This window comes from Ovis aries, chromosome 2, assembly GCF_016772045.2.
Source record: "Ovis aries strain OAR_USU_Benz2616 breed Rambouillet chromosome 2, ARS-UI_Ramb_v3.0, whole genome shotgun sequence".
Lineage (NCBI taxonomy): Eukaryota > Metazoa > Chordata > Mammalia > Artiodactyla > Bovidae > Ovis > Ovis aries.
The window spans coordinates 171,779,563-172,004,976 of record NC_056055.1 but is presented as its reverse complement, the minus strand read 5'-3'; the positions used below and the strand labels follow the sequence as shown (position 1 = coordinate 172,004,976).

The window sequence follows — 225,414 nt, the reverse complement described above, 5'->3', positions numbered from 1 at the left end:
TGGATTGTAGCCCGTCAGACTCTCTGACCATAGAATTTTCCAGGCAAGGATACTGGAGTGGGATGCCATGTCATCCTCCATGTTATCTTCCCAACGCAGGGATCGAACCCAAGTCTCCTGTTTCTCCTGCATGGCAGCCACAGAGCCACTTGGGAAGCCTGAAAATAAATCAATAATTAATTAAAGAAAAGAGAGATCATGCAATTCACTTTTAGAGGCATATAGAAGGAGTTCATTATTCAGTGTAACTTTCAGTGTTAACTTTGATCTTTGATCTTTAAGGTGCAGTTGAGATGGTGTTGGGGAATCCATAAATTTGAAAGATTTTAGGATTCTCTCTAATGTTAATGAGTTGCTATTTACTGAGTGGTTACTATGTATCAGCTATTGTCTTGAGTGTTTTCCATTTAATCCTCATAGTGATACAAGATGAATAAGACAGTTGTTTCCATTTTCAAATGAGTAATAGGAGGGTTTGAAACATTAACTTGCCCAAGACCAACACTAGAAAAGGTAGTCAGAATTCAACTCTGCCCACTTACCTGACTCTAGAGCCTGCACTTTGAGTCACAGGACTTAATAACCTAGATCAGGAGAAGAACATTGTGCAGGGAGAACTTCTGTTTAGGGAGCTGACTGAATCTCCTGATTCCCTTGGAGCTGTAACCTAATCTCGATTTGGGGGGAAACAACCCGGAGGAAGACACGTAGCGTGCACTTGGCTCTCATCATTGACACAGTCTCTCCCTTTTGGCTGCTGCTCTTTCTGGACAAATAGAAGTTCTGAACGTATGGAAGCACTGAACCTTCTCAAAAGGGAAATATTAGGTGCTTGATACTGTGATTTATTTATTTGCTTTAAGGCACCTTATTTATTCATATATTCATTTGGTTGTGGCATGTGGGATCTAGTTCCCTGACCGGGAATCAAACCTGCATTGAGAACGCAGAGTCTTAAGGACTGGACCACCAGGAGAGTCTGAGCACTGTGTGTGATATATATTAAGAAATATTTATTTGGCCTTCACCTCCTCTCCTGGCACAGAGCTCCTAAAACTCTTGGAATTCCCATGTAAAAAGACCAATAAAGGTACCTTAGTATTTATAACAAATCCCTCACTTCCAACCACACCTGAATTTATGTTAATGAAATGGCGTTTGAAAAGGACCTGAGGAGGGGTCTAGTTGACTAGAGGGTTCAGTCCAACCTGAAACCTCTGGGGAGGGAAGGGGGCTGGAGGTTGAATCAGTTGTCAAGGCCAGTGATTTAATCAATCTTACCTACATAATGAAAGTGAAAGTGAAGTCGCTCAGTTGTGTCCAACTCTTTGCGACCCCATGGACTGTAGCCTACCAGGCTCCTCCATCCATGGGATTTTCCAGGCAAGAGTGCTGGAGTGGATTGCCATTTCCTTCTCCAGGGGATCTCCCCGACCCAGGAATTGAACCCGGGTCTCCCGCATTGCAGGCAGAGGCTTACCATCTGAGCCGCCAGGGAAGCCCACCTACATAATGAAGTCTCTATAAAAAACCAAACAGAGAGGGAAATGACAACCCACTCTAGTATTCTTGTCTGGAGAATCCTGTGGACAGAGGAGCCTGGTGCGCTGCCGTCTATGCGGTCGCACAGAGTTGGACACAACTGAAATGGCTTAGCATGCATGCATGCATAAAAAACCAAAAGGATGGGGCTCAGAGAAGTTCTGGGTTGGTCAATACAAGGAAATTTGGGAAGAGGGGTGCCTGAAGAGGGCCTGAAAACTCTGCACCCCTTCTCACACACCCTGCAATTATGCATCTCCTCCATCCAGCTGTTCTTGAGTTATAACCTTTTTATAGAAAACCTTTTTAAAAAAGATTTATTTATTTATGTATTTTATAACAAATAGCCATTTGTTATTTGTTATGTATTTTATGTTTATGTATTTGCTATGTAATTTATTATGTATTTTATAAAAAATATACTTTTTATAACAAATCTTTTTTTAAATTATTGATTTATGTATGTATTTAGTCTTGGGTCTTAATTGCAGCACATGGGATCTTTCGTTGCTGGAGCACCGACCCTCTAGTTGTGGCGTGCAAACTCAGCAGCTGCGGCATGTAGGCTTAGCTGTTCCACTGCATGTGGGATCTTAGTTCCTGGAACAGGGATCAAACCTATATCCCTTGCCATTGCAAGGCGGGTTCTTAACCACCAGACCACCAACCAGGGAAGTCCCAACAAACATGTAATCTTGTAAGTATAATGTTTCTCTGAGTTCTGGGAGCTGCTCTAACAAATCAATCAAACCCAAGGAGAGGATTGTTGGAACTTGCACAGGTGACAACCTGGACCTGGCAAGTGGCATCTGAGTGTGGGGGGACAGACCCATGGGACTGAGCCCTTGCCCACTGGAATCTGATGTTATCTCCTTTCCAAAGAGACAGCGTCAGAATCGAATTGAATTGTAGAGATGTGTCACACACAATAGTTTGTGTCAGAGAACTCCTGACACCATTGCTGGACCAAGTGCAGCCAAAAATAAATAAGTAAAGCAGTGTGTGTATGCACCCCCCCCCCCAATTTTTTTAAAGAAAGAGCAAATGTTTGTTAGATTATCTTAAAAATACATTTCAATATACATTCGGTGCAGACAAAAACTGTTTGATTCCACATATATGAGATTTCTATAATAGTCAAATTCATAGAATCAGAAAGCACACTGGTAGATACCAGGGGTAGAATCAGAAGAAAGCGAATGGGTGGTTAGTGGTTAAATGGAACAGAGTTTCAGTTTAGGATAGTGAAAAATTTGAGAGTTGGATGATGGTGAGAGTTGCAAGACACTGTGAATACATTTATTGCCCCTGAGCTGTACAGTTAAATATGATTAAAGTAGTACGTTTTATATTATATGATTTTTACCACAAAAAAAATTTTTTTAAGAAAAAAAAAAAGCAAATATTTGAAAGGCAGAGCCATTACCACTCAAAAATATATGGTCGGTTAGAATGCACTGTAAATGTGTAAGTCAAAAGATGGATAAAGAATGCAGGGTTTGGGTGTGAATGCAGTGACACTTTTGGAGCCAGAGTACCTGATGATGAGCCTAGTTGGAGTACAAAGAAAACTTTGTCCAGCCTTATCTTAAATGAACATGCCCCCAAATTCCATAATAGATGTGATCCCTGGAAGTTCTCATCTATACCATGGTTATAATTACCATGTACATGTCCATTTGAATCCTGTCTGGTCCTTTTGTTTGAACAATATTCTTTGGTTTCTTATGCATAACAACTTCAACATCTCAGTGGTTTTCAGCAATGCTCACAGGTCTTCAGATCAGCTGAACAAGGTGGCGCTCAGCTGAGTCAGGCTGGACCCAGGCTTCAGGTTGTGTTCAGGTCAACTCCATATGGCTTCATTCTGGGGTTTAGACTGGAGGGCCAAGGATCCCCCAAACATACTCTTTCATGTTAGATCAGAAGAACACAAGAAGTCAAGCCAAATGTGAAAGTCTCTGTTTACAGCTTGTCCACCAAAATTATATTGATCAAAAAAAGTTACATGGCCAAGGCCAAGATCAGTGAAAGAAATATGCTCCTCCCTCTGGGAAAGTCACTTCAAAGTTACATGGCAAAGGGCGTGAGTATAAAATCCTATTTCAAGGGAGTGAAGAAATAGGAATCTGTCACCAATTTGCTCCAGCCCCATCTATCCATCTACTTACTAGAGACAAATACATTTGGATATTGCTAGAAAGAGGAGAGTGAAAAAGTTGGCTTAAAGCTCAACGTTCAGAAAACGAAGATCGTGGCATCTGGTCCCATCACTTCATGGGTAATAGGCTCTAAAATCACTGCAGATGGTGATTGCAGTCATGAAATTAAATGACACTTACTCCTTGGAAGAAAAGTTATGACCAACCTAGATAGCATATTTAAAAGCAGAGACATTACTTTGCTGACTAAGGTCCGTCTAGTCAAGGCTATGGTTTTTCCAGTGGTCATGTATGGATGTGAGTGTTGGACTGTGAAGAAAGCTGAGCACCGAAGAATTGATGCTTTTGAACTGTGATGTTGGAGAAGACTCTTGAGAGTCCCTTGGACTGCAAGGAGATCCAACCAGTCCATTCTGAAATCAGCCCTGGGATTTCTTTGGAGGGAGTGATGCTGAAGCTGAAACTCCATTACTTTGGCCACCTGATGTGAAGAGTTGACTCATTGGAAAAGACTCTGTTGCTGGGAGGGATTGGAGGCAGGAGGAGAAGGAGACGACAGAGGATGAGATGGTTGGATGGCATCACCGACTCAAGTGAACTCTGGGAGTTGGTGATGGACAGGGAGGCCTGGCGTGCTGTGATTCATGGGGTCACAAAGAGTCGGACATGACTGAGTGACTGAACTAAACTGAAATGAAGGCACTTATAAATTAAATGTAAGCAAAACCAAACACTTGATCTGACTTCTCCTCACCCTCTCTGTGCCTACAAGGCCCATTCCTCCTCCAGTGTTTGCTGTCCTGGTGAATGGCACACTATTCATCTACCCCACCATGTAAGCCAAACCCCAGAAGTCATCCTTGGAGTCCCTCTCTCCATCACCCTACCTAAGTCATCAATCACCTGATCCTGTTGACTGATCTCCTAAATGTCTCTTAAGCCCATTCATTTTTCTCCATTTCTAATCCTTTTTCCTCTTCTTAATATCTTCTGTTTCTGTTTGGTCCATACTATTTCTGTCCTTTATTGTGCCCATCTTTGCATGAAATGTTCCCTTAGTATCTCTAATTTTCATGAAGAGATCTCTAGTCATTCCCATTCTATTGTTTCCCTCTATTTCTTTGCATTGATCATTGAGGAAGTCTTTCTTATCTCCTCTTGTTATTCTTTGGAACTCTGCATTCAAATGGGTATATCTTTCTTTTCTCCTTTGCCTTTTGCTTCTTTTCTTTTCTCAGCTATTTGTAAGGCCTCCTCAGACAACCATTTTGCCTTTCTTTTTCTTGGGAATGATCTTGATTGCCGGGAGCCAGCACAGGAGATCCCACCCATGATAAGGTCATGTGAAGGAAACCTGATAAGCAAGGCTTCAGGACTCGAGGGACTCCCTGGGCCAATCCCACCCATGACAAGGTCATGCAGAAGAGACTTGCTCGAGCTTCTACCCCAAAAACTGGAATCTGTCTGCCTTAGTATTTTATGTCTTTCACCAACTCTTCTGACATTAACAGGGGGCTATCCCCGACCACCTTTCTCTGGAGAAAATCAACTTAGGGCTCTAGCTAATAAGTCTCCTGGACATGAAAGGAATATTTCAAATCAACCCCCCCTGTTAGCATTCTAGCTTGCCTGACAGGTTTATCCAGACTCATGAAGCTACGCATATGATTATTCACACCCTCCCAACTATAAGAGGCACGGGAAGCCTAAAAATATAGAGCCTTTCAAAGAGTTAAAAACTATTAGAGTAATGCTGGTGTAGGATTTCACTGTTGAGCCAATGCTTGCTGCTAAGTTCCCATATCCCTTATCCCTTGTACCTGGGAGTGCATTAGTTAGCATAGTTGGAATTTAAGAAAAACAAGCAGTAACCTTGGAATTAACCACATCAGACCTTTGAGCTAATTGGTTCTTTCTTGTAACCCACTGCATCTTTGCTCCGTGAAAATGTAACTCTGTTTGATATTTTCTGAGGCTGAGATAGATTAGAAATATAAAGAAAAAACACTTCAAGGGAAAATAAGTTTTCTGTTTGAGCAGCCTTTATCAAAAGAGGGTCATAAAATGTCCACAGGCCTCCAAGGCCAGAAGATAATGTACACAACATTGTTTATGGGAAAGGTATGCAGAAAAAATCCTGGTTTCAATAAGGGCAAAACTGCTGGAGTGTTTGGGCTGATTCTGCATGACCTTGCATCTTTCATTTCCCTCTATGTACAAGTCAAGGTATAAAAGTTATTTTTGAAAATAAAGTTACGGGCCTTGCTCACCAAAGCTTGGTCACCCCGTGTCTTTCTTTCTTTCTTTCTCTCTCTTACTCTCTGCTCCACCATAGTTCTTCAGGCACTCTGTCAATCAGATCTAATCCTTTGCTCTTTGTCACTTCCACTATATAATCATAAGGGATTTGATTTAGGTCATACCTGAATGGTCTAGTGGTTTTCCCTACTTTCTTCAATTTAAGTCTGAATTTTGCAATAAGGAGTTCATGATCTGAGATAGTGACTGCAGCCATGAAATCAAAAGACTCTTGCTCCTTGGAAGAAAAGCTATGACCAACCTAGAAAACATATTAAAAAGCAGAGACATTACTTTGCCAACAAAGGTCCATCTAGTCAAAGCTATGGTTTTTCCAGTAGTCATGTATGGATGTGAGAGTTGGACTATTAAGAAATTTGAGTGCCAAAGAATCAATGCGTTTGAACTGTGATGTTGGAGAAGACTCTTGAGAGTCCCTTGGACTGCAAGGAGATCCATCCAGTCCATTCTAAAGGAAATCAGTCCTGAATATTCATTAGAAGGACTGATGGTGAAACTGAAACTCCAATAGTTTGGCCACCTGATGTGAAGAACTGACTCATTGGAAAAGACCCTGATGCTGGGAAAGATTGAAGGCAGGAGGAGAAGGGGACGACAGTGGATGAGACGGTGGAATGACAGAGGATGAGATGGTGGGATGACAGAGGATGAGATGGTTGGATGGCATCACCGACTCAATGGACATGAGTTTGAGCAAGCTCTGGACATTAGTGATGGACAGAGAAGTCTGGAGTACTGCAGTCCACGGGGTTGCAAAGAGTTGGATAGGACTGAGCAACTGAACTGAACTAAATCATTTTGCCGGGGCTGCTGTCTCCTTTCGCCTGAGCTATTGCTCCTAATGAGCCTCCTCAAATCCATTCTCAGCCGCTTCTCTCATATCCTTTGCACTATAGACAGAGTGGCATAAAGTAGGACTTCCCTGGTGGTCCAGTAGCTAATACTCCACACTCCCAATGCAGGGAGTCTGGGTTCAACTCCTGGCCAGGGAACTAGATCCCACATGCCACAACTAAAGATTTAGCAGGCTGCAACTAAGATCCAGTTCAGTCAAATAATAGATATTTTTTTAAATTAATAAAATGTGGAAACTAGAAAACTTTTTTTTAAATGCATATTATATTGTTCTTTTGCTTAAATCCTTTATGTTGCTTCCCATGGTCAAATGAGGTCCTCAACATGATCCCGTCTGTTTCTAACTCTGTGGATCCATCCTTCTTCTTGCTGCCCCCTATACTCAGGTTGCTGTTGTTGTTTAGTTGCTAAATCACATCCAACTCTATTGCGATCCCATGGACTACAGCTCACCAGGCTCCTCTGTCCATGGGATTCTCCAGGCAAGAATACTGGAGTGAGATTGCCATTTTCTCCTCCAGAGGATCTTCCTGACCCAGGGATCAATCCTACATCTTGTATATTGGCAGGTGGATTCTTTACCACTGAGCCACCAGCCAACAACACTCAGGTACCACTGTTCTTAATTATGTTTCTAGATGGCTCTTAGCTCCTCTGACCCAGGGTCTTTGCCTGAGCTGCTCTCTCTCCTAGGAACTCTCTTACCCACATCCTTTGCCTATTTAACTCTGTTTTCAGCCTTCAAATCTCAGCTCAAACATCACTTTCTCAAAAACATCTTTCCTCTGACCATGACAATGACAGAGTTCTCATTATATAGTCTCTTGGTACAAAATATCTTTTCTGGACCATCATCAGGGTGTATATTATGTGATTCCCCAGGAAGGAAACTCATGCTGGAAAGAACTTAATGAAGAGAATGGTTCCAGAGATGCTAGACACAGGGGAAGTGACTATGGGAAGCCCTTGACATCCCTGGGGCTGGAGAGGAGATGAGGAAGGATACGGTTATCAGAGCTGAGGAGCTAGAGTGGCTTGGGAACTCTGGTAAGAAGCCAAGTGGGACAATTAGAGTGACAGCCCCGGCTAGCCAGGGAAGACAGAGTGAGTGAAAAGAAGCAGCTTGTGGCTTTTCCCCTCCTCCCACCCTTCAATCCTGCCAGTCTGCACTTTCTGTCATCTGAATGGACCAGAAAGCCAGAGGGTGGAGAAAATGCAGCACATCAGGGGAAGATCAGAGAATAGCTCTGAGAACAAACAAGTCATTTGTTCTCTGAGACTGGCAAGTTATAGATTCGTTTCTGCAGCGATGTGTGCACCGCTTGGTGCCCATACAAGACAGAGCTCCCTGAGCATGGATGAAGCTCATTTTACTGATCATTGATTCCTCAGTGGTTTTCATAGGGATTAATACTGGCCCTTAATATTAGTTGAATGAATGAATGAATGAAAGACATTCAAGAGAGCCTAAGAATGGAGGAAAACATGGTTTCAGCAGGCACTAGCTTGAGAATGGGTGCACTTTCTCACCTCCATCTTTTCCCTTACCCTAATCCACTTCTTTTCCAGAAATTTCCAAGTAGGGCTAATCATCCTAACTTGGAGGAGCAATGATGGAAGAATTGGCAAAAGGTTGTGATGCTAATTGTCCGTATTCTCAAACATACGCACAGAATTTCTCTTCTTTTTTTCAGCCACAAAAGCAGGACTCTGAGAAGGGTGCTTTGTAGTTTTCAGAGCCTATTCCTATCACAGCAGAATCTGCCTGAAGCCATACTCCTGTTTTTTAAGGTGAGTATTCAATCGTGGCTTCCTCTGAATCTGAGGAAAATGTAATAAGATGAGAGATGAAGTAAAAGTCAACATGCTTACACTTATAGCCATTTCACAAATGATGGAAATGGGTTATTGGCACCTATGTATTTGGCTTTATTTCCAGAACTTGTCATGAAAGTATTTAAAACAGCTTCAGAGAACATTTACATTTTGGGTAAGCTATCTCGTGAAAATGACAACTTCAAGAAGAATTAATCATAACTATGGATGGGTGGTGCTTCCCTGGTGGCTTAGTGGTTACAACTCCACCTGTCAAAGCAAGAGTCTCAGGAGACACGGGTTCGATTCCTGGGTTGGGAAGATCCCCTGGTAAAGATAACGGCAACCCACTCCAGTAATCTTGCCTGGAGAATCCCAAGGACAGAGGAGCCTGGTGGGCTACAGTCTATAGAGTTGCTCTTTCCTTTGAGAGTGTGAGGAGTACACTACAGGGAAAATAGCAAAGTCTAAAAATAGAGACTATTTAGAATTAGCAATAGTTTTGTTTTCCAAATATATATCTAGGGCTTCCCCAGTGGTTCAGCGATGAAGAATTTGTCTGCAATGCAGTAGAACCAGGTTCAATCCCTGGGTCAGAAAGGTCCCCTGGAGAAGGAAATGGTAACCCACTCCAGTATTCTTGTCTGGGAAATCCCATGGACAGAGGAGCCTAGTGGGTTGCAGTCCATGGGCTAGAAAAAGAGTCGGACACAATTTAGCACCTAAACAACAACTAATAATGAAAGAACAAATTGGTTAAAATGGACAGGCCAAATTCTTCTTCTGAAACTATTGAACTTTTACTACAGAGCACCTCGTAGGGCACTTTCCTGGGCAGAAACTTCAGTCTTTGTATGATGTAGGGAGAGGGTGTTGAAAGAAGGCTTTTTATGGCTCAGATGATCATATCACTTTTCCTCAAGAAGACATTATTTTGTTGGACTAAGACGGTCTCTTAGTAACATACATACTTAAATGGACTCTTAGGAAGACACTGAGGATACAAAAGATAAAATCACCCCTCAATGCCTAAAGGCATTGACATGCCAATGCTCTTGTACTTATAGCAAGAGTTGAAAACCAGTGACCAGCCATGAAAAAGTTAACCCATATCTAGAATCTCAGAGTCTACAAAACCATCACCCTGTTACATTTCTCTTGTATCCCTTATCATCATCTGAATTTTTTTTTTTATGAGTGTACTTGGTTATTAACTGCTTCTTCCCTTAGCATGTAGCACCACAAGAGCTAAGGAGTTGTCTGCATTCATCATTTATCTCCAGAGCCTAAAAGAGAGGCTGGCACAGAGTAGAGGCTCAATAGCATGCTTGCTGAATGAATGAGTGATACAGAAATGCCACTGCCCACAAACATGGACACAGCATCTGGAAAACTCAAGGCTGGATGGTGTGGATGAAGAAGGTCACCTGCCATATCCAAAAGCAAAGGATGTTGGGGCCATGTAGCCAGCAGCGCCTGAAGCCACCCTGGAATGTGCACCCTGAGGGGATTCTGGACTTGAAAAGCAGGTCCTGGCCCTAGAAAATTAAGGTGTGTATGAAAGGAATGATTTCAATGAACCTAGATTCTTGGATCTTTCCATATACCAAAAAGCTCCAAGTTCACTGACTTGTGATGTCTAGTTTTCTTCAATCAACAGTAATATTGATGTCCCAACTACCTGGTTTTTGCTGCAAAAACTCCTATATCCTGGCTTCTCCCTTACCTCTTTGGAGCAGTCCCTCAGAGCTATTTGAAAAGCTGTCTCCCTAGCTTGAGTCCTCAGCAAGTCCACTGAATAAAGCATAATTTTCCCTTGTAAGTTGTGCATTTATTTTTCAGTGAACAATAGTTTTTTAGTGTCCCATGTCTATATATGCTACAAGAATTCATAAGCGTACCATTTTGATGGATTGTTTTGGACTATATTTTCGTGAAAAGTAATACAGAAAATATACCCATATTTTTGTGAAGTAAAATAGTCCCTGAAATACTTACATATGTTCTGAGCTGACACCTCTAAGCACCATCTAAAAATCTTTTTTTTTTTTTAATAATTTTTAAGGCTTTTAAAATTTTTATTTATTTTTGGCTGCACTGAGTCTTCACTGCTGCACATGGGCTTGTGCTAGTTGTGGTTCACAGGCTTCTCACTGTGGTGGCTTCTCTTGGAGCACAGGCTCTAGGGTGTGTGGGCTTCAGTAGCTGAGGCACACTGGCTCAGTTGCCCAGTGGCATGTGGAATCATCCCAGACCAGGGATTGAACCTGTGTCCCCTGCGTTGGCAGGCAGATTCTCAACCACTGGACTACCAGGAAGTCCCACTTAAGTTCCTGGGAGCCTGGCCTTCCCATGAGGCTTTGGGGCACTAGGTTGGCCCCAGAGGCTGCTTGTGCTCCATCTCACTTTCCACAAGTGTGATCTGACAGCTCTGCCCTGGCTGGGCTTCCTCCTGGCAGAGCTGGGGATGCTCGGACCACTCAGGCAGGCACAGCTGCCAGTGAGGGAGGTAAACACAAAACTCAGATGCAAACATTTGACCAGTGAGAAATGGAAGTGGAGAAGCGGTACAGTCTTCTTCCTTTCTCCTACATGTAGTGGACAATCTTGAGTCTCCATCTTCTGAAACACTTCTTGGAAAAGTACCCTTGAGATGGAGCAGGTGGCGGCTGGCTTCTCCCCTTCACCCCACCCTTGTCTCTATTCCTGTTCCCTGGAGATTTTAATCTTTGATAAATATTAGTCTGTATGTTTTGCCTCTGGCTCTATCACCTGGGAACTCAGGATAAAACATGGTCTAAACATTTTCTCCCAGAAATTATGATAAACATCAAAAGAAAAATATGACTTGAAAGTTAAATATTTATTGTGTGCACATTTTTTTTTTTCATGTTGATGCCAAATAGTATAAAGAAAGGTCAACTGCTTTGGGGAGCCTTTGGAAGTTCAGTGTAAATAAAGTCCACATTCCTGCCAGCAGAAGCACTCCCGTGGATTTGGTAAATAAATACATGAAGATGAAATTAATGCCTTTCATCAGTAAGTTTTATATAATTTCAAAGCTCCTTCAGATTTTTGTATATTTAAATAATTGTCTAATGTAATATCTTTATATCTTTAAATAACTATCTCTTTATAGCTTTAAAAAACTTTTACACAAAGAGAAATGGAAAATGGGAGTTTTAATCAACATGTTTAAAGTGAAACAATAAAGAAGATCTGGAACAGGGTATAAATAGTCTAAGTTTTCTCATCTTCAATAAAGGTTTCTTTCCCTGTACCTCCCCGCTTGCTTCTCCAGACCTAAGTCTGTTAAAAAGCACACAGAGAAGGACTTCTCTGGTGGTCTGGTGGCTAAGACTCTGCACATGCACTGCTTTCAAACTGTGGTGTTGGAGAAGACTCTTATGGACTCAATGGACATGAGTCTGAGCAAACTCCAGGAGATGGTGAAGGACAGGGAAGCCTGGCATGCTACAGTCCATGGAGTTGCAAAGGGTCAGACTGAACAATAACAAACAACTGAACAGCAACAAACATTTACTAATCAGGGAAGGGAGGGGATGCAGAGACAAGGGTGGGGCAGTCAAGAAACTCTAGTGCAGCCTTGGGAGCAGGGTCCTGGTTCCTCCTCAAGAGATATACATAACAATATCTTTGAGCTCTTCTGAAAAACTAAAACTCCCAACAAATGGAAGATGTTAGTTAACTGCTTACTGAGGCATTCTTCATTCCAGAAAGAATGTCATAGTTTGATAACCTCTGGAACCACAGAAGTTCATGAGGAGACCATCTGAGGCCAGGTTAGAGTGCAGGCCCTGCACACACATCAATCTTTATCAGCAACCCCACCCTGGAACCATTGCTGTAAATAATCATCAAATCCCCCCAGGATGGGACATATAGATTTTGAGGGCAAGAGCTCCCTGTGTCCTCCTTTGCCTGGCAAAGCAACAAAGCTATTCTTTTCTACTTCACCCAAAACTGTCTCAGATTCAACTTGGCATTTCTGCACTGAGGCCGAGTTTTAGCATCAATCTCTTATGAATAATTGTTTAGATGAGAATTCACATGCATCTCTCAAGAACGAGCCACAGTTTCCAAGTACAGGACAATTCTATTCTTGCTTTAGGGTGAAGAATTTATCTAGCAATTCAGGGACACTCTTTGCCAAAACATAGAATTTATATTACTAGTCTGTTCGCTTAACATTTCAGTCTACATATAAGCCTTGCTACATTCAAGGTTCTCGGGATCAAACCTGGATCTCTCACATTACAGGCAGATTCTTTACCATTGGAGCCACCAGGAAAGCCCAACTTTTTTACTTAGTATTTCAGTCTACATACAAGCCTTGCTATGTACAGTCAGTCAGTCAGTTCAGTCGCTCAGTCATGTCCAACTGTTTGTGACCCCATGAATCGCAGCACGCCAGGCCTCCCTGTCCATCACCAACTCCCGGAGTTCACTCAGACTCACGTCCATCGAGTCAGTGATGCCATCCAGCCATCTCATCCTCGGTTGTCCCCTTCTCTGCCTGCCCCCAATCCCTCCCAGCATCAGGGTCTTTTCCATTGAGTCAACTCTTCGCATGAGGTGGCCAAAGTACTGGAGTTTCAGCTTTAGCATCATTCCTTCCAAAGAAATCCCAGGGCTGATCTCCTTCAGAATGGACTGGTTGGATCTCCTTGCAGTCCAAGGGACTCTCAAGAGTCTTCTCCGACACCACAGTTCAATAGCATCAATTCTTTGGCGCTCAGCCTTCTTCACAGTCCAACTCTCACATCCATACATGACTACTGGAAAAACCATAGCCTTGACTAGACGGACCTTAGTCGGCAAAGTAATGTCTCTGCTTTTGAATATGCTGTCTAGGTTGGTTATAACTTTTCTTCCAAGGAGTAAGCGTCTTTTAATTTCATGGCTGCAATCACCATCTGCAGTGATTTTGGAGCCCAAAAAAATAAAGTCTGACACTGTTTCTACTGTTTCCCCATCTATTTCCCATTAAGTGGTGGGACCGGATGCCATGATCTGCATTTTCTGAATGTTGAGCTTTAAGCCAACTTTTTCACTCTCCTCTTTTACTTTCATCAAGAGGCTTTTTAGTTCCTCTTCACTTTCTGCCGTAAGGGTGGTGTCATCTGCATATCTGAGATTATTGATATTTCTCCCGGCACTCTTGATTCCAGCTTGTGTTTCTTCCAGTCCAGCGTTTCTCATGAGGCACTCTGCATATAAGTTAAATAAGCAGGAGTACAACATACAGCCTTGATGTACTCCTTTTCCTATTTAGAACCAATCTGTTGTTCCATGTCCAGTTCTAACTGTTGCTTCCTGTCCTGCATACAGATTTCTCAAGAGGCAGGTTAGGTGGTCTGGTATTCCCATTTCTTTCAGAATTTTCCGCAGTTTATTGTGATCCACACAGTCAAAGGCTTTGGCATAATCAATAAAGCAGAAATAGATGTTTTTCTGGAACTCTCTTGCTTTTTCCATGATCCAGCAGATGTTGGCAGTTTGATCTCTAGATTCTCCTAAAGAAAACGTTTGGATACTTATCTGACATTTGCATGACAGAAAAGGGTCATTCCCAGAAAGAGAGAAGATAGGCGCCAAGGATAAAGATAGATTCTGGACCAACACAGCAGAAAAGCTGTGAAGAACCAAAACATAACAGGTTTTCAGCTTTCAAAAATCTGATATTTCAGTCCCTTCAGGTATAACTCATATTCACCCAAACAAGGGCATTGGGGAAACCTTTATTGTAGGTGGCTCAGGGTCTTTCCTTGTGGTCCAGTAGTTAAGATGCTGCCTTGCAATGTAGGGGGTGCAGTTTCCATCCCTGGTCAGGGAACTAAGCTACCATATGTCATGGGGTGTGGTCAAAAAACTAAAAAAAAATTTTTAATATAGGTGGCTCAAAGGAATTGCTTCCTTTCCTTCACATCAGACCCTCAGAATAGCTCTAAGTTTGATGATTATTTTGGGTATCTACTCGGATTGATATTTAATAATTTTATGCACCCAAATATTTATCTGCTTATAGCATGGTTGATATTCAAGATGTTTTTCTAATTCTGACACTAAGTATAGAGCATATGTCAACTCTTTTTTCCTCACTATTTAATTTCTGTTCCTTTTAGCTGCAGTAAAGATCCATGCAATTATGAAGAAGGAAGAGGTTTATGCTTCTATAGTACCTGTTTGGCAAAATGCCCCATCCAGCTGCCTGTTACTAAATGAATTTTGACACAAAGTGGGTAACTTCCAAATAGAGCCTCATCTGAGAAATCTTCTCCCCAACTACAGGAAAAAATCCGCTGAGTTACTCTCTGATTTGTACAATTGGACATAGTCCTCTGGCTATAGCAGTTAAGCATCAACTCTTTAACCTTTTTAAACTAATCTATGTGTCGCAGTGGTAATGAATCCACCTGCTAAGGCAGGAGTTGCAAGAGACACAGGTTTGAGACCCGGGTGGGGAAGATCCCCTGGAGTAGGAAATGGCAACCCATTCCAGTATTCTTGCCTGGAAAATTCCATGGACAGGAGCCTGGTAGGCTATAGTTCATGGGATCACAAAGAGTTGGACACAAATGAACACACACACACACACACACACATGCCTGGGAGACCATCTCCTCTCTGCTTCATGACATCAGTGAAAATCTTACACAACCAAGTTACCCTATACTTCTATTTCTCACTTTGCCACCCCTAAATTTTAAACTAGCTTTTCCAAAATAAATCGAGATGCCTCACATAGGAATCTCAAATGTATGTGTCCCATATCAAGGTCACTATTGTCCCTTACAAATGGGCTTTCTCTGATGCACTTATGTTAGTTAAAGGTGAGTTAATCCATTTACTCATCTGCCAAGTGTCCTAACATCTCTGAGATCCATCTCCTTCACTACTCATATCTACTCTATAATCAAACCCAGGTATTTCTCCTTGTTCTCTCTCTTTTGAGGCCCCCCATCCCCCACCCCTTTCTCCAGCCCCCAGGTCTCCATCATGCTTACCTAGTATGGTTTCAACCGAGTGATGATTTACTATGATGGTCAGCAAGTGGAATTCTGCCTTGGTGCAGATTTGGTCTGCCACTTTCTGTCTGGACTTGGTCAAAGTATTTTACTTCTCAATTTACTAATCTGTAAGCTATGGCTAATATTAGTAGGAAGAGTAAATGAGAAAATACATGTAAAGGTGTTTATAACAGCACATGGCACATAATAAGTACCTATTAACCTAAAGACTCCATGAAACCAAAGACCTTGTCCATCTTCTGGATCACTCCATGCTGGAGCCAGCCCAGAAGATGTATGGTGAATAACAAGTGCTTAGTATTGTGGAACGAATAAGAATTCAATGTTAGTATGTTATCTCTTCAATCTTTTCTCTTTTTAATTATAAAATGTATGAATATTTATTTGAGGTTTCACTGGGTACAATTATTTTTAGGACTTTTAAACAAAGTTAGCAAAACTTCAACATGCAGTTCTTTTTTAAAAAATTAATTTTTATGGAGTATAGTTGATATGACGAAGGCAATGGCAACCCACTCCAGTACTCTTGCCTGGAAAATCCCATGGATGGAGAAGCATGGTAGGCTGCAGTCCATGGTCGCTGAGGGTCGGACACGACTGAGCGACTTCCTTTTCACTTTTCACTTTCATGCATTGGAGAAGGAAATGGCAACCCACTCCAGTGTTCTTGCCTGGAGAATCCCAGGGATGGGGGAGCCTGGTGGTCTGCCGTCTCTGGGGTCACACAGAGCTGGACACGACTGAAGCGACTTAGCAGCAGCAGCAGCATAGTTGATTTACCATGCCGTGTTAGTTTCTGTTGTACAGCAAAGTGAATCAGTTACACATGTACATATATCCCCTCTTTTTTAGATTCTTTTTCCATACAGGTCATTACCTTTTTTAGATCCTTTCTCTGTCTGGTTTATTTTGCATGGTATCATGACCTGTTGTCACAAACCATGTGGGTTTTTCTAACTTCTTTCCCCCTTTGCTATGAGACCTGCACAGTTCCAGGTAGTAGGTGCTCTATTAAAGGGTCCTAGCTGGAGCCTAACTGTATCAGACAGGTGGAAAGAATGCAAGAGAAGTAAGCCTTCCCTACTATAAGCCACTATGATTCTGGGGTTATATGTAATTCTAGCTTATCCTGGCTGACCGTTCAGAAACACGCACATGAATCTGTTGCTTTCTATCAGCTGCAAACTGAGGGCATAATGATCTTAGTAAAACATACAAGGATCTTTAAGATTTATCCATAGGTTACTTCCTCAATCAAATTCTGCCTGTCTGTCCTGAGACACTCTGCGCTTATTCATACATAATTTTTAAACATCTCTTAAATGTCAATATGAAAATTGGTAGACCTTTTCCCACCTCTCTCTGAAGTCCTGTTTCTTCCCAGCAACTGAATTAGGAAAAGCAGAACTATCTCTTGACTCTAGTGATCTTAAGGCAGGATTCATAGCTGATTGTTACATAGTTTACAGAATCACTGGGGGGATGGAGGGAACTCACTATAGGCAGAGCTTCTAAGGAGACTCCCAAGGCCATAGTCCAGAATCAGGCTGACAAAGGAATAGCTGGTCAACCACAATTATTAAACTGTCTTTCTCATCCAGAGGCTGCCTCTCCAGCTGCTTGCTGCAAAACCAGGCCACTCCTGTAACAGCTGGTACCAGCAAAACCCAGGCTCTTCACTACAACCAAGCCTGCGCTCAAGTCTCTCATAAATGTATGTGATTGGCAAAACCCAATCACACCAGACCACTGGTTGCAAGGTTATCTGAGGCATGTCATTTTTAACTTCTAGGCCCTACAGTACAGTATTGAATCCTAGAGAGGTTGGGATAAATGCTGATCAGATCATTCCATACTCTTTGACACATGGGTAATTTCTACAGTGCTTCGCCTTGAGTATGAACTCAATGTATCCCTGCTGTCCCCGCCCCGCTAGTTCATATGCTGATGCCTAACCACTAAAGTGATAATATTTAGAGTTGGGGCTGGTACTTTCCTGATGGTCCAGTTGGCTTAGTCACTCTATGTTTAACTGCTTAATCACTCCATTTTAAGTGGTTAAGCTTCCACTGCAGCTGGTAAGGGTTTGATCCCTGGTTGGGGAACTAAGATCCCACATGTGGGTGGCCGAAAAGTAAATATAAAAAATAAACAAATTGAGCCAAGATACATTTAAAAACATATTATTAGAGATGGCGCCTTTGGGAGGTCATTAAATTTAGATCAGGTCATGAGGGTGAAGGCCCTATGATGGGATTAGTGTCCTTTTGGGAAGAGGAGACCAGAACACACACATTCTCTCTCCTTTGATGTGAAGGAATAGCAAGGCGGCTTTCTGTAAGTCAGGAGGAGAGCCCTTACCAATAACTGAATGTGCCATCACCTTGATCTTGGACTTTCCAGCCTCTAGAACTGAAAAGAAGTGAATGACTGTTGTTTAAGACACTGCCTTGTCTCCAGTATTTTGTTAGAGTCACAAGTGCCAAGACAACCTACAGAAATGAAACTTCTTGCATCTCATCTCATGGTGACCCCTTGAGCTTTGTAGAGCCAGGATTATTATTCCCATCTCTGAGACTAAGGCAAGTCACACAGTCAAACCAAAGCCAGAACTCAGCTGTCCTAGATGCTGGTCCAATATGCCTGCCAAAACACTCAGGAATCTCAATTTTCACTAAGTCCTAGCATCTGAGAATTTGAAAACGAGAGTGGCCACTGTAGCCGCTGCTATTTCTCTGTGTGAGGCAGTATTATCAGTGATGCAGGAGAGCTGCTGGAGGGAGAGCCCGCCTCTGACAGGGTTGGGGAGTCAGTCAGCTCCAGGGAAAATATCAATCATTAATCCTTGAGTCTCCTGATTTCTATTAGGATAGCGTCTCTCTCATTTGTTATCTATAAATGAAGGAGGAGCTATCAGAAAAGTGTGCTTCCTCCTCTGCTTGTTGGGATATTGGGGGAAGCAAAAAATATTTTCCACATTTTGATTTTCACTGGACATTTTCGCTGGGAAAGTAAGATTTTGTAGGCCATTCATATGCCTAGTAAATCCCACTTGCTGTTTTACAAATCTGAGCAGAAAAGAGAATGAGTGATTTTCCTGGTAAATCATGAAAAGCTATTAAGGCTTTTATGCCTATGTGCATTTAGAGTGCCAGTATGAGAATGTTATTCTCATAGACGGCACTTCTAGAAAATGATTAATTCCAAAGCCAAAGAAGAAACCGATTTGAAAATTCAGGAGTCTGAAATATTAATTTCATGTTCTTGAAGTCTAGAAATTACTGAATCTTAGAATGTTTGAGCCAGAAGAAATCTCAGAAATTATCTGTCTAGTGAATTTTTACCAAATTTAGAGCAAGAAAAATTTTGTTCAAACGAGATGTTATGGGGAACTCCCAACAAGATAAAAACAGAACTGTTTTGAATGAAATGAGGCAAGATCGCCAGGCCTGATGCATGTGGCCACTTTCTCACAATGCCTCTACCCACACCATATCTCCAAGGAAACCAAAGCTTCAGAGAACACATTTCAGCGGCCATGAAGATTGCCCAGCTGAAGGTCAAGTAGATAGTGCCAGCACTGGAATTTGAACCTGGTCTTTCTGATTTCCGTGTTCTTTCCTTGAAAATTCTTGGGACAACATTTTCTTTGTTGACATCTGCAGATTCCCCTTGGTCTCATTCTCAATCACCCACACTTATTTCTCACAGCAGCTTAAGGGGCAGTCCCTTTTGTCAATAGATGGGCTTCCCAGGTGGCGCTAGTGGTAAAGAATCAGCAGGCAGAAGTCGTAAGGGATACAGGTTTGATCCCTGGATCAGAAAGATCCTCTAGAGAAGCACATGACGACCCACTCCAGTATTCTTGCCTGGAGAATCCCATGGACAGAGGAGCCTGGTGGGTTACAGTCCATGGAGTTGCAAAGAATTGGACTCTAAAGTGACTTAGCACTCACAAATGGGATGACTCTGCTCCTGAGGATCTTACATTTCAGAACAAATACTGTGTTAGACATTAAGGATGCACTGGTTCTAAGACTTTGCCCCTGACCTTAAAGGTGAACAGTGGGCAGTGGGTTGTTAAAAGGGGAAGCCCAGAGACAGCCAGAGGAATAAAAAGATAAAGACATGGATTTTGAACAAATTCGAATTAATCTTGGAAACTCCTGGGACCTGACTTTTCTTGTCTTCTTCTAGGGATGGATCCAGGACAAATCATCCTTTCCTTTTCTACCCCTTTCTGTCTCCCTCACTCAAGCACTGCTCTGAATCCTTCAAGGCAATTGCTCTCAAACTAGTTCCAAGGTTGAATTCTAACAGCGGTGTGCATTTGCATAAAAAGTAAGATAATTGATAGAATCTTCTCAAACTTGTGGCTCAGCTGGTAAAGAATCTGCCTGCAATGCAGGAGACCTGGGTTCAATCCCTGGGTTGGGAAGATTCCCTGGAGAAGGGAAAGGCTACCCAATCCAGTATTCTGGCTTAGAAATGGGGTGACAAAGAATCGGACATGACTGAGTGACTTTCCCTTCCCTCTCAAACTAAAGTTTATCTCTCAAAGTGCTTTTTAAACTTTGGTTTCTACTACTGCTTGTCTGGAGAAGGCAATGGCACCCCACTCCAGTACTCTTGCCTGGAAAATCCCATGGACGGAGGAGCCTGGTGGGCTGCAGTCCATGGGGTTGCTAAGAGTCGGACACGACTGAGCGACTTCACTTTTACTTTTCACTTCATGCATTGGAGAAGGAACTGGCAACCCACTCCAGTGTTCTTGCCTGGAGAATCCCAGGGACGGGGGAGCCTGGTGGGCTGCCGTCCACAGTTTCGCACAGAGTCAGACACGACTGAAGCGACTTAGCAGCAGCAACTGCTTGTCTATCACCGAGTGCTAACAGATGGCAAAATTAATAAACATATAGCAAAAGAATATTTATGCAAAACCTAGAAAGAACTGATTCTGCTCAGCTTAGCAGCTTCTTTCTTTGAAAACTCATGGGCTCACACCTTTATGCTACATCCATTCACATGGTAGAAGTTATTGTATGTTTGGTGAAGATAATTGTTAACAATTCATGTAACAATAAGAATATCAATGTTTATGCTTACATATGCTTGGGATATCTGTGCATTGTTGCCAAGAAGCTGGTCATAGTTGTGGTGTCTGAAAAGATAATAGATGTTGAAATAAGAGGTGGGAGGAGACTTACTTTTCATTGCCTATACTTTTTTTATACATATAAATGTTTCTCATGTGCATCTCCTCAGTTTTCAAAGAAATTAAAATGGGAATATATGTGCTTTAAATGATCTGATGCTGGGGTCTCACCTCACAGATTCTGATTTAATTGGTATGGAGTGTGACCTGGGCATTGGGTTTTTAAAGAACCCCCCAGGTAATTAAAATGTATAACCAAATCTAAGAACTACATCTCTAAGCTATTATCAGTTCTCTTACTGTCTTATATTGATAATTGTAAATTATTTAAGACAGGCATTCCTAGTTTTTTGAGCAGGGAAGTTTCACAGTTCCTTACACCACAGTTGACCCATTTTTTTGTATGTGTTGTGAGAAAATATCAAATATGCAAAGTTACTAAGAATTAATCTCATTAAAATTGATATACACTTAAAAAGTAGTAGTAAGTGTACAAATATTGGTGAGATGCAATGCCAATGCTTTTTACAGCTAATTCTATTTAGGCATTCTTATATATTCTTATATTGGAGAAGGAAATGGCAATCCACTCCAGTGTTCTTGTCTGGAGAATCCCAGGGACAGGGGAGCCTGGTAGGCTGCCCTTTATGGGGTCGCACAGAGTCGGACACGACTGAAGCGACTTAGCAGCAGCAGCAGCATATATTCTTAGAAGATTTGCATATGTAGAAATTCCCTGCTGGTCCAGTGGTTAGGACTCCATGCTTTCATTGCCGAGAGCCTAGGTTCAATCCCTGGTCAGGGAACTAGGATCCCACAAGTCACATGATGTGGGGGGGAAAAAATTGCATATCTACAGGTATAAAGGTCCCTTGCAGGACTGCTCTGCAAAGGTTCATAAGAATCACTGAACTTAGGAACTGTTTTTCCAGAACAGGGCTGTAGAGAGATATTTTGACCTCTTGAGCCATAGACAGCAAACAGCAAGTGTTGCCACAGTGTTGGCTTGAGATGTACTTGTCTGCTACTCATCTGTTTAAATTTCTACCTCTGTCCTGATATTCTCTAAACACAAACTCCACCATTTGTATTCTTATTTACAAGCTTTGCCTACACATGCACCAACCTTTTCTCTCTTGGTAGTTTGACTGGGGCCATTTGTTATGTTGGGAACAGTAGCAGAGCCTGACCCTGCTCTTTCTGACGCTTGCCTCCTCCAATATGGTGATGCCCTAGCTCAACCTAGTGAAAACCTCTCTTGCAATCTTTAGTTAACACTGTGAGGTAACTAGCCCTTCTGCTATTTCGAGCCCCCTGATGTTCCTCTTTGAAGGTGAAGGTTAGGAGGTCTCCTGTTCCCTTGCTGGGTGTCAGTGGAGAAGCACTGTGACGATTTTTCAGGGCTGCTGTTTGCTTTAGGGAGCCCACGGAAGTTTTGGACCTCTTTTGTAAAATGAAATTATGACTAAAGACCTTCATCAGAAGTTCATTCAAGGAAGGAATAGTGACCATCCTGAAAGCTCCATTCGATGTTATCCCACATTTTGTAGTCATGGATTACACTGACTCATTTAATCTTCAATCAACAATGACGTTTTATGCAACCAAAATTAACATATGCTAATCTAAGGAGAACTATTCCATATATTGGATTTTTTCTTAGATTACCAAGCCGTGGTACTTGGCATGGGTTTTGCTAAGCCTTATGTTCTTGTCAATTCTGAAAACTATGGATTTTTTTCCTCCCTTGTGGATATCTGACTCTCCTTTAAAGTTAAAAATCATTAAAGAAATAGGAAAGCATTAGATTTATTATATGTGCAATAAATATATAATTCAAATCCTATCCATTTTGCCAGCAAGCAGAACTCCAGCCATCAATCAATCTGTAGTAACTTTTATGTAATTGTATTTTAAAGGCAAATGAGGTGACAGTAGGAGCTGGAAAAATCCTGTCTCATCTAACCTGCCACATCAGTTAACCAATGGTGCAAGTGGTTCTCCAGAATCTGCTTCCAAGTCCTCAGGAAGCCTGGGTTGTTCTTTCATAGATTTCCTCTGTCTCTTCCTCATCGTCCTTGTGAACTCCTGTCTTATAACGAAGTTCCTCCTTCTGTGTTTCTTTTTTAAAAAATTTAATCGTAAAGGTAATCCATGCTTAATTACAGAGCATTTTGGAAGAAAAACGTATTTAAAAAAAATCTTTTAGATCACCATTATATCCTATCATTCAGAGATAACCACTCTTAACATCTGGTTACATTTCTTTTTCTCTTTTTTTCTGTGTAAATGTGTGTGTGTTTATACATACATATATACACACATTTATAAACAAAATAGGAGCATATGATACGCATACACATGTTCATCTTCTGCATTATTAGTACTTGTGTCCCTGTTTCTCATGTCTTCCCTTCTCTGTTCTCTTATTCGTTGCCTCAGTTCCAGATCTCAGATTCTCTCTTCCAGTTTATTTCCATAGCCTCTCTGCTGGTCTTTTTCTCAGTCCTCACCTTCTTTCCCCCAAATCTGTCCTCAGTGCTGCAGTCAGAGACATTTCTCTGCAGTCTACCAATCACATCACTCCCCTGTTTTAAGGCCTTTGATTGTTCCTCTTTGCCCCATAGGGTAAATTCAGTAGCAGTGTTAGTCACTAGTCACGCAGTCGTGTTGGCTCTTTGTGACCCAATGGACTGCAGCCTGCTAGATGCCTCTGTCCATGGGGATTCTCCAGGCAAGAATTCTGGGATGGGTTGTCAAGCCCTCCTCCAGGGCATCTTCCCAACCCAGGGATCAAACCCAGGTCTCCCGCATGGCAGGCAGATTCTTTACCATCTGAGCCACCAGGGAATTTACCATCTGAGTCACACAGGGACTTTTAAACAATGCAAAATCTTGTGTTACATCCTGAATCAGAAACTCTAAATATAGATCCAGGATGCTGTATTTTTAATAAGCTTTCCAAGTAATTTTTGAATACCTTACCACATGAAAACTTTTTTTCTAAAAGCTTCTAATAGAAAAAATGAAAATGGATTGTTTAAAGGCACTCTCCATCAATTATATACCTCACTTGGTACTCATTGCCTTGCTCTTACGTCCATTTTACTATTATGCTACTCATGCCGCAGATGAGGAAACATACAGGTGAACCAAAGACTTGAAGAGATTCCTCCAATATACATAGCCAGTAAGGTCTGGAGATAACATTCAAGTCCACTCCTTTCAAATCCGAATCCCATGAGCTGTCCGCCATACAACGCAGCTTCCTGCTTTGATCTGAGAAGACAGTGATTGTGTTTTATGTGCCTTTGGTGGATATGCTCACCCTTCAAGGTTGTAATTGACATGGTAGGTGCCCTTACCATTCACCCCCAGCAACCTTTCCAGTACAGATGGTCTATCAGCATTCTACTGCACTCACCTATGATTCTCTGCTTCACACCTTTTTCTTGGCCCAAGAGGTGGACAAGTGCTAGGGAGTTAGAACTGCCAGGTGCCCATGATACAGGGCCTAGAGGTAAATACTCCAGCTTCCTTACCTGCAGTGGGGTGAGCAGACACTAGATATGTTCTACAGAGAAGCCCAGAGATGTTCACAGTGATGCACTGCTTCCTAAAGCAGGCTTCGCTCTGCTTTTCAAGTTTTGATGTGTCATACATACTATTAGCATAGCAATTAGTTCACTTATTTCATTCACCTGCTGTTTACAGTAGGACTAAGCTTAAACTAGCTGTTATTCTTGAATCTGAGCCTCAGGAAATCTCAGAGAGCTGACTGACTCCAAATTGGGGATCAGCATTGTTTCTTGCAGAAGAAAGAAAAGTCACGTCTCCTCCCCATATCCAAATGCCACCGCTGCCTATCCCCCTGCTCAGAAGTAGAGTGCTATTCACTCCTTCAAATTATTTTAAAATCTATTCAACTTACTAATCTCACAACCCTGAGAGAAGTCTAAAGCAGTGCCCTGCAAGTGTGGTTTGTGAGCCTTTACTGATCCGTGTAAGGTAAGTACAAAATTGAGAATAAGAGTACAACAATTTGAAAAAGTAATTTTTTTGTTTCTTTCATATTCTCTATTATTATTTATTATAGGATATTGCATTTCATTCCCTGCGCTATACAGTAGGATCTTGTTTTTTATCTATTTCATATATAGTAGTTCATATCTGCTAATCCCAAACTCCTAATTTACCCCTCCCCCAACCCTTTTGCCCTTTGGTAACCATAGGTTTGTTTTCTGTGAGTCTGTTTCTGTTTGGTAAAGAAGTTTATTTGTATCATATTTTAGATTCCACATATAAGCGATATCATAGGGTATTTGAAAAGAGTAATCTTACATCTATTGAGTCTAATAATAAAATATTGAGACTTTACTTTGTAGGTCTTTTTACTTTTTCTATTCTTTTTTTCAAGTTATAAATTATCAAATGAGGAATTTATGGCTTTTCATTTTGCAAACTGGTAAATTGCATATTGACATAGAAAAAAATTTGTTACTCCAAAATGAAAAGATAACCTTTAAAAAAACCTATAAACCTTCTGAGCTCCATGTAAGAAGGATATATTTGCTAGCACAGTAACAGAGTAAGAAATAATTTCAGTAAACTACAAAAGGTCAGGCGTGTTGGGTCTGGCCTCGTATTATTGGAGTTTGATTTTTGCTCCTCCAACTTGTTCACTATGGTTTGTAGAAATTACCTACTCTGTGCCTTTTTATTAACTATTCACTAATAATAATATAGTCATCATCATCATCAAAACTACTTTATAGGATTTCTATGAGTATACGAAAATTGCTTGATAGAAATTCTGGCATGCAGCAGGTAATAAAAGTGTTATTAGTTAATAACTTTTAAAAAAACAATTAATCACAGCAAAAGGGCAATGCGATGCCCAGATTCCCTTACATTAAAATGTTCCAATTATTTATTAGTATTAATTAGAAAATGACTTTTTCATAGTCATGTTGATCTTTGCCACCCTGGATTCTATCCTAGTGCCTGGCATGTAAACATGCCTGCAGTGCTCTTCCCTGAGACCTACACCCACCAGTCTCTTCTTCCCATCAGATTTCAACTTTCAAATCCTTGCCTCAGAAATCCCCCTTCAGGGACCACCCAGCTAAAAGCAGCCTACCATACTCTATCACCCTCTGACCCATTACCTGGTATTTTCCCCCCACATCTCTTGTCACTATCCTAAATTATCATTTTATTTATTAGTTTACTTATTTACTGATTTTCTTCCCACAGGGCTATAAGGTTTATGGACTCAGGAAACTTCTTTGTGTTTTATTTGCTATTTCATCATATCAGTGCCCACAATAGTGTTACTGTTTTCATTCTTTTTGGTATTTTGTTGTTGTTGTTGTTGTTGTGTATGTGTGTGTGTTCTTGTGTTTCAAGGATGTTTCAATTCACAACCAATGGAAAATTATAAAGATGAAACAACATGTAAAACACTAAACTAGTCCTTCACCACAGAGAGTTGAAGAGACACAGGTCTGATGAGTCATATTTACCATTTCCATTTTTGCACATATATAAACTGAGCCATAGGGCTGCTCAAAGGTCAACAGATGCTTAAATTATGGGACCCACTTGAAACTCGGGTCCCAGGATTCTGGCCTTCAGTTCTTTGTTCCTCTCCTGTTGCAGAATCCCTTGCCTCCAGCAGGATAATACATTGAGCTTCCATGGTTGTACAGGTGTGTGATTTGTTAAATCTCTTTTTTAAAAAAACCAACCAACCAACCAACAAAAAACTGCATAACACAGGTGGCAGAGCTGCTAAAGAATCTGCGTGCCAAGGCAAGAGGCACAAGAGACTCGGGCTTGATCCCTGCGCCAGGAAGATCCCCTGGAGGGGGAAATGGCCACCCGCTCCAGTATTCTTGCCTGGGAAATCCCATGGACAGAGGAGCCTGGAGGCCTACCACCCATGGGATTGCAAAAAGTCAGACATGACTGAGCCCACACACACGCACACACCCCCCCGCCTGCCACACCCACACCCACACCCACACACAGCACAGAGAACTCTACTCGGTGCTCTGTGGTGACCTAAATGCAAAGGAAATACAAAAAAGAGGGGATATATGTATACATATAGCTGAATAATGTTGTTGTACAGCAGAAACTAACATGACATTGTAAAGCAACTATACTCTGATAAAAAATACAAGATATAAAATAAAGTCAAATGTATTCTTGTATTTTTTATCAGAGTATAGTTGCTTTACAATGTCATGTTAGTTTCTGCTGTACAGCAATATTATTCAGCTATATGTATACATATGTCCCCTCTTTTAAAACCAATACAATATTGTAAAGTAAAAAAGTTTGTTTTTAATTACTGATATGCTTATAAATAAAAATTAAATAAAATGAAAAAAAATAAAGTCAAGCTCAAAAAAATAATAATTTTTATCATTTTTTTGCTTCCCTGCAGGACATGCAAGATCTTTGTTCCCAAATCAGTGATGGAACCCATTCCCCTGGCAGTGGAAGTGCAGAGTCTTAACCACTGGATTTCCAGGGAAGTCCCAGTTGTTAAACTTCTGATCACAGGTATCCAGCTCTGAATGCTTCCCCAGTCCTGTGCAACAGCTGACACCCCAAGAATTGTGCTCAGACAGTAGGGTTCTCTCCCTGATGCTTGAGCAAGGCCAGGATTTTCATTAGCCCTGATTTGCCTTGCTAAGTAAACATGCTTATTTGGTTTTAATATATTAGGCTTTGCTGTTCAGAACTAGATTAAAGTGTCAATCATCTCCCTCATATTTCATATTGTTTCCTCTGGGTAGGGGCACGTGGAGTGCTACACATGTCTCACCAATAAAACAGCCCTCTGGATTGAAATCTGTTCAGGACATATAGCAAGATGTCAAATTAATTGTACCGAAATAATGAGTTAGCACCAAATGCTAATTAAATATTGATGAAAGTCATACTTTCAATTATCTTCATTATGGCCCCATGTTTTATGTAGGCATTAAATGCTTGCAGGACGGGTACGTCTGGTAATTAGCTGTGTACAATTTAAAAAAAGCCCAAGTTATTGCCCTCCATATTAAAAGCACTTAGAAACCACTTGGAAAATGGAAACACTGAACAAAGGTTTTACTTTTTTTTCCTGAAAATGTTTGAAATTCTGTAAATTATGTACTTCCTGTTTGTAGTATTGTATTTTGTTGTTGTGTTGCTGTTTAGTCACTAAGTCGTGTCTGACTCTTTGTGACCCCATGGACTGCAGCATGCCAGGCTCCTCTGTCCATGGGATTTCCCAGACAAGAATACTGGAGTGGGTTGCCATTTCCTTCTCCAGGGGATCTTCTTGACCCAGGGATCCAACCTTTGTCTCAGAGCCATGAAGACCATGTGGACTTGGAGTCTGGAAGCCCTGGCTGTTCTGATGAATCTTGACTCTACCATTTATTGGCTGTGTGACTTTATTTAAGATACATAACATCTCTGAGCCTCAGTGTCATCATCTGTAAAATAAAGGACTCTACTGCTGAGCCACCAGGGCCCCTTCTTTTTCTGACTAGGCAGATTAGAAGTCAGAAGGCTCTTTGAAATTTCTGCTAAGCTCTGCTGAGTCATGGCTTTTCCCACTCAAGCTGGCTTTTGACAGCCTCTTCTAAATACCTGAAATACCTTTTACACTTTTCCTGCCTGCAGGTGAAGTGGCTTCCTCTGACAAATTTGACTGTTATTACCACTTATTAATCTGATTAAGATAGTTCTTGCATTAGAATCACCTGGGTTACTACTTAATGTACAGATTCACCAGCACCCCCAAAGGTGCCCCAATAAAGAAGGAGGAGGTCAGAGATGTGGAGGATAAACTTTGACAATCAATATATAATTCAGTATTTTTAATCCTGACTTCACAGCAGCATAGACCTGGAGTCTTTTAAAATTTAGTAATTCACTTGGTCTTAAGTAGGGCCATGGAACATATGTATATGTGTGGACACATGGGCACACAGATGCACACACATCTGTTTCAATTCTAAAATGAAGTCAAGGTGAGGACCGAGCATCACAGTCTTGAAACAGTACATACCCTTGTTGTTCTTTCTGCTTGGAAGGTTCTTCTCCCTTCTGTCCTTGAAAATATTCCTTTTCATTCATTGTTAGTGATGTACTTTGTTTTGAAATGTGAACATACTTGTGTGCTTGTCATTTGTCTGTTTTCAGATCCATTCTTTTCAATATAAAATACATTGAGGGGAAGAAACAGGTGCAGGTGGGTAGGTCTGTCAGGGAACCGTGGAGGCTGTGTGGACTTGGAGTCTGGAAGCCCTATCCACATCTGGTGAGTCTTGCCTCTACCATTTATGGGCTGTGTGACTTTACTTAAGATAGTTAACTTCTCTGAGCCTCAGTTTCATAATCTGTAAAATAAAGGTAAATAAAATCCATCCACTTCCTAGTTGTCATGAATTACCAAATGGTTGATCTCCAGTAAAGGCCTAATGAAAAGAGGCTACTCTTGAATCACTTGTCACCTGTGAAAGGGCTTGGAAGATCATCAGAGCAAATGTTCCATAAATGTAATTTAAAATAATTAATTGAGTTCTACACTTGTTCATATTCATTCACTGAATTGAAGTAGAAATAGAAGAGGAAGAAAGCATTGGAGAGAGTTGGATCTGAATGTTTGGTTGGTTCTGAATGTTTCTGCTTCCGAGCATAGGCTGTGCCAAGAACACAGCTCCTGTCACTCTCTGACTCACAGTACAGTGTTTTCCATCTTGCTTTGACACTCAGAGTAAAAGCCAACTCCTCCCTCACGTGGTCTAGCATCTACTCCTGCCACACTCAGCTGGGTTCCAGCCTCAGCGGTCTTTGAGCTGCTCCTAGAACAAGCCAAGTGAATGCACTTCAGGGTCTTTATGATTTTTTGGTCCCTCTGCCTGCAACCCCCTTTCCCCATCACCATGTTTACGGCCATCTTCCTGGCTCCACTCCTTGGCCATTCTATTAATACATGAAACAGCAGCCTGACATCTCTCCTCCTCTCCCTGCTCTATTTATTTTCTTGCTGTTTAGCTAGAGTACAGTCTGCATATTTTGTTATCTGCCTATTCTTTTAGAAAGTAAACTCCACAAGAGGAGTGACTTTGTGGGTTCACCGGTGTATCTAGAAGAGTGCTTGGCATGTGTTGAATAATTAATGAAGGAAGGCTGGGAGTGAAAAGAGAAAGTTGAACATTTCCTCTACTGGGTCCTAAGCCAAGCTTCATAGTCACTCTTAACGAAAGTAATGTCCTCACCATGGTACACGTGGGCTCACACTCTGTGGTTACAGTCACAATGTCCAAAGTCATAATCATGACCTTTCTCCTCAGCCTGCCTTGCTTCCAGAGAATCTTATCTCAGTGAAATGGCAGCAGCATTTTCCAAGTTGTTCAAATTAGAAAGTGAGGAGTCTTCCAGGGTGCACCTGCTCCTTCATTGCCTAGATCCAATCCATCTCAATGTCTTACTGATTTTGCCTCCTAAATATCTCTCCAGTTCATCTCTCTCTCTCCATCTTTATTGTTAACATTCTTGTCCAAAGAATTCTTATTTTTCACTTGGAATTTGCAATAGCTTCCTACATGGTTGACTCCCTTTTTCTATGCTTTTTCCTCTAACAATCCATTCTCTTCATGGAAACCTGAGTAATCACCGTAAAATGCAGAACTGATTATACCCTGGCCTCCCTCTCTTGCATAGGTATTGCAGTGATTTCCCATTGTTCTTAGCATAACACTGATGTCCTAACCTTGGCTCACCTGGTTGGGTACCATCTTGCTTCTCTTCATCGGTTTTCACTCTGTTTACTGTGTGCTGGCCATTCAGGCTTGTGCCTTGTTTATTACACTCCAGGCACCTTCCCAGCTCCACCCATGCACTCTCATCATCCTTCTGCCTTGTTGCCTTGTGATTAATTTCTCATCTTTAAGTTTCAGCCCAGTTATAGTTTGAAAATGCATCCAGATCCTACAAACTACAGATTGATGTGAAGCATGGTATAACAAGTGACTTCTCTGTCAGGGAGTATGTCACAGTTAAAACCAAGGGATCATGAAATTTTACCTATCTTTCCTACTAGATTATAAACTCCTTGAAATAGCATCCTATACATCTTTTGAAAAATTTCACTGAACTTGTAGGGAATCATGTATTTATCATTTTGTTTATGCTTATAGAAAAAATAATACATTAAGTTAATTTTATTTTTTTATTTTTGATTGCACCATGTGGTATGTAGGCTCTTATTTCCCAGACCAGGGATTGAACTCATACCCCTTGCAGTGGAAACTCAGAGTCTTAACCACTGGACTGCCAGGGAATTCCAAAATTTTTGTTTGAAATACTTGAGGCTATGAATGAATGAAAATGAAGAAATGACATATACCAACTCCTTTCAGATGCTGTCATGTTTAGTTCTTAAAGATGAATGAAGCTGGTTTCTTGACCATTTTGTAGCTAGAGAAACTGAGCCTCAGAGGGGCTAAGTATCTTGACCAAGATTCCTTATATACATTTATTTTATAGCTGTTTTTCCATCACTTAGAATCACACAGGGAGAAGGCAATGGCAACCCACTCAAGTACTCTTGCCTGGAAAATCCCATGGAAGGAGGAGCCTGGTAGGCTGCAGTCCATGGGGTCGCTAGGAGTTGGACACGACTGAGCGACTTCACTTTCACTTTTCACTTTCATGCATTGGAGAAGGAAATGGCAGCCCACTCCAGTATTCTTGCCTGGAGAATCCCAGGGACGGGGGAGCCTGGTGGGCTGCTGTCTATGGGGTCTCACAGAGTCGGACACGACTGAAGTGACTTAGCAGCAGCAGAATCACACAGAGAAAGCACTCAGTAAAAATCATTGAATTAATGAATGTGACCTAACCTCGAATGGTGGACCTGATGAGGTCAGATCCTGGCTTTGAACCTGAGGCTGTCTGACCTAGTCTCACCAACATTCTTTCCAAAAGTGTCCCAGTCCAAAGCCTACCAAGGGCCAGAGAGGAGAGGAGGACTGGAGTTCTAGCAGACTGAATAGTTCTGCCTGAAAGTAGAGGTTGGGAGGCAGCCACCTGTGGGGCCACTCTTGCTCCAGGTCCACAGAAGTGCTGTGTTCTCAGCCCTCATCGTCAGCCTCCAAGACTGGTTTCAGTTCTCCTTGTTGGAGTTTGGAGCTTACATTTGATTTCTCACTTGCCTCAGCTTTTGGAGCCGTGACAGAATATCACCTTTTAGGAAGTGCAGTACCTCATTTGAAGCTGTTAAGATAAGCTTAATTGATGGGAGAGCAGCAAGACATGTGCTGTGGTACAGCTGAAAATGAGGTGTGAGGCAACTGGGTCTATGGTGACAGCAGCAGCTCAAACAGGGCCATGCTGCTAAAAAGCAGGGAAAACCCAATCATTCATTCATCATTCATTCATTCATTACCAGCATTCACCATTCAGTACTGATAGAGCTCTTACTATGAGCTATGCATAGAGGTATCTCACACACACACACACACACAAAAAGAACAGCTGGGATTGTTCTAATGGGTCTTATATTTCAGTGTGAGAAGGCAATAAACAAATAATAAATATACACACATTAGTTGATGATATACAGTTTGAAGAAAAGTAGCATGTGGTAAGGGGATGGCAGACAGGGATGGAAGAGGGACTAGATTATTTTAGTTGAATAATCAGAAAAATCAGACCTTTTGGAGTGGATGGCATTTAAATAAAGATCTGATGGATAGGCAGTATTAATACAGAAAGGTTTCAAGCAAAAGAAGTAAGTGACAGAGCAAGAGATTTGGTACCTGACTTAGTTAGGCGAGGACAATGCTTTAATAAATATCATTCACTCCCACCATGGAAACTCAGTGGTTTAATACAGGCTTAGTGGTTTAAAATAGGCTTAGATCTTGCTCATAGCAGAGGCTGGTGCATATTTAAGGGATGTGTTTTCATGTAGGGCTTCCCAGGTGCTGCAGTGGTAAAGAACCCACCTTCTAATGCAGGAGTTGCAAGAGGTATGGATTTGATCCCTGAGTTGCAAAGATACCCTGGAGGAGGGCATGACAACCCTCTCCAGTATCCTTGCCTGGAGAATCCCATGGACAGGAGAACCTGGCAGGCTACAGTTTATGGGGTCGCAAAAGAGTTGGACATGGCTGAAGCAACAAAGCATGCATGCAACGCATGCACTGTATAGCACAGGGAGCTCTGCTCAATGTTATGCGGCAGCCTGGATGGAAGGGGCATTTGGGGGAGGATGGATACATGTATATGTATGGCTGAGTCCCTTTTCTGTTCACCTGAAACTATCACAACATTGTTAATTGGCTGTACCTCAATACAAAATAAAAAGTTAAAAAAATCTAAGTCTACATGTTACAAAAAGAAGTTATTAGATTAAATCCATATTTTTCAGTGAAGACACCAAGGTTCAAATTGGTGCTCATGTCAGATCCCGTAATTTGTGCCGGCAGAATTAACTACTATCCCAATGTGGGGACGGCTTGCCCACTGCTTCTTCATCTATCTTATAATTAACATAATAATTTTGTAATTATCCAGTAAAGGATAAAAGGAAGAATCTATAAGATGAAAGAAAAAAAGAAGGAAACAAATTGTGTTGGATAATATTTTCCCCACTATATTTGCTCTTCACCCTTCTAGTAGGTGCAGAGCACATTCTATGGAAAGGAAAGAGTATTCAATCATGTTTGTAATATTTCAACTAGGAAGGGACTGGAAGAGTCCTGAACAGTACCCAATACCATAGTGTGTCAAGAAACACATTTCAGACTGAATGGGGAAAGTAGGATGAGCCGTTGGAAGAAAATGAAGGAAAAACTCTATTTGTTATCCTTATATTGGGAAGCAGAAATTACTCTGGTTTTGCCTCTGCTTGAGAGCTCTAGACCTGGGCTAGACTTTGGCTGGAGGTGAGGGAAGGTGGCTTCCCTGGTGGCTCAGTGGTAAAGAATCTGCCTGCCAATGCAGGGGATGTGGATTCAGTCTCTGGGTGGCTAAGATCCCCTGGCATAGGAAATGACAACCTACTCCATTATTCTTGCCTGGAAAATTCCTTGGACAGAGGAACCTGGTGGGCTACAGTCCATGGGGTTGCAAGAGTTGGACACAGCTGAATGACTAAGTGTGCACGAGGGAGGGTACAAGAGGTCATACCCACGGTGGAGGCGATGAACGTGGTGACAAAGGGTAGAAAAGCTTCAAGGGGCAAGTCCCATTTAACCAAAGTGTGAAGAGGTCAAATTCAGGGACTGAAAAATAACTATAAATGGTGGGAAAATAGATGGGACTGATGAAAAACCATCCATAATAAGAAATAAGGTACATATAGTACATTATTACAAGAGAAAGATGAACCTCACCAAGGAAGAGAGTGAGAACAGCCCATCTATCTGTCTGTTTACCCAGTGGTGGAACCAGGCCATATCAGGCAGAGATCTTCTAGCTCCATCATCCCTTTTGGATTTATGAACTGGCCATCTATTGCAGAGTGGAATTTTCTCTTTTCCTCCATTTATTGATTTGTTTGTATCAGCAGGTACTCAATGCTTTTTATTTCACTCAAGGAGTTACAGTATGTTACAGTTATCAAGTTTATATTCAAATTAACATGGGCTTCACCTGTGGGAGCCTATTTAAACTGATTCGTGTGCCCTTCTGATGTCTCCATCACCCTTCAGCAATTCATTACTTTCTGGCACAAAAGATGTTAGTTTTTTTTTTTAATATAAATTTATTTATTTTAATTGGAGGTTAATTACTTTACAATATTGTATTGGTTTTACCATACATCAACATGAATCCGCCACAGGAATACGCTTGTTCCCCATCCTGCACCCCCCTCCCACCTCCCTCCCCATACCATCCCTCCAGGTCGTCTCAGTGCACCAGCCCCAAGCATCCTGTATCCTGCATCAATCCTGGACTGGCGATTTGTTTCGTATATGATATTATACATGTTTCAATGCCATTCTCCCAAATCATCCCACCCTCTCCTTCTCCCACAGAGTCCAAAAGGCTGTTCTATACATCTGTGTCTCTTTTGCTGTCTCGCATACAGAGTTATTATTACAATCTTTCTAAATTCCACATATATGCGTTAGTATACTGTATTGGTGTTTTTCTTTCTGGCTTTCTTCATTCTGTATAATAGGCTCCAGTTTCATCCACCTCATCAGAACTGATTCAAATGTATTCTTTTTAATGGCTGAGTAACACTCCATTGTGTATATGTACCACAGCTTTCTTATCCATTCATCTGCTGATGGACATCTAGGTTGCTTCCATGTCCTGGCTATTATAAACAGTGCTGCGATGAACATTGGGGTACACGTGTCTTTTTCAGTTCTGGTTTCCTTGGTGTGTATGCCCAGAAGTGGGATTGCTGGGTCATAAGGTAGTTCTATTTCCAGTTTTTAAGGAATCTCCACACTGTTCTCCATAGTGGCTGTACTAGTTTGCATTCCCAGCAACAGTGTAAGAGGGTTCCCTTTTCTCCACACCCTCTCCAGCATTTATTGCTTGTAGACTTTTGGATCACAGCCATTCTGACTGGCATGAAATGGTATCTCATTGTGGTTTTGATTTGCATTTCTCTGATAATGAGTGATGCTGAGCATCTTTTCATGTGTTTGTTAGCCATCATATGTCTTCTTTGGAGAAATGTCTATTTATTTCTTTGGCCCATTTTTTTACTGGGTCGTTTATTTTTCTGGAATTGAGCTGCAGGAGTTGCTTGTATATTTTTGAAATTAGTTGTTTGTCAGTTGCTTCATTTGCTATTATTTTCTCCCATTCTGAAGGCTGTCTTTTCACCTTGCTTATAGTTTCCTTTGTTGTGCAGAAGCTTTTAATTTTAATTAGATCCTATTTGCATATTTTTGCTTTTATTTCCAATATTCTTGGAGGTGGGTCATAGAGGATCCTACTGTGATTTATGTTGGAGAGTGTTTTGCCTATGTTCCTTTCTAGGAGTTTTATAGTTTCTGGTCTTACATTTAGATCTTTCATCCATTTTGAGTTTATTTTTGTGTATGGTATTAGAAAGTGTTCTAGTATCATTCTTTTACAAGTGGTTGACCAGTTTTCGCAGCACCACTTGTTAGAGATTATCTTTAATCCATTGCATATTCTTGCCTCCTTTGTCAAAGATATGGTGTCCATAGGTACGTGGATTTATCTCTGGGCTTTCTATTTTGTTCCATTGATCTATGTCTTTGTGCCAGTATCATACTGTCCTGATTACTGTGGCTTTGTAGCAGCTCCTAAAGTCAGGCAGGTTGATTCCTCCAGTTCCATTCTTCTTTCTCAAGATTGCTTTGGCTAGTCGAGGTTTTTTGTATTTCCATACAAATTGTGAAATTATTTGTTCTAGCTCTGTGAAAAATATTGCTGGTAGCTTGACAGGGATTGCATTGAATCTATAGATTGCTTTGGGTAGTATACTCATTTTCACTAAATGATTCTTCTGATCCATGAACATGGTATATTTCTTCATCTATTTGTGTCCTCTTTGATTTCTTTCATCAGTGTTTTATAGTTTTCTATATATAGGTCTTTAGTTTCTTTAGGTAGATATATTCCTAAATATTTTATTCTTTTCATTGCAATGGTGAATTGAATTGTTTCCTTAATTTCTTTCTATTTTCTCATTATTAGTGTATAGGAATGCAAGGGATTTCTGTGTGTTGATTTTACATCCTGCAACTTTACTATATTCATTGATTAGCTCTGGTAATTTTCTGGTGGAGTCTTTAGGGTTTTCTATGTAGAGGATCATGTCATCTGCAAACAGTGAGAGTTTTACTTCTTCTTTTCCAATTTGGATTCCTTTTATTTCTTTATCTGCTCTGATTGCTGTGGCCAAAACTTCCAAAACTATGTTGAATAGTGGTGAAAGTATGGACAACGTGGAAGAAATGGACAAATTCTTAGAAAAGTACAACTTTTCAAAACTGAACCAGGAAGAAATAGAAAATCTTGACAGACCCATCACAAGCATGGAAATTGAAACTGTAATCAGAAATCTTCTAGCAAACAAAAGGGGTCCAGACAGCTTCACAGCTGAATTCTACCAAAAATTTAGAGAAGAGCTAAAAACGATCCTACTCAAAATCTTCCAGAAAATTGTAGAGGAAGGTAAACTTCCAAACTCATTCTATAAGGCCACCATCACCCTAATACCAAAACCTGACAAAGATGCCACAAAAAAAGAAAACTGCAGGCCAATATCCCTGATGAACACAGATGCAAAAATCCTTAACAAAATTCTAGCAGTCAGAATCCAACAACACGTTAAAAAGATCATACACCATGACCAAGTGGGCTTTATCCCAGCGATGCAAGGATTCTTCAATATCTGCAAATCAATCAATGTAATACACCACATTAACAAATTGAAAAATAAAAGCCATATGATTATCTCAATAGATGCAGAGAAAGCCTTTGACAAAATTCAACATCCATTTATGATAAAAACTCTCCAGAAAGCAGGAATAGAAGGAACATACCTCAACATAATAAAAGCTATATATGACAAACCCACAGCAAATATTATACTAAATGGTGAAAAATTGAAAGCATTTCCCCTAAAGTCAGGAACAAGGTGTTAGTTTTATTATGTATTTTTCTTGCCCCAGTCCCGGAGAGAGCCATTTCTTCAAGAAGCCCAGGTTCCTTTTAATGGAAAATAATGTTAACAAAGCAAGATCAGTTTTCAGTGTTGTTGCTTCCAGGGCCTCTGAATGTTTGTATCAATCATTGTATGTAGGTACACACATACATCTATACCTGTTTAATCCATTATCTACCTGCCTACCTACCTGTCTATCTATTACTGGCCAATTCAGGCCAGTCCAGCAGTATAAGTAATTAACATTTCCATTTTCTTAATACTAACTCCTTTATTCTACAATGAAAAACCAGAATCCCCTTATTCTCAATGTATTTATTTGTTCAATCTCCTGACCACACCAGCTGAAAACTGGGCAACATGGTCCCTCCCATCATACTTCAGCCCCACCAAGCACTCTAGCCAATGACTTGGAGCCAATGAAGGGAAGGTACTTCTCTCCCTCTTTCCACCTCTTGGCCTGAAGGCCACTCAGCTTGAGCTCGGGGGTACTGGGTCCCACCAGCTTCTGGTTCCTACCCCTTGTGTCTCCCCAATACTTCCATTAAATAAACAGTCACATGAACAAAAGCAGTTCTGTTTCTTGTCCTTCCATTTTGCCACAGAGACGCTAGCCTAGTTTCTTGGCTGAATGCAGTATGATGGTTTTCTGTTCCTATTTTCTTAGCACCTCCGCAGACCTTTCTCATCTACTCCCCACTCTTAAAATATTTAAATTTCACCCTCTTTTCTGAATAACAAAACATGTACCAACCATATTGATGGATATGAATATATCCAGTAGGAAAGAGGGTGGAGTGACATCAGATCCAGAGCTCAGTCCACCCCAGGTGCCCATCTCCCTGATCTGATGACCTCGTGCTGCTTTTAGCACCCCTGAGACAGGCTGACAGCGACACTGGAAGAAAGGGCTTGTCACCTCCCATATTCAGCCAAGCCCTGTGGTACCTTGGAGAGAAACACATTGCTCCAAAGCTGGGCCAGCCTGGAGCAACAGAGTAATATCCCCAACGATGTGGGGATTGATGGGTCGTGCTTGGATTACACCATGAGGGTGGGTGGCTTCCAGGTCTCTTCAGTTTAAGACACTGTTCTGAGTATGTCCTGCATTTCAGACATTGCTAATTGGCGAGGTTACAGGGTTAAATATTAGTGTTAAAAATAACAAGAAATAGTCCTTTTGACTGACGTGTACACATTGCTGTATTTAAAGTAGATAACTAACAAGGACCTGTATAGCACAGGGACCACAGCTCAACATTTTCTAACCTAAATAAAAGATTTTGTAAAAGAATAGACACAAATCTATGTATAACTGAATCACTTTCCTGTGCACCTGAGACTAACACAACAGTGTTAATCAACTATTCTCAAATATTTTAAAAAATTCAAAATAAGTAAATAGTCCTTTTGCTCAGATGATTCACTACCTAGTTAAAGGGACAGGGAAATGAACAAATCATTATAATGCACTGTATTTGGTAGGATGTCAGAGTATGATAGAAAGGTAGAACAAAGAGGGGCTGTCAGATTGGTGAGGATATGTGTTCCACTCCAGCTCACAAGCACTGTAAGGGGAGTAACAGTAGACGGGCTGACTTTACAATAGAAACAAAGGCATGGAGGTGACAGAGAACTTGACATTTGGTGGGTGGGAAGGGGACATGGGGTTTGTGTTAAGCAAGAAAATTAGGAAACCAGCCCAGCCACACACTCATGGTCTGCTGTAGAGTCCAAATTGGTATAATCTTCCCAGAGGACAATTTATATTTCAGCAGCCTTGGTCTTTGACCCATTAATCTCACCTTTATGAATTTATCCTAAGGAAATAACCAGAGAGGTAGGAAAATACTTAAGCACAAAACCATGTTTATCTCAGTATTATTTATAATAGCTATTATAATAGATAAATAAAGTGCCCATGGTGAAAAGAAAGATGAACCTTGCAAAGGAAGAGACGGAGAATAATCACTGAAATAATAATATTTCAAAACATTGGAAATGACTTCTTTGACTAATAAATTATAGTGGCATATTCATGGGTTCTTGAAATGGAACATTACACTATGGAGACTGTGAAGACATCAAATGCAATGTTTTAGCACACGATTAAATGAGGTGGGGAAATGTTCACAGTTTATTATTGTAGAGATATAATATAGTAAGATGTGGTTTTCCAGGCATCCATGTCTCTGCTCCTTCTGCCAAAGTAGCTTGTTCTTTCATTTATAAAGTCAATCCTTCCCTAGGTAGAGCAGCTATGGAGTTTGGGGAGAAGAGACCCCACTCCCCAACTCTCCATTCCAGGATGGGCTTTCATGGATTCAAGCCCATCAGCTCACCCAATTTGTCACTTGGAGGACCACTTACCCTCAGTGGGGCCTTGAGAATGAAACTATGGGCTTCTCCTTATTGATTCAGAGAGAAATCTTCTCTTGATTCCCTTCTGGATGGTGTGGAATATGGGTTCCAAGTTTGAAACAGAAATGGTTATTTTTGCTGCTATAAACAACGAAGTGAGCCTGAGAATGAAGCCAGCCCGTGTGAATGGCAGAGGTAACTGAACTGTAGAAAAAGGGAGCTGGATTTCTGAAAAAGCCCTACCTTGGGCATTTTCTATTATTGGAATAAAGAAATGTCTCTGATGATTCCAGCCAGTCTGATCTGCAATTTTAGTTACTTACTGGCTTCCCTGGTGGCTCAGTTGGTAAAGAATCTGCCTGCAGTGCAGGAGACCCGGGTTCGATTCCTGGGTTGGGAAGATCCCCTGGAGAAGGAAATGGCAACCCACTCCAGTATCCTTGCCTGGAAAATCTCATGGACAGAGGGCTGCAGTCCATGGGGTCGCAAAGAGTTGGGTACAACTGAGCCACTGACGCTAACTAACACTAACTGGTGGCTCAGAGGGTAAAGCATCTGCTTGCAATGTGGGAGACCTGGGATCGATCCCTGGGTCAGGAAGATCCCCTGGAGAAGGAAATGGCAACCCATTCCAGTATTCTTGCCTGGAGAATCCCATGGATGGAGGAACCTGGTAGGCTACAGTCCATGGGGTCACAAAGAGTCCGACACGACTGAGCGACTTCACTTTCACTTTCACACATGAAAACACCTTACCTGATACAATTAAGTAAAAATAGCAATAAATAAAGCTGCAAAAAACATGATTAATTTGCTATTTTTTTACCTAGTTTGTTCCTCAAGATGTTTTTAGAAGTCAAGTAATAGGAGGAGATGACATTTAAATGGATGCAGGAAGTTTTGATGTGAGTTGATGGAGGGAAGTGCAGAGGAGGGAGTGTGTGGACAGATGTGGGTTAGAGACCTCTGATGGGAAAGAGAGGTAGAGCTCAGGAGTGAAGTACAACCAGTGTGGATGAGAGGAGGCCGTACCAAGACAGCCTGGGAAGACTGGGAGGGTCAGATCAAGCCAAAATTATCCTTTAAGTCAGGAAGACTGTCAATTCTCAGAACAAACAGCAAGTCAAAAAAGGTTTTAAAGGAAGTTTGGGGAGCAAAGACTGGGTGGGTCTTGAGAGAGGATCAGCTTTAGATTTTGAAGTGGAAAGAAGATTCTCTCTGCAGAGTAGAGAATAAATTCAAGTGGGGAAGTCAAGAAGGAGTGAAGTGATTGTTTAGTGCTCAGGTCAATGCACATAGGAGTGGGTGATGGCTGTGTCATGGCATGGTGGGTGGATGATTTGGGAGCAAAATCAAAGAAACTTTCTCATCAAAGGAATATGGGGAGGTAAGAAGACTCAGTCTGGTGTGTCCCATATTTAGTACTTATTATTGATACAGGCATACTGTTTTATTATGCTTTATAAGAATTGAGGTTTTTACAAATCTTTAATTTGTGGCAACCCTACTTTGAACATGTCTATGAGACTTTTTTTCAAAAGCATCTGTTCACTTTCCATCTCTGTGTCACATTTTGATAATTGTCACAATATTTCAAATGTTTTCATAACTACATTCGCTTTGATGATCTCTGATCAGTGATCTTTTATGTTGCTGTTACTGTTGAAATCTATCAATTTCAGCTTGCTGAAGGCTCCAAGGATGGTTAACATTTTTTAACAATAAAGTTTATTTTTTATGGCTCAGTGGTAAACAATCTGGCTGCAATGCAGGAGATGTGGGTTTGATCCCTGGGTGGGGAACATCCCCTGGAGAAGGAAATGGCAACCCACTCCAGTATTCTTCCCTGGGAAACCCCATGGACAGAGAAGCCTGGCAGGTTGCAGTCCATGAGGTCACAAAAGAGTTGGACATCACTTAGGGAAAAAGATACAAAACATGAAACTACATGGCAGGATATGTTAGCAAAATTAATACACAGACTAGGGACAACACTGAAGCTGGAATGGAACAGGAGCTGGAAGGCTGTTATAGGCTTTAATGACCAGAGTCTAGGGAGGAGAAGGGCCCTGAAGGAATAGAATAGTTCAGACAGCTATGTGTTTAAAATGTTGAACTCTACTCAATGCTCTATGGTGATCTAAATGGGAAAGAAATCCAAGGAAGAGGGGATTATATGTATATGTCTGGCTGATTCACTTTGCTGTATATCAGAAACTAACACAACATTGTAAATCAAACATAATTAAATTTAAAAATAAATTATTTAAATTATTAAAATTTAACTTTAAAAATTAATTTAAATGCTAGTTCAGTTCAGTTCAGTTGTTGCCCAGTCGTGTCCGACTCTTTGCAACCCCATGAATCACAGCACGCCAGGCCTCTGTGTCCATCACCAACTCCCTGAGTTCACTCAGACTCACGTCCATTGAGTCAGTGACGCCATCCAGCCATCTCATCCTCTGTCGTCCCCTTCTTCTCTTGCCCCCAATCCCTCCCAGCATCAGAGTCTTTTCCAATGAGTCAACTCTTCGCATGATACAATAATAAAATAAAAGTTGTAATGAACTTTTTGCTATCTCAAAGGGATCAGAGAGTGACTGAATATGAGACTGACTGAAAAAGCTATAGGATCAGTCTGAAATTTCATCCAGGGGTGAGAGAAGAAAACAGTTTGTAGAGCAGACTGGAAGGCAGTGGGAGCAAGCATGAAGTTCATTTCTGCTTAGATTCTACTCTGTTGAGTGTATTCACACACTGATAGCTTTTGGCAGAGCTAGTGACTTGTGGTAATCTATATCCCAGGATTAGTAACAAATCTGTTGGGATTTTATCTACAGCAGAGGTTGACAAGTCACAGCCCAAGAACCAAATCTGGTTCACAGCTGCTTTTGTAAATAGAGTTTCAATGGCTTCCAGACATACATTTTTGCTTAGTATTGTTCCCAGCACAGATTTAGCAACATAGTGGGGGGGTTGAGTACTTGTGACAGAGACCCTTTGGCCTACAAAGCTAAACATATTTGCAGCTTGACCTTAAAGAAAGAAAGTGCTGATCTTCAGTCTAGAGGAACTGAGAAATGAGAAGGTCACTTCCTAACACAGCATAATTTTAAGAGAGAGATAGATATACTGATTTAAATGAAAAAAATTTCAAACAATTTTTATTGAACAGTGTGAGGAGTCAAATAATACATTTAGAAAAAAAGAAGTGAAGTTTTATCCACATCACTACTACAGTCTTATTCTACTATTCATTCCATTTTCCATTCATCTAATAATTGCATATCAAGTATATACTATGAGCCAGGCACACACAGCTAACTGGGAAAAACCCCAGTCACATCAAAACTTTATTCTTAGGAGTGGGGAAAAATTGATGGAAAGATAAAATAAAAACAAAAGTAAAAATATGTAGAACGTTGATGGTGATGCAGACTATGAAAAATAATAGAGCAGGAAAGGAGGAAAGTGAGAGTGGATGGGTATTTAAAATAGGGTGGCTATCCTGTATGCGAGACAGTAAAAGAGACGCAGATGTACAGAACAGATTTTTTGACTCTGTGGGAGAGGGAGAGGGCAGGATGATTTGGGAGAATGGCATTGAAACATGTATAATATCATATAAGAAATGAATCGCCAGTCTAGGTTCGATGCAGGATACAGGATGCTTGGGGCTGGTGCACTGGGATAACCCAGAGGGATGGTATGGGGAGGAAGGTAGGAGGGGGGTTCAGGAGTGGGAACTTCTGTACACTCGTGGCAGATTCATGTTGATGTATGGCAAAACCAATACAGTATTGTAAAGTAAAAAGAAATAAATAAATAAATAATAAAATAAGATGGATTACTTAAAACAAAATAGGGTGGTTAGGGAAAGCCTCATTAAAATTTTTTAAAAAATTAATGTATAGTTGATTTACAGTGTTGTGTTTTAGGTGTACAGCAGAGTAAATCAGTTATTCACATACATATACCCACTCTTTTTAACATTCTTTTCCCATATAGGCCATTACAGAGTACTGTATATAATTCCCTGTGCTATACAGTAGGTCTTTATTATTTATCTATTTTATAAGAGTAGTATGTATATGTCAATTCAAATCTCTTAATTTATCCCTCATCTCTCCCCTGATTTTACCCTCTAGTAACCATTTTATTTTTTCTTTACATCTGTGACTCTGTTTCTGTTTTGTAAGTAAGTTCATTTGTGCCATTTTTTTTAGATTCCACATATAAACAATATCATATATTTATATTTTTCTGTCTGACTATTGTCACTCAGTATGACAGTCTCTAGGCCCATCCATGTTTCTGAAAATGACATTACTTCATTCTTTTCTATGGCTGAGTAATATCCCATTGTATAAATGTACAATACCACATCTTCTTTGTCCATTCATCTGTCAGTGGACATTTAGGTTGCTTCCATGTATTGGCTATTGCAAATAGTGCTACAATGAATGCACTGGGGTACATGAATACTTTCTAATTCTTCCCAGGGGGTGCTAATGGTAAAGAACCTACTTGCCGATGCAAGAGACATAAGAGACATGGGTTCAATCCCTGGGTCAGGAAGATCTCCTGGAGAAGGACATGGCAACCAACCCCAGTATTCTTGCCTAGAGAATCCCATGGACAGAGGAGCCTGGTGGGTTACAGTCCATAGGGTCACAAAGAGTTGGATACAACTGAAGTGATTTAGCATGGCACAGCATGCTTTCAAATTATATGCCCAGGAGTGGGGTTGCAGGATCATATAGTAGCTCTATTTTTAGTTTTTAAAGGAACTGCCACACTGTTCTCCTTAGTGATTGTACTAACTTACATTCCCACTAAAAGTGAAGAAGAACTAAAGAGCCTCCTGATGAAAGTGAAAGAGGAGAGTGAAAAAGTTGGCTTAAAGCTCAACATTCAGAAAACTAAGATCGTGGCATCCGGTCCCATCACTTCATGGCAAATAGATGAGGAAACAGTGGAAACATTGTCAGATTTTATTTTGGGGGGCTCCAAAATCACTGCAGATGGTGATTGCAGCCATGAAATTAAAAGATGTATACTCCTTGGAAGGAAAGTTATGACCAACCTAGACAGCATATTCAAAAGCAGAGACATTACTTTGTCAACAAAGGTCCATCTAATCAAGGCTATGGTTTTTCCAGCGCTCATGTATGGATGTGAGAATTGGACTATAAAGAAAGCTGAGCGCCAAAAGAATTGATGGTTTTAAACTGTGGTGTTGGAGAAGACTCTTAAGAGTCCCTTAGAATGCAAGGAGGTCCAACCAGTCCATCCTAAAGGAGATCAGTCCTGGGTGTTCATTGGAAGGACTAATGTTGAAGCTGAAACTCTTAATACTCTGGCCACCTCATGCGGAAGAGCTGACTCATTTGAAAAGACCCTGATGCTGGGAAAGCTTGAGGGCAGGAGGAAAAGGGGACGACAGAGGATGAGATGGTTGGATTGAATTATTGACTCGATGGACATGGCTTTTGGTGGACTCTGGGAGTCGGTGATGGACAGGAAGGCCTGGCGTGCTGTGGTTCATGAGGTCGCAAAGAGTCAGACACGACTGAGCAACTGAACTGAACTGAACATTCCCACTAACATGTAAGAATTCCTTTTTCTCTGTACCCTCTCCAGCCTTTATTGTTTGTAGATTTTTTGATGATGGCCATTCTAACCTGTGTGAGGTGGTACCTCATTGTAATTATGATTTGTATTTCTCTAATAATTAGTGTTGTTGAACATCTTTTCATGTGATTTTTAGCCATCTGTATGTCTTCTTTGGAGAAATGTCTACTTAGATCTGCCCACTTTTTTGATTGGGTTGTTTATTTTTTCATATTGAGCTGGATGAGCTGTTTTTATGTTAATCCTTTGTCAGGTACTCCATTTGGAAATATTCTTTTCCCATAGGAAAAGCCTCACTTGATAAGGAGACATTTGAACTGAGACCTGATGGAGGTGGAGGAAGATTGCAGTGTGGCTCTCAGGCTGAAGCCCCCACGGAGGGAGCCAGAGGGCAAAATGAACATGCCTGCTGAGTTAGCAGAACCTGAGCAAGGAAGTGTGCTTGCACTGGGGTGAAGCTAAAGGAAATAAGGTGAGAGAAGAAATAGCAAAGTCAGATGATGAGAGACCATTGTAGAGACTGTTTTTTCTTTGAATGACAAGGTGGAACTTGCAAAGTTGTGGGCAAAAGAGTAGTATGACCTGACAACGTTTTAAAGCCTTTTTCTGCCTGCTACTTGAAAACAGACTGTCAGAGCCTGGATAGATGGAGGCGAGCCAGTTAGGAGGCAATAATCCAGGCCAGAGGTGATGTGATTTAGAATCCAGGCCAGAGGTGGGCAGTTGAATGGGCAGCTCTAACAGGATTTGCAATTGGGCTGGATATGAAGTATGAGAAAAATGCACAGCACAAGTATGACTTCAAGGTTTTGGGGATGAGTGATGGGAAAGATGATGGAAGTCTGTGGGAGAAGCCAATTTGGGTTGAAGATTAGGAGACTGAATTTGGATTTATTAAGATTGAGATGCCCATGACATCCACATGGAGATGTCAAATAGATAGAGGGGGTGCATGTGTCTGGAGTCAGGGGAGAGGTCCCTTTTTTTAGTCCTGGATATAGCTGTTCCAAAAATTTAGGGAGATCACAGGTTTGAGAAGGGCAAGATGCTATTGAATATGATCAATTCAAAGACTTTCAGACTTAAGGTTAAATAAAATTTGACTTTAGACACGTTGAGGTAGAGATTTCTTTCTTTTAAAGGAACCGAATATTGAAAATAATTTAAAACTGATTTTACCCAACTAATATGTCTCAATAAATATGATTTCAATATCCTATTGCTTGAGGATATTGAGGATATTATCCTTTTCCTAAGAGGCCTTGTAGCTAAGAAGTTAAAGTAAAAAACAAAAACAAAAACAAGCAAATAAGCAAACCAAAACCAAACCAATTGATGGCATTCAGGGCAGGCCATTCCCAAGCATACCACTTTGGCATTTTGATTATTTTGAATTAAAGTCATTTAAGAAACAGCTGGTGCAAGGGTACTCTGAAGCTCCTTTGTCCCCTTGGAAGTAGAAGATAAATCTCTCGTGTGAAGTGCATGCTCTTGTACCAGGGGAGAGGAATCATCCTTATCACCAGGGACAGGGAATTCAGGCCCTGGAAGACTCCATAAACAAATTTTGTTACCTTCTTACTAATTTATTACCCTAAGCTCAAACTTCTCTGTCTTACCAATTCTTCACAAATTTATTGTTCCTTAGTCTAAAAAGTATTTAAAAAACTGCCTGCTTTGTCACTTCTTTGAGTGTCATATCTTTAATGTACATAAAACATTAAATTAAATTTGTTTTCTCCTGTTAATCTTTGTTTCATTATGGGGAAGGGGCAGTCTTCAGCCAAAAACCTAGAAGACAGAGGGGAAGTCATTTTTCCTCTCCTACACACCTAAGCAAAGCAAAAACAAAGTGCAGCTTTTAAGAATTAGTCTAAAGGGTTTTTGCAAAACTTAAATCATGTTACAAATTTCTCTTTAAAATGCAGAGTAAAAACTTGCAGAGAACCCAAGTTTAGTAGTACTTTTTTAAGTGAAAAAAAGAGATGGTAAAGTAAGGTCTGGTGGGTAATGTTTAGAAAACCATACAAGATTGCTGTCCACCTGAAACTCATACCTTCCTCCCACCCTCTGTCTTGAATTAACTTCCTTCTTTTCTGCCCCCTGCCTGCCTCCCTCCTTCCTTCCTTTGAATTGCCGGTTCATGTTCATGGCAGATGCTGTATCTTGCTTTCCCCAATTCCATTCTCCCCTTCATTTTTAGTGAAACAACTTCAGTTTTATTCAGGGCTCAATTTTATTCATTTTATTCAACTTCAGTTTTATTCATCTGCCAAGTTAAACTACAGCAACAGCAGTGTCAACAGTGGTTTTCTCAGCCCATCTTGCATGTGCGGCCCTAGCTAAAGAGATGTGGACTTCACTGGGAGGGGCTTCGAGGAAAGCCCTTTAAAATGGGGAAGATAAGCCAGCTTGTTACATTTGCTTTCTGGCTTTGCCCTGTCTTTTCTCTTCGTCCTTCCTGATGTAATAGTGCATTGCTGCAAGCCTTTTCACTGTGTGGTGAGGAGGAGAGGAAGGCCACCTGCAAAGGAAGGCCCAGCTGGAAGAATCTGGTCCCTATTGGTGAGATTACATCATGATGCTTCCACAGCAGCTCCAGATTCTCCTACTTACCTCCAGACTAATTTTACACAAAAACACCAATATGTTTGCTTAAGCCATTCGAGGCCAGGCATTTTTTTTTCAGGTGCAGCTGATGATGTGTTCTCTGTCTCTAATTATGAAGACTAGATTTTGGCTATTAATGTAAAAGAATTCTTTTGAGTTAAGAGGGTATAAATACCTTATTTATTGAGTATTGCCAAATATTTTCTAGTTTCTCATTTCTTTAAATGTATTTTTGTATAGTCTGTTTTGATATTTTTAAAAATTCAATTATCAAATTACCAGTTTTTTGTTTTATAGTTTCTGCCTTAGTGTTATATTTGGGGAAACTTTCTCCAATACATGATTTATTTATTTACTTACGTTTTCATTTAAAACTTAGATTTCATTTGTTTAATGTAAAAAAAAAACTATGATGGTATATCTGTTTTCCCCCGCCACACTCATGACAAACATTGCTAATTGATTGTGTCAGTTATTCTTAGTGAGCAGCAAGGCAGGCTGCAAATCTTTGTTAACACTATTTCCTGGGCCTCCACTACCAAACAATAAAGTTTCATGTGGCATAAAAGTCATCTGTCATCTCTGATTTATAGCATTTTGTATTAAAAAAATATCTTTCCCTCTAAGCCACTTTAAATAAATTTTGGACAAGATGAAACATGAGTAAATAGAGAGACTGATTTACTAGTACTTTTAATAATGTTGGTCAAGCATCACTGAGGGCAGATGACCAGCTATTAATATTTCATAGACTAGAAAAGAAGCAAAGAAGAAACATTAAGAAAAGTTATGTAGCTTCCAGTCTCAAAAGAAAGTCAGTGCAATTCAAATGATGATATCCTTCAAATGACAAAATTACTCATCTATCTATAGAAATCAACAATTATTTAGATAGACAGATTTTTTTTTTGCCTCTCTTCTAAAATATAGGCTAGTTTTTGGTATTCTAAGCGTTTGTGGGGGAGTCTAGGTTTCTGGGGTGTTTAGAACGATGCCAGTTTAATGGGAGGACTTAAGAGAAAGATGAACATCTTTGCACAATAGTTCTGAAATAGAGAGTAGTAACTCAAGAATTAGCAACAATAAATACAAATCTTTAGGGAGTAAAAAGTTCTTCAGCAAGATTGGAGGAGCTAAAAGTAAGGGGAACATTGTCAGTGGACCCTAAAAATAAATTGTCAGAGGCCTTTGGGAGTCATCGTGATTTTTCTTTGACCTTCAACTAGGTCCATTCCCTTCACGCTTTCTCTTGGAACCTGCCTGCCTCCTAACTAACAGAGAAGGTGCTGATACCTATTATGACTTTCCTTCTTGAACTCTCTACCAAATGCAAACCAAGGGGCACTGCGGATGTAGATGCATATAACATTGAAAGGAAATAATTCTTTAAAATATGCCTTCTGTAGTTCCTTTCAGGGTTTAATTTATAATATTAGATGCTGAAAGGAAATGCCTAGACAGTCTCTAAAATCCTCCCTTTAGCTAGTGTCTGCCACAGAGCTACTAACTGAAGATGAGTGGCTGGCCGCTCTGAGGTTATCGATGGTGATACCACAGCATAAAGTAGGAAGAAATAAATGGGACCAGGCTTCATTGGTTTAACCTCTAGAAGAATCATGGAGCTAAGAAGAGAGGTTGTGGGAGGGGATCAATAGTTGACAAATGAAAAGAGTCTCAGTCAGTTGGAAAAGGCATTTATTTTCCCATGATGTAGCAGAATAAATCACTTGTAGAATCCCACAACTCAGGATTGTCTTTTGCAAAATAACACTATTTTTTGTTACCTAAAATCTTTGAGAACCACAGCACAAAGTTTCTTTTTATTCTACATTAAATAATAGGGAAAACAGAAATACAGCTCTCTAAATTCATGCTGGAAGAGAAGCAAATCTATCATCGTTGTCATTGTCCTGATCCAGTACTTATGTAATGTATAAATTATGGGTAACAACCTTAGGTACAGTGGAATCAGCTTAGATAAAATATGACTCCTCTTCCTATCAAGTTATTTCCTTTCAATAAAGTAACTTATAGCTTACTAGTAACCTATGGACTGTGAAGAAAGCTGAGCGCCAAAGAATTGATGCTTTTGAACTGTGGTATTGGAGAAGACTCTTGAGAGTCCCTTGGACTGCAAGGAGATCCACCTGGTCCATCCTAAAGGAAATCAGTCCTGGGTGTTCATTGGAAGAATGCATGCTGAAGCTGAAACTTCAATTCTTTGGCCACCTGATGCAAAGAACTCACTCATTTGAAAAGACCCTGATGCTGGGAAAGACTGAAGGCAGGAGGAGAAGGGGATGACAGAGGATGAGATGGCTGGATGGTATCACCGACTTGATGGACATGAGTTTGAGTAAACTCTGGGAGTTGGTGATGGACAGGGAAGCCTGGCGTGCTGTGATTCATGGGGTGTCAAAGAGTCAGACACGACTGAGTGACTGAACTGAACTGATGGTCTCTAAGTTCTTTTCTATTGAGAGAATGATCTCAAATCTTTATGTATCTCTCATTAATTCTTTGGGTAAGCAAAATTTATCTTTTACATTTGTAGCACTCTTGGCTCAGTTCAGTTTAGTTTGGTTCAGTCTACTTTTCTTTGAGCAGTGGCTACATGTCCTGGCTACATGTCCTGAGCTTTCCTCATTCCTGCAGCTTTCTTTGGCTCTCAATATACTACTTCTTCCTTTATTTCTTAACCTAATGTACTGAAAGCCTCCAGCTATTGTTCCTCACTGTATTCATCAGTTTTTACTGTGGCAACAAACAACTGCAAGGCTTCAGTAGCTTAAAACAATTTGTTGTTGTTCCAGTCGCTCAGTTTTGTCTGACTTTGTGACCCCATGGACTGCAGGCTTCTGTGTCTTTCACCATCTCCCGGAGCTTGCTCAAACTCATGTCCATTGAGTCAGTGAAGCTTAAAACCATAGACACTTGTTTTTGGTTCATGTTAATGAGAGGTATGAGTCAGCTGTGGCTCAAATTCCAAGTGTCTTCTATTTTAAATTCCAGATTGAAAGGGTATGATGCTTTCATGACAGAGGGTAGAAACTCCACACAGCCAACATAGCCCCCACAATTACATGGAAAGTTTCTGCTTGGATAGGATAGAGGTCAAGTCTATCCACATTCAAGTGGCCAAAGCATGTAACATGGCCAAGCCAAAAGTCAAGTAAGTCAGGACATTTACTTCTTCCCTAGGATTCTCAGATGATCCGAGTGACCTTTATTTCTTGCTATGACTCTGGATAATAGAGTTATCGATAGGGGGAAAAAGAACATTTATTAAAATGATACATAGTCTCTCTGAACTCAAAGGCAAGGATTGCAGGTAGTCCCTGAGAATGAACTGGAATTAGAGACGTGGGTGCTGGCTATTTCTCATCTCTGCTTCTTTCTGTTTGCTTCCCTCTTTCTGTTTCTGCAGGACAGTTTCATTTGCTTCTTTACTTGCATGATAGAAACATCATGGCCAGCAGTCCCTAACGGTCTCTAGGTCCTACCTTGTAAAAGTAGGACTTATGACAGGCTTAGAGTGCAACAGGTGCTCATTTCCAGTGCTATCGAAAGACTCCAACTGGCAAGACCACGTTGCACAAAATAGCTACTGGGATCCAGCAATGTAATTACATTGATTATAGCAAAACAAAATTGATAGGAAATGGCGGGGGTGGCAAGACCATCCACTGGGTGCTCACTATACAGATAATGTTTTGGTCATAGGTGTTCCTTTAGTCATCAATATTTTGTTAGAAAGCATTTATAAACAAGTAAAATCAATTTACTTTTGCTTTATCTTTTAGTTTAGTGAAATATCTGTTCCATACTTAAGAAATCTGGACTTTAAGAATTTAGCTGTCACTTGTTTTTAAAATCAACCTTCTCTGTGCAGGGCACCATGTCTAAATATTCAACTTCTCCCAAAGAAAGAAAGGAAACATCTTGAGTAGATATCTCTCTGAAGATGCCTGAGAAGTCCAACTACTTGTTTCCTGCATATATTGCTTTAAGCCTGGTATTAAGGACATTTTCACTGATATACCAAGTACTTTAGAGGGAGAGATTTTGAATAAAAACAATGAAATATAATTAGTTACACTGGCTTTATTATGACTGCATTTTATAAAAATAATAGAAAATAATTAAAAGAATATTGTGCTTTAGGGTTCTTACTGTCCGTTATGTTTCATAATTTATGTGAAATTTACTTTCACCTCAACACTGCTGTGAACCAGTTATTCTAACTCCATTTTGAAGATGAGAAAACTCAGAGAAGTTCAGCAAATTATTCAAGGTCATGCATGCATGCGTTTATGCTGTACTAAGTTGCTTCAATCATGTCTGACTCTTTGCAACACTATGGATTGTAGTTTCCCAGGCTCCTCTGTCCATGGGATTCTCCAGGTGACAATACTTGAGTGGGTTGACATGCCCTCCTTCATGGGATCTTCCCAACCCAGGGACTGAACCTGTGTCTCTTATGTCTCCTGCACTGGTAGGCAGGTTCTTTACCACTAGTGCCCACCAGGTCGCAAAGCTATTAAATGGCAGGCTCAAACACAAATCTAGGTTGAACTGACTTCAATGTTGGTACTTATTTTAAAGTATCTAGGATGGTGTCAAAGCCATGTGTCAAGTTGCATTAGTCATGTCTGACTGTTTGTGATCCCATGTACTGTAGCCAGCCAGGCTCCTCTGTTCATGGGATTGCCCAGGCAAGAATACCAGACCCATAGTAAACATCAATAAACCTAGCTCTCCTTTCCTGTAAAGACTCTTTCACTTTGTTATACTGTGATTTGAATGGTTCTTTCAAGAAATGAGTGGAATGGGACTATGCTAATGATAGACTACATTTGCCTCATTAGTGCTAGTGTGGATCCAAGATTGAGCTGGCTTCCCACATGCCATTGAGCTTAACTCTCTTAATGAGGGTTTGTAATTTCTCTTTGGCCAAGTTCTGCAAAATTGTTTTATGTTTTCAGGACTAGAATAATTCTGTGGGACCTCTGTTTGTTATAGTGTGGATGACAAGAAAGAGAAAGTGGAGATGGCCCCATTACTCATACAATCCTGGGGTTATTCCATTTTTGAGGACATATTGAGCCATACAGCATTTCTCATATGATTTACTGAGGAAATGTATTTAATGTCTTTATATTCCAGTCAAAAATTTTGTATATAAGATATAATGGCATATTTATCATGTTACCATACTGTACCTATTGCAAGGTACAGTAACATGTACAGGTACAGTAACAAGGTACAGTAACATGTACAGTAATGTATCATGGTAACATGATAAATATATATCCTTATATATGGGTACAGACAAGAAAAATATATTTAATTTATTGGTGATGAGATTCTTATTATTATTTTACGAATATTTTAAAATTAATACTTTTTGCATTAACAGTATTTAATATTTTTAAATTATATGGAATCTAGAAAGATGGCACTGATGATCCTATTTGCAGGGCTGCAAAGGAGATGTAAACATAAAGCACAGAACTTTGGACACAGTATGGGATGATTTGAGAGAATAACATTGAAACATATACATTACCACACGTAAAATAGATAGCCAGTGGGAATTTGCTATATAATGCAGGGAACCCAAAGCTGGTGCTCTGTGACAACTTACAGGAGTGGGGTGGGGAGGGAGGTTCAAGAGGGAGGGGACATATGTGTATGGATGACTGTTGATTCATGTTGATGTATGGCAGAAACCATCACAATATTGTAAAGCAACTATCCTCCAATTAAAAATTAAAAATTAAAAGTAAATTAATATTTTTAAATTAAAAATACTTGATATTTAAAAGTAATTTGTTGAATTAAAAAAGGAAACAATAAAAAATAAACATCATAAAGCTTCAACTAAACAAATACACACAAAAAGGAGAATCTGGGGAAACTGAATAAAACATTTTGAATCATTTAAAACACTTCTGAACGTATTCATTTATCTCTGCCAGGGTACACATGGTTTTTATACAATAGTTTTCCTCTGGAGAGGAAGCAAAGTGGTGGGAGTAAGGACTTCATTGTGAATCATATTGATATCTTTGGAATTATGAATCTATGTAAGCGTGTCACTGACAAAAAACAAAGACAGGAAAGAAAAATATACTCTTCTTTCCTGTTTTATTAGTTGAAGTAGAATTAGCATGATTCTTAAAATAATGTTTTATTATCTTTTAAGAATTCTCCATCTTTATTTTTTAATGAGTCATTAAAGCAAATGTTTTAAGTACATAATTTCCTATGTTAACTTTTAAAGTAGTATAACATCAGCTGGAAATCACTTAAAGGGCAATAACTTTATTTGGGCATTGTGGGACATTCCAAAAAAGTATAAAATATAATCTCTGGCTTGGTGAACTTACTTTTTCTTCTTTGATGATGGAATACATGAAATATAAACAGTAAGGCAAGATAAAAGTTGTGTGTATGAAATTATTACTGTAATGCCTGAGAGACTGAAATAATTCAAATAGAGATCCAAGTGGGCACACAGATAGAGATCTTATGCACCATTTGTATTACTGTTACTGAAGAGAGTGTTATGTGTTGGTTCCTGCTGCTTTGCTGCTCAAAATCCAATACATATTCATTGATTAGTTCTAGTAATTTTCTTGTGGAGTCTTTAGGGTTTTCGATGTAGAGGATCATGTCATCTGAAAATACTGAGAGTTTTATTTCTTCTTTCCAATCTGGATTCCTTTTATTTCTTTTTCTTCTCTGATTGCTGTGGCTAAAACTTCCAAACCTATGTTGAGTAGTAGTGGTGAAAGTGGGCACCCTTGTCTTGTTCCTGACTTTAGGGGAAATGCTTTCAATTTTTCACCATTGAGGATAATGTTTGCTGTGGGTTTGTCATATATAGCTTTTATCAAGTTGAGGTATGTTCCTTCTAATCCTGCTTTCTGGAGGGTTTTTTTTCTTTTATCATATATGGATGTTGAATTTTGTCAAAGGCTTTCTCTGCATCTGTTGAGATAATCATATGGTTTTTATCTTTCAACTTGTTAATGTGGTGTTTGGTTCAGTTCTGTCGCTCAGTTGTTCCAAGTCTTTGCGACCCCATGAATCGCAGCACGCCAGGCCTCCCTGTCCATCATCAACTCCCAGAGTTCACTCAGACTCATGTCCATCGAGTCAGTGATGCCATCCAGCCATCTCATCCTCTGTCATCCCCTTCTCCTCCTGCCCCCAATCCCTCCCAGCATCAGAGTCTTTTCCAATGAGTCAACTCTTCGCATGAGGTGGCCAGAGTACTGGAGTTTCAGCTTTAGCATCATTCCTTCCAAAGAAATCCCAGGGCTGATCTCCTTCGTAATGGACTGGTTGGATCTCCTTGCAGTCCAAGGGACTCTCAAGAGTCTTCTCCAACACCACAGTTCAAAAGCATCAATTCTTTGGCACTCAGCCACATTGATTAATTTGTGGATATTGAAGAATCCTTGCATCCCTGGGATAAAGCCCACTTGGTCATGATGTATGACCTTTTAAATATGTTGTTGGATTCTGTTTGCTAGGATTTTGTTAAGGATTTTTGCGTATATGTTCATCAGTGATATTGGCCTGTAGTTTGCTTTTTTTGTGGCATCTTTGTCTGGTTTTGGTATTAGGGTGATGGTGGCCTCATAGAATGAGTTTGGAAGTTTACCATCCTCTGCAATTTTCTGGAAGAGTTTGAATAGGATAGGTGTTAGCTCTTCTCTAAATTTTTGGTAGAATTCAGCTGTGAAGCCTATGGTCCTGGGCTTTTGTTTGCTGGAAGATTTCTGATTATAGTTTCAATTTCCGTGCTTGTGATGGGTCTGTTAAGATTTTCAATTTCTTATTGGTTCAGTTTTGGAAAGTTATATTTTTCTAGGAAATTTTCCATTTTTTCTAAGTTGTCCATTTTATTGGCATATAGTTGCGGATAGTAGTTTCTTATGATCCTTTGTATTTCTGTGTTTTCTGTTGTGATTTCTCCATTTTCATTTCTAATTTTGATGACTGATTCTTCTCCCATTGTTTCTTGATGAGTCTGGCTATTGGTTTGTCTATTTTATTTATCTTCTCCAAGAACCAGCTTTTGGCTTTGTTGATTTTTGCTATGCTCTCTTTTGTTTCTTTTGCATTTATTTCCGCCCTATTTTTCATGATTTCTTTCCTACTAAACCTGGGGTTCTTCATTTCTTCCTTTTCTAGTTGTAAGATATAAAATTAATACACAGAAATCCCTTGCATTCCTACACACCAACAAAGAGAAAACAGAAAAAGAAATTAAGGGAACAATTCCATTCACCATTGCAATGAAAAGAATAAAATACTTAGGAATAAATCTACCTAAAGAAACTAAAGACCTATATATTGAAAACTATGAAACACTGATGAAAGAAATCAAAGAGGACACTAATAAATGGAGAAATATACCATGTTCATGGATCAGAAGAATCAATATAGTGAAAATGAGTATACTATCCAAAGCAATCTATAGATTCAGTGCAATCCCTATCAAGCTACCAACAATATTTTTCACAGAACTAGAACAAATAATTTCACAATTTGTATGGAAATACAAAAAACCTCGACTAGCCAAAGCAATCCTGAGAAAGAAGAATGGACCTGGAGGAATCGACCCGCCTGACTTCAGGCTCTACTACAAAGCTACAGTCATCAAGACAGTATGGTACTGGCACAAAGACAGAAATATATATCAATGGAACAAAATAGAAAGCCCAGAGATAAATCCACGTACCTATGGACACCTTATCTTTGACAAAGGAGGCAAGAATATACAGTGGAGAAAAGACAATCTCTTTAACAAGTGGTGCTGGGAAAACTGGTCAACCACTTGTAAAAGAATGAAACTAGAACACTTTCTAACACTATACACAAAAATAAACTCAAAATGGATGAAAGGTCTAAATGTAAGACCAGAAACTATAAAACTCCTAGAGGAGAACATAGGCAAAACACTCTCTGACATAAATCACAGTAGGATTCTCTATGACCCACCTTCCAGAATATTGGAAATAAAAGCAAAAATAAACAAATGGGACCTAGTTAAACTTAAAAGCTTCTGCACAACAAAGGAATCTATAAGCAAGGGGAAAAGACAGCCTTCAGAATGGGAGAAAATAATAGCAAATGAAGCAACTGAAAAACAACTAATCTCAAAAATATACAAGCAACTCCTGTAGCTCAATTACAGAGAAATAAACCACCCAATCAAAAACTGGGCCAAAGAACTAAACAGACATTTCTCCAGAGAAGACATACAGATGGCTAACAAACACATGAAAAGATGCTCAACATCACTCATCAGAGAAATGCAAACCAAAACCACAATGAGGTACCGTCTCACACTGGTCAGAATGCTGCTATCCAAAAGTCTACAAACAATAAATGCTGGAGAGGGTGTGGAGAAAAAGGAATCCTCTTACACTGTTGGTGGGAATGCAAACTAGTAGAGCCACTATGGAGAACAGTGTGGAGATTCCTTAAAAAACTGGAGATAGAACTGCCATATGACCCAGCAATCCCACTGCTGGGCAGACACACTGAGGAAACCAGAATTGAAAGAGACACGTGTACCCTAATGTTCATCGCAGCACTATTTATAATAGCCAGGACATGGAAGCAACCTAAATGTCCATCAGCAGATGAATGGATAAGAAAGCTGTGGTACTTATTCATTATGGAATATTACTCAGCCATTAAAAAGAATACATTTGAATCAGCTTTAATGAGGTGGATGGAACTGGAGCCTATTATACAGAGTGAAGTAAGTCAGAAAGAAAAACACCAATACAGTATATTAATGCATATATATGGAATTTAGAAAGATGGTAATGATGATCCTATATGAGAGACAGCAAAAGAGACACAGATGTATAGAACAGTCTTTTGGACTCTTTGGGAGAAGGCAAGGGTGGGATGATTTGAGAGAATAGCTTTGAAACATGTATATTATTATTATCATATGTGAAACAGATCGCCAATCCAGGTTCGATGTGTGAAACAGGGTGCTTAGGGCTGGTGCACTGGGATGACCCTGAGGGATGGGATGGGGAGGGAGGTGGGAAGGAGGTTCAGGATGGGGAACTCATGTATACCCATGGCTGATTCAAGTCAATGCATGGCAAAAACCTCTACAATACTGTAAAGTAATTAGCCTCCAATTGAAAAAAAAATTAAAATTTTTAAAAAAGCTAATAATTAGGCCAGGTTGATGGAAAGGAAAGTTTGTTTTATTTCAGATGTCAGGAACATGAAGGGGAGGGTGGTGGACACATGTCCACTTGACTCTTCCCCCCGCCCACAAGCAAGGGGTGAAAGACATCTTGTGGGGCAGGGGCTACAAGAAGAAAGAGCAGAATAATCTAACAGTCATCTTCAAACTGGTCATTAGTGGTCTGACCAGCATCATCTTGAATGTTTCAAGTACAGTTAATCTTCAGTTCCAGGGTCCATTTTTTCCCATTTCTTTGTGGTCAATTCTTGGAATTGTGGCAGCTCAAGTCCTGGGCACAGTCTAGTCATCATGTAGTTAACTTCTCCACTTGAGGCTTTAGTATCTATAAGACAGCACACAGAATATTATCTACAGCCCTTGAGAAAGAACTAAAGGTCTTTGACAATGCTTAACGACTACATGGAGAAGGCAATGGCAACCCACTCCAATACTCTTGCCTGGAAAATCCCATGGATGGAGGAGCCTGGTGGACTGCAGTCCATGGGGTCGCTAAGAGTCAGATATGACTGAGCAACTTCATTTTCACTTTTCACTCTCATGCATTGGAGAAGGAAATGGCAACCCACTCCAGTATTCTTGCCTGGAGAATCTCAGGGACAAGGGAACCTGGTGGGCTGCCGTCTATGGGGTCGCACAGAGTTGGACACGACTGAAGTTACTTAGCAGCAGCAGCAGCAGCAATGACTAGATTATTATTATTTAGTCTCCTTTGGCTGTTTTCCTTTGTTTCGGCATTTCTCACTTCTCAGACTAAACTTGTTCTTTGAAGTTTTCCACAGGCAAAAGGCAGGCAGAAGACATGGTGTGGCGGGGGGCAGGGTGTAAGGACCATACAGTCCTGCTCCATTTCATTAGTTAACTCACGCTAAGATGCAGTAACAAATCCATCCCAGTAATTCAATGGCCTAATGAATAACATATATGTTTATTTCTCCTGTAGAAGTCCAGGGTGGGCTTTTGGTTAGCTGGGTGGCTCTCCTTCATGGTTGGAAAGACACTCAGATGGACAGTTGCTTTGCCCCCTTTACTGGGCAGCATCTCAGGTCCTTTTAGTCGCCTGAAGGGAAAATAGCACAGACAAGCCTGATGTGCTTTTACATAAGTTGACACATCCCTTGCTCTCATGTTCTACCAGCTCCAGCTCAGCAACCAGGCCACATACCTCACTGCTTGAGGGGTAGGGGCATGCAGTCTAGCAGGCCGGCCACACCCTTGACCCACCCTCCCACTTCAATAGGAGAAGGCAGAGGCTCCATGCTGGTGGCCAGCTGACAGTCTGTAACACAAATACAGAACATCAGTGATTTGGAATAATAAAGAAGAGAAAGAATGGCTTTATCCAAGCAGGAAGAACAATATAAATAACCAGGCTGTTAAACCTCACCCGGTCCTCAATTCTTTCTTTTTTCCCTTTTTTGGTTCTCTGCTTCTCTCTTTTTAAAAAATGTTAATTAATTAATTTTTTGGCTACACTGCATGGCATGCAAGATATATCCCCAAACAGGGATTGAACCCATGCCCCCTGCAGTGGAAGCACAGAGTCTCAACCACTGGACTGCCAGGGAAATCTCTCCAATTATCTCATAAACAAAACCTATTCTAGATCACTTCCAAACATGTTTCCATCTTTTGTATTTCTGTGGTTCTGGGAGCTAGCATTCACTGAGTATCACATTAAGCTGGAGCAGTGTCTTCATCTTGGAAATGGTGCAAGAAAATTCATGTTAGGTGGGTAAAGTGAGTCTTGAATAGTCACCTTTTTTTGTCAGAGATTTTTTAAAAAATCGACAAATAATGATCAAGTACCTAGTACATACCAGATACTTTGTCCCGTGCTGTAGAGGGCACAGTCAACTCATTCCTTCTGAGAAGAGATTACAGACTATTTATGGGGGAGCCTGAGAGGGATGATAAAAAGGGAAGATTACAAATGAAGCAGAATGGGATACATTCCCAGGGTTCCAGACCTTGGAGTAAGACGAGGTGAATATTAAATGACCCCTGAATATATTTTACAAGATTTTTATGAAGGAAAAAAAAAAAAAGCCTCTAGCAAGAGTTTGTTTGCCTGTAATTTGTCACTGACAATGGGAGACATGAAATTTCCATTCATTGACCGTTCTGATTAACTTGAGGTTAACTATAGTTTGGAGAAGGCAATGGCGACCCACTCCAGTACTCTTGCCTGGAAAATCCCATGGGCGGACAAGCCTGGTAGGCTGCTGTCCATGGGGTTGCGAAGAGTCAAACACGACTGAGTGACTTCACTTTCACTCTTCACTTTCATGCATTGGAGAAGGACATGGCAACCCACTCCATTGTTCTTGCCTGGGGAATCCCAGGGACAGAGGAGCCTGGTGGGCTGCTGTCTATGGGGTCGCAGAGAGTCGGACATGACTGAAGTGACTTAGCAGCAGCAGCAGCAACTATAATTTTAACTGCAAGTAAAAATGCATGATGCCACCCTCTATTTTATAGGCAATGAATTAATTTAAGATTCTTTATTAAGTAAAGTTGGACCTTTAGGCTATGAAGGCACTCCACCCCATTTACCTATTTCTATGAAAATATATTCTCAGGTGTTAAAATCTGTTGAAAATTCTGTAAATTCCCACGCTCTACTGCTATTAATTCTTAGCCAGTCATACGTCTAATACATCCTAGGATGCTCATCTTTGGACAAAATGGCTTTATTCTGACTTTATTTTTGTATAGTTTAAGTTTTAAAAAATTTGTTTTCATAGATGTATCACAATCCTGAGGATTTTGCAGAGAGAGTGTTTCCAGCCTTTTCCAGCCTTAAGTTTTGGCTTCCGGGTCATGTCTTCTTATAAACTCACTGCAATTATTTTTTGTTTTGTTTTGAATATCTGCTTCAACTTACCTTTTACTGTAACACAAGACCTGGGACAAGGAGGCAGGAGACTTGCATTTCAGTTGGCTTTGTTACTTACTAAGTGGGCATGTCCTTGACTCTGATGAGGCCCTGGTTTTGCTTATCTGTCAAATGAGATGTCTGAACCAGAAGATAGTGTAGCCTGCACTCTCTTTGAAATACTATTCTTCTATACATTAATATTGGTTTACTTTTCTTTATTTTGTTATTAATCTACTCATTTAATTTTCATTTTTCAAAGGGTCTATTCCTTCAGCCATTTTCAAAAGTATTGTCAGAAGCCCCATTTGAACCACTGTAACCAAAAGTTCTTAAGAAGTAGATTTTTAATTCCTAATTTACTAACTCCATTTACTAAATCAGAGTTTCTAAGGAAGTACCTCTCAGTCTTTAATGTAAATACAAGTCACGTGGTGATCTTATTAAGATGAAAACTCCAATTCAGTGTCTGAGTCAGGACCTGAGACTCTGTATTTCTAATAGGCTTACAGGTAATACTGCTAATGTGACAACTGCACTTTGAATATTTAAGTGTGGAATCCCTGAGCCATAATGGCAGCTCCCACCCAGCAGAACCATGTCTCTAATGGAGATAGGATTAGCCAGTTGTGGAATGTTTAAGATGTAGCAGTTGTACCTAAAATGTAGCATGTAGCATCTGGGTCATGTAAAGTTCTTCAAATAGAGAAGAAAGGTGTTGCAGAATAACAGTGTTGGACAATAAAGATTACAGGATATAATATGCTATGAATCAGGTTCTCTTATGAATAGACCTATTGGAGAACCACACTTATTACTGCTGGGGTATTTTAGACCAGGAGAATGTGTTGAAATTTCAAGTACCAAGTAGAAGGAAGAAGGAAAATTGTTTTCTTTTCACTGATTACTGCTGTGCTACATGATGTCCAAAAGTTTTGTCTTTTTCATTTTTTTATTTCCCTTCCCCAGATTTTACAGCACCTATGGCTGATATGATCACCTTGTTCATAGTCATGGAAATACAGCCTCTTTCCTGATTCTGTGTGGTGATGAGTAATAAGATTGTTTCTGCAGAGGGGTGAAAGGGTCTTAAAACTAGTTTGCTTTCTCATAAATAGAGAGATCCTGAGAAGATGCCTAACATCTCCCTGAAGATTAAATTTCTGCTAGTGTTTTAAAAAAAGTTTTAAATTAATTTTTTATGGAGGCATAATTGACACACAACATTATATTGTTTTCAGGTGTTCATTCTATTAGTTTAAGTTGCATTTTTAAAAGGGTCTGTTTCTTTACATTCTGAACAATTTGTGATTGGGCATAAAATCAGCTTACATGAATGTCCTGTTCCTCAACTGCAGCACTCTAAGGCAAAAGTGGTTTTGTAGGAATGTGTGCATTTGCAGGTTTAAATGGGATCTGATTTATATTGTGCCAAGCACCATTACTGACAATTATGGAGGCTTTGAAATGAAATTATGTCTAAAAACTGTATGTGGCATATGTTCTATGCCAATTAAAAAACATGCCTGAGGAACTTTCTTTCTTTATTTTTTAATCCCACAAATCCTGCTAAAATCTAAGAATTGTGCAAACTGATTTAGTTTTTTCTTTATATAGATATAGTGTTTATACCACTAAAGTTTTGAACATTAGACAATTTAAAATCACCTTTCACTTGTAATAATAAATCTTAATGGAAGCTCACAGAATTCTTACTAGACACCAAACTATGTGCCAAGTGGTTTGTATGGATTATTATTTTACTCTGCTGTATAATCTCCATGGCCTAATTGCTCTGTTTAATATGAACATATGGAAGATCTGAATGCTCAGTTGATAACGCATACACACACGAGTCACACACACTAAACCATTGTGAAGAAAAGAAACAAGAACAATCTTTAAAAAAACAAAAAGTTAAAGTCATGTGACAGATTTAGGAAATTCTTTTTATTTACATAGAAATGTGTACACATACTTTCTATGTACACAGAAAATCTAAGTGTATATACACATATGGTTCCCACATATTTTACAGTAGATAGTAGTTTAATCTTGTTCCTAGGTTAAAATAAAATGATGTCTCAAAGTATTTCACACCAATCACAAAATTACAAAAGCACCCGATGAACTCAGAGCAAAAATTTCAAGCCTGTATTACCACACACTAAGCCTAGTACAATTTTTACAAAAGACAAAAAACAAACACTGTGCAGGTATCACCAGGAAAAGGAAAGGACTAGAGATGCAAAATAGAGACGAGAGCTGTTGGCTTTTTGAGCAATGTGGTAAGAGCATTTTATCGTAAGAGCATTTCGTTCTTCCTTCGGTTGTCAATTCAGTGTTTTACTTTGATATTTTACAGATAAGAAGGGGGAAAAAGTTGACAGCTATCGTAAAAGGGGTAACCATTCCATGAATCTTCCACGTTCTAGAAACACTTTTTTGTACTGGTCAGCCAGATTCTCTCTTCGTGCTAATTCAAAGATCATCCAGTTCTATGACACAGATGACATTTGACCCCCTCAGAGAAGATGAAAAGGAGGTGGTTATGAGGCAACATTCATTAGGAAGTTATCCCAAAAGCCTAGGGAGCCATGTGTCTCGGTTATTAGCACGATAATAATTATCATTGTTTAAATAAACTCCTTATTTCCACAATTTGTTTCTTCATTTAAATAGCTAAATGCAAGGAGAACTTAATCTTAATCTCACAGGCTAGAAATAATGAATACATCATCCTGGAATTTCCTCCTTCCAATTCCAATCTTTCTCCAATTCTAGCTAGCCTGGGAAACAATTGCTTTCTCTCAATTTCAAAGTTGTTCTACACAGGTATACAAAAATCATACCACCAAATGAATAGAATTAGGTTACAGGGGGAAAACGGAGTTGTGATATTTTTGACAACCTCACATCATTGAATCTGGCAAAACAATCTAAAAACATCCTGATCATCGTCATTGTTGAACTGACTTATACATCCAGATTTGCTTTTTTAATATGCTAATATTACTACTCAGATGAGAATCCTAAGGATGGTGACCAACTCAAGGGTAAGTGTTTAAATCCCACTCCACTCAACTCTAGCTCAGATAATAATGTGTTTCATTCCACTGGGGCACTGTAACTTCACACATGAGTTTTGAAGCAAATTTTACCCCTTCATCTCTCATATCACTAACAGCACAGACATGGGAAAAAAGACAGCAATAAAAAAGAATTCAATGTCAGAAATGTGATTCATCTATCAAATACAATCTTTTCAGTTACTTTACTGGATCTGCTATTTTTAAGGTAACTTTCCAAAACATACTTCAAAGGCAGGCTCATTTCAAGAGCAATGTTTATCACATGCAGTATTTGGTTCTTTCCTGTTCCATGTTGCTACCTTCGACTCTTAGAGAAAAAAGAATAGCTGGAGGAGTCAGCCTTAGGAGAAAGAGATCTTATGAGAGAGTGATGGTTTCATATACAGTTTGACTGTTTAGATTAAGGTACTTAAGACCATAACAAACACATTTCAACTTTTAAGATGTTTGTTTTTCTTTTTTAAATTTGAAAACCTTATAGGGAATGAAGGTTCACTGCCAGAAACAAAAGGGATCCTTTGCCATGGAGAGCTGAGCTTGGTTCTTGGTGGTTCTATTAATAACTGAGTATATATTTACCCTTCCTTTTTATTGTCCATGGGAAGATTCAGCCAGAAGATAAGTAGGGAGTCTCGCTATGGTAATTGTAGTCAGGACAGACCTTTTGCACAAGTTTATAATCAACACTGTAAAAGGCAATGTAGATGCAAATGACCTTGAAGGGCTTGGAACACAACCAGGATACATGACTCTGAGTCTGCTCCTGGTAGCAGATCTTGGATGGGTCAAAATTGCACAGGGCGGTCTTCTTGGCCCGATCTGTTTTTTCATACTCAATGCGACAGTTGAAAGACTTGGATTCCTTGGTCTCCAAGGTAGACTGCGGGGAAACTTCAAACTCCACCACTTTGGAGGGGGGTACCAAACTCACTGAAACGTTACCCAGGCCGGTGGAATTATGTCGGAAATAAACACTGAAGGTTCCATTACCATGGTCAACGATTTTCCCCGTGATGAGGAGGTTGAGTTTCACAGTTTTAATGTTGGAATGGAAGTCACCCCATCCAAACATTTTCTTAAATTTTCCTGTTTTCACTATTGGCCTCCTTTTAGTTCTTGCCAATGGTTCCTGAACCTCCGTGATGTTGGCCAGCCAATCCCAAAAGTTCTCCATGCTGTCTGCATAGGCCAAGTGTCCAGGCTTGGGGACTGGAGACTGTTTAACAAACAGGCGCAGAGGGTTGATGATCCGCGAGTGCACCACATTACCCACCAGGGTCCCTGCGGCATCTTTGTCTTCCCAATCCAGTCCCTCCGTGGCGTGCACCACCTTCTCACTGTCACAAAACAGCTGTTCAAAAGGAAGAAAGAAAAGTATACTTTAGGTTGGGCTGTGAGTCCACATATACCAAAGCCAAAGCACTGGGGTAATTCCTGTAGTATTATTTCGCTTCCTGCTAAATACCATTTCACATACACAGTGGGGCTCTGCAGTGTAACAAGATGACCATGTCATTCAAGCAGTACAAATCGGTGACTACAAACATGGAAGTGATGAGATTAGGCAGAGAGGACAGTTGGTTCTTTGTATACACAGGTTCTGAATCCACTGGATTTAACCAACACTGAATTGAAATTAAAACTGAACAAAATATCCCAACTGCCCCCAACTCAAACACAGAAATTTCCAAAAAGCAAAACGTGAATTTGTCACATTCTGGCAACTATTTACATTGTATTAGGCATTATAAATAATCTAGAGATGGTTTAAAATATACAGAAGTATGTGCATAGGTTATATGCATATACTAAACTATCTCATATAAGGAATTTAAATATCCCTGGATTTTGGTATCCAAGGGGATCTTGAAACCAATCCCCCATGGATACCAAGGGATGACTGCATTTCATTTTCATGGGTTGATGTGGCTTTAGTCTCTGTCTCCTAATCTTTACAATTCTATCTTCCCAGACTGGGGGATATAGTATTTTTTGGTCTCTTATTTGATAAAAACATTCAATTTGTAAGGTCTTTTTTTTTTAGGTAGAAAATAACTTTAGTAAGCTAAGATTTCTACCATGGAGCTAGAAGCCATCTGAATATAAGGTATTGATAAGACTCTTAAAATATATTTGTAGATAGCAAGCATATTGTTATATTCAAAAGCTCATGTCATATAATTTCATAACTTGATATAATTCAATTCTAAGTTCTGTAATTAAAAGTAGTATGAATAATAATATGAAGTTCTATAAAAGATTTAGTTGAAAAAATATAATCTCAAATTATCTGCCTTTACAGAAGCAGAAATAAATTGGAAATGTATATTTTGAATTAATTAATTGTTTATAAATACATTTTATTACAACTGAATAGTACCCGGAAAGATAGGATTGCTAAGAAAGAATTGTGCCTGCGTTTTATGGATTCCACAGTATTTGATTCAAATCATTCTCCCTGAAACACAGCACTTTATTTGCATTTGATTTTCTAACTCTCTTTGCAGTGTAAAAGTCTTCATGATTTCTAAAAATCATTTAGTTAAGTCAATATGAATTTTGAGAGACAGATTCATAATATATGAAACTGCTCCTTGGAGTGGATATTTATAGATGAATTATAAAGTCTGGAAAATAGAGGTTTCTCGTGGAAACATAGATAGCCTCTTATCTCTAATGGCACAAACCACTCTGGTAATCATTCTCTGGAAAACTGTCAGCGTGATGGAAAGGATGAGAAGGAAGTGGGGCTGTTTTTATGTACTGTTTCCCCAACCCTTTCAAACCTGGTGAAGTACCTGGTAAAACCAGTCTCAGATTATTACAAGAATTATTGCTTTCAATTCAGTTTTGAGAAAAATACTGGCATAGCTTGGACTGTAAATATTACACTTGACTCTACGGTAGAGTTTAATAATATGAGGTTGTATTTTATACATTCATCAAAGTTTAAGTCCTAATAGAGTTTCATGAGAAGTGTTTTCACCTATAACTTGTCCCTGAACACTTTAGAGGAGGAATGCAAGGACTTAAATGTGTGTGTGTGGATTTTTCTTTTTGTTTTCTGCTTTGGTGGGGAGGGGGCACATGATATATATTGATCCTGTTGATTAATTCCCAAAGGCTTTTCCCACTCATGTCTAGCTTTTTCAAAAATTCTCTTCTCTACTTAAATTACTGAGGCTTGGCAGAAGGGCAAACTGATATTCTGCACATTCTTATTGTTTTGAAAACCTGAATTCATACTCTCTGTTCCTAGAGTCTTGCACATCCTGAGTTGATACTTCTTTTTCTCCTGGTGTTGAAGGACTGGCATAGTCACCAGAAAAAGAGGGATCATTACTCAGGATTTCTGGCTCAAAATATTCTGGGTATTTCTGATACTGTCACTAGTTTTCTGACTTTGAACACTCTTCATTACAATGTGCACAGAGCCTCATTGAGATCAACTGGTCAGACAGCCCATGGAAGTCAGTATTGGCTAAAGGTAGGACTTGAGGTTGCTAAGAGCTAATGTAACCTGGTCCAACTGACTTGTCCTGTCCTCTCTCCAAGGAGACAGTCAAGGACACATGGACAGATAAGAAACCCCTTGCTGATCAAGGTCCAGTTTCTCTTCTCTGTGATTATGATTCTTGCTATTATTATTTTTCACCTTTTTCCAATATTTCATGAGATGTGCCTTGCTTGGTCAATGTTGACAGCCACACCTACCAATCCTGAGAATGGCCAGTACTAAAGAACTTAATTTCCTGATCTCTATTCCCCAATTTGTCCAATTTCCTAACCTCTTCCTTTACTCCTGTCTTCCTATATTTCACAAGATAAACCCCTTTTAGCTTGCTTAAAAACAAAACAACAACCAAAAAAACACCTCAGTTCTTACTCATACACAATATGCTTGTGCTCAAGTGCTTGGTCGTGTCCAACTCTTTTGGGACCCCCTGGATTAACATATACACACTAGTGACAGTGACAGTCACTCAGTCATATCCGACTCTTTCTGCTCCTAAGGACTGTAGCCCGGCAGGCTCCCCGTCCATGGGATTTCCCAGGCAAGAATACTGGAGCAGGTTGCCATTTCCTACTCCAGGGGATCTTCCTGACCCAGGAATCAAACCCCTGTCTCTTGGGTCTCCTGCACTGGCAGGTGGATTCTTTACCACATTATTTACCTCTGGGCAGTGCTCCCAATTAATACTGTGTTAGTAGAATAAAGATCCATTTTCCATTCAAAAATACTTTTTTTTTTTTTTTTGCACAAGCATGACAACACTCTGTACTACCAGCACCAATATGCTCTTTTTATCTTAAAATGCTTGTTTCACATTGCACATTTTTCTGAGTTTTTTCTGCTTGGGTCATTTTTCTTGATGCTTTGTCTGATTTTCTTCTTTTTCTGTTATTGAAAACCTATCAACGTTAAACTTGTTGTACAGTGACAAGTTTTCAATCACATAGAGTCTCAGGCTAACTGATATTGGTGCATTTTAAAATACATGATGAGTTCTATCGTGAGATGGACATTATGAGATCCTTTTCTTATCTCTAGGACTTCTGATGTGATGGTTCTGAGATGACTCAATAATATTTACTCAAAAAGTCGCTTATTAATTTTCAAAAATACTACAGATTTTCATTGTAGTAACTGATGTTGTAACAGTTTGACCCAGATATAGGTAACTCATCCTAAGAAAGTGAAAAAAAAGAATACAAAACTTACTAAACAGATACTGCTACTGCTGCTAAGTTGCTTCAGTTGTGTACGACCCCATAGATGGCAGCCCACCAGGCTCCCCCATCCCTGGGGTCCTCCAGGCAAGAACACTGGAGTGGGTTGCCATTTCCTTCTGCAATGCATGAAAATGAAAAGTGAAAGTGAGGTCGCTCATTCGTGTCTGACTCTTAGCGACCCCATGGACTGCAGCCTACCAGGCTCTTCTGTCCATAGGATTTTCCAGGCAAGAGTACCGGAGTGGGGTGCCATTGCCTTCTCCTACTAAACAGATAAATTAGATGTAATTATTTGCTTTCAGAAACACTCTTCTATTCTTCAGGAAAGATTCTGCAGATGAGAATTGAAAGCGAAATTTGATTCTTAAAAAGTATATTATAACCCAATACTCTTTAGGTTCAAATCTGCTCAAGTTGCCTTTGATTTTAAGGTTTGCCTATGTAAAAATAATGCAATTTAACTCTTAAGCACAGATCTATAATTGTTTCAGTGAAAACTGTCATCAAGGATTCCTTAGATAAAAAGTAGATGTATGAATCTTTTACTTTTTTTGCTTTACTCTAGACTTTGCTTTGACAACATTAAACAAATTGAGAAAAGTTGGGTAATGGCAACCCACTCCAATATTCTTGCCTGGAAAGTCCCATGGATGGAGAAACCTGGTAGGCTACAGTCCATGGAGTTGCAAAGAGTCGGACACGACTGAGCGACTTCACTTCACTTCTTTAACTTATTTATTACTCTAAAATGTATGGACAGTTCTTACAAGTACTGATTCCCAAATCTAAACTCAAATTCCAAAAAGCTATTGAATGATGATGTATATAGGTAGAAGAGTATAATTAAAATAGCAAATATATTCCTAGTTGTCTTCAAAAGCTGCTAGCTGTACCTCTTCTCCCAACTTCCTCTCCCTGTGGTATAACTTGTTCAGTCTTCTGCCTAGAATGCTGCTGAAATGAGTGCATCACTACCGAGAAGACATCCTCTCCTAAACAGGTCTACATAGATGTGTGGCCAAAGTTCCCAAGGCTCACGCTTAACCTCAAAAGACCTACTCAGGGATGACTGGGGTTTGAATGAGCCACAACCCCACCCACACTCATCCAATATACTCCCAATATGGAAGCAGCATGGTGGAAAAAGCATAGGATTTGCTGCCTGATGACCTCATTGTCCCTTGACATGAGCCCCAATTTTTTTACCTATACCTCCTTTGTTGGTTGATTGTAAGGACTAGATTTAAAAAATGGATGGAAATTACTGAGCCCAACCTCTGGCAAAAGGCACTCAGAAACTGGTGGGTCTTACATTATCCAATGGATAGTTCCATGCCTCCTATTCAAAAACTGTCTTCAAAAGATGATATGGATTCTCAGGTCTCCAAGGAACTGATTAGTGATCAATCAAGCAACTTGTTCAGTGCCATAGGATAAATTAACGAGTAGAAATCAACCCTAGAGCATCAATCCAAATCTTCGTGTTTCCAGTCTCACTGACATCTGAGTCATATGCAGATCACAGGGACAGGTGAGCATTCTTTGCTAATAAAATATGTTTGTGGATCTTTGATTTCAGCCTACCAAATGAGTCAGCAAAGGATCTGAAAGTGCAAAGTGTCTGGCATGACGCTCATTCCTCTGTAGACAATTTCAGTGATACAACATGCTGGGAGGGGACTGAAGCGGATCTGAACCTGTTGGCAACCAGTCTGTCCAAGGCAAGGTTGTTAGATGTTCTCTGCAAAATACAAGGCTGTATCCTCCATTGCTTTTGTATTTGCTGGGGTTCTCTATGCTACTATCAATATCACTGCTGTCTTTTGTCCCATCATATTACAATAATAATGCAAAAACATTTAACTGCTTGCACGAAATGGAGTTTAAAAAAGGGAGAAAAAGAGGAATTGCTGTGCTTTATCTGTTTGAACATTCCCTGATTTCAACACATTTATCAAAGCTTAAGTAATTTATGTCTTGGCAGGGTGTATCAATTTCACAAAGCACACACATTAGCTAGATACAATGATATCATATTAGCTTTTTCTGCATCTTACAGAGGAGCTCAAAAAGATTAATAAAATCTCAAACCTTCATCAATTAAATGAAGCAGGTGGAAGGAAGGAAGTAAAGGAGGAAGACTGTATTTCATTTCATTTCTTTTGTTTTTAGGGAGGAAAGAAAAGCTGACAGGTTCAAATCATTCATCATAACAAGCTGGAGTTGAATTTCACTGATAATTAAATGCATTTTTTTCCTAAGAGGCAGAGAAGCTGCAGTGAATTTTATAGTAGCAGATGTGAGAACTGTCACAAATTATGGAAATAATTTATAAATGAAAAAGCATCTTTCTCTGCAAATACTATATCAGAAGATCTTTTAAAAGTATATCTTATGTATTTTTCAGGAAAACATTTTATATTAGAATAGTTTTAGTTTACCGGACAATTGTGTGGTAAAGAGTTATAATATATCCTGTACTTAGTTTCCTATATTATTAACATCTTATATATCTTACACTCGTTACAACTGAAGATCCAACACACTCATGCATGCTCACTCACTTCAGTTGTGTCTGACTCTTTGTGACCCTATGGATGGTAGCCCACCAGACTCTTCAGTCCATGGGATTTTCCAGGCAAGAAGGCTGGAGTGGGCTGCCTTGCTCTCCTCCAGGGGATCTTCTGACCCAGGGATCAAACCTGTGTCTCTTATGTCTTCTGCATTGGCAGGGGGTTCTTTACCACTAGTGTGACCTGAGAAGCCCCCAAATCCAATACTTACACCTTATTATTAACTAAAGTCCATGCTTTATTCAGATTTCCTTCATTTTTCCTTAATGTTCTTTATATATTCCAAGATCCCATCTAGTATCCCACATTATATTTGGTCATCATGAACTGTTAAGCTTGTTTTGGCTGTGACCATTTCTCAGTTGTTCCTTGTTTTTGGTGACCTTGAACATTTCAAGGAACACTGGCTAGGCCTTTCAGTTTGAGTTTGTCTGATGTCTTTCTTATGATTAAAGTAGGCTTTGAGGAGGAAGAACACAGAAGTAAGGTGCCATTTTCATCCCTTCATCGCAAGGGTATGCTCTAGCAACAAGACTTAATCACTGTTGATGTTAACCTCTGATTCAGGCAGAGAAGATCATTTTAAGTTTCACTTTCAGAATTCTCACAAGGCTTGTACATTTTTGTTATCATAAGCTTAGTCTAATTTACATTTAATTCAATGGGACTTGGTTTAGGATTGATTTTTTGTTTTTAAGGTCAGGAATCCAAGCATTTCAATTTACAAGTCTTTACTGCATCACTGAATTCTCTCCAGTAACCTCAGAGTTGCTTAGGAACTCCTATACTATTTATTAATTTATTTTTTTAAAGTATAAATTTATTTATTTTAATTGGAGGCTAATTACTTTACAATATTGTATTGGTTTTACCATACATCAATATGAATCCACCACGGGTGTACATGTGTTCCCCATCCTGAACCCCCCACCCTTCTCCCTCCCTGTACCATCCCTTTGGGTCATCCCAGTGTCATATATGAAATTATACATGTTTTAATGCCATTCCCCCAAATCATCCCACCCTCTCCCTCTCCAACAGAGTCCAAAAGACTGTTCTGTACATCTGTGTCTCTTTTGCTGTCTCGCATACAGGTTATCATTACCATCTTTCTAAGCTATTTATACATTATTCTGGCACTATTATGTGCTATAAATATGTCTGTCACCATTAATTATTATTGTTGTTATTTCACGTTCATTTAGTATTTATTTCTTAAAAATGGTGCTCATTTAGATAATTGATAATTCAATAAAGAAAGAGCTTAGCCTTTAAATATCTCCCATGGAGTTGGAATTACCTGCTTAATGTATTAGACTCAGATATTCTTCTCAGTTTTGGATCAGGTCTATTGTACTTGACTCTATACATCCAATGAGTCAGTATCAACATTTACATGGGGCTTTCTTTGCAGGTCTTTACCAAGTGGATTAAGCTAAGGAAAGTCTCACAAAGCAGTGTTCTACCTTCACAGTAGGCTGGGTGCTGTGGGGCCATGACCATTACTAGCGTTCCCCTGGGATTGGAGACAGTCAGACTTTTGCCATAATTATGGGATAATCATCTTCTACATGGGCTTCCCAGGTGGTGCCGTGGTAAAATCTGCCTGTGAATACAGGAGAGGCAAGAGAAACAGGTTCGATTCCTGGGGTGGGAAGATCCCCTCGACTAGGAAATGGCAATCCATTCCAGTATTTTTGCTGGGATAATCCCATGGTCAGAGATGTGGGCTACAGTCCATGGGGTCACAAGGAGTCAGACATGACAGCACGCAAGCTATGCTACACTACATCTATAGATCCATCATGGTGATAGCTTTGCTTCTCTGTCGCTGCATGTGGGGATGGGTCCTAAACTGCACATGGTGGGGTGTGGGGGTGGGGAGAAGAGGAGGAGGAGATGCTTTGTCTACACCCATGAGTAATACAAAGGAAGTGAAGGGCATTTAAACTCTGAGCTTATGGGGTTCAAATTCCATTCAATGTACACTGTGCCATTATCAGTTCAAGATACTCTATCCTACTGCAGTCCCAACTGGCGGTGTTTGTTACTACTTGAAGAAACACCTGTGGATGAAATAAGAAAGCCAGTTTTGCTGTTCCAGTCCAGGGTTTATCAGTTCTAACTGACACATTTTATTTAGTCCCATTGACTCTTCACTTGCAAGGTTGCAGTTGCGCTTTAAGGAGACAAAAGAGGCTTTGAGGTAGAAAGTGATCTAGAGTGACGTGGTCCACGCACAGGAACATCTGTAACAAACATTGTGCAGTCCAGGGGCGAAGCGGGGAGAGGGTCAGGAACTTTGGTCACAAATTCATGTGTTCTCTTTCTTTCTTAAATTGAATTACTGTTGATTTACAGTACTGTGTGGTTTCAAGTATTAGAAAGTGATTCAGTTTTATATAATATATAAGACTCTGATTCTGGGAGGGATTGGGGGCAGGAGGAGAAGGGGACAACCGAGGATGAGATGGCTGGGTGGCATCACGGACTCGATGGACATCAATCTGAGTGAATTCCGGGAGATGGTGATGGACAGGGAGGCCTGGCGTGCTGCGATTCATGGGGTCACAAAGAGTCGGACACAACCGAGCGACTGAACTGAACTGAACCGAATATATGTAATATATAATTTTTCAGATTCCTTTCCATTATAGATTTACTGCGTGCATGTGTGCAGGCTCAGTTGCTTCAGTCATGTCTACTCTTTGCAACTCTATGGACTGTAGGCTTCCAGGCTCCTCTGTCCATGGGATTCTCCAGGCAAGCATACTGGAGTGGGTTGCCATGCACTCCCCCAGGGGATCTTCCCAAACAAGAGATTCAATCTGTGTCTCCTGCATCTCCTCCACTACAGGTGGATTCTTTTACTGTTGAGCTGCCTGGGAAGCCCCATAGGTTTATTACAATGTATCAAATACAGTTCCCTGTACTATACAGTAGGACCTTGTTATTTATCTCTTTTATATATAGTAGTGTGTATCTGTTAACCCCTCCCAACCTTCCACTTTGGTAACCATAACATTGTTTTCTATGTCTGTAACTCTGTATATTTTGCAAAATAGTTCATCTGTGCCATATTTTAGATTCCACTTGTAACTGATATGGTATTTGTTTTTTTCTGACTTACTTCACTTAGTATGACAATCTCTAGATCCATCCATGTTGCTGAAAATGGTATTATTTCATTCTTTTTTATGGATGAGTAATATGCCATTGTGTATGTATGTATGTATGTATGTGTGTGTGTGTATATATATATATATATATACATACATATATACACACATATTATATATATACCATATCTTCTTTACCCATTTCATCTGTTGATGGAAATTTAGGTTGTTTTCATGCCTTGGCTACTGTGAATAGTGTTCTATCAACATTAGGGTGTACATATCTTTTGAATGTATTCATCTTTAATCACTGATTTAACACGTATCTATCACATGCTTTTTAGGTACAGCATCTGTGCTCTGAGCACTGGGAACATACTGCTGAACAGAGCAGATAAAGTGCCTGCCTTAATGTGATTTACAGAAAATTAAGGAAAAGAACAACAAGATAGACAGGTCATGGTGGAGAGGTCTGACAAAATGTGGTCCACTGGAGAAGGATATGGCAAACCACTTCAGTATTCTTGCCTTAAGAACCCCATGAACAGTATGAAAAGGCAAAAGATAGGACACTGAAAGATTAACTCCCCAGGTTGGTAGGTGCCCAATATGCTACTGGAGATCAGTGGAGAAATAACTCCAGAAAAAACGAAGAGACAGAGCCAAAGCAAAAACAACACTCAGTTGTGGATGTGACTGATGATGGAAGCAAAGTCCAATGCTATAAAGAGCAATACTGCATAGGAACCTGGAATGTTACGTCCATGAATCAAGGCAAATTGGAAGAGGTCAAACAGGGGATGGCAAGAGTGAATATCAACATTTTAGGAATCAGCAAACTAAAATGGTCTGAAATGGGTGAATTTAACTTAGATGACCATTATATCTACTACTGTAGGCAAGAATCCCTTAGAAGTGGAGTAGCCATCATAGTCAACAAGAGAGTCTGAAATGCAGTACTTGGATGCAATCTCAAAAAGAACAGAATGATCTCTGTTCATTTCCAGGCAAGCCATTCAATATCACAGAAATCCAAGCCTAAGTCCCGACCACTAATGTTGAAGAAGCTGAAGTTGAATGGTTCTATGAAGACCTACAAGACCTTCTAAAAATAACACCCAAAACAGACATCCTTTTCATTAATGGGGAATTGAATGCAAAAGTAGGAAGTCAAGAAATACCTGGAGTACCAGGCAAATTTGGCCTTGGGGTACAGAATGAAGCAGGACAAAGGCTAATAGAGTTTTGCCAAGAGAACGCACTGGTCATAGCAAACACTCTCCCAATAACACAAGAGAAGACTCTACACATGGACATCACCAGATGGTCAACACCAAAATCAGATTGATTATATTCTTTGCAGCTAAAGATGGAGAAGCTCTATACAGTCAGCAAAACGAGACCGGGAACTGACCGTGGCTCAGATCATGAACTCATTGCGAAATTCAGATTTAAATTGAATAAAGTAGGGAATGCCACTAGACCATTCAGGTATGACCTAAATCAAATCTCTTACGATTATACAGTGGAAGTGAGAAATAGATTCAAGGGATTAGATCTAATAGACAGAGTGCCTGAAGAACCATGGATGGAGTTTCGTGACATTGTACAGGAGACATTGATCAAGACCATCTGCAAGAAAAAGAAATGCAAAAAAGCAAAATGACTGAAATGACTGTCTGAGGAGGCCTTACAAATAGCTGTGAAAAGAAGAGATGTGAAAAGCAGGGAGAAAAGGAAAGATATACCCATTTGAATGCAGAGTTCCAAAAAAATAGCAAGGAGAGATAAGAAAGCCTTCCTCAGTGATCAGTGCAAAGAAACAGAGGAAAACAATAGAATGGGAAAGACTAGAGATCTCTTCAAGAAAATTAAAGATACCAAGGGAACATTTCATGCAAAGATGGGCACAATAAAGGACAGAAATGGTAACAGAAGCAGAAGATATTCAGAAGAGGTGGAAAGAAAACACAGAAGACCTATACAAAAAATATCTTCATGACCCAGATAATCACGATGGTATGATCACTCACCAGACACTCACCAGATCTTCCAGACATCCTGGAATATGAAGTCAAGTGGGACTTAGGAAGCATCACTACGAACAAAGCTAGTGGAGGTGATGGAATTCCAGTTGAGCTGTTTCAAATCCTAAAAGATGATGGTGTGAAAGTGCTACACTCATGTCAGCAAATTTGGAAAACTCAGCAGTGGACTGGAAAAGGTCAGTTTTCATTCCAATCCCAAAGAAAGGCAATGCCAAAGAATGCTCAACCTCTGCACAATTGCACTCATCTCACACGCTAGTAAAGTAATGCTCAAAATTCTCCAAGCCAGGCTTCAGCAATACGTGAACTGTGAACTTCCAGATGTTCAAGCTGGTTTTAGAAAAGGCAGAAGAACCAGAGATCAAATGGCCAACATCTGTTGGATCATCAAGAAAGCAAGAGAGTTCCAGAAAAATATCTACTTCTGCTTTATTGACTATGCCAAAGCCTTTGACTGTGTGGACCACAAAAATCTCTGGAAAATTCTTAAAGAGATGGGAATACCATATCACCTGACCTGCCTTCTGAGAAATCTGTAAGCAGGTTAGGAAGCAACAGCTAAAATTGGACATAGAACAACAGACTGGTTCCAAATTGGGAAAGGAGTACATCAAGACTGTATATTGTCACCCTGCTTATTTAACTTATATGCAGAGTACATCATGAGAAACGCTGGGCTGGAGGAAGCACAAGCTGGAATCAAGATTGCCGAGAGAAATATCAATAACCTTAGATATGCAGATCATACCACTCTTATGGTAGAAAGTGAATAAGAACTAAAGAGCCTCTTGATGAAAGTGAAAGAGGAGAGTGAAAAAATTGGCTTAAAACTCAGCATTCAGAAAACTAAATCATGGCATCTGGTCCCATCACTTCATGGCAAATAGATAGGGAAACAGTGGAAAGTGTTACACTTTTTTTGGGGGGGGGCTCCAAAATCACTGCAGATGGTGACTGCAGCCATGAAATTAGAAGATGCTCACTCCTTGGAAGAAAACTTATGATCAACCTAGATAGCATATTAAAAAGCAGAGATATTACTTTGCCAACAAAGTTTGGTCTAGTCAAAGCTATGGTTTTTCCAGTGGTCATGTATGGATGTGAGAGTTGGACTCTAAAGAAAGCTGAGCACCAAAGAATTGATGCTTTTGAACTGTGGTGTTGGAGAAGACTCTTGTGAGTCCCCTGGACTGCAAGGAGATCCACCCTTCCATCCTAAAGGAAATCAGTCCTGAATATTCATTGGAAGGACGGATGCTGAAGCTGAAACTTCATTCAATTCTTTGGCCAACATATGCAAAGAACTGACTCATTTGAAAAGACCCTGATGTTGGGAAAGGTTGAAGGCAGGAGAAGGGGACGACAGAGGATGAGATGGTTGGATGGCATCACTGACTCAATGGACATGAGTTTGAGTCTGGAACCAACTCTGGAAGTTGGTGATGCATAGGGAGGCCTGGCATGCTGCAGTCCATGGGGTCGCAAATAGTCGGACATGACTGAGTGACTGAACTGAACTGGAGGAAAACAAACATTACATAAATAACCATAAATAATATCCCACTGACTTATAGTGGTCATAAGCATCTGAAATATGTATATATAATATAGATAGATAGATAGATATAGATATATCAAGCAGGTGGCACTAGTCCTAAACAGGGAGGCAACAGAGCAAAGAGTGAGCAGAACTGAGTAATTAATATCTTTATTTTGATGAGAAAAATAAAACCCAAGATGTATTCATTGATCGTTGAAAATGAATGAATTCATGACAAGGAAATGAATTCATGACAAGGAAATGAATCGATCTTGGTATTTATATTCCTCCTTACCTAGTTCCAAATTGTATATTGATTTGTTTATAATTACTAAGGAGAATATGATAACATTATAAGACAATAGTTATATTTTTCCTGGTAAAAGACTCATTTTGTCTTTTCTTTTCAAGCTTTATTGAGGTATAATTGACAGATAAAGTTGTAATATATTTAAACTGTACAACATGTTTACATTGTGAAAACATTCCTATTATCAAGTAATTAAATTAACACACCCATTTCCTCACATGATTACCCCCTCCTTTTTTGGGAGTGAGAACCCTTAAGAAAGGGTTCTTAGTAAATTTCAGTCAGGACTTATTCATCTTAGGACTGAAAGTACATGTACACTTCTCCTAATGATAAATAGGGTCCAAGGATCAGTCAGTGCTAAATTTCTGACTTGGAGGTCTTGTGCTCAGGGTAGCAACCCAAGCAGCCTTGTGTTTCACCCTTAAACCTCCTAAGAGCTGTTGAAGGTTATAAGAGATATTTTTGGGCTCTGAGATAGTCAAACCTTTGTCATAATTGTGGTATAACCCTTTTCTATTATCTTATATAATTATTACAATATATATTAGTGTTTCTTGATAATGAACCACATATGTTCTAGGTAAATTACATTTTGAATAATGTAGCTTGTCTGCGTGTTTATGGGTGTGTTATGATATGTTAATAGGCAACAAATCTGGCTTTTGTCTATGATTTTCACAAGAACTGATGAATACTCTAAATGCAAGGTAAAACACAACTGAATTTTTTTTTTTTTCTTTCGGTAATCAGAGCACTGAAGAGGCATCTATACCTCAAGTGGATGTTTTCAGTTTTTCGTGTTTATACTGAATATAAGGTATTTATAGCCCATACTAGTTTTCTGTGACATGCTTGCCATAATAGAAATAACTTACCAAGGATAGACTGAAAAGATAACCTACCATTAACAAGAAGGCCACACCCTTAATTATTCTATAGTACATCAAAAATATGTAGTCCTCTGTCTGTCAAGAAAAAATGTACAGTTTTCCAGGATCAAGCAGAATAAATTAAATGCTCCAAACTTGTGAATTTATATCAAGCTGGGAGGGTTTGCTTTTCCTTGATAACATGACTGGCAGATGCTACTAGAGATAAATTGATACAGACATGTACAAATACTTTTAAAGATGGCTGTCTTGCTCCACTTGGATATCCTGAAAGGATTTATTAACTTTTTTTTTTTTTTTTTTCCACAGAGACAATCATTGCTAAGTGCCAGATTGGAAGAATAACTGGTTTGTTTAATAAATCTGTTTATCATGTTGTTCCTGATGAACACTGGATAGTTCAGTTCAGTCGTTCAGTCGTGTCCGACTCTTTGCGACCCCATGAATCGCAGCACGCCAGGCCTCCCTGTCCATCACCAACTCCCAGAGTTCACTCAGACTCACATCCATCGAGTCCGTGATGCCAGCCAGCCATCTCATCCTCTGTCGTCCCCTTCTTCTCCTGCCCCCAATCCCTACCAGCATCAGAGTCTTTTCCAATGAGTCAACTCTTCGCATGAGGTGGCCAAAGTACTGGAGCTTCAGCTTTAGCATCATTCCCTCCAAAGAAATCCCAGGGCTGATCTCCTTCAGAATGGACTGGTTGGATCTCCTTGCAGTCCAAGGGATTCTCAAGAGTCTTCTCCAACACCACAGTTCAAAAGCATCAATTCTTCGGTGCTCAGCTTTCTTCACAGTAGTCATTAATTATTTCACTGAGGGTATCAGTTCAAGCTAAGAACCCCCAGAGTGACCACTGTTATACAGTGTGGAGGTGGCCGGCAGATCCCACGCTAGCTGAACTATAGAACCAATAATGAAAAGTGATCTAAGGTTTCCTTTATGTTGTGTGTGTGTGTGTGTGTGTATATATATATATAAATGTGTATATGTATGTGTGTGTATATATATATATAAATGTATATATGTATGTGTGTGTGCGTGTGTATATATATATATATATATAGCTTATATAATTGGACTGCTTTAACAATTCTGTCCCATATCCTGTAGTTAAAATAAAACAACGATCTGCTCAGCAGGAAGGAAAAGAAAATTCTGTTATGATCAAACTTAGCTTCCCATTACATTTTCTCCTTATAAACAAATCTTGGAAAGCATTTTCTCTGGGTAGAAATTTTGCAGACTATCACCTCTGCTGACAAAAGAACACATATTTCTGGACAACATAGAACACTGTATTGATGATTAGTAATATGGCTTGCCCTCAAATCATATTTCTGGGGCTCCATTACAGAACTGTCACAGCAGATTAAAGGACGAATGACATAAAGGGGATGAAGAATGACAGAATCAAACATGTATCAATGTATTAATTGTACCTATTAATATTTTGTGTCATAATGTGGCAGTGTTTCAAAATTCATTTTGCAAGTTGGAAAACAAATGATTGCTTAGGAGAACAAAGCTAAACAATGGACAACCTTTGTGCTGAGAGTGGCAAATTCATTTTACCTTCCAGATATCTTTTAATAGCTACCCTTTACATTTTTCTAAATTGATACAGGAACTAACAGGAAACATAAATGTGAAGACAGAAATCTTAGCAGTAAGAGCCAAAAAGCTAGATTGCAATGCTTGGCAGTAGTCTTATTGCTAAGGTTAAATATGGCAATTCTTATTTTATCTTGAAGACAGTAATCTGGAAAATCAATGACAAATGACATAACCTCTGCAAAAAATCTTACACACAAGCACACATCCTGACAGGCAGAACTATCATGTATAAAAATGCATGTGTGCATACATACACCAACATTGCTATAAACATTTCAAAGAAATGGTGTGATACTAAGTGATGGAAGCCAGAGTGAGAAAGACAAATATAACATCACTTATACGTAGAATCCTAAAAAGTTGATACAAATGAACTTAAATCCAGAACAGAAACTGACCTACAGACATAGAAAACAAAGTTTTCTATGGTTACCAAAGTGGAGAGGAGGGGAGGAATAAATTAGGAGTTTGGGATTAACAGATGTACACTATTATATATAAAATAGATACCTAACAAGGCCCTACTGTACATATAGAACTATACTCAACACTTTGTAACAACTTATAAAGGAAAAGAATCTGAAAAAGAATACATATTATATACATATTAATATATATAACTGAATCACTTTGCTGTATACCTGAAACAAACACAAAATTGTAAATCAACTATATTTCAATAATAAATTTAAAAAAGAAATGGTGTGAAAGAAAAGATTTCATTTTGTATTTGCAAGCTGCATAAAAGGGGCTCTTTAACAAATTACAAACAGATTATGGCAAATGGTAAAATGCCCTGTGGTAGGGGGCTGCTAAATGCTAGGCTACAGCCACAGGTCCCAAGTCAGAGCGCAATCTTGTTTAACTCGAGTTTTGCAAAGTCAAAAAAGGTATTCTTTTGATCATCTAATAGAAACAACCCTTTCTCTGTTTAGGAATAAATGGCTCAGCATGGTAAGTGGCACTGTCTTTTTTTACCCCTTTGTCTTCGGATGCCATGTCCAAGTCTTCAGTGAGAGAGAAGAGCTTTCCATGATAGGAACACAAAAATGACCCTGTAATATAACGGCCTGGGAGGGACAACATGCACCTGTTTCTTGAGCCCTAAAAGTTGGCATTTGGAAAAGAAAGTTGCAACAGAAGAAAGAGCAGTGAATGGAGAAGTGGAAATGGCAGATACTGTATGACAGCTTAAGCAGCTTCCATGCAGGATGAGGAAACATGGATAGATGGGAGGCTGGATGGGCCAGGGCTTCGGAGAGGTGCAGTGTGTACGACTTTGTACTTTACCATCATATCCATTTGACATTTCAGTCTTCAGGTACCAATAACCTAGCGATTAGCACATACTGCCTGTGATAGGTAGTTTTAATTTCCAATTTGGAACACTAGTTAGTACTCAGTGTTCAAACACTAGGTGCAAATACCAGGTGCTGTGAGGAAGATATTTTGTAGATATGGTAAACATCGCCAATCAGTTGATTTTTTTTTTTTTCAGTTCAAAGCACTTGTTGATTACATCTTGCATCTAACATGAAATTCAGTAATCTTAAATATTTTTCATATTGTCTTAGATATGAGTGTGATATTTTACTTAAATGTAAACAATCATAGTCTGTTGGAGATTTTTACAGGCTTCTACATAAATGTGGTGCTTTATGATGATCCAATATAACTATGTTTTGTAAGATCAATATTCAGTTTTCCACACTATAAAACACTTTCTTAATAAAAAAAACCCAATGCATATTGCTTGTGTATATGAAACAGGTAATTGTGTCAAAATTATTTTTAGCAATAATCATTTCTGACATTTATACTGAGAATTATAGAGTCTTTGTAGCCTTAGAGAATTTAAGAGACTTGTCCAAAGTCCAAACATTGAGAGGCAGCAATAAGTTTAGAAATCAGGTCTTTTGTATCAAGTCATTGCTCTTTCCACACTAATACTGTAATATATCTGACACATAAAAAAGCTTGAGCAATGTAATATAAATAATAATACAATAAAAATAAAACAATAGAAATAAAGTCTTTTATCATTACAAGAGGAAGATTACTTTAGAAAATGAAGCTAAGAAAACTGAGGAAAATTAAAGTCAGCAGTTGCTAATATTTTAATATTTCTTCATATTTTCTCCCTATGTAATATAAATAATACAGATCATATATTATCTTTATTTCCAAGGAAAATACTATATTGTATTTTGTATTGTATTTTGTTTGATGGCAGCTTCTGCATCTTCCTCAGTTTTATGTCTCCAACACTCATCATAGTGCTTGATTCACACTAAGTGTCTAGTAAAAGCTGAATACATAAATCTGACTGGCACAAATACATAGTCAGGAAGTACGTTGGTAGATGCCAGGGGCTGGGGGTAGGGGTGGATGGGGAGGGGTATGGAGAGCTACTGTTTCATGGGGACAGAGCTTCAGTTTAAGAAGGCGACAAACTGGGGAGACGGATGATGTGAATGTACTTAGGGCCACTGAAATAATAGTTAAATACAGTTAAAGGGCCACTGAAATAATAGTTAAATACAGTTAAATAGAATGCTTTCTATTATGTGACTTTTACCATAATTTAAAAAAAAGCCTTAAAAAATCTGACTGGCACTGTACACTGGCAGTCCAGTGTATCCTGGACTTTTCACGACTTTTTATATCTTTATGCTTTACTCAGGCCATTTTGGAAAATGCTTTATATCTCAAATAAAATGTGGTCAGTAAAGGAGGCAAGTATGAAAGACAATGGAAATGGAGAATAAGGGGTTACAAGTTGGGGGGAATGGAACTCAATAATAAGTAACAATAATTGGATAAAAGAAAATGAACCTAAATCAAAACATTAAAAAATAATATTTGGAAAAGTAGCGATTATTAAAAGAATTAATGTATACAGTATTATAAAAAAAGACTGAATTGTCTTATTTTCAAGACTTCCTCATTCCTATGGTCTCGATCTAATACTTATAAGCTGATAAAAATTCACAGGACCCCACCTTCAGCCCAGACTCTTTCTGAAGTTCACTACTCATACATCTAGTTTCTTAACAGACAGGCTGACTTTAATTGAACCATGCAAAGTATACAGCACTAGTTCTGCATTTTGTAAAACATAAGGTGATGCCTTCATGGGTATGGTGGTAGCAGTTAACAGTGAGGCTGGAAGAGGAGTCAGAAGACTTGAGTTCTTTGTTAGAACTCAACTGACCACAACGCTTTCTCATCCGACCTACGGGCTCACCGTCTCTCCGCACAACCCCCAGACCTGTACCTTTTTTGACAACTGGAACAGCCAGGCATACATACTGGGGTCTCTCTTTCAGTCGTCTGATACTTGGCTAGGATCAATTGTGGCTTCTTTCTTGGCATCTACCAGCATTTGCAAACAAGATCAAAATCAAAGTCTCCTCTGTCCCTTTCCCCTCAACTTCTCTGAGCACACTTGGTCCAGAAGTCCTGGGAAAGGTCGAACAGGACTATCCTGGGATGAGGAGCTGGTTGCAAACCACAGGCAGTGGGCCAGGCTCTGCCTTGCAACCATTTCTTGTCGGACCATATCCATCAGGTATCTGGCCTGGTGAACTTTTTAAGATCTGACTGTGAGTCTTTAAATAGCTTTTGATTACTCAGAGCTGTGTTTTCACACTTTCAGAGATATGGAACCTTTTCCCCTTAAAGTAAACTTTTGTAGAATCTCAATATGTAAAGAGACAATAATGCTATTTGCATGCTTTCTACAATTATACATAAGTTCAAATGTGTTACCACTATTATTTTAAGCTTCACGAGTGTAATATGAATCTGAAAACAAACATGAAATCAGTGGTAACAGATGATTGTTGCAGTCTTATCAGCCTCAAAATAGCTCATGGTAGCATCCCCTCCATAAAGTATCTGTGATAATCTGATGGACTTGGGTGTTCTTCTTTTGGGCCTCCTACCATTATACTCCTATAGTAGCACCCAAAGTGGTTGGTCTCCCTTCATTAGGCTGAATTCTTTAAAGATAGGGACATTTTCTTATCCTCTGTTGTATTCCCAAGGCTCACCATGGTGTCTAAAATACAGTACATATATTTGGTAAACATATGTTGCTAAAACTATGCAACCCTTCCTGTAAAGCACTATCATTTCAGTGGGCTGCCCTGGTGGCTCAGTAGTAAAGAACCAGCCTGCCAATGCAGGAGACGTGGCTTCAGTCCTTGGGTCAGGAAGGTCCCCTGGAGAAGGAAATAGCAATCACTCCAGCATTTTTGCCTGGTACATCCCATGGACAGAGGAGCCTGGTGGGCTACAGTCCATGGGGTTGCAAAAGAGTCGGTCACAACTTAGCAACTAAACAACAACACAACATACATTTCAATACTGACTAAATGTCTTGCTTAAACTTCCCTTGAGATTCTTTTTGTTTTTTGGATGGGGACCATTTTTTTAAGTCTTTATTGAATTTGTTACAATATTGTTTGTTTTATGTTTTGTTTTTTGGCCAAGAGGCATGTGGGAATCTTAGCTCCCCGATCAGGGATTGAACCTGCAACTCCTGCATTGGAAGGCAGTCTTAATCACTGGATCACCAGAGAAGCCCCCTCCCCCCTGAGATTTTATACATTGCAAAGTCATTCTTGGCTTGCACCCAAATAACCATATAAAATTTTTAAATTATTGGGAATCAAATATTTCAAGTTTAATTGACTGTGGTTTCCGTAGACAGCCTGGATAGAAAAGCCATGTTTGAGGAAAGAAAATATAGGCTGCTACAAGCAGTTCCTGAGGCGTCCAGGCCACTCTGGCCCTTGGAGACTCAAGCATAATCCTAGCCTCTGGGATCCAAAAGAGAAGGGACTTGGTTGGGGGGGGTGTGGTCAGATTCAGGAAGGGACCTGGAAAGCGGTGCTGTGGCTTACCCTATTTAAACAGGAAAAGGGAGAAGAAGATTCCTGTGAAGGGTATCTTCCTGGGCATTGGGGGAGAATTAGTAGAAGATCCACTGAAGTATCAAGGAGCTTGTGTGTAAGCTCAGTAGTGCCTGACTCTGTGACCCCACGGACTGTAGCCGCCAGCCTCCTCTTGCCAGGAGGGGTTCTCTAGGCAAGAATACTGGAGAGTGTGGCCATTTCCTTCTCCAGGAGATCTTCACCCAGGGATCGAACTCGGGTCTCTTGTGTGTCCTACATTGGCAGGTGATTCTTTACCACTAATGGCACCTGCGAAGCACCCACTGAAGTAACAAGGAGGGAGCATGCTTTCTCAGGAGCAACCAAGTCAACGTAAAGAACTAAGGAAGATGCTATTCAGGTAAGTTAAAGATCTGATGATTTCAGACTGAAAGTGATCTGAACCTCATTCACATATATTCCATTTCTCACTGTACTGTGCTTGGCTTTTGCAGACATATTTAACAACCCATTAACTAAGGCAGAATACTTAGTAACTCATGAAAACCTTTCCAGTGTGTTGCTAGGGAAGGAGGATCAATCAGGATTCACTAGATCTTTATGTGCAAAAACCTGTTGAGGACTTTTCAGTCTGTTGATTAACTTCGGTTCAGTGTGGTGCTTACTGAGCAACTAGGATATGCAGACCACGTGCGTAACAGTCCCTCCTCATGAACTTGCAGGGGACTCAACGGGGCTGCTCATGTGGGAAGGAGCTCGTAGAGTGGCAGAGGGAGAAAGTGGTCAGAAAGCAAAGTTATCCTGAGGCTGAGAAACTTAATCCTCAACAGTGTAAACTTATCCTGTAAACTTACCCTCAACAATGCCCATAACAGGACCAGTTACACTTATTTCCTTTCTGATTTTCCTCCCATAGCCATATTTCCTCCCTTTGCCACCAAATCTCTCCATCTACTTCTTCTCCATCCACTAGTCACTCATCCCAGCTCAGTTATTCTGAGCCCTTTCTTGTTCTCACCCTCCCACAGCTAATTCACCACTCATTCCTACAGTTTATTCCTAAATCTACTTTAAGTCTGTCTACCTGTCTCCACTTCCACTGTCTCATCCATCAACAATGAGATCTCTCTCCTGGACATCTTAGGAACCTTGTGTCCAGTCTTGCCCCTTCCGCGGCTCTCTGCGTTGCATCAAGAATGACCTTTAGGCAACCAGGCCACACTCAAACTTGTCAGAGAATTTCACTGCACTGAGAATAAAATTCAGACTCCTTAGATGGTGACCGAGATCCTCTGGCTCTTCTCCTCCTGCCTTTCCAACAGCACTCCACTCACTCCCATGCGGTAAGTGACCTCTGCTACCTTCTTTCAATTCCTCTTAAAAACCATCAGACAACTTCACTTACAGTTTTCTAAGGGCACATGAACATTCTGCCTTCTTTTACCTCCTCTCCCTGGATTACAGGTGACTTTGGGTCTCCTATCACATCCATTATGCACATTTTTGGGGGGTATTCCTGTGTTCCAGGCACTGGGATACAGTGGTAGAGAAGAGACTAACAACACCCCCTTCACAGAGTGTAGAGTGGAGTGGAGGAGATGGACAGAACATGAGTAAACAAACACATTTACAAAATAAACACAAACTGTGGAGAGTGCAGAGAGGAAAACCAGGAGAAGATTCATTAGAGGACAGGATGAGTCACTTGAAAGTGGGTAGCATGAGGGGGTGGCCTTTAAGCTCACACAGAGAGAATGAGCTAATTAGAGACACCAAGGGAACATTTCATGCAAAGATGGGCTCGATAAAGGACAGAAATGGTATGGACCTAACAGAAGCAGAAGATATTAAGAAGAGGTGGCAACAAAACACAAAAGAACTGTACAAAAAAGATCTTCATGACCCAGATAATCATGATGGTGTGATCATTCACACTCACGATGGGCCAGACATCCTGGAATGTGAAGTCAAGTGGGCCTTAGAAAGCATCACTACGAACAAAGCTAGAGGAGGTGATGGAATTCCAGTTGAGCTATTTCAAATCTTAAAAATGATGCTGTGAAAGTGCTGCACATAATATGCCAGCAAATTTGGAAAACTCAGCAGTGGCCACAGGACTGGAAAAGGTCAGTTTTCATTCCAAACCCAAAGAAAAGCAATACCAAAGAATGCTCAAACTACCACACAATTGCACTCATCTCACATGCTAGTAATGATCAAAATTCTCAAGCCAGGCTTCAGCAATACATGAAGCATGAACTTCCAGATGTTCAAGCTGGATTTAGAAAAGGCAGAGGAACTAGAGATCAAATTGCCAACATCTGCTGGATCATTGAAAAAGCTAGAGAGTTCCAGAAAAACATCTATTTCTGCTTTACTGACTATGCCAAAGCTTTGACTGTGTGGATCACAATAAACTGTGGAAAATTCTGAAAGAGATGGGAATACCAGACCACCTCACCTGCCTCTTGAGAAACCTGTATGCAGGTCAGGAAGCAACAGTTAGAACTGGACATGGAACAATAGACTGGTTCCAAATAGGAAAAGGAGTATGTCAAGGCTGTATATTGTCACCCTGCTTATTTAACTTATACACAGAGTACATCATGAGAAACGCTGGGCTGGAGGAAGCACAAGGTGGAATCAAGATTGCAGGGAGAAATATCAATAACCTCAGATATACAGATGACACCACCTTTATGGCAGAAAGTGAATAAGAATTAAAGAGCCTCTTGATGAAAGTGAAAGAGGAGAGTGAAAAAGTTGACTTAAAGCTCAACATTCAGAAAACTAGGATCAGGGCATCTCGTCCCATCACTTCATGGGAAATAGATGGGGAAACAGTGGCTGACTTTATTTTTTTGGCCTCCAAAATCATTCCAGATGGTGATTGAAACCATGAAATTAAAAGATGCTTACTCCTGGGAAGGAAAGTTATGACCAACCTAGATAGCATATTAAAAAGCAGAGACATTACTTTGTCAACAAAGGTCCGTCTAGTCAAGGCTATGGTTTTTCCAGTAGTCATGTATAGATATGAGAGTTGGACTATAAAGAAACCTGAGCAGTGAAGAATTGATGGTTTTGAACTGTGGTGTTGGAGAAGACTCTTGAGAGTCCCTTGGACTGCGAGGAGATCCAACCAGTCCATCCTAAAGGATATCAGTCCTGGGTGTTCATTGGAAGGACTGATGTTGAAGCTGAAACTCCAATACTTTGGCCATCTGATGTGGAGAGCTGACTCATTTGTAAAGACCCTGATGCTGGGAAAGATTGAGGGCAGGAGGAGAAGGGGATGACAGAGGATGAGATGGTTGGATGGCATCACCAACTCAATGGACATGAATTTGAGTAAACTCTGGGAGTTGGTGATGGGCAGGGAGGCCTGGCATGCTGTGGTTCATAGGGTTGCAAAGAGTCGGACATGACTGAGTGACTGAACTGAACTGATCTGTAGGGACAGTGCAGAAGGGTGTTGTAGTACAGGGCCAGCATGTGAAAGACCAGAGAAAGCTCAGGGAATGGCAAGAATCAAATGAAGACAATTGGTGGGGGTGGGGTTGGGGCGCTGGATACAGGTGAGAAGTAGGCAGGGGTCAGATCACACAGGCACCAAGTTAAGCATCTCCCTTATAGGAAGTGTTGAATAAATACTTGTTGAGTTTTCAGATTAGGAAATTGAAGGCCTTAAAATTAAAAAAAATATAGTACTGATACATTTTCCAGTTGAGTGTTCTTTCTAGTATCACTTGTTCAACCAATAACTGAAACATGAAGAAGCTGTGCAACTCTGTGAGGTGTCAGAGTAGCATCCATGATGTGCAGGTGCTAAAGAGACAATCATAACTTTGCCTGGGAGATGAGGTTGCATGTCGAGTGGCTTGCAGAATCAACCTAGATGGTTCAGTCTTGAGCTGTTCTGATTTATGGATCCCACTTGAAGCCCTGGCTTCCCTGGTGGCTCAGTGGGTAAAGAATCCACCTACAATGCATGAGACACAGGAGACGCAGGTTTGATCCCTGGGTTGAGAAGATCCCCTGAGGGAGGGAATGGCAACCCACTTCAGGATTCTTGCCTCGAAAATCCTGTGGATGGTGACTGCAGTCATGAAATTAAAAGACACTGGCTCTTTGTAAAGAAAGCTACGACAAACCTAGACAGCATATTAACAAACAGAGACATCACTTTGCCAACAAAGGTCTGTATAGTCAAAGCTATGGTTTTTCCAGTAGTCATGTATAGATGTTAGTGTCGGACCATAAAGAAGGCTGAGTATGAAAGAATTGACGCTTTTGAATTGAGATGCTGGAGAAGACTCTTGAGAGTCCCTTGGGCTTCAAAGAGATCAAGTCAGTCAATCCTAAATTAAATCAATTCATTATTATAGGAAGGATTGATGCTAAAGCTCCAATACATTGGCCATCTAATGTGGAGAGTCAACTCTCTGGAAAAGACTCTGATGCTGGGTAAGACTGAAGGCAAAAGGAGAAGGGGGTGGCAGAGGATGAAACGGTTAGATAGCATCACTGACTCAATGGAAATGAGTTTGAGCAAACTCAGGGAGATAGTGAAGGACAGGGAAGCCATGAGTGCTATAGTCCATGGGGTTGCAAAGAGTGGGACATGACTTGGTGACTGAACAAGAACAGAAAGCCCTGGTCTGCCTAAAGTTTGCCTAAACTATGAAATAGTTTAGTCCTTTTTGAAGAAGGTTTTAAAAAGTCCAGACCCAATACCTGGGCTCTCCTGAACACAATATCTGGAGTCCAGACTGCTGGTATGACTGCCACAAGATTCTAAGGTCATAGAACCAATGTTAGTTCTTCAGCGGCTACTGATCAGTTTGTAGATCACAACAAGATTCAAGATATGTGAAAGAGAAGCTTTTGTAACTATCCTCCAATGCTAAGTAACCATCTCTCTGTTCTGCTTTGCCTAATATTTCCTATGTCTTGGATCTTAACTGGAAAAATTCTTAAAAGTTAATTCTGAATTGACAGAAAAAGAAAAAAAAAAAAAAAGAACACCAAGCAAGTACTGTTAAGCTAACAGAGAGCAGATGAAATTCATGATTGTTGGTTTCTATTTGCTTAATAGTATACACACAACCTTGGAGAAGGAAATGGCAACTCACTCCAGTATTCCTGCCTGGAGAAGCCCATGGATAGAAGAGCCTGCCAGGCTACAGTCCATCGGGTCATAAGAGTTGGACACAACTTAGCGACTAAACCACCACCACCACCACCATGCTCACAACCAACATCATTTTTCACACATAGCTCTATACAGTCAACAAAAACAAAACCAGGAGCTGACTGTGGCTCAGATCGTGAACTCCTTATTACCAAATTCAGACTCAAATTGAAGAAAGTAGGGAAAACTGCTAGACCATTCAGGTATGACCTAAATCAAATCCCTCATGATTATACAGTGGAAGTGAGAAATAGATTTAAGGACCTAGATCTGATAGATAGAGTGCCTGATGAACTAGACTACGGTTCCTGACACTGTACAGAAGACAGGGATCAAGACCATCCCCATGGAAAAGAAATGAAAAAAAGCAAAATGGCTGTGTGAGGAGGCCTTACAAATAGTTGTGAAAAGAAGAGAAGCAAAAAGCAAGGAGAAAAGGAAAGAGATAAGCATCTGAATGCAGAGTTCCAAAGAATAGCAAGGAGAGATAGGAAAGCCTTCTTCAGTGATCAGTGCAAAGACATAGAGGAAAACAACAAAATGGGAAAGACTAGAGATCTCTTCAAGAAAATTAGAGATACCAAGGGAACATTTCATGCAAAGATGGGCTCGATAAAGGACAGAAATGGTATGGACCTAACAGAAGCAGAAGATATTAAGAAGAGGTGGCAAGAATACACACAAGAACTGTACAAAAAAAGAGCTTCACAACCTGGATAATCACGATGGTGTGATATCTCATCTAGAGCCAGACATCCTGGAATGTAAAGTCAAGTGGGCCTTAGAAAGCATCACTACAAACAAAGCTAGTGGAAGTGATGGCATTTCAGCTGAGCTATTTCAAATCCTGGAAGATGATGCTGTGAAAGTGCTGCACTCAATATGCCAGCAAATTTGGAGTACTCAGCAGTGGCCACAAGACTGGAAAAGGTCAGTTTTCATTCCAATGCCAAAGAAAGGCAATGGCAAAGAATGATCAAACTACCGCACAACTGTACTCATCTCACATGCTAGTAAAGTAATGCTCAAAATTCTGCAAGCCAGGCTTCAGCAATTCGTGAACTGTGAAATTCCTGATATTCAAGCTGGTTTTAGAAAAGGCAGAGGAACCAGAAATCAAATTGCCAACATCCAATGGATCATCGCAAAAGCAAGAGAGTTCCAGAAAAACATCTATTTCTACTTTATTGACTATGCCAAAGCCTTTGACTGTGTGGATCACAATAAACTGTGGAAAATTCTGAGAGAGATGGGAATACCAGACCACCACACCTGCCTCTTGAAAAACCTGTATGCAGGTCAGGAAGCAACAGTTAGAACTGGACATGGAACAACAGACTGGTTCCAAATAGGAAAAGGAGTATGTCAAGGCTGTATATTGTCACCCAGCTTATCTAACTTCTATGCAGAGTACATCATGAGAAACGCTGGGCTGGAAGAAACACAAGCTGGAATCAAGATAGCTGGGAGAAATATCAATAACCTCAGATATGCAGATGACACCGCCCTTAAGGCAGAAAGTGAAGAGGAACTAAAAGCTTCTTGATGAAAGTGAAAAGGAGAGTGAAAAAGTTGACTTAAAGCTCAACATTCAGAAAATGAAGATCATGGCATCCAGTCCCATCACTTCATGGGAAATAGATGGGGAAATAGTGGAAACAGTGTCAGACTTCATTTTTTGGGGCTCCCAAATCACTGCAGATGGTGACTGCAGCCATGAAATTAAAAGACGCTTACTCCTTGGAAGAAAAGTTATGACTAACCTAGACAGCATATTCAAAAGCAGAGATATTACTTTGCCGACTAAAGTCTGTCTAGTCAAGGCTATGGTTTTTCCAGTAGTCATGTATGGATGTGAGAGTTGGACTGTGAAGAAGGCTGAGTGCTAAAGAATTGATGCTTTTGAACTGTGGTGTTGGAGAAGACTCTTGAGAGTCCCTTGGACTGCAAGGAGATCCAACCAGTCCATTCTGAAGGAGATCAGCCTTGGGATTTCTTTGGAAGGAATGATGCTAAAGCTGAAACTCCAGTACTTTGGCCACCTCATGTGAAGAGTTGACTCATTGGAAAAGACCCTGATGCTGGGAGGGATTGGGGGCAGGAGGAGAAGGGGACAACAGAGGATGAGATGGCTGGATGGCATCACTGACTCCATGGACGTGAATCTGAGTGAACTCCGGGAGTTGGTGATGGACAGGGAGGACTGGCGTGCTGCGATTCATTGGGTCGCAAAGAGTTGGACACAACTGAGTGACTGAACTGAACTGAACTATATGATCATTAGCTATATCTCACTTCTTTTCTTGATATGACCTAATTCTAAAGAGTGGGTGCCTCAGAATACTTGGAGATCTGTAATTTTTTATAAAGGAATCATTTCAAGGACAACAGAGGAGAAAACAATTAGAAGCGGTCTGATTTCTTAAGTCAGTTGTCATAACTAACCACAAGGCCTTTTTTTGAATAGATTAAAATTTTTCCTTATTATACAGTGCATATAAGTTATATTTCCATTTCATGAATATTATTTTCATAAGAAATTTCCAACAATGAATTAATGATTAATAATACTTAACACCTTGCTTGCCTATTTTCCATATTACCTCCTTTTTTAATAACTTTGGTTGATTTGCTTTTATGCTTTCCTTCATAAATGCACTTAAGCTTCTCAGGCTCTGTCTCTCATCATGGCTGAAACACTTAGGAGAGACCATCTGTTCTGGCCACCACGGTCAATTAAAAGAAGGATAAAAAATAGAAATGCTGATCACCCTTTTCCTCACCAACTATGCACCTATAGGAGAAAACTCACTGTTACAAAGGTGTGACAGTTTATTACTAGCCTTTGCTCAGGCTAAAAGTGTAAGGTAAGGTCCATGCCTTCGAGTTTCCATATACTTTATAGATCCTTATTTGTGGCCATTTCTTGATTTTTTTTTCCACCAAAATGTGACTATCTTTAAACAGTGATCCATGAGAGCTGTTTGTTTGTATCTGAAGGGTTGTCCAACAGAAGCCAGGTGAGACTTATAGTGGTTTGTCCTGGGGATAAGTATGGAGACAAAAGGTAAGCAGACTGGGGGACTTCCCTGGTGGTCCACTGGTTAAGAGTCTGGCTTCAACTGTATGGGACATGAGTTTAATCCCTAGTCAGGGAACTAAGATCCCACACGCCACAGGGTAACTAATTCGATCCTCACTAGAGAAGCCTGCATGCTGTAACGAAGACCCAGTAAAGCTGAAGGAAGGGAAAAAAAAAAAAAAGGTTCGCAAGCTACAGTTGGTAGAAGGAAGTGATTTCCAACCATGAAGACTGCCCATCATTAGAACAGCCTACTCCTATAATAGTGTTATAAGGTGAGTTGTGTCCTCCTAAAAAGATATTCTGAAGTCCTAACCCCTGGTACCTGGGACTATAACTGTTTAGAAAGTGTCTTTACAGATGTAATCAAATTATGGCAATCTCATTAGAGTGGGTCCTAATTCAGTATGTCTGGGGTCTTTACAGTCAGCAAAAACAAGACCAGGAGCTGACTGTGGCTCAGATCATGAACTCCTTATTGCCAAATTCAGACTTAAATTGAAGAAAGTGGGGAAAACCACTAGACCATTCAGGTATGACCTAAATAAAATCCCTTATGAATATACAGTGGAAGTGAGAAATAGATTTATAGGACTAGATCTGATAGACAGAGTCCCTGATGAATTATAGACAGAGGTTCATGACACTGTATAGGAGACAGGGATCAAGACCATCCCCATGGAAAAGAAATGAAAAAAAGCAAAATGGCTGTGTGAGGAGGCCTTACAAATAGCTGTGAAAAGAAGAGAAGTGAAAAGCAAAGGAGAAAAGGAAAGATACAAGCATCTGAATGTAGAGTTCCAAAGAATAGCAAGGAGAGATAAGAAAGCCTTCCTCAGTGATCAGTGCAAAGAAATAGAGGACAACAACAGAATGGGGAAGACTAGAGATCTCTTTAAGAAAATTAGAGATACCAAGGAACATTTCATGCAAAGATGGGCTCAATAAAGGACAGAAATGTATGGACCTAACAGAAGCAGAAGATATTAAGAAGAGGTGGCAAGAATACACAGAAGAACTGTACTGAAAAGAGCTTCATGACCCAGATATTCACGATGGTGTGATGTCTCACCTAGAACCAGACATCCTGGAATGTGAAGTCAAGTGGGCCTTAGAAAGCATCACTATGAACAAAGCTAGTGGAGGTGATGGAATTCCAGTTGAGCTATTTCAAATCCTGGAAGATGATGCTGTGAAAGTGCTGCACTCAATATGCCAGCAAATTTGGAAAACTCAGCAATGGCCACAGGACAGGAAAAGGTCAGTTTTCATTCCAGTCCCAAAGAAAGGCAACGCCAAAGAATGCTCAAACTACTGCACAATTGCACTCATCTCACATGCTAGTAAAGTAATGCTCAAAATTCTCCAAGCCAGGCTTCAGCAATATGTGAACTGTGAACTTCCAGATGTTCAAGCTGGATTTAGAAAAGGCAGAGGAGCCAGAGATCAAATTGCCAACATTCACTGGATCATCGAAAAAGCAAGAGAGTTCCAGAAAAACATCTGCTTTATTGACTATGCCAAAGCCTTTGACTGTGTGGACCACAAAGGTCTCTGGAAAATTCTTAAAGAGATCGGAATACCAGATCACCTGACCTGTCTCTTGAGAAATCTGTATGTGAGTCAGGAAGGAATAATTAGAACTGGACATGGAACAACAGACTGGTTCCAAATAGGAGTACGTCAAGGCTGTATATTGTCACCAGGCTTATTTAAATTATATGCAGAATACATCATGAGAAATGCTGGGCTGGAGGAGGCACAAGCTGGAATAAAGATTGCCGGGAGAAATATCAATAACCTCAGATATGCAGATGACACCACCCTTAAGGCAGAAAGTGAAGAAGAAGAGCCTCTTGATGAAAGTGAAAGAGGAGAGTGAAAAAGCTGGCTTAAAACTCAACATTCAGAAAACTAGGATGAGGGCATCTGGTCCCATCACTTCATGGCAAATAGATGGGCAAACAGTGATAGACTTTATTTTTGGGGGCTCCAAAATCACTGCAGATGGTGACTGCAGCCATGAAATTAAAAGACGCTTACTCCTTGGAAGAAAAGTTATGACCAACCTAGACAGCATATTAAAAAGCAGAGACATTACTTTGCCAACAAAGGTCCATCTAGTCAAAGCTATGGTTTTTCCAGTAGTCATGTACGGATATGAGAGTCAGACTATAAAGAAAGCTGAGCACCAAAGAATTGATGCTTTTGAACTGTGGTGTTGGAGAAGACTCTTGAGAGTCCCTTGGAAAGCAAGGAGATCCAACTAGTTCATCCTAAAGGAAATAAGTCCTGGATATTCATTGGAAGGACTGATATTGAAGCTGAAATTCGAATATTTCAGCCACTTGATACAAAGAACTGACTCATTTGATAAGACCCTGATGCTGGGAAAGATTGAAGGTGGGAGGAGAAGGAGATGACAGAGGATGAGATGGTTGTTTGGCATCAGTGATTCAAGGGACATGAGTTTGAGTAAACTCTGGGAGTTGTTGATGGACAGGGAGGCCTGGCATGCTGCAATCATGGGGTTGCAAAGAGTTGGACACAACTGTGTGACTGAACTGAACTGAAATGAATCCTGTTGCAGAAGCTCTGACCAATTCAATAGGGCACAAAACGAAATAATGAGAAAAACTCCTGGAATGAAATGACTAAATTATTATTATCTGCTAAGAAAAATATCTTGGATAAACAAGAAATCGCAGGAAATCAAATGAAAATGATTCTAAATTGATACTAGTCCAGCAAAATAGTTAGATAAGAGATAAATAAACAAAAATATATAGGTTTCTATACTTTACTACTAATAATATTGGAATGTATTTGAAGATGCTGTTCATGGTAACAACATAAAGTTTCACATATGTAAAGGCTGCCTAGGACTTCTATGAGTAAATTTACAGCACTCCACCAAGAGAAAAAAAGGCAGTCTACATTAAATGGAGATGTACCATTTGCTTGACTGGGAAGAATGGACAGTGTGAAGGTATTGCTCTACTCAAATAAATGTATATATTTCATGTAATTTGATCTAAGAATTCAAACAAGATTTTTTGGAGAACATAAAAAATTATTCTAAAGTCCATTCATAAATAAAATAATAAATGTTATACATCTCTTGATATTGGAATTCTGACTAATGAAATTAAAATGCAAACACAAACTGATAAACTATTTGGAATAAATGCATAGTAGAAAAAAGCTTCATAACATTATTATGTGGGCTTCTCAGGTGGAGCTAGCGGTTAAGAACCTGCCTGCCAGTGCAGAAGATACAAGAGACATGGGTTCTATCCCTGGGTCAGGAAGATCCCCTGGAGGAGAGCATGGCAACCCACTCCAGTATTCTTGCCTGGAGAATCCCATGGGCAGAGGAGCCTGGAGGGTTACCAGTTGATAGGGTTTCAAAGAGTTGGACACCACTGAGGCAACTTAGCATGCATGCACAACATTATTACATACAGAGATTTTACGTACCACTAAGAAAAATGTAAAAATCACAATGAAAACATACACGAAGGATAAAAACATAATTCACAGGACAAGACATACAAATAGGCAATAAATTTGTGATAAATACATAAATATCTATACACATATAAAAATATAAATGCCCATTTAAAATAATGACATACTATTTTCCACAAGTTAGGTTGGATTTTTTTTTAAAGGGAAACAGCCAACATTGAAGTTTGGGACAGTGCCTGGAAAAATAAACAGATGCAATCTGTCTAGAGAGAAATTTAGCCACATGAATCTATAACCTTAAAAACTGTGATAACCTCAATTTATCACAGCTCAAACCCAATATTCCATGTTTTTGAATTTACCCTAAGGTAAAAGGATGCCCCTCCCTGAAACCTGGGATGCCCTAATTTTCTGACATATGGAAAGACAAACAGAGCAATGGAACAGAAGAGAATCCCCCCCAAAAAAACTCACAAATATATGGTCAATTGATTTTTGATCAAAGTGCCAAACTAATTAAATGGGGAACAGTAGTGTTTTCAACAAATAGTGTCAAAGTAGCTCAATAGCCACGTGGAACAAATGAACCTCTTATACCATACTTAAGAATTAGTACATTTAATTGCTGGATCCAGTGGATCTTAGACCTAAATGTAAAATTTTAAACTATAATGAATTGCTAGTCAAAGTTCAATGCATGATACTGGATGCTTGGGGCTGGTGCACTGGGATGACACAGAGGGATGGTACAGGGAGGGAGGAGGGAGGGGGGGTTCAGGATGGGGAACACGTGTATACCTGTGGCGGATTCATGTTGATGTACGGCAAAACCAATACAATATTGTAAAGTAATTAACCTCCAATTAAAATAAATAAATTTATATAAAAAATAAACAAAAAGAGCAAATAAAAAGACTTCTTTTTACAAAACAAAATAATTGTCAAGACCTTGGCATAAATAAAAATTTCTTAGATAGGACTTAAAGTCCAGGAACCATAAAAGAAAAAAAGGTAAAATTGCATGTCATTAAAATGACATAAAATAAAGATGTAAATATGCAAATAAAATATGTAAATAAAAATAAAAATAAAAATCTGCTCTTTGAAAGATGCTTTTGAGAAAATGAAAGACACAGACTGGGAAAACATATTCACAATACATTTATCTTACGAGGGTTGTATCCAGATTATAGTAAAGAACTCATTCAATTCAATAATAAGAAGACATAATTTCTTAAAAGAAGAAAAATAGCTGAGGAAAAGAAGATATATTTCACCAAAGGTATACAAATGTCCAATATACTCATTATAAAATACCCGTTAGTCATTGGGAAGATTAAAATGAAATCCACATGGGATAGCACTACATACCCACTAGAATGGGGATTCTCAGATGGTGCTAGTGGTAAAGAATATGCCTGCCAATGCAGGAGACTTAGCGATATGGGTTCAATCCCTGGGTCAGGAAGATCCCCTGGAGGAGGGCATGGCAACCCACTCCAGTGTTCTTGCCTGGAGAATTCTATGGACAGAAGAACCTGGTGGGCTATAGTCCATGGGGTCACAAATAGTCAGACACAACTGAAATGACTTAGCACCCACCCATGCACCCACTAGAATGGCTAAAATGAAAAAGACTGACAGTACCAAATGGTGGCGAAGCTGTGGATTAACTAAAACTCTTAAACACTGCTGATGGAAAAGTAAACCATGAAAGAAGCAATGAGAACAGATGAATAGGGTTCAAGGTCTAAATAGGTTCAGGGAGCTAACCCAAAGAGGGGTGAGAATGAAGGGCGATCTTGCCGAGCCCAGTTTCCAAGAGGGATAGATGCTACCAAGAGGGGCATTTTCTGCTGGGATTAGATTGAGTCAGAGCTTTAATTGAGCAAGCATCCTACCTGATCCCAACCCCTCTCCTGTACTGTATTCTTATTAATAGTAAGCTTTAATTCAAAATCCTGCAGGAGGTCAAAATATATTAAGATACAAGTTAAAGCCTGTGTGCTAATATGTGCACCCTTCTGTAATAAATGTAATGCTGTTCCATTCCTGTGCTGGGTGTGTCCTGGCACTGGCCGTGCATTCTGAGGACATCAGAGAATTCTCTTTTCACTATCTCCCTGTAAGCCAAGTAAGGGAAATAATAATAATCTCATTTTGCAGATGAGAGATCAGAGTACAGAGAGTTTACGCAACTAATCCAATGTCCCCAAGTAAGTGAGCCCTGGAAAATAAATACAGACCAGCTCCCTTTTATTACTCCTACAGGGATGCCTTTAATTGTCCATTTTAATCCAGCACTCAGATGATTTTTTAACATAATCTAAGCCTTTTCTTTTAATTGAGCAAGTTGTATAGTGTCCAAGCCCATAGTGAAATATATGGTTAGCATTGTAAGATAATCAGGGCGTCCCTGGTGGCTCAGTCAGTAAAGAATCCACCTGCAATGCAGGAGACCTGAGTTCGATCCATGAATTTGGAAGATCCCCCGGAGGAGGGCATGGCAACCCACTCCAGTATCCTTGCCTGGAGAATCCCTTGGACAGAGGAGCCTGGTGGGCTACAATCTATGGGGTCACACAGAGTCTGACACCATTTAGTGACTAAACCACCACCATGATAAATGGTAACAACTCAACAGGCTTTTCCCCTACTCACATCTGGTTTCCAACATTTCTGTTTTGCTGAAACAGTTCATGATATTGCTAACAATTACTGTTGGGTATCAGACAACATAAATATTTAATGATGCCATTAATTTCTGAAAGGAAAAAGGGAAACCTTGACATCAGGTTTAAATGAATGAGGAATTTATTTCCCTATATTTTGCACTGATATTTAATTTGAGGTGCTGGGGTTGAAGCTTCAGATCTATGATTGATTAGAACTTGACATGACCCTTTAGGTGTTTCTGATCACCTTCAAACATGGACTTATCTCTGCCTGGTGCAGCACATAAGACCTGGACAATTCAACTCTCCATCACATCAGCACCTGCTGACCATCCGTTCGCTGGATTTCTTAGTTAATGTCCTCTCTACTGCTCATTTCTTGAATGCCTTGGAGATTGCACTTTACATTTGCTAAGACTGGTTCATTAAAATACTAATTTTAAACTGTAATTATCTGTTGGTTCATATCGGTGGCTGAACCACAGTGGTACTGATATCTTTAAACTGCAGGAGAATTTCACATCTGTTCTCATCCCCTGGAGCCTCCAGCAAGAGTTACCTTGGCACTCAAAAGAAAGCAGTTTGAAACAGAGGGAGAGAGCCATGTTTCAAGAAAAGCAGCATAGGCAGGCAGGAAGAATTGTAAATACGGTTAATAGGCTTGATTGTAAAACTATTCATGATAATACCTTCTGGGGAAAAACAAAAGCAATCAAATTGGAATCGTAGCAGGTAATAGCCCGGTTCAGGCTGGGAGGGTTTTAACTGTGCAACAGCTAATCTAATTCCTAGAGGGTCTGCAATCTGCTGGCCCAATAGGTGGGAGCCAGGTGGGGGTAGGATGGGTTATTCTTTCTTCTTGGATAAAGGTCAATGATATCTTTAGACTGGAACAGCATCAGCCAGACAAGGGAATGCCCTTTGGTTGGCAGAACTGAGCACAATTCTCAGCCTTAAGGTATAAACATGTGCGTGCCTGCTAAGTTGGGATTCACACTCTGTCCATCAGGATTCTCCAGGCAAGAACACTGGAGTGGGTTACCATGCCCTCCTCCAGGGGATCTTCCCAGCCCAGGGGTTGGAACCATGTCTCCTGCTCCTGCATTGGCAGGCAGGTTCTTTACCACTAGCATCACCTGGGAAGCCCATAAACATGTGAGAAAGGTGTGGAAATGGCAAACTAAGGAAAGTAGAAAGTGTTTTAAAGAGATGAATAGGAATAAAAAGATGGATGGATAAAGCAAAGAGCAAGAGGACCATCCTAGAGAGCGGCTGCAGTAAGTTTTGAACAAGAACTGCACATAAGGAGACAGGTTAAAGAGGACCATTCACTGAATGTTTGTGATATGCTTGGTGCTTTGGGCTTTTGGGTCAGATGGATATTATCTACATTATACAGATGAAGAAGCCTAGCTCAGAATCTGGGTTTGAGACCCTACTTATCTAACTCTATATCTTTTCCATGATGAGACACTGTTCTTCAATATTTCAGAGAGGTACAGAAATGAATAAGACAGCAATCATTCCTTCACAGAGCTCATGGCCTACGAGATGTGCACGTGTGTTAAGTCACTCAGTCATGTCCAATTCTTTGTGACTCTGTAGACTGTAGCCTGCCAGGTCCCTCTGTCCATGGGATTCTCCAGGCAAAAACACTGGAGTAGGTTGCCATGCCCTCCTCCAGGGGATCTTCCCGACAGGGGTCAAACCTGTATCTCCTATGTCTCCTGCATTGGCAAGTGGGTTCTTTACCACTAGTGCCACTTGGGAGGCCCACAGCCTATGATAACAACCTGTAAAGCCAGTGTCATTCATATACTACAGAAACTTGCCTCATTTAACCGAGGGCTCTGGCCTGCTCACATAGAATCTGTCTTAGGCACTCGGGGAGGTTTACCTGATAGCCTTTCATTTCTGTGTGAACATCACCCCTACACACGGGCAGTTTTGTAAGGAGCAGGTCTCTGGCTGCCCATGATAGGAGAGGAGAAGCGAGGCAAGGTCTCTTACTCTGGTGCAGGGCAAGGCAGGTGTGGAGGGATACTGGGAGAAATTTCCACAACATGGAAGCTCCTTTGTCATCTTCTAGAGGCTGTTTCTTTATCTTTTAATATACCCAGACTCATGTCCTGATGAGTGAAACTGTAAAGTTGGCCCATAGGATCATATCACCTTCTGGTTCCCACCCACAACATCCACCACCAGAATTACAAGAGATTCAAAATTTTTCTTGAGCTACCTTCCAACTCTACCCCTTTCACCCCCACATCCTCTGAATAAATTAATCTGAGGAAAAATGAATAATGATGGAAGCATAGCAACAATGCAGCTGGAGGGGCAGATGACTTTTGACAGGGAACCCCCAGTGCTTCAAATCCAGTGCAAAATGCTGCTGCCTTTCTCTACAAATGAGAAGTCTCCAGGTGCTAAGAACAAAACAAGTGAAGGATCTTTTAAAATCTCTGAGCAGACACATAAGAGCTGCAACAATGGCCAACCAAAAGGAAGATACAGAAGTTTAGGAGGACGAAAAAAACCTCTCCTTTGTTCTGAGTGTAGAAGAAGGTAAGGCAAGTGAGAGTTAAATCAAGGGATGCTCTATTGACAAATTAATTTGGAAATCATTTAAGAGAAATTGTGCTTCAGCTCTTATTTATATCTGCTGGAGAGAACGGGCTATGATCTCTCCCCTGTGTTAAATAACAAGCATTTAACCCAGGAACTCACAGTCCATTTTTCTTTTATATCTCCAGGACCCAGGGACTATATTGTTAATAATTTAGCTAATTGAGTAAAACCTAATGCTTCAAATCTTGAAGCAGGGAAATAAAAATTCAAGATTTCCTGTAGATATGGGATGCATAATATTTAATGCTTCAGAGATCATTAGTAAAAGAAAATATTACAGCCATACACACCCTCTGAGAGTCTAATGAACGTCTCCCAGCTGCTGTTGAAAAATCATCAGCAGCATCGGTACCAATTTCAAGACAAAGCACAGCTGACAGATGTTTGAAGGGATAAATCAGGCTATACAAGGATTAAAATAATAAGTCCCCAGTGCCTTCTGAAGGCAGAGATGCCTCAGCAGACTATTTTCAGCCACTTGAGTATGACTGAAAGATCCTAGGGGTCATTAGCTAGCAGTCCAGTAGGTGTCTGAGTGGTTTATTACTAAAACCCAGCACAGGTTCTAAGCACACATGATTTAAGTAAGATAGTTTTTACTGTTACCTCTGTTTTAAGGGAGTCTCAAGGATCTACTTCAGTTACAATGTTTTGGATTAAACATGAATCATCAGCCAATATAATAAAACACAGGGAATTCCCTGGCGATCCAGTAATTAGGATTCTGTGCTCTTACTGCCAAGCGGCAGAGTTCAGTCCTTGGTTAGGGAACTAAGATTGCGTAAGTTGCATGACATGGTCAAAATGTAAAGAATAAAATAAAATAAGAAATATATAATAAAACACAACTGACAGTGGTTCTTTGCGTACATTGTTAATGATGCTTATCATGTTTATACAGCTGTCATAAAAAAAAAGGATGGCAAACAAGTACTCTTAACTGAGAAATGTGTACTTGTTGGGAATCTATTGTATGTGTACTCCTATTTACTATTTATAAGATGGGTTAATGAGACTTTATAACAAATATAAACCATTAGGGCTTCATTCCAAACTATGGAACACTTTAGAACTCCAGGCTTCTACAACAGCTCCCAGGATATGACTTTATTACACCATTTACTAAATTGCACTGTAATGGTTTGGATGTAGGCTAGCTACATCCGCCTTGCCAGATTTGAGCCTCTTGAGGGCAAAACCTGGATCTGAATCACCTTCTGTCCATCAGAGTCTTAGACAATGCCTGGAATACAACATATCTGATAAAAGTCTTGGTAGTTTCCTATGTGTCATTGTGTGATGGTTAATTTTATGTTCTATTGACTAACCCATGGATTGCTTGGACAATTGGTCAAATATTAATCTGGGTGTTTCTGTGAGAGTTTTTGGGACGAGTTTAGCATTTAAATCAGTAGACTGAGTAAAGCAGATTGCTCTCCCTAAGGTGGGTGAGCCTTATCCAATCAGTTGAAGGCCTGAATAGAATAAGAAAATTGACCTTCCCTGAAAGTGAAAGTCGCTCCATCGTGTCCAACTCTTTGTGACCCCATGGACTATACAGTCCATGGAATTCTCCAAGCAAGAATACTGGAGTGGGTAGCCTTTCCCTTCTCCAGGGTCCCTGAGTAAGACAGAATTTTTCCTGCCCGACAGCCTTCAAACTGGAACAATAAATGTCTTCTTTGCCTTCAAACTCGAACTGAAATACTGGCACTTCCTAAGTCTCAAGCCTGCTGGTCTTTGGACTGAAACCACATCTGCAGCTCCTCTCCTGGATCACTAGTTTGCCAACTCACCCTGCAGACCTTGGAACTTGCCAGCTTCCACAATCATACGGCCCACTTATTGTAAGGATACAATAAATGATCCTGGCTAAAAAATGTCTTCAGGCTATTAAAGTATGAAATATAAATAGTTACAAGGAAGGCAATGACTGACAGACAGTCCAGGCTCTTTATATCTATGGTTCATTACTCTGGCCTTGTATTAGAATCAGTGCTCCTCAGAGTATGATCCACAAACTGTCACCAATCCAAGATAAATACTTCTGTGCTTAGACACTTTTCTAGCAATTTGCCACTTGCAACAACATCGAATCATGTGGTTTTTCATTTTACCAAAGTATCAGTTTGGAACTTAAAACAAGCAACGACCACTCATTTAAACAGATGGTTTGAGAAACACTGACCTAGAAAGCCTCTGCCACATTAGACCAATTAAGTCAGAATGAGGGGGCTGTGGAGACTGAGCATCTCCTGGGCATTAACCTCTTCAGGGGATTCTAATCTGGTGATGGCCTCTGGGTCAGATGCTCAGTTGTATCTGACTCTTTGTGACCCCATGGACTGTAGAGTCACAGGCTCCTCTGTCCATAAGATTTCCCAGGCGAGAACACTAGAGTGTGTTGCCATTTCCTTCTCCAGGAGATCTTCCTGACCCAGGGATTGAATCCGGGTGTCCTGCATTGCAGGCAGATTCTTTACCATCTAAGCTACCATAAATAGAACTAACTGGCTCAGCCAGGTGCTAACCAACTAGAATGGTTGCCAGTTAGTGTCCACCAATCAAGACAGACACAAGCTATAACCAATCAGCACTATAGTACCAGCTGAAGAGCAGCCTTTCATGTTAAAGGGTCCAAATGGAATGAATCCATTGATGAAGAAGTCTGGGTTAATCTGGATTGATGCAGTCACATGTGAAGGGAAGATATTTTTCTTATCCATATAGATGTGCTTTAAAGGGATTAAAACTGGAAATTTATGGGTACACACTGGCTGCAAAGTAGAGTAAAACTCCATGATGGAATGGAGCTAAGGTACAGCAGGGCTCAAATTATGTCCCTCAAAATGTGACAGCTCTCTTGAATTACAGACTACCATAATGCAGTATCTTGTCTCCTAATAAGAAAATAAAGAGATATCTATGCTATTAGATTGCTATCCTCTGACAGCTATAACCATGTCAAGTGGATTTTATTCAACAGGGTAGAATATAGCACCATATTTTCAAAGTAAGCACTATTGAGCATAATCAACCTGATGTATTTCTTTTCTGATTTATGCCATTTTAAATTCACATAACAAATTTTGGTAGAGATGCAAAATAATCCTATCCCAGAAAATATTATTGTTAATAATATTAATAAGATCCGTGTTCCTTTCTCCTTGATTTGATATGAAATTCTCATCCTATAATAGCCTCTCTCTCCATATATGTACACATATGTATGTGTGTATATATATATGTTAATACATATATATGGGCTTCCCTGGTGGCTTAGCAGTGAAGAATCCACCTGCAATGCAGGAGCCAGAGGATAAGTGGGTTCGATTTCTGGGTCAGGAAGATCCCCTGGAGGAGGGCATGGCAACCCACTCCAGTATTCTTTCCTGGAGAATCCCAAGAACAGAGGAGCCTGGAGGGCTACAGTCCACGGGGTCACAAAGAGTCAGACACAGTTGAAGCGACTTAGCATGCATGCATGCATACATATAGATGTTGTTGTTGTTGTTCAGTCACCAACATATATGTCCCCTGTCCCTCACATACATGTCAAACATTAGATATCAGATGTTAGATATCAGACACCTTAATAATCATCATTCTAAAAAGAAAATGTGTTTTTTTAAAGTTAAAATGAAGGAATGACACTTTAGACTTCCCTCATTTTGGCAATCTGATAGCCCAAGGAATGTCTTCTGTCTAATTTTAGTAGATTTTCCTCAGTTACTGATTCCCCTGCTTTTTATTACAATTTGAGAAGTTCCCATTATCTAATTGAATTCCCCACTTTATTCTGAATGTGTTCTAATACCATCACTGCTAAGTTTGTCATCCTGCCTGTGTTCGAACATGTCCAGTGACAGCTATCTCCCAAGAGAGCTCAGGTCATATTTAAATTCTCTAATTAAATTCATACTGATATGAGCTGAACATTGCCTGTGTATAATGTTATTCAGTGGTCTGTGTTATCTTTCTTTCTCTCGCATCTCTCTCTGGAGTCCTAGAGAAGAAGGTTGGTGAATCTGTATAATAAATCTATTAATAACATCAGCAGACATTCATATCACTGAAGCAACCCCTGTTAAGACTAAATGCCTCCACTGGCCTCAATCATAAGCCACCCTTCACTCCCCATAATCACCCTGGTGATTTTGTTCTTATTGATCCTGTTTCACAGTACACTGACTGTTCACCACTAGTGGGCTCTTCTCCTGAGTTGTATGTGAAATAGCTGTTTGTCCTCATCCTGTTGATGCCTCTCATATTGGTCATTTTAATTACATAATTTAATATAATATTACATAAGCTGATGAAATATGAGTGAGAAAAGAGTTACTATTTATATGAAAATCAACCCAAATGCTTGGAGAAACTTGCTGCAGATGAGTCTCTTAAAATATTTCTCTTGAAATAAGTGAGAGCAAGAAAACTGTAAAAGGAAAAAAATGTAAAAATTCTAGGAAGATTTGAGTTGATTGAGAGTTATCTTTAGGTAACTGCTCTGTTAAAGAGAAAGAAAGGTGGGAGGAGATAAATGTATACATATAGCTGATTCACGTTGTTGAGCAGCAGAAATTAACACAACATTATAAAGCAATTATACTCCTTTTTTTTTTTAAAGAAGCATCTAGAAATCTTAGATAATTAAGGATGGGGTTTGTTTAAATGAGAAAATGAAAAACTCCAGTCAGGGGACCCAAACGCAAGGGGATGATATTCCAAATATTATTATAAACAATAGGAGCATCCACCTAGCAAAAGAGAATGGAGACGAGCCACAAAGCACAGATATGGCCAAGAGCATCCTGATGGAAGGTCGGCTCCACCAGCATAGGAAAAGGCTTGACTCTACACCAAAAATTTTGTGAAGAATGAATATTCAGGCTGAAGTTAAAAGGTTTACTCTACTTTTGATAGTTATCGAAATCACTTATTAAGAGTTGCTATGATAAGCTGGAAATAGGATCTGATAAATGGTTGTCTGACCCCAAAGACCATTTGTCTGACATCTGTGTATATTGCCTGCAAATGCTTTATGCTATCACTTTTCTGTTACTAAATACCATGCTCTATTAATACAATCTAAGGTTGAATAAGCATTCTGGAAAACTTATGCACACACGGAAAGCTGTCGCTATATTGATGTCTCACAACTTTATTTCAACCAAAACTTTTCTGTACTTGCTCACCATATATCCTTTATCCTCTGGTGGTGCTGTTCTTTTGTATCCAAGTGCCAGACCTCAAAATGATGTCTTTGAACTTTCTTCTTTGTAGCTTTGGCCCATCATTCTAGCCTGCTGAGATCCTTTTGAATCCTGTCAACCAACATAGCCCGCCCCGTCTCTCTGAGCCTCATGTCATCAGCTAATTTAATAAGTAAGACTTGTGTCTGCCCTTTTAGAGTCTGACCTTGTCAGAAGGCTCCCTGGGCAGTCAAGCGGATGTCTATAGATACTTCTTCCATTTCTTTCTCACTGGAATCATTTGTGATTGCAGTCACTACTCTGGCTGTCCCAGGATGCCAGGGCTGTCTGTCAGCAAAGCCTCACATGCATTGCTTTCCCCTTCTTGTCCACAATTGCATTTAGTCTAATACACAGAGCATTTAACTTATTTAGATCAGAGAATTTCATTCTATTTCTCTGGCACAGGATGATAAGCAAAGCCTGGCTGGAAAAATCAAAAACAAAAACAGCTGCTACTTTCTCCATCTATCATATACACAAACTGCTCTGAAGTGATCCCCAAAACCATGAAGCTAAACTTGGGAGAAGAATAAGCATCGACAAATTAAGATGTTTTAGAAACTCTCCGAACACAGATTTGAGCCAGCACGATTTCTTATATCAAGATCTGAATATTGCAAAAGACTGTATTGATGGCTGAAATCTAAAAATAATTTCATTAATGGAGGCAGATGTAATGTAATTTAATATGCAAATGATGCTGCATTCACTGAAAAATATTAAATAACCCCATTTAGCAATTTGATGGAAAATCACAAATAAAATTCAAGACAGCTTTGATTTCTCCCTTCACAATTTTACTGAAAACTCTTCAAAGACAATAAATGTGTTCTGAATATTCCACACAGAGGTCTAGAAATAGGCCCGAACTAATGTGAGGTAGAGCGCTTATTATTCTTTGACTGTTGTTCTACATTAAGGAGACAAGTTGCAGAAAACTTAACCGCTATGAACTGGAAAACCTCCAATTAAGTGGTTGGATTCCAACCTCTCCTTGACTCAAAGGCTGGAGGGCATTATCAATGCGTAGGGAAATCAAGATAGAAAAGAAGGGCTGGTTTAGGCAACAGAAAACTCTGATTCACTCTCCATGTTGACAAAATTCTTTGTGCCCACAAACCTAGACTGTGTCCACATACACACATACCAATTAGAAACAAAAACAAGTGGGAGCGTTTAAATTTAGACCAATTATGACAGTAAAAGCTATGTTTGCTGGCATTCTACCAAACCCAAAGCTGCAGAAACCAGCACTGGTCCCTGTGTGTGTTCTAGTGGCAGGACTGGTGGTGGAGCTAGTTCCACTCAACAGCAAAGCTACTCAGATCCCAGAGGACTGACTCCGAGAGTCGCTGGGAAGGTGGGATTTGGGCTGGTAGTTCCAGTTGTGGTCTTGCAGCATCTCAGGACGATAGTGCCAGCCGTGGGGCCCAGCATCCCTGAAGAAGAAGAGAGGGAGGGTCCCTTATGAATTGCATTTTACTCTCACTCTTAAATCCTACAAGCAGCCTTTGCAGCTTCTCTCTTTTATAAAATAATTTTATTTATGTATTCATTTATATATGGCTGCACTGGGTCTTTGTCGCTTTGCATGGGCTTTCTCTAGTTGAGGCAAGTGGGGCTACTCTTTGTTGAGGGCTTCTCATTGCGGAGGCTTCTCTTGTGGTGCACAGGCTCTAGGCTTCAGTAGCTGCGGCTCCTGGGCTCAAGAGCGCAGGCTCAGTAGCTGTGGTGCACGGGCTTAGCTGCTGTTTAGCACGTGGAATCTTCCTGGACCAGGGATTGAACCTGTGTCCCCTGAATTGGCAAGTGGATTCTTCTGCACCGTGCCACGAGGGAAGTTCACAGCTTCTCTTTTTAAAAAATATTTTAAAATTGTGGTAAAATATACATAACAAAATTGACCAGTTTAATGATTCTTAAGTGTACAATTCAGCAGCATTGAGTACATTCACACTGCTGTCCAACCAATATTATTTTCTGTTTCCAAACCATTTTCATCGCCTCAAATGGAAATTCTGAGGCCATTAGGCAACGAATCCCTATTCACTCCAAGGCCCTGGTAACTTACTTTCTGGCTCCATGGATTTGCTTCTTCTAAATATTGTGTATAAGCAGATTTAGAAAATATTTGTCCTTTCGTGTCTGATTTATTTTACTTAGCAAAATGCTTTCAAGATTCATCCATGTTGTAGCATATATCTGAAATTCATTCTTTTTTATGGCTGAATAACATTCTATCATATGTGTGTAACATGCTCTGCTCATTCATTCCTCTGGTGATGGACACTTGGTTTATTTTCACCTTTGGCTACTGTGAATAGATTTTTCAATGAACACTGGTAGGTAAGTATCTGTTTGAGCCTCTATTTTCAATTCTTTTCAACTTTGTTTTTCAATATCTAGAAGTGGGATTGCTGGATCATATGATAATTCTATGTTTAGCTTTCTGAGGAACTGCCAAACTGATTTCCACAGTGAATCCATCATTTTACACTCCAACCAGCAGTGCACAAAAGTTCCAATTTGCAGCTTATCTTGAGACCCAAGCGGAGTGGTTAGCTCAGCTAATGATTACCTTGAGGTTACCTGGCATCCTGATTTTTTACCTCAGAGTCTGTAAAACAAATTTTACTGCAAGCTATTACAGTTTACCAGTCCCAGACCTACTGCTGCCCTCTTGGGTTTCCTTCACCAACACCTTTTTTTCCCATGCTTTAGTCTAATTACTCTCCCATTAACATAGCCTTCATTTACTCCCTTTCTGTCTCCCTCTCTGCTAAAAGTCTAATCTATCTCTGACTGGACCTCACCTAAACCACCCAAGACTTGCCCAAGTCGGCACTCCCACCACCCATTCCTTGGCCTCTGCCTGACCCCACTGGGGCCCTTAGTGCTTCCTGTTGCTGTCCTCCTCCCTTAGTGAACATTCATCTTGCTGCCATCTTCTGAGGGCTGAGTCTCTACTTACCAAGAAGAGGTGAGATGCTTTTAATTTAATGGAGTCTTATGACTGGCATTAATCGAATTCTTTGTAAAACTCTTAGCCAGAGAAAGAAGGCTGACTAATTAATGGACACTCCTCTAGGAATTTGCTCCACTTTTTTCTAGCATTTACACTTTCCTTTCAGTCACCCATCTGCCTCCATCCCACTGGAGGCCATAGTTATCTCATGACAACAGCTTCCACACTCGTCTAAACTTGTCTTGCTGCCTCTAAATTGCACCTCAATCGAATCCATCTTGTCAGCTGCAATCACAGTATAGTTCTAAAAACAGATTCTTTTACTCAAAGCCTTTGACTGTTCCTTTGTTCCTACTCGAGATGATTCAAACACCTGATTCCAGCAGGCCAGGCCTCCCACGATGACCCAAGCCACCTCTCCCACGCCATCTCCCACTGTTTCCTAGTAGCTCTTGTCTGTGCCCCTCCCTCTGCCTGCCTCTGGCTTAGAACTTGGCCTCTGGGTACTCGTTCAACCAAGGCCCTTTGTCTAATAAACCTCTGTATTTGTTCAAGGATAGTTTCCACGATGACTCCAGCTAGGTGTGAGTGAAATGTACATGCTCTGCTGGGTATTGTGTAGTTTATGGCATTTGGTTTCTATTTTAGTTTGGTCTGAGAAAGTATTCAGTGAGCTTGGCGTGTCACTAGAAGAAGGCAGATCACTCAATCAGGTCACCTTGGGACAGGCTCTAATCCTCAAACTGGTAGGGGGGAACCTGACTTTGAACAGATTATGCTGGGCAGAATTTTTTCTAGGAATACACATGACCTAAGCTCATGGAACACGTGTGTGTGTGTGTGTGTGTGTGTGTGTGTGTGCATGCACACATGTGCATTGTAGGATGTCATGACATTAACTAATTTACAATGACGACTATAACCTACATGGATAGAAGAATGTATGTCACATGAGTAGAAGCATCTCTTCGTGATGGATATACTGAAACTAGAAGCCAATTGCTAACCAGAATATTAAGTGACTGTAGAATCAAAACAAGTGGCTGGTTAATGACTCAAAGTGGAGACTCCTTTGTCTCAGAGTCTGAAAGGTTCATCTCCTTAGGCCAATAAGCACTTACTCCTCTCTGGGCTGATGACCTTCTTTTGATTCAGTTTTATTTCAAACAGCCTGAATACAATTCACTACAATTTCACCTCTCCCAGCCCTAGCACATTCCATGAGACATTCAGGCAGCTGTGAGTGGAGTTTTACTTTTCCCCAAACGTGCAGCAGCGTGGCGTCTGTGCTTTAGACCAAGTTCAACTGCTGTGAATCTAAGTGTACCTTTCTAGTTTAACTCTTAGAAGGCAAATCACCCCCTACTCCAAACACAGCTTCTTCTAAGGTCTTAGGAGGGACTTTGCTGTTCTGCCTTGCACTGGTTATTTTGTGGCAATGAGGACTAATTTAATCCATAAGCACTTCAAGTACTTGGACTCATCTTTTATTTCCACATCTGGATGGAAGATTCTTTGAGGACTAGTCCAGTGTCTTGTAGGTCTATCTATGCCTTCCATGGCTCACTGCACAGCAAGTATTCAGCTAATATTACTGAGAAAAAGAGGCTTCCCAGGTGGCACTAGTGGTAAGAACCCACCTGCCAAGGCAGGAGACGTAAGAGACAGCTTCGATCCTTGGGTCGGGAAGAGCCTCTGGAGAGGGCATGACAACCCAGTCCAATATTCTTACCTGGAGAATCCCATGGACAGAGGAGCCTAGCAGGCCACAGTCCATAGGCTTGCAGAATTGGACACGGCCGAAGATACTCAGTATGCATGTGTGCACTGAGAAAAGGAACAATTTTACAAATACTCTGTGATAAATTCCCTGCAAGTCTTCCTTCTCTCAGCTGTGTATACTATTTGTGATTGTCTTGAGACAATTTTATTTTTAAGAAAATTTATTTATTTTTTAATTGGAAGATAACTGCTTTACAATATTGTGTTGGTTTCTGCTGTATGAGATGAGTTTAAATGTTGGTTCTTCCAAAAATTCTCTGAATGAAAAAAAATTATTCAATGTTTCCAGGCCTTCAATAGTTAACTGTAGAGAAACAGTCTCTGCTAAGTTTAAAGGGCTTCCTTTGGGGAGAAAATTGGATTTGGAAGTTATTCAGGACCTGCTTCTGTAACCAAAAGTGGAGTCCAGATGCTTGTTGCTCAAAAGTCATTAAAGAGGCCAGGTTGATGGAAAGGAAAGTTTGCTTTACTTTGGATGCTGGTGACTAGAGAGAAGGCAGATAGCTGTCTAAAGGCTGACTCCTCCCCACTCCCAACAATCAGGGGGCAAGAGCTTTTCTAGGCTGAAAGAGAGGGCAACATGCAGAAACATCACAGTCAGCTCTGACAGTCATCTTGAAATTGGTTATCGGTGGACTAACCAGCATCATTTTGATTCTTTTAAGTACAGTTAATCTTCAGTTCCAATGGCAGTTTGTTCCAATTTCCCCGAGGCCAATTCTTGGAATTGTGAAGCTTATGTCATGCTACAGTCTGGGAATCATGTAATTCACTTCTCTACCTGGTGAGGGTTTTCATATCTATAAGACATTTGGCAGGAAATGGAGCAGGATACAGCTCAGAATATTATCTATAGCCCTTGAGGAGAAACTGAAGGTCCTTGATTATGCTTAGTGACTAAACTATTATTATTATGTCTGCTTTATTTTCCTTTGATTCTACATTTTCTCACTTCTCTGATTAAACTTATTTTTGGCTAAATCTTTTTCACAGGCAAAAGGCAGGATGAGGACCTGGGAGGCAAGGACCATAGGGTCCTGCTCCATTCCATCCTCACAAGCGGCTCTTACTTGGATCTGGGACTAGGCCCTTGACTGCTGTTGTGAGAATCTGAGCTCCGTCTTCAAGTCTCAGAGTGACAGGAGAATGTGGCGAATTTCTGTGGCTGTGTTGCTGACTCTAGCAGACTGAGAAGGAATCCCTCTTCATTGGGAGCAACAGGTATTTTTACCCCCTGCCATCTTTAGGTGCTTCAAAGGCAGGGAAGCAGAACACAAACAGAATGAGCATGGCTCCCAGCTTTGCTGCCCGGTCCTGGGTGATCTGGGGTGCCAGGACTCACCTGCTGATGTCCATGAGGGAAAGGGAATGAATAGGAATGGAGAACATGGGAAACAGTCCTTTCTAAAGACTGGGTTTCCCTGCCCTTAAACTGTAGAAACCTTAAAAAAAAAAAAAAAAAAAGCTGCAAAATTGCTGCAAGTAAAGTCTCCACTTGCCCATCTCCCAAGAGAAATGCTATCTGGTAGCATGTTCCGTGATGAGGCGGTGGGCCAGACAATGGGCCTGGGACTGCACAGTGGGCACAGAGATGCTTGCCAGCCTTTTGTTTCACACAGATGCACAATGGACCCATCAGGGGAATCCAATGTGTTCCTTATCGAGCCTTTCTGTTTTCAGTGTGAATTACCGAACAATCCTCTAGATACTGATTTTTATCTCCTCACAAGATAAATTTCAGCTTCTATTGACACATTCCTATTCACTGTGCTGTTCTCAAATTATGTGTTGTGTTTTTTTTTTTTTCCCCTAAAAAAACACCCTATGGCTAGTGGAACAAAATAGGCCAGAAAAGTCAGTGAGAGGAGCGTCTTTCCTTTTTATTCTTGTTAGAAACTGTAGGAGCTTAAATACATGTCTTAAAGTAAAAGATCACTCCTTTGAATGATAATTACTGGTTATTTCTGGCCTCAAAATCATACTGGAATAAATTAAATTTATTTTCTATTCCCGCTTCTCTCTCTTTTGTGTGTATATATATGTGACGGGGGGTGGGCGGGGAGCATATTAAATGAAAAAGCAAATAAAATCTCACCATTAGCTCACTTCTAGGATGGTAGTTTGATATTATTGGTTGCTTATTTTTAAAAGCATAGCCATTCATTTTTTTCATTTATTCAACAAGTATCTATCAAGTGCCTGTCATGCTAGTACCTCATTTGATGCTGTTACACCCTCCTTTGGCTGATCTTCCTACCCTTAAATTTTCTGAATTCCTAGAAATGAAGTAACCCTTCTCACATAAATATAAGACTTCCTTATTCTGAGCATGATACGAAGTATGTTGGAGTCTTTTTGAAGATGATGTGCAAGGTGAATGCTAGATTCTTCTAAACACAGAAGAATCACTTGCGTTCACTTCCCCACACCCTGGAAATAACACACCTTGCTGTCAGTTAAAGTGAAAGTTGCTCAGTTGTGTCCGACTCTTTGTGACTCCATTTCATGGAATTCTCCAGACCAGAATACGGGAGTGGGTAGCTGTTCCCTTCTCCAGGGGATCTTCCCAACCCAGGAATCTAACCGGGGTTTCCTGCGTTGCAGGCAGATTCTTGACCAAGTGAGCTACCAGGGAATGCTGCCAATGGCCAGATAAAAAAATTTGAGATGAGATAGTGAAGAACTAGGTCCACCTCTGAGATGCTGGTATTAAGACATGAGAATTACTTTATTTATATCATGTTTTCTCCCACCACAGTATCTAATTTGTTTCAATGTTGCTGCTGCTGCGGCTAAGTCACTTCAGTCGTGTCCGACTCTGTGTGACCCCATAGACAGCAGCCCACCAGGCTCCCCCGTCCCTGGGATTCTTCAGGCAAGAACACTGGAGTGGGTTGCCATTTCCTTCTCCAATGCATGAAAATGAAGAGTGAAAGTGAAGTCACTTAGTTGTGTCCGACTCTTAGCAACCCCATGGACTGCAGCCCACCAGGCTCCTCCATCCATGGGATTTGCCAGGTGAGAGTATGCAAAATAGCATAAGAGCAAGGTCTAGAACCTGAAAGAAATTAGACCACATGCTAAAGCAAACTACTTCATGCCAAATATTATAAACTCTAAAAGCAAAATACATATACAAGACAAATAGATAGATGCTGATACTTTTTTCAAATTGTTGCTGTTCATTAACATTAGCTCTGTGCTTCCTTTATCCAGAAAAATAAAGAAAATCAGAGAAAGCTTACATATGTGCATTAGAGCCAGCAAAGTTACTTGCAAAGTTAGTTAAAGGCTTGTTAACACATTTTTCTCACACTTTTTAATGAAAATCCATAAAACACTGTAGCTAAGAAAATTAATTTAGGATTTAATTAGAGATGTTAGAAAATAGATTCTGGACTAATACAAAAGATATCAGAAAGAAACTTATTTTCACTGTATTAATATGATAACCAGCTGATTACAGTTTATCTGAACTAACCAAATAGACTGTTTCATCTTCTGCTCATTTACTTTTGATACAATCACTAATGGCTTCCCAAAACATTGCTAAAGCTATTTCATAATAATAACTGAACCAGTGTTGCTGTGAGGGACCCTTTGGCTGTAGAAAAGAACCTTGTGGGGGCATGCTTTCTGGTTATAATAAAAACTCAAACCATGAGATGCTCAGAACTAAGAGCAGAGGGAGGTACAGGTTTGCCCTGAGGTCTGATGCCTATAGAGGTGCAGTAAGTTTAATATTGAACAGTGGGTCAACAACAACACTGACAGGCTGAGCCTGACAACCCTATCTTGAATTGTGACTCTTAGAAGGATCAAATTGTCCTGACTGGTGCAGACTCTTACTTTACAGAAGAAGCAGAAACAAAGACTCTTCTGAAGAAAGCATCCCCTTAGGATTCCACTGACAAAGAATAAGATCCTCCAATTAAAGATGGAAAGCAGGGACTTTCCTGGTAGTCTAGTGGTTAAGATTCATGCTTCCAATGGAGGAGGTGTGGGTTTGGTCCCTTGTTGGGGAACTCAGATCCCACATGCCACAAGGTGCAGCCAAGAAAAGAAAGAAAGAAAAAAATCCAAAAACCTTATTCAAAAATAAAAAGAAAAAATCAACAAGCACAAGAAAAGGCCAGTTCCATGAGTGAGAGTCAGAGAAATGACAAGGGATAGATCTGGACCTTCAAGGATGCAGACACTGATACTGTCAGATATAAAATTAAAACATGTGTCTCTTTCAATTCTGGTTCCCTCGGTGTGTATGCCCAGCAGGAAACCAGAATTGAAAGAGACACATGTACCCCAATGTTCATCGCAGCACTGTTTATAATAGCCAGGACATGGAAACAACCTAGATGTCCATCAGCAGATGAATGGATAAGAGAGCTGTGGTACATATACACAATGGAGTATTACTCAGCCGTTAAAAAGAATTCATTTGAATCAGTTCTGATGAGATGGATGAAACTGGAGCCGATTATACAGGGTGAAGTAAGCCAGAAAGAAAAATACCAATACAGTATACTAACACATATATATGGAATTTAGGAAGATGGCAATGACGACCCTGTATGCAAGACAGGAAAAAAGACACAGATGTGTATAATGGACTTTTGGACTCAGAGGGAGAGGGAGAGGGTGGGATGATTTGGGAGAATGGCATTCTATCATGTATACTATCATGTAAGAATTGAATCGCCAGTCTATGTCTGACGCAGGGTGCAGCATGCTTGGGGCTGGTGCATGGGGATGACCCACAGAGATGTTATGGGGAGGGAGGTGGGAGGGGGGTTCATGTTTGGGAACGCATGTAAGAATTAAAGATTAAAAAAAAATAAAATTAAAACAGTTACCTGTAAACAACTTAAAGAAATAATATAGAAACTAAAAATGTAAGCAAGACACAAATCATTATCAGGAATGACCACATCAGTATGTAAAAAATAAGCTTTCTGTATAAAATCAGATATATACTCTAAAAATGGAAAATTTGGTGTGGGGGGAACATAAAAGGCAAAAGTGCTGTTTGGGTAAAGCTAAAGAGGGCATTAGTGGACAGAAAGATCTGGTGAAAATATTATCAGAGATAGACAAGAAGATGGAAACATGAAAGTTTCAAAATATGAACTGAGTGAAAGCTCTGGTATCTATTTAATTAGAATCTCAGAAAGAGAGTAGAGAGAGGATGGAGAAGAAAGTTTTGAAGAAGTAATGCCTGAGTATTTTCCAGAAATGATAAATAACATCAATCTAGAAATACTAATGCAAAGAGGACAAGTAAAACAATTCCATAAGTAGATACATTGAAATTCCTGAACATCAATGACAAAGAAGAAATGTGAAATTTGAAGCAAAATATAGATCATTCACTGATTACATAAGTGATGGAGATATTGGTGTTCTGTAGACTCTAAATATTCAAGCTGGTTTTAGAAAAGGCAGAGGAACCAGAGATCAAATTGCCAACATCCTCTGGATCATCGAAAAAGCAAGAGAGTTCCAGAAAAACATCTATTTCTGCTTTACTGACTATGCCAAAGCCTTTGACTGTGTGGATCACAATCAACTGTGGAAAATTCTGAAAGAGATGGGAATACCAGACCATGTGACCTGCCTCTTGAGAAACCTATATGCAGGTCAGGAAGCAACAGTTAGAACTGGACATGGAACAACAGATTGGTTCCAAATAGGAAAAGGAGTACGTCAAGGCTGTATATTGTCACCTTGCTTATTTAACTTCTATGCAGAGTACATCATGAGAAACGCTGGACTGGAAGAAGCACAAGCATATCAATTACCTCAGATATGCAGATGACACCAGCCTTATGGCAGAAAGTGAAGAGGAGCTAAAAGCCTCTTGATGAAAGTGAAAGAGAGTGAAAAAGTTGGCTTAAAGCTCAACATTCAGAAAAAGAAGATCATGGCATCTGGTCCCATCACTTCATGGGAAATAGATGGGGAAACAGTGGAAACAGTGGCTGACTTTATTTTTTTTGGGCTCCAAAATCACTGCAGATGGTGATTGCAGCCATGTAATTAAAAGAAAAGTTACGACCAACCTAGATAGCATGTTGAAAAGCAGAGACATTACTTTGCTGATTAAGATCCATCTAGTCAAGGCTATGGTTTTTCCAGTAGTCATGTAAGAATATGAGAGTTGGACTGTGAAGAAGGCTAAGCACCAAAGAATTGATGCTTTTGAATTGTGGTGTTGGAGAAGACTCTTGAGAGTCCCTTGGACTGCAAGGAGATCCAACCAGTCCATTCTGAAGGAGATAAGCCCTGGGATTTCTTTGGAAGGAATGATGCTAAAGCTGAAACTCCAGTACTTTGGCCACCTCATGCGAAGAGTTGACTCATTGGAAAAGACCCTGATGCTGGGAAGGATTTGGGCAGGAGGAGAAGGGGACAACAGAGGATGAGATGGGTGGATGGTATCACTGACTCGATGGACATGAGTCTGAGTGAACTCCAGGAGTTGGTGATGGACAGGGACGCCTGGCGTGCTGCGATTCATGGGGTCGCAAAGAGTCGGACATGACTGAGTGACTGAACTGAACTGAACTGAACTGAGACTCTAGATATACTCATCCCAAGATGCTGAAAAGGATGCCATTGCATTGTAGGTCTGCTACAGGGATTTTGTTTTTTACTTGAGTCCCTGTACATTTATTATAATTGACTATAAGCTAATAGCTTTCTTGGGACAAAAGTTGTTATTAATCAAGTTGATGTAGAATTTGATTTTTCATTCCGAACTCAATTTTAAAAGAGCAGAGATAATTTTATACTGTGCTGTGCTTAGTTGCTTACTTGTTTCCATTTCTTTGTGACCCCATGGATTGCAGCCTGCTAGGTTCCTCTGTCCATGGGGATTCTCCAGGCAAGAATACTGGAGTGGGTTGCCATGCCCTCCTCCAGGGGATCTTCCCAACCCCGGGATCAAGCCCAGGTCTCCTGCATTGCAGGTGGATTCTTTACCGTCTGAGCCACCAGGGAAGCCCAACAATACTGGAGTGGGTAGCCTAACCCTTCTCCAGGAGACCTTCCCTACCCAGGAATCTAACCGGGGTCTCCTGCATTGCAGGTGGATTCTTTTTACCAGCTGAACTATACAACTCTTCAGTTTAGTTGTTCAGAGCAGGATTTCTCAATCCTGGCTGCAAACTAGAATTCCTTCGTGAGTTTTTTTTTTTTTTTTTTAACATTTATGTGGCTGTATCAAGTCTTGGCTGCAGTGTGAGGGCCTCTCTAGTTGCAGCACAAGGGCTCCAGAGTGCAAGGTCTCAGCAGCTTTGATGTGTGAGCTTAGTTTCTCCACTGCATGTGGGATCCCAGTCCCCTGACCAGGGATCAAGCCTGTGTCCCTGCACTGGGCATGGCAACCCACTCCACTGGACCACAGGGAAGTTCCCACTTGGTAAGTTTTTTGATGTACATAATATTGCACAAACTTTACATGCATAGATGGGTGAATTATAACAAAGTGACACACTTGGGGTGCAGGTTGGTTTACCAAATGCTTTTTCTCTCAAACTAGAGGGCAGAATTAATAAGTGACAGTGTTCTGGTCTGTTTACAGTTACATCCTGGTTTGGAGCAGACAGGATGCTGGGAAACCACAGCGGTCAAGGGAAAAAGCCCTTACTCTAGTGGTAGAGGGCTTTCCTATTTATATCCCTGGACAGAGCAGTCTCTTATATTTCCCTTCACTCTGAAGTAGAGGTCTGCATGAGTGCATGCTAAGTCACTTCAGTTGTGTGCAACTCTGTGTGACCCTAAGGACTGTAGCCCTCCAGGCTCCTCTGTCCATGGGATTCTTCAGGCAGGAATACTGGAGTGGGTTGCCATGCCCTCCTCCAGGGAATCTTCCTGACCCACAGATCAAACTGGTGTCTCTTAAGTATCCTGCAATGGCAGGTGGGTTCTTTACCACTAGCGCCACTTGGAAAGTAGAGGTCTAGGATTACCTAAATTTTCATTTCTTTTACTCTGCAGGTTCAGCATGTTTTCTGGGACCCTTTCCCTATCTCATTAGCCATCTATTCATCAGAGAACTTGCCTTCAGTATTAAGGGCAAAATGTTCACCAGCTAGCCTGTGGACTGGCTGCTCTAAATTTAGTTACCAACTTAAAAAATACTGGTGTTAACGCTAATCTCCTACTGTGACCCACCTTCCCCTTCTTCACTGTGTCCACAAGTTAGTTCTCTACATCTGTGTCTCTACTGACACTATTCTGTGAAAAATAGCTAGGTAGTGGGAAGCTGCAGTATAGCACAGGTTGCTCAGCCCAGTGCTCTGTGATGACCTAGATGGGCAGGATGGAGAGGTCGGAGGAAGGCTCAGTAGGGAGGGGATATACATATGCATGGGCTTCCCTGGTAGCTCAGCTGGTAAGGAACCCAGCTGCAATGAAGGAGATCCTGGCTTGATTCCTGAGTTGGGAAGATCCCCTGGAGAAGGGTTAGGCTACCCACTCTAGTCTTGGTGCTTCCCTGGTGGCTCTGATGGTAAAGAATCCTCCTGCAATGAGGGAAACCTGGGTTCAGCCCCTGGGATGGGAAGGTCTACTACAGGAGGGCATGGCAACCCACTCCAGTATTCCTGCCTGGAGAATCCCCATGTACTGAGGAGCCTGGTCGGCTACAATCCATGAGGTCACAAAGAGTTGAACACGACTGAGCGACTAAGCACAGCACAGCATATACTATACATATAGCTGACTCACTTTGTTGTACAGCAGAAACAATACAACATTTTAAAGCAATTATGGTGGTGCTGGTGGTGGCTTAATTGCTCAGTGATGTCCAGCTCTTTGCAACCCAATGGACTGTAGCTCACCAGACTCCTCAGTCCATGGGATTTCCTAGGCAAGAATAGTGGAGTAGATTGCCACTTCCTTTTCCAGGGGATCTTCCTGATCCCGGAATCAAACCCGGGTCTCCTGCATTGCAGGTAGTTTCCTGCACTGCAGATGAGTTCTTTACTGACTGAGCCACCAGGGACGTATAAAGCAATTATATTGCAATAAAAAAATCTAAAGAAAATCGTGATGTTTGCCTGATGATCTACTCTTTCCTTTGTCCTAACTGTACTTGTAGTTTCTTTGGACACTGTCCGGAGAACTGCTTATTTCTGGTGTTTCTGGCTGTCTCTCTCCAAAATTTCCTTAAATATTCTGGGCCACCACCAACTTCATTTTTATTTTGTTTTGCTTTATTTTCATATCATTGTTGCATTGTCTCCATATGTATATGTCTTTTAAAATTATTTCATGCTGCTGCTGCTAAGTCGCTTCAGTCGTGTCTGACTCTGTGCGAGCCCATAGATGGCAGCCCATCAGGCTCCCCCGTCCCTGTGATTCTCCAGGCAAGAACATTGGAGTGGGTTGCCATTTCCTTCTCCAGTGCATGAAAGTGAAAAGTGAAAGTGAAGTCGCTCAATTGTGTCCGACTCCTAGTGACCCCATGGACTGCAGCCTATCAGGCTCCTCTGTCCATGGGATTTTCCAGGCAAGAGTACTGGAGTGGGCTGCCATTGCCTTCTCCAAATGGGAGGTAGCTATTTAGTCTTTTCCAGATACCAACTTATGATATAATGAATAATCTCTGGTAATCAGTTCCACCAAATCACCAGACATAGCTGTACTGGTTGTTAATAGGACAGTGAAAGAAGTGTCATTTAGTAGAGAAAATGCAGGAGTGAGTGACACAAAGCCCAAAGTTCCATTTCGCATACTGGCAGAAACTTGTTAGGTGACTGTGATCAAGCCATCTCACCTCTCTAGGGCTGTTTCCTCCTGTTTAAAATGGAACAACAATTTGTCAATATTTATCAAAATTGAAAATATATTTAGCTTTTCAGCCAGGATTCCATCTTTAGAGAATTTATTTTGTAGGTGTATAAAGTGATAGATAAGATTATTCATTGCAAAATTAAAGGAAAAACTCTTCACCTTAATATTGGAAAAATTCTTCACCCTAATATCTGAAAAACTGCAAGAGTTTCACTTCAATAGGGAAGTAATTAAATAACTAGGGTACATCTACACAATAGAATATTGTGAAGCCCTAACAAAGGAAACAGTTTTTTATACACTGATAAGGAGCTACAGGACATGTTATTTGACTGAAGAAGACAAGGTAAAGAAGCACGTGCATAATCATTACCTCCATTGCTTGGTAGAAATACTGCCGTGTCTTTATTCCATATGAGAATCACCTGCAGAAATTTCAACAATACTGATAGCATGCCACCTCAGGTCAGCCTACACAGTTCACAAATATGAGCAAATAGCAGAATATCAACAGAAAGGTGAGGAAACAAAAAGGATCCCAAATGACCCTAAAAATTCTAAATATTATCTGTACAAAAATTAGAGAGGCTATTATACCTTCCAAACAAAAGAGAATTTTAAAACATGATTACTGAGATAAAAAATTCAATGGCTCACTACACATTATATAATAGAGTTAAAACTAATTATTGATTTGGAAGCTCAAGCAAAGAAATTTCCAGCAGTCCAAAACAACAAACAAAAATGACATGAGAAATAAAAGACAAGATTTAAAAATACAGAGAATGAGTCCAAGAAACTCAATTGTTGACAAAAATAAGTTCCAAGAGAAAAAAAACAGATATGAAGGCCAGGGGAATAATAAAAGAAACAGTGGAATAAAACTATTCCAGACTGAAGAAACCAGATCCTTCATTTTGAAAGTCTCATTGAGACTAAGTGAAGTAGATGGGAAAAAGATCCATACTGAAACATTTTCTGTTGAAGTTTCTGGAAAGACAATTTAAATAATGTCCAAAATGAGAAAAAAAGTGAAGTCATCTATAAAGGAAGGAGAATCAGATTAACAGCAGTTTTTCCATTAGCAAACGGAACACTAAAGCTCAAAGGAATGAAAATTGTCGGAAACATTTGCTAGGATAATGACTCTGGATTTAGAATTCCATATTTAAACTATTATTTTATGTAACATTTTCAGTCACACCAGTTCTAAGAAAGTTTATCAACCTCACGAGCTGTCTATAGTGTTACTCAGTAAGGCTCTCCAGCAGATCAAAGAAACAAACAACAAAAAAGATAAATTTGAAAAGACCTAATTAAACTTAAAAGTTCTTGTACAGCAAAGGAAACTATAAACAAAATGGGAGAAAAAATTTGCAAATGAATGGCCAACAAAGGATTAATCTCCAAAATATACAAATAGCTCATGTAACTTTATGTCAAACAAACAACCCAATCAACAAATGAGCAGAAGATCTAAATGGACATTTCCAAAGAATACACACAGATGGCCAAAAAGAACACAGAAAGGTGCTCAACATCACTAATTATCAGAAAAATGCGAATCACAATTATAATAAAAGTATTACCTGTTATAGGTCAGAATGGTCATCATCAAAAAATCTATGAACAATAAATGCTGGAGAGGGTGTGGAGAGGGAACCCTCCTATCATGTTGGTGGTAATGTAAATTGGTACAAACACTATGGAAAACAATATGGAGCTTCCTTAAAAAAACAGAGATACTATATACGATCCAGGATCCAGCAATTCCACTCCTGGGCATATATCCTGAGAAAACCATAATTCAGAAATGTACAAGCACCACGATGTTCACTATAACACTATTTACAATAGCTAAGACATGGAAACAACCAAAATGTCCACTGGTAGAAAAACGGATAAAGATGTGGTGCAATACACAATGGGCTATTACGCAGCCACAAAAATGCTATTTGCCGCAACATGGATGGACGTGGAGATTTTCAGACTAAAGGAAGTAAGTCAGAAAGAGAAAGACAAATATCATATAGCATCACTCATCAGTTCAGTTCAGTCATGCCTGACTCTTTGCGACCCCATGGACTGCAGCACGCCAGGCCTCCCTGTCCATCACAAACTCCCAGAGCTTGCTCAAACTCATGTCCATTAAGTCTGTGATGCCATCCAACCATCTCATCCTCTGTCATCCCCTTCTTCTCCCACCTTCAATCTCTCCCAGCATCAGGGTCTTTTCAAATAAGTCAGCTGTTCGCATCAGGTGGCCAAAGTACTGGAGTTTCAGCTTCAGCATCAGTCTTTCCAATGAATATTCAGGACTAATTTCCTTTAGGATGGACTGGTTGGATCTCCTTACAGTCCAAGGGACTCTCAAGAGCCTTCTCCAACACCACAGTTAAAAAGCATCAATTCTTTGGCGCTCAGCTTCTTTATAGTCCAACTCTCATGTCCATACATGACTACTGGAAAAACTATAGCTTTGACTAGATGGACCTTTGTTGGCAAAGAAATGTCACTCATATGTGGAAAAGTGATATCACTCATATGTGGAATCAAAGTAGTCAAAGTACTATCACTCATATGTGGAATCTAATTTTTTAAATGACATAAATGAGTTTATTTACAAAACAGAAACAGACTTACAGATTTCAAAAACAAGGTTACTAAAGATGAAGTGTGGAAAGGGGAAGGGATAAATTAGGAGCTTGGGATTAACATACACACACGACTATATATAAAATAGATAACCAACAAGGGCCTAATGTAAAAGCACAGGGAACTCTACTCAAATATTCTCTCATAGCCTATATGGGAAAAGAACCTGAAAGAGAATGAAAATTTTATATGTATAAATGAACCATTTTGCTGTACATCTAAAACTACCACAACATTGTAAGTCAACTACATGCCAATAAATTAAAAAAAAAAGAAGTATACCATGAGCCTCAGGAATACCAGCTGAAATGACTTAAAGAAAAGAAGAAAACCCAAAAGAAATTAGAAGAGAAACCACTACTGTCATGCTTGAAGCATCATCCTCTGAGTGGTTGGAGATTAGTGTCTTAACATTATATTTGTTTCTATCTAAATCCAATAACATAACTGGGTTGTGCAGTGAATATTTATAAGAGCAAAATCTTATTAAATCCTCTTAAACTGGGGTTAAAAGTTTTGCATTAACCTATGGACTAAACATGGAATACATACTCATAGACACAAAACAGCAGATGTAGGGAACTAGAGGAGATAAGAGACACACTCTCATCAATTATACAATCTAATGAGTGTACAATTTCCATGCCAGAAAGTCAACAGCTACTCTATAAAACTGATCCCCCCTCCAAAAAAAGAAAAATTTTATGTATTTATTCCTGGAGAAGAATATTTGAAATCTAGTAGAAGATATCCATATCCTGACTTTTCATTTTTGACCTCCTGTATGATTTGACTTTTAATAATACATTAAATATCTCCTTTATCAGAAAAGGTTACTTAAAGAATTTGAAGTGGAATCATTTAGAGAAATATTGGATAGCATTTGGAAAGAATGAGATTTGTCAGTATATGTTTTTATGCAAGGTTGTCCACAATTGCATGTTTTATGTAAAAACAAAAGAAAGGAATTTTCAAAATATATCATGTCACCCACACTGAAGTAAAAAAAAGAAAGTCTGTGAGCCTGTATATTGAGCGCCGAAGAATTGATGTTTTTGAACTGTGGTGTTGGAGAAGATGCTTGAGAATCCCTTGGACTGCAAGGAGATCCAACCAGTCCATTCTGAAGGAGATCAGCCCTGGGTGTTCATTGGAAGGACTGATGCTGAAGCTGAAACTCCAGTACTTTGGCCACCTCATGCCAAGAGTTGACTCATTGGAAAAGACCCTGATGCTGGGAGGGATTGGGGGCAGGAGGAGAAGGGGACGACAGAGGATGAGATGGCTGGATGGCATCACTGACTCAATGGAAATGAGCTTGGGTAAACTCCAGGAGTTGGTGATGGACAGGGAGGCCTGGCGTGCTGTGATTCATGGGGTTGCAGAGTCGGACACGACTGAGCAGCTGAACTGAACTGAACTGAACTGAGCATGTATATTATGTAAATGTCAGGGAGGAGAGTCTATAAACTACTACTACTAGGGAAAGGAGGGAATCTTTCAATGTTCACTGTTAAAACTTCTGGACTGTTTTAATGTTAGGAATATGTAAACTATAATATGGAATATTAAATATTACTTATTACAAAGGTAATATGTGTTATAACAAGCAAAATGTAAATTTATAAATGTATAGTGTTCTTACTTTCTTCATCTAAAACAAAATTGTTTAAATATATTATAACATTCAAACTATTTTTTGCTTTGATAGCCAAATACTGCCAATATTATTCATTAAATAAATTCTAATTCCCATGACATAGAAACACCCTCATTATCAAACAGTAACATTCTACATTTACTTATATATGTTTCTCAATTTGATTCCATTCCCTGCTATGTTTGCTTTTTCTTGTCCAAAGAGCATTTTTTTTTATTACATTAGCTTTAAAGTAAATTCCAGTACCTCATACTAGTGTACCACCTCATTATTCTTTCTCCCTCTTACATTCTTGAGAATTCTTGCATTTGTTTTTCCATATGAACTTTTAAATCATTCAGTTCAGTACAAAAAATGAATCTGTTGAATTTGGGGGAGATTACATGAAACATGCATTATAAGTGTAATAAGAAAAAGTTTTCAATAAAAAAACAGCAGTATAGTTAAGTCAACGGAGGTCATTTCCACCACAGGGAAGACAATGCAAAGCAGGTCTCCTACTGATGTATGAAGAGTACAGGCAGCGATGGTAGAGGACCCCATCTTCACCCGTAAAATCCAGGCTAATAGAAAAGACAGGTACGACTATAAACGTCCTTATTGGCAGAGAGTAACAAAACAGAAGTGCATGCGGATGGCCGTAGTTATCTGGACTGAATGAGTAAACCTCAGTGAAGAACACAGCTTTTCTCAGGCAGCTTTGAATGAGTGGTGAGGACAAGAGCACGTGGTTGGAGTAAGGGCTAACTGGTCTAAGACTGGCGCTGCGGACATAATTCCCAGACATGGTCTTTTACACAGACAATTAATCCTATTTATGTAACTGTTAGATTGATGACCCAGGTCACGGAGGTGCTATAGCTGCAAAAACAAAACAAAACAAAACAAAACTCTGTCACTGGGGGGCTTGCCATCTCTTAGGGGAAGATACTGCTACAAGGGTGGATGTGTGGTGCCCAGGACAGTGGGAAAATGATGGTCAAAGAAGCCATTACAAGAAAGAATGACTTGGATGCCAGCTCTCCCACTGTGCAGTCACGGGGTCTTGGACTCTCTTAGTTTCCGTTCCTTTATCTGAAAATGTGGACAGAAATGCTTGTGATCAGGACTGTTTTAAGCATTAAACAATATATTAGATTGGCAAAAAGTTTGTTTGGATTTTTCCATTAGATGGTTGTGGAAAAAGATGAACGAACTTTTTGGCCAACCCAATATAAAGCACCTTGAACAATACTCGACATGTGGTCTCTCAATAGATGCTCAATATAAAGGACAAGCAGAAATGTACAAGAGGCAAAAACTGGGCAGAAATGGCAATATTTCAGAGTGTCTGGGGCAGCAAAAAGTATTTAAATGTGAAGCTGAATAATGTATGTGAGGCATTATTAAATACTTCCACATTGTGAAATTAAAAGTTGCCAGAGGGGAGCACAGGAATTCAATTAGAAAGGGCCTCGTAGGCTTGCATGCCAGGTTGAGAAATCATGATTATGCGGTATAACATAGCAGTTTGTCTTTTTCAAAATGGTGTGAAATAATAAGATTCATGTTTTATAAAGACCTTCCTGATAATAGCACAGAGGATGTGCTAGAGGAATTTAAAAGTAGCGCTGGCAGTTAACACTAAAGCCAGGAGGATCACATTATTTCAACAGAAGCACTGGACTTATTTTTTAAGTTGCAATGGGTGAGCTATGACGTGAGCAGAAAAGAGCTTAAAAAAAAAGAGTACGTTGACTAGCTGGAGAAGTGACACAAACTCCGGGAATTAAGGAGCCCCTTGTTAAGTTCCATCTTGCTCTCTTACCTTGTTTCCTTCTGCTGCAAACCTAGGAGTGACAGAGGCTTAAACTTCCCTATGCTGAGCAACCTTGTCAGCAAGCGGATAATGCCTGTAAGTTTGCAGGATTTAGATGCAGCAGGTAGATATGAGAGTGTAACTGCGCTCTGAGCATTCTGTCTTTATTGAATGTGCAGACCTGTAATAGCAATGGATGGAGCTTGGCTCTTTTTGCTCCAATCCCTGGTTGATTCAGCAGAGAGAGCAGGGGCAGCAGAGACAGTCTGACTGGAGGTCATAGTCTAGTTACTCATTTACAGCATGGGTAAGTGAGTTAATTTCACCCAGAGACTCAGTCTTGTCTGTTAGTGTGTCTCTCATGAAATCTGTGTACTAGTGGAAGCAGAGGTGACACTGATAAACAAATACATTCCGAAGATGGTATGGGTAGTAAAGAAGAACACAGCAGCGCCAGAGCAAAAGAGAGAAAAACACCAACACAGTATACTAAGGCATATATATGGAATTTAGAAAGATGGTAATGATAACCCTGTATGCGAGACAGCAAAAGAGACACAGATGTATAGAACAGTCTTTTGGACTCTGTGGGAGAAGGAGAGGGTGGGATGATTTGGGAGAATGGCATTGAAACATGTATAATATCATATAAGAAATGAATCGCTAGTCCAGGTTCAATGCAGGATACAGGATGCTTGGGGCTGGTGCACTGGGATGACCCAGAGGGATGGTACGGGGAGGGAGGTGGGAGGGGGATTCAGGATGGGGAACATGTGGCGGATTCATATTGATGTATGGCAAAACCAATACAATATTGTAAAGTAATTAGCCTCCAATTAAAATAAATACATTTAAATTAAAAAAAATTTTTTTAAAGAGAGTAACTTAAGCTTTTTTCTTAAGGTGAGCAATGAAGGCGTTCATGATAAGGTTTTAAGCACACACCTGCATGAAGTGAGGGAGTAGCTTTGAAGATGTTTGAGGAAAAGAGAATTCTAGGCTTAGAATGCAGCACGTACAATGGCCTTGATGCAGAAATAAGCTGGGCATAGGGGAAGGCATGTCAAGGAGGCGGGTGTGGTGGGAGTAGGAAAGCAGTGGGGATGAGACCAGGGAGATGGTGCAGGTCAGACAACAGTGGGATCTGTAGGCAGCATGGAGACTCACCCAGCAAACACAGGTAGGCATCCAGACCAGCATCTCTTCTGAGTGCTCAGAGATGGGAAGGCAACCTGAGCAGAAGAGAGGGACCATCTGACTTGCTTGAGCCTCACAGGGTCTGCAGTGTTCAGTACAGACTGTAGGGGGCGTCAGGAGCAAGATCATCCCCACAATGAGGAGATACTGTAAGGACTGTAGAGAAATGAAGACGGTCTAGATTGGACTAGGAGGTAAAGGAGTTGTGGAGTGGTTATACTCTGGATTTTTTAAGAGGGTGGTGCTATAGGATTTGCTGATGGATGGCCAAGGTATGACCTTTGGCTCAAGAATTTTTAGCTGGTATTATAAGAATGTGCTGTGTGTGCTATGTTGCTTCAGTCATGTATGACTCTATCTCTGTCCATGAGATTCTGCAGGCAAGAATATCGGAGTGGGTTGCCATGCCCTCCTCATTATAAGAATAAAGCAAAGTAAATACAATGCCTAGATTCTGATAGACGCTCAAAAACGTGAGTGCCCTTCCACCTTCCTTTGAGGTTCTTTAACCTCTCCAGCTGCTTGGCCTTTGAAGAACACAGTCATGAGTGGCACAGAGGAAAACGGATAAAAGAACAGTATGAAAACCTGTGCCAATCAGATCTGGGTTAAGATTTTTCATCAGAGGTTCCCTCCTCATCAGTAAATACCCAAATCATAAATGACATGGGAGAGGAGGATAAAATAAAGAGTGGCACAGGGTGTTTCTCAGCTACTACCTACTGCTTCTGTGTCCTTGATTACTTGTTTTTTTGGTGAACAGAAAAGACAACGTTAAATGCCACATTATTTTATAGCTACCACCAGGGCAAGCAGAGACAAGAACTCCTTGAAACGAGATATTTTCTTTCTCAGAACAGCACTGAGGAGATTCATTGCGGTTTTCACATTAAAGCAGAGCCAAGCAACGGAAATAAACACACAAACTCTGTTTCTCAAAACTCAATGCTTTACTCCAAGCTGTTTTAATGAAGCCTTGAAAAGCAACAATCAACAGTGGCAGAGAATTTAGTTGCAGTAGGAGCAAAGGAAAAAAAAATTCATTGAGTATTATAAATACTGAAAAATGGGGAAAAAATGGATGGAAAAAACTATGGTTAAGCATACTTACAAGAATACCTGACATTTGAGGAGAAACCAACCCCTTTGGCCCAAACCTGTCCTGGGAATCTAGTTTTCAATGATTAAGCTGTAAGACTTCTTTTTTTCCAAGTGAGGTTTTCATGTTAGGCCAAGTGTTAAGGAAGTAGCCTTGGTTTTCTTAGTATCCTGCTTTTTTTAGCTGACTCTGCACATAAAACACTGTATCTTGCACGTTCATTTCCTAGGGTCAGACATTTAGGTTTTATATCATGAAGGGAAACCAACTTTTACTGGGCCTTGGAACTCAGTTTAACTCTCAGTATTACTCTGGGTTGATTATTGTTATTTCTAATTTTCACAGGTGGAACTTGAGACTATGAGAGGCCAGGTCATTCACCCCAAGCCCACAGGTGTGACATTATGAGGCTGCTGTCTTACTGAGCTGAAACAGAGGGCCAGGCCTCTCCTCTTCGGCTTCAGATGTCCTTATCTCTCACTGGCTGGTATTTACAGCTCCTGGATTATTTCATCACTACTCCTAAACCATCCATTACATGGCTTATTAACACTTTTATAAGGAACAACATTAGGTACATAGAAAATTTTTATTATCTTTCGGGAGTATGGCAAGTCCCTTACATACAAACAAGTTCTGATCTGAGAGCATGTTCGTAAGTTCAATTTGTACTTAAGCCCAACGAAGTTAGCCTAGGTACCCAACTAACACAATCGGCTATTAGTACTATATTGTAATAAGTTTATAATACTTTTAACAGAAATAATGCATTAAAAAAGACAACAAATAAAGAAAATGTATTTAATCTTATGGTATAGTACCTTGAAAAGTACAGCAGTACAGTACAACAGCTGGCATACAGGGGCTAGCTTGGAGTGAGCAGACAAGAAGAGCTACTGCCTGGAGGAGGGAGATAAGGAGGGATATGGTAGAGCTGAAGGATTGTCAGCAATGGGAGATGGAGGGCAGGCTGCAATTTCAGTCACATCTGATGAGACTGAATATGTGAAGGTACATTCTCATCTCTGAAAGTTCACAACTTGAAGGTTCTTATGTAGGAGACTTACTGTACTGCATCACACGGCATGATGGTTTTCCTCCATGTCTTCAGAATCGACATAAGTGATGAGGCTATAGCAAGGAATCAACTCAAGTCAGACGTAATTTTACCAAACTACTGCTATGCAATGGCTGACTCTGTGTGTGTGTGTATGTACCTACAAATATTGTATGAAGCTTTCCATACAGCTTGGTGGGCAGAGGTCAGATCGTTGCTTACTGTTGGATACTTATCCCTTTCATCCTAACCATTTCCTCTCTTATATTATTCACTGTTATTTTTGCCTTTAAGGAAAGCATAGCCTCCCCAAGAAGAAACACTAAGTAGCCATAACATATGACTGCTTTAGTACTAAGATAATTTGATGAAATAGTAAAATTCTACCAGATAATTGTGTGTGTGAGAGAGTGCTGTGTGTTTTGTCCAGACTAGTCTGTTAATGGCTTGAGAAGAGGAATATTATAATTGATCAATTAAACAAACAGCAACAGAGTGCTTATTACACAGCAGACACTATGCTACTTGCTTCCTTCCGAGCTACTGTCTTAACACAACAGGATTACACAGAGTTGAGAATTAGTCTATGAACGGAAGAGATACACTGACTGCAGTCACTGGGATTCCCACTGTTATTATAACAGAGCCCTTCTTCTGGAGTTCCATACATGGACAGCTCACTGTGTTTTGTGTTAACAAATGGCAGTGGTGAAAAAGATGAGCTAAGGCATAGCACGATTAAAATACAATTTGCATTTGCTTTGAAAATGTAGTCTAAAATATAAACATGGATTATGTCAAATCCATAACAAAAGAGTGAAGAGGCCAGTTAATTATTGGAATATTTTATCCTACTACTCCAAACCTCTGTAAGTTTTAAAATGCGCAGGTATTTGAGGTAATGCACTACCTTAAGTTGATTTCTAAATTTTTCATTTGATGCTCTGCTAAAGGACTCTGCATCCCCAAATAAATAAGACAGGCTTGCATATTTACCCACCCTCTGAACTCAGATTTTACCTATTTACTAGTGTCCCAATCATTGATAAATATTAGGTCCTTGGGAGAGGATGGAGAAAGGAGATGGATCCACAAAGCTATGATTTCTTATGTGATAAGACTGTCTGATTCAGTAAACGCTTGTTCACTGAACAATTTTTCAAAGCATTTCCATTTTTAAAATTTTTTAAATTTATTCATATGTATTTTTAATTGAAGTACAGTTGATTACAATATTGTGTTAGTTTCAGGTACACAGCGAAATGATTCAGTTATATATCAATAATTTTTCAGATTATTTTTCATGGGCTTCCCTCATAGCTCAGCCAGTTAAGAACCTGCTTGCAATGCAGGAGACCCAGGTTCGATTCCTGGGTTGGGAAGATCCCCTGGAGAAGGAAATGGCAACCCACTCCAGGATTCTTGCCTGGAGAATCCCATTGACAAAGGAGCCTAGCAGGCTACAGTCCATGGGTTCACGAGAGTTAGACATGACTTAGCGACTAAACCAAAGCGTATGTGTGTGTGTGTGAGCACGCTCAGTTGCTGCAGTTGTGTCCAACTCTTTGTGACCTTATGGGCTGTAGCCCACCAGGCTCCTCTGACCATGGGGTTTTCCAGGTAAGAATCCTGGAGTGGGTTGCCACGCCCTCCTTCAGGGGATCTTATCGACCCATGGATTGAACTCAAGTCTCCTGCAGCTTCTGCACTGCAGGCGGATTCTTTACTGATGAGCCACTGGGGAAGCCCACAGTTCCCTGGGCTCTGTAGTAAATCCTTGTTGATTATCTATCTTATGTATAGTAGTTTGTATCTGTTAATCCCATACTTCTAATTTATCCTTCCTCCCCTCCCTTTCCCCTTTGGTAAACATAAATTTATTTTCTACACTATTTACAATAGCCAAGACAGATGAAGACTTGTTTATTGAAGGCAAATAATTAATAAACACTAAATTGTGACTCTTTGTTTTAGGTAAATTTCATGCAAGCTTTCTTTCACAGATAGTTTAATTCATGATTATGACAACAGGATGTTACAGATATAACTTATGTTCCATAATATTTGGCGTTAGAGACAAACTGCTTCTGATTCTTGAGTTTAACCCACATTTGTTCCACCAAACTATGTATATAGTTGTTCTTTGTATTTCAAAATAGTCTTCTGACAATGAGTTGTATTTTCTAGCTTCAATGATCAGCGGCTTTCTCTGACTGTGCCTTTTTTATTTTCCTGCATTAAAAAATTAATTTACTCTGTGTAGAGAATTTTCCAATGCACAGGTAAGAAGTATTATCATTGTTCCAGGATGCCTGCTTCTAGTATTTGCTGCCATTCACATTATCTCCATTTATATTCTTCTTTCAGAGATGTATGAGTTTTGTCTCATCTGGGCTACAATTTCCTGACTATATCTTGATATTGTAACTATTTGCATATTGACTTTTCCTCCTCAGCATCATTCATAATATCTCTCTTGGTACCGCCAGCTTAGAGTTTAATTAACATAATGCTGATATATTTCCCCCTAGATTATTAACCAAGATGTAGAAATCTCATTGCTGAAATGAACTACTATTATTACTGCAATACTTTCCTTAAGATTTCTAGAGATTAAAAATATTCAATCCATACTGAAGTAAGCTGCTTAATTTGTATCAATTAGAAATAAAGAAGAAATAGACCTGCATAAAATATCTCTAACACAGCACCAAGACCAAATTTTCCTGGTTGTGTATATGAGGCATGGTTTTATATTACTTGACCTAGATAAGTTTCTGCCAACTGTATTTACTCCTAATTGTTGTGTACCCTGCCAAGGTTTCTGAAAGGCAGAAACAAATGTTACTACCATAAGGCTAAGTGAGTGAAAATATAGGAATAGTTGGAAGCTCAGTGCTCTATAGTCAGGCTGCCTGGGTTCCAAACTTAGCTTGAGTATTTCCTGGATACGAGACTCGGGTAAGTCCCTTCACTTCTCCATTATGCCCTGCATTCCCCCAGATTTCTAGGTTGAAGGTCTAACTCCACAATATGACTGCATTTGTAGAAAGTGAAAATGAAAGTCACTCAGTCATGTTCGATTCTTTGTGACCCCATGGACTATACAGTCCATGGAATTCTCCAGGCCAGAGTACTGGAGTGGGTAGCCGTTCCCACCTCCAGGGGATCTTCCAGACCCAGAAATCGAACTGGGATCTACCTGTATTGCAGGTGGATTCTTTACCAGCTGAGCTACCAGGGAAGTTGTTGAAGCTACGCAGTCTATGGTATTCCTTCTACTGGGGTTGGGGTGAGAAAGTAAGGGCTTGGGGGCTGGAGGTGATCTTCCTGGTATTTGTTTTCGATTGTCTCAGGTATTTCTTTCCACTCTGCTTTTGTTACATGAGAAAACCATGGATAATAATTAGGAATCCTTTTTCATTTCTGTATTATTGTTATAGGGGAGATTTGCCAAACCTCATTTGAGGAAAGTTCAGAAGATACTTGTTGGATCCAAAATATAACTTTTGATTTGTTTTCCTCTTCCTGGCCCAATCTCTATATCCTTGGTTTTTCCAATCCCAAAATTTTACCCTTTGTTTCTCAAGCCAGAACCTGGTAGTGATCCTTAATTCCCTCAGTTCCCTCCATTAGCACATTCAGTTCTTCCTCAGATCTTGTCAGTTTCACTTAGAAGCCCTACTTTGTGTCCATCCATCATCCTCTATCTTCACTGCCACCAAGCCACCAGCTTTATTCACCAGACTGCTCAGTTGGCTTCATAATCAGACATGCTGCTTCCTCTCATCCCCTTCCTTACAGTTACTTTAATGCCTTTAAAACATATAAACCAAACATCATCTTCCCAATTAACCTTCTAAATCTTCCTGCTGCACTTAGGGCACGCTCTGGATTCTTTGCATGGCTAAAACATCTCAAATAGTGGATCCCCTGCCTACCTTCTGACGTGACTTCTTCTCCTGTGGTGCCTTGTCCACTATGGCCTGGCTTCACTGGCCTTTTAGTCTCCCCAACTGCCAACTTAATTTCAACATGTCACAGTTTTAAAACATGGGTTTCTTAACATTTGATACTCTTGCCATGAAGAAGTAGGGTCCATGGCTTGCCAGTTTGACTCTGGGTGGGTTTGGGACTGCTCTGACTGATACATCAGAAGAATACCTCAGAATACATCAGAAGTGATGGTTTCTGATGTATGAGTATGTTCAGGCTACTGTAACAAACACTATAGGCTGGATGACCTAACCAATAGAAATATTTTCTCATAGTTTTGGAGGCTGGAAGTCTAAGATGGTTTGCTCTAAGGCATCTGTCTTTTGCTTGAAGACAGCTATCTTCTTAATTGTGTCCTCACATGCTCATCCCTTTGTCTGTGTCCTAACTGCCTCTTACATGGACATCAGTCATATTGGAAAGGTGCATCCATAAGATCTCATTTTACCTTAATCACCACTTTAAAAATCCTACCTCCAAATACAGTCACATTCTAAGGTACTGACAGATAGGACTCCAACATACAAATTTTGGGGGAGACATTCTTTCCAGGGTATACTTCAGGGCTTCCCCGGTGGCTTGGATGGTGAAGAATCCACCTGCAATGCAGGAGACCCAGGTTTGATCCCTGAGTCAGGAAGATTCCCTGGAGAAGGGAATGGCTACCCACTCCAGGATTCTTGCCTGGAGAATTCCATGGAAAGAAGAGTCTGGTGGGCTACAGTCCATGGAGTTGCAAAAAGTCAGACATGTCTGAGTGACTAATACAGGGTATATTTTATACCCTTCTGAGGCCAGGGTATAAATGGCTAGACATCATCCACTGTTCACTCTCCAGGCCCTGATCCACTAGGTAAGAAATGTGACTACTCTGGAGCACCATGATAGGAGGAAGACCAAGCAACAGGACAGGCCATATATAGATGCTTGGGTTTGTGACCTCAGTTGAGTCTAGCCTTTTCATTTTTTATTGATGAGTAACTGATTTACAATCTTGTGTTACTTTCTGGTGTACAGCAAAGTGATTCAGTTATATGTTATTTTTTTCATATTCTTTCCCATTATGATTTATTATAGGATATTGAGTATAATTCCCCATGTTGTACAGCAGGATCTTCTTCTTTATCTATTTTACATACAGTAGTTTGTCTCTGCTAATCCAAACTCCTAACGTATTCCTCCCCCACTTCCCCTTTGGTAGCCATAAGTTTGTCTTCTATATCTGTGAGTCTGTTTATCTTCTGAAAATATGTTTATTTGTATCATACTTTAGACTCCACATATAAGTGATATCATATATTTGTCTGTCTCTTCCTGATTTACTTCCTTAGGGCAATAATTTCTAGGCCAGTTGTGTTGCTGCAAACAGCATTATTCATTCTTTCCTATGACTAAGTAGTATCCCGTTTCATATATGCACCACATCTTTACCCATTCATGCAGGGCTTCCCCTGCGGCTCAGCTGGTAAAGAATCTGCCTGCAATGTGGGAGACCTGGGTTCGATCCCTGGGTTCGAAAGATCTGTTGGAAAAGGGAAAGGCTAACCACTCTAGTATTCTGGCTTGGAGAATTCCATGGACTGTATAGTCTATGGGGTCGCAAAGAGTCAACATGACTGAGTGACTTTCACTTCAATTCACTTCATTTAGGTTGCATCTATATCTTGGCTATTGTAAATAGTGCTGCTGTGAAAACAGCCTAGTGTTTGAGTCATGCTAGCATAAGGGTCAGACATGGGAGTGAAGTCTTAATAACTCTGACTGATTTCAGCCTCTAGAGATTCAGTTGTCCAGATAGTTTGAGTCTTCTCTGATGATGCTCCATACTTTGTGGAGCAGAGACAAGCCACCCCATAGGACCTTATCCATATTACTGACCCATAGGACCCATAAGCACAGTAATTGGCGATGTCACTAATTTGGGGTTAGTTTTTATGCAGCAATAAGTAACTCTAACACCATCTTGGAGGGAGGGATTCTCATGGGCTCTTTTCTCTCCCTGGAGTGCCCTTCCCTCAGCTCTTTATCATCATCCTTTGATTCTTGCATTCAAAGTATCACCGCCTTAGAGAGGTCTCCTCTAACTCCCAATGTAAAGCATCCCTTTTCATTTGTCTTAGAGTTCCCTGTTCTCCTCCTTAAGAGTTTCCATTAACAGTATCTAATTCTTAATTTTAATTTTTCAGTCTCTGTCTCCTCCATGATACTACTTGCTTTTTAAGAGTAGGAACCCATTTTCATTTATTCCCTGAGCATAAGATATGCTCTGTGTGCTCCTTATAGGAGGATGGGGAATATCTGTTGAATAGATAAATGACTATGTGTTCAGTTTTGCTCTGTTCTCATTGAAAAAAAAAATCACTGAAAGTAAACTGATCAGATTTAGGAAGAGGCTTGGTTAAATTTAAGCAGTATGCTTTTACCAAGCACCTGCTCTTGCTAGCTCTAATCTAGGAGCTGATGAAGCAGTGACGACCAAGGAAACTTACACGTTAAATAAATCCTGTAGGGGAGAGAACACTCTGGCAACTCACAAATAGTCTGCTTTTTGGCATAGTCTCTCCAGGGCTTTGGCAACTTAAGATAGAAGTCAAAGTGATGAGACTACTGGGCTAAAAATGCTCATCCCTATCTGTGCTTGGTTGGTGAAGTTGTTTCTACCCTCTCCCATAAATGCCAGGCTGAGACTTTAGAAGTCTATGGACACTAAAGATGAAATATTTAAGCAAACTTGTAGAGAGATATGTTAGAAACCAGGGAGGTCAACCCATGGTGGGGAGCTGAGGCTTAGGGATCAAGGACAGGGCTGGAGCCTGGGATCCAAGCTCAGCATTCTGGTCTACTATGAGCAGAGTCATCAAACCATCACAAGGAGGAGGTGGCAGCATAGCCTCGACAAGCCCAGCTTCACAGTTTCTAAAAGTCACTTCCTTTCAAAATAGGACCTCTTTTTGCCCCAAAGTTTTACAGTTGTTTCTAGTTGTTCCTCTAAGTTCTCATGAGTTATACCCTGCCTCAACCTGTGATCTGCGTATATGCACCTTTGCCAAAGTCTGAGCATGACGTCTGCACAGGCTGCTCTAAGTGGGCAGGTATGGATGGAGATGAGGATTAAGAGGAAACAGAAATAAGACAAATGTGACTAATGTGGCAAAGTAGGTTAAGGAACTGGCTGATTGCTCTCAGAAATCTTGGTTTAAATCCGGAGTGTGTCAAATTGGAAAGAAGAAACCACAGACTGCACTGCTCTCCAAGTCTGCTGATCTCATACACGCTGTGTCAGAAAGGGGGGCTCTGGGATTAGGGGACATAATCATCTCAGGCATCAAAAATAATTTTAGCATTCGGTAGAGAAGTCTGGTCCATTGAAGGTCATAGAGGAGAGGAGGGGGTGGGAAGCTCCTCGGGTGACCTGTCATGCAGACAGCACTGGAAGAAGGGGGAAAAGGCACTGTCATTCCAAAGTCCCCAGTGGGAGGATGGGGACGTTTTTCACCAGAATTTCACGTAAAATTCTGTCAATGTTATGCTGGAGTCTGAGGACCTCTTTCCTACATGAGGGGAGCTCCTCTGGCTCTCTCAGGTCTGGTGGGCCCACCTTCTGCTTCCTGCCCCTCCAAGCTTCCCCACGTGGGCCTGACCTATTCGCCTGCCTTGTCACCTCGGCTTTATCCTGTGCTGTAATGATCTTTGAGCTCCCTTTCTAAGCTTTGGGTCTTTTTAAAGGTTCCTTCTGCTGGTATAGTGATTCTACCTTGTGGTTTTAACCTTTCATTTGAAGTCCTAATAACTGACTCCCCATAATTCTGAATAATATGGCTCTTCCTGGTTCCATTGCTTATTCTTTTTATTTTACTTTTAGAGGTTTGCTCAATGCCATTGATTGTACATGTCATTGGACTGAAACTGCTGGTATACTAATCAGTGTCTAGAAAATATTGACATGACTTTGAGGCACAACTAACAAGTGGAGGACTTCTTTGAATTATTATGTGGTATGTCATCTTTGGAGAAGGAAATGGCAACCCACTTCAGTATTCTTGCCTGGAGAATCCCAGGAACAGAGGAGTCTGGTGGGCTGCCGTCTATGGGGTTGCACAGAGTAGGACACAATGAAGCGATTTAGCAGCAGCAGCAGCAGCGTCATCTTTTGAAAGACACTGTCAGTCTAACTTGTGAGGAATAACCAATTCAGGAATCAACACAAAGGAGGTATTCTATTGTCTTGTTAAATGGAACATCTTCATTCTCATATGTAGACACAGTCCAGTAGAGGTTGGTTAAGGTTTGGGTTCCAAGTCTGACTTAATTGCTTTCTGAAACTTATTTTCTGTATCTGTAAAATGGGAATGTTATGTAACTAATGGAACTGTTCTTATAATTAAATAAAATGAAGAAGAAACACACTCTTGGAATAATACAGAACATTTAGTGAAAAGTGAAAGTGTTTGTTGCTCAGTGGTGTCCCTGACTCTTGGCGACCCCATGGACTGTAGCCTGCCAGGCTTCTCTGTCCATGGAATTCTCCAGGCAAGAATACTGGAGTGGGGTGCCATTCTCTTCTCCAGGGGATCTTCACCCAGGTCTCCTGCAATGGAGGTGGATTCTTTACCTTCTGAGCCACCAGAAAATATCCCTAACATTTAGTGGACTCACCCACAATATGGTAATTACTATTTTTAATTTTATTTTGCAAAACACTGTGTTCAGAAATCTTTATCTAGCCTTTAGAGATATAACTATTACTTTGGTCCATAAGGAAAGACGACCAAGAAAAAAATCACATTGTGGTTATTCAAAGGACAGTCATGACACTGATAAATCAGTCCTTTGTCCAATATAGATTTCCTCCATCACCTTGGTGCTCATTGTAGAAGCACCTCTGTTCTATTCTCTCTTTTCCAGTTTTGTTCCAACAATAAAGGAAATCAAAGCTCCCAAGTTCAATGCAATGCAGTGCAACTTTGATCTAACTATGTTGAAACAAAGAGTCAGAACCGAGGGGACTGTCTGAATTTGCTCTCCTTGTTCTGCCAGGCTAGTTCTGCTTATGGGAAAACGTGTTATCGCTCAAGGCATATGTGCTACAGCATCAAAGGGGAACAGAACTGGGTGAACTGGGAATTTTATCTCTCATCAGCTTTTTTGGGGATGGACAGGCTTATAACACCATTCTCAGAGACCTTGTCTGCTTGCAGCTCATAGGCACGCTAGACAGTACAATGAAAGTTCGCAAACCCTGAAAGACATCTTAGCTCTAACAATTAATGAACTCCCGGGAAACAGCATCTTTTTTTTTTTTTTTTTTTTTTTTTAAGAGGAGTCCAATGCTTAGTCGCTCAGTTGTGTCCAACTCTTTGCGACCCCATGGACTGTAGCCCACCAGGCTCCTCTGTCCATGGGGATTCTCCAGTCAGGAATACTGGAGTGGGTTGCAATGACCTCTTCCATGGGATCTTCCCAACCCAAGGATTGAACCCAGGTCTCCTGTGTTGCAGGCGGATTCTTTATCATCTGGTCCACCAAGGAAGCCCTTTATAAGAGGAGAAACTTGTTAAAACCACGGGTTTAAGTCCACATTGGATGTAGGATGGTGAATAAGACTGCAATTATCATTACCATGGGAGCGTTTTACCGCTTGAGGAGCAGAAACAACAAAGCACTGTATCAATGATAAAAATAAAATATCCACAATAATAACCACAACGACCACCACCACCATCGTCATCATGCGCTTTCATTCATACCACAAGTAACTACTAACTTCCCCCTTAGAGTCCATACTACATTGCTTTGCTAGGAGGCTCTGGGAAGGAGGACACTGCTCCTGGGTAATGAAGCAAGTGGACATATACGAACACCCACAATAATTGATGCCAAAATTTCATACACACACATATTCAGAAGATGGAAAAGTAATTACTGGTCATGATGATCAAGAAAGGTTTCAAATGGGAAACAGCAATGCCGTGTGGAGAGGAATTATTTTGGAAATACTGAGATGAGCTAAGGCACAGAGGAGGCACAAAGGAGGAGGAAGGGAACAGGTGAAGAAGGAAATGGCAAGAAGTCCCAGGTGCCCACCACATGGGGTGCCCACAGTGGGCTCATGCCAGGCAAGGTGGGAGGAATATGGTAGGAGCAGGCTACAGAGCGACCTGGATGCCAGGCTGAGGGACTGTGAATCTCTCCTGCAGTTTAGTTGATGGGAAGCCATCTGCTCTCCAGCAGGGAAATGACATGTGATCAAAGGTGTGGCACAAGATGACCTCAGCAGTCGTGAAGCTGCCTTGGGACCTGTTGTGAAATGAGACAGGCTTCCTTAGTAGCTCAGAATAAATCTGGAAAAGAATCTGCCTGTAATGGGAGACACCTGGGTTCAATCTCTGGGTCAGGAAGACTCCCCTGGAGAAGGGAATGGCTACCCACTCCAGTATTCTTGCCTGAAGAATTCCACGGACGGAGGAGCCTGGCAGGCTACAGTCCACGAGGTTGCAGAGAGTAGGACACAACTGAGGGACTAACACTTTCACTTTAGTAAAGAAAGGAAACAAATATATATGTAAAATATAGTGCAGAATGAATTATAATGAGAAGAGAGAAACAAACAGAAGCAAGGAGAACAGATAGGACGCACATGGAAATATGTACTTCTTGACTCTTGAATCCGGTGCTTTTGTAATGACTGTGGTATTTTTTGCCCTAATCCGTTTATAATCTTCGCTATAATTCTCTTGTGTGAAATGCTGCAATTTTGCACCATGGTAGTCCATATTCCCAGAAGAGCATCATGCAGGCTCATGCTCAGGTCTTCATTTTAAGATGCTTGTGGCATGAAGGAGCTGAGCAGTTGGAGATCAGCTGCAATGCTGCAGCAGAAGAGTGTGGGGAGCAATTCAGGAACTAGGGGAGATGTTGGTAACTGGGTTCCAGTCACCTTAAGAAGAGAGGGACCAGAACCACGGAAGTCTTAGATGAAATCTGTCCTTTGTGTGGTGGTGGGTGGGGGGGGGGAGTTACGAGCATGAGATAAAGTGTTATTTTCAATTTTCCTGCTGGAAATGCTGTTTTTCCCGTTTCCTCCTTTACCTACTCCAGTATTCTTGCCTGGAAAATTCCACGGACAGTCCTCTGGTGGACTACAGTCCACGGGGTCACAAAGAGTTGGACATGATTGAGTGATTGAGCACAAGTGCTCTTATTAAATATGCCACACAGGTGTCCAGTTGTTCTTGAACTTTGCTTGTTTGCTTTGAACACCTTTTCAGAAAATTATCAAATGCGATGAGGGCTTCTAGTCATCCTGAAATAAATCAGCTAATTAAATTAATTTTATCTCGGGTATGCTGCTCAGTCCAATTAAGTTACTAAGCCAATCACATCAGAATAAATCAACCATATTGTTACATAATTCTTTTTAATAAACAGAGTTATAATTATATGGAAGCAATTCCGAGGATACCATATGCTACAAAGCAGGGAACCTAATTTATTTCCTTGATTTGGAGAGACAAACTCACTCATGTGTAATAACTTTTATCATCCAAATTTTAATTCTTATTGCATTATAAAGTTTAAAGTCTCCTGCTTGCTTAATGGATCACAGTAAGGATTTTGTTCACAATGGGGCTTGAGGGGGAAAGGGAGGCTATGTTATAGAGCTGAAATGATGTGCCTAACTGCATGCTGCAAACTCTGTTAAAACAGTGTTGGAAAGAGTGCTGGTTCCTCCTGCACTTTAGAACAGCCAATACAACTTGAGCTGTGAGTAGGGGGCTGGGTGGGAAAAATACCTCTTGAAATAGATCCTTAAAGTGAGGAGCCATGTTGGGACAACTCTCCTACTTCTCGCTCCCTGCGCCCCACTCCCCCCTCATTTTCCTGGCAAGCCACATGCACTATATCCACTCCTGGTGAAAATGACTGATTTTTAAAATAGAACCGAAATCCATTTTAACAGATCAGAGAAAGGGAATGAGAACACCTTTGTCTGACCACTTTGCCGGACTCTCCATGAATGCTGTGGATGTTTCAGCTTTATTGCTCATGTGAAGTGAAGCCGGCACGAGGAATCAGTCCACAGAAGCATGATGTTCACAGGCAGTTACCGTCTCAGGCCAAGAGAGTGCTGGCCGAGTCCTGGACACCTTTGTTCCAAGAGATGGATGGCCTGCACAACCTCGAACATATTCATTCATCCAGCCACTGAGACAGGGATGAACAGGTGAAGCTCAGAAATGGTAGAGAAGGATTAGGCCAACTACCTTTGCTTACCTTCTCTCTGAAGTGATTTTCAAAAATACTAGAAAGACAGGAAATCATCCCCAATTCCCCTTGCCCATATTTCTCATTAATGAAGTTCTGAAATCGTAGGATCTAAATCCTAGTGATTTCTGGAAGAGATAAACAAATAACCTGATTTCTCAATTGGGGATGGCCCTTCTTGTCACTAACTAATTTCCTTATCTGCAGAAACAGCACCACTCATAAGGTACTTGGAGTCCTAAGATGAAATAAACTAGACACAAAGCAGAGTACTAACTACTATGGCAAAATGAAACAACCTAGACACCAACATTTAAATTTAACTAGAAAAAAATCTAAATTAAAGTAATATACACTGACTTGAAACCAAGGTACTTGGTGTATTATATACTTTCTGCAGTGATTGTACCTCATGTCACCCTGGATTGCTGCTAGTGTGTGTATGATAAGTCTCTTCAGTCATGTCTGAGTCTTTGTGGCCTATGGACTGTGGCCCACCAGGCTCTTCTGTCCATAGGATTGTCCAGGCAAGAATACTGGGGTGGATTGCCATGCCCTCCTCCAGGGGATCTTCCTGACCCAGGGATCCAACCCAGGTCTCCTGCGTCTTCTGCATTGCAGGTGGATTCTTTACTACTGAGCCACAGGGGAAGGCCGTATCAACCACATTCACTTCTGTTTCCTTCTGCCCTTATATAATTAACTGGATGCAGAACAGATAGAAGCAGAGGATCTCCAAAGCAGAGAAAGCCCAGTACTGGGCTTGATTTGGGCATTAAGGAGGAGAATGCTGCCATGGTAAAATAAAATGCATTATTGCTAATTCATGATTACACCTTCCACAGAATCTTAGTGGGCTTGCAAAGTCAATCCCATGCCATCATTTGCTCATAATTCTGGCTAACTGTCAGTATTCCAAGTGAAAGAGATCAGCATAAACCAGTTCATCACTGAGGTATTAATCCCAGAAATGATGAGCCTTGGGCTCCGGAATCAGATTGTTTTTATTTATCCACCACAACTTCAGAGCTGGGTGTCTGACAGTCTCACAGATGTGAGATGCTTCTATCTTCAGGTACTTTGCTCCTTTGATGAGGAGCTGGAGCTCTGAAACAAGTGTATGTGTGTGTTTCTGGAACCTACAAATATTGAACTGCTAAGGAATCCTGAGATAAAGCGAGGACTTTTTAATAAAGCATATTGAAAAAACAAGCAGTTGCTTTTGATAATTAAGAGAAGAATTTGAATCTTACTAATATTTTTGGTGAATATTCATTTCAAAATATCTGGTACTATCACACAGTCAGATAAAAGGAGAGGAAAGGTTTTGCTTCTAGGTTTCCAACACAACATGAGCATCCACTGATGACGGGGGATCTCATGATGTATGCATGTGACAGGAGTGTGTGTGAGACCCCAGCAGGACACATGCAGGAGCAGTGCAAATCTCCCATATGGCTGCAACTACATTCACTCCTAGTGAGCACACATCTGTCCTTGATGTTGGGCCCAGAGCAAGTCAACTTTATTAGATGAACTCAAATTTTGAAAAAAGTGTGTGTGTGTGTGTGTGTGTGTGTGTGTGTTCAATCACGTTTGACTCTGCGACACACCATGGACTAAAGCCTGCCAGGCTCTTATGTCCATGGACTTTTCCAGGCAAGAATACTGGAGCGGGTTGCCATTCCCTTCTCCAGGGGATCTTCCTGACCCAGGGATCGAACCCACGTCTCCTATGTTTCCTGTACTGGCTGGCAGACCCTTTACCACTAGTGCCACCTGGGAAGTGACTTACTATAAATCTTGACTCCAGTTTTGCAATGTCAACAGTGTTTCTGAAGTACAGGTTCCAAAGATATCTAGGAGGCCTAGAGACTGACCTTGAACAGAAAGATTTATAGGACAGTACTCAACCACACAGCTGGTTATAGGTTCAGGACTCAACCACACAGCTTTCAGAGTGCACATAGGGAAACTGTGTGTCCAGCTGCTGCCTTTCCGCACGTGACTAGAGGAGCCGGGGGGATGGCTGAAGCTGCTGCAGTGTTGACAAGCAAGCCTCAGTCCTGCCCACACCCTGACTCTTGGAGCTCCAAAGACTGACAGAGGAAATCCTCACACTGCCCTGTTCATCGCTCTGCCTGCAACTGGAGCTGGGCATGCTGGACACCTAGTATGCTGACCAACTGGAATGGACAATGATTCTTCTTATGGTAGAAAGGAGAGGCAGAGAGAAGAGTCATCCCCTAAAAGTGGACCAAGGAGACCATAGGGTCTGCGTTGGACAATAACCAATTATTTTCTTAAGTGTTTGCTCCAATTTATACTCTTGAGAGTAGTACTTAAGGGTGTCAGTTTATCTGAACTCTCCCAACACACAGATGGATATGGAATAGAATCTTCTTGCCAGTGAATATTAATCTGGTTAAAAATGCTTTCACATATGTACTGAGCACTGAAGTTTTCAGTTTTATTGATCGTTCAAGTTTTCACATTCTTCATTACATATATTCTTTATTTCTTACACTGAATTCTTTGGATCTGTTAGGGATTTGAAATCTTATGTAAGGAAATTAATTGCATAATACTTTTGAACTGAGAAAAAAATAAGAAAAACCTGAAGGTGAAAGGAAAATTCTTGGAAGCATAATATTGGGTTAAACAGTTGCAAATGAACATCCATTGTATGACATGATTTATGTACATTTTTAAAACAACAGAGAATAGTCCTAAATATTATAACAAACTTATTTATATGTATTAAACATTTAACACGTCAGGAAAAGCCACTCTACAATTTCAGGAGCAATTTCAGTGCTATTACATTTGGAGTGGGAGAGGAATTAAATTACAAGGTGGTATAGAGAGGAGGGGAGTTTGGGGGAGAATGGATATAAGTATATATATGGCTGAGTCCCTTTGCTGTTCATCTGAAACTATCACACTATTCTCAGTTAATTGACTATATCCAAATTTAAAGTAAAAAGGTGTAAAAAAGAAAAAAAATTACAAGACGGAAGCATGGACAGTAAAAAAGGGCTTTAATTGTATCTATAATGTTTTTAGTTGATATACTTCATAATTATAAGGTGATTAAAGAGTCATAACTCCATTTAGGGTTAGCATAGGCATCTTACACACATGGGACAGCATAGTTGGAAGCCTACTCCACCAAGAGACGGTCAAATCCTTACTGACCGTGTGAAATTCTGGTGGAAGTCATGGGAATTGGGGTGAGCATTTCCTTCTTGTGTGGCTGTCTGATTGGATGAAGGTGGCACTTAGGGCCCATTCTATAAAGGCATGAAGGTGATGATGTATGCTGAGCCTGCTGTAACAGCCAAGCCCACCAAATTTTCCAGTCTCATTAATTTCAACACAATAATAGGAGATACCCCTGGGAACCAATGGAGGCCTCTTTGTGGGCCCCATCAATCCCTCTGACATCTGCCTATGTTTATCCCTCACTGGGATCTCAAGAAAGGACCGGCTATTAGAAGAACCCCCTGGGTACTATGAAGGGGCAGTTCAGTTTGTCTGCAAATACCTGGCAATACAACTTGCACAACTAAGAGCACCCCTTGGGGAGAAATTGGTCAAGACTTTCCAACTCCCTCACTGTAACTGACTCCAGTCTTACAGAGAATAAAAGGTGACCTGTGTCAGACTGTAGGATGATAGCTGTTGCTCTATGATAGCCCTTGGGACAATAGGGAGCTGTGCTAGTCAAACACTGCCCTCTATGCCCAACTGCCCAAGACTGCCCCAGTGGGTAAGGATGTTGTTGTTCAGTCACTAAGTCGTGCCCAACTCCTTGCGGCCCCATGGACTGTAGCACACCTAGCTTCCCTGGCCTTCACTATCTCTCAGAGTTTGCTCAAATGTGTCCATTGAGTCTGTGATGCTATCTAACCATCTTATCCTTTGCCACCCCCTTCTCCTTTTGCTCTCATCTTTCCCAGCGTCAGGGTTGTTTCCAATGAGCTGGCTCTTCACATCAGGTGGCCAAAGTATTGGGCCTTTTGCTTCAGCATCAGTCCTTCCAGTGAATATTCAGGGTTGATTTCCTTTAGGATTGACTGGTTTGGTCTCCTTGCTGTCCAAGGGACTCTTCCAACCCAAGGATCGAACACTGCATTGCACGAGGATTCTTTACCATCTTAGCCACCAGGGAAGCCCCATGAGTAAGGATATTGTATTACCAATATTCCATGTAAACAAAAATATTGAACTAAGCAGATGGGAAAGCAACAAAAGACTACTGCTCTCTTATTCACCCCTACTCACCCTGCCCTCTCTTACTTAAAACCCCATGACTGGATTATCTCTGAATAATTCCCACCATCAATCACATCAGAAGTCTGTTGCTAGCGTTGTCTTTACCTCAAAGAAGAGCCCGATGCCACTACATTACTTCCTTTAGCTCCTCCCCGACCCAAGATTTCCTACAAATAAAGATGTTTTTAGACCAGGAGACACTAAAGATGAGTATGATAGACACAGTGCTTGGCCCTTCCTTGTAAGAACTTTCTCTTTAAATTTTATAGATGCCAACCTATTTCAGGGGTTCATTAAGCACACTGTATTCTCTGCCCATGTAGGGTTAAATACTCCACTATGAAGATAAATCTCAAGTTATCTGAGAAGTCTCTTGTTGAAAATTGTTCCTAATTATTTGCTGTCATAAACAGTGCTGTGATGAACATTCGTGCACATTTACCAAACGTCCTCAAGCTCGACAAGGTTATGACAGTTCAGTTTCTATTAAGTCTGATGGAGATCTGGCAGGGAGAGAAAAATGGTGCCCTTGCCTAACAAGCCTTGCTGAAATAGTGAGTGTCTTGGGGCTGGTTGTGCTAGGTGCAGGGTTTGTGGAGGGCCTGGTTGATCAGGGCTGTGTTCTGACAACATCTGGATGGACCACTCTTAAGGACCACTGAAGGTCCAACTGAAACTCTTCAATACAGTCACAAAGGCTGCTGGGGACCCCCACATGGTATACTGGACCCCAGATTATGGCCTTTCTTCTGCCATGGCCATGAGACCATCATAGTATTGATGGATTCTCTCTGGAATATGGCACTATTGCAATACTGGAGGCCCTGCTATGCCCTGGCTCGCTCAGGAAAGAGTGGGTCAGAAAGATGGCTATACATCTCATTACATACACAGATCAGTGTACTTCAAGAGATTTTACTTGAAATCAGGCAAACTCTGGCTGAATCCATCCTTCCTGGGACAGAGGCCCGACAAGGAAGGATGGGACAGCAACTCTCCTGCCTGAAGTTGACCCAGCTTCATCACACAAAACATATGCCAACTATTCATAAAACGACAACCATCTCTCCAGAATTTGTTGAGACAATCTTTTTTTCCAGCTGATTGCCTTCATCTATCCTGACTTGGACTTGTTTTTACCTTGTTCTTTGTCCTCTGCCCTTCTCCCTCCCATCTTTGTTTCTGGGCTTGTAATCAGATACCATGGATTCCCTTATGGCTTTGTCATTTACCGGGGCAGGCATCTTCTTAACACTTTATGGATGCTCTTATGCGCTAGGCACTGTACTAGGTGCTATCGACATTGCAGTGTGTCAAGAAGGAAGAAGGATGACGAACAATTGCGTGCTCAGTCACTAACTGTGTCTGACTCTTTGCGACCCCAGGGACTGTAGTCCTCCAGGCTCTTCTGTCCATGGGATTCTCCAGGCAAGGAAAATGGAGTGGGTTGCCATTACTTTCTCCAGGGGATATTCCCAACCAAGGGATTGAATCTGGGTCTCCTGCATTTCAGGCAGATTCTTTACTGTTTGAGCCACCTGGGAAACCTGATGAACAATTAACTTTGCTTAATCTCTCTGGCATCAGTTTTCTCATTCATTATACAGGAATAAAATGGCTATACTGATCTCAGAGGATTGTTGTAAGGACTGCTGTGAAGCACAGTGTTGAGAATAAGTGCTCATTAAAACTTAGTTCAGTATTATCATTTACATCCTCCACAGGTCAGCACTGCAAGAAGGCATTCTGTTATACAATAAGGCCACTTCTGGGCTGCCTCCCCATCATAGTCCAATCATCGTACAGCAGAAACAGCATGAAGATGGGCCAAAATTATAATACAAGATAGAAAGATGTATTACTGAAATGGATAGAAATGGGCCAGAAAAGCAAAATGCACGCATTTGAGATTCACAAAAATACACACACATGTGCACACGTGCACATACACAATAGTATACTGTGGGCAATGTATTTATTTTGGGAAGAAGAAGAAATTGCCATAAACAGCGGAGATAGGAATTTTTACTTACTACTGGATTTGTTTTTAGAAATCAAAGATAGCATGTTATTGTACACCAAGAATAAGATGAATCAATATATAAAACAGCACCTAAAGTTAGACTAAAAGTAGCACTTTTTCAAAAAAAGAAAATTGTGCATTGCAGTAAGCAAGCTTAAGGACTACTCTGGGATTATATAATAATATAGAACACAAGAAAAATTGTTTCCCATTATCACTTCTACAGTTACTTGTCTTATCAAAAGACCATAATTTCTTTTTTTTTAAGACCACAATTTCTTATGACTTAGTTCATTTTGTCCTAAATTTTCAGGTTTGATTAATAGTTATTAATAATGATAATATCTTATATATTTCTTTATATTCATCAAATCCTTTTCAGAAACTTCACCCTATTCTATCAATATGTTCTTAAATTTCCTAATGATGGATTTTGAGCATGTAAGACATTCACAGAATAAACTCTATTAAAGAAAAAAAAACAGAAAATTTAGTACAAGCTCAAGAATTAGAGGTTTCCCTACAGGTTATCTTTTAACTGCCTCTTCATCCTCAGCAGAATTCTTAGTTTAAAAAAAATAAAACAGCCAGAAACATTCAAAGGTTTGAGGATTGTTGCCTGAACTACAGAAAAAAAGATACAGTGATGATTTTAAATCACAAATAGTTAAGAGTACAGTTTATAATGTCAGGATAAAATAATAAATTCACTGACATGCAATATTTCTTCTATGAACACACCACAGTCTAAGTTTTGTTCCTCATAAGGGATGAATTTAAATGAGCAAACATTCCTCTACCAACTTAATTTAAGACCAGTGCAAGCATTTCCTGGTATCTAAATCAAACCAATAGCACAGAATGTTTGGCTTACATAAAAGCCTTGTTTTGTTTTTCATTTCAAAAAATGCTTAGAAATCAGGCTGCAGCCAGGAACCCAGGACACTGGTGCTTGTATTACCTGTGGGTCTCAGGGAAGGTGAAAAAATAGCATACTAGGTGTATTTCACTGATTAGAGAGCATTTCAGTTGAAATAGCATTTCCTCTTGGCCCTAGACAGAAAACACACAAGTGATACACACACGATGATATTCAGAGTGACATGAGGCTTCTATAGGAGGAAAATAATAATGCAGTCTTTTGTTGCCTCCAAAATACAGGTCTTCTCATTTTTTTCTTTTCCATGGTGAAAACTGAAAAGATGTTTCTTTTTATAGCTCACCATTTACTATGTTCAAAAGAAGCATTTTGTGAATGTGAAAGTCCTGGTGGGCTCTCCTTTTAGTGTCTTTCATGGATTAAAAAAAAAACACTTAAAATATATGCAAATAAATTAATTCTAAACATTAATATATAATCCAAATATAGCTGGTGATACAAACAATTGAAGTATTAAATAATTCATCATTTTGGGGATATAAAATAAAAGCAGCTCATGAAATAAGAAATAGTTCTATCTAGAGTATCTAGATATTAAAAATATCGTGGATCTAACCCAGCAAGCAAAGCTGTCAATGTGTAGCAGCAGCATGAAGCCTCATTCATTTGTCTAGCCATTCTTTCACTCATTCATCCAGTAATCATTTATGGAGGGCTACTGCAGGGTCATGACTTCTGCTTATATATTAGAGAAATAAAGGTGAATAAGACATAGTCCTTGAGTATGAAGGCCTCATAGACAAGTGGATGATGACAAAACTACTGGACAATAACATGACTTTAAAAATTAACTTAAATAGGAAAAGGTGATGTATGCACAGTCCCAGAAACTATAAGACAATTTTAAAAAGTCTAAATATTACAGGCTGTTTCACACTGGTATAGGATAGCGCTTTTGGTTAAAGGAGCTGGCAAGTCTGATTGAATGAGAACATTTTGTGGAGTGGCCATGATGAAAATAATTGAAAAGAAAAACATGTGTAGGTTGTTAAGAAACTAACCTAAAGTTAGTTGATACTGAGTTTAATTAAACCAAGTTTATTAAATATTTTCTAAAAAATGCTCTGTTACTTGCAAAAAAAAGTATAAAATAAAGTAACCACCACCAACACCCTCCTCCCTCCAAGAAGGCTTCCCTTGTGACTCAGCTGGTAAAGAATACGGCTGCAATGTGGGATACCTGGGTTCGATCCCTGGGTTGGAAAGATCCCCTGGAGAAGGGAAAGACTCCAGTATTTTGGCCTGGACAATTCCATGGACTGCATAGGCCATGGGATGGCAAAGACTTGGACACAACTGAGTGACTTTCACCTCCCCACAGGAAGCACTAGGCTTCTTAGAACTGCAGTCAGTTTGGGAATATATTTGTTTGGTGAATGAAATAATCTTAGAGTAATAACACAAAGCTCTCTAATTCTAGGAAATCTGTTTCAAAATCTAGCCTCTTGTCAAATTAGGCAAGAAGACCTCCTTAAATACTCCTTTCTGGGGACTTCCTTGTGGTCCAGTGGTTAAAAATCTGCCTTCCAATGCAGGGGACACAGGTTTGATCCCTGGTCAGGGAACTAAGATCCTGCATGCCATGGAGAAACTAAGGCCATGTCCTGCAACTACTGAGCTCACACACACAACAGCCTGTGTATCATAATCAGAGAAGCCCCCATGCCCCAAAACTAGAGAAAGCCTGCAAGTCACAACAAAGACCAGTGCAGCCAACAATTAAAAAAAAACAAACCTTCTCTATGCTAACATCTAAACCCTGCCATTGGCTATTCACAGGTTATTTTCCTCATTTTATCTTTTAGTTCAGAGATGATTTCCTATAAATAAATTAAAAGTATAATTAAAATTACCATACATTTTACTTTTTTATAATGATAGGACAATTACTTTACTATGTTCTTTGAATACTGCATTTCAATGTTATTTTTAGCTTTAAAAATTTTATTTTTAATAAATTGCTTATTTATATCTTTCAATCCATTTTTTTGGGAAGAAGAATGTATGTTCCCATAAAAGTCTTTCTCATCTTGTGGAAAAATATTTCAAGAAAAAACATGTCTATTTAGCTCTTTCAAAGACACAGTCTCTAGTTTTATTAACCTATGCTTTCAAAAAGCTGCCTTGTAACAACCTCACCATCATCAAGGGGAGGCAAAAAGGCACTTGCTGAAGCAGACAATGTTAAATGGAATCACACTAGACAAGCCTTAGCATTTTTCCTTTGAAATTTACATCTTACTATTTCAATGCTGCTATTCAATCTCTTAATACCTAAAATAGGAAGTAATGGGCATCAGTGCACTTCTGTACCTTCTTCCTGGATACAGATTCTCTCTCCCCAGGTATTCCCATATCTGGCTTCTTCATTTCACTCTGGTCTCAGCCTAAATGTCACATCAGACAGGCCTATCTATATATCCACATATACATACGTTGCCTCTTAGCTAAGATACTCTCAAAGTGAAATAGATTCTGGAATATATTACAATACACATGGACCACATTAGAATATCATCTCAAATAACTATGTGTATAGAATTGCCATTTATTGATACTATTATGGCTTTCTTCTTTCAGTCAGCTTTTATTAGAAATATATAAATTTTATTTCTGTATTAGCTGTGAAGCTATTGTGAACACTTATTTTACCCTTTGAAATACTCTAAATAATAAATTCTTTCAGAATCTGGAACATGGGAAAGTTTTGTTTTGCCTCTCTAAGAAATTGGTATTTTCCCTCTTCAAAGGAAACATATAATTTGATCACATTCCTTGTCTTCTTGGCCACCGGGTAAAACAGTGGCAGCTTTCATGATGAATTTTAACAACTGTATTAACTTTTATGGTTAGAATGTTTGTTTATCCTCTTGTAATTCTGTTTAGGTGTTTTCAAATTAATTTTATTCTATTTTTCTTTTCAGGGTATCTTCAATTCTTATTTGAAAGGTTGTGAGGAATATTAAATTTAAATTGTAATATAAAATATTACATTTAATACTCAACATTAAATAAAACTAAATTGAGTAACACACATCATTGAAATTGTGAGGCGATAACTTGGAATATTTGAGATGCCTAAATTACTTTGAGCTTGGTCTCAAAGATATATTAAACTATGAAATGGAGTCCTGAAGGGATTAAAAAATAAATTTTGAGAATAGAGTAATAAAGAATGATTTAATTCTAGCTAACAATATGGTTTAAAAGCCCTCCTGAATCGAATGATGTGAAAAGGAAATGTAAAGGGGAAAAGTCCATGCATGCTTTCTTTTCCACTCCAACCTCATTCATGAGCTAGAGATTCTGAAAAACCCCTTAGTTTCTTTCTACATTAGTCTCTTTATTAATATATCTAAAGCAAAACATTATCTCCTTAAGGTTATGGTGTGGACTGAAAGATCCATCAAGTGGAATCCCCAGTCCTGAATCAATAGCAAAGGTTTCCAGAGAAGGCATCTTATCTGAAGAGATTAGGCCTGGCATTCAGCCAGTTCAAGAAGCATCTCTATTTGAGACGTGGGACTGCAAGGAGATCCAACCAGTCCATCCTAAAGGAGATCAGTTCTGGGTGTTCTTTGGAAGGACTGATGCTAAAGCTGAAACTCCAATACTTTGGCCACCTCATGTCAAGAGTTGACTCATTGGAAAAGACTCTGATGCTGGGAGGGATTAGGGGCAGGAGGAGAAGGGGACGACAGAGGATGAGATGATTGGATGGCATCACCAACTCGATGGACATGGGTTTGAGTGGACTCCGGGAGTTGGTGATGGACAGGGAGGCCTGGTGTGTTGCAATTCAGGGGGTCTCAAAGAGTCGGACACGACTGAGTGACTGAACTGAACTGATTGACTGACACTATATATCACGCACACCTTAAATATTTTTAAAATAAACTTTTTCCTCTAAACTTTTAATTTAATATTGGAGTATAGCAGATTAACAATGTTGTGATAGTTTCGAGTGGACAGCAAAGGGACCCAGGATTCGTAAGCATGTATCCACTCTCTCAAACTCCCTTCCCATCCAGGCTGCCACATAACATTGAGCAGAGTTCCCTGTGCTATATAGGGACCTTGTTGATTATCCAAAAAAAATGGACTTTTTAAGCAACATAAATGAACTTCAAGATTATCATACTAAATATGTCAGACAGAGAACAACAAATATCATATGATATCACTCATATGTAGAATCTAATTTAAAAAATGATATAAAGACTCACAGATTTTGAAATTAAATTTGTGGTTACTAAAGGGGAAATCTGGGAGGGAGGGAAAAATTGGGAGTTTGAATCCAGTCCCAACACACACATTACTATATATAAAATAATCACCAAGGACCTTCTGTATAGCACAGGGAGCTATGCTCAATATTCTGTAACAACCTAAATGGGAAAAGACTTTTAAAAAGAATGGATACAAGTATATGTATAGCTGCATCACTTAGCTGTACACCTGAAACTAACACAACTGTATAAATATATCTATTTATTTCTATTTATATCTATTTATCTTCAATAAAATTTTTAAAAAATTACAACAAACTTTATTATTGTGGAACATTTTTAAATTTACAGAAAATTGTGGCAATACCTGATTTCCCCTATTATTATCACTTTACATCAGCATATTTGTTGTAGTTAATAAGCCAATATTGCTGTGTTGTTATTAACTAAAGCCCACGTTTTGTTCAGATTCCCTTAGTTTTCCCCCAGAGTCCTTTATCTGTTTCGGGATTTCATCCAAGATACACAGTGCATTTAGTCCTCATTTCTCCTTAGATTCCTCTTGGCTGTGACAGCTGCTTACACTTGCTTTGCTTCTGAGGACCTTAGCAGTTTTGTGGGGTCCTGGTCAAGTATGTTGAGAAATGTCCCTCTACTGGAATTTGCCTGCTGTTTTTCTCATGATTAGACTATTTTTAGAAGGAACACCACAGAGCTAAAGTGCCCTTTGTGATCCCATTATATCAAAGAAGTAGACTATCAACATGACATCACTGTTGATTTTGACTTTGGTCACCTGACTGAGATGGTCTCTACCACACATGCATTTTTCCCCCCATTCCATACAGTTTGGAAGGAAGTCACTTTGGGCAGCCTGAGCTTGCATGCATGCACACTCAGTCCCTTCAGTTGTGTCCAGCCCTTTGCGACCCTACGGACTGTAGCCCGCCAGGCTCCTTTATCCATGGGATTCTCCAGGCAAGAATACTGGAGTGGGTTGCCATGCCCTCTTCCAGGGGATCTTCCTGACCCAGGGACTGAACCCAGCTCTCTCATGTCTCCTGCATTGGCAAGAAGGTTCTTTACCACTAGTACCAGCTGGGAAGCCCCCAGCCTGAGCTTAATAAGTTTAATTAGTCTCCCCCTCCTTGAAGGTGGAGCACCTCTACAAATCATTTGGAATTCTCCTACCTAGGAAATTTGTTTATTCTCCCCCATTTGTTTATTCAGTAATTTATATCAGTAAGGACTCACTGCTGCTGCTAAGTCACTTCAGTCGTGTCCGACTCTGCGACCCCTGGTGGGACGGCAGCCCACCAGGCTCCCTCGTCCCTGGGATTCTCCAAGCAAGAACAATGGAGTGGGTTGCCATTTCCTTCCCCAATGCATGAAAGTGAAAAGTGAAAGGGAAGTCGCTCAGCTGTGTTCGACCCTTAGCATGGACTGCAGCCTACCAGGCTCCTCCATCCATGGGATTTTCCAGGCAAGAGTACTGGAGTGGCGTGTCATTGCCTTCTCCGAAGGACTCACAAGCATTTATTTTAAACCTTGGGTTATAACCAATACTAATGTACTTTATTGCTCACATCACCCAGCTTTGACCACTGGAATCTCTTTCAGATTAGTCAAATTCTAAATAATTAAAAAAAAATTACATGCATGAAGATTCACTCTGTGTGCTGCAAAAGGATATGTGCTTTAACAAATGCATTATGTCATGTATCCACCATTATAGTAGCCTATAAAATAGTCTCACTGACCTAAAACTTCTTTCATGATTTATCATTCAATCCCTCCCTTGTCCCTTTATCTTCTGCCTGTCTCTATAATTTTGCCTTTCCCAAACTGTCCTATAATTGGAATGATAAAGCATTGTAGCCATTCAGTCTGTTTTCTCTCACTAGTAAACATTTAAGAATAATCCGTATATTTTCATAGCTTGATAAATCTAATTTTTATCACTGAATAATATTTTATTATAGGGGAGTGCCAGAGTTGGTTTATTTGTTCACTTAACTAAAAGATGTCTTGAGTGGATCCAGTTTTTGGTGATTATGAACAAAGATGCTCTAAACATTTTCATGCAGGTTTTTGTGTGCAGATAGGTTTTGAAATTTGTTGAGTAAATACCTAGGAGCTCAGTTGCTGAATCATATGATAAAACTATATTTAACTGGAATAAACTGCCAAACTGTCTTCGAAAGTGTCTGTACCATTTTACATTCTTATAGCAACAAACGAGGGTTCCTTTTCTACAATGTCCCTGCCAGCAATTGGTACTCAGAGTTACTTGGATTGTAGGCATTCTATAAGATGTGTAGTGATATTTCATAGCTGTTTTAATTTGCAGTTTCCTAATGACAAAGGTTGGTCAAATTTTTCTTCCAAGGAGTAAGCGTCTTTTAATTTCATGGCTGCAGTCACCATCTGCAGTGATTGTGGAGCCCCCCAAAAATAAAGTCTAACACTGACGCTTACTCCTTGGAAGAAAAGTTATGACCAACCTAGATAGCATATTGAAAAGCAGAGACATTACTTTGCCAACAAAGGTCTATCTAGTCAAGGCTATGGTTTTTCCAGTGGTCATGTATGGATGTGAGAGTTGGACAGTGAAGAAAGCTGAGCACTGAAGAATTAATGCTTTTGAACTGTGGTGTTGGAGAAGAGTCCTGAGAGTCCCTTGGACTGAAAGGTGATCCAACCAGTCCTTTCTAAAGGAGATCAGCCCTGGGATTTCTTTGGAAGGAATGATGCTAAAGCTGAAACTCCAGTACTTTGGCCACCTCATGCGAAGAGTTGACTCATTGGAAAAGACTCTGATGCTGGGAGGGATTGGGGGCAGGAGGAGAAGGGGACGACAGAGGATGAGATGGCTGGATGGTTTCACTGACTCGATGGGTGTGAGTCTGAGTGAACTCCGGGTGTTGGTGATGGACAGGGAGGCCTGGTGTGCTGCGATCCATGGGGTCGCAAAGAGTCAGACACGACTGAGTGACTGAACTGAACTGAACTGAATGACAAAGGATGTGAGCATTTTATCATATGCCATTTGGATGTCTTCTAGGATGAGGTTCATATCTTTTTCCCATTTGAAAATTACTTTTTATTGCTGGGTTTTAAGAGTTTCTTGTATATTTTGGATAAAAATTCCAAAACGTTCAGATACATATGTACCTGATATGTTTGTATCAGATGTGCATTCAGCTAAATATTTTCTTTCAGTCTATGGCTTGTCTTTTCATTCTCTCATTATTCCATCAAAAAGTTTCTATTTAATAAAGACAAAACTATGCATTTTTTCTTTTATGGATTGTGCTTTTGGTTTTATATCTAAAAACTCACGGACACTAAAGGTCCCTTAGTTTTTCTCTTATACTTTTGTTTAGAAATTTTATAGTTTTGCATTCTACATTAGGTTTATAATTCATTTTGAGTTAGTTTTTTTTTTGAAAGATGTCTGTGTCTAGGTATATTTTTTGCAAATGAATGTCCAATTGTTCCAGCGCCAGTTGTTGAAAAGACTGTCCTTTCTCTGTTAAATTGGTTTTGTTCCATTATCAACGATCAGCTGACTATATTCGTGTAAATCTCTATCTTCTTCCATTTATCTATGTGACCGTGTTACCAATTCTATATTGTCTTCATTACTATAGCCTGGTAGTAAGTCTTAAAATTGAGTAGTGTGAGTCCTCGAGCTTTGTTCTTCTTTTTTAATATATATTGGTTATTCTAGATCTTTTTCTTCCCATGTAGATTTTAGAACCATTTTGTCAATAACTACAAAATAGCTTGCTAGGGTTTTTAACTGGTGATGCATTGAATCTGTAGATCAAGTTAGAAATGACATCTTAAAAATACTGAGACTTCGAATCCATGAACACAGCATATTTCTCCATTTATTTAGATCACCTTTGTTTTCTTTATCAGTGTTTTTATAGTTTTTTCACATACAGATCCTGACATTTTGTTAGATTGATACTTAAGTACTTCATTGTTTTTGGTGCTGTTATAAATGATATTTTTCAAAAAATTTCCAAGTCCAATTGTTCTTTGTCGGTATATAGTAAAGAAATTGACTTTTGTTAGTCCCAGGAGTTTTTGCCATCACTGTTGTTGACTTTTTATTATTTTATAGTTATACAATAATTTCATCTTCCCTGGTGGCTCAGACAGTAAAAGTGTCTGCCTACAATGCGGAAGACTGGGTTCGATCCCTGGGTTGGGAAGATCCCCTGGGGAAGGAAATGGCAACCCACTCCAGTACTCTTGCCTGGAAAATCCCATGGACAGAGGAGCCTGGTGGGCTTACAGTCCATGGGGTCGCAAAGAGTCGGAAATGACTGAGCGACTTCACTCATTCACTCACCAGTGAATAAAAACAATTTCATTCATTCCTTTCTAATGTGAATACCATTTCCTTATTTATTTTCATAGTCTTAATGCATTAGCTAGGATTTCTAATATAAACATTCTAAATTTTGATCAAAACATATAAATATGTCAATCTTTCATTTTAAGACCAAGAAGACCTTTCTCTGAGAACAGGCCCAATGATGGGAGTTAGGCATCATTTTTCTTTTAAAAACCAGTTTTTCTAAGACTTCCATTGCCAATTTTACAAGTACCCTCAATGAACATATTTGCTAAGTAATCTGGGTACAGAATCTGCCTAGAGTTTCAGAAAACATTGCTTTTTTTCTCCATCTTCTATTTTTTTGGGCATGAAGCACAGCTAGTGGAATCTTAGTTCCATGACCAGGGATTGAAACTGTGGCCTCGTGCAATGAAAGCATGGCATTCTAACTACTGAATCTCCAGGGAATTCCCTTTGCTTTTTTCCCCCCAGTTGCCTTGCCCAACTTAATTTTTTAGTGATTTTTAAAACTTAGCCTTTATTAAGGCATGTAACTATTCACAAATAAAATTTTCATTTGATTTGTATCAGTTTACAATAACAATTAATTAATTATAGAATCACACTAAAATTAGAGGTGTCATGAATAAGTTGGGTACAAAGGAAAACTGACTTGCTGATAGCAACTCTAGCATACGGAGAAAGTTCTCAGAAAGGTATCTATTGGACTCAAACTCTCAGTGCTGCCTAGGACTAGCAAGTAAGTTCGACAAAGAGAGATGAAGCCACTAGCGAGACTGGCAAAACAGTTAAATGGGTTAAAAGGTAATTTCCTGTATTCAATTATTGTTGTTGTTCAGTTGCTAGTTCAGTTCAGTTCAGTCGCTCAGTTGTGTCCAACTCTCTGTGACCCCATGAACCACAGCACGCCAGGCCTCCCTGTCCATCACCAACTCCTGGAGTCCACCCAAACCCATGTCCACTGAGTTGGTGATGCCATCGAACCATCTCATCCTCTGCTGTCCCCTTCTCCTCCTGCCCTCAATCTTTCCCAGCATCAGGGTCTTTCCAATGAATCACCTCTTTCCATCAGGTGGCCAAAGTATTGGAGTTTCAAATTCAACATCAGTCCTTCCAATGAACACCCAGGACTGATCTCCTTTAGAATGGACTGGTTGGATCTCCTTGCCGTCCAAGGAGAGTCTTCTCCAACACCACAGTTCAAAAGCATCACTTCTTCGGCACTCATCTTTCTTTATAGTCCAAATCTCACATCCATACATGACCACTGGAAAAACTATAGCTTTGACTAGATGGACCTTTGTTGGTAATGTCACTGCTTTTAATATGCTGTCTAGGTTGGTCATAACTTTCGTTCCAAGGAGTAAACATCTTTTAATTTCATGGCTGCACCATCTGCAGTGATTTTGGAGCCCAGAAATCACCCTCTGCAGTGATTTTGGAGCCCAGAAAAATAAAGTCAGCCACTGTTTCCACTGTTTCCCATCTATTTGCCATGAAGTGATGGGACTGGATGCCATGATCTTAGTTTTCTGAATGTTGAGCTTTAAGCCAACTTTTTCACTCTGCTCTTTCACTTTCTTCAAGAGGTTCTTTAGTTCTTCTTCACTTTCTGCCATAAGGGTGGTGTAGTCTGCATATCTGAGGTTATTGATATTTCTCCCTGCAATCTTGATTCCAGCTTGTGCTTCCTCCAGCCCAGCATTTCTCATGATGTACTCTGCATAGAAGTTAAGTAAGCAGGGTGATAATATAAGCAGGTGGCAGCCTTGACATGCTCCTTTTCCTATTTGGAACCAGTCTGTTTTTGCATGTCCAGTTCTAACTGTTGCTTCCTGACCTGGATACAGATTTTGCAAGTGGCAGGTCAGGTGGTCTGGTATGCCCATCTCTTTCAGAATTTTCCACAGTTTATTGTGACCCACACAGTCAAAGGCTTTGGCATAGTCAATAAAGCAGAAATAGATATTTTTCTGGGACTCTCTTGCCTTTTTGATGATCCATTGGATGTTGGCAATTTGATTTCTGGTTCCTCTGCCTTTTCTAAATCCAGCTTGAACATCTGGAAGTTCACGGTTCACGTATTGCTGAAGCCTGGCTTGGAGAATTTTAAGCATCATTTTAGTAGCGTGTGAGATGAGTGCAATTGTGCGGTAGTTTGAGCATTCTTTGGCATTGCCTTTCTTTGAGATTGGAATGAAAACTGACCTTTTCCAGTCCTGTGGCCACTGCTGAGTTTTCCAAATTTGCTGGCATATTAAGTGCAGCACTTTCACAGCATCATCTTCCAGGATTTGAAATAGCTCAACTGGAATTCCATCACCTCCACTAGCGTTGTTCATAGTGATGCTTCCTAAGGCTCACTTGACTTCACATTCCAGGATGTCTGACTCCAGGTGAGTGATCACACCATCGTGATTATCTGGGTTGTGAAGATCTTTTTGGCATAGTTCTTCTGTGTATTCTTGCTACCTCTTCTTAATATCTTCTGCTTCTGTTAGGTCCATACCATTTCTGTCCTTTATTGAACCTTATCAGTTGCTAAGTTGTGTCCAGTTCTTTGCAACCCCATGGACTACAGGCCACCAGACTTCCCTGTCCTTAACTCTCAGACTTCTTAAATTCATGTTCATTGAGTCAGTGATGCTATCCAACCACTAATGTATTAGACTAAAGCCTTAATTTTGGACCAATGAACAAAAGAAGCAGCACTCAGTGGGCCTGTGACCCACTTGTTTTAATAACTAAACTCGTACACTAAGCAAAGTGATATAACACACAGTCTTTTTTATTTCATGGAAGTGTGACTGCCTATAGGGAGTATGACTAATAGGAAAGACTGAACAGGGTTTAAATCCCCCACAGAACAAGGCTCCCTGGAAAAGGGAACTAGCAGTTTATAAGAATTATGCTGAGCACTTTCACACAGAGATCCCCATTCATGAGAGCAAGTCATAAAGTACCTGGGGACAAGAAATAAACTTTATATGTCCTCGTATTCCACAGTGTTGGCTGCATAATGGGTCATTTGGACTAGGCTGGACTACATTGCTCAGAATTTTCTTGAAGCTGGTTAAGTGAGCCACAAGAGATTCTCATGAGATTTGGAAGATGGAGGAAGGAAAGGCCCATTTTATGGCTCACACTTGTTGATCTGCTGAACTGACACAAAGAAGCAGGAGGGTCTGCAATCCATCCACCTTTCCTTGGATTCTCCCCCACCTCCTCTCACTCCTGAGACAGGTATGCGTGTTTAGCTTGTGCTGAAGGGCCATGGCTTCTATAGGATAGCCTTGTAACCATGTCAGGGTTAATGAGAGCTGACATGGGCTGTGGTTCACCCTCGTGGGGTTGCAGTACATCCTTGCTGGTTCTACCTGGCTTGTCATTTCCCCTTCCTGACTTCCTGTGTGGCTCTCCTTCAAGCTCCAGCATCAAGTGCAGAGACAATAGCCTTACAAAGATGGCTCACCCAGCCCCCAAACTACAGAAGGCCAAGTCCCTGTAATAAACTCATTTATGTGTATACACACACAGACAGATCTCTCACGCATGCATGTGTGCTAAGTTGCTTCAGTTGTGTCTGACTCTGTGCGACCCTATGGACTGAAGCTTGCCAGGATCCTCTGTCCATGGGATTCATCAGGCAAGAATACTGGAGTGGGTAGCCATGCTCTCCTCCAGGGGATCATTCCTGACCCAGGGATCGAACCCATGTCTTTTACATCTTCTGCACTGGCAGGTGGGTTCTTTACCACTAGTGCCTGGGAAGCCTTCTGCCTGCTTAGTTGAACCCTAATACACACAACGAAGATCATGGCATCTGCTCCCATCACTTCATGGGAGATAGATGGGGAAAGAGTGGAAACAGTGTCAGACTTTATTTTTTTGGGCTCCAAAATCACTGCAGATGGTGACTGCATCCATGAAATTAAAAGACGCTTACTCCTTGGAAGAAAAGTTATGACCAACCTAGATAGCATATTCAAAAGCAGAGACATTACTTTGCCAACAAATGTCCGTCTAGTCAAGGCTATGGTTCTTCCAGTGGCCATGTATGGATGTGAGAGCTGGACTGAGAAGAAAGCTGAGCACCAAAGAATTGATGCTTTTGAACTGTGGTGTTGGAGAAGACTCTTGAGAGTCCCTTGAACTACAAGGAGATCCAACCAGTCCATTCTGAAGGAGGTCAGCCCTGGGATTTCTTTGGAAGGAATGATGCTAAAGCTGAAACTCCAGTACTTTGGCCACCTCATGCGAAGAGGTGACTCATTGGAAAAGACTCTGACGCTGGGAGGGATTGGGGGCAGGAGGAGAAGGGGACGACAGAGGATGAGATGGCTGGATGGCATCACTGACTCGATGGACGTGAGTCTGAGTGAACTCCGGGAGTTGGTGATGGACAGGGAGGCCTGGCGTGCTGCGATTCATGGGGTTGCAAAGAGTTGGACACGACCGAGTGACTGAACTGAACTGAACTGAACTGAATACACACAACAATGAACTTTCTCCCAGAGTCATTTCTGAATGATAAAAGTGATGGTCCAAGCAGAACTCCTGTTACGATTTCACCTCCAACAAGCTGTGTGATCAGAGAAGGGAGAGGCACAGGATAAATCAGGGATGAATCTGACTGTCAGACTGAGTCAGACTTTTAGGGAAATTTCTATTTCCTAAATCCATAGACAACATCTTATGAAAGAGACTAAAACCCTTTTTAGACAGAGAAGTTCAGAAAAGTGAAAAATCAAAACTGAATAAGACTGTACCTTTTTTGAAAAATCTGTACCTCTTTTGAAATTGAAAATATTATCACCTGAGTTATACCTATAATAATATTAAATAGTATTACTAAGGAGCTATACAGGGACCTAGGAGGCTCCGCTTCAAATCTGCTCTAATCCAAAGGACCATATTCCTCTATCCTTGTGTAATTACTGTAGAATCATAGAGTTTCATGTCTGAGCACAACTTTAAAGTTCATATAATGTTTACAAGGGAGAACACTGAGGTTTTAGTGATATTGTGACTTGCTCAGAGTCACACAGCTGGTCAAAAAGAACAGTTTAACTTTCAATTTCTGTCCCAAGCCAGAGTACCCTACACAATACTATTTCTGTGCCTGACACATGTCTCCACCTGATCAGCCCTGCAGACTCTCATACAAGTCTGGCTGAAATGTGCCTGCCTCACTTATCAAATGTGTTTGTTAAGTCATATGCTTACACGTACACAGTTCAGTTGTCCAAATTGAAGGACCCACAATTAGAGACCATGTCTGAGAGATCCATTTCCCTGATGGTTTACCACATCTGGAGAATCCTCAAGTCACCAGACTTTGTTTTGTAGCCTCACCAAGAACAACAGCCAGAAGTTCACTCAAAAATGATTCGGAAACATTTTGTTCTTGGTCTGCCATTCTTGGGGGGATGAGAGCTGGTTTAATCACAGTACATGTAAGTCATGACGTGTTTCCTCTGGCTACCTTAGAAGATATAGGAGTCATCATCTCAGGTCCTGAGACATTCTGTGCCCCGCTCCCCTCCCACCTGGAGTTATAAAGCAATTTATGACCATGCATGCTAAGGGAGGAAAATCACCATTTGGAACTTCCTGTATCTCCTGAACCCCTTAAGAGTCTGGTGTGTGGGTTTTAAGGATTTTCTTTCTTCCTTTTCAAAATAAGCATGTCCCATTCATAATGGTTTACAGCTATCTTTGATAATGGGTATTTTTATTAAGGTAATATATTTCACAAAATGTATTAGTATCTTGTATCCACTAGGAAAGCATGTGGTTTTAGATAAAAACTTAATTACCATAGTGGCTTAAATAGGCAGAAATTCAAGAAAAAGATATCCTGAGACAGGCAGGCTAGGGCTAGCACAGATGCTTGGCAAAGCCACAAGAAACAGGCTTTTTCATTATTCCTCTTTGCTATTCTCAAGATGTTGCCCTCTGCCCATACTTGCTGCCTCATGTTCTACTGTATCCCCCAGCTACAAGTTTGTAATCGAGGCAGAAGGTGGAAAAGGGGCAGAGTGCCAAAGGGCATTCCAGCCAAATTTATCCTTAACCAGATCCTTCCAAGCACACGTTTCCTGGAAGTAGCTCTCAGCAAATTTCTACTCGTATGCCATTGGCCATACCTAGGTCTCATAAGTCACCTTGTGCTGGAATTTTACAAGGAACAAAGATTGTGGATGGTGACTATGACAGCCAGCCAGCAGTGTCTGCCACAGACTTCCATGCCACTATTCTTCTATAACATGTTTAAATTAACAATTATTCTGAAAAAGTCTTCACGTTCATAACCTAAAACTTTCTTGTTCTAAATCAAGAAGTGAAAACTCATCTGTAATTTGTTCATTCTCAAAGACAACTGGGAAAATTAACAAACGCAACCCTACACTGAGCAAATATCTATACATCTTAGTGACACAGCAGTAAGCTAAGTGGGCTACCTGCCCCCCAACCAATACAGGGTGATAATAAACTCATTGCAAACCATTCTCCTTTTACCCTGTTGCATGTTCTGAGTCTGCCTCCATACTAAATATTTGTTTAAGCTTTAAGACCACCCAGCCTGATCTTTTAAAGCAGAAAGAGTAGTCTGTTAGAAACATCCTTACCAACAGCGACACCCTGAGAAGGTACACATAGAGTATGGGGAACTACATCTTATCCACTGCATGAAGGGCCCCTACTTTGGAAGAGAACAGCTGTCAGGATCCTTAGGTAACAGTCCATCATTAAAAGTCACAATGCCCTTAGAGGAATATTTTCTAAAGCAAAGTAGAACCAGTTCCCGTTAGGCTAGTGTTTCTCAAATTGCCTCTAAAATCTATCTTGGATGTCATGTAAGATGCTGCTTAAAATTCAGGTCCCCAGGTCCTACGTTCAACACCTAAGCATCTATTTACCAGGTATCTATCTCCTGAGCATCAGCTCAAGTCAGTGCATTTTTAGCAGACTTCCCAGGAGGCTGTAGACTTAACGTTGAGAACCACTTTCTCAGGTTAACATAGCAGAGTCATGGGCTGAGTAGACAGGCTGGCAGAGCTCTCAATCAGGCCAAACATGGACCTTCTGAAACCAAATGCTGGTAGGAGAACAATAATTTCAGTTCTTTACAGAAACCAGCCTCTGGACAAAGGCCTGAACTCCCTTTGCCAAGCAAATATCCATAGCGAGAGTGGCCACCTGACTATCCAAGGCTCTGCACATACAAGCGTCCAACTGATTAATATCAGGACCAGGGAGATGTCTGTCCTGAAGGGATTTTCAGGTTGCTGGAGCCAGCTCTACCTGAAGCTCTGAGATCCATAAAGGTCCAAAGCTTTTGACCTTGTGCCAGACCTACTCCTGCCATCTGCCTCAACCCTCCCCTCCACTTGAGATTATCTGGGCCATTCCAGTCTTCCCTGCCTGGGCTCTGCTGAACCTCAATGTATAACTTCACCAGAGTTGTCTCTAAATGTTCTCTGGTTGCCCATAGCTAATCCCCTTGCCAAACATCCTCTCTGATCTGTATTTCCTGACCTCACCAATCCCCTGTGACTGATAACTGCTGTAGCAATGGGGGCAACCTTGACACCCAGCTTCTTGGCCGATAGTTGGGTCACAGCCCACACCCAGTCACACTTACGCATCAAGGATCTTCAGTGCTAGGTGGCTGTATTTCTTTATAGTTTGGAAACTTCTCTGATTTACTAACACATCTGCTGTGCCTCCTGTTGGTTTTAGCAAGAAGCCGAAGCATGTTCTGTGGCAACAGAAATGAGTGCTATTCTGAGAGTATGTTGGAAATCTGAAGGGGGTTTCCTGTGCCATTTGAAGCTGAGAAAGGAGGATCCTGGCTGGGACGTTAGTACCCAAGTACATCTTCCTCCACCCCCAAAGTTCACTAAAATAAAGTTGGGAAAGTGGTTTTCCGGCCGCTTGCAGATATGAGAATATTTAACTTTCAAAGATTCTGATTGAAGTACCTATCTGAAGCAAAGTACGTTTTATCGTGCACATTCAAATGTATGTATCATCTGAAGATAAAAAAAAGGCTGGCAGATTCAGCTAAAGAGAAACCTAGCAGTTCTGAAATTTAGAAAATTAAAAGCCAGGCATCTGAAGCTAACCATGTAAAAGTGCTTGTAGGTGTTCAAAGACGATGTCATGGGAGTAGTGCTAAATGTACAAGAAGTCATCACATTTCAGAGAGTAGGGTGGCAAAGGTGGAAATCCTAGATTAAGTTTGTTAATCCAGAGTAGCATAAGGGTCAGACACAACTGAAACTGAAGAGAGTTTTGGTGGCTCAGACAGTAAAGAATCTGCCCGCAGTGCAGTAGACTTGGGTTCAGTCCCCGGGCCGGGAAGATTCCCTGGAGAAGGGAATGGCTACCTACTCTGGTATTCTTGCCTGGAGAATTCCATGGACAGAAGAGCGTGGCAGGCTACAGTCCATGGGGCCACAGAGAGTCGGACACAACTGAGCAACTAACATACTTTGTTTCCCAGATTAGAGAAGGATGGTATGTACAAAACTGGGAAATAGCCAGCTCAACATGGGTTCCCAGAGAAAGAGCTTAGAAGGCATTTCTGTTGGAAAGCATATTAAGCAGATTCAAAGCTGAGAATATGATATGTGAGATAGGAGAAAGGAGCATACGTGAGGACAAAGTCACGACTGCTACTTCTTTTATAATAGCATGACCTTTAGCCTCCCTCTGACACCTGGAGATGAGAGCCTTGAACTACACTCTGTTATGTCATCAACAAGGTCAAGTTGAGATCACAGGAGTCCATAAGCTATTACAGTCATCACAGCACCAAAGGAACCAGACTTCACGCCAATACTGGCATGACTTTCCCCATGATTAATGTTTCACCCAGAAGCCTTGACCATCCCAGAATTCCTAATAAAAACTTCAAATCTCTCATTAATAACACTTGAAGCTGACAGGTTTTGCTCACTGCAGGCACACAGAAAAAACTGTTCTTCCACCGTAGGCATTTCAGCTAGGAACAACTGGGATACAGAGGCTTTGGTCCTACATCACCCCAATGTAAATCCAAAGACAGATAAAACCACATATAGAAGGAATGCATCTAATTACTTGGTCATGTGCCTTCACTCTATCTATTTTTGGTCTACTAACTCAAATGTTTACAGCATATAAGAAGGGCTCATTATACTCTGATATTTTTATTGTCCAGAACTCAGAAGAATAAGCTTTTCCTGGATGAGAAGTCCCTTCTCTGACAGCCTCTATGGGGTTGCTGTGGATAAACAGAGGATGCTTTTGTCACATGGGGGCTTGTAGGCAGTGTTCTGCTTAGAACAGGAAATACCCTTCAACTGAAAGTAGATCTGCTCCCTTATCTGCTGGTGTGCAACCGTGCTTAGTTACTTAGCCATGTCTGACTCTTTCTAACCCTTTGGACTGTAGCCCACAAGTCTCCGCTGTCCATGGGATTTTCCAAGCAAGTATACTGGAGTGGCTTGCCATGTCCTCTTTCAGTGGATCTTACAGACCCAGGGATCAAACTTGCGTCTCCTGTCTCGTGCATTGTAGGTGGATTCTTTACCCACTGAGCCATTACTTATCTGTTGGAAACATGCTTGTTTAATATGATGAGAAGAAGGGCCATTCCCTACTGAGCCACGCTTGGCGCCTCACGTCAGGCCATGCCTACCTACGTATACTATCATGTTACGATTCATCTACTTTTATAGAGATGGAAGGGTTGGGACATATCTCATTGTTCTAAGAAAGTTACAGTGCTTATTGGTAGTAAAGTGGTGACTGTTAAAACCATAGCTGGTCTTTGAAAATTTTAAAATAATCTCAATCATGAAATAATCACCTTAATTAACACAAAATAAAAATCTGATTTGCAGTGATTACACTTTGAAAAGAATAAATTAAGCTATACTAAGAAAAAACCCTTAGTTTATAAATGTAGGCAAATTAAACCTATGACCTCACCAATAAAAAAAAAAAAAACAGAAAGAAAGAAAGAAGGTGCTTTATGTAGAAAAGCACTAAAATGTCAGAATTAAAAACCAGAATATCTTGATCATAATGTCATTCTAAAATGTTTAAATTCCATATATACTGTAACTTTTATCTAGTTTCATCCATCTCATCAGAACTGATTCAAATGACCATATAACTTTATCCATTCATCTGAACATCTAGTTTTTCCTGTATTACTTCTATTTTGCAATAAGGAGTGACTAGTTTGATACATTAAAAAGGACAAGACCATGGCATATTGCACTAGAAACACATGAGTCAATAATGATAGGAAGAGATTGTAAAGCATTACAAAGTGGATATTTGTGGATAAACATCAAATTTTATGGTTATCTGTATTTCTTTCTAAAAGGGTAAACAATGGAACAAACCAGTTACTTGGCTACTGAGAATATCTTTTCTTTTCCTAATATAAGAAAACAGACTTAGTCTTGACAGAAAAAATCAGAACAAATAACAATCTATTTTAGTTTGGCACTTTAACCTAGGTGTAAATGTAAATCCAAAGAATGAGACAAGTTAAGGGCCTTTCCCCATATAAATCCAGAGCTCCAAAACAAAGGGGCCTCAGGTACACTCTGAAGGAGGTCAGTGACACTGAACTAGCAGACTAAGAGCTTAGATTTCATTTGCCAATCAAACTTCTCTGTAACCGATAACAAGTAGTATTCCATTGACTTGGAAGCACAGCCTATCAGGGACATTTAATGAGTGATTTCTTTCAATGGTTCACTCATCCATTCATGTGAGCACTTACTGGATGCCTACTATGTAGCTGGCTGTGGTATTACACAGATTGACATCCACATATCTCTATGTTCATAGATTTCACCTGAGTTAAGTGAAACCTATGTGTGTGCTTTACATACTATGTGTGTAAAACAGATAGCTAGTGGGAAGCTGCTATACAGCACAGAGCACTTAGCTCAGTGCTCTGGAATGAGCAGCAGGATCAGGGGGTGTGGGAGGGAGGCTCAAGAGGGAGGGGCTATATGTATATCTATAGCAGACATTTTGTTGTACAGCAGAAGCTAACACAACATTGTAAAACAATTATACTCCAATAAAAACAACTAACTAAAAACATAAGTGAAAAAACCCCTAAAACCCCCAAAGATATGTACCTGCAGATACAACGCCATGAGATAAATGCTACAGTAGAAGTGTACACAGTGCACAGGAGCCCAGAGTGGTCCACTTAACGCAGAGGTATCTTTGGAGGGGAGATCTGAAAAGCAAGGTGACCCCGGTGACCTGAGGCATTCTCCCTCCTGTGTCACTACTGGTAGTGTAGTCGGTCTAACCACAGCTCTTTCCCTCGGGGCTGGCTTACATTCCACTCGTCAGGGGCCAAAGCTCCAACAGCATTATACATTCATAAAGCCAAAGAACATCTAAGAGACCATCTACTCTAGGGGTTCCCAAGTCTGGCTGGGCCCCAGCATCACCTGGTGCCTTGGCCCCAGACCAGAGACACTGATGCAACATGGTTGGAGGCCTTGAAAATGCTCTTTTGCTGTGGTTGTTGCAGCCGGCCCATGAACCAGCATTTGGAAATCCCAGACTCCACCCACTTCAATTTTCAGAAGGAGAATTTTAGAAGAAATTCATACCCATAGAATTGAAATGACTCCATCAAATTTCAGGCACATGAGGACAGCAATGATGGAACATCTGGGCAAATAAATTTTGGGCCCAAACACTTCCAAAAACCATTGCCAAGGTGCATGATACAAGCCATATATTAATAAAATAGAACCATTTGTACAAAGTTATGGACTGTAAAGCAGGAGAGAAAACTATCAAGAAAACTGGATTTAATAAAGGTATTTGTTGCAATGAGCTATAAATTACCCCTGTTCTTCCTGATAGAAAAAATGCAAAAGGAAACATATTGAGTTGAAACTCCCATTCTCTAAATAAGGATACTTTATCAGAAAAACAGGTTTCTGTCCTTAGGAATATATTCTAAGGAAAAGCTTATTAGCATAGTGCCATGCCTACAGTAGACACTTTAACTATTGATTGAATGAATGAATGAAAATACGAATGTATGTGTGTGAGTGCGTGCTCAATCGTGTCTGACTCTTTGTGACCACATGGACTGCAGCCCCCCAGACTCCTCTGTCTATGGAATTTTCCAGGCAAGAATACTGGAGCAGGTTGCCATTTCCTACTCCAGGGAATCATCTTGACCCAGGGACTGAACCTGTGTCTTTTGTGGCTCCTGCATTGTCAGGAAGATTCTTTACCACTGCGCCACCTGGAAAGCCTGAATACGTGTCACCAAGAAAATGTTTTTATACGGCCACAGCCTACATTAATCTTTGATGGAAGCTGAGAGTATATCAGAAAATAATGGCTTATTTAGGCATTTGTACAGAGTGACAGAAGCATAATATAGGTCTGTAACTTTCAAAGTAGAGATGAGACAGCTTCTTGCAAATGAAAAGGTACTGCTCTTAATGCAGTGGGAAAAGTTCAGTGGGAGAGAGTCATCTGTGTGCATGTATATGTATAAAGGCAGGGGCTAGAATGCAGGACTCTGGCCCTGGGGATCCATAACACATTCACTCTGAAATCTACAGGAGCCAAGGCAGAGACCCATCTCCCATAGACATAAAGGGATAAATCCCTTCATATACCCATGCAGCCCAGATGCAGTCCACTGGGGTTCTCAGATTTTATTCCAATAAGTAAGGTCATTATTTACATATAGCTTTAATTTCATGAAAATATACTCTATTTCAAATTTTAGCAGCAGCTGGGGTTCTGTTTTCTTTTTTATTACCATGTTTATCTCTGGGGGAGAAGATGTGAGTTTTATAGTACCTTATATATACAATTTTTTACAAAATGAGAATTGCCTAAAAGGAGAGATTTAATTAAAAATGCATGCAACAGAGGAGACAGTGATTCATATACCATTTATAAAAAATAGAGAAGCTCCCAGTTTACATTGGTAGACTTGAAAATCCCCAATTTTCAATAAAAAGGAAATGCATTCTAGTCTTCTAAGGGTTGAACTGCATAGTTTTAGGCTACTTATTAAAATCTCAAAAACCTTATGAAATTTCCCATTCAAAAGTGCTGATATCCTGTTGTGATATCCATAGTGCAATCTGGATTTGTGATAAATTCTTTGAAGATTGTAATCCCGCTATATTTTAATTGTAACAAATATGAACATCAAGGGTGATTTAGTTCCCATAATTGCTAACAAACTATTATTCATGATTATTATTTTCAGTTTTATTTGCTATCTTCTACAAAGTAATGTTTTCTCATTATTGCATTTTAAAATATGGAAATTTGAAAGCTTTACTAAAACTCTCAGAGCCAGCCCTAGCAACTGGTAAAGACGTGTACCTGAGGTAAAATGAAATGTGTGAACTAATGGAGGGAAGCCTTATCCAGGAGAGGAATATCAGTGGGATCACTCATCAGTCATGTCCCTCAAAAAGGAAAATTTGTCAAATAGAGATGTATGCAGCAGGCATAGTGCCTGATGGAACTGGCATTCAAAAACATTGACTGAATTAAACCGAACTGAAGGAAACTTGCCTGGGATGGAAAGAAGTATTAAGAAATGAACTAGGTCTTTGAAAAATGCTGATCCCTTCCCAACAGTTCAAAGTATTTAATTTGCTGTTCAGTTGCTCAGTGGTGTCTGACTCTTTGCAACCCCATGGACTGTAGCCCGCCAGGCTGCTCTGTCCTCCACTACCTTCCAGTTTGCTCAAATTCATGCCCATTGAGTCGGTGATGCCATCCAACCATCTCATCCTCTGCCACCCTCTTCTCCTTTTGCCTTCTCTCCCAGCATCAGAGTCTTTTCCAATGAGTTGGCTCTACACCTCAGGTGGCCAAAGTACTGGAATTTCAGGATTAGTCCTTCCAATGAATATCGAGGATTGATTTCCTTTAGGATTGACTAGCATGATCTCTGTGCAGTCCAAGGGACTCTCGAGAGTCTTCTCCAGCACCACAGTTCAAAAGCATCTTTGGCATTCAGCCTTCTTTATGGTCCAACTCTCACATGTGCACATGAATAATGGAAAAACCATAGCTTTGACTATGCGAACCTTTGTCAGCAGGGTGATGCCTCTGCTTTTTAATATGCTGTCTAGGTTTGTCATAGCTTTTCTTCTAAGGAGCAAGTGTCTTTTACATATTTAATTGGAAGAGGCCAAAGAGCTCACCTGCGCAGCTTCTCAAGCCAGGAATCTCCTTCACTGGTGGTTCTCAGTTAAGGTATGTTTGCTTCTCAGGGAACATTTGTCAATATTTAGAGACATTTTAGGTTGTCACAATTGGGAAAGTTTGCTACAGGCATCGAAGAGGGTAGAGGACAAGGATGTTGCTGAACATTCTACAGTACACAGGGCGACCACTTTTCTCTCACCCCTACCCTCCCAAACAAGTAATTGTTTGGCCCAAATGTCAATAGTGCTGTGGTCGAGAAACCCTTCCCTAAGGGATGACCCAACAGATCACCTCTGCTTATCTCTTTTAAAAAAAAAAAAAACACTTGTTTTTTGAGGAATGATCGACATAGGAAAAGCTACTTAATGTATACAATTTGATGAGTTTGGAGATAAGTACATATCTGTGAAAAAATCATCTCCACAATCTACAATATACACATAACCATCATCTCTGAGGGAAGGCACACTCGTGGCCACACCCTGAGCACATCTTTAAAACGTCGGCAGTAACCTCCAGTGAATAGACCTCCTTTATTTTGAAATTCACAGATGAATATTTGCCAAAAGCACTACAGAAGAAGTACACAAATACAAAAATCACGTATTAAAGTCAAAATGCTTTTTCCATATTTCAAAAAACTATTTATTTATTTGACTGTGCTGGGTCTTAGTTGCAGCATGTGGGATCTAGTTCCCTGACCAGGAATCAAATGCAGGCCCCCTGCACTAGGAGTGAGTGGACCACCAGGGAAGTTTCTCCACATGAATATTACATTTTCTAATCTATTTAAATGATATAAATTAGAGCACACAGTAAATAAATTTACATGCTGGGTTTTTGTTGGTTGTGTCATTTTTAATTCTATTATTTGGTAGCTTTTAAGGCTCTAAGTCTGTATCTTTTTTTTTCCATATGAAGATTTTTTAATTTTGATTTTTTAGTACTATGTTTCAGATTAAACAATATTACTGACTTCTTTTTGTGAAGGGTGATGACTATGCTCATCTCTCTCCAATTCTTGGTTTTGGCTGGTTATGTTATTATTCTCAAGTCTATTTCTTAATCTATTAACATTAGACAGCTTAAATTCTTATTATGAAAAATGAGGAACCTGGCATGCTAATATAGCTTCACCTCTTGTATTTCCTTTACCTCCAATATTTTATTATTTTAGTTCATTAATATTTATTATAGTTACATTTCATTCTTAAACTGTACTTAAATCACTCATACTTTGTGTACAGATCCATTTCAAAGACAGCAGATGAATAAACAGTGTTTGTAAAAGTGAAATGGTTTAAATGAAATCACTAGTAGAGACACAGTGTGTTGGGACCACAGAGAAGGAAACAGAACCCACATCGTCCCCGGGTCAGAGGCTAACAGACCCTTCTCTAGCTTCCTTCACATCTTCTGAGTTATTCTCAGACACCACGCTACCCGTCATCCCCCTGTGATATATGCTTTCTTCCTTTGCTGATGTAACTCTTCAAGGATTATTCCATACGGAGTGAGTGAGAACGCCCCTGAGACGCCTGCATGCTCCAAGTGTCCGCGTTTATTTTCTCTGATTTTCTTTTTTTCCTCCCTTTTCCTTCCATGTTTGATTGATAAGTTGACTTGGTTCAATATTCTTTAAAATACTCAGAAATTTGAAGGCATTATTACATTGTTTCTACCATCCAGTGTGGTTGATGAGATGTGTTTGTTTTGTGAGTCATCTCTGAAAGCTCTTAGGATTTTCTACTTTCTCCTTTTGAGTCCAGAAATTTCCATTCAACACCATTCCTTTGACTGTGTTCCCTTCCTCAGGGCCTCCATTACATGTTTCTGGGGCTCCTCAATGGATTATCTGGGTTTATTCTCTATGCCTTGTCATTGTTCTTCCGTATTTGCTATGCTGGTCTTTTGGTTCTGTCACGGCAAGTTCCCTTGACTTCACCTTATAGTTTGCCAGCACGATCTCTGGCCCTGTTCTTCCTGACCGTTTATCAGTTATACACTTCATTCCAAGAATTCCTTCTTATTATCCACTTGATCTTTCTGCATAGCAAAAAGCTATGGAAATATGAAATATGAAAAGCTCTTATTTTCAGGATTCTACAACCCCTTGACTCTGAGAATCCTAACTAGGAATATTTTTTTAAAATTTTTTTTTATTTTTTAAATTTAAAAATCTTTAATTCTTACATGCATTCCCAAACATGAACCCCCTCCCACCTCCCTCCCCATAACATCTCTCTGGGTCATCCCCATGCGCCAGCCCCAAGCATGCTGTATCCTGCGTCAGACATAGACTGGCGATTTAATTCTTACATGATAGTATACATGTTAGAATGCCATTCTCCCAAATCATCCCACCCTCTCCCTCTCCCTCTGAGTCCAAAAGTCCATTATACACATCTGTGTCTTTTTTCCTGTCTTGCATACAGGGTCGTCATTGCCATCTTCCTAAATTCCATATATATGTGTTAGTATACTGTATTGGTGTTTTTCTTTCTGGCTTACTTCACTCTGTATAATCGGCTCCAGTTTCATCCATCTCATCAGAACTGATTCAAATGAATTCTTTTTTATGGCTGAGTAATACTCCATTGTGTATAGGTACCACCGCTTTCTTATCCATTCATCTGCTGATGGACATCTAGGTTGTTTCCATGTCCTGGCTATTATAAACAGTGCTGCGATGAACATTGGGGTGCATGTGTCTCTTTCAATTCTGGTTTCCTCGGTGTGCATGCCCAGAAGTGGGATTGCTGGGTCATAAGGTAGTTCTATTTGCAATTTTTTAAGGAATCTCCACACTGTTCTCCATAGTGGCTGTACTAGTTTGCATTCCCACCAACAGTGTAGGAGGGTTCCCTTTTCTCCACACCCTCTCCAGCATTTATTGCTTGCAGATTTTTGGATCGCAGCCATTCTGACTGGTGTGAAGTGGTACCTCATTGTGGTTTTGATTTGCATTTCTCTAATAATGAGTGATGTTGAGCATCTTTTCATGTGTTTGTTAGCCATCCGTATGTCTTCTTTGGAGAAATGTCTATTTAGTTCTTTGGCCCATTTTTTGATTGGGTTGTTTATTTTTCTGGAATTGAGCTGCAGAAGTTGCTTGTATATTTTTGAGATTAGTTGTTTGTCAGTTGCTTCCTTTGCTATTATTTTCTCCCATTCAGAAGGCTGTCTTTTCACCTTGCTTATATTTTCCTTTGTTGTGCAGAAGCTTTTAATTTTAATTAGATCCCATTTTTTAATTTTTGCTTTTATTTCCAGAATTCTGGGAGGTGGATCATAGAGGATCCTGCTGTGATTTATGTCTGAGAGTGTTTTTCCTATGTTCTCCTCTAGGAGTTTTATAGTTTCTGATCTTACATTTAGATCTTTAATCCATTTTGAGTTTATTTTTGTGTGCAGTGTTAGAAAGTGATCTAGTTTCATTCTTTTACAAGTGGTTGCCCAGTTTTCCCAGCACCACTTGTTAAAGAGATTGTCTTTACTCCATTGTATATTCTTGCCTCCTTTGTCAAAGATAAGGTGTCCATATGTGTGTGGATTTATCTCTGGGCTTTCTATTTTGTTCCATTGATCTATATGTCTGTCTTTGTGCCAGTACCATACTGTCTTGATGACTGTGGCTTTGTAGTAGAGCCTGAAGTCAGGCAAGTTGATTCCTCCGTAACTAGGAATATTTAAAATTGAAATCTTTCCCCTGTGTTATTTATTTCTTCTTGAATAGGTTCTGCTAGTTTCTCTTTGTTCTTCTATTTTGCTAAAGATTGTGCTTAAATGTCTGGTGATCTTACTGTCCCTATCTATTTATGAGTGAAGAACACGATTAATATGAAGAATTGGAATGGGTCTTCTCTGTGGGTGCTTGGGTCTCTTTCTCTAACTGAGCCTTTCCTATGGTGGAGATTCTGATCACAAGTACTTTAACAAGAGCATACAGTGTTGATTCCCTAGGCTGTGTGGAACTGTTCATCAAAGGGTCCCAAACTTCTCAAGGTATGTGACCCAAGCCACTGAGGCTCTCTCAACCAAAACATGACATCTTAAGTGCAGCAAACAAAAACTGAAGAAAAAAACGACTGACATTTATTCATCATCTTGGCTAACTGACATTTTGCTGAAACTTAGACCCTTGACTTTGCTCTAGACATGCCTGATTCTCCAACCTTTTCTGTGAGTTACTCTGTTGTCTTGAAACTTTTCTTTGCCTAAGTTTGCCAAAGTCAGTTTCGGTAGCTTGCACACAAAGAAGCTAAGCTGTTGAAGGTAGAAAGGAAAACTGACCTATGTTAAGCTAATGTTAGGTAATAGGCATTTCACATTTTTGTATATAATCATCACGGTGATGGTTTAGTTGCTAAGTTGTGTCTGGCTCTTGCGACCCCGTGGACTGTAGCCTGCCAGGCTCCTTTGTCCATGGGATTCTCCAGGCAAGAATACTGGAGTGGGTTGCCATTTCCTTCTCCAGGGTATCTTTCGAATCATGGAGTCGAACCCGGGTCTCCTGCATTGCAGGCAGATTCTTTACAGACTGAGGTATGAGGGAAGTATGATCATTGTAATGTTAAGAAATAGCTATAATTACCACTATTTCTGGGGGAAAAAAAAAAAACTGAAACTGAGCATATGCATTCTTTTGTCCAAGGTACCAGAAAAAGCACTGGAATCCAAGTCAGTCTGACATCAAAACCTTTGCTTTCTCTTTACTCTGAAGTATTCATGGAGTATGATACAGACCTGGCTGCAGTTAAGAGGATGGGATGAATACAGGATGAGAGATTTAAGGCTGGAAAATCAGAAAGAGAAATTTAGATTCAATGTGTTAAGGAAAAGGGAATCACAGTCTCATCCTTAATAGTGGAGTGGCATAATAAATCAAAGGAGAATTTAAGAAAGATGATCTGTGACATGTGGAAAGCATTTAGAGGGCTCATGGTGGAATAAAACAGACCAGCTAGGAGGCTGCTGCAGTGATGAAATGGCAGCAGGTGGAGAGAAAGAGACAGTTTACAGATGGATTTGGAAGGAAATTTCACAGGATTTTGTGACTGAATGGATATTGTAGGGGATGAAGAAAGATGAGCCAAAAATGACTAAAAGATTTCGAGTTGCAATGAGGAAAGCTGAGTGAATGTATTCGCCTTGTCTCCCTCCCAGATTTCCAATGAAATAAACTAGGAATGCAAAAACAAGAATGCTTAATGGTGCGACAAAGAGGAAAGAATGCCAAGGGTCCACAAAATGTTAGACTCTCTGAAAGATGTAAAGAAGAGTGAATCAGAATGATGGAAAAGCCAAGAGTGCTGAGCAGCCAGGAACCAAACAAAGGCAAAAGAGCACAGCCCCTGAACAGAGGGTTATCCCTGCATCCCCAACAAGGTCCTCTCTTCCCACCACCAAAAGTAGTACAGGCAGAGCTGGGACAGCGAGCTGGTGCGGGGTGGCTATCAGAGGATGCAAGTCCTCCGCTAAAGCAGAAAGAGAGCTGAGGTCCTGAGCCTCACCTCTGAACTCCAGGTTTCATTCAGCTTAGACCACTAAATCTGCCAAGGAAGCTTCTATTCACAGCAGCAGACTTAGAAAGAAAATAAGGCAGTCCCTTAGCTACTACTGTTACAAAACAACTAACACAAACTTGGGGGAAAATATAGCATAAAGCACAGGTATGGAGCAAATTCTTAAAAACTAAGGCGAAAGTATTATAATTTTATGCTAAGTAGATGTGAAGATACATAACATGCATGATTTTCTTCAAAAATTAATAAAAGAGATTCATATAAAGGTTGAAGAAAAAACCTGAATGGATAAGTAGCCATAAAGGAAATGAAGTATTTTTAAAAGATCTCCTCTCTTAAAATAAAAAGGTTCAAATGGATTAAACCCCAACAGCCTTCCAAGCCTTCCAATTCTCAACTATTTTAACTTCTCCCACAACTGAGGGGAAAAAAATAGAAGTTTTTCTGATTATGATCCTAGAATAAGCCTGATGCAGAACTTGACACGTTTCACTTTTGCTATATTTTACTTATGTATATGACATCACAGTCCTAAATAAAATACTAACAACATAAAACACAGTGTATAAAAATACATATAATTTAACTTTGTTTAAAAAGTTTAGTATTAGGAAACCAATTCATAAATAAGAAACACAAACAGGTTAACACTTTTAAAATCTATCATCATTTTGAGGGATGTTAAAAATGAATAAGAAATTAATCTTTATGATCAACATAAATTTATTTTAATATATAGGAAATATAAAAGTATATTCTTAATTTGAATAGGTTATTTATTAGAAACTAAAGCAAGCAGATTTAGTAAAATTTACACTAAAGTTGGAAATATGAAAAAATATTCACTTTCACAGTATTAATAATATTCTGAAGGTTCTACCCAGTACACTACAGGAATAAATTTTAATTTAAGAGGCATAAATGTTTAATTAGACAGAGCCAAATATAAGATTGTTTAGAGGTAATTTAATTATCTATACATAAAATTCAAGAGAATAGAATTAAAAATGATTAAAACTAATAGTCCAGTTCAGAAATAGAACTGATACACTAAAATAAATAGCTTTCTTTAAATTTCAGCAAAAAACAATTTTAAAATGTCAGGCCTAGAAACAGTAGTCACAACAACTCCATAATGTAGAAAATATCCAGGAATGATAAACAATAATTGTGCAAGAGAAATATAAAAAAGAACTATAAAATCTAAAAGCTGTTAAAATAGAATCATGAAATGGGAAATTATTTAAAAAGGAAAAAAATCACAAAATAAATTCAAAGGGTTATTAAATATAAGAACACACCTAACCTTCCTAATATATAATATATTTTAAAAATAATGAGGTGTTTTCCTCTAATAGATTGAGAAAGTTAAAAATAGTATACCACCAACTAGATAGGGTATAGGTATGCATATCCATTGTGAATGGTACCATATTTTGGTATAGTCAGTATCCTAAATTTATATTTTCTAGTGAGGTGCATGAACCTAGAACCTGTTATACAGAGTGAAGTAAGTCAGAAAGAGAAAAACAAATATAGTACATTAACATGTATATATGGAATCTAGAAAAATGGTATCGATGAATCTATCTGTAGGGAAGGAATGGAGATACAGAGGCAGAGAACAGACTTGTGGACACAATCGGGGAGGGAGAGAGTGAGATGAATGGAGAAAGTAGCATCAACATATACACACTATCAGGTGTAAGATGGATAGCTGGTGAGAAGTTGCTGTGTAGCAAGGGAGCCCAGTCTGGCGCTCTGTGATGACCTGAGGGTTGGAGGGAGGGGATGCATGTATAATTATGGCTGATTTGCACTGGTGCATGGCAGACACCCACACTACATTGTAAAAATTAAAAAAAAATTTTTCTTTAAAGCAAGGTTCAGAAAAAAATTAAATGTACATTCCTAGCCTTGAACCAGTATTTTTGATTCTAGGAATTCATTTTATAAACATACTCACAAATGTACTGAAGAAATTCAAGGCAATCAACATATTAGATTATCAACATAATCAAACCCCAAATTATTAATAATAAGGGGCTGATTCAATACATTATGGGATATCAATTCCATGAAACACTAAAAATCTTCAAAATATTAAGCTGCTCTACATTGTATAAAATGGTCATAATATATTATTGCAAAAACACGTTTCAAGACTTTACATTATGTTGATATAGTTATGATGAAAGTATGCTGCTGCTGCTGCTGCTGCTAAGTCGCTTCAGTCATGTCTGACTCTGTGCGACCCCACAGACGGCAGCCCACTAGGCTCCCCTGTCCCTGAGATTCTCCAGGCAAGAACACTGGAGTGGGTTGCCATTTCTTTCTCTAATGCATGAAAGTGAAAAGTGAAAGTGAAGTAGCTCAGTCGTGTCCGACTCAGTGACCCCATGGACTGCAGCCTACCAGGCCCCTCCGTCCATGGAATTTTCCAGGCAAGAGTACTGGAGTGGGTTGCCATTGCCTTCTTCATGATGAAAGCATATATAGCCATAATTTCTGGAAAGAGACACATTAAACTAGTAATAGTGATTATCTCTTGGCGTAAGATGGCACAAAGCAGGTAGAGGTGAGAATAGCTGCTTTAAATATTTCTGAATATTGAAGAAAAGTTAAGACAGCTTCGGTTGTGTTCCACAGAAACAGACACCAAGAAAAGAATGAATGCAAGTGATTTATAGTGAAGCGCATGCAAGGGAGTCTTGTCGGGGAGTGGGCAGCAGGTCAGTGAACAAGAGGAAGCTGTGGACACTGCTGTGCTATCTCAGGCGAGGTTCCTGTTGCCTGAGGGAGCTTTGACACAGGGACACTCCAGGGTGTATTCCTTAAACCTATGAGCAACAGAACTGAGCTTTTCATGCTCTGGCACCCATCAGTCATTTGTCAAGAATTGCCCCAGAAGGAAGGGAACTAGTCTGACTCTGAGTACTTTCTGGCAAGGGGGGAATCCTCTGAAGGAGAGTTACAAGTGCCCAGTGTTAGAAGGAAAACCGAAAAAGGGCAGGGCATATAGAAATATGTAAAAAGGGATGGTAAAAAGGGATCCAAAGGGATCTGGGTGGAGAGCCAACAACATCCACTATGGAAGACTATTTCTATAATATTTCTAAAAGTATTTCTATAATGCACACACTGCATGTGTGCATGCTCAGCTGCGTCCCACTCTTTGTGACCCATGGACTGTAGCCCACCTCGCTCTTCTGTCCATGGAATTTTTCAGTCAAGAATTGACTGGAAAAGGTTGCCATTTCCTACTCCAGGGGATCTTCCCAATCCAGGGATCAAACTCGTGGCACCTACGTCTCTTATGTCTCCTGCATTGGTAGGCAGATTCTTTACCTCTAGTGCCACCTGGGAAGCCCATAATAAAGCCTGCATTTTCATAAAAAGTAAGACAGGGAGAGAGGGCAAGAGCAAGAATGCAGCTTGTAAAGCAAAATTTTCCATGAATGCTCACAAGTTCCACATGAGTGTCAGAACCAACTAGATGCCCTCCTGCCCTACTGATTACTTCTCATAATTCTACCTGTCTATTAAAAAACCAAGATTAAGTAGCCCTTCATAGAAGTTAAGGCCTTTTTCTCTCTTCTTGTTCACCTTTTCCACCTGAAGTGAGATAAGTTGAGATCTTGAGGAATTAGAGGAACTCGCAAACCCTCTGCTGACGCTAACTGGAACCACACAACTCAGCCATTCATTTAGCTTTAATGCTGCAAAAGCTTGCTGCTGCTAAATCACTTCAGTCGTGTCCGACTCAGTGCGACCCCAGAGACGGCAGCCCACCAGGCTCCTCTGTCCCTGGGATTCTCCAGGCAAGAACACTGGAGTGGGTTGCCATTTCCTTTTCCAATGCATTAAAGTGAAAAGTGAAAGTGAAGTCGCTCAGTCGTGTCTGACTCTTAGCGACCCCCTGGACTGCAGCCTACCAGGCTGCTCCGTCCATGGGATTTTCCAGAAAAGAGTACTGGAGTGGGGCAAAAGCTGGAGCACCTGGCAAATCAATTCTGAAGCTAAAGTCTAAACAGAACTCCCAGTTAAGGGACAGGCTCTAAGAATCTGTTTGTTCTGTTCAACTTGTTTGACTTCATGACAAATTTGTTTAAAACATTCCTAAAATGAATCAGTTGAGGTTTCTGCCTCAGCGTGGTCACTGAGCAGAAAAGTGTCTCAGAAACGTCCCTCAAGCCTTATCACTCTAGGTGTCTCTGAAGGATAACACAGCCTTCTGCTACGGACAGCTGCTGCCTTGGCCTCAGGGCTGGACTGGGCGCACAATTCGAGTTGTGCCTTTTGTGAGTCTGTATAGAGTGCATCTTGGAAACCTTCCATGCCTTTGTTTCTTCATCTTTAAAATGGATGCAGTAACTATTGCTCCCTTTACCTTCCCGAGCTGATGTGAAGATGAACCATGAGACCACACACATGAAAGAATCTTGTAAACCATATAATGCTTTATATCAAGTCACTTCTCCCAACACAAAGATACCAGACATGAAAATGGGGAAAGAAATAGGATCTTCAAGATCTGATTCCATGAATGTTGGAAGGTACTTGTTCAGGAAAGGTGTGTGTGGCTGTGGATGTGTGGAGTGTGAGGTGCAGTAAAACATCCAAATCAAAGAACACTAAGCTATGGAGAGCAGGCCTGGGAGCCTGAGCAGCAGTCAGAACTGAGGTACAGGTTTGGGAGTCATCAACATGGGAACAGCAGGTGAATCCATGACTTTGGAAAACACACCTTTGAAAATTTCACCTCCCTTTTCATTTTTGTAACCATATAATTCTTATACTGATCCCAGCTGTCTTTCATTGGAGTTATCAAAATGCACAACTTTATTAATAAAAAAAGATTGCTTTCATTGCTGCAAAATGTTAAATGGTTCTTTTGAGTCCCTATTCTCTTACTGGATACATTACCATTCAAAATATGCAGATCATGGGCTTTTCATGGCCATATAAACTACACATGTGGTCTCTTCTTTCATGTATGTAACCTAAACTATCTCCTAAGTTACTGTTTTGAGTGCATAAATATACCTACCGTATAATTTAAAGTAAAAACAGTGAGATTTTAAAATTGTCAATATATACGGCAATGCTTGAAAATCAAAATCTTTCATATTCTTGAATAAAGAGATTTACTTAAGTGTTTTTATGACCTGAGAATCCCTTTATTTGGCCCAAAACAGCGCCATTGCAAAGTCAAGTTTTTTTTTTAAAGACATTTATGTTTTAAATGTAGCTGGGACTGAACTCCAGGACTTGTCAGTCTGTGTCACTTGCCTTTCCCCTGATGCTAAAACCATTAACAATTTCTTCCACCTTTGACAGTTCTCACATACCAATTCATTGTTGATTTTCTTTTTTAAAATTTCGTACCATTTACATTAGAAGTCTTGAGACCTTTGGAGTTAGTTAAAAGTATTCCTGCTTCAAATAGGTTAGATTCTACTGAGACTACAAAAGTCACACATTAGTTTTCTGAAGTACATTATTAAACTGCAATGTTGCTTATCTTAATAATTAGAATTTAACTGAGAGCCAATTTACTTGTTATTTAAATTAAAGGAATAAGTAGATGCTAATAGTTTACAATTTTAAAATGGTATAGACAGGGAAAAGCCCTTATTGTACCGTTTTAATTTAAATTTTATTGATTTTGCTGATTATATGTGTTAAATAAGTATTCATCAATCCCTTTGCCTAGTTTCACTAAATTTTCCTTTTCCATAAGAAGATACAACATTCATTAGTCATATAGCATTTTAAATCTCTTTCTAAATATGTGTATCATTTGTGATAAGGTTAACGGCACAAACTTCATGTAAAACATACTTAAAGCAATTATGTTTGTAGGTAAGACATACTTTAAACTGTACAGTAACCAAAGATGTACATAATCCATGAAAAGAAAAACCAGAAACACTGTACATTAAAAAAGGAGAGAGATATTAGAAACCATTTTCCATTCTCTTTATCATTAATGACGTCATGGTATGGATGAGGGATCTGGGGTTGTTAAATGACCAGCCCAAGACACAGAGAGACACGTGTGTATGTATGTACACACACACACATATGTGTCCTTAGAGCAGTTCCATTTTGTTTACTGCTATGTCCTCAATGTCTGCTACAGTCTTAGTGTAAAGTCAGGGACAAACTAGTAAATATTTATTGAAAAAGCAATTTATTTATAAATAAAACTCAAATCTTTGCATTGTTCTTTCCAATACACAAATGGAAACATTTAACATGTCATTCTTGCAAATTTATTGGGAGAATAGAATTGATAAACTGTGTGAAAGAAACTTGAAAAAAGGTGCGTATATACAAATCTAAAGCAGCATTATTATTGCAGTTTAAATTTATAAAACCTCCCACTTTTCTTACTGTAGGTCCATATATCTAAGAAAAGCAAAATTTACAGGAACGATAATTTTAAAGACAACTATTTTAATTTCTTGAATGATCTGGCTAGGAAAAAGCTTTTGGGTCTAAATAGTGAAGTATTCATTTTTAATGGTAGTTCTATAAAGGAAAAGAATTCCTTATTACATACAAATCTTACAGCATAACAAACCAAACAGTTATTTTTCATGAATTAAAAATGACATCAGTTGGAAGTTTTCAGTCAATCATATCTTAGAATTCTTTCTATAATATGAAAATCTATACTGTAAACTGCTTTATATCCTTCTCTATTGAAGATAATTTTGAAATAAAGAAAGGAGTTGTCATCAACATCATTGGTCATATGACAAGTAATAAAATATTCAAATAGATTGTTAGCAAATAAAGATGTATAATTGTTAGCAAACAAAGACTAAGGCATCTGAATTGGACACATCTATTGGGCACAATCTTAAAATTATTTAAGATGAAACAGTGTTTCAAAATCTTCCAGTGGTTCAATAACTAGGTTAACTGGGAAGAGACTATCGAAAATAATTTAAACACAGTACAATTTAAATTATAACCAAGAAGAATATAGAAACTAGTTTGTTAAATCATCATTACACATACTATAAGAATACCTAGAGAATGAACTCACATGGATGAGTGCTCAAAATCATTTGGACCAATTTTTTAAAGCAGCTTTAATATTAATTGCCTCCAAAATCAAGACATTAAATGCCAACTTCTAACCAGCAATAATGCTTATGGCTAAGATAGAAATGAGATTCTTTACAGAAACGCTGACACAGCCCTAACTGTAGGCACTTGAATGTGTGGCTGTAATTCTTTTTTCAAATCTTACCCAGCAAAGCTTCAGGTAAAAGAGTCCACAGAATATGTAAACAGTAAGAGACAGCCCTGGAGCCTTTACAAAGCCACAGACCGGTGACACACTTATATTCATCTCTGATTGCTTACTACTAAATAATGAAACCTTTCACAATGTATTGATTAGCTTTTTAATAGATAAAAGGTGGGCCGTGTATTGTGAAAATCAACATTTCTTAATTCATTAGACTTGCAAGAGCTACACATTTTAAGCTGACAGTGTAAAACCTCTAAAAGGTTTTTCAAAAAAGCTTTGTGCCTTACTTAGCATTCTGACCACTAATCAGAAACAATAAAAAGAAAATTAAGGAAAAAACTACAGAATGAAAAATAACAATGCCTTTCTTTTCCATTCGGAAACCTATTGAGCTATAAACTAAGTTCCCAAGAGCAGTCGGTTTCCCATGTGGAAGGCATTTAAAACTGAAGGACACAACATAATCTTAGAACAGGCCAACGGAACACCATTTATACTGGGAGGTGACTGGCTGGAACACAGGATCTGTCTAATACCAATTATCATTTTAAATAATGTCTAAGATAATGATGCTTTTAATGAGGAGTCCATTTTAAAGCCCAGCCAACTCTAAGTTGTAACCATGATATGGTGGTATTTTTTTTCTCCTCAGCACTGTCATCTAGGCAACAGACAATTATTGATCCTACACTAGGAAACACTGTTTTGATGTTTATTGATCCAAACTATATGAGGGAAATTGTGATTTCTCAATGGAAGACAGTCATGCATTATCACTTCTTATAAATACAGAGCTGTGGACAAATATATGTTATGACTATCACACTTAATAACTCTCATAATTAACAATTTGGTAAAATAAAAATAACCTCAATAAGCTCATGTGGGATAATACTGTATAATGATGAACTTAAAATTGTAACACTTTGCATCAGAAATATTTTGATTTTATAGGTTTCTAAAAATTTGCTAACTTGCATCACTTTTTAAATTTATGTTTTACTTGATAAACTCATCATTGTATCACAGAAAAACAAGTTGAAATGTACAACAAACTAATTCTTAAAATCACCACTAAATTTTATCTTAAACTCAAGCTAATCATCCATTTATTTCAAATTTAATCTGTTTTACAATCTGCATTTTACTTAGAGGCAAAAATCACACTTATTATGAGTTACAAATAATAATGCAAATCTGCAAGAAGTTGTCAACTGGCGAAGTTTTTACCTTGTATCATGTCACAAAATAACTAACATTTTATTATAATGTTAACTCCAAATGCTAATTTTCTTTTCATTTGATGGCAGATGAGAAATCTTGTGCTATTAATGTTTCTATAAAGAATATGTTGCTGTACAAGAATTTCAAAGAAAATAATACATTCGGGTTTGCTACTTAAATTCTGCAGATGCCTAGCAATCCTACTTTAGGTATAACAAAACACTGAACACAGGCCAGGAAAACTGGACAAGGAAAAGTCACAGACACACATACTTCATAGTTTACCTGCGATATTTATCCATTTAGCTTAGTGTTTTCTTAAAAATTGTAAATATCTCCCAAGTAAGTAAAAATCTGTACCAGTGTTATATCATAGTGATTTATTTGGGCTCAACTCCCTCTGACTATTTTCAAATGAATCAGACAAATTTCTTAAAATTAAAATTTCAATATCCCCAAATGAATCCACTACTCATTTAAAAATATTTAGCATTTTATGATGGCAGTGGGAATGGAAAAGTAAAATCCATTGCCAACAATAATCCAACCTCGTTCCCTCTGCCTCCTACCAAGGGCAGATGAACTAAGTCCATCTGGTTCCTAGAAAGTGAAAAAATTAGTTTTCAAACATTTGATCCACTTGCTCCTGGGATTTAGCAAAGCAGCTCAATATTAGCTGAAAAGGTAGAATAAAATTAGAAGCCATTTAAAGGGCCAATTTATTACTTTTTTTTTTTTTTTGCTGCGGTGGGGTGAATGTTGGGATTGGGGGGTGTTTCATTTAGATTTACCCAGCTCAGCCACTCTGTTTTCTGTTCACATTCTAACCCCCTTGTGTTATAAGGTTGGAAACAGCTATAAGATTGTGGAGAATGTAAACAGCTTTTGTCCAAAAGGATGGCAGTGTAAGGAATGTGTGCTTATCACATGGCTGCAGCTCCCCACCTCACTTACCATGATAAAGTGCTCCAGGAAAAAAACATTACAACCCAAGCACAATCCAAAAATGGATTAGAATTTGACATACACTTCCTTAAAAACTAATCAATCAATCCATGCTGTAACATTAGAATCTAGCTCTTAAGGAAGGTATACAATCCTGTCAAGATGTACTTCTTATTCCCTATTGACTCTGGTTGTGTGGAGGAAAAAAAAAAAAAAAATCTAACATTCCCCATACAGTAGCTGATAGGAGAACTTTTCCCAACACATCCCCCAATACAGTCCCTCATCTTTAACAGTCTAATACAGTGGAACAGATACACAGTTGATCACTGAATGCAAAGTTAAATAAATGAAAAAAAAAAATGAATGAACTAAGAGATCCTTGAAGATCCTACCTAAGTAACCTAAGTACTTGACTTCCCCAGGCTTTTATAGTTTAACTTAATACACACCATACAAACGTGCTTTGTTAGATCATCTTGTATTGGCATCCAGATCAAGCATTTTAAAAAGCAAATGATACTGATGACTAATGTGAAAAATATGTGGCACGCTTAACGCCTGGCATGCAAAATGTATTTTAACATGCAATATTGTATACAGCCAGTATGTACTGGCTCATTCAAGGACAACGTCGGAGCATCACTGCATTTTCTTCTTGATGCCATTGAAGAATTTCTTAGTTAATGCTGTGCAGGTGAAGCTCATCTCCGTTGTATAAAGAATGGGCAGGCCTTTCAGTGCCCTCGCCCCTTCACTAAGAGATTTTCGAGTTCCTTCCATCCCCAAACTTGCAAATATCTCTGTGTCTACAATATGATATGTATCATACAGAAACTTTAATAAGTTACTTGGTTTTTCCCTCGGAGAAGTGGGAGAGAGAGAGAGAGAGAGAGAGAGAAGGGCAGATGGAAGAAAGGGAGGAACACATCATCATGCTTGTGTTCCTTACCCCTGTTTTAACAGCCCAGATTCAATTGGATAAAGTCTTAAGTATGAGGACCAAAGAAACCCTGGCTTCTGGCGAAAGCCCTCTCAATAGCACGGCATTAAGTGCCTAGAGAGCAGGAGAAACCCACCACAGACGTGGACTGAGCCACAGCAATCCCCTTACAGAATTTTATTTTAAAAGTTGTTTTCTTGAAGATTTTACTTGGGCTCTCCCTTAAACAGAATTATTTAGCAATCCATACAGCATACAGGTAATTCGCAAGGAGGAGAGCGTGGCGCCAAGCCTCCAAGCAAGGAGGGATGAGTGTCACCCCTGGAGCTGTCGCCGAGAGCCTCGCTGGCGGACCCTGCGTCACCTTCTAATTCCCTTCCTATTCCTCAGCTCCCCCTGAGCCGCCCAGAACCGACGGGAGAGGTCTTTGGGAACAGAACGCTTAAAGATGACGGGGTGGAGTTGGACTTGAAAGTTACATCCTGCCTCCCCGTCGGCACAAAACCCCATCCTAGTCCCCAGGGCCAGACTGGAAAACGAAGAGAAATACCACCTGTCTCTCAAATCGGTTTTTTGCCTAAGTTTTTCCCCACCAAGGAGCCACTAATCGGTCCTGAGAACGAGGATGCACGATGCCGTGGTTTACAAGTGTTTGCGGGCATCCGTGCAAAATACCACGTGAAAAATAAAACCCACCAAGCCTCTCAAACTCTGGGTCTTTCAGCCCATCCTCATCACGTCCGTCTAGCCTTCTCCCCTCCTTCCCTCCTCGATCGCTTTTCAATAAACCTCTTCCTTCTCTCGCACCTTCTTTCCTGCCACTTTCTGCCCTTTTCGCTCCAGTCCTCCAGTCTCAACCCAACAAAAGCCCCTCACCAGGCTCCGGGTCCTCTCTGAATCCCATTCCCTGATTCTTCCGCTTCAACCTCTAAAAAGCAAACCCCCAAACTCCCTCCGCTGCGCGCGCCCCCAGCCCCAGGTCCCCAGCAGCCCCAGGCTCCGCTTCTGAGTCGGCCACCGGCGCGGTTTTCCCGCCGAAACGCCGCCCTGGCGCGCGGGGCGTGGGGCGCGGGGCGCGCGGCGGGCCGGGCACTCACCAGCTGCAGCAAGCCGGGGACCACCACGAGGGGCAGCGGCCGCAGGCGCATGGTGCCGGGTGGCGCGGCGTCTCACGAGCTGCGCGCCCTCGCCTGCCACTCGCGCATCTCCACTTCGGGGGGCAGGACTGAGGACGCCGGGGACACCGCGCGGCGCTTCCTTCCCGGAATTCGAGCGCAACGCCGCGCCGCGCGGGTCGGGTGGGCGGGCTGGGAAAGGGGTGGGGGAGGGCGAGCGGGAGATGCTTCTGGGGCCCCCGCGCGCCCCTCCTTGGAGGGGGCCGGAAAAGGAGCGTGCGGGGCCGCTGGCGCTCCGGCGTGCTGCGAGGGGCTCCAGCGGTGCCGGGGGCTCCGGCGTCCGCGGGTCGGGGTGAGCGCGGGGGGCCCCCGCGAGCAGGGAGCTGCGGCTCTGGCGCTTTGGTGCAGGGTTCCCTCGCTGGGCTGCTCTAGGCGGGCAAAGCGGAGCGCGCCCGGGAGCCCGGCGAGGCCCGGCTCTTTCTCCGACCCCACCCAGCAGAGGGCCAGTCTGTGTGGCTCAGTTGGGTCAGGCGCTCTGGCCACTGACCAGCTCTTCTTTTGCAGGGGAAGAGGCAGCGGGGATGGGGTGTGGGTGAGGTTTCCCTGCTTGGATGCCGAAGAAGTGCGCCCGGAAAGCACCCAGGGAGTTCGAGGGGAAGGAGACGGCAGGGTCCTGAGACGGGGCGTGGGGAAGCTGCTAACAGGAAAGCCTACGGTGGGTGGTGGTTGAGTGGGGCACGGGTTGGGGGTGGGAGGGCTGGATCCCAGGACGTCTCGGAAGGGCACCCCACTCTGCGGCAGCACTGGCTTTCGGAGTCCAAGGCAGGGGGTCCAAAGTGTAGCTGGCGGCTGGAAGAATTTTGGGAAGTGGAAAGTAGTGGAAACCTAGAGGGACCTTGAGGAGGGGTAGCGACAGGGCTGTGAGAAGCCGAGCTAGCAGTAAGGGTCCAGGCTTACTCGGGTTTGAGGATGCTACTGAGCTGCTTGGTGTCCAGGTTCCAGATAGAGCTGCGCCCGGGCACCTGGGGGAGGACTTAGAAGAGGAGAGCCCGCTGCAGCCTCCCCATCGGCAAATCCTCGAGAGGGATATTTTTGAGGCCAAGGCTGGGCAAGATTACAAATCTGCTGCCTGGCATCCTCACCCCCATGTTAGCAAGTCTCCATTTGAGAAATCCTTAACCTTTAACTGTTTCTGTGCTAGACACTCAAGTCAAGAGCCAGTGGGGCTCAGGGATTCCCATGTTTACGGTGGATGAAAATTTAGTCATCATCCATCAACCCCTTAAAAAACAGATGGGAAATCTAAGGTCTAAAGAGGTAAAACCGCTTCTCCAGAGATAAGTCCCTAGGCAGCTACTTCAAAAGAACACGCAAGGATAGTTCCTGCCTCTCTTGGAAAAGAAAAACACGTTGAGGCAGGGAGTGGAGTTGTGATTGATTTTCAACCTTTAAAAAATAAAACACAACAAAGTGAAATTTGAGTTGGAATTGTAGGGGGAAAATATTTCCATCTCCTCCTCACACCAGGACTGAGGTGGGCAGGCAGGGTCCCACCCTTCCTTTCTTTGGGTGTGTCAAGATTTTGCCGACGGTGTGTGTGTGTGCTGTGCTCAGTCGTGTCTCACTCTTTGAGACCCCATGGACTATAACCCACCAGCCTGCCTGCCTCCATGGAATTTTCCACACAAGAGTACTGAGTGGGTTGCCGTTTCCTCCTACAAGGGATCTTTCCAACCCAGGGATCAAACCCTCCTCTCCTGGACTGGCAGGTGGATTCTTTACCACCGAGCCACCTGGTGCAAAGGGAAGGGAGATCATTCCAGACTGTTATGGGTCCCTGTGTGAGTTTGAGAGGTGTTGTCTCTGAGGCTGTGGGTGGGATATACAACTCCATTCCCTGTGGAGGAAGAGTCAAAAAAGGGTTATACATCCTTCCTAACTCTTGGCCAAGCCTGACTGGGGAATTCTAGGACCCATGCAAAGGCTGCAATAGCAACAACCCACTTCTGCTTGTCCTCAGACTCAAAACCATTATTTGCATATCTAAATATACAACTCACCTCCCTGTAGTTACCCTTCCCCTTCACAAATATTCTTTACCAAGATTGGGAGCTCACTTCCAGAAAGTTAATCTATCCTGGAAGCAGAAGTAAGATCATTGCAAAAAACGGGACCAATGTAAGTTGATTGGCTTGTCCAACTTTGTCTCTGTATTTAATTTACAGACAATCTTTGGAAAATGCTGAATAGGGAATGGATTGGCAGACATTAGAGGAACACCTTTATGGAGAGGGGCTGCTAAAAGAAGAAAGACTAACAGTATTGCAAGAGGCAGTACCTCATTTAGACTTGGTGTTTCTGCAGGAGCCCCAGCTGATTCATCTCTGAAACTAGACGGTGAGGTCCCTTCTTGATTTAGTAGTTTCCAGTTCTGTTATCACTAGCTCTTTCAATGAGGAGTGCATGACTTAACACACTATTGAAATGAATAAATGATTTAAAGACTGAAATATTGCACTCTTTTCTTTAAATTTGGTCCTATTTCTTAGACTGTTTCTGCACTTTTGGGAAATTTATGCATAAAATTTTGAAGTGAAACCTCAACCTGGACATGTGTTCTAATACTAAGTATTCTCACAATGGAACTTGTTGAAGGGTATTGGATTCCAAGCTAAGAGCTAAGGGACACAGGAGAATTTGTGTGTCCTGTTACTTAGGCTGTGGAAGAGAAGCACACAGGATCCCCCAGTCTGCTATTACTGTGTTTATTTATAAGGTGATTGCTGCTAATTTAGTGTATTCCTGAAATTTTACTGTATATATTGTGGTAAAGTGAAAGGAAGGAAGAAGGGAAGGAAAGGAGGGAGAGCGGGGAGGGAAGGGGAAAAGATAGGCAAGAATGATAGACTTTGCTGGCAGTCCAGTGGTTAAGATTCTGCACATACAGCGCAGGGATCATGGGTTCAGTCCCTGGTTGAGGAACTAAGATCCCACATGCCTACACAGTGTGGTGCCCCCCTCCCCAAATTTTTTTAATTAGAAAAGAAGCATGCTAGAAGCACTAAGTACATTGACCGTCATTCAGAACACTCAGTGTAAACAGGAGCATGCCACAAACAAGACAGTCCGGGGGAGCTGAAGTGTTGCCCAGGACAGTTGGAGGAAGGGCAGATCCTTGGAAACCAGCATGACTGCTTCATAGCAGAGATGAAAAGTGAGCTTCTGAGAATGGCCAGATTTAGTTAATGTAGGAGAAAATAGGGAAAGCCATTCCATGTGGGAAGAACAACATGAGCAAAGGCCAAATGGAGGGACTTCATGTGACTTCACTGATGGATGGAAAAGGAAGTGGACCAGACTGACTTTGAGGAAAAAGGAGAGAAAAAGTATGTTATAGGTGAGATGGCAGGGATTTGGGAATGCCAGGCTAAATAGGTTACATTGGTCTGCAGGAAATAAGAGTCTTCCAACATTTTAGAACAGAAAAGTCAGACATCAAGTGGAATAGAGATATGTGCAGTGGTAACAGGATTGTCTAAAGCAGGAGCCTGCATGAGGAGATGGTCATGGTTGTTGGAAAGCAAAGAATGAAGAAATGCGGTGCAAGAGCTACTACAGAGGAACAGGCAACTGAACTGGGGTTGGAATGTTGTGAAAGTGTCTCGGCATATTCAAGGGATTTTTTTTTAACATCGTCCCTTTCTCAGAGGCAATTTAACATCTAGAGAATCAGATCATCGCCTTTTTCATTTTGCAAGTGTGGTTTTCCCAGCATGAGGGGAGTGAAAAGGGTCTTTTCATGTAGACAAAGTAACAGAAAATAGAACCTACCAAATTTTCCTGCCATATGATTCCACTGTAGTCTTTTAAAAGGACAACTTATGGGGATATTGTCGATGCTTTGAAAGCCAGTCTGTCAACGTGTGGCTCCCTTGGACCATTCACCTTTTCCTTGTGCTTCTCCTCTGCACTTACTTTCTCACCATTGACTGTTCATTAGCATCATTACCAGAATGTGTATAAGAACATCATATGCCGTATAACATTTGAGAGCTGCGATGGATATCAGACACTAACCAACTTTCTCACTTTATATTTAATGAAGTGGAAGCTCGAAAGGTTATGTGACTTGCTTCAGGTCATCTGGAGAGAGGCATGGGCACATCTGAAGCTTGAGTCAAAGCCTTCTGTTTCTTTGTGCAGAGTCTTTCCAATTCGTCACTCTGCCTCAGGTATTTTTCAACTGACCAGCAGTTATGAAAGTTGTGATGTAGTGAATGAATGAACCTTTAGTGAGTAAAAGTTGTGGGAGTGATCTATGGATGCTAAAAGCCCCAGAGTCTATCTTATTATCAGGAAAAGAGGTCTGACAGTACCAAGCCTGAAGCATTGATGAGGTAATAATTTTAGAAAGGTGAGAGGATACAGAGAATTGCATGGCACATGGCTCTGCAACCCTCTGAGGAGGAGTAATCAGGACTCAGGAACATGGCAGGACTACGCCAAGGATACAGGGAATTCTCAGGGAGCCATTGGACCTCTTTGACCTCTGTGATAAGAAGCTGGTGGACTTTTTGGTAGGAATTCGGAACAACAAATCCTTTTGAGTTGCCACTTTTGCTGAGTAATTGAATATTCTTTAGTCACTATTTTATTAATATGATGCTGTGTTACACTGACTCAACCCTGACAGCACTGGGGACTTTAACCTTTTTAAAAGTGGACTTGAAAAAAAGAAAAGTGGACTTGAACGGTGATATTTTTCACCCAAGAGATTTCACTATAGAGCCATGGTTGAGAACTGCTGCTCTACAAAAACTTATTTTTTCCCCTCCCCTTCCTTCCCCCTGCCTCTCTTCTTCTTCTGTTTTTAATTGGAGGGTAATTGTTTTACAATGTTGTGCTGATTTCTGTCTTGCTGCTGCTGCTGCTGCTGCTGCTGCTGCTGCTGCTAAGTCGCTTTAGTCGTGTCCGACTCTGTGCGACCCCATAGATGGCAGCCCACCAGGCTCCCCCATCCCTGGGATTCTCCAGGCAAGAACACTGGAGTGGGTTGCCATTTCCTTCTCCAGTGCATGAAAGTGAAAAGTGAAGGTGAAGTCACTCAGTTGCGTCCGACTCTTTGCGACCCCATGGACTGCAGCCTACCAGGGTCCTCCGTCCATGGGATTTTCCAGGCAAGAGTACTGGAGTGGAGTGCCATTGCCTCTCCGATTTCTGCCTTATAACAATGTAAATCAAATCTTCCTCCCTTCCCTTCCCTATAGAATTGTAGCCTCCACATTTGGAATGCACTAAGAACTTATTTATATTCTTAGTTCTATGGGACTTTTCAGGAGAGAACTGGACATTTTCTTGGTAGATGGTTCAGCATGTTTGGGGGATTTATGAAGTTTTATCACATAAATGTTATCAGTTGCCCCAAGTTCAAACACAAATCAAAGAGTTCTTCTACAGTGAAGTTTTTTTGCCACAACTATATCTCTTCATTTGGATGTTAGAATGTGCTACCAGCAAAGTACTGGTGGCTGAAGCCACTATCAGCAGCCAAGAGGAGAGGTTGGAGGGAGGGGAGGAGAGGCAGCCTGTGGGTCCTAGTGAGTCCTGTGATGATGTGGGTGAACATCACTCAAGACTCACAAGGTGGGAAAGAGCATCTCTACCAATCAGAGTGCGTTTTGTAAAGTTGTCGCTATGTTTCAATGTGTGTTGCCGTGTGTTGTTCGTATATGCATGTTATTTGACTGAATGGTCACTTTTTTTTTTACTGGTATATCAAGTATAATGGATGTCATTGTTAGGAAATCAATTAACCTCCTTCAAATGTAGCTTCCTGTGGAAAGAAGGGAGGAGAACAGAGCCATAGAAGATTAGAATTGTAGCATTTTGCTTAACCCTTCAGTTTATAGATGAAAAACCTGAAGCCCAGAGACGGAAAGTGATATTCTCAAGGTTACACAGCCAGATGATGGCATAGGAAGGTTAGCCTCCAGGGTCAGTGCCGGGGGAGCCCACGCCAACCTCTTTTCATCCCAGATGTCTGTCTTTCTTCTTCCAGGAACCCTAAATATTCTCAGATTGAAATCTTTTCCTTTGAATAGTTAAGGTAGTGTTCTGTAAATGTGTTTTTCCCTTGCTGTCTTTCTGTTAATCATTGTGGACCAGATGTTAGACACTCCACAGCTCCATCCTACCCCTAGAGTTGCATCTGACTCTTCACAGCCCCATGGACTGTAGCCCGCCAGGCTCCTCTGTCCATGAAATTCTCTAGGCAAGAATACTGGAGTGGGTTGCCATTCCCGTCTCCAGGGGATGTTCCTGACTCAGGGATCAAACCTGGGTCTCCTGCATTGCAAGCAGACTCTTTACCATCTGAGCCACCAAGGAAGTGTGCCTAGAGTAAGCCTAGAACAGTCAAGAAAGCCTTTTGGTTTCAAATACACAAACATAACTGAAACAAGTTGAGCAATGACAACAGATAGCTATTTAATGATTCACAGGAAGTTCAAAGGCTGAAGGCAGTTTCAGGCAATTTGAAATGAAATTCAGAAATTCTTGAGTGGGATATTGGGTTAGCCATCCTGAGGGTGTGAGTCCGTTATGATGGGCAGGGAGCACAGCTGCAGAAAGCTTAAGGTTGGACCCTAGAGAGCAGGGATTGAAAATCTATCCTCCAAGAAACTGGCTTTTTACAGAGACTGACCACCTCCCAACCACCAACAATTTTCTGCAGAAGGAATTTGAAGTTGTTTTCTTTAGTTTTTCACTGATTTTCCCCCAAATATCTTTTTTCCCTTGACATGGTCTTTCCTTGCTCAGATACCTCCAGTTTTTCTTTCATAGATATTTGAATGAATTTCATCTCCTAACTTTTCATACTTCGGAGTTTTGTGTCTACTTGAACAGCACCTTGATGACCCTCACCTCATTTAACAGAGACTCTGTATCAGATGAACTGAGCTTGAAAGATGTGGAAAATGGTTGAGAATCACAGGACCAGGGATTTCCCTGGTGGCCCAGTGGCTAAGACTCTGCACTCCCAATGCAGGGGGCTTGGGTTCAATCCCAGGTCAGGGAACTAGATCCCACATGTTGCAACTAAGGATCCTATGTGCCTCAAAAAGATTGAAGATGCTGCTTGCCACAGCCAAATAAACAAAAGTAAAAAACCCCAGGGGCATCCCCAGTTACCACTTCCTGCTTCTAAAGTAACATGAGTTGATTCTTTTGTATGATGGAAGCCATTGCTTATAAAAGCATAATGCCAGTTATCCTTCCTAGTAGGTCTAACCACGCCAAGGCACTGTCCATTGGCTTCAAGCAATTGCAATTCATTCTTTTGTTTATAGCCAAGTTCTTATTTTTTTAAACATTGCATTCTGAAATACAGATGGCTTTTGAACTAGCAGGATGAATGAGGCACAAGAAAGTTTTGCTTTTTGAGTTCTTCTGTGCAGTGCAGCCAACATGTTCTACCTGTGATCTCTCTGGACGTCAACATTACCATCCAAGTGCTGCTTTCATGTTTTATTTCAATGTGTCAAATGTGTGGTGCTTTCCTTGTCTACCAACAGAAATTGTGTTAGGAAACGAGTGGGCTAGTTTTCCTACCCTAATCGGTATGGATTTATGTTAAGTGGCTGCTGGGGTTTGGTACAAAACTCCCCATTTCTAGGAGTTTGGGGCATCTCTTTTTCCCCTCTGCCTATCTAAAATGAACTTGTCTGACTTTCCCTGGCAGAGGAGTAATTGCACGGAGAAGCCTTCTCTCTATTTATTGGAACATCTTGAGTGCTATCTGCTGGTCAAATGTGGCATTGCCTCAGAAAGTGAGCTTCAGGCAAATTGTCACGGGTCTTCTAAGGATAACTTTTGTCTATTGGCTGAATATACGCTGAATAAATGCCGTATGGTTTAGCACATCCTGAAACATACTGACTAAGGACCTGCATTCTTAAATTATGTCATTGCCAGGGAATCACTCATTGCCTTTTGGATCAAAAGACCCCTTGATTAAGAGGCATACAAATTAGAGTATAAGTGCAGTGTAACCAGTGCCCGCTTGTCCTTCCTTGAAATGAATAACTGAATAGTTTAAATCTGATTCTCACTTTGCTGAGTAATGTCAGTAGATAAAAATAAACCTTTAAAATGAGCTTTATGGAGTCAGTCAATAATGCTATGTCTTCATGTATAAAAAGGAAGACAATTTGCACTCAATACTAGGTAATAAGCATATGCCAGTACTAATAATATTGATCAGAATGCTTAAAAGATAGCAGTCAATATTTAGTATGAGTTAAAATTCATCCAATTTATGCTAACCAAACTATATTTTCTGCCCAAGGTCTTTTGTCTCAAGCACCTGGTAACTTATCCAAAGAGGCATATTATGCTTTACCCAAGATCCCAGAAAAGAACGTATGAGGAGGGAGTGCAAAGCATTGAAGAACTGAGGGTCATGAAAAGTGATCTGAAAGTCATGGTCTAAAAGCCAAGGGGTCTTCTTCTTCTAGCAAAATGAATAATTGTTCCATTTAGGACAAATAACTGTAAAGGAAAGCCCAAGTACAGGAGATCACTATTGATTATCAGGAAATAATGAAGAGAAAGGGCTAATGTGTTGACATCATTTAGGCAAAGATCCAGATGAAGCTGTAGTTAACAGGAACTTTATAGAGACACATTGATTTAATAGTATACATGGAAATAGACAATCCTATCATCATTTTTAAGTTATTAAAATGCAACTTATGCTGCCTTTCACTTATTTTAAATTGTTTATTCAGTAATTTGGCATTATTTATGCCACTTCACATTAATACCTATATATTCTCCTGAAAATTATAATTTTAAAAATTGAATATCCTGGATTTTGAGACTGTGTGATTTTTGTAACATATTCAGTTATCTGTATGCTATTAAATAATGACAGAAACATTTTGATTTATAATGAAAAAGAACAAGTTAAAATATGTAGCTAAAATTTAAAACCATTCTGTTTCAGCAATAGAATATTTAAATATATATATATATATATATATTTATAGGCACAGGCAGGAATCTCACTAATACTTATTTTTCAATCATTCCTAAATTTAGCTTTCTTTTTTTTTAACACCAGGTGCTGTACATATATTATCACATATAATCATTACAACGATCCTGTAAGGTGGGTATTATCTGAAATTTGTAATGGCAAAGCTGAGGAATACAAAAATCAAGTATTTTGCCCAAGATGACTTAGCCCTCATGTAACAGAACCCAAGATTTGGACCCAGAAACTCCAGAGCTTTCTGTCCTAACTGTGATATAACTGTCTCCAACTGTGTTGCTGTTTACATCCTGTCAATAAAGTTCCAGGTCTGTGCAAACTCTTCATGATTTTCCTCTCACAGTGACCACCAGAAATGAGAAAAAGTAGCATACGGTGTGTTGCTACTAGAGAAGTTGTATTTGTGTGTGTGTGTGTGTGTGTGTGTGTGTGTGTGAAAATATTTGGCACCTTGCCTGACACTGAGTGGGCTTGTTAAATCTGAATCATGTGAATGCTATTTTCAAACTGAAAGGAAGTAAGCTTTTTTTCATTTTACTAGTAACCCCTGTAGACATTTGCTCTGTGTAATGCCACTGGGAGAAGGCAATGGCACTCCATTCCAGTACTCTTGCCTGGAAAATCCCACGGATGGAGGAGCCTGGTGGGCTACAGTCCATAAGGTTGTGAAGAGTCGGACACGACTGAGTGACTTCACTTTCACTTTTCACTTTCATGCATTGGAGAAGGAAATGGCAACCCACTCCAGTGTTCTTGCCTGGAGAATCCCAGGGATGGGCGAGCTTTGTGGGCTGCCATCTATGGGGTCGCACAGAGTCGGACACGACTGAAGCGACTTAGCAGCAGTAGCAGCAGCAGCAATGCCGTGGAGCTGAGAATGACATTTCCCAGTGTCCTTTTCCCTGTTTAGTTGTGTTGGAGTTGGCCAAAGAGATCTGATCTGCGTGAGATCTAGGAGGCTGCCACTAGGTATGGGCTAGTCATTCCTTCTAAAGCTCCTCAACTTTTAATGAACAGATGCAGATTGGACCCAGCAGTTCCAGCCTGTCCTTGCTGTCTTCCATCTTCCTAAGGGCTGTGTGTGCCAGCCAGCTACTCCAAGCCCACCCCTAGATGCTTTGGGTAGATCCGCCAGACAGGTAGTCACACAGACACTGCATCACCCTCATGAGTTCCTTTTCATGCTTTCATTTAGCTTCTCAGAATGTCTTGACTGAACCTCAGCTGACATCATCTCTCCTTTTTTATTTGCCTAGCTGAAAATGGTCACAACTGGTCATTAAGCACCGAAGCTCTTAGCTCTCTTAATGTCAGTTGCCTGATCATTTGTAGTGGAAATGCCTTACTCTGGAAGGACCATGACTGCCCTCCACCCCTCTCACCCCATCCCAACCCCATCTAGTATAAAACAGTGCAAATATCATTGCTGAGTTTTTCCTGGCTTTTCCTTCCTCTGCCTAAAGAGGATTCTGCCTGGGTCTCTTGATTGTTTTCTTCTTTTTTTCTCTTTTAATATATGGTAAATTTGAGGTTCTTACTTTGTTGCAAAAGCAGAGATGAAGTGATAGGTAAGAATGGATTTAGTTAAAGAGAAACACACTCCAAAGACAAAATCTGGGTCATCTCAGGAGGCAAGTGAAGTGAAAGTTGCTCAGTTGTGTCCAACACTTTGCGACCCAGTGGACTATACAGTCCATGGAATTCTCCAGGCCAGAATATTGGAGTGGGTAGCCTTTCCCTTCTCCAGGGGACCTTCCCAACTCATGGATTGAACCTAGGTCTCCCGCATTGCAGGTGGATTCTTTACCAGCGGAGCCACCTGGGAAGCCCAAGAATACTGGAGTGGGTAACCTACCCCTTCTCCAGTAGATCTTCCTGACCCAGGAATGGAACTGGGATCTTCTGTACTGCAGGTGGATTCTTTACCAACTGAGGTACCAGGGTAGGCCTCAGAAGGCAAGAGAGCTCTGAAATATGATGTGGTTAGTTTTTATCTGCTGGGTAATTTCATAGGGTGATGAGTGGGAGGATTATTCCAATTATTTTGGGGAAGGGGCAGAAATTTCCAGAAATTGAGCCACCATTCTCTTTCTGGTCTTTTATGGTTAGCCTTAGAACTGTCATGGCCCTGGTGGGTGTGTCATTTAGCTAATATATTATAATGAGTGTATAATGAAGCTCAAGGTCTAGTGGAGCTGGAATCTTCTGCCATCTTGGACCCAGTTGATTTTAACAAGTCTTTGTCATGTCCTATGGTATGGCTATCATCCGGTCCCATCACTTCATGGGAAATAGATGGGGAAACAGTGGAAACAGTGTCAGACTTTATTTTGTGGGCTCCAAAATCACTGCAGATGGTGACTGAAGCCATGAAATTAAAAGACGCTTACTCCTTGGAAGGAAAGTTATGACCAACCTAGGTAGCATATTCAAAAGCAGAGACATTACTGTGCTGACTAAGGTCCGTCTAGTCAAGGCAATGGTTTTTCCAGTGGTCATGTATGGATGTGAGAGTTGGACTGTGAAGAAGGCTGAGCGCCAAAGAATTGATGCTTTTGAACTGTGGTGTTGGAGAAGACTCTTGAGAGTCCCTTGGACTGCAAGGAGATCCAACCAGTCCATTCTGAAGGAGATCAGCCCTGGGATTTCTTTGGAGGGAATGATGCTAAAGCTGAGACTCCAGTACTTTGGCCACCTCATGTGAGAAGTTGACTCATGGGAAAAGACTCTGATGCTGGGAGGGATTGGGGGCAGGAGGAGAAGGGGACGACCGAGGATGAGATGGCTGGATGGCATCACTGACTCGATGGACATGAGTCTGAGTGAACTCCGGGAGTTGGTGATGGACAGGGAGGCCTGGCGTGCTGCGATTCATGGGGTCTCAAAGAGTCGGACATGACTGAGCGACTGAACTGAACTGAACTGATGGCTATATCATTCTTTTAAAGGTTGTGCCTTGTCCACTTCCTTCCTGTTTCATGAGGAAAGTCCTACTTCTTCTTGAACCTCAGCAGTGGCGATTCTCGAATAAATTAGGAGTGAAGAAGAACCAGAGGACATTTGAGGTAGTAAGGGTTAGAGCGTCCTTTCAGATGTGGTTGAGAAGAGAGAAGTGGATGTAAATGCAGTGGAAAGGGAAAAAAGGGGATTCTAAAAAATATTTCAGGGACTGTACAGTCCTTTCATAGTAATTAAAATTAAGGACTTGAGTTATTTTGAAATTAGTTTTAGTTGGATGGATTTGGTTCTTTAAATTGTGACCCCCTCTTTGGAACTGGACCATGTGGACTCTGGCTTCATAAGGGTTATATGTATGAAGAAATATTCATGAATATCACACAGTTTCCAAATTGGCAGTAAAAAAAATTCACCCAAATCTGTCAAATTTCTCAAGATTTATCTACTTTTTCTGAATATAAAATTAATCTTTTAAGTATTATCCAAAGTGTTAAAGTGTATTCCAACATCTCTGTTTCTCAAAGTGTATTTTTACTAAACCATCTCTGAAGAAAGTTAATATTGGATATTTACATGAAGAAAAAAGTCTTAGTTCAACCATGTTTGGGTGAACCAAAGTTCACTATGTGAACCGAAGTTAAATAGATTGATTTACTCAAAGCCCTTAATTTTTTTCTTAGGACTTTTTGAGTACCTCTCTTGGGACTAGCATAATCAAAAATACACTTAGAGAGACCCAAAGGGAACCATATAGTAGCCATGTCTTCCTGCACACAGAAACTCAATGGGATCATTGGCATAATGCCCAAAGCTCAACTTCTCTGTACAGTGGTGCGGGATCCCATCTCAGAGACAGTTGTGGGTGAAGTAGAGAAGGATAGCTTTATTACTCTGCCGGAAAAGGGGGCTACATTGGGCTCCTGCGTCAAAAATCTATGTGTTCCCACTTGGAGAAGACAGTGAGAAGCTTTATGTAATGGTTCAAAGAGGGCATGATCAGCTTGTGGACATTATTCTGATGGGTTGGTAGTGAGGTAAGTAGGAGTAGCATCATCAACCTTTAGGTTCCAGCTGGTCTGGTGTCTACTTGTCTGTGGGCAGCATACTCTCACTAATTGTTAACTTCTCCCACCTGGAGGTGATTTGTTTCAGTATTCTGCAAAATGACTCAAAGGTATTGTTGTGTACATATGTTGATGGGGAACCAGGACCTTGCCTAAAGGGTGTACTACTGTTTCTCTTGATTATTTCTTTCTTCCTAGTCTTTCATCCTCTCCCTTCCCTAATTAGCAATTGCTTAAATCTGCTTAAATCCCTGAGTTGGAACTTAAATCCTGAGTTGGAAGGTCATGGAAGCTGAATGAGGCCTATTTCTATAATCAAAGAGATGGGGGACAAAGAAAAGCTTTGTGCCCAGGAGTCCCACAGGGCCCTGCTCTATCAGGCAGACTTTGTTCTTTTCTTTCTTGGCATTTCAGACTTATCTATTCTACTTTCCTTGCCTTCACACATTTTAGAATCAGCATGTCAGTATCTACCCATAAAAGCTTTCTGGGATTTATATTGGAATTGCATTTTGAATCTCTGGATAAAACCTGGGGGAAGAGATGAGGAATGGAGTTTTAATCATCATTTCTTGACTAAGACAACAAACAAAACCCAAACCTTTCCTTCCTATTAGAAAGTAAAGCCTGAACACCATAGCTTAGCACTGACCATTCTCTATCATTCAGCCACTGATTTTCCTCAGCCTTATATTTTATAACTTTTCAGCCTAGATTCTCATCACCAGCCAAAACAAATCACTGCCCCTCCAACATACAGTGGCATCCTCCTGCTCATTAACTCACTCCTTTACCTCCTCCAAAGTCCTGCCTCCCTGCTTATTTCAAATTCATTTTCAGCATTTGATGCAAGTGAAATGTTCACTTCTTCATCCAGCTGAAAGTTCTCTCTGTTTCTGAGTTCCTTCCATAGGTTTCTGTGGGCATCATTCGTTAGGTATTTCTCAAACCTTGTGGTGTATTGTTGGTGTCGTTTTTGCCTGAGAATGTAATTTCATCACAGGAGTGAAATCCAATCATGTTCTGAAGTTCCATGTATTCAAGGGGAAGATGATACGGTGGACCTGTCTTAGAGATCTGTCTTCCAGAGGTATGGAATATGGGATATGGATGAGAACAATGTAGAGGTTATGCATGAGAACAGTTGCTAGAGCATTGAGAACAGACTAACATTCAATGTTTGGTACACCAAAAATAAAATATTAAGGCTTCTGATAGGACTCCAAATTTAAATATTTAGCCTGGGAAGTGTTTGGCCTTGGCTTTTGCTTATGTACTTCATCTTCATAGTTATAAACTGTTGTTTTCTCCTCATACTTTTCATCTCCCCCACTCCCTTGTCATTTGGGTGAGTTCACCTGGTACTTGAGAAGTCCCATGGGCTAGGTTCTCTGTGTAGAGCCAGATTTTCTGGGGCTTTGCTTATTTCATTTCTTTCTTTTTCTTGGTATTTAAAAAACTACTTTAATATTGTAATTTTTATGTTTTGTACATGCCATGTGACACACGAGATCTTGGTTCCCAGACAAGGGATTGAACTTTTGCCCCCTACGTTGGAAGCTTGGAGAATTAACCACTGGACCAGCAGAAAAGTCCCTTATTTCACTCTTTTGACCAAACATTTTCCCTCAACTGTGCTGTGTACTCAAAGTTCTGTTCCTTCCTAAGTAATATATGGAGATCTGAAAGAGAGAGGAGATTTTGATCTGAGGGGTTAATCTTTGATGGTACCCCAACAGCATTCAGATTAGAAACTGTAGTGAAAAGTACCAGGTCTTTGACGTCAGATAGTCCTGTATTCAAATCCAAACTCTAACCAGTTACATCCTGTGACCTTAGGTGAATTGTGAAGTTTAAATAAAAGCACATACAGCATTTCTAGAACACGAGGAGAACAACATACATTAGTTTCTTTGCCCCTCTTTTTCTATAATCCCTCAGAATACAGTAATATCTGTTATTAATGATTTAACATGTTTTGTATGGCAGGCATAGTGCTAAAAGATTTACATACATTTATCATAATCCTTAAAGCAACCTATTTTCTTTATTTTTCTTTTTTTAACTGTTACCATATATCATTTTTCACAAGAACAAAGACTTAAAGAACATTTTGTAATGTCATCAAATAAGAAATTAGTGACATTGGTCTTTGAACTTAAATCTAATTGCTTCTGAGACCCTAGATTTTTAGTTACTATCCCATAGTTTGCTAGTCATATGCTCTGTATCTTCTTAGGAATTTCATGGGTGAGGTCAAGATGGAGAATGTTTACCACCTAGCAAACTTGTGGGAAATATATTTTAAGTTGCATAGACTTTTCATCTGTCCTTTGGACCATACCACAAGAAGCAGTTACTGTAACACTAATTTTTAATTTGAAAAATATATTTTAGTTGGGCTAAATATACTTACATATTCATAGCACTCTCTTGGGCTTCCCTGGTGGCTCAGACAGTAAAGAATCTGCCTACAATGAAGGAGACCAGGATTCAATCCCTGGGTTGGGAAGATCCCCTGGAGAAGGCAATGGCTACCCATTCCAGTATACTTGCTTGGAGAATCCCCATGGACAGAGGAGTCTGGTGGGTTAGAGTCCATGGAGTTGCAAAGAGTCAGACATTGCTGAACAGCTTTAACTCACTCACTAGCACTCTACTGGACTCCTTCACCCTTGACTCCTTATAGCTAGTTAATAAGAAGCACTGTGAAGTCTCTCATAACACTGATGGTATTGCTGATGGTATTCCACTGACACTTCAAATAGGGTCCAGCTTGATTAGAACAAGCCCACCTTTCTTCGAGTTAAGGTGGAGTTGGTGGTTTTTGGGAAGGGACTTGGCTATTCATGGTCAGAGCGATGCCCTCACTTCCGCAGCAGTTCTTTTCTGGGTTTTTGCCCTTCCAGTGACCCTTGTGGCTGTACTTCCTCTATCCCTGGAAGCTGCTGAGATACCAGGAATCTCTGAATCATCAGCCTCTAGAATCCAGTTCCTTCTCTGCCCAGCAGAGTAGCGACTTTTGCTTCTTGTGACTGACTTTTACCTCAGATTTTCAGATAAGTGCAATGGATGGTTCCTTATGCCATAGTTCTCTCTTTCTTCTCCTCCTCCTTCTATAACTTTTAAAACTGTTTTACTTTTCTAAAAGGTAAAGATACTTTCAAAATCTTACTTGCTTATAAGGTTTGTTATGGAAAACAGCAGTCTCATGTTTTCCTATTGCCCTGTTATATCCCACATCCCCACACTCAACCACTTCTGAGTTTATCTGAGAATTTGGTATTTATTTCTGTTTCTTTTTATTTTCTATTTTTACTGTTTTCTCTATTTCTATTTTTGCCATCTAATTTTTCTTAAATAAAATGATTACATTCCCATTCCTTAATGTTCCTATGGTTCAGTTCAGTTCAGTTCAGTCACTTAGTCATATCTGACTCTTTGCGACCCCATGAACTACAGCACACCAGGGCTCCCTGTCCATCCCCAACTCCCGGAGTCCACCCAAACCCATGTCCATTGAGTCCATGTCCATGGTGATGCCATCCAGCCATCTCATCCTCTGTCATTCCTTTCTCCTCCTGCCCTCAATCTTTCCCAGCATCAGGGTCTTTTAAAATGAGTCAGCTCTTCGCATCAGGTGGCCAAAGTATTGGAGTTTCAGCTTCAGCATCAGTCCTTCCAGTGAACACCCAGGACTGATCTCCTTTAGGATGGATTGGTTGGATCTCCTTGCAGTCCAAGGGACTCTCAAGAGTCTTGTCCAACACCACAGTTCAAAAGCATCAATTCTTCGGCACTCAGCTTTCTTCACAGTCCAACTCTCACATCTATACATGACCACTGGAAAAACCATAGCCTTGACTAGATGGACCTTTGTAGACGAAGTAATGTCTCTGCTTTTGAATATGCTATCTAGGTTGGTCATAACTTTCCTTCCAAGGACTAAGCATCTTTTAATTTCATGGCTGCAATCACCATCTGTAGTGATTTTGCAACCCCGAAAAATAAAGTCAGCCACTGTTTCCCCATCTATTTGCCATGAAGTGATGAAACCAGATGCCATGATCTTAGTTTTCTGAATGTTGAGCTTTAAGCCAACTTTTTCCCTCTCCTCTTTCACTTTCATCACGAGGCTCTTTAGTTCTTCTTCACTTTCTGCCATAAGGGTGCTGTCATCTGCATATCTGAGATAATTAATATTTCTCTCAACAATCTTGATTCCAGCTTGTGCTTCCTTCAGCCTAGTGTTCCTCATGATGTACTCTCCATGTAAGTTAAATAAGCAGGGTGACAATATACAGCCTTGATGTACTCCATTTCCTATTTGGAACCAGTCTGTTGTTCCATGTCCAGTTCTAACTGTTGCTTCCTGACCTGCATACAGGTTTCTCAAGAGGCAGGTCAGGTAATCTGATATTCACATTTCTTTCAGAATTTTCCACAGTTTATTGTGATCCACACAGTCAAAGGCTTTGGCATAGTTATAAAGCAGAAATAAATGTTTTTCTGGAACTCTCTTGCTTTTTCCATGATCCAATGGATGTTGGCAATTTGATCTCTGGTTCCTCTGCCTTTTCTAAAACCAGCTTGAACATCTGAAGTTCATGGTTCACGTATTGCTGAAGCCTGGCTTGGGGGATTTTTAGCATTACTTTACTAGCCTGTGAGATGAGTGCAGTTGTTCAGTAGTTTGAGCATTCTTTGGCATTGCCTTTCTTTGGGATTGGAATGAAAACTGACCTTTTCCAGTCCTGTGGCCTTACCTATGGTAGCCATTTTCTATTGACTTCCAAAAGTGGAAGATAAAGCTATATAGGTTTCCTCTGCTATTTTGCATCCCTTTTCCCCTTTATTATAGTTATATAAAAGCATTGAGTATATAGTCCATTTTTACACTATTATGACTATTACAGTTGATTTTTGTGGGTAAGCTATGAGGAAGACCATGGTTACCTTTTCTTTCTTTAGGAAAAGCATGTTCTTTTTCCTAAAAATAATAATAATGTCAGATTTTTGTTTAAATGTCTATGTGTTTAATGGCAGTCCAACCGCAAATTTTCCCCCAATAGTTTAATCTTTTCTCTGTACAAACATAATTATAGGAATTCACTTGCATTTTCTTGGGAACGCCTCTATGGGTATCTTGTGACCTCTTCCATAGGCTCTTTCCTCTTTTCCTATGGCACAGAGGGTACCCTGGATTCTCCCTTCCTACTGGACTGGGAACCCTTCAATTCTTTCTTATGATACTACTTCTGTTTCCTTCTTGTTTCCTGTATGCCATGTCTTTCTCTTTCTTGGTTTACTCTCCTTCAGTTGTATATGGAAGGTAAAATATTAGTGTGTTAAATATCTGAAACCTAGACAGCATATTAAAAAGCAGAGACATTATTTTGTCAAGAAAGGTACATCTAGTCAAAGCTATGATTTTTCCAGTAGTCATGTATGGATGTGAGAGTTGGACCATAAAGAAAGCTGAGCACCAAAGAATTGATGCTTTTTGAATTGCGGTGTTGGAGAAGACTCTTGAGAGTCCCTTGTGCTGCAAGGAGATTAAACCAGTCAATCCTAAAGGAAATTAGTCCTGAGTATTCATTGGAAGAACTGCTTCTGAAGCTGAAGCTCCAGTACTTTGGCCGCCTGATGCAAAGAACTGACTCATTGGAAAAGACTCTGATGCTAGGAAAGTTTGAAGGCAGGAGGAGAAGGAGATGACAGAGGATGAGGTGGTTGGATGGCATTACCGACTTGATGGACATGAGTTTGAGCAAGCTCTGGGATTTGGTGATGGACAGGGAAGCCTGGCGTGCCGCAGTCCATGGGGTTTCAGAGTCGGACATGACTGAGCGACTGAGATGAACTGAACAGAAATATCTGAAACTCTTTTTAATCATCATAATGTTTTTCAGAGTGTAGAAATCTAAGGTGAAGTGAGTTCCCCTCAGCATTTTTGAGGCATTGGCCTGTCGTCTTCTAGCTCTCTATGCTGTGCTTGAGAATCCTCAAGTCATTTGGAGTTTTAATTTTTTATTTGTGACTTCTTTTTGCATTCCCTGGACGCTTAAAACTTCTCTCTTTGTCTCCAGCATGTCATGATGGTGTGCCCTGAATGTGGATTTACATTTGCTCACTATGCTGAGCACACAATAGGTTCTCCCTATTGTGGGAAGTACATCCTTCAGGGCCAGAAATTTTTCTTGAATTACCTATTTTATTATTTTTTCCTTTTTTTTCCTGTTTTATTTATTTATTTATCTCTCTGAAAGGCTTATTATTTAGATGTTGGTCTCTTAGGCTTTTTCTCATCTTATCAATTCTGTATTCAATCTCCTTGTCTTTTTTCCTTTAGTCTTTGAAAAACTTTCTTAATTTTGTCTTCTAAACCTTCCACTGAATTTTTAGTTTATGTTATACTGCCATATTAGCTCTCATCCTGTTCTGGATGAAATAACTTCCCTTATTTTTCTGAGAATATGGTTTTATTTTCGAAATTTTCTTCTGCCTGTAGCATCTCTGGTTTTCCCAAAATTGTTTTCATCTCAGTCTTTCATGGAAGGGCTTCCCCAATGGCAGAGTGGTCCTTGCCTGCCTGCTCATGCTGAGGAATGAGTCCCTGGAAAGCTGATTGAAGCCATTGCTTATACAAGGTGTGTTAACTCTCAGCTTCACTGAAAATGAATTTGCTGTAACCATTTCCTTGGAGAACCCAAGAGTAAAAATCTTAAACATTTTACTGTTGGCCTGGTCAGAATACTCAGAGAAGAATCTTCCAGTCTTCTTCATGGAGGCCACAGCCCCTGCTTCTACTGTTCCAGTAGCTGACTGGTGATCAGAGCATGCAGGCAGTGGTATCAACATTTACTATGAGAATTTTCACTTAATTTCTCTGTGCTGGTCATGGAACTCCCAACTTCCAGAGTGTCTGATATTCTCTGGTCCAGAGACTCTCTCTTTTATAGTTTTCAAGGATGTTCAGTTCAGTTCAGTTCAGTTCAGTCGTTCAGTTGTGTCTGACTCCTTGCGACCCCATGTACCACAGTATGCCAGGCTTCCCTGTCCATCATGAACTCCTGGAGTCCACCCAAACCCATGTCCGTCGTGTTGGTAATGCCATCCAGCCATCTCATCCTCTGTCATCCCCTTCTCCTCCTGCCCTCAATCTTTCCCAGCATCAGGGTTTTTTCCAATGAGTCAGCTCTCCCCATGAGGTGGCCAAAGTATTGGAGTTTCAGCTTCAACATCAGTCCCTCCAATGAACACCCAGGCCTGATCTCCTTTAAGATGGGCTGGATGGATCTCTTTGCAGTCCAAGGGACTCTCAAGAGTCTTCTCCAACATCACAGTTCAAAACCATCAATTCTTCACTGCTCAGGTTTCTTTATAGTCCAACTCTCACATCCATACATGACCACTGGAAAAACCATAGCCTTGACTAGACAGACCTTTGTTGGCAAAGTAATGTCTCTGCTTTTTAATATGCTATCTAGGTTGGTCATAACTTTACTTCTAAGGAGTAAGTGTCTTTTAATTTCATGGATGCAGTCACCATCTGCAATAATTTTGAAGCCCATAAAAATAAAGTCTGACAGTGTTTCCACTGTTTTGCATCTATTTGCCATGAAGTGATGGGACCAGATGCCATGATCTTAGCCTTCTGAATGTTGAGCTTTAAGCCAACTTTTTCACTCTCCTCTTTCACTTTCATCAAAAGACTCTTTAGTTCTTCTTCACTTTCTGCCATAAGGGTGCTGTCATCTGCATATCTGAAGTAACTGATATTTCTCCCGACAATCTTGATTCTAGCTTGTGCTTCCTCCAGCCCAGCATTCCTCATGATGTACTCTCCATATAAGTTAAATAAGCAGGATGACAATATACAGCCTTGATGTACTCCTTTTCCTATTTGGAACCAGTCTGTTGTTCCATGTCCAGTTCTAACTGTTGCTTCCTGACTTGTATACAGGTTTCTCAAGAGAAAGGTCAGGTAGTCTAGTATTCCTATCTCTTGAAGAATTTTCCACAGTTTATTGTGATCCACACAGTCAAAGGCTTTGGCATAGTCAATAAAGCAGAAATAGATGTTTTTCTGGAACTCTCTTGCTTTTTTGATGATCCAGCAGATGTTGGCAGTTTGATCTCTGGTTCCTCTGCCTTTTCTAAAACCAGCTTGAACATCTGGAATTTCATGGTTCACATATTGCTGAAGGCTGGCTTGGAGAATTTTGAGCATTACTTTACTAGTATGTGAGGAGTAGAAGGGGGATTTACCCATCAACATGGAGTTGGGGAGAGGTTTTGAGGAGTATTTGTTTTTTAAATACATTTTCAACTGATCTTCCTGGTTTTGATTACATTTCCCAGTCAGTTCAGTTCAGTCGCTTAGTCGTGTCTGACTCTTTGTGACCCCATGGACCACAGCACACCAAGCTTCCCTGTCCATCACTAGCTCCCAGAGCTTGCTCAAACTCATGTCCATTGTGTTGGTGATATTTCCCAGAGCCATCAACTCCTGAGCCTTTTTGGAGAACAGCGAATCACCTTTTCCTTCTGCTTTAACATGATTGGCTTGGGGTTCAACTTTCTCAAGTCTATGGCAATGGTTTTTACAAGTCCTGCTTTTCCCCAGTTTGTCTTTTTAAGCCTCCCTTTACTGTTTTTTTTTTTTTTAACCCTTGAAATTTTCAAAAAATTATCAAAGATTCCACTTACAGTTATTTTAACAGGGATTTGGAATGGAGGCGAACTAAATATATGTGTTCTGTTTGCCTTTTTAAAACAAAACAAAACAAAACTAGAATTCCACTTTTATTCTTTCTTGTCTCATATTGTCTTCTCAGCTGAACCTTGCTATTCTGTTCCTGTCAAGTCCCAGACCAGCTGCTCAGTCTGGCTTGCTTTGCCAGCCCGCTTCAGTGATCTGACTGTCTCGGGGGCCCTATTGCTGCTCCTTCAGGTGCAATTTCTTCTGTTTGTGTCTGAACCCCAAAGAAGCGCTGGGTTCTTTTCTTCTCCTTCAGAGTTCCTGGTTCACATGATCCAGAGATGGCCTCTAAATGGGTGGCCTGTTTCCATATCTCTAAGCATTCTATCAGTTTGATCTTCAAAGTGTTTTCAGTTCCGTGTTTGGGTCTGCCAGAACAGTAGATGAAATCTGCCAGGGCACACGGAAGACAGACCAGCTCCAGAGAATCTCATCTCCTTCCAGGCACATTTTACTAGTTAGATAATTTTCATATATGGTTTCTTTATATTTACTGGGGTTACCAATTTAGAAACAATCACATCTACAGAAACAGCCGATATTTTTCCAAATAACTCTACTTGTAATCTAGCATTTTATATGCTTATACTCAGCTTTACATAAAGCACAGCTTTTACTTTTAAAATGTGTTACTATTTTTCTAACTGGGCTTCCCTGATAGCTCTATTGGTAAAAAATGGTTCGATGTTTGAAGTTTTGCCTTGTGTCGATTATTTCTTTTCTTTTCATCTAACTCCATACTTTTCTTATTGATAGTCAAGTTCTAGCTTACAACATTTTGACCACCTACTTTCCAGACTATTGCTCATTTTTAGGGTATATATAAGCAGCTCACTAGCTTTTTATCACAGATTTTTAGTGGTATGTTACTTGATCTAACTGCTTCTTCTGAATGACTAGCCATGCAGCCCTGGTTCGACTTCTCTGGATGTGGGGATCTTAGATCTAACATGAGAGGGGCACTACTGAAATTGAATGTATATTCATTGTGAAACATGCAGTGAAATGAACAAACTTTGCCTAAAAGTATGTACCTCTAGTAGAAAGGCTTGACTTGAAATGATCCATTTTGACTATAAAATTATGCTAAGCTATAACATTTTATGTCTAAGGTCTGATTGATCATCATAGAATTCAAGCATAAAATTTGGTCCATTGATAAGTGATCATATGTCTTTTGCTTATTGAAGTACAAGACTCATATTATATTAGCTCCAGTACATCTTATGATTAACTTTAATGAATGTATGTTCACTTTGGATCATATTACAACTTTTAGCACAAGCTGTGAAACAAGAATTTTAGGGTGAAAAATTCTTGATTTTCTCATTTTTGGATTTTGCACATGGAGCCCTCTTTATCTTTTCTACTGAGAAGAGAGATTCTTATTAATAAGTGCCAAGAATTTCTTTAGCTGTGACATTGGGAGGCAATTCCTTTTTCAGTCTTCCCAGTCCTGAAAATTCATGATAGGCAGTCTACCAGCAGGCACTGCTAGAAATGACCTATGAATTATGATAAGTCCGGCTTAGGAAATCAAACAGATATCTTAAATCAACAAGTCTTTGGCTGATTCCCAGCTGTAACAGGACTTGTTCCAAATCATCATCTGTAGTCACTAGTGAAAAATCAATGAGCAGCTCACTGGGATATGTAATGAGGGAAAAGACATGAGTTGAAAGGAAAACAAACAATAAAAACATTCAATATTTAGTGTGAAAGAAAATCAACTGCCTACAGTGTTATCAGCAATTTATAGTCTTAAATTTATGTACCATCTTGTTATTTAAATTAGTGCCTTCCTCTAAAAAACTAACATAACAAGATACTTTTGAGTCCAGTAAATTTTGGCTTACAGACATAAAGAAGCAGGCTTAGTTTGTGCTGCGGCCTTTATGGTTTTGCCAGCATGGGCGTGGGCTTTTCCAGGGGTAAACATGTTCTTTCTTACATTATTTGTGAAAGAATAACACAGAACTAGCTAATAGATTATTATTATTTTTTTCTACTGAACAACTGTGAAACAGTTATATTTTGCTCAAACATCAACCTTTTGGGAACTTGGACTTGAAGCAGTAATTTGCCACTGGGTGCACCTCAGAATCATCTGTAGAGGCTTTAAAAACTTCAGGTACCTGGGCTGTGTCCCTGGATATTCTGAAAAGTTCACATGTGAGTGATTCTGTTGGTTCATTGGGACTGGGGAGCCCCAGGCAGCAGCATGAACCCAACTGGAGGGAGCTATGTCAGGAGTCCCTGAGGATCCTAAGAGTTGGGTAAAAGCTGAACTAGACACATCCAGATAAAGAGAACAAAAATGGAGAGCCCAGTTCATGCTGGAAATGAAGAGAAAGGATAGAAATGCCTTTAATAAATGATGCAAACAAAATGTTAATTTAATATGTCTTAAAAAAAGATCTAGACCAATGCTGTCCAATAGAAACATATGTAAAGGATGTATGCCATTCAAAATTTAAAGAAAAAAAGAGGACAGAGGCAGAATTAATTTTAATAATATATTTTATTTAACCCAATATATCACAAATATTATCACTTGCAAAGTTAATGATATGAAACATTATTAATGAGAATTTTATCCATTTATTTATTTTAAAGTTCAAAGTTTCAAGGTTCAAACAACTTTATTTATTTATTATTTTTGCCATACCATGAGACATGCAGGATCTTAGTTCCCTGACCAGGGATCAAACCTGTGTCCCACTGCAGTGGAAACACAGTCTTAACCAATGGACTGCCAGACAAGTCCTTAATAAGATATTTTAATTCTTCATTCCTGCAAGGTCTTTGAAATCCAGTGTGTATTTTACACTAACAGCACATCTCAATTTGGACTCCTCCCATTTCAAGGGCTAACTTTGAAGTTCACCCATGGTTTTCATATTGGACAGTGCAGGTCTAGGTAGATGAGTGCTCTGAATATATTGACAAGCAATGTCAGAGCTCCAGCAGAGAAGATAATCTGACCTAGAACTTAGACTTTTCTTTGGGAAGTTATCAGGGATCTAGGCCTTAAGGAAAAAGTTTTGGAGGATTGTAGCTAAATGGAATTGTTGAGAAAATTATTGAATGAAAGGGGAAACTGGTCACTCTGCAACCATGCAGTAGAGAAGAAACAACTTGTTGTAGCCTGCCAGACTCTTCTGTCCATGGAATTTTCCAGGCAGGAATACTGAAGTAGGTTGCCATTTTCTCCTCAAGGGGATCTTTTGGACTCAGGGATCAAACCCATGTCTCCTGCATTTGCTGGCGGATTCTTTACCACTGAGACACCTGGGAAGCGGTATAACTTCTCTCTTCTTATGATCTCTGTCCTACAGTGAGCTGCCTTTGTCATTTTTAACTTATTTTTTTTATTGGAGTATTAATGTTTTACTTTCATTTCTGATTTAAATTGTTGTTTTTTCACTTAGAGAAAAAGGGAAAGAGTAGGATACTCTATTCTCTATCCTCAAACTCTGCTTTTTGCCTCTCAGGGTACTGACACTTCCTACTTTAATTTTAAATCTTATGAAGTTCCATCTTACTGCACTGCCTAGGTAGGATTTATTACTGAATCCAGCTAGTTATTGATAACTTCTCAGGCCTGAAAACCATAAACAAGCAAACAACCCAAACAAATAAAAACAAATAGTATATCTCAACTTTACATTGTAAAGACAGTTGATTTTTTTTTTTTTCCTTCTGAATTTGTTGTGCTTAAAACTCAACAGTTCTCAAGATTCTTCTTTTTTGCACTGTGGGTAGTTAATACTAGATAAAACTCCAGCATAAAGAGAAGGACAGATACTAGGTTTTAAGCTGGGATGTCTGCTAATTCTTAAGTAGTTCTTAAACTCTAATTTAAAGTTGAAAGAATGGATCTTTTTATATTACCTCGCACTATCAGATGACATGCTTGCCTATTTTGAAGGGCATGTCTCAGCATCTCCACTAAACATGTTCTCTTGGACCCAAGGACTCTCTCAAAACACACTGTATGTTCCTGAGTTACTGCATGCGAGCAGTGGACTTCTTCAAATCATTCTGGAAAAGTGCATGGAGAAGGAATTAAAGTGTGCAAATTTATGTGTCATGGAACAGAGCACTTAATAAAATGAAGAAGACAAAATTAAATGTCTAAAAACACTGGAGGGAAAAAAATCAAGAATGTGTTTTGATTGTTTTTTGTTTGTTCTTGTAATTACTTTTAAATATTTAAAACCAATATGTATTTTAAAATTTCCGTTGGTGTGACGATATACATATGAGTTGCCATAATATTACTACATCTGGTTTCTCAACCACTCTCAATCAGTAAATTCCCAAGGAATGCATGTGCCTGAGCTGATACCATGGGCCACTTTTTGGTTCTCTTGGACCTTGGATTCCTTATGTGCAAAGCAGGTGAATAATGCCAGACATAGGGTTGTTGTGAAGGTTAGAAATAACATGTATAAGTGGTTTGTCATGGTATCTGGAAGTCAACAATGGTAAATTGGAGGTTTTTTTCTTTTTTAATAAAATGTTTGATCTAGTTGGGCAAATAGACATATGTACAAACATAAAAATATAAAGTATTGCTCAAAATTCTCCAAGCCAGGCTTCAGCAATACATAAACTGTGAACTTCCACGTTCAAGCTGGTTTTAGAAAAAGCAGAAGAACCAGAGATCAAATTGCCAACATCCACTGGATCATTAAAAAAGCAAGAGAAAAACAACTATTTCTGCTTTATTGACTATGCCAAAGCCTTTGACTGTGTGGATCACAGAAAACTGTGGAAAATTCTGAAAGAGATGGGAATACCAGACCACCTGACCTGCCTCTAGAGAAACCTGTATACAGGTCAGGAAGCAATAGTTAGAACTGGACATGGAAACACAGACTGGTTCCAAATAGGAAAAGGAGTACGTCAAGACTGTATATTGTCACCCTGTTTATTTAGCTTGTATGCAGAGTACATCATGAGAAACGCTGGGCTGGAAAAAGCACAAGCTGGAATCAAGACTGCCAGGAGAAATATGAATAACCTCAGATATGCAGATGACACCACCCTTATGGCAGAAAGTGAAGAAGAACTAAAGAGCCTCTTGATGGAAGTGAAAGAGCAGAGTGAAAAAGTTGGCTTAAAGCTCAACATCCAGAAAACTAAGATCATGGCATCTGGTCCGATCACTTCATGGCAAATAGAGGAGGAAACAGTGGAAACAGTGACTGACTTTATTTTCTGGGCTCCAAAATTACTGCAGGCGGTGATTGCAGCCATGGAATTAAAAGATGCTTACTCCTTAGAAGGAAGGTTATGACCAACCTAGACAGCATATTAAAAAGCAGAGACATTACTTTGTCAACAAAGGTCCATCTAGTCAAGGCTATGGCTTTTCCCATAGTCATGTATTGATGTGAGTTGAACTATAAAGAAAGCTGAGCACCAAAGAATTGATGCTTTTGAACTGTGGTGCTGAAGACTCTTGAGAGTCCCTTGGACTGCAAGGAGATCCATTAAGTCCATCCTAAAGGAGATCAGTCCTGGGTGTTCATTGGAGTGACTGATGTTGAAGCTGAAGCTCCAATACTTGACCACCTGATGTGGAGAGCTGACTCATTTTAAAAGACCCTGATGCTGGGAAAGATTGAGGGCAGGAGGAGAAGGGGATGACAGAGGATGAGATGGTTGGATGGCATCACAGACTCAGTGGACATGGGTTTGGGTGGACTCCAGCATTTGGTGATGGACAGGGAGGCCTGGCATTCATGGGGTTGCAAAGAGTTGGACACGACTGAGCGACTGAACTGAACTGAAGTGTAAAATAAGACAGCAGAGGGAAGAAAACTAGGGCTTGGGCTGATGTGTATCTCTCATGTTAGTCTATAAACCGTATGAGGGAGAGTCCTGCCCCGGTTTGCCCATCCTAGTATCTCTAGCACTTGACACAAGGAGTGGCTCATTGTAGATGTTCCATCAGTACATTTAATAATACAATTTGGGGATTCATAAGAGCACCAGTTATTGTTCCCTGTTTTCAGTCCGTGCCTTGGGAAATATAAGAAGGGCAAACAGGCTAAAGAAACCCAGGGAAGCTTCATGCAGGAGGCATCTAGAAGGAAGATAGAGTTTAAAGAGAGTGAGTGGCTGAAGGGCAATTCATGCAGGAACAAGGGTACAAAAGTTAAAATAGTACCATTTATTGCATGATATTACATAAACCAATTGACTGGAAGAGATTTACATTAATATTTATGAAGAGGTAAGATTGGTGGATATTTCAGGTAAATTTCACAGAGCCTTGAGTTCCAGGCTTAAGTGCAGTGGGTAACAGAAATTACCCTTTGAAACTGCTCTAATCCACAACCACCTCACACTGGAAAAGCCCCTAAACAGACAGGAGAAACCTCCCTATCTGTTACCCTGCTCATTTGCATTATAAAACAATTGCTGAAGGTCTGTAAGCAAAGATGTAGAGATGCTGCCTGTTTTGCACGGCCTGATGCCAGGAAATCTTCCAGCCCAGCTGGGAGCCCTAGTCAGAACAGATCGCCTGCCTTTAAATGCACAATCAAAGCCAGGTCAAATGTGTTCCAAAACAGACTGAAAAACGTGAAGCCAAATATGATAAATTGTGGTGAGTAAGTTGGCTGTGAAAGAATTTGGCTCTGTGTGTTTTTTTTTTCTACACGTGGTTCAAGGGGGTGGTTTGTTGTTGATTGTTGGATGCATTTTAGAAGCAGAATCCTGTCTCTTCCTACAAAGATGTCCGATAACTCTTCTCTGTATGTCTCATTATTCCTTAGCAGCAAAAAGGGGCCAGTTAACATAAGCATTTGGTGTTGTCTGCGTTGGTCACAATTAGGTGCAATCCAATTTCTGTTATATTAGCTGGGAATAACTCAGTTAACCCCTCACCTCCTCTAATTCACTTTTTCAATTTCCTTTTATTTCTCTGCTGTGACTTGATGTCCTAAGCTTTCTTCTGGATACCACGTACTTCCAAATTCTCTTCATTCTATTCTTTCCTTTTTGTTTTTATTCATTTATTTTTAGCTAATTTTATTTATTTTTGGATGTGCCGGGTCTTCATTCCTATTGAGGGCTGTTTTCTAGTTGCGTGAAGTGGGGGCTACCTCTTTAGTTGAGGTACGTGAGGTACCTCTCTACTTGAGGTGCGTGGGTTTCTCACTGCGGTGGCTTCTCTTGTACGGAGCACAGGCTCGAGGGCACGTGGGCTCTGTAGTTGTGACTCCCTGGCCCTGGAGCACAGGCTCAATAGTTGTGGTGCAGGGGCTTAGCTGTTCTGCTGCATGTGCGATCTTCCTGGATCAGGGGCTGAACCCGTGTCTCCTGCGTTGGCAGGGGAATTCTTTACCACTGAGCCACCAGGGAAGTTCTATTTTTCCTTTTAGATCATAACTTTATTTGTGTGTTAAAGAGCCTAGAGTGGCTATTTATGTGAGAGTTGCAGCAAGCGATTATGTAGAACATTCTAACTTTCTATTTATCTAGATCTTGGTTGGGTTGTCATGTAAAACTAAATAAGAGGGACATAATAATTTTAACCTATTTGATGCTCATCCTCAGTGACACATTTCAGAGTGTGTCCGGAAAGATATTTTATTGAAAAATTATTTTATTCTAAGATTAAATTGATCTGGGATAGATGACTTTAAAAACCTGGCGTCTGCCTTTCATAACAGCTGGAAGACTCTGGCAGACCTACTTTTGGATCATTAGAAGTATTTAAATATACAACAATGCCAGAACCTGGCTGTGCTTCTCTGCCCCCATGCTAATAAACTGATACTTTGGACAGCTGCTACTGTTTTGATAGTAGAATTAAAAAACTACACATCATTTTAAATGCAGAAAGAGAGAAAAAAATCATTTAAAATAAAAAAGAAGGGTTGAAGAACACAGAAACAAATGTCACAGAAAAAGAAGGGACAAAATCACTGCAGATGGTGACTGCAGCCATGAAATTAAAAGACGTTTACTCCTTGGAAGAAGGGTTATGACCAACTTAAATAGCACATTGAAAAGCAGAGACATTACTTTGCCAACAAAGGTCTGTCTAGTCAAGGCTATGGTTTTTCCAGTGGTCATGTATGGATGTGAGAGTTGGACTGTGAAGAAGGCTGAGCACTGAAGAATGGATGCTTTTGAACTGTGATGTTTGAGAAGACTCTTGAGAGTCCCTTGGACTGCAAAGAGATCCAACCAGTCCATTATGAAGGAGGTCAGCCCTGGGATTTCTTTGGAGGGAATGATGCTGAAGCTGAAACTCCAGTACTTTGGCCACCTCATGCAAAGAGTTGACTCATTGGAAAAGACTCTGATGCTGGGAGGGATTGGGGGCAGGAGAAGAAGGGGACGGCAAGAGGATGAGATGGCTGGATGGCATCACTGACTCGATGAACATGAGTCTGAGTGAACTCTGGGAGTTGGTGATGGACAGGGAGGCCTGGCGTGCTACGATTCATGGGGTCTCAAAGAGTCGGACACAACTGAGCAACTGAACTGAACTGATTGAAACCTTAAAACATTATTTAGAATATTTAGTTATTTTTAACATAGGTATCATATATTCATAGTTTATTTTCCCCATTATTTGTGGTCATTCTCAGCAGTGATTTTTATATTCTTCAACACATATTTCTAGATTTTTTTTCACATTCTCTACAATAATGTTGTGTTTTATAATCGTAAAAGTGAAGTGTTAAGTAAATCATTAGCTTTGTGAAAGTTCTATTAAGTTTGGTGCTTTGCATTGGCACTATTCCTTGCTTGTGATGTTGGGGCTAGAGAGTGAGGAATCTTACTAAGCTAAGACTAATCATAGATGACTTGGAGCAAGTCATTTAAACTTTCTAAAGCAGAGATCATCATCTCAAATTAACTGAAGCTTCTCTGTCCAGTACAGTACACACTACTCACATTAGTGAATGAACACTTGAAATGTCTGTGGGTAGGCTGAACTGAAATATTATGAATGTGAAATACACATTGAGTTTCCAGGATTTAGTATAAAAATGTAAAATATTTTTTGATAATTGTTTTTATATTGTTACAGGTTGAATGATATTTTAGACATACTGGATTAAATGATATATTAAAAACTTAATTTCACGTTAATTTTTTCTTTTTCACCTTCAAATATGACAGCTAGAGAATTTAAACTTACATGTGTAAATTTTATTCCCATTGAACAATATGAATCTAGAGGATGTAAGTGTTTAATTATCTTTAAAATCCTTCTAGATTGACCATTCTGTGAATTGAGAAGATCATGTAAACAATGTGTCAAGATATAAGGTAGGATAATATGATATGGAGCATATCATCTTGGGGTTAGAGCAAAAGTAATCCTTGGATTAAGTTTTGGGAATAGGAATAGTGTAACTTTGCATAGTTGCATGAAACTACCTGAGGAAAAATATAAGTGTGAAAAATTGTTGTTTCTGTGAAAAATCAGTTCAGTGCTTTACAGCCAATTGTTAAAACATGATATCAAGATATGGCTAAAAGTTTTGGAGAGAACTATAAAAATCTACAAGGATTCTGTACTTAGTTTGCTTTTTACAGTGTTATCAAGAGCTATGAAAAACCTAGAATCTGTAAACAATACATTATGAGGTAGTTTATGCAGGAAAGAATGGAGAGTTCTAACTTTTTATATCAAAAGATAATTTATCTAAGCAGATCTATATGTCTGTTTTTGTGCAATACCATGCTATTTTGATTATTGAAACCTTGTAGTATAGTCTGAAGTCTGGATGAGTAATGCCTCCAGCTTTATTCTTTTTCCTCAGGATTTCTTTGTCAATTTTGGGTCTTTTGTGATTCCATATAAATTTAGAATTATTTGTTCTAATTCTGTGAAAAAAACGTTATGGATAATTTGATAGAGATTACATTAAATCTGTAGATTGCTTAGGGTGGTATGGCCATTTTAACAGCATTAAAACTTCAGATCCAATGGTGTGGGATAGCTTTCCATTTTTTGAATCATCTTCAGTTTTCTTTATCAGTGTTTTATAGTTTTTAGCATCTCCTTGGTTAACTTTATTCCTAGGATCTTTTTTTTTTTTTGACATATTTTGGATGAGTGTGTGTGTGTGTGTGTGTGTGTGTGTGTGTGTGTTTTAACATTCTCTTTGTGATATTTCATGGTTAGTGTAAGGAAATGCAACAGATTTCTGTATGCTAATTTTATATTCTGCTACCTTGCTGAATTAATATATTAGTTCTAATAGTTTTTGTGTGGCAACTTAAGGGTTCTCTAGATAGAGTATTGGGCTTCCCAGGTGGCACATTGGTAAAGAATCTGCCTGCCAATACAGGAGATGCAGGAGACACAGGTTTGATCCTTGGATCAGGAAGATTGCCTGGAGTAGCGAATGAAAACCCACTCCAGTATTCTTGCCTGGAAAATCCCTGGCAGGCTATAGTCCATGGGGTTGCAAAGAATCAGACGTGACTGAGCATGCACAGATAGAGTATCTGGTGTGCATGCGTGCTGAGTTGTTGCTGACTCTTTGTGATGCTGTGAAACACAGCCCACCCGGCTCTTTGGCCATGGGATTATCCCAGCAAGAATACTGGAGTGGGTTGCCATTTCCTCCTCCAGGGGACCTTTCTAACCCAGGTATCAAACCTGCATCTCCTGAGGCTCTAGCATTAGCAGGTGGATTCTTTATCACTGGGAAGCCACCTGGGAAGCCCTAGAGTATCATATCATCTACAAATGCTGATAGTGCTTCCCTGGTGGCTCAGAGGTTAAAGCGTCTGCCTGCAATGTGGGAGACCTGGGTTTGACCCCTAGGTAGAGAGGATCCCTTGGAGAAGGAAATGGCAACCCACTTCAGTATTCTTGCCTGGAAAATCCCATGGACGGAGGAGCCTGGTGGGCTACAGTCCATGGGGTCGCAGAGTCAGACACGACTGAGTGACTTCACTTTCACTTTCACAAATACTGATGGCTCCACCTCTTCCCTTCCAATTTGGATAACTTATTTCTTTTTCTTGTCTAATTGTTGTGGCTTGGACTTCCAATACTATGTTGAATAGAAGTGCTGCGAGTGGGTGTCCTTGTCTTGTTCCTGAATATAATGGGAAGGCTTGTTCAGTTTTTCACTGTTAACTATTATGTTGGCTATGAATTTGTCGTAAATGGCTTTTATTATGTTGAGATATGTTCCCTTTGTATCCACTTTTATTAATGTTTTCATCATAAATGGATGCTGAATTTTGTCAAATGCTTTTTCTGTGTCTGTCGAGATGACCATGTTTTTTCTGCCTTTCCTTTTGTTGATGTGGTGTATCACATTGATTCGTGTATGCTAAACCATCCTTGTGACTCTCGGATGAATCCAGTTTGATCATGGCATATGATCCCTTTTACGTATGGTTGGGTTCAGTTTGCTAGTGTTTCATGGAACAATTTTTGCATCTACATTCATCAAAGATATTGGTCTGTAATTTATTTTATTTTATTTATTTTTTTGGCACTGTCTTCTCTGGTTTTGCTAGGAGAGTGACAGGGGCATCATAGTATGAATTTGGAAATGTTTCCTCCTCTTCAGTTTTTTGAACTATTTTGAGCAGGTTAGTAATTCATCCATTTATGTCTATACATACTTAATGCACACATGTCATGTTATATAATTTCCTGCTCCAACCACTTTTAAAATGTGACTCAGCATTGCTTTGGACCATATTGACTAAGACATTTTCTAACAGTCTTGAATT

At 40.2% G+C, this 225,414-nt stretch overlaps 1 protein-coding gene across 1 annotated transcript; it reads right to left on the bottom strand.

Annotated features, from left to right (window-relative positions):
* Positions 1 to 63,247: 63,247 nt before the first annotated feature.
* Positions 63,248 to 191,943, bottom strand: NXPH2 (neurexophilin 2). The gene is made up of 2 exons (XM_042243925.1): positions 191,814 to 191,943; positions 63,248 to 65,762 (listed from the first exon to the last, which is right to left on the bottom strand). Exons 1-2 carry the CDS (start codon positions 191,862 to 191,864, stop codon positions 65,019 to 65,021), a joined length of 795 nt encoding a protein of 264 aa, XP_042099859.1. The 5' UTR covers positions 191,865 to 191,943; the 3' UTR covers positions 63,248 to 65,018.
* Between the last annotated feature and the right edge of the window lie 33,471 nt (positions 191,944 to 225,414).

Bases quoted from the DNA above. Each gene is read 5' to 3' on its own strand.
- NXPH2 (XM_042243925.1), bottom strand. From the start codon at position 191,864: ATGCGCCTGCGGCCGCTGCCCCTCGTGGTGGTCCCCGGCTTGCTGCAG. The intron at 65,763-191,813 runs GTGAGTGCCCGG...CCTTTTGAACAG, and splicing joins TCCCCGGCTTGCTGCAGCTG to CTGTTTTGTGACAGTGAGAA.